At 41.4% G+C, this 248396-nt stretch overlaps 2 protein-coding genes across 12 annotated transcripts; one reads left to right on the top strand and one right to left on the bottom strand.

Moving 5' to 3' along the window:
• Positions 1–4862: 4862 nt before the first annotated feature.
• On the top strand, positions 4863–142350 carry ATG5 (autophagy related 5). 10 transcript variants are annotated; one of them, XM_030556033.1, is made up of 9 exons: positions 4863–4945; positions 9478–9638; positions 14741–14868; positions 25957–26035; positions 55410–55572; positions 71562–71627; positions 82198–82292; positions 113340–113457; positions 140921–142350. In XM_030556033.1, exons 2-9 carry the CDS (start codon positions 9531–9533, stop codon positions 141055–141057), a joined length of 894 nt encoding a protein of 297 aa, XP_030411893.1. In that variant the 5' UTR covers positions 4863–4945; positions 9478–9530; the 3' UTR covers positions 141058–142350. The 10 variants fall into 10 exon arrangements, with proteins under 10 accessions (XP_030411893.1, XP_030411885.1, XP_030411894.1 ...); XM_030556025.1 differs by having other exon boundaries at positions 71559–71627; XM_030556031.1 differs by having other exon boundaries at positions 4872–4945; positions 9517–9638; positions 71559–71627.
• Positions 142351–201641: 59291 nt separating this feature from the next.
• On the bottom strand, positions 201642–229301 carry PRDM1 (PR/SET domain 1). 2 transcript variants are annotated; one of them, XM_030556023.1, is made up of 7 exons: positions 229231–229301; positions 227384–227632; positions 220094–220213; positions 215074–215323; positions 203852–204930; positions 203116–203244; positions 201642–202843 (listed from the first exon to the last, which is right to left on the bottom strand). In XM_030556023.1, exons 2-7 carry the CDS (start codon positions 227564–227566, stop codon positions 202268–202270), a joined length of 2337 nt encoding a protein of 778 aa, XP_030411883.1. In that variant the 5' UTR covers positions 227567–227632; positions 229231–229301; the 3' UTR covers positions 201642–202267. The 2 variants fall into 2 exon arrangements, with proteins under 2 accessions (XP_030411883.1, XP_030411884.1); XM_030556024.1 differs by lacking the exon at positions 229231–229301 and adding an exon at positions 227924–228010.
• Positions 229302–248396: the final 19095 nt, after the last annotated feature.

Genomic DNA, 248396 nt, shown 5'->3' with positions numbered 1-248396 from the left:
TTTCTGGACCAGCCTGCATTAATGTCTGTGAAACACCCACGGTGATCCACAAGCACCTGGAGAACCATTGAGAAATATCCCTTGCAATTAATGTACTTGGTGGCTAGGTGGTCTGGTGTCAATTGGAATGCATGTGCCATCTATACCCCCTCCGCAGTTGGGGAGGCCCATTTGTGCAAAGCCATCCACAATGTCACGCACATTGCCCAGAGTCAGTGTCTTTCAGTGTAGGATGAGATTAATGGCCTTGCACACTTCCATCAACACGATTCCAACGGTTGACTTTCCCACTCCAAACTGGTTAGCAACTGATCGATAGCAGTCTGGAGTAGCCAGCTTCCACAGTGCAATCACCACACGCTTTTCTAGCGACAGGGCAGCTCTCATTCTCATGTCCCTGTGCTGGAGGGCTGGGGCGAGCTCATCACACAGTCCCATGAATGTGGTTTTCCTCATGCAAAAGTTCTGCAGCCACTGCTCCTCATCCTGGACATGCATCACAATGTGATCCCACCACTCAGTGCTTGTTTCCCAAGCCCAAAAGTGGCGTTCCACTGTAGTCAGCACCTCTGTGAATGCCACAAGCAATCTCATGTCGTAGCTAGTACACGTGGCAAGATCAACGTTGCACTCCTCTTGCCTTTGTAGTTTAAGGAATAACTCCACTGCCACTTGTGACGTATTGGTCAGAGCAAGCAGCATACTGGTCAGCAGTTCAGGATTCATTCCTGCAGCCCGAAGATGAAGGGCATACAGTATACAAACCGTTGAAAGATGGCGCCAAATGCGGACAGAAGCACAGTGATTGCTGGGATGCAAAGCAATGCATCATTGGGCATTGGGACAAGACCCAGGATACCCCGTGACCCTCCCCCTTCCCACAAGTCTTAGCAGCAAAAGAGAAATAAGAGCTCTGTGGAATACCTGCCCAGAATGCACCGCTCCAAGTACCGCTGCAAGTGTGAACATGCTATTGTGAAGGCAGCTGTCGGCGTGAACACACAACAATGGTTTCCCTTCTGTGCTCTCTGAGCGGTGCTGTAACTGCCAGTGCTGTAACTTTGGCCTGGTCTACACTATGCGTTTAAACCGAATTTAGCAGCGTTAAACCGATTTAATCCTGCACTCGTCCACACAACAAAGCCCTTTATATCGATATAAAGGGCTCTTAAAACCGATTTCTGTACTCCTCCCCGACGAGGGGAGTAGTGCTGAAATCGGTATTGCCATGTCGGATTAGGGTTAGTGTGGCCGCAAATCGATGGTATTGGCCTCCAGGCAGTATCCCACAGTGCACCATTGTGACCGCTCTGGAAAGCAATCTGAACTCGGATGCACTGGCCAGGTAGACAGGAAAAGCCCCGCGAAATTTTGAATTTCATTTCCTGTTTTCCCAGCGTGGAGCTCTGATCAGCACGGGTGGCAATGCAGTCCCAAATCCAAAAAGAGCGTACGGGAGATACTAGATCTGATTGCTGTATGGGGAGACAAATCTGTTCTATCAGAGCTCCATTACAGAAGATGAAATGCCAAAGCATTTGAAAAAATCTCCAGGCTATGATACAGAGTCCACAGCACAGTGCTTTGTGACAAGTGTAACGGAAAGCCAAAGAATCAAATGGAAGCTCATGGAGGGAGAGAGGGGGTACTGAGGACTCCAGCTATCCCACAGTCCCCACAGTCTCCAAAAAGCATTTGCATTCTTGGCTGAGCTCTCAATGCCTGAAGGGTCAAAAACATTTTCCCAGGTGTTTCAAAGTATATGTTGTCAATTTACACCCTTCCCTCCCCCGAAAGAAAAGGGAAAAAAAACATTTCTCACCTTTTTTCAATGTCATCCTATGTCTACTGCATGCTGCTGGTAGACAGGGTGCTGCAGCACTGAATACCAGCATCCCCTTCCTGGTGGCAGATGGTACTATCTGACTGCTATCCATTGTCATCATCATCCCGTGAGTACTCCTGGCTGGCCTCGGTGAGGTTGACCAGGGGCGCCTGGATAAAAATGGGAATGACTCCTGGTCATTCCCGGCCGATGGTACAGAATGGCTGGTAACCGTCCTCATCATAGCAACTGAAGGCTGAGCTCTATCAGCCCCCCGCTTTCATATCTAAAGAAAAGATTCTGTACTGCCTGGACTATCATAGCAGTGGGAGGCTGCGCTCCTCTCCCCCCCAACCCTTTAATGTCCTGCCTGGACTATCATAGCAGCTGGAGGCTTCCTCCTCCTCATTTTATCTCACTAAAAAGTCAATGTTTCTTATTCCTGCATTCTTTATTACTTCATCACACAAATGGGGGGACATTGCAATGGTAGCCCAGGAGGGTTGGGGGAGGAGGGAAGCAACGGGTTGGGTTGTTGCAGGGGCACCCCCTAGAATGGCATGCAGCTCATCATTTCTGCGGGATCTCTGGGGCTCTGACACGGAGTGGCTGTGCTCTCTGGTTCTCTAGTAGACTTGCCCCATATTCTAGGCAGGAGTGACTCTATTTTTAGACAAAACATAAAGAAGGGAATGACCAAGGGGGTCATTCCCATTTTTGTCCATGAGCACCCGGCCGACCTCAGCGAAGGCCAGCCAGGAGCACCCATGACAGCAGCAGATGGTACAAAACGACTGATAACCATCATCTCATTGCCAATTTACAATGGCAGACAGTACAATAGGGATGGTAACCATCTCTGCTACCTTGCAAAGGCAAATGAATGCTGCTGTGTAGCACTGCAGTACCATGTCTGTCAGCAGCATCCAGTGCACATACGGTGACAGTGACAAGGCAAAACAGGCTCCATGGTTGCCATGCTATGGCATCTGCCAGGACAATCCAGGGAAAAAGGGCACAAAATGATTGTCTCCCGTTGCTTTCATGGAGGAAGGATTGAGTGACGACATTTACCCAGAATCACCCGCGACAGTTTTTGCATTGGGATCTCAATCTAGAATTCCAATGGGTGGGGGAGATTGCGGGAACTATGGGATAGCTACCCACAGTGCAATGCTTCAGAAATCGACGCTAGCCTCGGTACATGAACGCACACTGCCGAATTAATGTGCTCAGTGTGGCCGTGTGCACTCGACTTTATACAATCTGTTTTACAAAACCGGTTTATTTAAAATAGGAATAATCCCATAGTGTAGACATACCCTTTGCTAGAGTAGACCCACACCCCCATATATATGCTTGCATATACTTAGAATGATGCAGCTGCGCTGCCATAGTGCTTACTGAAGATGCTACCTACGCAGATGGGAGAGCTTTCCCCGTCAGCGTAGGTACTTCATCTCCTTTAAGGAGATAGGAGGACTTCTCCCATTAATATAGCTATCTACAGAGAGATGTCTACACCAGGAGTTAGGTCAATATAACTATGTCACTCAGAGAATCTTCCACACCCCTGAGCAACAGTTATACTGACATAAGTTGTCAACCTAGACCAAGCCTCAGTTGAACCTCCAGTACAGCATCCAGCTTTTTAGCATTTTTGGAAAAGTTCATCTCCTCTAAACAGCACATGTAGCTCTTACCACTTTTAGAGCTTCAAACCACAGAAGATAATCAAGTCTTGCTTGCAGTGTTGTTGTAGCTGCACTGGTCCCAGAATACTAGACATACAAGGTGGGTGAGTAGTATCTTTTATTGGACCAACTTCTATTGGTGAGAGAGACAAGCTTTTGTGCTACACAGAGGAGCTCTGTATAACCTGGAAGGCTTTGCACTTTCACCAGCAGAAGTTGATCCTATAAACGATATTACCTCACCCACCTGGCCTCTCTCCCATCCAATTCTTGCCAGTCAGATAAATCAGGTTATTACCCTCATTTTACAGACAGATTTTATGCCCCTTTTCCAAGGCACACAGAAAGTGGAGGTTTCAGAGTAGCAGCCCTGTTAGTCTGTATCCACAAAAAGAACAGGAGTACTTGTGGCACCTTAGAGACTAACAATTCTATTTGAGCATAAGCTTTCATGGGTTTCTTACTATATGTTCCATTCTATGCATCCGATGAAGTGGGCTGTAGCCCACGAAGGCTTATGCTCAATAAATTCGTTAGTCTCTACGGTGCCACCAAGTACTCTTGTACTTCTTGAGAAAGTGGAGGGTAGCTTAGGCTTAGCCCTCAGTTGCTCCAACTACTAACGTTGCAGTGTCCATTCCCACAGAGCAGTGAGATCACAAAGACACCATCACATAGGACAATAAACCTGAACCCCCTAATTTTTCAAGTGACCAGTGACTCGGGGGGCTGCAGGAACATGCACACAGCAAGACACCTACAGAGCCTAGAGATCCAGCCTAGGGCACTCAGGACCTGCTGGAAACCGGCTCCTTGCGAGGGGTCTCGAGCTGCAGCTTGGCTATGCTGCCATCACAGCCGGTGTAACACCTAAAACGGGGAGCAGCTGCCGACAGGCGTTACAGGTGGATCTTTTGGGCCGCCGTCCCACGTTTTGCCACCTCCCGCCTCTCCCATCATCTGGGCGGCCCACGGGGGCGCCACCAATAGCCCGATACCTCAGGTCGCTGTAAGTCGGGGGCTGCTGGGCAGTTGTCGCCCATCTGCACCCCGCACTGCCGTGGGACAGGCCGGACTCGCCAATGCGCGCGCACCCCCCTCGACTTAACTGAGCCCACCCCGCTCAGCCCCAGCGCCGGTCAGAGCGGCGCCTCCGCAGCACACGAACCTCGCTCCCATCCCGCCAACGAACGGACGCCGTATTTGCCCCACCCACACAGAGATGAGCGACAAGCCCCGCCCGCGAGCGTTTTCGTGACGTCATTCTTCCGCGCCGCCGCCACTCGCCTTTGCTGCTAGTTCCGATGTCGCTGACAGGGCGGAAAGATTCGCTCACGTGACAGGCGGACTGCGCGCTGATTGGCGGAGGGCTCCTCAGACGGTGTCACACATGCGCGCGCCTGGGGTGCGCGCGGAAGAGGTTCAGGTAGTAACTTCCTTTCCCTCTTTCCTCCCCTGGGAGGCGCGGCCCCTCGTGGGTGTGAGTGACTGGAGATAGGGCACGTGGAGCCGATGCGTGGGGCGAGGGCGGGATGGAGATGAGAGTGGAGGTGACTTGGGCAGGGAGGCAGTGAGCTAGTTGGGACTGGGGTGAGACGAGGGGAGTGAGTCGTAGGGGGAGGGACTAACGAGCAACGAGGGGGCAGGGGAAGGGGACGGGGACAGTGGGAGAGGCTGTGGGGTGTGGGCAATGGGGGAAGCTGGGAGCCTGAGCCTTAATGCTAGGTTTCTGCTTAATGGCACCATATGTCTCTTAATGATTCCTGAGCAAATTAACTCTGTATGTAGGTGAATAGATATTTTTTTTCTCCCTGCCAGCTCCCTGAGTTTTTTCCTGGAGTCTGGGAGGACCCCGGGTTTTTTTGTGGTTAGTCAAGAATGCCAGAGATTCTGCAGTCATTCAGGAGGCCTTGGTGGGCCAGAGAGCAATCCAGCCCATCATGCTGTGTTGGCTGGACATGACTAATATAGTAATTGTAATAAATCTTCTTTATCAGCCACATAAGCTTGAGTGTCTCCAAATATGTATGGAGAACAGATGGAGTAAGTAGGCAGTATTATGACATACTGACTTATTTGCTGCTATCTGGTTTTCTTTGGCTAGTTTTTTGTTCTCATCATAGTTATGGGCCCATCACTTGGTATGTCTACATTGCATATCTGAGCTAACTTTAACCTCTCTAACTCTGGTACTGGAGCAGTGAAGCTGCAGCAGCACAGGCTTCAGCATGGGATAGCTACCTGAGTAGTTACCCAGAGTTCTGGATCAGCTTGTCTAGCCTGCACTGAAGCCCAACTTGCTGTGACTTCACTTCCAGTACCCAAGCTAGGTAGGTTAAAGCTAGATCACCTGTTTCTACAGGAGCTACAGTCACAACCTGTGATGCAGCGTAGACATGCTCACTGTGTCCTGCTAATTCACTTGGGACTTCAGTGCAGACAAGACTTCATAGGAAGACTGTGAAAATGTTTTTCAGCATTATTAGTACCAGTTCAGCTCAACCAGTAAGCAATCTTAGGAGACCTAATGTAGCTAGGGCATGAGTGCTGCTGTTTTAAGCACCATGTTATGTCTGGTTTGAGCAGGGTTGGATTAAATGTTGCTTAAAATGCAAGTAGCCTGCCCACACTAGGGCTTTGCATGTTGTTAATGCTGGTAGAGATGAATGGTGGCATGTTTTTGGAAAAGTTATTTAATGTAGATACATCTATTCATGTGCTTGGGTGTCGATCAGGTAGTTTATTATGTCTGTCTGCATTCCCCAGCCCTCCCCATTTTCCATTCTTGCTCTGCTGTTTTGTTTTGTCATGCCATTACTGGTAATTCTACAGATACTATTCTGTAATCAGCCAGCCTTTAGTCAGAGTCATTGTTAAAGATTAACTGACTTCATTTTAAAACAAACATAGACTTATTAAAATCCATTACTTTGGCTTTTAAAACACACCTATTCTTACAAGTGTTGCAGTTCTAACTCTAACTTATGAAGAATGCATTTTTAAAAATATAGGGCATAGAGGACTGGTCTGCACTTGAAACACTACAGTGGCACAGCTGCAGTGTTTCAGTATAGACCAGGGGTGGGCATACTATGGCCTGTGGGCCACATCTGGCCTTTCAGATGTTTTAATCCTGCCCTCAAGCTCCTGCTGGGGAGCAGGATTGGGGGTTTGCCCTGCTCTGCATCTGCCATGGCTTCTTTAAGCAGCGGCATGTTGCACTCCAGCTCCTATGCATAGGGGCAGCCAGGAGTTTCTGCATGCTTCTCCCGCCCCAAGTGCCACCCTTGCAGCTTCCATTGGCTAGGAACCCCTGAGCCTGCACCCCCAGCCGGAGCCCTAACCTCCCCCCGCATGCCCTGCCCCAGCCTGGAGCCCCCTCTTGCACCCTGAACTCCTCATTTGTGGCGCACCCCAGAGCCCGCACCCCTAGCCGGAGCCCTCACTCCCTTCCGCACCCCAACCCAGTGCCTCAGCCCGGAGCCCCCTCCCACACCCCAATCCCCAATTTCATGAGCATTCATGGCCTGTCATACAATTTCCATACCAAGATGTCGTTCTCAGGCCAAAAAGTTTGCCCACCCCTGATGTAGACATTGCATATGGTGACAGGAGGTGTTCTCCCATCAGCAAAGGTAATCCACCTCCCAGAGGCAGTAGCTAGGACAGTGGAAGCATTCCTCTGTCAACCTAGCGCTGTCTACACTGGGGAGCAACATAGTTGGGTCAACTTAATTTTTTAGTGTCAACCAGGCCTAAGCCTTGCTACTAGGCAGAGTGCTGCAGAATGATTTAGGCCCTCTTTGAATATGACTATACTGCAATTAAAAACCTGCAGCTGGCCCATGTCAGCTGACTCGGGCTCAGGCTGTGGGGCTGTTTAATTGCAGTGTAGATTTCTGGGCTTGTGCTGCAGTCCAGGCTCTGGGACCCTCTCACCTCACAAGGTCCTAGAGTCCATGCTCTACCCCAAGCCTGGAAGTCTGCACTGCCGTTAAACAGACCCGCAGTCTGAGTCCCATGAGCCCGAGTCAGCTGGCAGAGGCTAAATGCAGGTGTCTAGTTGCAGCGTAGACAGACCCTTTGAGAATACAAGTGCTCCCACCTCTGTGTATGAAGCAAGGTAATTTAGAAGGTGCGTGCCTGCCCATCATCAGTTTGCAAACAGCTAGAAGATAATAAGGTGATAAATAACAGCATGGATTTATCAAGAACAAATTGTGTCAAACCAACCTAGTAGCTTTCTTTGATATGGTAACAAGCCTTGTGGATGGGGTGAAGCAGTGGATGTGGTATATCTTGACTTTAGTAAGGCTTTCAAACTGTCTTGCATGATCTTTTCTTAAACAAACTAGCAAAATACAACCTAGATGGCGCTACTATAAGGTGAGTGCATAACTGGTTGGAAAAGTGTTGCAGAGAGTAGTTATCAAGTGATTCACAGTCAAGCTGGAAGGTCATATTGAGTGGGGTCCTGCAGGATCAGTTCTGGGTCCAGTTCTGTTCAATATCTTCATCAATGATTTAGACAGTGACATAGAGAATACACTTAATAAGTTTGTGGACGATACTAAGCTTGGAGGGGTTGCAAGTGCTTTGGAGGATAGGATTAAAATTTAAAATGATCTGGACAAACTGGAGGAATGGTCTGAAGGCAATAGGATGAAATGCAATAAGGACAAATGCAAAATACTTCACTTAGGGAGGAACAATCGCACGCATACAAAATAGGAAATGACTAACTATAAAGGAGCACTGTGGAAAGGGATCTGGGGGTTGTAGTGGATCACAAGCTAAATATGAGTCAACAGTGATGCAAAAAAAAGGGAACATCATTCTGGAGTGTTGTAAGCAAGGCATGAGAAGTAATTCTTCTGCTCTACTCTGGGCTGATTAGGTCTCAGCTGGAGTATTGTGTCCAGTTCTCAGTGCCACATTTCAGGAAAGATGAGGACAAATTGGAGAAAATCCAGAGAAGAGCAACAAAAATGATTTAAGGTCTAGAAAACATGGTTTGTTTAATTTGGAGAAGAAAAGACTGAGAGGAAGTATGATAAGTTTTCAAGTATGTAGAAGGTTATGGGGGGGAAGGACGGATTATTCTCCTTAAGCTCTAAGTATAGGACAAGAAGCAATTGACTTAAATTGCTGCAAGAGTGGTTTAGGTTGGACATTAGGAAAAAATTCCTAACTCTCATTGTGGTTAAGCCCTGGAATAAATTGCATAGGGAGGTGGTGGAATCTCCATCATTGGAGATTTTTAAGAGCAAGATAGACAAACAACTTCAGGGATGGTCTAGATCAGGGGTCAGCAACCTTTCAGAAGTGCTGTGCCGAGTCTTAATTTATTCACTCTAATTTAAGGTTTCACATGCCAGTAATACATTTAAACATTTTTAGAAGATCTCTTTCTATAAGTCTATAATATATAACTAAACTATTGTTGTATGTAAAGTAAATAAGGTTTTTTAAATGTTTTAAGAAGCTTCATTTAAAATTAAATTAATATTCAGAGCCCCCCAGACTGGTGGCCAGGACCCGGGCAGTGTGAGTGCCACTGAAAATCAGCTTGCGTGCCACCTTTGACTAGCATACCATAGGTTGCCTACCTCTGGTCTAGATAATATTTAGTCCTGCCATGTGTGCAGGGGACTGGATTAGATGACCTCTTGAGGCCCCTTCCAGATCATCACTGCCTCCTACATGTCTGACAGCTAAGCAACTTGTTAACTTTTGTATATTTTGTTCTTTAATATTCTGCTATTTAATTCATATTATCTGTAAACCCTTTCAGCCAACTGTTTCTTTGTAGCAATTAATAAATTCGGTAACTGGATAAATAGAACTCTGTTTTTAATACCTTGTGCCATAGGAACAAAGTAAAGGGAGTATTGTAAAATTTTTTCTTTTATTTGAAAAAGCTGATCTTGCTTTTTGTCTTTTGGGGATGTGGCATAGTTCTGGTTGAAGAAATAATTTAGTCTACATGTGCTTCAGTACCCATTGGAAGAATGACAGATGACAAAGATGTGCTTCGAGATGTGTGGTTTGGACGAATACCAACCTGCTTCACGCTGTATCAGGATGAGATAACTGAAAGGGAAGCTGAACCTTATTATGTAAGTACAAAGAAGATAGGCAGGGCTATAGCCCAATCACATCTGGGGGGTTTTCAGGCTCTTTGGTTTTGATGCTTCTGATGAGAAAGTTTTTGTGTGTGTGCGTTTTTTAATGCAAGCAAGAGTGGGTGTTCTAGTGTAGATGTTGACTAGGTGGCTGCTGGTGTTCTTATCAGTATTCCACCTAGAATTGATCCAAGGAGAGTTAGGTGACACAGTGAGTTTAAAAAAGAAAGGGGCGTCTGGCCTGTTCTAATGCTCTCACCATTATTACCATTCATGAAACTGTAATAATGAGAGTGCTTTAAAAGGTGTAGGCAGGGCTTTTCACTTGAATCTCAAATTAATTGTGTTGCATACATGGGTATGGTGACATCCAGTGTGTGCAGTGAATGCCTTTAAATGTATGTAAATAAGGTTGCTGGTTTCACTGGAAAATAATGGATGTGTCCTAAGAAGTGTTACCCTATTAGGAGCAGACAGAACATATTTATAATATTTCTTTAGACTAAAGGCTAGTCTAAACTACTGCACTACATGGGTGCAACTGAGCCACTGTGGCATGTCTGGTGAAGACGCACTATGGCAACAGGAGAGCGCTCTTCTGTCTGCATAATTACTTCACCTCAACAAGAGGTAGAAACTATATCAGCAGGAGAATGTTTCCCGTCAACTTAGCACTGGTGTGGACAACACTGAGGTTGGTGTAGCTTGGGGGTGTGTGACTTTTTTTTTCACACCCTGAAGTGATGTAAGCTGTATTGACTTATGTGGTAGTGTGGACCAGCCCTTAGTATGTGAACAGTAATAGTTTTGTTCTAACTTAACTGAATTTCTGTAAAAAGATGCTCAGGAGGTAGACCTGGGATTGGTACAGGGGGATGGAGAGAAGAAAAAGAAACGTGAAGAGTTTAGTTATTGCAGTTGTGGACTTGAGAATGCATTTTGTCATATTCTGAGTACTAAATAGTTATGGATATAAGGCCTGTGTACTTAAGGGAAAGTATCCCCCTCCAGGTGTCAGAGCTCACTATATCTGGTAGTTTTTTTAGACGTTTATCTTTTTCACTTAATTTAATGAGAGAAGCTGTCACTTAATGTGCTTTTTTTCTATTTCAGTTTTATTTAGTTACTTTTGTTGTCCAAGGCAAGCATATATATTTTTATCTTCTAGAAATTTCTGTAGCAGTTTTGCTCAGCCTCAACAGCCCTTATAGGAGGCCTTATGTAACAATTCTTCTGACTTCCTTCAGATGGAAGAGTGTAATAAATACTGTCTAGACTGACGGACTAAGGCTAGAAAGTAGTTAAATGTGTCTTTTAAATGTTTGTATGTTTTTCTCACAACCATTCTCTGTAAATACTGCTGTCAGCAGTATTGTAGTGTCAGTATTTGAAGAAAGAAAAATATTGGGCTAAAACTGTTTTTTGGTACTGTTTTTTGGATTATCTGCGTGTACATGACCTGATAAAATATCTAAATTTTTAGATTAAATGTGGACATCTGTAGGATGGATGAGAAACGTGATAAAATGAACTAGAGATATCTTTATGCGCCTTATAAAGCTGATTTAATATACTTTGAATTCACTGGAATGAATAATTTTAAGTCTAGGGTAGGAAAATGGTAAAATTAGGTTCTCTAGTCTCTTGCTAAATGGGGAAAAGTGATGATCTGAAAGTAGATGTGGATAATATTGGAAGGGAAGAAACAAGTAAGTTACTTTTCAAAAGGTTTAACCTCTAGGGTGATCTAGGCATATGTGACAAATATTTATAGGGTTGGCTAAAGTTCTGAAATCCTAAGAACAGGTAAATAAATTAATTCAATTGAGAGAAACGAAACATCTAAGGTTGAAATGTTTCATTTTTCTCTTTTAAAGTTACTTACATTTAAGTGACTCACTGTGGATTTAGGTAAGTAGCCTGATTTTCATAGATGTTAACTTTCTACGGCTTCCATTGATCTTTCGTGAACTGTAGGTGCTTGACATCTCTGAAAATTTGGCCATTTTTACTTAGATGATTAACTATGGATTTAGGTGCCTAACTTTAGGCACCTGCATTTGAAAATTTTGGCTAAAATTACTAACATCAATGAAATGGCAATTAACTTGTGATCATACTGTCTGGTTACTTAACAAACAGAAACAAAAATCATATTCCCACATTATAATATTCCATACTTAATTGATATTACAATTTGGGCTAAAGTAGAATTGCTAAGCAACATTTTGATTAAAGCGATGTTTGATACCCTCCTTCAGGAACCCTGCAAAAAAGGGCTTCTGTGAAGGATTTGCAAAACATTATTGGCCGCCTTGTTGCACCACCCTACTCAGAAGAAAATTGAAAGTATAACTGTAATGTAGAAACATATCACACATGGCTCTAGCTGCAAAAGGAAACTGACAAGGGTCATGTGATACAGAAACAGCAAGATGCATGATAAATAAAAAATGATATTTTAAACCACAAATGTCTGGACCCCTGGTCTCAAGCATAGGAACTGACTAGAATTAGTCTGTAAAGCAGTTTGAGGCCTTTGAATAAAATACACTAAGTAACCTTGCAAAATTGTCATAATTTACCAGTTCAGACACAACATTTTCTTGTCCAAACTTATTGTGATGACATTTAAAAATTTTGAAGTTATTTTGACTTATGTCTCCCAGTATTAAATCCCCAAACCAAATGGGAAGAGAGTCATGCAAAAACAGGCTCTAGAAATGCAGTATTAAACCCTTAAATCTTGTAATATATTTTGTAAATGCTAAGTAATATTTCTTTTACAAAGGCTTCCATGCTGTTGCATATGTAATATTATGTTTATATGCATGAGATAATTATTTTAGAAATACCTAAAATTGAAGTATTAATGTCAACTTGTTCTGATTGGTTTAATTTTTTTTAAAGTTAGCCAATCTTTTGATTCACCCATTTAAACAGCATATTTTAAGTCTTAAAAAAAACCGTAAATTTTGATATAAGGGCTTTTCTGCTCATCTTATGTGTCTAAGGACCTTTTCAGTTAGTTCCTCTCTTACTGACTCTATATAAGTGCTGTCAAATGTGCAAACTAGTTAAAAATATTCTTTTGCTACGTTACTATAGTTACAATTTTTAATAATAGGTATAAAAGTTTCAGATAAGTATGGGCAGGTAAGAGTTTTAGGAGTAACTAATTAGCTGATAGAGAATTCAGTTATTTTTCTTGTTTTTTACTTAGAGTTGCAAACTTTCTGTTTTGGACAATGTGCGCCTCTTCTGTTTGAGAAATAAATATACTTAAAAGGTGAATTGCATAGAGCATGTCTTTGTTTCATTTTTAAAAATATTAATAGTTTTTCCTTCTATTTTTGAGGAGGCAGTAAGTGGGTTTTTAAGGACTGGGGAAAATTGCAGCAATCCTGATGGGTATCACATGTGATACAAAATATGAAGAGGATGGAACTTGCGAGATGCAGAGAATGCACAGTGCACTGTGACATTGTTCATAAGAATTAAACAATAATTTGAAAAGATCATACAGTAATTCCTTACTTAACATCGTCCCAGTTAACATTGTTACGTTGCTGATCAATTAGAAAACATGCTCATTTAAAGTTGCGCAATGCTCCTTTATAACATTGTTTGGCAGCCGTCTGCTTTGTCCACTGCTTGCAGGAAGAGCAGTGTTGCAACTAGCTGGTGGGGGCTTGGAACCAGGGTGGACCAGCAGCCCCCCATCAGCTCCCCGTTCCCTTAAATTCCCTGTGTGGCAGCCACCCAGCAGGCTATCAGTTACCGGCAGTTCAGCTGTCCCTCCCCCAACTGCTATGTGCTGCTCCTGCCCTCTGCCTTGGAGCTTCCCCCCAGAGCCTCCTACCTGTTGTGCAGGGGGTGAGGGGAAAAGAATGAGGCTAATGTCAGGGTGTCTCCCTCCCCCCTGCTCCTGCAACCTGTTTGCCCCATCTTCCATAGAGCAGGGGGGACACACAACAGGGCTCAGGATGGAGGGAGCTTCCTGGCAGCAGCTGCTGGCTCAGCTTGCTGATCTACTTAAAAAAGAAGTGTACTTAGTGGGGTCAGCATACTTAAAGAAACAATGTGCATCTCTCTCACGGACATGGTGTGTGTCTCTGTCTCTGCCTGCCATGCTGTCTCCCGTCCCTGCATTTGTTCTGCCTTGTAGAGTGTGAGGCTACATTAACAACAACGAGTTAACCCTTGAGGGCCCAGCCAATTGCTAGTTCATCATTTCGTTGTAAGGCATTCCCTGGGAAATATCCCACCCTCTGACTCCACCACCTCAACCAAGCTTCACAATCATCTCTGTGTACCAGTATTAAATTGTTTGTTTAAAATTTATTCTCTATGTGTGTGTGTGTGTGTGTGTGTGTGTGTGTGTGTGTGTGTGTGTGTGTAGTCTTTTGTCTGGTGAAAAAAATTTCCCTGGAACCTACCCTCCCCCCATTTACATTCTTATGGAGAAATTGGATTCACTTAACATTGTTTCAATTAAAGTCACATTTTTTCAGGAACATAACTACAGTGTTAAGCGAGGAGTTACTGTATTACAGTTTTTTAAAGAATCAAATGTTTAGCTGATCAAAATTTTTAGCGCAAGTGAATCTTTATTTTCAAGCAGTTTTTTATAGAAATGTATCTATCCTGTTTGATGATACAGCATACTCTATTTTTATACCTGTTCGAAAGAAAAGGGTCCAGTTGTGAGAAATGTGACTCGACCTGACCATTGAGTAATTTCTGCCTGTTTGTAAATTGCTTCTGTCTCCTTCCAGGTGCATTGAGTGAGGCAAAAAAAAAAACAATTTACAGACTATTATTTGTGTTACAGTATTTTCAGTGCTGGAAACAGTTACATTCAAAACTTGTTTTAAAATAAGTATCATTTGATAGCATTAACTTATTGGCGTTTAAGAAGCAAATTACTATTACTGTCTAAAAGTATGGCATGTTTAAAAACAAAAACAAAAAAACCCCACCAACTTCTTATTTTGTCTTTGTTCTTGAAAAACAGTACCTATATGTGGCTTTATATTAGATTTCTAAAACTTCAAAAAATAAATGACACCTGCTTGTACAAACTTTCCTTTCAGTTGCTTTTACCTAGAATAAGCTACTTGACGCTAGTAACGGACAAAGTGAAAAAACACTTTCAGAAGGTTATGAGACAAGAGGATGTTACTGAGATATGGTTTGAATATGAAGGCACACCCCTGAAATGGTGAGTTGATTTAACTTTGGATCATTACACTTTGCATGTATAATACTAAAACTACTGTATAAAAAAGATTAATTGAGTTAAGCACGCTGTCAGTACTTGCATCATAAACTAATCACATCTTATTTTAAAGACGAGTTTCAGTACAATGTCATCTTCTCAGAGAGACCCATCACAATATTACCATTTACAAAAATTTTGAATTAGTTTTAGGATGAGTGATATTTAAACTCTGTCTCACTGTAGAGCATTTAATTAAATGCTTACTGTGACAGATCTGATGCTTCGGAAGCATGGAATATTCAGGGACTGTTATATTGAGATGTGACATGCTATGGATACATGGACTATTCAGACTATTGTGTCAACTTTATAAGTGTTATATGCATCTTTATAAACTTGCTAGTAATTGTATTCCTGGCTAAATGGGGGAGATAAAAGCTTTGTGTTGTTTGGCAACTGTTTCATGAACTTAGTTGTTTCCTTTCTACTTTCTGCTGTAGACTGTGAACTGTAAAAAGTAACACTGCTAATCAATAATCTTTCATGGAATAATACTTCCTTATTTCTGGAGGAGAACTGTTTTTAAAGCAGATGATTTGAAAGCTGTGGTATGTGCTACCTCAATACAAATAACATTTGTTCTTTGGTTATGAATTGTACAAAGCAAATTGACTTTAACATGTTTCTAGATGCATTTCTGTATGTTGTAGGTGGGAAGAAAAATATTGATATTAGCCACTTGGGTTTCTTCTGTGAAAACTAAATGTCATCTAGTGAACTCTGCTTTGCTTTGTACTGCTGACTTGCAGGTGTTGTCTTGTGACTCTCACGCTAATGAAATCCTGTGAAAGGTGTTGCCTGAAATTGTTAGTAGGGCTGTCGATTAATCACAGTTAACTCATGCGATTAACTAAAAAATTAATTGCAATTAAAAAAATTAATTGCTTTTAATCATCCTGTTAAATAATAGACTACCAATTGAAATGTATTAAATATTTTTGGATGTTTTTCTACATTTTCATATATATTGATTTCAATTACAACACAATACAAAGTGTGCAGTGCTCACTTGATATTATTTTTTATTACAAATATTTGCACTGTAAAAATATTTTTCATCTCACCTCATACAAGTACTGTAGTGCAATCTCTTTATTGTGAAAGTTCAATTTACAAATGTGACTTTTTTTTTGTTATATAACTGCACTCAAAACCAAAACAGTGTAGAACTTTTAGAGCCTACAAGTCCACTCAGTCCTACTTCTTATTCAGCCAATCGCTAAGACCAACAAGTTTGTTTACATTTAGGGGAAATAATGCTGCACGCTTCTTATTTACAATGTCACGTGAAAGTGAGAACAGGCGTTTGCATGACACTTTTTTAGCTGGTGTTGCAAGGTATTTGTATCAGATACGCTAAACATGCATAAGCCCCTGCATGCTTTGGCCACCATTCAGAGGACTACATGTTGTTCTTTTTAAGAACACTTTCACAGCAGATTTGACAAACACAAAGAAGATATCAGTGTAAGATTTCTGAAGATAGCTACAGCACTTGACCCAAGATTTAAGAATCTGAAGAGCCTTCCAAAATCTGAGAGGGACGAGGTGTGGATTATGATTTCAGAAGTTTCAAAAAAGCAATACTTAGATGCAGAAACCGAACCATCAAAAAAGAAAATCAACCTTCTGCTGATAGAATCTGACTCAGATGATGAAAATGAACGTGCGTCGTTCCACACTGTTTTGGATCGTTACCAAGCAGAACCCTTCATCAGCATTGATGCATGTCCTCTGGAATGTTGATTGAAACATGAAGGGACATATGAACCTTTAGCGCATCTGGCATGTAAATATCTTGCAGTACCAGCTACAACAGTGCCATGTGAATGCCTGTTCTCACTTTCAAGTGACACTGTAAACAAGAAGTGGGCAGCATTATCTCCTGCAAATGAAAACAAACTTGTTTGTCTGAGTGGTCGGCTGAACAAGAGTTAGGACCGAGTGGACTTATAAGCTTTATAGTTTTACATTGTTTTGGTTCTGAGTGCAGTTATTTTTTTGTAAATAATTCTACATTTATAAATTCAACTGTCATGACAAAGAGATTGCACTACAGTTCTTGTATTAGGGTAAATTGAAAAATACTATTTTGTTTTTTTACAGTGCAAATCTTTTAATCAAAAATAAATATAAAGTGAGCACTGTACACTTTGTATTCTGTGTTGTAGTAGAAATCAATATATTTGAAAATGTATAAAACATCCAAAAATATTTAAATAAATGTTATTCTATTATTGTTTAACGGCGCAATTAATTGCAGTTACTTTTTTTAATCGCTTGATGGCCCTAATTCTTAGCAATACAAAAAGAAGGAAACTGAAATACAGTCAAACCCCGCCATAACGTGCCCAGCCATAGCGCGAAATCGGATATAACACGATCACAGGTTGGCTCCCCTTTCAGGTACAGTATAATACAGGTATGCACTGTACCAATGGTCCCCAACACCATGGCAGGGGAGAGAAACTGCAGCCCCGCACCTGCTGGGGACAGAGAATTGCGGGACTGTGGGCGCCGGTGTTCTCTGTCCCCCGCAGGCGCGGGGCCATGGCTTCTCTCCCGCTTCAAGAGGAGTCACGGCTCCCCGCCTGCTGGGGACAGAGAACTCTGGTTGCGGATGCTGGTGCTCTCTGTCCCTGGCAGGCGCGGAGCCCGGCTTCTCTCCTGCTTCAAGAGGAGCCGCGTCCCCGTGCCTGCGGGAGACAGAGAGCACCGGCGCTTGCAACCCCGGAGTTCTCTGTCCTCGGCAGGCGGGGAGCCGCGGCTCCACTTGAAGTTGGAGAGATGCTGCAGCCCTGCACCTGCCGAGGATAGAGAACTTCGGGGCTGCGGGCGCTGGTGCACTCTGTCCCCCGCAGGTGTGGGGCCACGGCTCCTGTTGAAGTGGGAGAGAAGCCGCGGCCCTGCACCTGCCGGGGACAAAGAGCTCCTGCATCCTCAGCCCTGGAGTTCTCTGTCCCCAGCAGGCAGGGAGTCGCGGCTCCTCTTGAAGCGGGAGAGAAGCCGCAGCCCCACCCCTGTGAGGGACAGAGAGCACCGGTGCCTGCAGGCAGGCGGGGAGCTGCGGCTTCTCTCCCCTGCTGGGCACTAGGCACCGGGGCACTAGGCGGTGCACCTCAATGCACCACTTTGGGGACCACTTAAAACCTGACTGGTTTGAAACCCCGCTATACTGCGACCCCGCATTTAGCGCGATGTAATTTTTTGGGTCCCAAAGGTCACGTTATAGTGAGATTTCAGTGTATATGCAAGAAATTTGTATATCCAGCTAGAGTTGACACAGTGGAAGTTTCTCTTAGAATTGAACAATGGTGATTATTACTTTGAATTGTAGAGCCCACGATAAAATAGTAAGACGTAGTGCTTGCTCCACAATCTTATATAGATAAGTGAAATATTATGACCTCTATAATCTGTCATTATGTTGTAATGGAGGAAAAAGGGAAACTGGACTCTTAATATATTTTATTGGTTTAAAAAAAGGATGGCTTTAACTAAAAACTAATTTGTATTTTGATACCCCTCTGTTAGACTATCCCCTTCTTTTTTCTTATTATTTGTATCATCATAGTACCTAGGAGCCCTAATCACGTACCAGGACCCCACTGTACAAACACATAACAAAAAGACGATTCCTGCCCCAAGAATTTTACAATATAAGTATAAGATGAAACAATGGGTACAGACTGATGGGAGGGAATACAAGGAAACAGAGAGAGAGTATTGGTTAGCATGGTAGGTAGTGTTCTCTGTATACCAGTAGCCTAACAGTTGTCAAGTTTTTATAGGCATCACAGCGAAGGAGAGTTTTGAGGAGAGATATGAAAGTGAATGATGAAGTTGCTTTGTGGACATTTACCGGGACCTCTTCCCAAGCCCGTGGGGCAGTCTGGGAGAAATCACAAAAGTGTTTGAAAATTTAACAAGTGGGCAGTGGAGGCCAATATCTTTGGCTGATTGGAGGCGAGTATCGATATCTCATTAGCAGGAAAAAGTTGAAATGGGGTCTCACAGTGAAGGACCTTGAAAATGGAAATAAGCAGCTTATGTTTGATGCAATACAGAAGAGGGAGCCAGTGAGTGGATTCAAAGTGAGGGTTGAGATTGTCTATGATGGGCTAGAGAACTATCTTTGTTGCAGCATTCTGAACGGATATGAGATGGGCAAGATTGCATTTGTCAAGACCAAATAGAAGGATGTAGCAGTAATCAAGACACGAGATGATGAAAGCCTGGATGAAAGTTTTAGCTGTGTGGTTGGATAGGAAGGGTATTATCTTAGAGATGTTATGTAGCAAGAATCTACAAGTTGTGGGGGAGGGATAGCTCAGTGGTTTGAGCATTGGCTTGCTAAACCCAGGGTTGCGAGTTCAGTCCTTGGGGGGGGGGGCACTTAGGGATCTGGGGCAAAAATCAGTACTTGGTCCTGCTAGTGAAGGCAGGGGGCTAGACTCAATGACCTTTTGAGGTCCCTTCCAGTTCTAGGAGATAGGTATATCTCCAATTATTATTATTATTTTTTTTTAAATATAGCCTGTATGTGAGATCCTTCGGAAAGGTCCAAGTTGAAGATGGTGCTCAGGTTACGGGCCTGAGTGACAGGCAGGATAGTGGTGTTGTACACAGTTATCAAAAAGGAGTTTAGGAGCTCCGTTTTGGCTATGTTTAGGTTGAGCTGGCAGCTAGACATCCAGGTGGAGATGTCCGAAAGCTGAGCTTATTTTGGTTTGGACATACGGAGACAGGTGTGGAGTAGAGAACAGCTCCAAGGACATTTGAATTAGAATTAGACTGATTTCTAGGAGCACAAGGCACTCGTGAAGAAGCACGAGGCACTCAGGAGAAATATCCTTAGAAGGGTAAAGAGAGCAGCCAAGTAAAAATGGGGTTGCTTAATAATGATCAAGGCTGTTAATGGTATGTTTCTGCAAACATTTAAGCATGTGCTTACCTTTACTACCAGGAGTAGTCCCATTGAAATTAGTGGGGCTGCTCGCAGTAATAAAGTTAAACATATGCCTAGGTGTTTGCAGTACTTGGTCCTTATTTTCATTGTTGCAAGCTTTCCTATGTAAGTAAAGTGTTGAGCCATCTAAGGGACCTTTTTAACATTTGATGAGCACCAGCAATGTGGTGAGTACTGTACAGAACAGAGAATATATAGGCCCTGCCCCAAGGAGTTGATTTAACTAACTTTTTTTTATGATGTAAAATGACACATTCTATTCTTGTTTAATCTAAGAGGCATAGGGTCTGTACCCATTTTTTGGGGGGAGACCTATAGGGAGGTGCTCCCAAACATTATGGAACTCTGGCTTCCCATTGGAGATAGAGAATGGCGAACATGAGAGTTATTACATGGAGAAGTTTGTGGCCTTCCTTTGCAACAGTACTACAGAATGGCCTATGGTGTGCTTACTGGAAGACCAGGGAACCTAAAATTATGAGGCATTCTCACCAGATTATTTAAGATGTTGGGTAATTTTCAGAGAGACGAGGTGGGTGAGTTATTGGACCAACTTCTGTTGGTGAGATAGAGAGAAGCTTTGAAGCCACAGAGAGATCTGGGAAAGGTATTCCCAGCGTCACAGCAAAATGCAAAGTGGAACAGATTGTTTAGCATAAGTAGTTAGCTCATACTTTAAGGCAGGGATTAGCAACCTTAATCACACGGCCTGCCAGGGTAAGCACCCTGGCGGGCCAGGCCAGTTTGCTTACCTGCCACATCCACAGGTTCAGCCGATCGCGGCTCCCACGGGCTGCGTTTCGCCGCTCCAGGCCAATATGGGCTGCGGGAAGCGGCAGCCAGCACATCTCTTGGCCCACGCCACTTCCCGCAGCCCCCATTGGCCTGGAACGGCAAACCGCGGCCCGTGGGAGCCGCGATCGGCTGAACCTGCGGATGCGGCAGGTAAGCAAACCGGCCTGGCCTGCTAGGGTGCTTACCCTGGCGGCCTGTGTGCCAGAAGTTTCCGATTCCTCTTTTAAGGGATGGTTCATGGTAGAGTGGCCTGTTAACACATAGGACAAAAGGATGAGTGGATTACGGATTGTTATAAGCATTTAAATTTAAATTCATTTTTCTGCTAGATACTACAAATTATCAACTGACTATGGCCATTGGATTTATGGCTTATTGCAACAATCTGTAACCCACTAAACGCCCCTTTTGGTCCTAAAACTAATCCCCTCTAACCTTCTGCCCTTTTCAGAAGTCTGAGGGGGGTGAAAAATGGACTTTGTAGCGTGCCCAAAAAGTTAATAAATCTGAGTTTTGGTATATGGACCACATTTGTTCATTAACCCTTTCAACAGCTTCATAGATGACATGAACAGAAAAGAATCAATATAGATTCTTCTGCTATCATGCAGGAGAAAGCCCTTATGGCGGAGAAACAATGGTGAGATGGAGCTGCTTACAGTGGCATTAGCTTTTTGAAGGTGGCAGGCTAAGGGAACAGTGGCAGTATAATGGAGTTGAGGGAACTCAAATGTGCAAAGTATTGTGAGTTGTGTTGTACAAATTAAAAATAGAAAGCCTTTTTTGCACAATCAGGAGCTGCCATCAGAGTGTATAATGTTAATGCTAAACAGTGTTTAACAAATGCAGGTTGATATAGTCTGGCAACATTAGGACATTATGCAAATAGAATGGGTATCAATTAAAATCACTAGGAGAGGTTGTGTACGTTTGGTAATTGTTTTTAAATTTATTTTTTCTCCTCCCTTGCCTTGAGAGGACTTAATACACTAGTTCACTGACCAAGCAGTGTTAAAAGTCCTCAGAAAAGATATATTTTAATTAAATGTTCACAGTTTACCTGAAATCTGGCATATTGAAGTGAAAAGAAAACAAACTGAGGGCGGGGGCATTTACAGAAATCTTAACTGTTAATTGACTAAAAATTTTTACGTTTGTTTTTTTTAAAAAAGCTGATTATGTCTCTTTATAATGGCATGTTGATGACTTAAAAGTAAATATAAATGAAACTACAGTGAAACTGCTACTTAAAAAGTCATTGCAAGGGTTTTAGTACAATATTCTGCCCATTGGATGGAATGTAAATAAATTGCTAATAAATGTGAACCCCAGAATCTCGTAAAGTGGTGATCTGTAAAGTATTATTGATTAAATCAGGATTTTCATATTCTATTTTATTAACACACAATGAGAAATGGAAATATAACAAAAATAGAGATGTCTGCTTTCTACTCTCTATCTCTGTATCCATCTTGCATACTTTGAGTTGTTTCCACATCTGTCTTAGTCCTAAACTGATGGCCACAGCTAATTTCTTTTGCTACATTTTAATGCTGTAGGACCTGATCCTTCATTTCTGGTACACCCGAAACTTCTACTGATGGAGGAGAAAGTATTGCAATTAGTAGACTTCAAATACCTTGCATTTTCTCAACTTTCACTTTCACCACAAATTCTGTGTCATGGGAATTCTTTTCTATCCTTGATGTGACAGTTGCTTATATGCTACACACGTCTTATTTTACACCACAGAAAGGTGGTTCTAGCATGAAAGTAACAGTGCTCCTACTTGTTCTGGCTGACACATTTCATCTTCCCCAATGCTTTTTCAAGGCTTCCACACAAAAAAATGTGTAAAGTTGATGGCAGTTAATTTCCCGTAGTTGCCTTATGTCTTTCTGAAAATATTAATGAACTTAAATAGAGTTCTGCAGCTGAACACTTACACCTTACAAGCACCTGCATTGTAATAAATACTACAGAAACAACTAATGGCCAGGGCTGGAAGTCAAGTCACTGCTATGCATTTATAGATTAAAGCAGGGATGAGCAACCTTTGATATGCAGCCGGTTTGTTTACCTGCTGCATCCACAGGTTTAGCCAATCGCGTCTCCCATTGTCCGCAGTTCGCCACTCCAGGCCAATGGGGGCTGCGGGAAGGATATGCTGGCTGCCACATTTCAAAGGTTGCCGATCCCTGGATTAAAGCGTTGCCAAAACTAAGAATTGCTTCAGCTTATGAAGAGAACTGTGGCCTCTTGGAATCTTTTTCCTTTCCTTTTTTATTTTTCCCCACAAGACCTGTCTGCCCTGGGCTCAAAATCCAGTTCAGTCTGACTCTGGCAATCAGACTGTATATTTTGAACAGGAAACCTCCCTTAAGTAGTTTGCACAGTCATGTTGTCTGATTTTCTGCCCATTTCTTTGGTACTTACTTACTTTGAAAATTTTTAAATTTTTTTATTTCTGTTTTTTTTTTTTCATTTCTCCCATGAGCTCTATAGGTGCAATGATCTGTGTTTGCAGGCCCCTAACATTTTTTGTTTGTAGCATGCTTTAGGAACAGTGCTCCTGTGTCACAGCACTTCCCTAGAAGTTTGGTTCTGTGTGAATGGGATTGAGAATGTGACTGTCCCCATACTCTGCTGACAAACAAATCCTCTTTCCTCCCTCCCCGTCTGTTGGTGTGTCCCTGCCCACTCTGTCTACCTTGGCTTAGAAACATCTTTTATTTGGAAGAACTATAAAAGGTCTCCATGCAGGTGGTGCTCAATATCATAGGTGTTCCTGGTTCCTAAAATATACTTCAGGTTAGAAGTCCTGAAAATGACTGGAATGCATTCTTGTCGCATTATTTCAAGTCTGTGATGGCTTGGGGTTAAATGCTAGTGCATGCACACTAGTGCTTCTTCAGAATTTCAGAGGAAGAAGCAATCTTGTTTGTAACTCTGAAGATTGTAATACTCTAGTCATAGCATTTTAATTTTAATGGGGATTCATGTTTCTGTTTAGCAAGTGATTTCTCTGGTGGGGCTTCTGTCTGCAGAACTAGCCTCAGAAGTATTGTGGTGGGAACAAAGTGACTTGAATACTTCCTCATAAAAGGATCCAGCAAAGGACATGCGCTGGAAACAGTTGTTGCAGAACACTTATTTCTCTTAAGCATGTGAGCTTATTTCATACTATCTGAAGTAAGGAGACCAAAGGGAAAAGGTAGCAGAGGTATGCCAAGAAGTTTATTTTATGTATTAGTTGGCATCTGTATTTGTATAGTAAATTAAAAATGCCTCTTTAAGGGCCAGGTGTCATGCAATATGTTCACTGTGTAGTAGTGTAGTTCTGAAAGGAAATCTGCATTTATTTTATTTAGCCTACCAGTCAGGGTATTCTTCCATGTATTGCCTTTGCAGATCTCTGTTGTTGGAGTCATGTGCCATGACTGTACACAACAGAACTTCTACTAGTTAAGAACCCTTAGCAGTAAAAAACATGTGCATTAATAATGGATCCATATTTTCTAAAAGTCCTGCTCTGTATCCATCCTTTGTTCTCATTTTCTACCAGCAAAAAGGAGTCATGGAGCTGCTCTCATGTTGTTTCTCACTAATGTTAGGAAATTTTAAGTAGCTAAACTCAAAAGAATATCAACTTAAAAAAACCCACACTTCTATCTGAATTTTTAACCTACTAGACTTGTCTTGAATGCAGTGATGTTAAAGCTGTGTTGGTCCCAGATCCCAGACTTGAAGAAGAGTTCTGCATAAGCTCAAAAGTTTCTCTGGCCAACAGAAGTTGAACCAATAAAAGATAGGAGTACTTGTGGCACCTTAGAGACTAACAAATTTATTTGAGCATAAGCTTTTGTGGTCTACAGCCCACTTCATTGGACGCATAGAATGGAACATATAGTGAGGAGATATACATACATACAGAGAGCATGAAAAGGTGGGAGTTGCCCAACCAACTCTAAGAGGCTAATTAATTAAGATGAACTGTTGCCAGCAGGAGGAAAAAAAACATTTGTAGTGATAATCAAGATAGTCCATTTAAGACAGTTTGAAGCTGTGAGGATACTTAACATGGGGGAAATAGATTCAATGTGTTTAATGGCTTATCTCACACATCTTGTATCTCTAAACTTGTCTTAGCTTTTGGGCTAACTAGCCAGCAGATGGTGCTGAAGCATTAGGCTGTTTATATATATTTTCAGCTGCTATGAAAATGTTCTTGTATATCTAGAAATGATGTTGTCTTCTCCTTCAGTCCTTCCTCTTTAAGGCCTGCATCCTGGAAAGTCTTAAACACACGTTTGACTGTATGCACTATGAACAATCCCATTGAATTCAGAGGGACTACTCAGTGTCTGAAGTTAAGCACATGCATAAATATTTACAGGATCAGGGCCTAAGAGAACAGTTTTACTTTGTCATGTTTCCGAAAATACTAATTTCTAAGGTATTTGAAGGCATAAGAGAATTGAATATGATATGCCAAATCCAAGAGAAATCTCTACTGAGTACTAAAGCACTTGTCATATTTCATCAAGAGACACATTTAACAAGATGGTCATTTTTAGATTTCTGTACAAAAAGATTTGTAGAAAAGTTTTATGAAATAAATATTTCGGAAAGGTTTAAAATACAATATTTTCCTTGACCAGGCCTGAAGTTTATTGAAAAAGGCCAGCTTTTATGATAGTAAATTTTATCTACATTTTTTACTTCAAGGTAGAACGCGAACACTTAAAGGGTGCAGTCTGTGTTCTTGTAACTTATTAGTTTTAATGATATTGCTAGTAAACCTTAAATCCCAGTTTCCCTGTACTTTTTCCTTCTATTTTATTCTGACTAGTTTTATAGTAATGAGGTTAAAAAATGAACAAATCCTACCTGCCCTTGCCTCACTCAACTCATTGTCAACATGCCTTTAGTTCTGTTGCCTGTTTACAACCATTCCCTTAGACTGTAAGCCAAAAGGTGGGGTAGGGAGTAATGTCCAGAGTTAATGATATTCTGTAAGATTGAGTATAAAACTTGGAGTTAGAAACTGTTGAGTTCTAGTCCTGACCCTGCCAGTGGCTAAACCAAGTCAGTCATCTCTCCTTGTACAGGGCTTTGAGTGTGCTTAACACTGACTAAAAAGGTAGGGGAATAACTGGCAATTTTTGAAGTTGGGAACTGGAAGTATGTTTACTGTTGTATGTAATGCTAAATGTAAAACTCGTGTGCATTTAATATACTATTTTTTTATTATTCTTTTTTAGGCATTTTCCGATTGGATTGCTATTTGACCTTCATGCATCAAATACAGCCCTTCCTTGGAACATCACAGTACATTTCAAGGTACAATCCAAATACATTCTTTCTCTGATTAAAAATAAATCAGCTTGGTAAGAACTGCATGAAACTTTGAAACCAGAAGAAGGTTTCATAATTATACTTACACCTATTTGTCAAGTGTATCTTTTTTTTTTTTGAAGGGGAAAGTTTGTGCTCCAGTACAACTTTTCAGAACTTTCTGGAAATCCAGAGCTGCCTTTTTCTGTCCAAGAAGTATGCATATGTGTTTAAATGACCTGTCATGGAAAATGAATCTTTGTTTTAATCTAAAAAATGAACTGTTTTCTTCAGAATAAATGGTTCAAATGAATGCTGGTGCAGTTGTGTAGAGGAGAAGGCAAGAACTCTACAATTTTCTTTTGATTCACTGTAACCTGAGAAGGAAAGTCAGAGTTAGAGTGTTTGTTCCTTGGGAAATATTTGGAGGGGCATAGACTTGTACAAATCTTTGAGAAATCAGATTACTGTTTGGTATATTGAAAGCACACTCGGTCTGGGTCCGCTTCAAGGACTAAGTGAAATGAGTTTGGTAGCCTTGCAACAGTTTAGTCACTGGGGCAAAACAGTGCACTGATTACACATCATAAAACTGTCAAATATAATTTAATAGTGCTACTGATCTTTGCTCAGGAGAGCAGTTGCACTGAATTAGCATTGAACCTGAATTATGTTACACACAGTACTTTAAAATATGAATTGAAGTCAAAATCACAAAAGAATCTTCCATGCCATATTAGCAATTTTCATAATTTTAAAATAAAAACAAAACTATTTTTTTTCTATTGTAGAGATGGAAGAGAGTTAACATGGTGAACAAAATATTTTGTTGCTAGGAAAAACTGGCTTGTTGACTGATTTTATGTGTTTTGTGTTTGTGAAATGGAAAGCAAAATTAAGTAGTATTTACTTAGGTTGTTCTGAATGCCCTCACTAATTGAGCTGAGAGACATTTGAACAACATAGTTTTTAAAAAGTTTAGGAAGTCTTGCTAACAGGAACACTCCAGATGAATCATTGGTAGCTGTGACATACATTTTGGAGAACTGTAGCTGTGTGTAAGTCTGCTGGGAAGATTTTAAATATCATCACTTCTGGAATTGTGTGCACCTATTTTGTCAGAATAATAGGAACATAAGAATGGCCCTACTGGGTCAAACCAAAGGTTCATCTAGCCTAGTATCCTGTCTTCCGACAGTGGCCAGTGCCAGGTGCCCCAGAGGGAATGAACAGAACAGGTCGTCATCAAGTGATCCATCGCCTGTTGCTCATTCCCAGCTTCTGGCAAACAGAGGCTAGGAACACTATTCCTGCCCATCCTGGCTATTAGTCATTGATGGCCCTATCCTCTATGAATTTATCTAGTCCTTTTTTAAACCCTGTTATGGTCTTGGCCTTTACAACATCCTCTGGCAAGGAGTTCCACAGATTGACTGTGCGTTGTTTGAAAAAATACTTCCTTTTATTTCTTTTAAACCTGCTGCCTGTTGTTTTCATATGGTGACCCCTAGTTCTTATGTTATGAGAAGCAGTAAACAACACTTCATTATTTACTTTCTCTACACCAGTCATGCTTTTATAGACCTCAATCATATCTCCCCTTAGCCAAAAAGTCTTATTAATCTCTCCTCGTATGGAAGCCGTTCCATACCCCTAATCATTTTTGTTGCCCTTTTCTGAACCTTTTACAATTCCAGTATATCTTTTTTGAGATGGGGTGATCACATCTGCACACAATATTCAAGGCAAATCACAGATTTATATAGCGGCAACATATTTTCTGTCCTATTATCTATCCCTTTCTTAATTATTCCAAGCATTCTGTTCACTTTTTTGACTGCTGTTGCACATTGAGTGGATGTTTTCAGAGAACTATCCACAATGACTCCAAGATCTTTCTTGAATGATAACAGCTAATTTAGACCCCATCATTTTATGTATATAGTTGGGATTATGTTTTCCAATGTGCGTTATTTTGCATTTATCAACATTAAATTTCATCTGCCATTTTGTTGGCCAGTCAGCTAGTTTTGAGAGATTCTTTTGTAGCTCTTCACAGTCTGCCTGGGTCTTAACAACCCTGAGTAGTTTTGTATCATCTGCAAATATTGCCACCTCACTGTTTACCCCTTTTTCCAGATAATTTATGAATGTGTTGAATAGGACTGGTCCCAGAACAGACCTTTGGGGGACACCACTATTTACCTCTCTCCATTCTGAAAACTGGCCATTTATACCTATCCTTTTTTTCCTACCATTTAACTAGTTATCAATCCATGAGAGCACCTTCCCTCTTATCCCATGGCAGCTTACTTTACATAAGAGCCTTTGGTGAGGTGCCTTGTCAAAGGCTTTCTGAAAATCTAAGTACACTATATCGACTGGATCCCCTTAGTACACATGCTTGTCGACCCTCAAAAAAATTCTAGTAGATTGGTGAGACATGATTTCCCCTTACTAAAACCATGTTTACTATTCCTCAACAAATTATGTTAATTTATATGTCTGACAATATTGTTCTTTATTATAGTTTCAACAGTTTGTCTGGTACTGAAGTCAGGCGTACAGGCCTGTAATTGCCAGGATCACCTCCAGAGCCCTTTTTAAAAATTGGCGCCACGTTAGCTATCTGGTAGAGAAGCTGTTTTAAATGATAGGTTACAGATAACAGTTAGTAGTTCTGCAATTTCACATATGAGTTCCTTCAGAACTCTTGGGTGAATGCCATGTGGTCCTGGTGACTTATACTGTTTAATTTATCAGTTTGTTCCAAAACCACCTCTAATGATACCTCAATCTGGGACAATTCCTCAGATCTGTCACCTAAAAAGAATGGCTCAGGTTTGGGAATCTCCCTCACATTCTCAGCCGTGAAGACCAATGCAAAGAATTAATTTAGTTTCTCCGCAATGGCCATTCATCCTTGAGTGCTCCTTTAGTGGGATGGCCAGATAGCAATTGTGAAAAAAAGGGACCAGAGGTAATAGGCGCTTATATAAGAAAAAGTCCCAACAAATGGAACTGTGCCTTTAAAAATGGGACATCTGGTTACCCTACCTTTAGCATTTCCATTGTCCAGTGGCCCCATTGGTTGTTTCACAGACTTCGTGCTTCTGATGTACTTTTAAAATAATAAATAAATAAAATTTGCTATTACTTTTCGAGTCCTGGCTAACTGTTCCTCAAATTCTTTGGCCTTCCTAATTGTATATTTACATTTCATTTGCCAGTGTTTATGCTCCTTTCTATTTTCCTCACTAGGATTTAACTTTCACTTTTAAAAAGATACCTTTTTGCCTCTCACTGATTCTTTTACTTTGTTGTTTAGCACAGTGGCTCTTTTTGGGTTCTCTTACTATGTTTTTTAATTTGGGATATACATTTAAGTTGACTCTCTATTATGGTGTCCAGTTATATTCACCTCTTGGACCAGATCCTGTGCTCCACTTAGAACTAAATCAAGAATTACCTCTTCTCTTGTGGGTTCCAGGACCAGCTGCTCCAAGAAGCAGTCATTTAAGGTGTCAAGAAACTTTATCTCTGCACTCCTCCTTTCTATCCATAGAGATTCTATGGTACAGTTTGATTCATTTATGATTTTTACTAAGGTAGAATCCTCTACATTAAGGTTACACTAACAGTTGTTTCAGATTATATTTCCTTTTAGTTATAAACTAAACATAACTTTTTGGAAAATAATAATTGAAAATACAAATATTTAAGAAAAGGTGTCAGTTATACAAGATAAAAGAATGTAGACGAGTTGAGGCAATATGGGTTATGATTCCTAGAGGAATAGGTAAGGAAACAAGACAATCAGATATTTGAATAAGATAAAATGAGATTCATGCTATGCACTTCTTTCTACAGAAATTTCCTTTTAAAAAAATATGGAAGTGTCCAGGAATGCCTATTCTGATTCTTTTAGGAAGTGTGCCCTCTAATTGAGTTCCTTACAGTGTGCACCTGTAAGCATCAACATTTTTAAAACGAGTTTTTGAGGATAGGCATGTTGCAGAAAAGACACCAGAACTCTTGAGCTCCTTTTGGAAATACCTGAAAGATAGTGGCATTGACAAAGCCTTCTTGAAAATGTCCAAATGATACAGTAGACCCTGTTCAATTTCTTAGATTGTGCGATGTAATCATTGCACATTCTAAGAAAAGTAGCTTTTACTGGCCCATTTCCTGTATTAACCACATTATGAGTACAAACATTCTAAGAATTTAAATGGTGTCTTCAGGTACATTTTTGGCCTCTTGACATCATAACCCGCTATCACAGATAGAATAAGAGAGAGGGACTTGCCAGCTTTTGCTGTTTTCATTCATGCCTAACACAAGCAATCGGCTACCAGTTTTGTGAGCTCTTACACATGCAGTACACTATGGGGCATGCAGCCTTGGAACCTACATAATTTGATTTGAATGTGTTATTTAAATAATGCTTCACTGAGAGAGTGGGATAACAGATAACATGATTTGGAGGGATAATGTAGGTGAAAGGGAAGGTTGAGGGGGAGGGTCATAGGAACAACAAAAGGGAAATCAATGGTGGAATCTGCTCAACATCTTAGATGTCTGTGCACAAATGCAGGGAGTATGGAGAATGAACTGGAATTATTAGTATATAAAATAAATTATGACTTAATTGTCATCACAAAGACTTGGCGGGATAAGTCTCATGACTGGAATACTGGTAGAGAGGGGTGTAGCTTGTTCAGGAAAGACAGTTGGGATGGGAAAATGGGAGGAAATGTTGCATTATACATCAAGAAGAATGTATACATTCATTCTGAGGTCCAGAAGGAGATGAGAGGCAGACTAGCTGAAAGTCTCTGGGTAAAGATAAAAAGAAAAAAAAAAATCAGGGCGACATCATGGTAAGGGTCTACTATAGACCACCAAATAAGGAAGAGGAGGTGGATTAGGCATTTCTAGAAGAAAGAACAGAATTATCCAAAACATAAGGCCAGATAGAAATGGGGGGCTTTAACTACACAGACATCTGTTGGAAAAGTAATGTGGCAAAATACAGCATTTCCAATAAGTTCTTAAAATGTATTGGTGACAACTTCTTGTTTCTGAAAGTGCCGAAGTAACCAGATGGATGACCATTTTAGATTTGATTCTGACCAACAGGGAAAAATAGGTTACAAATTTGAAGGTGAAAGTGATCATGAAATGATAGATTTTATGATTTCTGAGAAAGGAGGGAGTGAGAGCAGCAAAATAAGGACAATGGACCTCAAAAAAGCAGACTAACCAAGTCAGAGAACTGGTAGGTAAGGTCCCATGAGAAGAAAATCTAAAGTGATACAGGAGTTTAGAAGAGCTGACAGTTTCTCAAGGAGACTATATTAAAAACACAACTGTAAACTATTCCTGTGCAAAGGAAACTTAGAAATAATCGTAAGAGGTCAATATGGCTCCATTAGGAACTTTTTAGTGACCAAAAAATCAAAAAGGAATCCTACAAATAATGGTTATGTGGATGAATTGCTAAGGACTATGAAAGAATAGCACAAGCATCTAGGGACAAAAGCAGAAAGACTAACACACAAAATTATTTACACCTAGCAAAGGCATAAAAGCCGGTAAGAGTTTCTATAAATACATTAGATGAAAGAGAAAGATGAAGGAAAGCTTAAGTCCTCATTTAGTGAGGAACAAGAGCTAATTGCTTGAGACTAAGGTGTATAATGCCTGTTTTGCTTCACTCTTCACTAAAAAGCTTAATGGTGACCAGATAGTCAACACAATTAGTATAATAAGGAGGAGGGAATGCAAGCCCCAATAGGGAAAGAACGGGTTAAAGAATATTCAGATAAGTTACATATATTCATGTTGGTAAGGCCTGATGAAATTCATCCTACAGTACTCAAGGAATTAGCTGAACAATCTTGGAATTGTTAGCAGTTAGCTTTGAGAAATCATGGAGGATGGGTGAGGTCCCGAGAACTGGAAAAGGGAAAACATAGTTCTTGCCTTTAAAAAGGGGAGCCAAAGAATTATAGATCCTTCAGCCTAATTTTAATACCTAGAAAGATACTGGAAGAAATTATTGAATGGACATTTTGTGACCACCTAGAGGGTAATGGAGTTGTAGGGTGTAGCCAATATGAATTTATCAAGAACAAACCAACCTAATTTCCTCCTTTGGCAGGGCTACTCACCTAGTGGGGGAAACTAGACATGATATAGCTTGATTTTTAGTAAGGCTTTTGTCACTGACCCATATTCAAACTAAGGAAATTACTATAAGGTAGATTCACAAATAGTTGAAAGACTGTGCTCAGAGTAATTATCAGTGGTTCACTGTCTGACTGGGAGGGCATGTCTAGTGGGGTTCAGTTAGGGTTATTCCTGGGTCTGGTACTAATCGATATTTTCATTAATGACTCAGATAATGGAGTGGAGGGTATGTGGATGACATGGAGCTGGGAGAGATTTCAAGTACTCTGGAGAACAGGATTAGAATTCAGATAACCTTGGAGAATTGGCCTGAAATCAACAAGATGGCATTCATTGAAGACAAATACAAAGTACAAGACTTAGGAAGAAAAAAATCAAATGCACAACTACAAAATGGAAATAGTTAGCCAGGTAGGATTACTGCTGAAAAGGGTCGGAGGGTTATAGTAGCTCACAAATTGAATATGAGCCAATAATGTGTTGAAGTTGCAAAAAAGGCTAAGAGCATTTTGGGGTATATTAACAGAAGTGTCATATGTAAGACATAAGAGGTAGTTGTTCCGCTCTACTCAGCATTGGCGGGGCCTCAGCTGGAGTAGCATTATGTCTAATTCTGGACACATATTTTAGGAAAGAGCAGACAAACTGGAGAGTCCAGAGATGAGCAATAAAAATGATAAAAGCCTTAGAAAACCTGTCATGTGTAGAAAGGTTTAAAAAAAGGGCATGTTTAGTCTTGAGAAAAGAAGACCAAGTGAGGATCTGAGAAGTCTGTAGATGTGTTAAGAGCTGTTATAAGGAGAAGGGTAATCAATTGTTCTCCATGTCCATTGCAGGTAGGACAAGAAGTAATGGGCTTATTCTGCAACAAGGGGGATCTTGATTAAATATTAGGAAAAGCTTTCTAACTGTAAGGATAGTTAAGCCCTGAAATTGGCTTCCAAGCGTGGTTTTGGAATCTCTCATCATGGGAGGTTTTTTAAGAACAGGTTGGACAAACACGCATTGGGATGGTTTAGATTCAGTTGGTCCTGCATCAGCTCAGGGGCTGGACTTGATGACCTCTTGAAATCTCTTCCAGCCCTACATTTCTATGATTCTATTTTGGGTTTTGATCAACTGATTACTTTGCTCACCATGTACATTTGTCTAGAAAATATGCACTTATTTATGCAGGATGGAAAAATAACTTCCTACGTAGGGAGCATACCTTATTTTAAATGTTTGTTTAAAACATGCACTTTTCAAATGTAACGAAAACGACATTCCTTACTGAGGACTATGTGCATTACCTGAAAAAAAAATTGAGATCTTTGGAAGGTGCTGCGGGAGTGCAAAGCTTTGTTACAGCATTAAGGTTTGTTTGTTTGTTTGTTTGTTTTTAGAAAGTATAAATATATTTAGCTGCAACTTTAACTGCAGTTCTCCTTCACTTTCCAAGATAGGAATTCAGATTTGCTCTCCACGTTTTCTTCTGCTGTTGCAGGGAAAGTGCAGAACCCTGAACTTGGGTCTTAGAAGGTAAATGAAAGGAAGTAATTTTGATCAGTTACTAATATGCGTTTAAATGAATACACATAATGGTCAGTTACTTAATTTGAGAGGTAGAACAGTTTTAATACTATGTATAATCATTACTGTCTATGCAGATCTCAAAACACTGTGCTTCAAGGGGCTCATACTCAAAAGCTTCTTTTTTGTGTAAATGCAAATTTCATACCTAGGCCCTGTATCTTCAAACAATTATGTACATGTTTAAAGCATATGCTTAAATGTTTGCAGTATCAAAGCCCTACATAAGAATAGCCATACTGAGTTAGACCAGTGGTCCATCTAGTCTAGTATCCAGTCTTCTGACAGTGGCCAATGTGAGCAGCTTCAGAGGGAATGAACAGAACAGGAAATCATCGAGTAATCCATCCTGTGCCGCCCATTCCCAGCTTCTGGCAAACAGAGGCAAGGGACACTGTCCCTGCCCTTCCTGGGTAATAGCCATTGATGAACCTATCTTCCATTAACTTATCTAGTTCTTTTTTGAACCCTGTTATAGTCTTGGACTTCACAACATCCTCAAGCAAAGAGTTCCACAGGTTGACTGTGCGTTGTTTGAAGAAATACTTCCTTTTGTTTGTTTTAAATCTGCTGCCTATTAATTTCATCTGGTGACCTCCTAGTTCTTGTGTTTTGAGAGTAAATAACACTTCCTTATTTACTTTCTCCACACCAGTCATGATTTTATAGACCTTTATCATATCCCCCATTAATTGTCACTTTTCTAAGATGAAAAGTAACAGTCCTACTAATCTCTACTCATACGAAAGCTGTTCCATTCTCCTAATAATTTTTGTTGCCCTTTGCTGTACCTTTTCCAATTCCAATATATATTTTTTTGAGATGGGGTGACGAGACCTGCATGCAGTATTCAAGATGTGGGAGTACATAGATTTATATAGAGGTGATATTATATTTTCTGTCTCATTATCTATCCCTTTCCTGATAATTCCCAACATTATATTAGCTTTTTTGACTGCCACTGCACATTGTGTGGATGTTTTCAGAGAACTACAGTAACTCCTTGCTTAACATTGTAGTTATGTTCCTGAAAAATGCTACTTTAAGTAAAACAATGTTAAGTGAATCCAGTTTCCCCATAAAAATCAATGTAAAGCTGGGGGAGGGAATTAGGTTCCAGGAAAATAGTTTTCACCAGACAAAAATCTCTCTTTCTATCTATCTACACAGTATAAGTTTTAAACAATTTAATGCTATACACAGCAATGATGATTGTGAAGTTTGGTTGAGGTGGTGGCCTCAGGGTGGAAGAGGGAGGGATATTTGCCAGGGAATGCCTTACTGCTAAATGATGAACTTGCACTAGGCTAAGCCCTCAAGGGTTAACACATTGTTAATATAGCCTCACACTCTACAAGTTAGCACAAATGGATAGAGGAAACACAGCATGGCAGAAAGAGACAGAGACACACATCGTGTGTGTGTGAGAGAGAGAGAGACACTGCGTGAGTGTGAGACACTCGCATTGCCCCTTTGTCTGCTGCCACCACTCTAAGTATACTGCCTTTTTAAGTAAATCAGCAAGTTGAGACAGCAGCTGCTGCCAGCAAACTCCCTTCATTCTGAGCCTTGTTGTGTGTGTCCCCTGCTCTGTGGAGTTGGGGTACAGAGGGAGGGGGGCACCCTAACATTAGCACCCTTCTTTCTCCCCCCTCTGCACAGCAAGCAGGAGACTCCTGGGAGCAGCTCCAAGGCAGAGGGCAAGAGCAGCACACGACAATGGGGGAAGGGACAGCTGAACTGCCCAGCAATTGATAGCCTGCTGGGCGGCTGCCACACAGGGAACTTAGGGGAGTTGATAGGGAGGCTGCCAGTTCACCGAGATTCCAAGCCCCCACCAGCTAGCTCCAACAGGCTGTTCTTTCTGCAAGCAGTGAAAAAAGCAGGCAGCTGCCAAACAACGTTGTAAGGGAGCATTGCACAACTTTAAATGAGCATATTCTCTAACTGATCAGCAACATCACAATGTTAACTGGGACGACATTAAGTGAGGAGTTACTGATCCACTATTACTCCAAGATTTCTTTCTTGAGTGGTAAAGGTTAATTTAGACCCCATCATTTTATATGTACAGTTGAGATTATGTTTTCCAATGTGCATTACTTTGCATTTATCAACACTGAATTTCATCTGCCATTTTGTTGCCCATTCACCCAGTTTTGTGAGATCCCTTTGTAACTCTTCACAGTCTGCTTTGGACTTGACCTATCTTGAATAGTTTTGTCATCTGCAAATTTTGCCACCTCACTGGTTATCCCTTTTTCCAGATTATTTAAGAATACATTGAACCGTACTGGTCCCAGTACATACCCCTGGGGGACACCACTATTTACCTCTCTTCATTCTGAAAACTGACCATTTATTCTTATCCTTCATTTCCTATCTTTTAATCAGGTACTGATCCATAAGAGGACCTTCCCTCTTATCCCATGACAGCTTACTTTGGTTAAGAACCTTTGGTGAGGGACCTTGTCAAAGGCTTTCTGAAAATCTAAGTACACTATATCCACTGGATCACCCTTGTCCACATGCTTGTTGACTCCCTCAACAGCCCTAGGCTGTAATTGAAACAGTAGAGTAAAACAGCTTCCTATAAAGAGAGGTGTGTGTGTGTGTATATGTGGATTGTATTATCTTGAGAGAACTCTACTAAATCTTTAGCTTCATTGGCAAGTTTAAAGATTGTATGTATTAGAAATATGGGTTCAATAAAATTTCGCAGAAGCAATAATTTTATGGGGAATGGTCTTGCAGTCTGTTATTCATTTCACTCTAGTTGTGTTATGGATGACTTAGTGGATGAACTGGGTTTCTTTTTTTTTGTCCTTAGACCATGTTATCAGTGTGATTTTTGCAGTAAATAATTTTTCAGTCTCTGTGGGGGACTGTTCACATGTTAACAGGTGTTATGTAAAATAGAATTGACAGATATATTTAGGTGGAACAGAGTATGAAACCAGACTGGGTGAAACTTGTTAGCGGATATGTTTCTGGAACGACTTCATAGAAATAGTAACTCAGTGTTGCTGGTTGTAAGGAAGACGCAGTACTGTTTTTTGGCTAAGTATTGTAAATTATATATGGTATATATATGGTAATTCCATTGGTGTAAATAAAACTTGGTGATGTCTGTTATAGTAAAGATGCTGAATGCCAAGAGAACCCAAACAACTAAACAGAATTGCATTCTGAAATAAAATGTTTCTTGGAACTATTACTGCTCCAGCAGCTTTCAGAATTGTATCATCAGAGACTGACTGATAATTTGGTTACAGTTGCTCCAGTTATTTTTATAAAAACAAATGCAAAAAACATAACTTACTTACAAAATGTTCTTAACAATGATTAAAAACAAATCTAAATACATCCTGAATAGCCAGGACAGTGAAGACATGCAAAATATTTTAAAAAAAATGTTTTTCTGAGACATGATTTTCACCTGTGTGGACCCTAGCATATGGTGTTCCTCAATGTCATTTGAGCAGGTGATGCCAAATGACATTGAGACTAGAGTTTGGGGGATAGTGCCTTTTCCTGAGGTATGACCAGTCTCCACTGCCTCTTGCAGAAGCTGTAAACATCTTTATCAAAGGCACCATTATTTTTACAGTCTTTTTTTTGTTTTTTACCATTTTTATTTCTAATTTCCAGCCTATGCTCAGGATGCTCTGTGGATGAGCCAGTTAACTGAGAATCATCCAACTACCCTCTCTTCTCCTCCTCTTCCTCTAAAGAAGAAAGTAGAGGACGTTTCTAGAATGTGGGAATGCTTTCCAGTCCTCTGTTGCAGGACCGATGTACCTGCTGTGCACCTCTGCCAGCCATGCTGTGGGCAGAGGGGGAGATTGAGGTAGTTATCTACACAGATTGTTCTGTCCCCAAGGCCTCTTTTTCTAGCTGCAGGAAAAACCTTGAAGACAGGGACCATTTCCTGATTTAACAGGGTTTAGGCATCTTCCTTCTTCTTCTTCTTTCCCAGGAGTTCTTATAGATTCACTCCTAGGAAGTTACCTACAAAAGTTGTGCCCTGAGCACTACAAGGCTTCTTACCCTCTTTGGTAGTCTCCTGGGACCTTTTGCGAGACTGACAGTCAAATGTGATTTTGTCCTCTTAAACTTCCTCCCAGATGAAATTCAGGGTAAACTGGACTCTGGCATAAAATGTAACTCTGTCTTTCCTTCCACATGTCTATAGAATGTCTAAATGGGTATCCCCAAAGAGTGAAATTACTTGTCCCATCTTGTTCAGACCCTTAAATCTTACTGGGTGTGGGCCAAGTTTGTGATTCCTGTATTTTGTGAAGGTAGGTAAATCCAAAAAAGACAACGGCAGTGCAACATTTTGTTAAGATGCTGGAGATGTATATGTCTCCCGTAATGCCTCTGTCCTCTTTTCCAGGACAGAATTCTTCTGTTGACCTAGCTGTGTCTGTACCGTCATTTGGATCAGTTTAACTATAGTGCTCAGGAGTGTGAATGTTTCACCCCCCGGAGTGACATAGCTAGGTCAATCTAAATTTTAAATGTAGACTAGAGTTTAGATATGTTTTTGGGGAGGAGGGAGAGGAGAGGCATTCAGGAGGATTTTTTCTCAATTCCAGGCTTATAGCGCTCCATAAGCTTTGCAGATACAGTATTCTAGACTCTGCTCTGGCGTAGGTTTCCAAAAAGAAAATTTTGTTCTTCTTAGAGTGCTTGTTCGTGTCCATTCCAATCAGAGATGTGCACACCAGCTGGAAGATTTTTTTCCCTTAGCTGCATCTGTAGGGTCGGCATGGGCAACCCCTATAGTTGCACCTTTGTGGCACCCCCTTAGTTCCTTCTTACTGCCTGTGACGGCTAGCTGGAACAACTGTCACTCTTGCATTGCAAGTGCTTTCGGCAGAGTCCACTTCAGTTGTCATAGTTTAAAATCATTAGTTTATTAGTTGTAGTTAGTGGTTATAGTTTTTAGGATTTCTTGGGGGTTCTCCCCCCCACAATGTTTTCCCCGCTTCTGAGATATGCCCCACTCCCCAGGGTTCCAACTCTGCGAGGACTGTGGCAAGTTTATGCCGAAGAGTGACCCGCACTCTTCCTAAGTACAGTGTTTTGGGGAGAGCCACCAGAAGGACAAGTGCAGGGTCTGCAAGGGATTTTGCACTGCTAATGGAAGTGGCACTCCAACCGCAATCTGACCTGGGATTGGCAGAACCCACACCGAGCACTTGCTCGTTGGTCTGCAGTGCTCTGGCACTGATGGTGCACAAGCCGGTGCTGAGAAAGGACCCCTGGCACCACCACAGCTCCATCCATAAGCAACCTTCTTCTGTCCTGCACCGTTCTCAGTCCCTGGTGCCACAGAAGAAGAAAAGGCCAGATAGGGGTTGCTCTCTCCCTCCAAAGACCAAGGGACTTGTGGCATAGAAACACATTTCAAGCCAGACCACCTCTACTCTCCTGCCTTCCAGGATATTGTTGACTCCTGCCCTGTCTGGGATACAGTTGAGTCCGAACCCTCAATGGTCCCAGAATTGCCACGGTGATCACCTCCAGCTCCCCTTGACACTGGAGGCATTTGAGGCAGCCAAGGACCTCATTCGCTTCACAGCGCCGTCCTCCCCGCAGAGGAGAGACAAGTCACTGGTGACTGCACGGTCCCAGTTCCAGTAAAGCAGCAAACCAGCGATGATGGCACACCGATCCCCATCTCCAGTGCACCTCTCTCCGGCACAGCCACCCATGCAGAGGAGTGCACCAGTCCCCGACCTCTCGGCACTGCTCTCCGGCAGCGCAGAGTACCGCTCCTCTGTGGTCGTCCTACTCAGAGACCTCGGAGTCACAGGCGGAATCCTATTGGTCCAATAACTCCAGGAGGTTCAGATCCTGCCATGACCATTAGCCCTATCTGGCACCGTGGCCTCCGTAGTGGCAACCCTCGACCCAATGGCCCTTTTGGACAGCCTGGGTGTATCACCAGAGCCAGGGACAGATACAAGGCTCAAGGTCCAGGTCTGCATCAGTGTCCTCAGCATCCTTTGTCCCTCTACAGGCACTGCCAGCAGCGGCACTGCTGACACCGCTGTTGTCTCCTGCAACTCCAGCACCCACCTCCCCCCACCCCCCACAACAGCACCACTGATAGCTGCATCCTTGGTGCCAACGTCATTGACAATATCAGCACCACTGGAATAAAAAACTTCGGCATCACCTGCCTCAGCACCGCTGTTTCCGCACTTTGGACCTGGGGGCTCAGCAGTACCGCATGCCGCAAGACCCACAGGGTGCTGAAGGGAGTGAGCAAGGCCCACTGCCAGGCCCCTCCTCCTTCTCCTCTCCCGATGAAGCTGTGGCAGGGACATCAACGGCCCCAGCTCTGGAGGATAACCGGGTCCTCCAACAACTCTTACATTGTGTTGCCCAGAACCTGGGCATACAGGTGGAGTAGATGGTGGAGGAATCCGACCCAGTTGTCAATGTCCTTGCACCTTCTGGACCCTCTCGTATCGCCTTACCCTTAATAAAGACGATTGCAGAGACGACGAAAACCTTATGGCAGACCTCTGTATCTCTGACCCCTATGGCCAAGAGGAATGAGAGGCGGTATTTTGTCCCTTCTAAGGGATGTGAACATTTATACACCCACCCACCCACCCCCTGACTACCCGGTGGCTGATGGAGCCAATCAGCGAGAGCACCAGGGCTACCAGGGCCCCTCCCCTAAAAATAGGGATGCCAAAAAACGAGGCCTTTTTTTGCAGGAAGATCTATTCCATTGGGGGACTACATCTCCACATTTCGAATCAACAGGCCATTGTGAGCAGATACGCACGCAACACCTGCGCTGCGATGGCCAAGTTTGCGGAGCTGCTGCTACAGGACTCTCACACGGAGTTCTCAGCATTAGTGGAGGAGGGAAAACTGATCTGTGGAGTGTCCCTACAGGCAGTATTAGATGCCACAGATGCATCCTCCTGTACAGTGGCCACAGGGGTTGCAATGAGAAGGAGTTGCTGGTTGCAGGTCTCTGGTCTGCCCCATGAGATCCAACAAACAATCCAGGACCTCCCCTTTGAGAGTTTGGCCCTTTTTTCCAAAAATCATAGAATCCTAGAATATCAGGGTTGGAAGGGACCTCAGGAGGTTATCTAGTCCAATCACCTGCTCAGAGCAGGACCAATCCCCAACTAAATCATCCCAGCCAGGGCTTTGTCAAGCCTGACCTTAAAGCCTCTAAGGGAGGAGATTCCACCACATCCCCACGTAACCCATTCCAGTGCTTCACCACCTTTCTAGTGGAAAAGTTTTTCCTAATATCCAACCTAAACCTCCCCCACTGCAACTTGAGACCGTTACTCCTTGTTCTGTCATCCGGTACCACTGAGAACAGTCTAGATCTATCCTCTTTGAAACCCCCTTTTAGGTAGTTGAAAGCAGCTATCAAATCCCATCTCATTCTTCTCTTCTGCAGACTAAACAATCCCAGTTCCCTCAGCCTCTTCTCATAAGTCATGTGGTCCAGCCCCCTAATCATTTTTGTTGCCCTCTGCTGGAGTCTTTCCAATTTTTCCACATCCTTCTTGTAGTGTGAGGCCCAAAACTGGACACAGTACTCCATATGAGGCCTCACCAATGTTGAATAGAGGGGAATGATCACGTCCCTCAATCTGCTGGCAGTGCCCCTACTTATATAACCCAAAATGCCGTTAGCCTTCTTGGCAATAAGGGCACACTGTCAACTCATATCCAGCTTCTCATCCACTGTAACCCGTAGGACCTTTTCTGCAGAACTGCTGCCTAATCATTTGGCCCCTAATCTGTAGCAGTGCATGGGATTCTTCTGTCCTAAGTGCAGGACTCTGTATTTGTCCTTGTTGAACCTCATCCGATTTCTTTTGGCCCAATCATCTAATTTGTCTAGGTCCCTCTGTATCCTATCCCTACCCTTCAGCGTATCTACCACTCCTCCCAGTTTAGTGTCATCTGCAAATTTGCTGAGGGTGCAGTCCATGCCATCCATCAGATCATTAATGAAGATATTGAACCAAACTGGTCCCAGAACCGACCCTTGGGGCACTCCGCTTGATACCGGCTGCCAACTAGACATGGAGCCATTGATCACTACCTGTTGAGCCTGACAATCTAGCCAGCTTTCTATCCACCTTACAGTCCATTCATCAGCCCATACTTCTTTAACTTGCTGGCAAGAATTCTGTGGGAGACCATATTAAAAGCTTTGCTAAAGTCAAGGAATAGCACATCACTGCATTCCCCTCATCCACAAAGCAGTTATCTCCTCATAGAAGGCATTTAGGTTAGTCAGGCATGACTTGCCCTTGGTGAATCCATGCTGGCTGTTCCTGATCACTTTCCTCTCCTCCTAAGTGCTTCAGAATTGATTCCTTGAGGACCTGCTCCATAATTTTTCCAGGGACTGAGGTGAGGCTGACTGGCCCATAGTTCCCCCGATCCTCCTCCTTCCCTTTTTAAAGATGGGCACTACACTAGCCTTTTTCCAGTCATCCAGGACCTCCTAGAGGATTCAGGGGCCACCCTCAGATCTTTGGGGCTCTATAGCCCCGCCATTCAATGTAGACATTTCTGGCCACAGACTCCCTCTAGGTTCTACCAAGCTCAGAACTGCCAGGATGCTCCTCATAGGAGGAATAGGAGCGGTAGAAGAAAGGAGCATCCCTCCTCAGGCCAGGGTTGGGCCAGCATTTTGAGGGTGTGATGAAGGACGGTGCGCCAGTGCTGGAACTGGATCCAACCCTACTTACCTTCTCGTTCCGGCTATCCCCTTTCTGCTGTGCATGGTCCCATATCACCTCAGACCACTGGGTGCTCCATATGGTAAAGAGGGGATATTCCATCCAATTGTGTACCCTCCCATCCTTCCACCCCCCTAGCTCCCTGTCCCTCTTCAGAGACCCCTCTCATGAGCAACTCCTTATACAGGAGATGTACTCGCTCCTCTCTGTCAGGGCAGTGGAAGAGGTTCCTCAGGAGTAAAGGGGCAAGGGCATCTACCTCCAGTATTTCCTAATACTGAAAGCCAAAGGTGGTCTCAGGTCCATCCTGGACCTGCGAGAACTCAACAAGTTCATCAGAAAACTCAAGTTCCGCATAGTCTCTTTGGCCTCCCTTCTCCCCTCATTAGATCCAGGAGACTGGTATGTCGCCCTCGACTTGAAGGATGCATACTTGCACATAGCAATAATTCCACCCTACAGAAAATACCTCAGGTTTGTGGTGAACAATAGCCACTGTCAGTTTATCGTCTTCCCATTTGGCCTGTCAGCGGCACTTCAGGAGTTCACCAAGTGCATGGCAGTCATGGCAGCGTTCCTGTGCAAGCAGCAGGTACAGGTATTCCTGTACCTTAATGACTGTCTGATCAAGGGCTGCTCCAGGTCTCAAGTGGAGGCACAGGTCAGCCTCATAAGAAGGACGTTCAATGAACTAGGTCTCCTTCTAAATGAGGTGAAATCGATGCTGTCCCCTGTACAGAGGATATAGTTTATAGGGGCAGTGCTAGACTTGACTCAAGCCAGGGCATATCTCCCGGAGGCCAGGTTTCGGTCACTGGGCGACATCATACAGGGCCTCAGCAAAGAATTGCCCGAAGTTTCTAGGGCACATGACAGCTTGTACCTACGTAGTACAGCATGCCAGACTCAGGCTTTCCCCACTTCAGTCATGGCTAGCATCAGTATATCGACCAGTTCGAGATGCTTTGGACAGTATCGTAACCCTGCCTCGTCCGATACTAGACTCCCACCTCTGGTGGCTCAACCCATAGGTAGTGTGTGCAGAGGTCCCCTTCATCAGCCCCCAGCCATACCTCTCATTAGTGACAGATGTTTCAGCTTTGGAATGGGAGGCACATTTGGGAGACCCCAGGACACAAGGCCTCTGGACTTTGCTCTGCATATCAGTGTCAGAAAACTGAGAGCGGTGCACCTGGCATGCCAGACTTACACATCTCCCCCGATATATGGACTCTGAATCAGTCCTCACAGACAACACCATGGCAATGTTCTATATCAACAAACGGGGGGTGGGGTGCAGGCTCCTTTCCATGCCAGGAAGCCCTCAAGCTGTGGGACTTCCATGTAGAGCTCTTGATACACGTGCAGGCATCATACCTCCCTGGTATGGAACAAGCTGGCAGAGCATCTCAGTAGGTCTTTCCACGGCCACGAGTGGCCCCTCCGGCTGGACATAGTGAGCTCAATCTTCCAACGCTGGGGCTTTTCCCAAATAGATCTGTTTGCCATGCAATGCAACAGGAAGTGTCAACTATTCTGCTCCTTCCTGAGTCACATCCTAGGCTCCATTGTGGATGCGTTCCTACTTCCGTGGGGAGGCTGTCTTCTGTACACATTCCCACAGGTTCCTCTCATTCACAGCTCCTCAAGATCCGCAGGGAATAAGACCTGGTGATCACAGAATGTCAGGGACCTCAAGAGATCATCTAGTCCAACCCCCTACTCAAAGCAGGACAAGTCCCCAGACAGTTTTTTTTTTAACCCCAGTTCCCTAAATGGCCCCCTCAAGGATTGAACTTACAAGCCTGGGTTTAGCAGGCTGATACTCAAACCACTGAGCAATCCCTCCCCCAAATTGCTCCAGCCTGGCCATGCCGGCACTGGTGTACATCGCTCCTGGAAATGTCCGTGGCAACTCCAGTTACACTACCATTCGTCCCGGACCTAATAATGGACGATCACGGCCGCCTTTGACATCTGAACCTCGAGTCGCTCCATCTCACAATATGGAAGCTCCATGGCTGAAAGTTGTGGAGCTGTCCTGCTCTGATCAAGTCAGACAAGTTCTCTTTGCCCTTCCAAAAGGGTCCGTACCTTGCCGAGTGGAAGAGATTCTCAATCTGGGTGGAGCAGCATCTTCAGTCTCTGACACTCGCCTCAGTGCCATTTATACTGGACTTACCTCCTCCATCTTAAGCAACAGGGACTGTCCATGTTATCAGTAGGGTTCACTTGGCAGCCATCTCCGCCTTCCATCCGGGTGCAGAAGGCTGCTCAGTCTTCGCGAATCCAGTGGTCAGCTATTTCCTTAAAGGTCTAAACAGACTATACTCACAAGAATGACAGCCTATCCCAGCTTGGACCTCAACCTGGTCCTTTCCAGATTTACGGGACCACCGTTTGAGCCATTGGCGACATGCTCCCTGCTTTATCTCTCATGCATGGTGGCATTTCTAGTGGTGATAACCTCAGCTAGGAGAGTGTCAGAGCTCAGGGCCCTTACATCAGAGTCCCCTTATACAGTATTCCATAAGGACAAGGTTCGGCTCAAACCTCATCTGCTTTTTCTCCCAAAGGTTGTCTCCCAGTTTCACATCAACCAGGACATCTTCCTCCCTGTTTTCTACCCTAAGCCACATTCAAGTGGCAGGAAGCAGACGCTTCACTCATTGGATGTCAACAGGGCGTTAGTCTTCTACATTGAGAGAACGAAGCTGTTCTGAAAGTCCATCCAATTATTCGTGGTGGTGGCAGACAGAATGAAAAGTCTTTCTGTCTCATTGCAACGTATCTCATTGTGGATCATGTCATGCATTCGGGAGTGGTACGACTTGGTGAAGGTGCCCACTCCGTCTATCACCATGCACTCCATTAGGATGCAGGCCTCCTAAGTAGCATTCCTGGTGTGGGTTTCTACCCAGGAAATCTGCAGGGCAGCAATGTGGTCCTCTGTACACACTTCCACCACACACTATGCGATCACTCAGCAGGCCAGAGATGACGCGGCCTTCGGACAAGCAGTGCTCCAATTAGTGGATAACGCCGACCGCACCTCCTGAACTTCAGGCTTGTGAGTCACCTAATCGGAATGGACATGAACAAGAACTTGAAGAAGATAAAACAGTTACTCACCTTCTCGTAACTGTTGTTCTTCGAGATGTGTTTTTCATGTCCATTCCAATATCTACCCTCCTACCTCTCTGTCAGAGCAGCCAACAAGAAGGAACTAAGGGGGTGGCAGGTCGGCAGGGCTCTATATTAGGCACCATAAAGGCGCGACTCCAGGGGACGCCCACGCCCGACCCTACGGATGCTGCTAAGGGAAAAATCTTCCAGCTTGTGTGCATGCAGCGCGTGCACACCTGATTGAAATGGACATGAACAACGCATCTTGAAGAACAACAGTTATGAGAAGGCGAGTAACCATTTTTTTCCTGCCCTCTCCTCTTGTTGTCTCAAATCCTGTCTATCCTCATATAGAAGAATGAGCCTTATTTCTCCGGGTGTAGATTTTTAATCAGCTGTTGACCCCAAAGGCCTGTATACCAACATCATTCCTTTCAGAAGTCAGACACCAAACCCATGGTGCTTCAGAAACAAGGGAAGTCTAGCAGCAACCTTCTTCCTTTCCCTCATCCCTCCATGTGGTGGGATGGGTAGGGACCACCTCTTTCCAGTCTAGTGTTCCTATTATTCTATGGTTCCACTTGCGTCTTTGTGGGAGACTGCCTTTACTTAAACCTTTGGTTTTCAGAATACAAATGGATGCCTGTGATTCTTCCTTGCTCGTCCTTTTTCCTTGCCATCAGAGCTGGGCAGGTGAGCAGCTGCTGTTAACTGAGAGCCCCGCTCTGAAGGCAGTGCGAGCACTCTGCTGTAGCGCAGAAGTAGGGGTGACAAGATATGGTATTGCCACACTTACTTCTCCACTGCTGGCAGTGGCTCTGCCTTCAGAACTGGGCGGCACAGAAGTACGGATGGCATGGTATGGTATTGCGATAGTAACTGTATCCACCCCACCCCACCCCACCTTTCTCCTGGCAATGGAACTATTTGGAAACTTGAAATATAATATCCTTCCCTCCCCCCCCTGACAGGGCACATGTGGCCTCTCCCCTGTTGCTGTGGGATGTGAGGGTGTGGAAGCACTTCTGATCTTGGGGACATGCTTGGCCTTGTCAGGAGGAGGCAGCAGCTCCAGGCTTTGTAATTCTTTCCCGAGTCATTAGTGTCTCCAGCGCTGTGGCATGAGCTGTGGCATGTGGCTAAAGCACTGACACCCAACCCCACTTGCCCAGCAGTAGATGTCCAGGGACATGGTGGTTTCTGCTGCTGAGAGGTGACTGGGGTGGGAGCTGTGGCCCAGGCCCCTTTTTTCTGAGACTGGGGGGAGTAGGAGTTAGGTGTCTGAAAATCCCAGCCTGAGGGAGGTCTGATACACCTCCTTCATCTTCTCAGTAGACTCCTGGCTGGGCAACTAAGGTTGAGAATGACAGAGTCTAGTCAAATGTATGATATCAAGGAGGATCCATCCTGGGGCATTTGTCCCTCCCCATGCCTTTGCACATCTCTCACCACACATTACAAACCCCTCTCCTCTTTATGCTAGTTGAGAAAATAAAATTATCCTGTTTTCTGCAAAAATACTGTTTTTTTTTAGAAGTGGAGGGCAGAGATGGGAGATAACTCTCCAGAATGGAGTGTGCAGCTAAGTTTTCTCTAAGCTGCATGTCCGTGCGGCAGGTCTATCAAGTACCATGCAGGCAGGGAGAGGCCCTCTCCCCTGGCCCCAGGCTGCTGCAGTGAGGAAGGCCTGGGGGAATTCCTCTCTCCCTGGGGCAGCCTGCTCCCCCAATCTCTGATCCTCGGCCCCACCCCAGAGCCCACACCTCCAGCCAGAGCCCTCACTCCCTTGCACCCCAACCCTCTGTCCCAGCCCTGAGCCCCCTCCCGCACCCTCATCCCCAGACCCACCCCAGATCCCTTACTCCCCCACCACACCCTAACCCTCTGTCCCAGCCCTGAGGTCCCGCACTCTGAACTCCTCAGCTCCACCCCTGCCACACATCTCCTCCATATTGGTGCACATAACAAAATTCATTCCACACACGGATGTAAAAAATTAGAGGGAACATTGGTGTGCAGCAAAAATAGTTAGACCAATGAGCCATGACCTTTTCCAGTGTCTGGGTCTCTGTCACAAGGAGAAGCTATTTCATAGAACTTCAGTCTTTTCCTTCTATTCATCAAACTCATAAAAAGAAAGGGAAATATTATTGACCCTTAAAATAAGAACATAAGAATGGCTATACTGGGTAGGACTAATGGACCATATATCCCAGTATCCTGTCTTCCGGCAGTGGTTAATGCTAGATGCTTCAAAGGGAAGGAATAGAGCAGGACAGTCTTCAGTGATCCATCCCTTGTTGTCAAGTCCAAGCATTTGGCAGTGAGAGGCTCAGGGTCTCCCAGAGCATCGAGTTGCATCCCTGACCATCTTGGCTAATAGCCATTGATGGACCCATCCTCCATGAATTTAGCTAATTCTCACCTGATTCAAATAAAGGTCATCACCTTCAATTCATTCAAATCAGCATCTCCAAAGGTGTATTTTGATACTTTGTGTCTCTTGAGGGTGAAGGTTACTTCTACTCCATCCTGAAGGGGGGTGACACATGATCTTCAGAGCTCTGGAGTGGCTTTTCGTGTGTTCCACAAAGCCTTTGAAACAACCCTTTAGCCTTTGAAACAACCCTTCTTTATAAGGGCCCTTTTCTGTGCCCCATTTCTGAAATGCTAAGTCTCTGTGTGGCTCCTGAGAAGAGATTACTCAAGAACTTGAATTTCTTCAGTAAGGTCTTCAACAGCTTGTTGCAGCTTAGAATGCAGAATTAGCATTGCACACTATAGGGTCTGGTCTATCTTCAAAGTGGTGTGTAGATTGTACTACCTTGTCTAGAGAACCTCTTTCCCAGCGATTCTGGTGTACATTCAGGATGGCTTTGTTCAGGATCTTTTCTATATACCTTTAGGGCTCTGGGGTCTGCTGTTAGTACCTGGAGGAAATCTGTATGAGGGCTTATTCTTAAGTGACCAGATTTTGCCAAGAGATATCCTCTTAGGTCCAAGTCAAGTCTCCGGTTCCGCCCTGTAGCCTTAACTTGGTTTTAAGATCCGTTTTGCTCTAACCCATATGAATCCCTCTATTAGTCCCTCTTATTCTGACATGAAAGCTAGCCATCTTAGTGATCATCTCTTTGACCCTAAGAATTAGAAAGCTTGTGGCATTCTTTTGTAATCTTCCATTCATGGTTTTTCATAAGAAAAAGATAGTCCTTTTGTACTTGCCCATCTGTCCTTCTAATGTAGTTTAATTCTTCCACCTTAATCAGGACATTTATCTCTCAAATTTCTATCCTCCTTCCTCATCACAGTAATTCTGTTGCTTTTCATTAACAATAGGAGAGATCATCAGAGTTTACTTTTGTTGTGCTCAGGAGTTCCAGAAGTATCAAGCTTTGGGTTCTTTTGGAGGGTCCTCATAAGGGGAAGGATTTGTCCTGTCTCTCTGGATCCGCTTGTGTATCCAGTATGCTTACTGTTATGCTGATTCCAACATAGAGGAGATCAACCAAACTTTGGGTACGTCTACACTACGGGATTATTTCGATTTTACATAAACCGGTTTTGTAAAACAGATTGTATAAAGTCGAGTGCATGCAGCCACACTAACCACATTAATTCAATGGTGTGCGTCCATGGTCCGAGGCTAGCGTCGATTTCTGGAGGGTTGCACTGTGGGTAGCTATCCCGTAGCTATCCCATAGTTCCCGCAGTCTCCCCTGCCCCTTGGAATTCTGGGTTGAGAACCCAGTGCCTGATGGGGCAAAAATCATTGTTGCAGGTGGTTCTGGGTACAGCCTCACCCCTCCCTTCGTGAAAGCAGCAGACAACCATTTCGCGCCTTTTTTCCTGGGTGAATTGTGCAAACGCCATAGCACAGCAAGCATGGACCCTGCTCAGATCAATACCCCGATTGTGGACGTTGTAAACACCTTGCGCATTCTCATGCAGTCTATGCTGAACCGGGACCTGCAAAGCCAGGCGAGGAGGAGGTGGCGGCTATGGCAGCGCGGCGACAAGAGTGATGAGGACATGGACATAGAATTATCTCAAACTGCGTGCCCCTGCTCTTTGGAGATCCTGCTGGTAATGGGGCAGGATCTAGCCATTGAACGCCGATTTTGGGCCCGGGAAACAAGCACAAACTGGTGGGACCGCATAGTTTTGCAGGTGTGGGACGATTCACAGTGGCTGCGAAACTTTCGCATGCATAAGGGCACTTTCATGGAACTTTGTGACTTGCTTTCCCCTGCCCTGAAACGCCATAATATCAAGATGAGAGCAGCCCTCACAGTGGAGAAGTGAGTGGCAATAGCCCTCTGGAAGCTTGCAATGCCAGACAGCTACCGGTCAGTCGGGAATCAGTTTGGAGTGGGCAAATCTACTGTGGGGGCTGCTGTGATGCAAGTAGCCAAAGCAATCATTAAGCTGCTGCTACGAAAGGTTGTGACTCTGGGAAACGTGCAGGTCATAGTGGATGGCTTTGCTGCAATGGGATTCCCTAAGTGTGGGGGGGCGATAGATGGAACCCATATCCCTATCTTGGCACCGGAGCACCAGGGCACCCAGTACGTAAACCGGAAGGGGTACTTTTCAGTGGTGCTGCAAGCACTGGTGGATCACAAGGGATGTTTCACCAACATCCACGTGGGATGGCCAGGAAGGGTTCATGACGCTCGCGTCTTCAGAAGCACCGCTCTGTTTAAACTGCTGCAGCAAGGGAATTACTTCCCAGACCAGAAAATAACAGTTGGGGATGTTGAAATGCCTGTCGTTATCCTGGGTGACCCAGCCTACCCCTTGATGCCATGGCTCATGAAGCCATACACAAGCAGCCTGGACAGTGGTCAGGAGCTGTTCAACTACAGGCTAAGCAAGTGCAGGATGGTGGTAGAATGTGCATTTGGCCGTTTAAAGGCGCGCTGGCGCACATTACTGACTCGCTCAGACCTCAGCCAAACCAATGTCCCCTTCGTTATTGCTGCTAGCTGTGTGCTCCACAATCTCTGTGAGAGTAAGGGGGAGACCTTTATGGCGGGGTGGGAGGCTGAGGCAAATCACCTGGCCGCTGATTACGTGCAGCCAGACACCAGGGCGATTAGAAGAGCGCATCACGAAGTGGTGCGCATCAGAGAAGCTTTGAAAACGAGTTTCATCACAGGCCAGGGTATGGTGTGACTGCTGTGTTTGTTTCCCCTTCATGAACCTCCCCCCCTTTATTGACTCCTCCTGTAAGCAACCCACCCTCCCCATTCGATTACACCTTGCTTAAGGAAATAAAGTAACTATCATTTAAAAATCATGTATTCATTATTAAAAAGTCATTATAAAAAGAGGCAGAGAACTGACAAGGTATCCCGGGTGTGGTTTGGGAGGAGGATAGGAGGGAAGGAAAAGGCCATTAAACACATTTCAATGTAATGACAACCTTTTGGTTGGACTGTCCACGGGGGTGGAGTGGGCGGGTGCACGAAGCCTTCCCCCGTGCGTTCTTACACGTCTGGGTGAGGAAGATATGGAACGTGGTGAGGGTGGTTACACAGGGGCTGCAGCGGCACTCTGTGACCCCGCTGCTTTTCCTGAAGCTCCACCAGACGTCGGAGGATATCAGTTTGATCACGCAGCAGCTCCAGCGTTGCATCCTGCCACCGCTGACCTTCCTGCCTACACCTCTGATCTTCCTGCCGCCACCTCTCATCTCGAGCGTCTCTCCTATCCTCATGTTCGTCCCTCCTATCCTCACGTTGGTCCCACCTGTCCTCACGTTCACTGGCATCTTTCCTGTACTTTGCTACCACGTCCTTCCACTCATTCAGATGAGCTCTTTCATTGTGGGTTACTTCCATGATTTCCAAGAATATTTAGTCTCGCATCTTCTTTTTCCTCCGCCTTATCTGAGCTAGCCTTCGGGATGGAGTAGGGAGGCCTGAAAAATTTGCAGCTGCATGAGGGAGGGAAAAAAGGGAGAGAAGTATTTAAAAAGATACATTTTACAGAACAATGGTTATACTCTTGTTCACTGTGAAACACTATTCACCTTACATAGCACATGTGATTTTACTACAAGGTCGCATTTTGCATCTTAATATTGAGAGCCTGTGGCTCTGGTGTTACAGATCTCACAGACGCAGGTCCGGGCATCAGAATTCAGCTTGTATGCAGCCATGGTAAGCCATTGTCTTTCGGCTTCTCCAGCCTTGATATACCACAGTGCCCTCTGATGCTTCTTTCCTGTTAACATGCAGCAGCAGAAGCCAACCCCTCCCCCATGCAATTCTCTAGGATGATTGCTTTACCCCTCCCTCCACCGCATGGCTGGTATCATAGAAGATCACTGCTAATCACCCCCCTTTCCCTCCCCACTGCGTGGCTTGTAGCTGGGAAGATTCCTGTTAGCCAAACACAAAAAAGCTCTGTGCTATCCTTACTCCCCTCCCCCTGCTTGGCTACATGCAAGGAAAGGTTTCTTTTAAGCAACAGCCCAGTAGGAAAATAGCCATCTCTGTCCCCTTAATTAAATTCCTGAATTTCAACCAGGTTACCATGAACAATATCATTCTCCTGAGGATAACAGAGCAAGATAAAGAACGGATGTTTCTTGAATGCCAGCAGTCACCGGGACCATATGCAGCTATGCTTTGTCATGCAATGATACCCGATTACTTGCTACAGGCATGGCGTGGTAAAGTGTCCTACCATGGTGGACGGAACAAGGCTGCCTTGCCCAGAAACCTTCTGCAAAGGCTTTTGGAGTACCTCCAGAAGCGCTTCATGGAGATGTCCCTGGAGGATTTCCACTCCATCCCCAGACATGTTAACAAACTTTTCCAGTAACTTTACTGGCCGCGAATGCATCCCAAGCCCTCATGGCAAATCAATCATTAAAAAACGCTTGCTTTCAAACCATGTTTTATATTTACAAAGGTACACTCACCAGAGGTTGCTTCCATGGCTTCACTGTCTGGGCTAGTGGCTTGGGAGGGCTGGGAGGGTAATTTCGTCTAAGTCACAAAAAGCTCCTGGCTGTTGGGGCTAATGGAGTGCTGTGTGCTCTCTGCAAGGTCATCCTCCTCTTCCTCCTCCTCTTCCCCCTCCGCAGAATCCTCAGCCATGGTTGAGATTACAACTCCCACCTTGGAATCCACAGACAGGGGTGGAGTAGTGGTGGCCCAGCCCCCTAAAATTGCATGCAGCTCGGAGTAGAAGCGGCATGTTTTCGGCCCTGACCCGCACCTTCCATTTGCTTCTTTTGTTTTCTGGTAAGCTTCTCTGAGCTCCTTAACTTTCACTCTGCACTGCACTGAGTCCCTGGTGTGGCCTTTTTCCATCGTAGCCTTGGAAATTTTTTCAAATATTTTTTCATTTCGTCTTTTGGAATGGAGTTCTGTTAGCACTGAATCCTCTCCCCATATAGCGATCAGATCCAGTACCTCCCGTGCGGTCCATGCTGGAGCTCTTTTTCTATTCTCAGGAGACTGCATTGCTACATGTGCTGATGAGCTCTGCATGGTCACCTGTGCTGATCAGAGCTCCATGCTGGCCAAACAGGAAATGAAATTCAAAAGTTTGCGGGGGTTTTCCTGTATACCTGGCCAGTGCATCCGAGTTCAGATTGCAGTCCAGAGCAGTCACAGTGGTGCACTGTGGGATACCACCTGGAGGCCAATACCGTTGATTTGCGGCCACACTAACCCTAATCCGATGTGGTAATACCGATTTTAGCGCTACTCCTCTCGTCAGGGAGAAGTACAGAAACTGATGTAAAGAGCCCTTTATATCGATATAAAGGGCCTCATAGTGTGGAGGGGTGCGGTGTTAAATCAGTTTAACGCTGCTAAAATCGGTTTAAACGCGTAGTGTAGACCAGGCCTTTGATTCTATTAGAAATACAAATACCTGATTGGCCTGGTTATCACCATCACATTTTAATTCAGTTCAATTTTTTTAAATCAATGGACTAGATGTCCACTAACAGGGGCACTATACTTCTTGGGAAAGGAAAAAGTTTAACTATTTTGAATTTTATCACCATCCAGAGGTTTATACAGTATGTCTTGTACATTAAGTGTATTGTTTCTAGAGTTGTTAATCTTTGGATTTGCTAAATAAGTGCAACACATTTATTATTTGCAAAAACAAGGTTTCACTATAATTTAACAAAAAGAAAAGATATAATTACTGGTAATTGCTGTCTTTTAAAAAGTAGTAAACCGTACATTTGTAGTGCTTGAGGGAGTACAGTACACCAACTTCAGCCATATAAAACCATTAAAGAACCAGTTAACTAATAAATAAATCTTAGCTCTAACAAGTAAAAATAAGTCTGGTAAGGATTTGCACTGTCTTCAGGGGAAAATACTTGCACATGGTTTTGCCTTCTCTATAGGGCCCTACCAAATGCATGGTCCATTTTGTTCAATTTCATGGTTATATGGTTTTAAAAATCATAAATATAATTATTTCAGCTATTTAAATCTGAAATTTCACAATGTTGTAATTGTAGGGATCCTGACCAAAAGAGGACTTGGGGGGCGGTGTCACAAGGTTATTGTAGGAGGGGGTTACGGCACTGCTACTGCAGTGGTCCCCAACCTTTTCGTCTGGCAGGCGCCAGACGAAGGACCATGGCGGCGGTGGAGCACCGCTGAAATGCCACCGCGGCGACATCTCTCGACGCCGCTTGTCAGCGGAAAGCAGTGTCATCGAGAGGCGTCGCTGCCGAAATGCCGCAGAAATTCAGTGGCATTTCAGCGGATGCTCCACCGCCGGTCAGGATGCGGGCGCATTCTGCGTTGGGGACCCCATGCAGAACTGTTACTTCTGTGCTGCTGCTGGCTTTGGCACTACCTTCAGACCAGGGCAGCTGGAAAGTAGCAGCTGCTGGCTGGGATCCCAGCTCTGAAGGCAGAGACGCTGCCAGCAGCAGTGCAGAAGTAAGGCTGGCATGGTATAGTATTGCCTCCCTCTACTTCTGCACTGTTGCCTGCAGAGCTGGGCTCTCAGTAAGCAGCTGCCACACTCTGGCTGCCCAGCTCTGAAGGCAGCGCAGAAGTAAGGATGGCAATACCACAATGCCCCTAAAATAACTTTGCGACCCCTTCCCTGCAATTCCCTTTTTGGTCAGGACCCCTAATTTGAGAAAAGCTGGTCTCCTCCGTGAAATCTGTATAATGTAGGGTAAAGGCACACAAAAGACTGTTTTTCACAACCGTGAATTTGATAGGGCCCTACTTACGTTTATTGTCATAGTATATGTAGTATCTGATACCGTGTGTTGAAAACTTGGTACAACATACCCAAATGGAGGAAATAAAAATGAATAACTGAAAGAAACTGGTAAACCGGCCCATCAGGAAAGATGCTGTTGGAAGGAGATAACTTACAGTATTGTCTACTGTTGCAGGGAAATGGCCAACATATGATACCAAAACATAAAAGGTGTCAAATACTATATAAGCACTGAAAAACTTCCAATTTGATATTGGGGATGTTTTTCCTTCCATGAATGAATCCATGAAATCTGAATGATGCTTCAGTTACAAATCATTTTTTTAAAACTTAAATGTCTTAATTCACAAATAGGTATCGTGACTAAACCTGAAGTCTATAAGATGGATGACGGTTAATGATCTATTTGCTTTGTCTCAGTGTTTGCTGAGAAATAAATATTTTTGTTTATTACTAAAAGATGCATAATATACTTATTTCTTTTGGTCTGTCTTCTGAACATTGTTTTCTAGAATTTCCCAGAAAAGGATCTACTGCACTGTACTTCTAAAGATGTGATTGAAGCTCATTTCATGGCTTGTGTAAAGGAAGCAGATGCCTTAAAGCACAAAAGTCAAGTCATCAATGAGATGCAGAAAAAGGATCATAAACAGCTCTGGATGGGGTTACAGAATGGTAAATACAACATGTCAAATTAAAGAAATTTCAATTTATTAGGATGTTGGAAAAGTTTTTCTTCAAAATCTGAATTATTGTAGCAGAGTAATATAAAATGCCATTTTCCACACTGTAGTCTAATCAAAGGGCTAAGCAATTTAGTGGAGAATCAACTGTTTTTCACCTCTGGTAGCTTGAGATCTTCTGAGAAATAAACTGGGTTGTGACTCAGTTCACACAGAACCACGTCATATTTAATATAGTTTGCGGCAGCGCTTTGAAGTGCAAGTGTGGTCACAGCGCCAGCTCTGGGAGAGAGCTCTCCCAGCGCTGTACGTACTCCATATCCTCTACGGGTGTAGCTTGCTGCACTTGTTTTTTTTCACACCCCTGAGCGCGAAAGTTGCTGCCCTGTAAAGCGCCAGTGTAGCCATGGCCTTGGAGACTAACAAATTTATTTGAGCATAAGCTTTCGTGGGCTACAGACCACTTCATTGGATGCATAAACTGGAACATACAACAAGAAGATATTTATACATACAGAGAACGTGAAAGGGTGGAAACGGGTTTCTTTAACTCTCTATTCCTCAGGGAATTTGTGTGTGTGTCTGTATTGTTACAGACATAGTTGCTGACAGGTATTTTTAAATAAGTTACCCAAATAATTGAAACTGGTGTGATTATATAGTGTTATTTTGAAAAATAAAATATGCAGAATTTTGCAGAATTTTAAAATATTGTGTGCAGTTTTTAATGTTTTGGTGCAGAATTCCCCCAGGAGTAATGGTTTATATCTTGTATAAGATTAACCAGTATTAACCAATGGCATCTTCTGGAAATCAGATAGACAAAGATATGAAAATATATTTTGAAGCATTTACCACACACATTAATATGCAAATTAGATACAATTAACTTAGGTTTGAACAGAGACTGGGAATGGTTGGGCCATTACACTAATTGAATCTACTTCCCCATGTTAAGTATCCTCACACCTTCTATGGGTCATCTCGATTATCACTTCAGAAGTTTTTTTCTCCTGCTGATGATAGCTCATCTCAATTGATTGGCCTCTTACAGTTGGTATGGCTACTTCTCTGCCCCGTCCCCCTCAGAGCCCAGCAGGGGAGTGTCAGACACCTGTACCCCTATCCACCAGAGCCCAACCATGGGGTGCCCCCAGACCAGACATCTGCACCCCCAATCCGTCAAAGCCCATCTGTGGGGCCCATCCCAGCCCAGACACTTGCACACCCCTTCCCACCAGAGACTAGCCGCAGGATCTACCCCAGCCCAGACATCCACACCCTCACTCCCCCAGAGCCCAGTCATGCCGCCCCCCGCACCCTCTCAGCACCCAGCTGTGGGGCCTCTAGCCAAGATACTGGCATCCCCTAACCCCACCAGCCCAGACACTCGCACACATACCCTACCCCCCAGAGCCCAGCTGCAGAGCCCCCCTGCCCAGATACTTGCACCCTTTCTTCCCCATCTGAGACACCCATACCTCTACCCCCAGAACCCAAGGATCCAGAGGGAGAAACAGCCTGATGCTGCGTCTTGGGTTTGTATGGCGTTTTCTGCATGCAGCCTCCTTCCTTCAGGGTGTGCTGAGAACTGTAGCAGCCTGGAAACACACCCCACCCTCCCGCAGTGTCTTCTATTTGGGAGCTGGGCTCCTCTGAGTCCAGCAGCCCCTAGTGGTGGCCAGCAGCTCTGCAGCCCATTTCCGTGGGAGAAGAAGGAAATTCTGCATGTACTACATTAACTTCTGTGCAAATTCTGCATGTGCAGTGGTGCAGAATTCCCCCAGCAGTAAACCCCTTCAAATACGTACATTTAATTAATGTATAAAACATTATACATTACATATGAATATGTAAAGCATATGTAAAGCATATGTAAAGCAAATGCATATTGAGAAACGCAAGGAAAACTCTTGAATGTAAACCAAGTATAGTGAAAGCTCTTTTGTCTGGCACTTCACCAACTAGCAAACTCTATAAACCGGCATTTTCAGATCTGCACTGAAAGACTGGTTTATAATGTGGTTGGTGCAGGGCTGGCGGGGTCTGGGATATGGGAGGAACTGCGGGGCGTATTCGGGGGGGGAGTTTGGGTCCTGGAGAGGGTAGGGGGTTGGGGCACGGGAGGGGCTCAGGGTGGCAGATTAGGGGGGCGGGCTCACTTCTGGCAGTTTCCTGCAAGCAGCTCCCCGTCCCTGCTGTTGCTGGCAGAGCATGCCCAGGCATCTCTGCAGGCATGATGCCTCTATCCCCACTCCCTGAGCACTGAGTCTGTGGCTCCCAGCCCCTTGTCTGGGAACCATGGCCAATGGGAGCGGCAGACAGAGGCACCTGCAGACAGAGGCAGCGTGCCTGCTTGCAGAGCCATCTCGCCGTATCTCCACCACCAGAAGCAGCAGGAATGGGGAGCCACTTGCAGGGAGCTGCCGGAGGTGAGAGCTCCCCCTGATCTGGCGCCCTGAGCCCCTACCCATGCCTACCTGTGCCCTGGAGGCCCTCCCATGCCCCAGCCCCTGCACACATCCCCTGCCCTTGTACTCCAAACCCCTCCTTCTGAGTTAACTTGCATTTTTAATTTACCAGCACCACCCATTTCCCCAACATGCCGGTTAAAAATGCTTTTACTGTAAAACTGCTTATTAAGCTTGAGAACCAGTAAAGTCAGGAAATTAGTTAAGATTTAACGTATAAAATGTCAGTCTGAATTTGTGGTGGTTTTTTTTCCTGGTTAATGTCTCAGTTTAAAATGATTTAGTTATTCTGGTCATTTGAAGTAGATTCTGGCTTGCAAAATAACTAACCTCTGAGTTTGTTAGCCCAAAATACTGTTAGTACTGATGATGTCTTCCCTGGGGACCCAATGATGTTTTGAGTCCTATAAGGGACAGTGGGAAGATGAATGAGTCATGATAGTTTGACACATGGTTGGTGGAGTTCTGAGGGATGCAATTAATAAAATTCCATAGATTTGCATCCTGTAATTAGTGGGAAATAGCTTTAAAGTTTGAGTCAGTTTAAAAAAAAACCAAGAACTTATTCTGATTAGTTGTGAACATCCATTTTGGTGTAAATCCAGCTAATTGGGTGAGTGACATATTTTTCATATTAACAGTAAATACAGAATTTTAGCTAGCTGAAAACCATATTACTCCTAAAAATAAAGTATTTTAAAAGGGCGGATTGTCTTGTAAATCAGTAAGAATGCATATTTTCAGAAGTTGTATGTTGAGAAATGGTTTGCTATACCCATATCCATTAAACAAAAGAACAGCATCATCTGTATCATAAACAACTGTATTCAAGAGAAATGGAGTAGAACATTCTGTCTATATAACTGTTTCTTGTTTTGAGACTGCTAATGTTTTCTGAACTCTCATCATTTTTGGAAATAGAAACTTGTCATTTGTATGGTTCTCCCAACAATCAAATGCTCATAGTAATGTCATGTGTTGGTAGTTATTTGCTCTTATTTCATGACTAACTTTATAAAAAGTATAGTGAACGATTTACACAATTACCAAGTGAGTATTAAGGTATATCAGACATATTAGAGAAAGGAAATAATATGAGTGAAGGTCCCTCATTTGACACAGGATGATTATATTCAGGTCCTATAGAATCCTGTAAGGATACCATAAGGCATAATTTGGTGATCAGTTGTTCTCCAAATGCACTTAAGTTAGGACAAGATGTAGTATGCTTAGTTTGCAGCTAGGGAGATTCAGATTAGCTATTAGGAAAAATTTGTAACTATAAAGGTAGGTAAATACTGAAATAGGTTACCAAGGAAAGTTGTGGAATCCCCATCATTGGAGGGTTTAAAAAACAGGTTAGACATACACCTATCAAGGACAGTCTAGATCAGTGCTTCTCAAAGTGGCGGCTCATGGACCGGCTGCTGGTCCGCAGCGAGTTTCGTCATAAGAGCATTGAATAGGATAATAATATAGCACTGGTCCCTGGCACATTGGAAAAAAATTGCCGGTCCCCCACATCAGATAGTTTGAGAAGCAGTGGTCTAGATAATACCTAGTCCAGCCTCAGCCCTAGGGGATGAACTAAATGAACTTTTCAGGTCCCTTTCAGTTCTACACTTCTATAATTTTTTGATGACTATAAAGAATGAATTGAGGAGTGAATGACCCTATTATAACTTCTCTTGGCACATTCTACTGTTACATTGGTCTAGCGGAATCAAATGATCATATTATACAAGTGAAAGTTTGTTTTAGTACCTTCTTAATTGAATTTATTCTCTAGCAATAGGCCCAGTTAAGTGCTGGGACTGTTTATGATGGCTCTAGTTATAGATTCTACTATTGTTATAGTAGTTTAAAAAATCAGTTACAAAATGTCATCTCAGCTAAAATAAAGCTTGCTAGCCACTTGTTAGAATATGTATTAAGAAACATCTAGCTCAGTTATAAGTGTAACATAAGTCAGGTTTCATTGTAACTGCATGTATCTTTAATGGATAAACCAAAAGTTGGTGTTTATCATTTATAGTGAACCAGAATTGAACTACGTATGTTTGAGAATGATGGTCTTAAGACAGGAGTTTGCCTAGTAAGGTTGGTTTTATACAGATTTCATTGTATTTCGTGAGAAACAGCACCTGGGAAACCTGACATCTAAATGAGAAGTTTAACAAGCTTTTGAATACTTTCAAATGCTAATTTTAATGTTTCAGCTCTCTGTAAAAGAGAAATAAGAAAAGCTTGTGAAACTAAGAAAACTCTTTTTAAGACATGCTGTACCTTTCAGTATGTTTTTATAGGCTTTCGTTTAGATGTGATGATTTTAAACCTCTCTCTGAAACGAAGTTTATGACCACAAAAAAGAAAAGAAAGTAGCATTTGTGATAACTGCTTCATACCTTATGATACACATCTGCAGATTGTTTTTTTTTTTATGAAACTTCAAGTAAGTTTCTTCATATCTTCAACAAAAACAACGATAGTTACATTTTTCAAGTATTGCTAGCATAAACAATTCTGTATCAAACTTAGTGGATGGCTTAAGGCATTAAACGTGATTTTTTTTTGTAAATAGCAAGTTTGCATAATTTTCTGATGTCAGAAGAGAGGATTAATATTACTAATATTATAAATTAGTTTGGGTTGGTCTTTCTAATTGAACTGCAGTTGCTTTGTCTGGTTGCATGGGTAACTTTCCATCAACACTCTCTGCAGCCCTAGTGTCCCTTAAGGGCCTAGTGTCCCTTAAGGGATGAGCAGTAACAGTGGATTTATGGCAAATCTTGTGTTGGGATTGCCTGACCAGGTGTCATATCGTTCTTCAGTCCCTTTGGTTGGCCTACTGATCAGCCACCAAATCAGGGAAGAGGTCAGGTCTCTGCCCATACACCTGTGGTGGTCTCATTTATCCTTTCAACATCATTAAAGGCTCATTTCTAAGTTGGTATTGCTTACCTAGAGGATTGGCTCCCTTGGGATATATATGTGTGTCATACTAGTCCCAGATGTAGTGGGAAGGTGAACAGAGGAGAGAAATGTTGTGGGGGCAAAGAAGAAAAGCTGAATAAGAGATCCATGAGAGTGTTTTGATGACAAAGCTGTATCTATATTTCTAATTACAGGGACATTTCTTATTGCTGTCCTTGCCTCTGAGTCACTTTATTGTTCTATCATTATGATGGATCAGGGAGGCCTGACAGGTTGTTGGGGTTTTTTGGTGTGGGAAGGGATTGGCTTAATAGTTTTTACAGCTTGCTTTTTACATTAGAAATTCAGGTCTTGTCTCTATTGAAATGATGTCACAGGGTCAAGAAAGTGAAAGCTGAACAACTTAAGAGGGGAAATTATTTTTAATTGAACTGTTCAAAACTTTATCAAAAACTATTAGTAACAGAAGTTGTAAGTGTTAAAGGAAATCTTGGTTAAAGATTCAGCACACCTGCTTTTCATTTGATGTGAGAGCTCATAAGTAACGCTATGTTTTAGTCATGGGTATTTTTAGTAAAAGTCACAGAGAAGTCACGGCTGTAAACAAAAATTCATGACCTGTGACTTGTCCATGATTATTACTATATTCCCCTAACTGAAACTTGGACCCGGGAGCTGTGGATAGTCTGGGGGCACCACAGGTGATCTGGCGGGGTGGGGGGCGGCATGCGGTCCGGGACCCCCACTGGTACTGGGGGTGAGGAGGGTTGACTGGACTGGCAGACTCCCTACCCAGCTACCTGCGGCTTCCTGGGAGCGGCCAGTATGTCCCTAGGGGGAGGGAAGGCCAGGGAGGCTCTATATGCTGCCCCAGCCACAAGCACCGGCTTTGCAGCTCTCATTGGCTGGGAACTGCAGCCAAGGGGAGCTGCTAGGGAAGTAGAGCCCCCTGGCTCCTCTGCCTAGGAACTGTAGGGACATGCTGGCTGCTTCCAGAGAGTCCCCCCGAGGTAAGCGCCGCTTAACACCACAACCTCCTGCCCCAGCCCTGAGCCCCCTCCCATACCAAAACTACTGCTGCTGCTGGCAGGGAGGGGCCTGGCAGCCCTGGAGCCAGCTGTGCCAGCTGCTGCAGAAGTCATGGAGATCACAGAAAGTCACAGAAGCCATGACCTCCATGACAGACACATAGCCTTACTCATAAGGTACATGCTCTGAAAGGTTCATGGGTTCCTCAAGCAAAACCAGTGAAGACCAGACTTTGTTTCTGATACTTGAAGTAGAAAATAAGCGGCAGAAGGTTTTTAAAAAAAAATTGGTATGGCTTTCTTTTTGTATATTACAGAAGATAAAAGGCACATTTTTTTGCCTAAAAATATTCCCCTAAATCGTCTTTAATACCCCTTTCTATTGCAATGCTTACAAGAAGTTGGACAGCTAAGAGATATATTATTTTTATTTAAAAAACTACTGCATACTACTCTTTTACGTCCTTACACTCTATCCTACTGTTTTGTTTACCCCTCTGGGTCATGTCTAAAATATTTTGAGGTACATTCTTAAGGCACTGTAAAATAATAAATAGGAATAGCTAGGATCTTGCATTGAGTTGGCACTTCAGGATTGCATTGTGCTGAATATACATGACACACAGGGATCAACAAAAGATTGTTAATATACTTTATCCTACTGGTAGAGACACTTATTAGCCGTGCTCCTACAATATATTTTGTTGTGTTGACCAGCACATTTTGACAATGAGGAACAGATCACCTTAATCTCAAGTGGGGTTTTGTAACCTAAACAAAAGTTGTCTGTTTTAAATTAGTAAAGCAGATAATATTTATTTGGAAAATTGTCAGGGGTTCCGTATGAGAACAAGTGAATGGGAGGGTAATAGGTTCTTTAATCATTAAACCATCTTTTTCTTCTCACCCTCCAGCCCCCAGAGCTCTGTCAAAATTTGAATAGTATTTTTCTCTGGTAGTAGGAATTCGGGTAAATTTGGGACAAGGCTAGGCTATTTTCTTGCTTTTAGGGAATGGAGACATACATCTGTCAGAACAAGTTACATTTCAGAAGGAAACTTTTTTAGTTTATTATTTTCTCTTTCTAACTTGCTATTTTTGTGTCCAGTATAAAAAAAAACCACCAAACAAATGCATATTTTCAGAATTTTGGCTATACCTCCACTGCTGGACGTGGTGTTTCTTTCTCACATCTCTCTTGTCTGTAAATAATGCCTATTATAGTCTCAGGAGCTTTATTAGAATTTCTCCTCACTTTGACCCTGTTTCTTCTGAAGCCCTTATTCATTCCTTAAGGGCTTCTTTTCTTATCTTCCTAAATATTTATTCTTCAGAGTGTTCAGAACGCTATGCTCAGACTATTCTCTCCGATCAGGAAATGGAACCAGATTGATGATGGAAAACAGAAGCATTCTCTCATCTCTGAATCAAATTCAGAATCACCCTCTGGTGCTTATAACACCATATACTTACTCCATCTTATTTTGAGCTTGCAGCCATCTTTCCTTCAGTCTTGGCTTGTTCTGTTTCTTCCCTCCCCCCGCTCCGCACCTAAAAACAGTTTGTCTGTTCCAGACATGGCAATAATACTCAAGGGGAGGAAGAGACACTACAGATAGTCCTGTCTGAAGATTTTGTCAGAGCTCCTAGTGTGCCCAAGGTGAGATGTGGTGCTCTTTCCCTTTTCTACCTTCAAGAACCCGCCTACTCAAGTGTTCACTCAAGCACATACCTCACCATTACAGTCTACTGTTTAAAATGTTCGTGAATGTTGATTAGTTTATGGCTAATTACCATGAATGCATAGCTGGTTCCACATTATGGACTGCATTTGACCACTTATAGCATGTGTTGTGTCCTTCTAGAGTTTGACTCAGAGATTTTTAGGGGAATGGTGCTTCTCATAGATCCATTTTGTTAAAGATAGGATTTGCTGATTCAGTTGAAAAGAAAAGCCATAAATTTAAATTCAATAAAATATTAAGTAAATTTTTCTGGTCATCTTCATTGGGAACTACTGAACAGGGGTCTGCAAAAAAGGGAATTTGAGAAGGAGATCCTCCTGCTGAATGAACAAGGTGCGAGTACTAACCGTGGGGTGAGTGAGTTTGTTTGGCTGTTTGTAGTTTTTCTTTCTCTTTCAGAATATTTCAGTTACAGGGTCAGTTAGGATAGTGTGTCTGGGGACTGTTTGAGCCTTTGTTCCCTGGATCAACCTCGGTCATCTTTGATCCACCTCAGTCAGCCTTGTGATCACCCTCCCCTTTGTGTGATTCACAAGGGGGTAGGCTGACCTAGGAGAGAAGGTCTTAAAAAACAGAGGGTAAGCAACCAAGGGTAGTTTGTGGGAAGGAATATAATCGCTATGGATAGGAAGGGCTGCATTGTCAGTATCAACGCTGCTCCTAGCTCCTCCACCTGCACCTCTATCCAGACAGACAACCTAACCATGAATGCCTCTACCCAGATCCTGGTGTGGATTTGCAGAGACTGTGGCTGGCATTTCCCATTCTCAGAAAGCCAGGCTGGGGGGACCATCCAGTGTGCAAGGTGCCTGCTGGTAGAATCTCTCAGGAAGCAGGTGGGAGAGCTATAGGAGGAGATGACTAGGCTGAGGAGCATCTGTGGCCATGAGGAATTCCTTGAGAATACTCATATGGAGTCATGCAAGGCTGAAGAAGCTATCCAGCTACAGAGGACTGCTGTCACACCACCGGGGAGGAGGATATAGCTCTGTCTCAGGGAGGATACTGGCTGATGGTTACTTCTGGCAGCAGGCAGTGCTCCACACCTGCTCTGAACCCATCCACCATGGTAATTAAAAATGGTTATGCTGCCCTGGCAACGAGCAATGAGGAATCACCCCCAAAGGTGGAAGCAGAGAAGCCATGTACCCCCAAGGCTGGGAAGACTGAAGCCACCGCTCCCAGGAGGAAATATAGGGTAGTGGTGGTTGGTGACTCTCTTCTGAGGGAGATGGAGGCACCCATCTGTCGCCCTGACATGGCATCTCAGGAGGTATGCTGCCTGCCAGGGGCCTGTATCAGAGATGTTATGGTGGGATTGTCAAGGGTCGTCAAGCCCTCTGACTCCATGTTACTCATCCATGTGGACACTAGTGATACTGTGAGGTATGACCCTCAGCAGATCAGAAGTGACTACAGGGCACTGGGAGTAAGGGTGAAGCAGTTGGGAGTGCAGGTGATGGTCTCTTTCATCCTTCCGGTGAAGGGTATCGGCCCAAGCAGAGACAGATGCATCCTTGAGGTGAATGCCTGGCTGTGAGGATGGTGTTGCCAAGAGGACTTCAGCTTCCTTGACCATGGTATGCTGGTCCCGGAAGAAGGACTGCTGAGTAGAGATGGGCTCCACCTATCAAGGCAGGGGAAGAGCATGTTTGGAAACAGACTGGCTAACCTAGTGAGGAGACCTTTAAAGTAGGTTTGAAGCGGGCAGGTGACCAAAGCCCACAAGTATGTCAAAAATATGGAGACTCGGGAGAAGGTGTAGAATTTGGGGGGAGCAGGGGCAGTTATAGCAGGGATAAAGAAGAGACAAGATAGAACTGGGGGAGGTGGGGAATCAAATCGGTATCTTAGATGTCTATGTAGTAATGCGAGAAGTATGGGGAATAAGCAGAAAGAACTTGAAATGCTAGTAAATAAACGCAACTTTGACATAGTTGGGATCACAGAGACTTGGTGGAATAATAAGCATGACTAGAATATTGGTATAGAAGGGTACAGCTTGCTCAGGAAGGATAGGCAAGGAAAAAAGGGAGGAGGTGTTGCCTTATATATTAAAAATGTATACACTTGGACTGAGGTTGAGATGGAAATAGGAGACAGACTTGTTGAAAGTCTCTAGGTAAGGATAAAAAGGGTAAAAAACAGGATGATGTCATGTTAGGGGTCTACTACAGACAACCTAACCAGGAAGAAGAGGTAGATGAGGTTTTTTTTAAATGCTAACAAAATCATCCAAAGCACAACACTTGGTGATGGGGGACTTCAACTACTCAAACATCTCTCTTGGGAAAATAATACAGCAGGTTACAGATTTTCCAACAAGTTCTTGGAATTTATTGGAGACAATTTTTTATTTCAGTAGGTGGAGAAAGTTACTAAGGGAGAGGCTGTTCTACATTTTGTTTTGACAAATAGGGAGGAACTGGTTCAGAATTTGAAAGAGGAAGGCAGCTTGGATGAAAGTGATCATGAAAGGATAGAGTTGATGATTCTAAGGAATGGTAGGGAGGAGAACAGCAAAATAAAGACAGTGGATTTCAAGAAGGCAGACTTTAGCAACCTCAGGGAGTTGGTAGGTAAGATCTCATAGGAAGCAAGTCTAAGGGGAAAAACAATTGAAGACAGTTGGCAGTTTTTCAGAGACACATTTTTAAGGGCCCAAGAGCAAACTGTCCCACTGTGTAGGAAAGATAGGAAGTAGGGCAAGAGACCACTGGCTTAATTAGGAAATATTCAATGGTATACAACTCAAAAAAGAGTGCTACAAAAAGTGGAAACTAGGTCAAATTACAAAGAATGAATATAAACAAATAACACAAGTATGTACAAAAACAACGAGTCTGGTGGCACCTTAAAGACTAACAGATTTATTTGGGCATAAGCTTTTGTGGGTAAAAAAAACCTCAAGTAAGTAGGGACAAAATTAGGCCAAGACACAAAATGAGATCAAACTAGCTAGAGACATAAAGGGTAACAAGAAAACATTCTATAAATACATTAGAAGCAAGAGGAAGACCAAGGACAGACTGGGTAGCTCTATTACTCAACGAGGGGGGAAAAAACAATAACAAAAAATGTGGAAATCGCAGAGGGGCTTAATGATATCTTTGTTTCAGTTTTCATCCAGAAGGTTGGTGGTAATTGGACATCTAACATAGTGAATGCCAGTGAAAATGAGGTAGGCTAAAAAATCAGAGGCTAAAATAGGGAACGAACAAGTTAAAAATTACTTAGACAAATTAGATGTCTTCAAGTAACTAGGGCCTGATGAAGTGCATCGTAGAATACTCAAGGAGCTGACTGAGGAATTATTTGAACCAATAGCAATTATCTTTGAAAAGTCATGAAAGATGGGAGAGATTCCAGAATTTATTTATAATTTGAGATCTACCAGTCTCCTAGAACTGGAAGGGACCCTGAAAGGTCATTGAGTTCAGCCCCTTGCCTTCACTAGCAGGACCAAGTACAGATTTTACCCCAGATCCTTAAGTGGCCCCCTCAAGGACTGAACTTACAACCCTGGGTTTAGCAGTGCAATGCTCAAACCACTGAGCTATCCCTGCTCCCCAGAAGACTGGAAAAGGGCAAATATAGTGCGAATTTATAAAAAGGGAAATAAGGACAACCTGGGGAATTACAGGCCAGTCAGCTTAATTTTTTTACCTAGAAAGATAATGTAGCAAATAATAAAGCTATCAATTTCCAAACATCTAGAAGATAATAAGGTGATAAGTAACAGTCGGCATGGATTTGTCAAGAACAAATTGTGTCAGACCAACCTGATAGCTTTCTTTGATAGGGTGACGAGCCTTGTGGATAGGGGGGAAGCAGTACACATGGTATATCTTGACTTTAGTAAAGCTTTTGATACTGTCTTGCATGACCTTCTCATAAACGAAGTAGGGAAATGCAACCTAGATCGAGCTACTATAAGGTGGATGCATAACTGGTTGGAAAATCATTCCCAAAGAGTAGTTATCAGTGGTTCACAGTCATGCTGGAAGGGCATAATGACTGGAGTCCCACAAGGATCAGTTCTGGGTCCGGTTCTGTTCATATCTTCATCAGTGATTTAGATAATAGCATAGAGAGTACACTTGTAAAGTTTGCGGCCGGTACCAAACTGGGAGGGATTGCAAGTGCTTTGGAGGATAGAATTATAATTCAAAATGATCTGGACAAACTGGAGAAATGGTCTAAAGTAAATAGGATAAAATTCAATAAGAACAAATGCAAAGTACTCCACTTAGGAAGGAACAGTCAGTTGCACACGTACAAAATGGGAAATGACTATCTGGGAAGGAGTACTGCGGAAAGGGATCTGGGGATCATAGTGGACCACAAGCTAAATATGAATCAACAGTGTAACTGTGGCGCAAAAAAAAAAAAAAAAAAAGCGAACATAATTCTGGGATGTATTAGGAGAAGTGTTGTAAGCAAGACACAAGAAATAATTTTTCCACTCTACTCTGCGCTGATTGGGCCTCAGCTGGAGTATTGTGTCCTGTTCTGGGCACCACATTTCAGGAAAGATGTGAACGAATCAGAGAAAGTCCAGAGAAGAGCAACAAAAATGATTTAAGGTCTAGAAAATGAGACCGATAAGGGAAGATTGAGAAATTTGGGTTTGTTTAGTCTGGAAAAGAGAAGATTGAGAGGGGACAAGGTAACAGTTTTCAAGTATATAAAAGGTTGTTACAAGGAGGAGAGAGAAAAATTGTTCTTATTAACTGCTGAGGTTAGGACAAGAAGCAATGGTCTTAAATTGCGGTACGGCAGGTTTAGGTTGGACATTAGGAAAAACTACCTGAAGTACCTGTCAGGGTGGTTAAGTTCTGGAATAAATTGCTTAGGGAAGTTGTGGAATCGCCATCATTGGAGATTTTTAAGAGCAGGTTAGACAGACACCTGTCAGGAATGGTCTATACTCAGTCCTGTCATAAGTGCAGGGGACTAGATGACCTCTTGAGGTCCCTTCCAGTCCTATGATTCTATGATTCTCTCAGTCCTATCAAACAATCAGAAAACTAGCTTTACATGTCTTTTATGGAGAGCATGATTTAAATTTTAGGCCAACCCAAGTAGTGGTTCTTTTTAGGAATCTTCCATTAGCTTAGACCAAACGTAGCGCTGAATGAAAATATTAATTAATATTGCTAAAAAATATAACCAGTGAAAGTTAAAGAGAAAATACAGATTTTTTAGTACAACACTTTTAAAAGCTGTGATTATTGTGAGTGGTTTATAGAAAACAGTAATTATGCTATGATTCTGTTCCTTTAGTGTCCCGCCCATCCACCTCTGTGCCTTCTGCAACTTCTGTTTTCAAGTATCTGGTAGACATAAATACAAATTGAGGGATCTTTAAAAAGTATTCTGTAAAACTACTATATTACTTACTTCCTTCTTCTTCCTAGTTAGTCAGTTATGCTGAGAGAAGCTGGAACAGGTTAATGAAATGGTACCTTAAAGCTTTCCTTTTTTGCCATTTCAGGTTTGTTGTTAAAATATTATATCTCTGTGTTTTGTAGCTGAAATGTTTGAATGGTGTTGGTTATCGATTACTAAAATTCTTGGACTTTTGTGTCCTTTCCTCATGGGCACGATTTTGTGTTTTTTCTTTGTTAGAAGTATTTTTCTCATACCACATTTTTCTTTAGAAATTAATATTTTATCATTTCAAGACATGACAGTTGGGGTGTTTTTATGGAACAATAATCAGATTCCTTTATTTGGCCTAGCTTAACAGCTGCCAAGATGTGTCATTGTTTGGGCATAATATAAGCCTTGTTAATCTCCATATTTAAGTAATAAGATGTATGTTTTCACATAGCAGCAATGAGAAGAAGTACAGTTGCTGTTTCTGCTTAAAGAAAAAAAATACTTTGGCCTGATGCCTTGCATATCATCTCTTGAGGTTCATCTAGATACACTGATGACCTAGAAGAGAAAAAATATATGGCCAGTTTCTAATGCAATAAAACAGAACACTTACAATGGAACTTCAATACATGAGCTTGTATGTTAAGTGAAGATAATTACAGAGGTTATATCCTATTTACATCTGGAAAAAAAATATGTTCAGGGCTTGACAATCAGGAGACTGTAACCTGCTGCTGTGTCAAATAATTTTTCAAAGTAACTGACCCATTAATATAGTTACATGCCTGCAACAAATTGATTTGAATCTTATCGATAACATTGTGTTATCACCTTTTCCTCCCAGAAAAGTAGTTATGGAACATTAGTCAGAAAACTAAAATAATATAAACACTAAAGTTCACTAACTTCTAAATCCTCCATGTAATATTGTTAATTTTTTCCATACTCTTTATCTTCCATTTTGCCTATTCTGTGTTCGTTTCTGGTTTTTCTGCCTCTTCTCCCCATCTCCTTACCTGTTGTTGAAAATTTCTTATTATGACTCTTCCTAATCTGTGGTGTTTCCCATTTCCCACAAGGATCATTTTTAAATTTTGTAAGGCCTCAGGGCAAGTTCTTTAACGCATACCTAGTTTTCTCCCATATAGCCTTGCCTCGCTAACCCTTCTATCTCTCTGCCCATTCCCACAAGAATACTTCCTTCTTGTTAGGTTTCTTTTCCCTTTCCCTCTGTCCCTATCTGGATTTCTGTTTCCTCTCTCTCCTCCTTTGCGTTGTCAACAAAAGAAAAGCAAGAACTTTGATATTGTACAAATTAAAGTTTTAAAATTTTCAGAAGGAAAACTATTTAAAGAATGAACTCTTTTTTCCACAATAAGCCATTCTCTGTTGCCTGTCTGGAATGGAGCAATGTCACTTTCCCTTGTAACAATAATTTAGATAATTGTCTTTTTAACACATTTTCAAGCAGCTATTGCTTGCTGGCCATTTGTATCTTGTCGACGGTACACCAGCAGTTTTACTGTGCTTTGTAGATGTGATGAATCAAAGGCCTCTACATCTTATATTCTTAAAACATTTGTAAATGGCCTCCAGGGAGAGAGAAAACTATATGAGAGTTCTTTGTCCACTGGAACTGTGCCCGTTCCATTGGGATAAATGCCTTGGAGGGGGAATTTATAGGTTAAACTGCCTTTTTTTTTTTTTTTTAAAGCCATGTCACTACACACTCTTATTTTAAACAGCGCTTTAAAGTTTTCCTTGTTTATATTAGGTGTCTTGTTTGCAGTTTGGACGTGAAGAATTGTGATTCTTCAGCTTGGTTGTTCAAATTGATCCCAAAGGCACAGTTTCACTCTGCAGTAAAGTTAAATACAATTTTCCAATAAATAGGCATAATTAGGTAATATAACTGTAAGATGGCACCCTTAATAATGAGGTGTTATAGGCTTCTGAATTTCATGACTTATTTAATATTAATGAACTTAATTTTAATGTTTTTTGAATTTGCATGTTTATAACCAAATTCACAGTTGAATAACTATATGCATGGGAAGCCTTCCTTTGTTGATCTGTAAGCTCACTACTCTCTCCACTTTCAGATCTCTTTTTAATACCTGCCTGTTCCGTGATGCCTATAAGAGATCAACCAATTAAATAATGGATTGAAGAACACATGGCATTAGTTGGCATGTACTTTAGAGGTCATCCCCTAAAGAATGAATGCCATGTGTTAATGTAAAGAAGCAACAGTTTATTCCCATTATTAATGTTTGGTGAAAATTCTGTCAATCAGCTCCATAAGATGAGATATGAAATCTATATCCTCATGTGACATCGTTTGCATCTATTTCTCTGCAGTTATTTAGTCTGAATCTTTTACCATGGAACAAATTACCTTCTTGTTCTCCATAGCAGATCATTATCACCTAATACCTGGAAGTAATCTGGAAATACCTGCAAACTTGCCAGCTTCTCCGAACAGTGAGTTCACATTGCAGTGCTCAGAGGTATCATCTGGACAATTTTATTTACTTATTTGGATTTCTTCAGTAATAAAACAGTTGACAGGAGGTCAACATATCATGGGGATTTTTCCATAAAAAAAAGTGATTGTAAGACTCCTTTATGAAAAAGAAAAAAACACTTTTTTTTCCTATTTGTAGCAATGTAATAAATACCTTGTCAGTATTCAGACATACTTTGTTTGTCTGAAAAGGGTAACAGCTGGACTGTAATCACAGGTAGGCCGAGTAAATTTTTATCTCTAACTTTTCTTATGCTCCATTACCAAATCATCATTGTCAGCATGATAGTTGGTTGTTTTGACTCTGCATTTTTATGATACAAGAACAGGAACACTGAAATAAATTTGTTAGTCTCTAAGGTGCCACACGGATGCCTCGTTGTTTTTGAATGATTTTGGCACACTTAAGTTTTACAGAGGGATCCTTCAGTAGCCAAGCCATGAAAGAACTACCAACTTCAAATTAAGTGTTAATTCTATATATAATACAATGTAAATATAGTTGATAAAGGATACGTTTTAAATTGATGCTTCTAAATGTTTGTTGTATGCGTGAGGTATTCTGGATAAAAAGAGAGTTTCACACACATAATATGACTGTTTGGCTGAGCAATTTAAAGTGATTTATAAAGTGATTGTAACTAGCCCAACAACAAGGTTAGAGCTACAATGGTAGGACTGGTGCTGACTTTGGAGAAGGCTACTTCCCCTCTTCCCAGATAGAGGCAATGTGTGCTAGGAGTCTGATCAATGGGAAAGGTGGGTATTTTTGATAGGAAGGGTAGACACCATTTTACCACATTGACTTCTAGGCATAATTCCATAGGATTGTTGGTGCTATGCAGTTTCAGAGCTAATTTGTCAATAAGAGCATCTCATGGTCTGTTATTCAGCTGGCATCTTAACAGATTGATTTGTAATGGTTCTATCAAATACTTAACGGTTACACATCACTGGTATGATTTACGTTGTCCAGATGTGGAGTACAAGGAACATAAATGCAAGTTAGTTGCTTGTGAAAAAGAGTGAATTGAGTGACCTGGAAGGTGCAATCCTTTATTTCTACAACTAGTAGAGCTGTGACAGCAATAATATAAGCTTCATAACTGTAGGTCACTGATGTCTCAAAGTTCTTCTAGAGGAGCCACTCCCAAAAATTACTGCATGTCTCCATGAACTTTGGATTCTGGTCACCTCTACTAAGGCTGCCAAAGACAATTAAATGTTGTGTACTGTGGACAATTGTACACTAGCTTCGATCATCACCTGATTTCACATAGGCCAACTGTGATGGGTAGGACAGGGGCTGATGCAGGCCAAGGGAGAGGCAGGACGTGAGTCACCTGGTCTCATTGCTTCCTGCATTTGTGTTATACAGGAGGTCAGACTAAAAGATCTCAACAGTTTCTTCTGGCCTTGGTATCTATGATTTGTAAACAGAATTTGCTTGAAGAATACAAGAGGCTGGGTGGGGAGGGAGGTGCTCTCTGGTTTGTCTACACTACTGTGGTAAGTCAACCTAATTTACACTACTCCAGCTATGTGAATAACATAGGGAGTTGATATAGCTTAGCTCACCTTCTGTGGTGTCTAGACCGTGCTGTGTTGATGGGAGATGCTCTCCCGTCAATTTATCTTAATCTTCTCATTCTGGTGGAGTACCGGAGTTGACCGGAGAGCACTCCACTATCAATTTAGCGGGTCTTCACTAGACACACTAAATCGATCCCACTGCATCGATCGCAGCAGCGTTGATCCCTGGTAAGTGTAGACATGGCTTCTGTGAGCCTTGAGGCCAAAACACCCTGCAAGTGACTGGGCCAGAAAGAAAGAGGTACTTGCAGTTTACATTAAAAAAAAAAAAAAAAGCCACCTCCTTTATGTCTTTTGGTTTTGGAAACTGCTACATTAAACTGTAAGGGACCTTAATTTACTCTTGACACTGAAGGGAACTTTGTATGTGGTGAACCACTTCCAAGACTGAACAAAATAAAATCTTCCCTTGCGAATTTAAAATGGGGGGGGGGGGAGGAACTAGCTCCGGTCCTGGGGGTTGACTTCCCTGAGCCGCTGCTCCCAGGGAACGCTCTCCAGATGGCCTGCAGGCACCCCTGGAGCCACTGCTTGAACCACCCCGAGACCGTTGCTGCTCTGGCAGTCCCCAGGACGTCCCTAGGATCGCTGCTTGAGAGCTCCCTGGAGCCAGCCGTACTGGTGACTGCTCGGGTGGTTACTGCTCGGGGTCACCCAAGCAGCGGCCAATGCAGCTGGCCCTAGGGCAGCCCCTGGGATCCCTGCTCAGACGCTTTCTGAGGCCACCCTGGTCCGTGGGACCAGCCAGACCAGCCACTGCTTGGGTGGTCCCTGGAGCCAGTTGTCTGGGGCCTTCTGAGGAGTGGCCTGTGTGGCTGGCCCTGGGTCACTCCAGCGACGGCCGGTCTGGCTGGCCATGGGGCACCCAAGCAGCTGGTCCTGGAGTCAGCTGCACCAGCTGCTGCAGAAGTCACAGAGATCGCAGAAAGTCACGGAATCCATGATTTTTGTGAGAGAAACTGCAACCTTTTTTATGGGATTAGAAACAACCTGTTCAGAGGAAGTATAAAGAGTGCTGTTATGCAGCAGAAAACAGTTTACATGCTGCTGGTATGACCTCAAACACATTCCACCAACAAACTTATCTCTGTCAGATACACTGGACTACATCCTAGAACTAAAAATCTCAGGGCTATCCCCAAGCTCCGTTAGAGTCCACATGGCAGTCATCACAGCTTTCCATTCTCCAATAAAAGGTTTTTTTCCCACCCAAAACGAAGTTCCTCATGAAGCTTGGAAATCTTTTTCCACCTGTCAGATGTCCTGCTCCAGTTTGGGACCTCAATCTGGTTATTAAATGCCTTACAAATCATGGTTTGAACCAATGGCTCCCTGCTCATTCCTCCATTTATCAATGAAAACAGCATTTCTGGTACCCATCACATTGGCTCAACTTTCACAGTATCTTTCACGTTATGGCTGCATCCCAAGATTTTACCCAGAATATCTTCTTAGTTTCATGTTAACCAACCCATTCACCTTTTGATCTTCCACCCTACAGCTCACCTAGGTAAAGAAGAGCGCTGTTACCCACACTTGATGTCAGGAGAGCCGTGGACAAAACCTTTCTGAAAGACTTCCAAATTATTTCTTGGGTGCAAACAGATCAAAAGAGTCTGCAATCTCTAAACAAAGACCTTCCAAGTGGATAGCCGACTGCATTGTTTGTTGCTACCAATCTTGTCATTTCCAAGCAGCCTCAGACTATATGAGGTCTGTTTCTGCTTCTACAGCGATGACTTAGATCTCTATACATATGTTTGTTGAGCACTATCCAATAACTCGTGGCTCTGCATTCGACTGGGCTATATTTTATTTAATATTGGACTCAGCACTGTAGCTCCACCTCTTTAAGGGGAACTGAGTGGTAGTCACCTAGAGTGGAGCACCCATAGGGACACTACTTGAAGAAGACATGGTTACACACTCTGTGCTGTAACTATGGTTCTTCAAGATGTGTGTCCCTGTGGGTGGTCCACTACCCTCCCACTTTCCCCTCTGCTTTGGAATTTCGCGGTAGAGAAGGATCTCAGAGCAGTTTGCCTGCACAGTGCTATATAAGCAGCAAAGAGCTCTGTGGCACCTTATAGACTAACAAACTTATTGGAGCATGAGCTTTCGTGGGTGAATACCCACTTCGTCGGATGCATGTAGTGGAAATTACTATGTAAGTGCTATATAACAAGAGCATTGTAGTGGGGTGGTTACCTGATCCTGCCCTTTGGGGTGGAAAACAGCCCAGGAGAGGGCTGTGGCTGGGGCAAGAAGCCTAGGCTGATTAGGGAAGGTAGGCTCAGCTGTTGCCAAGCCCCAATCAGGCCCAGCTGGCCCCTATAAGAGGCAGTGAGCTAGGAGCCTAGTCAGTCTCCCTCTGGCTGTAGAGGGAGATGGCCCTGGCTGCAGGGAGCTAGACACAGGGTACCTGCAGTCTGAGTGGAGCAGGGCTGGGGAAAGGCAGAGGAGCTGGGGAGCTCCAACCTGGAAAGCCGCAGGCTGCAGCCTAGCCTAAGGCCAACAGGTACTGGGGGTTGCAGAGGGCAGCCCAGGGGTAGGCAAAGGCAGCAGATCCAAACCCAACCTTGCCAGTGTTGAGTAGGCTGATACAGTAGTCTGCCCCAGGGCTTGGGGCTAGATGATGACTGGCAGTAGCCCGATACTGAGGCGAGGTGGAGATAGTGGGTGGGGGTTTCCCAGGGAGGGGAGACCCTGAGAGAAAGGGGTTACTGCCAGAAGGCAGCACCCCAGCTAACAGGGCACTGGAGTCCAGAGAGGGACACGAGGGGCCAAGTGGTAGTGGATCACCAGCCTGCAGAGGGCGCTCCAGGCTGGAAATTGAGCTAACTCCCTGAGAAACCAGCAGGAGGCACTGCACAGGTGAGCCCGCACCCTTACAAGTATAGAGCACAAGACTGAGTAACATGCATGCATGGGCTAAATATCCAGTGCTATGAGAAATTTCCAATCAAAGGCGCAAGAGGCACACGCACACCTGGAGTGGAGCACCTATAGGGGGGACATCTTGAAGAATCGCCATTACTGCACAGGGTGGGTATCCATTTTTTATGAGGTTTAGATGTGGATGGTAGGCAAGTTCTGGCACAAACATGCATGTGGACCCATGTCCAGTCACTAGTGTAGACATAGCCTACTGTCCCCTGCAGGGCCATCCCTAGCCATTTTGGTGCCCTACACAGCCCCGGGACGGGCTCCTGGGGGGGAGGGGCTGGACCCTTAATTTTCTGAACAATGGTTAGATGTACCATCAAGAAAAAAATACATAGATATGAATTGCTATTTCAGATCAATTACGGTTGACTTAGGAGGGGTACTACTGTGATTTAGAAACAAAATAGTGAAGGCTTACACAGAGCACATATACAAATACAAGGATGAAGCTTCAACTGGTTCAGATTTGTGCCAAAATCAAACATGAAAAACTGGTTTCTGATCACTTTTCTGTGTGTCACTCAGCTCTCATCCCTCTGGTAAGGCCCAAGTATGCCTATATTACATGACACCATGTATGTATGCAACCATGCGTGGGAGACTGTGTCTTCATCCTCTACAAGCATGGCTCAAATCAGTCTACCAACCAAGCAGACATAATTTGGACAAGCTGGTTCCTTCTGCAGTTTTACATACATTCTGGAATGGTAGATGGACCAGGACTATTTATGAGTGGTTGACCCCCTTTTCACATTCCCTTCCAACAAGAATAGTTGTAGTAGATGCTTGTGCAATCAGCTGAGACACTCCCCGGGCTTGGCTTTTCAGTGGCTAGATCGGGAAGAGAGAAGCTGCTCTGTAGTAGTCCAAGAGATTTTACTTAACAGTCGGAAACAATCTCCTATATTCACCTATTTAGCAAAGCAGAAGTGTTTTTCACTTCGGGCTTCTACTTAAGGGATTCAGCCTATGAGGACAAGTATCTAGGGCATTTTGGAATACTTACTAAATCTGAAGTCTTCTGGCCTTTCTTTAAGTTCCCTAAAGGTTCATCTGGCAGATACTTCTGCCATTCACTCCCCATTTTCAAGGGGAAAAAAAGTCAAGAGAATTGCTCACCTGATTCCACCTGTAAAGGCATCAGTTCTGCTTTGGGACCTTAACACAGTGTTAGCTACTTTATTGGGGCCTCCAGATGAACCTTTGGCAACTTGCTCCTGGGCATGTTTGTCCCAGAACAGTGCCTTACCATCACAGACCCTAAGCTTTTGGTAACATCTCTGCTCACTTACCTATCGTGGATGTTTGCAGCTCTACTACCCGATACTCCATACATACATTCACTCATTAAACCATCACAATGACTTTGAGGGAGTATGTGAACTTTGGCAAGGTCATACTTCGGTCACTGTTTAGACTCCGAGCCCCATTGCCTATGTTACTGAGTTCAGTATTTCAATCAGTTGTGCACCTACTGTATAGTAATTTAATCTAGAACACATTTCCCTAGTTATGAGACTGTCAAGTGGGACTGTGTCAAAAGTCTTACTAAATTCCAGATACTTTAGTATATTACTTCTACCGGTCAAAGAAGAAAATTAGATTGATTTGGCACAATTTGCTCTTGACAAATGTGTTGACTACTAGACATCCTCCTATCATCGTCTAGGTTTGAACAAATTGTTTAATTATTTGTTCCAGTATATTTCTGATATATTGATTTAGGCTGACTGGTATATAATTTCTCCGGGTCCTCCTTTTTCAAGATAGGTAATATATTTGCCCATTTCCAGTCCTTTGGGACTTCAACCATCTTCCATGAATTCTCAAAGATAATTGCTAATGGTTCAAGAATTGCTTTGCTGTTTCTTTAAGTACTCTAGAGCAAAGTTTATTAGACACTGCTGACTTGAATACATCTAACTTAACTATATACCGTATTCTTTAACCTGTTCTTTTCTTATTTTGGCCTGAGATCCATCTCCCTGATTTTTAATATTTTTGGTAAGCATCGAGTCTCAATCTTTTTAGTGAAGATTGAAGCAACCACAACAAAAAGTATTATACAAGACTAAAATAAAAGGATAAGGTTTTTAAGACTCGGGGAAGGATATCCACTCCCATAGGAGCACTAGAAAAATGTATTCCTCCATAGCTCCTTCACGGTCTCCTTACTATCTTTTTACTGTCAGAGAGGTAGCCGTGTTAGTCTGGATCTGTAAAAAGCGACTAAGAGTCCTGTGGCACCTTATAGACTAACAGAAGTATTGGAGCATAAGCTTTCGTGGGTGAATACCCACTTCGTGTCTGTAAAGCCTATCATTTGTATCTAAGCACTGAAAAGGTAAATTAGATCTATGTGCTGACGTAGGTTTGGTTTAGCTTGTTTTCTGGTAAGATGTCAATGGATAATATTGGTTGCTTGAGACCCACCTGTGGTTCAGTCCCTTACATGTCTTAGTTATTTCACGTAGTATGTTGCCATAATGGACAGGTGTTATCAACTTAGTGAAGGGATGCAGTCAACCATCCTCAAATCTTTGTGTATTGCTGGGCTTCTAAGACAATCTTACCCAGTCTCTAACCTCTCATTGATGGTGGACAGCGGTTATAGTGAGGAGGTCATCCTCCTTCATGTTCTCACTTATTGAAATAACTTGTTTTTCGATTGTGGAGTGTCTCTGGTCTCTTTCAACCACAACCTTTGCATGAACAGCCATGTGTTTAGACGTGGTACAAAAGTATTTCAGTTGTGCACTTCACACAGGCTGTGCCCTTACCGCCTGACATTGAAACAGTACCACTGCTCCACTGACCACAAATTTAAGTTAATTCCTCTTACAGCTTGTCGCAATGTCTTGATTTTAGTAAGGCTTTTGACACAGTCCCACATGACATTCTCTTAAACAAATGAAGGAAATGTGGTCTAGATTAAATTACTATAAGGTGAGTGAAAAACAGGTTGAAAGACTGTACTCAAGAGTAGTTATCAGGGGTCAGTTCTTGGTCCAGTGCTATTCAATATTTTCTTTAATGGAATGGAGAGTATGCTTATAGAATTAACAGATGACACCAAGCTGGAAGGGGTTACAAGCACTTTGGAGGACAGAAGTAAAATTCAAAATGACTTTGACAAATTGGAGAACTGGTCTGAATTCAACAAGATGAAATTCAATAAAGACAAAGGCAAAGAACTACCCTTAGGAAGGGGAAAAAAATTAAATGCACAACTATGAAATGGGGAATAACTGGCTACATGGTAGTACTGCTGAAAAAGATCTGGGTGTATAATGGATCACAATTTAAATGAGAATCTGCAGTGTTATGCAGCTGTGAAAAAGACTAATATAATTCTGGTATGTTTTAACAGCAGTGTCATATGTAAGACTCAGAAGGTAATTGTCCTGCTCCATTCAGCACTGGTAAGGCCTCCGCAGGAGGTCTGTGTCCAGTTCAGGGCAATCCATTTTAGGAAGGATGTGAACAAATTGGGGCAAGCCCAGATGAGAGCAAAAAAAATGATAAAAGGTTTAGAAAACCTGACGTGAAAAAGTTGTGGAATCCCCATTGTTGGAGATTATGAGAAACAGGACAAACACTTGCCAGGTATTGTCTAAGTCAGCGTTTCTCAAATGCGGTCACTGTGACCGCATTCGGCCTCCAGGGACTTTTTTTGTGGCCACAGCCTCATGAGCGGTGATTTGGAGGGGAGGGGTGCAAGTAGCATCTCCTCCCCTGGGGCTGCCAGCAGGGGTTGGGCCCTGTCCCCCTCTGGAGCCAGAAATGCTGGAGGAGTAGGCAGCTGGTGTGAGTTCCCCACCTTCCTGGGGCTGGGGTGGGGCTCGGGCTTCTGGCTTCAGCACTGGGGTGGTAACAGCAAGCTCGGCCATGGAGCAGCGAGCTCTGGTCCCTGGCCACAGGGCTTCAGCCTGGTCCCAGACTCGCTACCCTTCCAGCACCGCTGGCTCCTGCTACCTCCCCCAGCCCCTAAGCTGCCTCCACCCAGTTGCACCTGGTCCCTGCTGCTTCCTCTGTTACCCCCCATCCATTGCCCCCTGATCCCCTACTGCCTCCCTACCCACCTCCCCATCCAGGGCTTAATTTGTCTCTCAGCTTGCCGGGGCTGAATAAATTTGCTGTGAAAAGTGATATTTGTATGTTTGTTAATATCACTTTTCACTATCTCCCAGCTAGCTCGGAAGTCTGCTTTTGTGAAAAAATGTTAACAAACACACACATGCCACTTTTCACAGCAGCAGCAGACTTACTAGCTAGCAAGTCTAAAACAAAAAAGCAACCAAAAAAAGCAAAAGAAATAACAAAAGACAAGAACATGAAAAGCACCTTATTTTTGTTTCTATTCTCTTTAGGTCCAGTAAAGAATAGAGACAACAGTACGTTATTTTGATTATTGAGTTTGAAAAAAAAACCCTACATAAATAAAATACAATGATTTGGATATGTATATGTGCATTTTGTCCCCTAAAGTTAATTAAGTATTTTAGGAAAAATTGTCAGAGTAGCCACCAGCAAGAGTGGGTGACCGCACTTTGAGGCCACCAAAAAATGTGTTATGAAAACCCCTGGGCTCTGGATTTACTTGATCCTGCATCAGCACAGGAGCTAGTCTTGATGATTTCTTGAGGTCTCTTCAAGCTCTATGATTCTATGATATGTATCAATCATTGGTAGCTTGTTCAGGATACAGATAAACCTTTTTTTGCCTGGATTGAACCACAGCGATCATATTATGCCTGTCTAATTTTATTTACTTTGGTTCTCTGTAACATGTTGGATTTAAAAAAAAATAAAATATTAAGACCTTGACTGTATTTGAGATCCAGTTGAGCATTGTTGCATTGGGTATGTTTGATAAGATACAACATATATGCCTTAAGAGAGCCATCTGTTATGTCTTAAATTGGCAGTTGATCATGACTTTGTGGCCCCTAGACCACTGATGTCTCTATATCTCTCTCTATTTCTTAACAACAAACCTTTCTCAATTTTAAAGGTATTTTTCAGAATGATCGCGATTTTTTTGGTATTTGTTCTGCTTGGTTGATCTTATCTGAATATCCTCTTTGCCCTTTTAAAGTGCTTTCCTTATCTTATTTTAATTAAGACATTTGTTTTACGTATTTTAATGCTATTGTGTTGTACAGCACTCAGTGTGTTTTGGCAGAGAGGAAATGTATGTTGTCTGAAACGACTTAATTTTTTCTGATATTTTCAACATTAAAACCAGTTAACTTTTAATGTAAATTACTGTGTATGATGTACAAAAATCAATGTGTGTATGTTGAACATATTAAACTTTTACTTTTATTCTCAGGTTGTTCCATCAAAATGGTACACATTTCTTCTGTGATTTTGCTGTTTACAAGTGCTTCCAAATTTACCAGAGTACCAGAGCAGATTATCCTAAAGGACCTTCTCTAACTGCAAATATCAAGAGACAAAATAAGTTGTCTCCATGTGGCTGCTTCTGCTCTTAAGTCCCCTGTACTTTGCACCTGATTTTTCCTCTCAAGTTAAAAAAAGCTGTTAAATATGAAAAAAGGGGGAGCAGAGAGCAGTAGTAGCAGAGAGCATTAGCAATATCTGCTTCTGGCTGAAATAGCAGCATTGTTAATGCTGTGTTACACAGTATTTCTCTACCCTTGGAAGAAGCAGAGTGACATGAAGTCAATTTCTCTTTAGTTTCTGGCAAGTTATCACATTGTGACTGTGGTGGGACAATGTGGATTACCTGCTCTGTTTATTTTCAGCAGTATGGAAGGGCAATTCCCCTTCTTGAGGCTACATAGAGAAAAAGAATTATAGTGGAAAAAACCTACTTGCAGACAAAAATTCTGTGATAAAAGAGTTTTAAATGCTCCATTTTCCTGTGTGTATGATTGTGCCTATTATATTTTGTGTATCTTTTTCAGTAAAGACCATATATGTTATTAATGCTAATAATAAATACAACTCTTACTTTCACAGACAAATTTGACCAATTTTGGGCCATAAATCGGAAACTCATGGAGTATCCTCCAGAAGATAGTGGATTTCGTTACATCCCATTTAGAATATATCAGGTAGGAGACAACATGAAAAGCCTCATGTTTTACAAATCTGTTGTCATGCTGAGATCTGTCAAATGTTATAAAAGTAAATCAAATGAAATAAGTCCACTTATTTTTAGCTGCATAGTAAAATTAGGTGGCCTGTTTGCTCACATTTGCTGGGCTGTTCAGTTGCATGAATTAACTAAGGAAATAGAAGAAAGTCCATAGAGCATGTTACTCACACTTGACCCTAATAAGTAGTTGCTGCTCATTGTGCCAGAAATAGGTGCACAATACACAAAAGTATGCTAAGTGCTTTACAGACAAATAAAACAAAAGACTAGCCTGGGTGTTTAAATTCATATCTCTGCTAGACACTAAAAATCATGGTCTTCATAAAGTGACTGGATTTATGACTTAATGCAACAGTCTGTAACCCATTAACCCCCCTTTTTTGTCCTGTGACTACAGAGGAGTTATTGGATCACTTCATCTTGAATGGTCTCTTACAATAAGCGTTGACTGCCTATGCTAAACGATCAGTTCCACCTTGTATTCAGCTGTGACAAAGGGCTTGTCTACACATAGAGCACTGCAGTGGCATAGCTGCATCGCTTTAGTGAAGAAGAAACAATGCCGACAAGGGAGCTTCTCCTGTCGGTGTAGTTAATCCACCTCCACAAGAGACGGTTGCTATGTCACTCTCCTCTTGACATAGCGGTGTCTCCCCCGGAGTTAGGTTGGTATAATTATGGTGCTCGGGATTGTGGATTTTTCACACTCCTGAGCTATGTAATTAGAGTAGAACACCAGAGTTACGAACTGACCAATCAACCCCACATCACATTTGGAACCAGAAATACGTAATCAGGTAGCATTAGAGATGACAAAAAAAACAAAAACAAAAGCAAATACAGTATAGTACCATTTTAAATGTAAACTAAAAAAAAAGGAAATCATTTTTCTTCTGCATGATAAAGTTTCAAAGCTGTATTAAGTCAATATTCAGTTGTAAACTTTTGAAAAATAGCTATAATGTTTTGTTCAGTGTTACAAACAACCTCCATTCCCGAGGTGTTCATAACTCTGAGGTTCTACTGTATACTAATGTTAGTTTGTAAGACTTAGGGTATGTTTACACTACAAAATTTAAGTCAACCTAAGTTACATTGATATACAACCGTCTAAGTAATTCAATTGCTTTTGCACGGCCACACTATGGTCCTCGTGTCGGTGGTGCATGTTCTCACTGTCAGTGTTGGGCATTGTAGGAAGGCTTCTGAAAGACAATAGTTGATGTAAGCACCTAACTACATTAACTTAAGCGCTACACCTCTCACAGAGATGGAGTTAAGTTGATGTAGTGGGCAAGTAACATCAGTGGGAGCTACATTTTAGCATGGATGCTTGCGGATTTAGGTCATCATAATAGCTGCCTTATGTCGACCTAACTCTGTAGTTTAGACCAGGACTCAGCCTCTGAGTACCTTTCCCAGACCTGAATAAGAGCTCTCTGTAACTCAAAAGCTTGTCTCTTTCACCAACAGATGTTGAGCTAATAAAAGATATTACCTCACCCACTTTGTTCCTCTTATAGACAAATAAGAAATTATCCCTACTTGAAGAACTTGCTGTAGTATCTGCCCTTGAAGGCTCCGCTGTACACAAAACAGGCCGAGTTCATCTTCAGCTGAAGAGCTGGAGGCAAGCATTTCAGGAGGAACATTTTCCTCAGCCTCTGCATAAGCTTCTTATATTCTGTCATTATAGGCCCCATGAGAGAGCAAGTGGTGTAGGTAGTGTCTGTGAAAAAATACCTTGCTAATTTCACTTGGGACATCTGTTGCTTTTATCTGTTCTAATAATGCTACTTTATTTTGAAAAGAGAAGTTTTAACACAATAAAATACTACTTAACTGTTCTTATAGCATACTTAGTATGTGAATTTAATGTAAAATATTGAAAAAGGTGCAAATTTAAGTAAGCTCAAAAAGGAATTGAATTAGGTTATTAGAAATTTTCAGTCATGCATTTTTTATATCTTTGTGATAGCTGATGGTATGGAACTGCCCTGCTACTATTGCAGGAGTCAGAAAATTTTTTGTAGTTCATATAGCGAGCAAAGCCAATGCTAGTCAAAGGTAAGCTAGTCAATGACTCATTGACTTATAGACTTAAAGGTCAGAAGGGACCATTATGATCATCTAGTCTGACCTCCTGCACAATGCAGGCCACACAATCTCACCCATCCACTTCTATAACAAACCCCTAACCTATGTCTGAGTTATTGAAGTCCTCAAATTGTGGTTTGAAGACCTCAAGCTGCAGAGAATCCTCCAGCAAGTGACCCGTGCCCCATACTGCAGAGGAAGGCTAAAAACCTCCAGGGCCTCTGCCAATCTGCCCTGGAGGAAAATTCCTTCCTGACCCCAAATATGGCGATCAGTTAAACCCTGAGCATGCGGGCAAGACTCACCAGCCAGCACCCAGGAAAGAATTCTCTGTAGTAACTCAGATCCCATCCCATCTAACATCCCATCACAGATCACTGGGCATACTTACCTACTGATGACGTTGGCTCTGTCTCTGTCATGGTATAATTCCCCACTCTGTACCTTAGCGTCCAAAAGATGGGGTACTAGCATGAATTCCTCTAAGCTCAATTACCAGCTTAGTACTTGTAGCACTGCCACCAACCAGGAATTCCAGTGCCTGGTACACTCTGGTCCCCCCAAAACCTTGCCCGGGGACCCCCAAGACCCAGACCCTCTGAATCTTAACACAAGGAAAGTGAACCCTTTCCCTCACTGTTATCTCTCCCAGGCTTCCCCTCCCTGGGTTACCCTGGAAGATCACTGTGATTCAAACTCCTTGAATCTTGAAACAGAGAGGAAAATCCACCTTCCCCCCTCCTTCTCTCTCCCCCTCCCAGACTCTCCCTGAGAAAGTAATCCTAACACAGAGAGAAAATAACCTTCCTCTCCCCCTTCCCTCCTTTCTCCTCACCAATTCCCTGGTGGATCCAGACCCAGTCCCCTGGCGTCTCACCAGAATAAAAAAAAATCAGGTTCTAAACAAGAAAAGCTTTTAATAAAAGAGGGAAAATCAGTAAAAAGTATCTTTGTAAATTTAAGATGGAATATGTTACAGGGTCTTTCAGCTATAGACACTGGGAATACCCTCCCAGCCTAAGCATACAAGTACAAATAAAAATCCTTTCAGCAAAATACAAATTTGAACTCCTTCCAGCCAAATACCCATTTGCAAATAAAGAAAACAAACATAAGCCTAACTCGCCTTATGTACCTAGTACTCACTATTCTGGACATATAAGAGACTGTATCAGAGAGATTGGAGAGAAACCTGGTTGCACGTCTGGTCCCTCTGAGCCCCTAGAGTGAACAACAACCAAACACTAACAGCACACACAAAAACTTCCCTCCCTCAAGATTTGAAAGTATCCTGTCCCCTGATTGGTCCTCTGGTCAGGTGACAGCCAGGTTCACTGAACTTGTTAACCCTTTACAGGCAAAAGAGACATGAAGTACTCCTGTTCTATTAACCCTTAACTATTTGTTTATGACAGCCTCCCAGCTTGTAAAGACAAGAACAACCCGCACTTAGATTGTTGCACACTAAAAAGTAGTTCTTTGTTACAGTGTAAAATTGTAAATCATGGTGGCTGATTCAGAATTAAAAGTTCCTCCCTTTGCAAACTATACAAAAATTGTTTAAAGACTGTCTATGTACTCTAGTCAGTCTATTTTATGAACTCCTTAATGTTAAATTACACATTTCACCTATGTCATTCTGAGAATGTAAGAACAACTATACTGAGTCAGACCAATAGTCCATTTAGCCCAATATCCTTTCTTCTAACAGTGGCTGATGCTAGGTGCTTCACAGGGAATGAACAGAACAGGCCATCATCAAGTGATCTGTCCCTTTTTGTAAAAGAAAATGTAAAATGAGTTTGTCCATTTTCTGCTGTTTGCATTGTATGATGATGAATAAATTGAAAAGCAGATTGGAGAATTTATGGGATATTAATCTGATATTTTCAAACTTAATAAATGACTAGTTGAGTAAATTAGTTACTTTTTATTTTTAATTCCAGAAATGCTGGTTTACAGAATGTTTAAACTGGATTTAGAGACTGTTGCTGCATTTAGGGATCATTAGACTCTTTGAGAATTCCCTTTATCTCCAGACCTATCTGCAATATTTGTTTATTTCTAATGTAAGAATACATTTTTGCCTAGGAGTTTTCTTTTAGCAGAATGTTAAGATTCTGGAGAAATGTCATGGAATTGTTTAATTTTTCTTTCCTATGTGCCTTCTGCTTTCTTATGGCATGAAGTTTGGTGTTAACGTTTTGAGTTGAGTTCAAGGTACTGTTGTATACTCATCCAAAATTCAGTTAGAAGGGAATCAGTCAATCGTGCTATTTTGATGGTCTGTCTTCATAAATTACATCCAAAATGTATCCTGTAAATGATTAATGGTGTTGAAGTTTTACACCAGTCACTATAAAAAGGAGATCTGTTAATACTGATACATTCAGCATTATTACTTTATACTGGATCTAAATGCTTTATTAGAATTTGTAAATCCAAAGAAGTATACAATTGTTTTGTAGTAACTTAGTGTTTAGATTTAATTAAGACAAATTTACTGTCATAGTGAAACTTTAAAGATTGAGAACGGAAGTCACAGTTATTTTGTGAGCGCTATCAGAAATTTTAGCAGATGGTAAGCTCTGTATGTGTGCATCAAAACCTATAGATGCAATTTTCTCCTAGCATCATCTTTGGTCACTGACTAATTTGTTGACTGCTTGGTGCTAAGAAATGTTTTCGCAGCAACAGAAATGGGCTCATTAAGTGGAGATAGTGCTGATTAAATAATGTAGGGATCCCATACCCCGTATAAAACTGATTTTATATCTTTGCATGTAAAGCCCATGTTGGCATTGCAAACAGCCCTTCATTTCTCTTCACAGAGACACTCGCAGAATGTTTCAGGTTGAATGACAAATTCTGTAGGTTAGATCCTGGAGGGATGAGCAATGAGGCCTAATCCTGCTTTGTCTATTGAAACAGAGGGGCGTAGAAATGCAGTTCATTGTGTCCTCTGCCACAAAGAATCGTCTAGCTGGTACAGGATTCCTTGTGGCAGGATGGGGCACAATACTGTGTGTTGCATTATGCTGCTTCACGTTGCAGGGATAATGTGCACAGCCACAATCTGTCAATTAATACTTGCTGATGATGGCAATATATGTATTTATTGGATTGAGTGAACCAGATGATATTGGGTGGGATTTTCAAAACTCAAACTATTCAAAACTGCTCACATTGAATTCACACCAGCATGACCTTAACTCTGCTCTTCTGGAGCTGGCAGTACTCATTGGGCATTGCCTACATATACTCTAGTTGCCTGCGCTATTGGGTATAATTGTACTAAATGGTGGAGAGATTAATTGGAGTAGGTTGGTAGAGCTGTGATAGTGATATGAGATCTGTGTTTGAGCCCCGTTTCAGTGTGATCAGAGGTAAGAGGAGCATGTGTACCTTGAAGGATCTAAGATACATTATTTCAGCACTGAGTTGTGGAAATTGTCAGTAGCAGGGTACAGGGGTCATCTAACAAAGGGGATTGTCAGCAATGTGGTGGGATATGAGAGTAGTCTGTGGTTTTAATGATTGGTAAGTGAAAGTACACCTCTACCCCGATATAACGCTGTCCTCGGGAGCCAAAAAATCTTACCGTGTTATAGGTGAAACCACGTTATATCGAACTTGCTTTGATCTGCCAGAGCGTGCAGCCCTGCACCTCCAGAGTACTGCTTTACCACGTTATATCCAAATTTGTGTTATATCGGGTCACGTTATATCGGGGTAGAGGTGTATAATGTTAGATGGAATCTAGTAATAAGGCTGACAGAGTTGTAAAATGAGAGTAAAGGAAGTTGTAAAATTAACACGCACAAAGTTGTTTGGGGAGAGTAGGCTCAGTGTTTGAGTATAGAACAGTTCAGGTAGCTCCTAGTCAGTACAGCTCACCTGAAAACAAGTTTCGCCTTGGCTATGAGAAGGTATTCAGCTTTATGCTGCAGTTGTCATGTGTGTGTCTGTTCTCCGAGTATGCACTGTCTGGAAAGGCAGAAGTGAGTGTGTGCACTATGGGCATGATTGGGTCCTCCCTCAAAGAGGGCAAAGTGAAAGCTGTGTTGGCAGGTACCTCACCGCTGTTTCCTAGTTTTCAGTGGCTTGAGTTTTGCTGAACTTGATGTTCAGGAAAGGCATGAGATACTTTTGGACAACTTTAACTCTGCCTTAACAAAGGTTTTTCTCAGTAAATTTCATAGTTTCTTTTAACAGACAAAGAAATTGTTGTAATAGGAATAATTGGTCATTTAAGCAGTTGTAGTTGTCACCTAGGCTTGCAGTTGATATGCTGTTGTGGCTCAGTAATAACAAAGTGTATGTATGCATTGTGATAAAACACCTGCAGCATCAAGTCTCAGAGCCAGTCAGCTGACTCCGGCTGTGGGGCTAAAAATAGAAGTGTAGATGTTTGGACTTGGGGCTGAAGCCTGGGCTCTGAGATCCTCCCCCTTGTGAAGTCTCAGAACTCAAGCTCCAGTCAAGCCTGAATGTCTCTTCTGCAATTTTATAGCGCTGAGTCCGCTGACCTGGACCAGCCGTGGACATGCTGCAGCTTTTTTATTGCAGTGTAGACGTACCCAGAAAGACCTAGCTCTTATGTAACTTTTTCATTAATAGATCTTAGAGAACTTAACATCATTATCCCTATTTTACAGCAGGTGAATGACAGAGCCAGAAATAGCTGAGGTCCAGTTGTTTGTTTCTCCACAAGGCCGCACAGTTGCTATATGATTCCTAAGCTCCTGCCTCGTCCTGTTAATTTTGTTGTAGTGCAGCAGGCATAACGGTTCTGCTTTGAAATGTTTGCAGTGTATTGGTTGAGAGGGCTGCTGAGAGAAATCAGACATGGCGTGTGTCCCAAAACCTTAACAGTTTTTTTTTTCCCCCCCAACATGGTGCTTACAATTACTTTGTGTGTGAGAGAGGAGTGTGTCTCTTTCGCCACCCTCACCATTCCCCACAACATATAACCCCCCTGACAGCATTTCCAGATCACTCTCCCCTTCCTGTCCCATTAAGCCATTAGTTAGCAGTGCAGAAGACATTAACGTAATAAGTTGCTCTTTGCTGTCACTTTCTGCCTGCTGCTGTATGCACATATCACAGGCAGCAGCCTAGTGCGCACTTCCTTGATTATGTAGGCTAAGATGCACACTGGACTGGGTCCCTCATACCTACTACACCCCATAGCTGGGTCCCGTGTCTGCTTCTGCCAGGTTTCCCAATCTTGTCCAAAGTCTGACTGTCGCCCCAAGTCCAAGCTGCTTTCTCCCACACACATTGTGGCCAGCCCTCCACCCCATACAGGGGTGATGTGTACCTTCAGTTTTGGATGTCAGACTTCAAATTTGTGTTATCTTTACCCCACTCCATTCCCCAGATTTTGGCATACATAGGAGGGATCAGAAACTCATGGATGATCAGGGGCCCCTAAGATCCTGGCACAAACGGGGAAGGCAGGAGAGAGTCTCAAACACTCCCAGAAGGACAAGGTCACCAATCCTTGCTCATATGAGAGAAGGCAGAGAGAGGGCTCAGATACCCCTATGGGAGTAGGGTCCCCCAGTTCCCAGCAAACTCACAAAGACTTGGAAGAGGGACTCAGACATTCTCCAAGGGACTGGGAGCCCATATCCTGGCTTACATGGAGAGGGCAGGTAAGGCAGACTCCTCTAGAGAGATTTGGATCCCAAGATTGCCACACCCACACGGGGTAAAGAGAGGGCTTCAGACCCTCCCCTAGATCCTGATGTATACAGAATGTAGGACTGAGAGACACCCCTTCGCCTATTTTCCACAATTCCCTTTGCCACCCCCATCCCTTCATTCCTCGTGACCTGACCCCCTACCACCCATCTCCATTATCCTCCTTTCCATAAACAATCTTCCCTTGCCTCAGTCCCACACCCCTTCCTTGTTCTTTCCTAGAGCCCCACCCTTTGATACGCCTCCCTTCTCAGCAAACATTTTATGTGTAAATTATTTTCTTTGCAAATATAGCTTGAGCATCTTCTGAATTATTTACTGTGTTAAGTTAGACATTGAAACCTACATATTGTGGAATTGTCTTTTTAAGGGATCAGATTCTGGGGCACATGTTGACAGTTATGTCATGGAGGGTTGCAGACAGCTGGTAGGATGTAGAGAGCCACAGGGCCTGTGTGGATGTCTGTGGCCTTGGGTGTGCCTTTTAAGAGCCGCTAGGATTCTAGGACTTCAGTCTCCTTTCTGTTTTGGGAGGACGGGACGGGACACGCCGACGACTCTTTCCTTCACCACAAATAATCTGGAGGAAACTCTGCAAAGGGAACCTCGTAGATTCCTGTAAGTGAGTTTTTTCATCTAAGGGAATGAGCTGGATCATAATAAAGATTAATAATAAAGATACAGTAGATGAAAATCTGTTCTAACAGTGCTCAAACTGTATCACTGGGGAAAGTTGTTAAAGAATCAGAAATTAAAATAATAATCAAATAAGACTTTTCAGTAAAGGATTGGTATTTTCAAAATTTACAAGCTATTTCTTTTGCAAAGCATGTCTATTAAAATACATTTTTAAAGACTAATATGAATCAGACCTCATGTGGGATCCAAATTTAATGGTGTGTGGGAGCAAGAAAAGACGAAAATAAACACTTGGAAACTCAGAACTAAACTAACCACAGGGTTAGTTTATTTAGACGTCATTTTACGTCTTTCTTCAGTAGCTCTTCTAAAAGTACTAACTAGAACTGAGTTATAATCCTATTATTTTCCACAGCATGCTGAAAATAGAATTAAGTTATAAAGTCAAAGCAGCAAAATCATAATTAACTGATCAGCGCAATGGGCAATCTTAAGTGGTGAACCAAAAAGACTTTGAGGGTTTGATTATACTACTTCTAATTATCCAAACCATTTCTTAGAGAACTATATAAATGTAAATTGCTACACTTTCAGTTGCCAGTTGCACCAAAACTAAATTTCATTATCTTCTAATAGATATTGCTGAAGTAGAGGCTTTTTCTCCCTTTGACTTCTCCTTAATAAATGTGGAGGTGGAGTATTAATGTCTCCAATACTGTTATGTATCTAAACACACTGCGTTACCTGTACGAATGCTGTAGCCACCCAGAATTATGCAGAGATTCTAGGATTTGCTCCCCATCCTTACTTTATAACACCAGTTCCTTTTCCACTTCTTAGTATAGGGGTCAGCAACCTTTCATAAGTGGTGTTCCGAGTCTTCATTCATTCACTCTAATTTAAGGTTTCGTGTGCTGGTAATACATTTTAACTTTCTTAGAAGGTCTCTTTCTATAAGTCTGTATATAGAACTAAACTGTTGTTGTATGTAAAGTAAATAAGGTTTTTAAAATGTTTAAGAAGCTTCATTTAAAATTAAATAAAATGCAGGACCCCCTGGACCAGTGGCCAGGACCCAGGCAGAATGAGTGCCACTGAAAATCAGCTCGCGTACTGCCTTCGGCACCCGTGCCAGAGGTTGCCTATCCCTGTCCTAGTAGTACAATCCTGGGAAGCAAGATGGACAACAGATTGTCGGTGGTTGGGGAAACTAAGTCTGCATCTGAGCAGATACCCTCTGTTCATCCTTTGATACACAGTATATCTACACAATGAAGGGGGAAGAATCCTGAATACTCTGAAAGTTTAAATCTTCATTTTCGTATTACCTAGCTGACAGCTGATTTACTGTACCTGGCGACTTGTAAATTCTATAGAGAGAAAATATTTTTTTTTCTTTAGAACAAGAAATTGTATGTTATGGAAGAACTGTTGAGATATTTACCATAGCTTCACCTGACTTTTATATATATATAAATTGCATTAATGTTGATGTAAAGGAGACACTCAATTTTAATTTACAAATATACCTTCGAGCCCACCCAAATTTAAATATTAATCAAGGAGATTCTAGACCCACAGCCTTGGAGACCACAAATACCTCAAATGTACATGGCATTAGTAGGACATACTTTAGTCAAAAACTAATAAAGTAGATATTTCTTGAAACTTTACACATCTGCTGAATTTACTATGTTGTCTGTTTCGCTGTCCTAGTTAAGAGTAAATATTTTTACTGTATTATTTAAATGCCTTAATTCATGACTTCATAACGAAAGGGGTTGGGGGGAATCACACTTAGTTTATCACTGATCTTTGAAGAGAAATATTAAATGCGATGTTCAGTGACCTGAAGAGGGCAACAAAACCTAAGTTTCTGTATTTACTGTGGTGATGGACAAATTGCTATTGTATAGACCAGTGGCTTTTTTGTACTGGCGACTCCTTTCACATAACAAGTCTCTGAGTGTGACCCCCCCCCCATTATAAATTAAAAACACTTTTGAATATATTTAACACCCTTATAAATGCTGGAGGCAAAGTGGGGCTTGGGATGGAGGCTGACAGCTCGTGACCCCCTATGTAATAACCTTGCGACCCCCTTGAGGGGTCCTGACCCCCCCCTTTGAGAACCACTGGTATCTATGGTATGACTATTCATAAATCATTGTGTAACTTTTTTCTTACAATGCAATTTCACAAAAGGGCTTTTTAATGTAAAGTAAACTTAGTCCCTGAATATATTCACGCCTTTTTAGAAAAAATATTTCTGAAAAGTAGCATTTTGATGTGACAGAAAATATGGCTAGTTTGTCTAAGGAACTGAATGTTTACAGAAAATCAGCTAGGAATTTAAGTGGCCTAAAGGAAAATTGGCGTACCCTCTGCTCCAAAGTAAAAGTGAGAAGGCTTTTTTTTTATTATTACAGTTGTGCTAATTTGTCATAAGCGTTCTCAGAACTACACTCAGTGACTTACTCTGAATAGCCATAGGCAATAACAATGAATATGAATAAGTAACATTTTAGAACAGGGGTGGGCAAACTTTTTGGCCTTAGGGCCACATCTGGGTATGGAAATTGTATAGTAGGCCATGAATGCTCACAAAATTGGGGGTTGGGATGCGAGAGGGGTGAGGACTCTGGCTGGGCTCTGGGGTGGGGCCAGAAATGAGGAGTTCAGGGCTCTGGACTGGGGCAGGAGGTTGGAGAACGGGTGGGGAGTGAGGGCTCCGGCTGGGGATGCAGGTTGTGGGGTAGGGTTGGGGTACAGGAGGGTGCTCTGGGCTGGAACTGAGGGGATTGGAGGGCGGGAGGGGGATCAGGGCTGGGGCAGGGGATTGGAGCACATGAGGGAGTCAGGTGCAGGCTCTGGGTGGCACTTACCTCTAGCAGCTCCCCGAAGCAGCAGCACGTCACCCCTCCAGCTCCTACACAGAGGCATGTCCAAGCAGCTCTGCGCACTGCCCTGTCTGCAGGCACCGCCCTGCGGCTCCCATAGGCCACAGTTCCTGGCCAATGAGAGCTGTGGGGGCAGTGCTTGGGGCAAGGGCGGTGTTCAGAGTCCCCTGGCTACCCCTGTGTGTAGGAGTTGGACGGGGGGAATACCGCTGTTTCCGGGAGCCATGCAGAGTGGGGCAAGCCCCGACCCTGCTCCCTGGCTGGAATGCTGGAGCAGGGCAAGCCCCAGACCTCACTCCCTGGTGGGAGCTCGATGGCCAGATTAAAACTTCTGGAAGGCTGTAGTTTGCCCACCCCAGTTTTAGAAACATGAGTGTTCTGCATCAGAACTTAACCTCTTATTGTGTGTGTTTTAGAGATGTGGAAAAATTGCGTGCTTTAGAGGGTTACCTTTTTCTCTAAAATCTACTGTTCCATTTTGAAAATTAGATGAAGAGAATTGTTTGTGTGTTGGGGAGATTTATAAATTACTAGCTGAGCCAGTACTTTTTATATAAATGGATTAAAGTTCAGTTTGGTACCAATAGTATTTACTTTTCATAGCTCTGGTATAAGAACAAATTATGGTAAACGTTAGGGTCCTTTTAATTTTACTGTTTAGTATACTGCAGTACACAGCAGCTTAGATGAGATTCAGTATCAAGCAAAATGCCTATAGTATGTGTATGGTTTATGAAATGCCTATTTAAAATGAACATTAGGTTTTCTTAAGCAAAGGAAGCTGCTGAAGAACGTACGTGGTTTGGAGGAGTTAAGAAAGGGAGAGAAGCTGCAGAAGGAGGAGGAAGGGTCCATGAAACATCAGCGCAAACTAACTACGTGTCTTGAACTAGCACAGCCATATTAAAAGTTAGAACAGTGTTTCTCAAACTGGGGTCGCTGCTTGTGTAGGGAAAGCCCCTGGTGGGCCGGGCTGATTTGTTTACCTGCCCTGTCCTCAGGTCCGACCGATTGTGGCTCCCACTGGCCGTGGTTCGCCGCTGCAGGCCAATGGGAGCTGCTGGAAGCGGTGGCCAGTATGTCCCTCGGTCTGCACGGCTTCCAGCAGCTCCCATTGGCCCATAGCAGCGAACCGCAGCCAGTGGGAGCCGCGATCAGCCAGACCTGTGGACGAGGCAGGTAAACAAACTGGCCCGGCCCACCAAGGGCTTTCCCTAACAAGTGGCGACCCCAGTTTGAGAAACATTGAGTTAGAATGATTTGGTGAAAATGGTTTTTGTTCAGATTATGTAGTCTGCCCATCGCTATTTTAAGTGATATGGGCCTCAGTTATGCATTGAGAGATGGCTTGGCACAGCCATACACCCATGTGAAGCCCCTTTGATTTCAGTGGGGCCCTGTGCAAGTTTAACACTGTGCCCACAAAGTTCTCAGTGCAGGAGTGAAGCTCTGGATTGGAAAGTAAGTTTTAGACACCACTGGCTATTTTGGGTCTTAGTAAGAAATATCTTGTTTTGGCCGATAAATACTTTCTCATGTGAAAATCACCTTATTAGTAGTATGCTATTTGATACCATAACTAGTCTGAATTGTATATCTGTGGACTATATACAATATAATTGGAAGTGTTTCATTATGGAGCCAAAATCCATAGTTAAATTCTATTTTCATACCATCTGATCTGTTCTCTAATCTATTTAGGGTCTTACAGGGCCTGTCCCTGTGGCATCTAAGTGCCTAACTTTATTAACTTTCATTGTGAAAATTGTTACACTCTTTTTAAAGTGAGAAGAAAACTGAACAAATTGTGTTTTGAGTTATAATGTAGCTGAATTAAAAATCTGACTTTTTGTGAAGTGTAATGCCTTGGTTATTCATAACTTGAAAATGTCTTAGCTTCTTATGTGCTTAGTCCTTCCTAAATACAGATTTGCAGGCTACTTTTGAACAAAGATTGCTACCCTTTGTTGTGGAGTTCTATATAAAACTTAAACCTAAGTAGTAAATCAGATTAAAGATAGCAACTCTGAACTCTCTGTTGCCAATATCTCCAGCAACAAACTGAATATATGTAAATGAGTATGTAGCAGAGCTGAATTTAGAACCTCAGATTTTAACCAATTTCTCTATTCACTACACACAACTCTTAGCGTTTAACTGTTCAGTTTCAAAAATCAGAAAATTCCAAGTTTCCCACACTAACTTTGACAATTCCTTCAAAGAGATGCATTACAATATAGTAGTGAGGGGTATGACTGCCTTAATACTTAATTTAAGTGAGAACATTGTAGGGATACTGTCATGTTATGTCACTTAAAAAGAATTCTATAGGCTGATTATTTTCCTATATGCATTTCATTCAGATTGGACAACACACATTGACCTGTCTGTTTCATTTATATTCAGCTCCATTTTTTCTCATTTCGTAATGAGTTGTCAGATTTTCTTTTCCAGATAGAACTTTCAAACCAACTCTGATTTCTTGTTGTGACCATACTCCTTTGTAGTTACATCACCCATCCCTTGAGTTCATAACAAGAAACTATGCCGGAACAAGGGGGAAGTAGGAATGGAATTGTGTTAGATGAGTGGGTCTGTAGCATGATTCCTTCTGGGATTATTTCTGGGGTGATGCAGTTTATGCACTACCCCTTGTTTGGTGCTATGGCAAAAGGCAGTCTAGTTCATAATGAAAACTTTTTAAAATAATCATCTTCGGTAATTCCCTCTGCAAAGTAAATCCGTGAATTTTAGTTTAAGGCTGCCTAGTTTAAGGCTGCCTAGTTATACATTTACCCAATAGGTCAGAATATTTTGCTTAATTTTCAGAGTTTTTAATTTCCTTTTTTTAGATTGAAATAAAAAAGATTCATGTTAAATTTGAGAAGCAAACTGAAAAGTCAAGGTAGGCGAAGGTATGCACTATTCCAAGTTTGTTGGAAAAGACCAATAGATATTTTTAGGCAGTCTGAAAATAAGTTTGTTTACATGGAACAAAACAAAAACAAAAAAAGGGAGGGAGGGGGAGAGAATATGACACCACAGTCTAGGAATATGGTCTGAATTAACAAATGTAAGAAATGTCTGAAAGTGTTCTAATACCTAACTGCAGGAATTAGTTGAAGTTCTTAGCTGGCTAATTCCTTACCACATGTTCAGCTGATGTCGGTTGGATATATTGCTGAGGTATACATTTTTCAAAATTTTAATTCATTTGGCTAAATATCTAGCTGTTTGTTTCTTGTTATATTTACAATATGCTGACACTTAAAAAAATGTTTCTTATATATTCAAGTACATATGTTGAATTGTTTTCTGGGCTGTGCTTTCTGTGCATTAGTATTATATTTTCATGTTAATATTTTGACAGTTAAATTTAAAATAGAAATTTTCACGTTTCAAGGAATGTGAAATTAGATTAATAATGTGTCTCAGAGAATCACTGCAGGACTATTTCTCTAACAAAAATACTTATTGTAGAAAAGCAGTGAAATATTTGTTCAAGTATGTGTTAGTGTGGATCCCAGTGTAGATATACATGCACTTCATCTCACTCATACAAGCTCAGTCTTTTGGATAGCAGTATTCAGTAAGCCTATTCATGCACCCTCTGCTGCCTTCTGCTCCTGTCTGAGGGCATAAAGGGTAGTGTGGCCATGCCCCTCCCTCAGTTACCTCTTCTGACCCAGGGCAGTGAGACATAACGTGGACTGTGCCTTATTTGCTTATGATTTTCATAACTCTATTTATTCTTTGCTTCTTTTATTAGTCCCTTTGTTGTAGACTTTTTTGTTGAGCATTTCACCTGTGCTCCTGAGCATGCACATAAGAAATAGAAAGCAGTTAGGAGAGTGGCGAGAGACCACCCTCCCAAATACAGCTGGGTGAGGCACTTCATGCCAGTTGTTAGCTGTGGTGTACTCAAAACCCACTGGGTTTAAACTCTGTCCTTCCTGCGACATCTTAATACTTGTTATAGATTCCTGTTTTGCCTTGGGGAGAGTCATGTCCTTGACATGTGTTCTATCTGCCATTCTTTTTATCCCACACCTGGAAATCACAAGACTCAAACTGCACCTCTTGGAGCAATCCAGGAAGATAGCTTTGGATCCAGGAGCGGAGATGTTCTCCCTACTAAAACCAAGGAAATTGTCTTTGGTGAGTTCCCCAGCTAGCAGGCACCACACCCTGGTTTCAGCTGGGAAAAGAAGGCAAAAAAAGCACCAAAACCCATCACTGCTGGTGCACACAGCCTCAACTCCAACTATGTCAACCTCAACACTAACTCCAGGACAGAGACCAGCTCTATCCTCCAAAACAGAAATATAGTCCTACACCAAGCACACACACAGCGTGGAGCAGTCAACTTGATCATCCTGCAAAGAGGATTCAAGACATAAAGAATCCCCTCAAAATCCTCAGTATTAATGAGGGATAGCACCAAGACATCAGTGACTAGATCAGACAAGGAGACAAGTTCATCAGAACCAACATCAACCCCAGCATCCACTCTGGTACTGAGATATGCCTTTGAACCTCCTTACAGCTCCTGCCAGCATGAGACCTGGCATCAACATAGATACTGGGACTGACTCCATTAACATTAGTGCTGAACTCATACCCATCAACAGCGCCATTTCCAGAGAAATACTTCTCCCTGTCACCGGGCCACTCCTCCCTTGCGTCGAGCAGGAAACCATTGCCTAAGAGGAAAGAATGATACCCAAAATACCTTGAAGGCATGTGGTATCAAGTCCCAGTGAAGGACTTGCAGTGAATGGGCCACCCAGTCTGGTTAGTTCCAGTACAGTCAGGTGCCTGATAATCACAGATGTCATTGACCTTGGAGGCAGATATTAAGGCTGTACTGCTGAAGATGGCATCTGGAAGAGTAGCAGGTTTGGGTAAAGTCACAGTGGAAATTATCAGAATCTTGAGAGAGCTTGGTTTATGTTGGCTTGTGCATTCTGCATGCAGTTTGGAAAGAGAAGAAAATTCCAAAAGAATGGAGAAGGTCCATACTGGTACCAGCGTATAAAGGTTACATACAAGACTGCTCTAAATATCATGGAATTAAGTTGCTGTTCTACAGCAAGAAACTGTTAGAGAGAATCATAGATAGTCACATTTGTCGAATATTGGAGCCCGTTTTAGGAAAGAAGCAGTTTAGTCTTGGAAAAGGAAATGAGATGATAGATGGTACATTTACCATTAGATGGTTATTGGAAAAGAAGCTGGAAGGAAACATCAAGCATGGATGGGCTTTCCTCAGTTTGGAGAAGGCATTTGAGACAGTACTTAGGCTGGTGCCTGTGGGGTACAGGAGGACCTTGTCCAGGTAGTGATGGGTTTGTATGACAAAGATGTGGATGGTTTTTGATTGTAATGGAGGGGTTTGAAAGGAAGATTGGGCACCGCTAGGAATCAGCACATAGCCCATTACTGTTCATAATTGTGATGGACTTCATAAGTAAGCAAATCCAAATGGTTTGAAGTTTGATCTATGCAGACAATACTGTGTTAATGGCCAGTAGTGAATACTATTTGGTCCCGACAGTTGATTCTTGAACAGGATATTAACAAGCGGTGGCCTCAAAATCAGTAAAGAGAAGACTGAAGTCGTATGGGTGACTCATGTGGACCCAAGACAAATGATCAACATTGAGAGCCAGCACCTAAATCATCTTTCTGCATTTAAATGCCTTGGAGCTGGTTAGTGGCCAGTGGAGAAACCAACAGAGAATTGTAAGAAAAGCTGCTGAGCACATGGGACATCTGATGCAAGACAGTGGAGTGACTTATGATAAACTGATGCCCAGACTACTTAAGGGACAACTGTATCAAACTGTGATAGACCAGCTGTTCTGTACAGACCAGAGACCTGGGCAACCAAAGAGAGGCACTTGAGAAGACTTGAAGCTATTGTAATTAGTTGTTTGAGGGCAGCAAGAGCAGTGACATTGTTGGATCACATGCAGAATTATATAACCAAGAGGGAGACCAACATCGGTGGTATCAAAGAGAAGCTGCAAGAGAGGAGGTTGTGATGGTATGTGCATGTGTGAAGGATGGATGAAGGAAATCCTGTTAGGGAGGCATTTGAGATTAGATGTCTTGGGCAGAGAACAAGAAAACAGACAAGAAAACAGAGGATAGCTTCTATGTGGGAGGACAGAGAGGATGTGGAGTGACATTGGCCCAGGAAGCCTGGAAAAGACTGAGCCAGTGACCCAGACCCAGTTAGCTGGGAAACGGGAAGGAGAAGAGTGTACTGCAAGCCTGTCCAGTACCAGCCACCTCAGAGACTGAGAAACACTATCTTTTTCTGTCTCCATTCTGAGTATCCACTCAGTAAGTGACTCCATATATGTGGAGGTGCCCATTATCTTCCTCCTCCATCTCACACCAACCTTCCTCCCAAAGGCAGCAGATTTGATGAGACAGTTTAGAGCCACGCCAAGACCACCCTAGAACTGACCTCTGGAAACTACCTTGTCCCTTTCAACCTGACGTGGATGGACGTTACAGCCAACAAATGGGTACTGAACGTTGTTGCCTATGGCAATTCACTTCCCTATCCCCTACCCTCTCCACTTCTCTGTCCCTCTTCAACGATCCTTCTGATGAGAACATTTTCAAACAAAAGTGGTCTTGTTACTTTGTGTAGGAGCTATAGAAGAAGATCCATAGGATTACAGGGGAAGATGTTTCTACTTCCGATACTTGCAATCTGAAAAAGAAAGTGAGTCTTCATCCTATCCTAGGAGGAGACTGAGTAAACTAAAAAAATACATCTGCCTCAGATTCGAGATGGTAATATTTGCCTCCATTGTTCCATCCCTACATGTTCACAGCTAATTTGTGGACTCGACTAACAGGACATCACCATCCATTCAACTCTCAGAAAGTACCTGAAGGTGCTGCCATTCAGACTCTCTGTGACACTGATAGTCTTTATAAAATGCATAGCCATAATGGCAGAGTATTCTAAGAATAAGGGCAGTGGTGTCTATCTGGTTGATCAGAGGCAGGTCACATCCGAAGCTCTGAAAGGTGTAATCCAGTGGTCCCCAATGCAGTGCCTGTGGGCGCCATGGCACTTGCTGGGGCATCTATGTGCACCCGCGTACTGGCCAGCAGACAAGCATCAACCGAATGCTGCTGAGAAGCGGTGTCATCGAGAGGTGTCGCCGCTGAGCCGCCGCTGATATTCGGCGGCATTTTGGCAGTGACACGACTTGATGTTGCTGCTTCTTAGTGGCATTTTGGCGGATGCTTGTTCGCCGGCCACGGTCCTCGGTGGCTCGTTGTCTGGCGCCCCTCACCCAGAAAAGGTTGGGGACCACTGGTGTAATAGTGCTTTCTCCCTCTGCTTGCTAGGCTGGGCCTCCTGGTGAAATATGAGAGATTCTCTCTCATCCCATTGTAGAAATTGCCTTATCTCATGACAGAAGATAAAGTTCATAGGAGCCATGGTAGATTCTAACATGGCAAGGGCTCACTTACCTCAGGATGGATTCCTCACTCTGGACATTACGGAAAACTGATTTTAACATCCATCAACAGTAGTAGCCTTATGTTTGGCTTTTATCTTCATGTACATACATCAGACTTCTCCTGAGACCCTTACATCTCTGTCTCAGATCAGTCTATTTCCCTGCAAAGCATGAGATGAGTAAGTCAGTTATAGTTGCATCCCAAGTACAAGGGACTTGGGCCTTGGAAGAAATGAAACTACACAAACCTTTTAGAGCTCAGAGCCATCAGACAGGCATGCATGATATTCTTCCTGGTCCTATGACACTCAGGAATGCAGATAGTAAAAGATAATACATGTGCAATGTACTATATAAACAAGGGAGAGGGCATTCTCCATCCCTTCTCCTCCTCCCCTCAAGATCAGTGTGTTCCTTACATCCCAACAGCCCTGCACCTTCCAGATGTTGAAGTCAACTTGATGGACTTCCTAAGCAGGCAATCAATCACCAGCCATGAGTGGTGATTGTTGAAATCCACCACCAACTTGATATTCCACCAGTGTGGAAACTTAGTCATAGACTTGTTCATCACCCAGGACAGCACCAAGTGCCAAACTTCTGTGCCGGAGGAGGAGGCAGCATGAGTTCAGCGTCTTCACTGGACATCTTCCTTCTACAGTGCCTTCCTTCTTTATGCCTTTCTGTCGTTCCCACTAAATCCCAGACAATAGCTAAAGCCAGATGAGATCAGACGAGATTCATCTTCATAGCTCCCTGTTGGCCAAGGCAATTCTGTGTTCGGCTTGCTGTAGATGGCCATACAACCATGAATCAGGATTCCAGGCTTCCTGGACCTGGTGTCACAAGATCAGGGCTAAATATTGCATCCAGATCCAAAGTTACTGCAGCTTGACAGCATGGATATTGGCTGGCTGAACACCATGGAGATGCAAGAGGTAGATGGTGACTAAGAACATAAGAATGGCCCTACTGGGTCAGACCAAGGGTCCATCTAGCCCAGTATCCTATCTACCGAAAGTAGCCAATGCCACGTGCCCCAGATGGAGTGAACCTAACAGGTAATGATCAAGTGATCTCTCTCCTGCCATCCGTCTCCATCTTCTGACAAACAGAGTCTAGGGACATCATTCTTTAAGTCCATTAATGGCTATTAATGGACTTAACCTCCATGAATTTATCCAGTTCTCTTTTAAGCGCTGTTATAGTCCTAGCCTTCACAACCTCCTCAGGTAAGGAGTTCCACAAGTTGACTTTGTGCTATGTGAACAACTTCTTTCTTTTATTTGTTTTAAACCTGCTGCCTATTAATTTCATTTGGTGACCCCTAGTTCTTGTATTATGGGAATAAGTAAATAACTTTTCCTTATCCACTTTTTTCACATCACTCATGATTTTATATACCTCTATAGTATAAAGTTAGATGCCTGCAAGTAACCAGGGCCTGATGAAATGCATTCTAGAATACTCAAGGAGTTAATAGAGGAGGTATCTGAGCTTCTAGCTATTATCTTTGGGAAATCATGGGAGACGGGGGAGATTCCAGAAGACTGGAAGGGGGCAAATATAGTACCCATCTATAAAAAGGGAAATAAAAACAACCCAGGAAACTACAGACCAGTTAGTTTAACTTCTGTGCCAGGGAAGATAATGGAGCAGGTAATTAAAGAAATCATCTGCAAACACTTGGAAGGTGGTAAGGTGATAGGCAATAGCCAACATGGATTTGTAAAGAACAAATCATGTCAAACTAATCTGATAGCATTCTTTGATAGGATAACGAGCCTTGTGGATAAGGGAGAAGCGGTGGATATGATATACCTAGACTTTAGTAAGGCATTTGATACGGTCTCGCATGATATTCTTATAGACAAACTAGGAAAGTACAATTTAGATGGGGCTACTATAAGGTGGGTGCATAACTGGCTGGATAATCGTACTCAGAGAGTAGTTATTAATGGCTCCCAATCCTGCTGGAAAGGTATAACAAGTGGGGTTCTGCAGGGGTCTGTTTTGGGACTGGCTCTGTTCAATATCTTCATCAACGATTTAGATGTTGGCATAGAAAGTATGCTTATTAAGTTTGGGGACGATACCAAACTGGGAGGGATTGCAACTGCTTTGGAGGACAGGGTCAAAATTCAAAATGATCTGGACAAATTGGAGAAATGGTCTGAGGTAAACAGGATGAAGTTCAATAAAGATAAATGCAAAGTGCTCCACTTAGGAAGAAACAATCAGTTTCACACATACAGAATGGGAAGAGACTGTCTAGGAAGGAGTATGGCAGAAAGAGATCTAGGGGTCATAGTAGACCACAAGCTTAATATGAGTCAACAGTGTGATACTGTTGCAAAAAAAGCAAACGTGATTCTGGGATGCATTAACAAGTGTGTTGTAAACAAGACATGAGAAGTCATTCTTCCGCTTTACTCTGCGCTGGTTAGGCCTCAACTGGAGTATTGTGTCCAGTTCTGGGCACCACATTTCAAGAAAGATGTGGAAAAATTGGAGAGGGTCCAGAGAAGAGCAACAAGAATGATTAAAGGTCTTGAGAACATGACCTATGAAGGAAGGCTGAAGGAATTGGGTTTGTTTAGTTTGGAAAAGAGAAGACTGAGAGGGGACATGATAGCAGTTTTCAGGTATCTAAAAGGGTGTCATCAGGAGGAGGGAGAAAACTTGTTCACCTTAGCCTCCAATGATAGAACAAGAAGCAATGGACTTAAACTGCAGCAAAGGAGATTTAGGTTGGACATTAGGAAAAAGTTCCTAACTGTCAAGGTAGTTAAACACTGGAATAGATTGCCTAGGGAAGTTGTGGAATCTCCATCTCTGGAGATATTTAAGAGTAGGTTAGATAAATATCTATTAGGGATGGTCTAGACAGTATTTGGTCCTGCCATGAGGGCAGGGGACTGGACTCGATGACCTCTCGAGGTCCCTTCCAGTCCTAGAGTCTATGAGTCTATCATATCCCCCTGTAGTCTCCTCTTTTCCAAGCTGAAAAGTCCTCGCCTCTTTAATCTCTCCTCATATGGGACCCTCTCCAAACCCCTAATCTCAAATGCCCTTCTCTGAACCTTTTCTAGTGCCAATATATCTTTTTTGAGATGAAGCGACCTCATCTGTACGCAGTATTCAAGATGTGGGCGTACCATCAATTTATATAAGGGCAATAATATATTCTCCATCGTATTCTCTATCCCCTTTTTAATGATTCCTAACATCCTGTTTGCTTTTTTGGCCACCTCTGCACACTGCATGGACATCTTCAGAGAACTATCCACGATGACTCCAAGATCTTTTTCCTGATTTGTTGTAGCTAAATTAGCCCCCATCATATTGTATGTATAGTTGGGGTTATTTTTTCCAATGTGTATTACTTTACTTTTGTCCGCATTAAATTTCATTTGCCATTTTATTGCCCAATCACTTAGTTTTGTGAGAGCTTTTTGAAGTTCTTCACAGTCTGCTTTGGTCTTAACTATCTTGAGCAGTTTAGTATCACCTGCAAACTTTGCCACCTCACTTTTTACCCCTTTCTCCAGATCATTTATGAATAAGTTGAATACGATTGGTCCTAGGGCTGACCCTTGGGGAACGCCATTAGTTACCCTCGCCATTCTGAGAATTGACCATTAATTCCTACCCTTTGATCCCTGTCTTTTAACCAGTTCTCAATCCATGAAAGGAGCTTCCCTTTTATCCCATGTTGACTTAACTTACGTAAGAGCCTTTGATGAGGGACCTTGTCAAAGGCTTTCTGGAAATCTAAGTACACTGTGTCCACTGGATCTCCCTTGTCCACATGTTTGTGGACCCCTTCAGAAAACTCTAATAGATTAGTAAAACACAATTTCCCTTTAGAGAAACCATGTTGACTTTGAGAAAGTAACAGATTTTTTAGACAAAGGAAATGCAGTGGATCTAATTTACCTTGATTTCAGTAAGGCATTTGATATGGTTTGACATGGAAATTATTAGCTAAATTGGAAAAGATGGGGGTCAATATGAAAACTGAAAGGTGGATAAGGAATTGGTTAAAGGGGAGACTACAACGAATTGTACTGAAAGGTGAATTGTCAGGCCAGAGGGAGGTTACTAGTGGAGTTCCTCAGGGATCGGTTTTGGGACCAATCTTATTTAATCTTTTTATTACTGACCTTGGCACAAACAGTAGGAATGTGCTAATAAAGTTTTCAGATGAGACAAAGCTGGGAGGTATTGCCAAAACAAAGAAGGACCGGGATATCATACAGGAAGATCTAGATGACCTTGTAAACTGGAGAAATAGTAATAGGATGAAATTTAATAGTGAAAAGTGCAAGGTCATGCATTTAGGGATTAATACCAAGAACTATTGTTATAAGCTGGGGAGGCATCAGTTGGAAATAACAGAGGAGGAGAAGGACTTCGGAGTATTGGTTGGTCAAAGGATGACTATGTGATATGGCTGTGAAAAAAGCTAATGCAGTCCAGGGATGCATCAGGCGAGGTATTTCCAGTAGAGATAAGGAGGTGTTAGTACCATTATACAAAGCACTGGTGAGACCTCATCTGGAATACCGGTGTGCAGTTCTGGTCTCCCATGTGTAAGAAGGATGAATTCAAATTGGGCTACTAGGATGATCCGAGGAATGGACAACCTGTCATATGAAAGGAGACTCAAAGAGCTTGGCTTGTTTAGCCTAACCAAAAGAAGGCTGAGGGGAGATATGATTGCTCTCTATAAATATATCAGAGGAATAAATACCAGGAATGGAGAGAAATTATTTAAACTCAGTACCAATGTGGACACAAGAACAAATGGATATAAACTAGCCATCAGGAAGTTTAGACTTGAAATTAGATGAAGGTTTATAGCCATCAGAGGAGTGAAGTTCTGGAACAGCCTTCCAAGGGGTGTAGTGGGGACAAAAGACATATCTGGCTTCAGGACTAAGCTTGATAAATTTATGGAGGGGATGGTATAATGGGATAGCCTCATTTTGGCAGTTAATTTGTCTTTGACTACTAGCAGTAAATATGCCTAGTGGCTTGTGATAGGATGCTAAATGGGTTGGGATCTGAGTTACTACAGAGAATTCTTTCCTGGGTGTCTGGCTGGTGAGTCTTGCCCACATGCTCAGGTTTTAGCTGATCACCATATTTGGGGTCGGGAAGGAATTTTCTTCTAGGGCAGATTGGCAGAAGCCCTGGGGGGTTTTTGCCTTCTGCAGCATGGGACACAGGTCATTTGCTGGAAGATTCTCTGCACCTTGAAGTATTTAAACCATGATTTGAGGACTTCAGTGGCTCAGACACAGGTTTGGTACAGGAGTGGGTAGGTGAGATTCTGTGGCCTTCATTGTGTAGGAGGTCAGACTAGATGATCATAATGGTCCCTTCTGACCTTAAAGTCTATGATTCTATGATCTGTGTTTCCCAGAACATAAATATTTATTGAACACGTCTGCCTTCTTTGTATTGATAATTCTTGCATTTCCATCTGGTAATGGACCAGTACTGTTGTCCGGATTCCTTTTTGTTCCTAAAAAGCTTTAGAAATCCTCCCCCTTTCTTTTCTTTCCTTCCCCCTTCCCCCCCTCTCCACACCATTTAACTCTGCTGGCCATAGATTTCTCCTTGTGTCCATTTGCTTCCTTTATCAATTTTCTACAATTCCTAACATCTGATTAATATTCATTACTATCAACTCCCTCTTTCTTCCAGTTATGTTGTTTATTAGTTTCCTATAGCTTCCTTCACTTCCCTTCTAAACCAGGCCAGTTTTTTAACCAGCATGGCCTTCTTCCTCAGTTGTGGGATTGTGGCTTTTTGGGCATCTAGTAAGATATTCTTAAATTATTCCTGATTGTCATTCACATTTTTCTGATTAATTCATTCCTCCCAGCTGATTTGGCTTGTAATTGTTTTCAGCTTTGTGAAACTGGCCCTGTGTTAAAGCACTGTGTGTGTGTGTGTGTGTGTGTGTGTGTGTGTGTGTGTGTGTGTGTGTGTGTGTGTGTAAATTTAAAAAAACTAGTCTGGACTTCATTCTACTTGTTCACTATAAATGAGATCAAGTCTTGATCACTTGAGCCTATGCCACAATTAATGTTCAGTTCTGTAATTAGCTGCTTCTTCAACTATCCCTCGATGCAAGGATGTTGTCTGCCAAGGGGATTCATTGATGGGTTTTTAAGTGGCTGAGGAGCCCAATTCTTGCCCTGCAGATTTTCCCACAGAAGTGACAGATGTAATATTGGAGGAGACATAGTTGTGGCTGGACTGTTGTACTCTTTCTTTCCTCCTTTGTCGCTTCTCTGTCTCATGAGCACATCTGTTCTCCTCAAAGTGAGCTGTGGCTTGGTGTATGGGTGTGGCGCCACTGTGTTCTTTTCCACGCCAGGTCCTCCCAGTTTATTGGGTTGATGCCTCCCTTTTCAAATGTACTTTCATTATGTCTTTCAAACGCTTCTGCTGCCTCCGCGAGCCCTTCTTCCCTGTCTTAATTAATAGAAGAGTACTTGGTTCGAGTGTCAGGCATACGTACACAGTGGCCAGATCAGGGGAATGGGTATTTCATGACTTGTTCTTCTATACTGCTGATGTTGGCTGCAGAGAGAAGGCTGATGTTAGTGCATCAGTCTTCCCAGCTGATCCTGAGAATCCTCCTGAGGCAGCACTGCTGGAACCACTCCAGACACTTGTGCTGTCATCTATAGGTTACCCAGGTCTCACACCCGTAGAGAGGGGTGGGGATGACAACTGCCTTGTAAACCAAGATCTTGGTGCCTCTTTGTAGATCCCTATCATTGAACTCATTTGAGTAGTTATCTAAAATATGTGCTAGCACAGCGGATCCTGTATTCAATTTCTGTGTCAGTGCCGTCTGTGATTAGAAGCTCTTTATCTTTTAGGACTAGGTCTAATAATAAATAAAATCCCGTGTTGACTGTGACAGTTTTTGTTAGGAAATTGTCATCTATACATTTTAGAAACCCCGAGGATGTTTTAGTACTGGCAGCATGAGACCTCCACCATATGTCGCTCAAATGAAGTGCCCCAGGATCAGACAGGTTTTTTCCATGCACATTGTAGATAGGTGTATAAAAGGCACAGTCATCCTGTTTCCTAGTGTGATTTGGTGATCTGTAGCAGAACTAATACCCCATCTTATGCTTTATCTGTTAGCAGAAAGGGTGTTGAAGATCCTTTATAACCTTGCAATAAGACCTGGATGAATAACAGTAGGTCTGGGCCAGGGTAAAAAATATTCTCCACTGGACCAGATCCTCATGACTTGCCTTTTCACAGAGCAGGCACCATTTTTGGATAGGACTGAGATGCTATGTTGTATCTCAGAAAGGCACATGGAGACTGAGGACAGTAGACCAGAAGACAGTCTTGTGGTTGCTGGACATTTTGTCAGAATCTGGATGGATTCAGGATCTAGAGGACGATGGCTTAACTATGTTTGGTAGGAGGAGGACAAGGATATCACAATCAAATGTGTTTTGTGGTAACATCCACCAATGTACAATGATTTTGCAGGCTTGGGAACTAGGGGAAGAGTGTTGTTGGGAATCTTATGAACTTCATAAGTAGTGCTTGTAAACATGCAGATGAAGTGTCACTTAAGAGCAAAAGTGTTCACGTTTCCTCCTGCCTCGCCAGTCTTCGCTTCCCTCTCCACACTTCGCTGGCTGTTTTTGCCTATCTGCAGTCAGCTTTCAAGCTGTCTTGTTTAATGTATAATAAACAATTATTAGCATATTTTGCTGACAATATGTAAAATAAATGTACAAATAATGTAGGCTATGAGCATTAAGGAAATAATTACATTGCCTGTCCTTTACTGATATTAGATAGGAAATAAAGTTCTATTAATCTCATGAAGATACTCGTTAATCTTAGCACTTCTTATCTTAACCTGTGGGACCAAAGTAAATGAATAAAGCAAGACTTCCAGCTTTGCAATCACATTTTGGGGCAATGTATATTTGCCTATCATGACTTGAAACTCAGATCTTTGTTCTTCTTCCACTAAGCAGGAATTGTGCTACTGAAAACTTAACAGCCTTACCCATGTTCTCTCAAAATTTCCCCTTTTTTCCTTGGTGGGACCCTCTGCAAACAGATTTTTGATCATCCTGTTAATCTGTAATAAGTAACTTTTGTTAGTCCAGTTATATGACTACCACATATTTGCCTTCCCTTCATTCTATTATTGCACTGATCTGGCATTACTTTATTATGTCCTTTCCATCTTGAGTGCAAGGAGAAGTGCCTTTCCTGACCACTCTGTGTGACCTAAATTGCTATGATAATTCACTGAGGTTTGTATCACCATTGAATAATACAGTCTCTAGTATCAGGCTCTGTGGAGGCCCTCCTGACTGCTTTTCAAAAACTCCTTCTTGCGCAAGGAGTGAAGATTGAACATTCAGGCTGGCCTCCATTTGAAGAAAGATTTAGGAAATGACACTGGCACCGAGGGACTTATGGGAGTTAGACCTCTTCTTCCACAATTCATTTGGTTCTTGGAAATCTCCAAAGGCCTTCTTAACCCTTGCTTCAGAGAACTCTGCTGGGAACAGATACTCAGAGGGCAATAACTACAACTTTCTAGTAGAGCACCAATGTGGATGTTGGACAAAACAGCACTGGGTATTGTGGACATGCTGTGAAGTTGGTTCTTATATTGGTGGCTCACCTGTTCATTTACCAATAATTCAATAGTGTAAACAGCCAAAAAGAACTCCAAGATGGGACATGCTGGTGCAGTGAACAAAGTAAGAGAGTGAAATAGGGAGAGAGAGGTGAAGCTGAGTCCTCAAACTGAAGGTGAGGATGAGAAGCTTGACCTTTGAAACTTTGGACTATATTATCTTCTCAGTAAGAATGTACATAGCTCCTCTTGACATTGAAGGGTGTAGATGAAGGCTGTGGTCTAAAGTGTCTACGTTTTTTTTTCCCACCAAAGTGAGTTATGCGTTACCTTTCCTCTGCTAAAAATATAATGTAAGAATGCAGTATTGTAATACTTTTGGTCAGACACTATTGTTGGTTATAAGCTATATTCTATCACCTGTAACTTAAACACTTTTTCATTTTATTAGGATTTTTAAATTGAAAGCATTTATGCAAAGCCAAAGACATTTTTTAGGATAATTTCATGGAAAAATATACTTTTTACTGGTTAATAACATAAAATTTGGTACAGTTATGTAAAATAAGTATAATATATTTCATTTTTTGAAAGTAGTTAAATGTTCCTGTACTGTCCTATGTATGGGAAACTTAAATCATTATGTGAGCTCCAACTGCTCATTTTAAAGCTTTGTGGTTAAGTTTACACTTGTTTAAAAGTAATGATTAATTATTGCTCTATCAGAAACACTTTAATTGTTTTAAAGTACAATGATCGTTACAAAAGTTCTGCAGAATGTGATTTTTGGCATGTTGCTGAAAGTATAATGAAGTATGCAGGAAAGACTAAAGTTTGACATTTTCATGTTGCCAAACTGTTCACATATGGGAATTTTAAGGCTATTTCTAGTGTGGGTTCAGAATGTAAGGTAATTTGCAGTGGTTGAAGTACAATTAGGGTAACAGCAGAATATTTAGTTAGGAAACCCAAGACTTTAATTTAGGTGGAAAGTCTGGTTACTCTATGGTTTGAGATTAAAAACCAACAATTTTTGGGTTATGCTTTTTGATTTTAAGCTGCATCCTGAATAAAATGTCTGGCTAATCAAATTGTGGATTTTATGCAGTATTTGATGTGCTGCTGATTCCCAAAAAGAACGAGGGAAGCCGGAGTGACATTTTTAGATTATGATTGTGGTGCAAAACTAAATGAGCTTTTCATTGCTAACTTAATAGATAATTATGCAGTCCCCTCAATTTAGCTCCTTTCTTAGTCTGTTTTATGTATTATGACCTCCATTTCCATACCAAATATCTGAGCACCTGCCAATCTTTATTATCCCCATCTTACACATGGAGAACGGAAGGATTGAGAGACTAAATGACTTATACAAGGTCACAAGGAAGGCAGGGAATTAATGACACTAGCCTAGGAGATCTAGGTTCATCAGTGGACCATCTTTCTTCTCCAACCTATCAGTTCAAAATGCAGTTAATCTTCAGAGTTACTTATAAACTATACTCTAATAAAATGCATAGACAAAAATGCAATCACTAAGGGTATGTCTACCCTGCACACTTAGCCCAGGTTCGAGCCTAACCTTCTGCTTTCGTCTACACACAAATGAGTCCGACTTAGGTCAGCAAGCACTCAGGACCTAGCTCTAGGATCCTGCTTGGGGGTAGAGTCACAGCCTGAGTCCCACTGTGACTCTGATCCAAACCCTGTCATTTTGCAATGTGAATGCAACTCAGAAAGCATATGCTAGGCTCCCACATGACCATGTGGTCTTACTATCCATGGCTTCATCCTCCCCCTTCCCGATGCTGTCCCTACTTATCTCTTTACATTTTTTTAAATCATTACTCACATTGTAAGGGCTTCTTGAAATGGGGCTCAGTCTTCATTTATCCTCTGAAGTGCAGTGCGCATTTATGGTGCTATATAGATCTTATTTAATACTATTATATTTAATAGCAATAAATAATTTAAAATTCCTAGAAAAATATATTGACCAACAGTTGAATATTTGCTTTTGTAAAAGCAGAAGTTGAAAGTTATGTTATTGTCAATATCAGTGCAAAGTGCCTGCAAACCAATTTCTTTCCTCAGGAGCCATGCTCATGCCCTGAGGGTATTTTTGATTTTCTGTATAGGATTAACTTTGCCAGTTGCTGATGTACTGAACATGCTAAATATTTTGTGGATTAAGAAGGGAAAAATACTGTATCTAGTAGAAACTGTAGGAAGAATATGGTAAGCAGAAAGTAATGACCACAAGTGGAAGGATGTCCAGGAGCACAGGCACAATATTAATTTATGAAAAGAGAGGCCACTATTTTCTTCTGCATTTGGGCTCTAATAGGAGGTCTCTTCCATATGAATACTGACCAAGTCCAGATCTGCTTAGGTTGAGATTTATTTTTTTATTTAACATTTATTTGGTAATATTAAAAGCATCCAGGTTGGTCCTCATTGTGCTAAATACTGTACACACACAAATAAAATCCATAACAACAGCTAAAGTTAATGTGGTTAATTTCATACTCACATTGGTCAGGTGAAGTAACACTACGGTTATACTTAAATGTATTTCTTTATGTTGTATTAGTAACAATACCGCTTTGCATTTTATGATTAAGTAATGTAATGTTATAACCTATACAATATTAGTATTTTCTCATACTGGTAACTGGCTCATGCATATTGCAGTGCTTTCTTAAATAACATGTTAGAAAGTTGTCGACAAGCTAGATTTGTATTAGTCAGTTTTACAGTCTGAAAAACCTACGTATAAAATTTTCAAATATGTAAGATCCATTTCAAAATTAACTTAGATTCTAAGTGCCTAAAGCACTTCTGAAAATGGGGCTTAGGCTCTGAAGTGACTGAGACACTTCTGAAAAAGTATCCCATAACTTCCTTAAATATTATATTGGAGGATAGAATCTTTTTCATTCATTCATGTAGCACAGTCACATGGGGGGAAAATAGTGAACACATTGGGCAAATACTAGTAATCAATTTTAATTTTTACCGAATTATGTTAGTGTACTAAATTCTTTACATAATTAAGGAGCCCTTTATTTTTGTCACCCACTTTTTTAGAAATGATAGAACACAAGTGTTTTTGACTGCCATACCTAACATCTGACCATTATTAAGATATAAAGCTGATTTTTCAAACTTCATTTTGTGTCATTGTTTCATGACATTCCATTTCTTGTGAGAAGGTTCGTTGCGTGACATAATCCAGGGGTACAGTGGGGAGGAATCTTCAAAAGTTTATCCATGATCCATTCCCCTATGAAGGAAGACAAGTGTGTCAACATACATAAAACTGCTAAAAGCTGTGCCATACTAGGTTGTAGCACTCTGTGGGTCTGATGGAAAACAGAGGCAAAAATGTGTAAGGGGTTAAAATGCCAAACGTTAGCCCCGCTCCCCCCAAGTGGTTTGATTAATTCACTTTTTTTAGAGCTTAAATTATTGCAGTTTTACTAACTTTTTTGTATTTAAAACAGGTAACAACGGAACGACCTTTTATACAGAAGTTATTTCGTCCGGTTGCTACAAATGGGCAGCTAAATACACTCGGAGATCTCCTAAAAGAAGTTTATCCTGCTGCAATTACTCCTGAAGGTACTTTATAAACAGTTAGCATTATTTATGTACCTGAAGTGTAGTAGATGTATGAGCTATGATGCTGAAGGTTCAGGATTCGTACTTTCTGATGATATATTATGGCAGCAGAGATGTGAGGAGTTACTCCTGGGGGAATTCTGCACCAAAAAATTAAAAATTCTGCCACAATATTTTAAAATTCTGCAAAATTCTGCATGTTTATTTGTCAAAATAATGCAATATAATCATGCTGGCTTCAATTATTTAGGTAATTTATTTAAACTATAATACAATGGATGGAGAATGGAAGTGGGGAGCATTGAAAGAAATCCCCAAATCCCCATGCATAATAGTAATGTAGCTAGGTTTGATCCTTTATTTCTAGTTATTAGTCAACAAATATATGCAGCCATGCAGTGGTACCTCATCGGCCCCTGAAGAGCAAGTGAAAGCTGGGGAATCAAACTCATAATTTATGTTGGGTGCTGACAATCTCCAGAAAGGTCAGCAGCAAACAGTTTGTGGAGTACATTTTGATGGGTAATTTTTTCAGTACAAAAATTTACACCAGTTCTAATCACTGAAGCATCATAAGCATTTATAAGTCCTTTACACTACCCTGGCAATGTAAAGGAGCCTTAAAACTTTTATACCTGTTTTATACTCCTGAGGGAGTTCACAAAGACAATTGGAACAATTCACTAAGCAGACAGGCTGCTACATTCTGCTCTGCCTGAGAGGACAGAGCCTGCCAGTGGCCTGCCTCCTCAGAGACATCCCAAAGCCCTACCCCTTCACGCTGAGCATGCTGCAATAGCGAACAAGAGGGACAGAGTCGCTCGCTCGCTCTCACATGCATGACTGCCCAGCACCGCCTCCTGGTGTGTCGATTTATATCTCTACCAGCTGCTCTGGGCACCTGAACAGACCTGCCTATGCTGTTGGGGAGGGGCGTGTGGCAGCTCTTGTGGCTTCTCTTTGCTTCCCCATCAGAAGTCATTTTTCTGCAGGGAAGGAAAGAAATCTGCGATGGATATGCAGTCAGTGACACAGAATTCCCATAGGAGTAAGGAGTGTTTTTAAGGGCTAACATACATAATACAACATGTTTTGGACTCACATTTTTAGAAGTTCCCAAATGAATTAGGAGCTTAAGCCCCATTTTTGGAAGTGATTTAGGAGCCTGTCTTATTAGTTATTTGGGCACTTTCAAAAAGTTTACTTTTTACCATCTTCCTTAAAAAAAGAAAAATAATAATTTAAAATACTCTGTCAAAAGAATGCTATTCTCAGTGCAAAATCAAGCACTTGAGAGTTAGGAAATGCCAAATTTATAGTTGCATGTGCAACATTAATTCTGCTTTCTTGTGTGTTTAAGTAGGTGACAGCACAAGATCATGCAATTAAAAACACTTTTTCTACAGGGCCATGGCCTCATTCAGTGTCCAAGGATGGACACTCAAGACAGAATTAAGTTTGCATGCGCATCCTAAATCTGGTATTTCATAGCTTTTGAGTGCTTGACCTTGCAGTCTAAATTTAGTTTTAACTGTTTTTTGTATATAATGGTATGTATATTACAATGAAAACTTTTTCCTAAATTTGATTTAATCCGTGAGTATCCTTTCACTAATGTTAAAAGGAGGATTAAGGAAAGAATCTTAGTTTTCAGGTTTTTTGGGTAATCAAGTGCCTGCCACATCTTTCTTTGGTATTTATTATTCAGAAAACCAGTATTCATTCTTCCACAATGAACATTGTCCTTTACTAATTTACCTTGGTAGATTTTTGCTTTCTGTAGTTTTACTTTATACCAATCAAAAGAAGAGTTCTCTTAATTTGGATATCTTGGAATTAGTTAATCTGTAACTTTATATTACCTAAACTTTATCTTATATTTCAAACTTCTGTAAGGCTTGAAGTTGAAGCTTCTTTCAGAAACATTGATTTTCTTACAGAACTTGTGGTGGCCCAGACTACATGCAAGGGTGAAATTAATGAATTTTAAAAATACACATACTTGAAAGAAAAGATGTGCTGTTCTTGTAATTCTACTAGATAAGATTCAGATAGGAGTCAACCTATAATCACTGTCTAGTTATTTAAAATTATCTAACAGATTCCATGTAGTTTCTAACAGCACACGTGTATGACAGAGTAAATCCATTGGTGTAGTATCCTGTTATTTCACAAATTGCATTGTATTGGTAAGTAGCTACATAGGCAGCTACAATTCTCTGGTTTTGAACTTAATCTAGGAAAGATTACAGTTTATTGAAACGGTTATTGGATGTACAGATTAAGTGGGATGAACATAAAGATTTTTTTTTTGGCAAACTGCAGCCTTGGCTTTTTCTACTGTATTTCATTTTTCTCTTATATTTGCCACCATCTTACTAGTATCTTTAAACAGCTAACCACTCCTTAAGTAACAATGATATTTTGAGAAGTATATTTTTGCTATTACAGAGAATGGCTTGCAAAGGATTTACCAGAGGAGAGTGCAATCTTTTGACCGAAAGCTAACTGACAGTAGCGAACACTTTTCTTGTTCCTTTTCACAATGTAATCACTTCCTTTCCTCTCTTTCGTTATCCCCAGTTGTGACTCATTCCTCATCTCTTCTAGAAAAACATGAGGGGTAGTTTGTGGGTGTCCGTGTGTGCGCGCACACATTAATATATCAGAGGGGTAGCCATGTTAGTCTGGATCTGTAAAAGCAGCAAAGAGTCCTGTGGCACCTTATAGACTAACAGACGTTTTGGAGCATGAGCCATCCGACTAAGTGGGTATTCACCCACGAAAGCTCATGCTCCAAAAACATCTGTTAGTCTATAAGATGCCACAGGACTCTTTGCTGCTTTTACACATTAATATAAATACTTTTATCAGATCATGCTAGTTAGTTAACATAAAAAGTAAGACTGTCAATTAATCTCAGTTAACTCAAATGATTAACTCAAAACAGATTAACTCAGAAAAAATTAATTGCAGTTTTATTTTCACTGTTAAACAATAATAGAATACCAATTCAAATTTATTATAAATATTTTTGGATATTTGTCTACATTTTCAAATATATTGATTTCAGTTACAACACAGAATACAAAGTGTACTGTGTTCACTTTATATAATTATTTTTATTGCAAATATTTGCACTGTAAAAAAAATAAAAGCAATAGTATTTTTCAGTTCACCTCATACAAGTACGGTGGTGTAATCTCTTTATCATGAAAGTGAAATGTATATATGTAGATTTTTTTTTGTTACATAACTGCACTCAAAACCAAAACAATGTAAAACTTTAGAGCCTACAAGTCCACTCAATCTACTTCTTGTTCAGCCAATCGCTAAGACAAACAAGTTTGTTTACATTTGTGGGAGATAATGCTACCTGCTTCTTATTTACAATGTCACCTGAAAGCGAGAACAGGCATTCACATAACACTTTTGTAGCCAGCATTGCAAGGTATTTACATGCCATATATGCTAAACATTCGTATGTGCCTTCATGCTTCAACCACCATTTCAGAGGACATGCTTCCATGCTGATGACGCTTGTTAAAAAAAAAATGCGTTAATTAAATTTGTGACTACACTCCTTGGGGGAAAATTGTATGTCTTTTGCTCCATAGTTTTACCCACATTCTGCCATATACTTTGTGGTATGACAATCTCTGATGATGACCCAGCATATGTTGTCTGATTTAAGAACACTTTCATTGCAGATTTGGCAATTAAAGCCAAAACAGTGCAGCCATTTTCGATAACAAGCTAGGGAAGAATACATTGTTTTGCCCATGTTAAAAAATTCTAATTGCCTTTTCTTTGAAATGAGCTAACATCTCCATGCTTTGAACTTGAAATTTGGCAAAGAGGTCGTTTTTGTGTCCCCACGAAAATCTGCCCAAATTTGGTCAAGTTATAAAACGTTTAAAAATAAGTCTACACATGCAGTTTACACAACTAGTGACTCTTTAGATTTTAGTATCTGAAGTCCCCAGTGCTGCACTGGGCACATGTACTCCAGCCTGGGGCTGAGCAGGATTTTTCCTGAAATTGCAAATTTGGATTGCTGCAGTCTGTCCCAGGTCCAGCCCACTGAACTAAAAGGCTGGGGGTGATTGCCTGTGTTCTCAGTGAGCCTCCTGCTGGACTCTGGCAGGTGTAAGAGGAAGCTGCTTGATCTGAATGCAGATGAGACAAGAGCTGGACCTATGGGAGATTGGTGAAATTAACTGGTACAAGTAGCCTGGGGGGAGAGTGGGACTGGCTGGGCAGGGAGACTGTTACTGGGAGTAGCTGGGAGCCAGTAGGTATGGGTGAGACTAAAATCAGATGCAAGAGCTCTGGGAGACTAGGACTGGCTGCGCAAGGAGACTTGGATTGAGGACCAATGAGAAATGCAGAGAGCTAGATCTGATGTAATGCGGGGGGGGGGGGCTGGGACAGTCTGGGCAAAGGGACTGGAACAGGGAGCCTGGGTGGGAAGAAGAAGGGAGGAAGACTGGTACTGAGAGTTAATGGGGCTGAGGTGTGGCAGCTGGAGGCTAGAGTGAGGGAGAGAGAAAGATTAGATGAGGAGCCGGGAGGGGGCAAAATTAGGACTTACTGGGCAAGGAGACTAGGATAAGAAACCTAAAGAGTAGAGGCTGAGACTGGCTAGGTGAGAAGAATGGGACTGGGATGAGAAGCCAAAGTAGTGCAGAGATAGGACTAGAACAAAGATATGTTGGAAGGGATTTGGCAAGAACAGGTCACACTTGAGGAAGAATGGGCAGAAGTCTGTGCCCACTAGGGAATATTCCTCTCCAGAGCTTGGAATGGAACCCTAGATTCCTGAGTGTCTCCATTCCTCTGCTGTCTGCAAATATTTGTGGAACCCACTGGCAAAGTGTCCCATCCCTATTTAATGCTAGTCAGTACATATATGTACAACATGCTCTTGCTTTAACTGCAGTAAGGAGCATCCAAGCAGACACATCAATGTATTCAATAGTACATTTTGATGGAGGTAGAAGGAGGTTAAAATGAAGTAAAATACAGAATTTTATCTTTTAAGGAAAAACTCACTCTCTTTGGAGTGTCTTGAGATTTATTTTTCCCACTTAAAAAAACTGAATATCATGTAGAAAGAGACTTTTCCTCCACAGCTACCATAACTAAATAATTCTACATGCATTTTTAATTTACTAGTATTGTTGAAGTCTTTGTAAAACTTGTTTTCATTTTTGTCTCGTACTGTTTTGAGGACTCAAATGGTAAACATTTGGGTGTGATGAAGCAAACATTAGGCTATCCAGCAATTCCAATTTTCACAGGATTGTTGTTCATTCAGAAAATCTGTGAATTGACCTCATTCTGCAGAAATGTCATTAGTGCTTTTAAAAATTAAAACAAGATCAAAAAAGACTTTTAGAATTTTTCTTTTAGGTAGGTTTTTGATATGCTGTACTGAGTAATGTCATACAATTAGTGTTCCTTAGAGTTCAACTGTTTTAAATTAACCTTCAGCTTTTATCAATAAGTTCTATTTAAGACTACATGTTAATTGTTTTGTTGTTCTCCCTCAGTTTTCTAAGCACTCATTTACAGTAAATTATTCAGGTAGAAAATTGTATTTTAATGATATTTGCCTCCTAGTCTCTCTTGTCACAAGTGATAAGTGCTGTATTGCGTTGTTGAACAATTCTAGATGGGAAGTGAATGTAGCTGTTCACCTCCTCATCCCCACTTGTCCAGGGCAGGGTTAACTGGATCAGTGGAAGAAGGGCACATCCATTGGGTCCTAGCTAGTCTGAGAGAGAGCAGCACTGCCCCTCAATAGCTTTGTAAATGAATAGAACTTAGGCAAAGTTTGGAGGCCCCAAGTCCCACTGTCCAATTGGCTTATTCATGCCCTGCATGCACACCTCATTGGCTTGATGGCGCCCTTAGTGTGGAAGGAGAGGCAATTTACATTGCTCTTCTCCAGCATTGATGCCATTTGTGTCTGTTTTCTTTGTCCCACTCGGCCTGTCTCTTGGACTTCCTTTCACTGAGTGCCTCCCCTCCCCTCCATACACAGCCTCTGCCTCCATTTCTCCCTGCTAGATTTCCCACTTGGCACTAGCCAAAACCCAGAGCACTTTAAAGGGCCTTCAACTGGCAGCTAAAGGTGTGGAGGTTTGCCTTCTTCTGAGCACATGAGGTGCTAGTGTAATATTGATAGTCACTTGTCATAACTGTGTAGTCTGCGTCTAGTGCAGGTTAACTGAGGTAGCAAGGAGCCAGAGTTGCTGCAGCAGATCCAGTCTTTGGCTGGATAGTATTTGATTAACCCTTTACTGCACATTTCACGGTGAAGGGAGAGCCTCTTTATCTGTTGCAGAAAGTCATTCCTTGGTTAAACTCGCATTCCTCCCTCTTCCCCCCTCCCAAAAACAAACAAACAAAAAAAACCCCTAAAACTGTAAGGGAGGATCTGGAGTCCTTGGTTTGAATCCCAGGTAAATTTCACAGAAGGGGGCTTAGTAGCTGCCTCTTAAGGATTGCTGTCCCTGTGGAGATGTTTAGGAACTGCACTACACTTACCTATCCAGATAGTTTGTGTGGGGAGGAGCCACCTGTCTGTTCCTCCCCTGTTTTTACCGAATAAAAGTTGCAGTTCATACTTTAATCAAATCTCTGTGTATGGTCTCTTTATATGTTGTGCTGTCTGGCCGAAACCAACGTTATGCTCTCTGTAAGCATCTGTGTTATTCCCTTCCTGATTCTCCAAAATTACATTACACCAGCAACAGTAAGAGAATTAGAATAGTAACTATTTTATAAGACACAAATGATTGGGTTAAAAATGGGATGAGAGGTAGAGGAGACGAAGTTTATTGCACCCTTCCTTGTACGATAGTTGAGTTCCACCTGGTGACAAATAATATTCAGTTTCCCCATTTTCTAACAATCTATAAATGGTTTAGCCTTTGGCAAAGGGGTATAGCAGTACATAAAAACATAAGAATGGTCCTACTGGGTCAGATCAAAGGTCTATCTAGCCCAGTATCCTGTCTTCCGACAGTGGCCAGTGCCAGGTGTCCCAGAGGGAATGAACAGAACAGGTAATCATCAAATGATCCATCCCCTGTCGCTCATTCTCAGCTTCTGGCAAACAGAGGCTAGGGACACCATTCCTGCCCATCTTGGCTAATAGCTATTGATGGACCTATCCTCCATAAATTTATCTAGTTCTTTTTTGAACCCTCTTATAATCTTGGCCTTCACAAAATCCTCTGGCAAGAAATTCCACAGGTTGACTGTGAATTGTGTGAAGAAATACTTCCTTTTATTTGTTTTAAGCCTGCTGCCTGTTAATTCATTTGGTGACCCGTAATTCTTGTGTTATGAGAAGTAGTAAACAACACTTCCCTATCTACTTTCTCTATACCAGTCATGATTTTATAGACTTCAATCATATCTTCCCTTAGCCATCTCCTTTCCAAGCTGAAAAGTCCAAGTTTTATTAACTCTCCTCATACGGAAGCCATTCCATAACCCTATCCACAATGACTCCAAGATCTCCTTCTTGAGTGGTAACAGCTAATTTAGACTCCATCATTTTATATGTATGGTTGGGATTATGCTTTCCAATGTGCACTATTTTGCATTTATCAACATTAAATTTCATCTGCCATTTTGTTGCCCGGTCACCCAGTTTTGAGAGATTCTTTTGTAGCTCTTCACAATCTGCCTGGATCTTATCCATCTTTAGTAATTTTGTATCATCTGCAAATGTTGCCACCTCACTTTTTACCCCTTTTTCCAGATCATTTATGAATCTGTTGAATAGGACTGGTCCCAGAACAGACCTCTGGGGAACACCACTATTTACCTCTCTCCATTCTGAAAACTGACCATTTATACCTATCCTTTGTTTCCTATCTTTTAACCAGTTACCAATCCATGAGAGCACCTTCCCTCTTATCCTGTGGCAGCATACTTCGTGTAAGAGCCTTTGTCTAAGGCTTTTTGAAAATTTAAGTACACTGGATCCCCTCGGTCAACGTGCTTGTCAACCCCCTCAGAGAATTCTAGTAGATTGATGAGGCATGTTTTCACTTTACTGAAACCATGTTGACTCTTCCTCAACAAATTATGTTCATTTATGTGTGTGACAATATTGTTCTTTATTATAGTTTCAACCAGTTTGCCCAGTACTGAAGTCAGGTTTACAGGCCTGTAATTGCTGGGATCACCTCTGGATCCTCTTTTTTAAAAAGCATTGATTTGTTTTGTTGCCCTGTAGTTAATGTCCCATTTACTCAACTGTTTTTGGCAAAAAAAAATTTCTATTTCCTTTTGTCACCACTCAGTAGAAAATGAAAACAAACATGCTTGCACTGTTTACTTTCATTTTCTGCAATTTTAGATGTATTATTCATAACACCAAATCAGTATGTAAATAAAACCTATACTTAAGAGCAAGGTGCATAAGGCGAAATGTTTCTGCCCCCTTGTTTCCCTCACAATCAACACTGGGAAGACTATATAAAATGATTACTACATTTACACATTACATTCATTTTTCTACCAAGTGACGGTAACACAACTACAGTGGAATATTGTACTCCACTTCTCCAGCAAGGAACAACAGATCAGATACAAAAGGATAATTAGTGTTTATATTTTTTAAGGAAACATAATAAAATGTAAGGAAACAAAAGGGTATACTCCTTTGCTTCCTTATGATGTAGGAGGAGATGTTGGGTGTGGTGATAGTTAACTTTCAAAGAAGTGGAAAGTAAACTGTAAGTAATTGAAAGAGCCCTGAAGTTGGCAAAATTTGAAGACCAAAACTGCTGTAACTGGGCCTCACTTTCAGTCTTCTGTTCACTGGTACCTAATTACTCACAGCTGTCTCACTGGTTCTGTACTAGAAAATTACGTGTACTTGCATTATTTCCGGCAGGTCCTGAAATATAAATTCATTAAAGATATTTGCATTTTAAAAGCAACTTTATTCCTAATGACCAATTATTTTTGTTTATACTAAATTGGAGATTTATAAAGCATGCTCAACTATCAGTACAGAATCTTTAATAGCTTTACTGCAAGTACTGCCTTAAGAAAATGGTATTTGAACCTACTGCAATGAGCTCTGTAAGGCAAGTGAAATTTCAGAAGGGACTTTTGAAGATCGCAACAGAGAGACTGAACAGCACAAGTTTCAGTGTTGAATGTTGTTCTCTTTTTAGAAACGCATATTGAAAGAGTTTTCAGATTATCCCCTTTTAAATGTTTTCCCCCAAATTCACATTTTTTCCAACAGTTTTATAAAATGAAGTACTAGATCATGAGGGAAGGAAGAGGCTAGTAACAAGTCTAGATTTCTGTACATGCATCAGAACGTAGAAAGAGAAACAAGTCCATCACACAAAAAAAGTCATGAGAAATTACTTGTTTATATTCATACATGAAAAAGCATTCTCCTCTGGATAGCCCAGCTTAAGCATATAATCAAAAATAAAAAGACCAAAGTTCCTGCTTACAATGATCAATTAAAATAGTGTTTCTATAGTTTATTTGTACTCTAGCAATGCAAAGAGGCCCCAAACATGTAGTAAGTATGCCAATGTGACCTTTGTGTCCTGAAAAGGCTTCCACTTTAACATTTGCAGGCAAGTCTACAGCCAGTTCAGAAACAGATTGTGTAGTTCATCTTTGTTAAATTATTTACTCCTTTAAAAATAGTTTTCCACAGTCATGGGAAGTATTTTTGTATAAAAATAAAAAGTTTACAAAGATGAAAGCATTTAAGTTTTTTTCCAACTGGTTTCAACCTCAGGATGAAAGACAGAATTCTTTTCTTTGCTCCATTATTTTAAGAAGAATCTAGAAAAACGCTTTATTTTTCCGGTACACTGACCGTCCAGTGGGTGCTTACTACCTCTGAAACTGAGGTCCATGCACAAAATCTCATCTCTCAGGTCTGATAAATGAAGGATGCAGACCCTATCAGCCAGAATAATAAAGTGCCCCAAACAAAGTCTGCCTACACACAAAACCCCTTTGTTATTACCTTAAATTTGGTAAAATATCAGATAAAAGTATTAAATAATATCTAGAAAAGGTGAATTAAATGTTTGTTTACTCCTTATCAGACACTAAAAAAATTGATATTGAACCACTATTATCCAGTATTGATAAACTTAGGAATCTTATTATTTTCTGTTATCAAAACGCTCTGGTAACTTGATGAAGTGTTACCTCTTTGGGGTGGGATAGCACTTACAGAGGTAACAATTTGGTAGAAATTTTCTTTGTTGTAAATATAAATTGACTTGTCTATATATTGACAATGATCTTTAAATTGAAACAAAAAAGTACCAGCTGCATACCATGGTATAGTAAACTGCATTTACAGTGGAATTTATTATTTTCTTCTAATGATTTATTATTTATGAGATTGTTGCCCATTGTGTGTCCATACAAAATTATTATTTGGTCAAGGGTCTCTATTAATGGCTGTAGTCATCCCTGGAGCAAATTGCCATGTAATCTTGTTGTTGTTTCTGAAGTTTGGGATTTTTGTTTATTCAAGTTTATTCTCAATTTTAATTAAATGTGGAAAAATCCTGATTTGCCTCTACAGCAAAGCATAAGTATATAGGACCATTTTCTGAATAGATTTCTGCTTTGTAGAAATCAATGTACTTTAATAGATTTGCATAAGGAGTATATCAGGGCAGAATCTTGCCCTTAGTTTTCTGTTAATGCTTATAGATCTGTATTAAGAAACAACACTTAGCAGTAAGTCTCAATTTTAGCGCAGCAGGACTAGTGTGGTATGGAAGGATCATTATTACAAACCTTATTTTTTAGTCTTATTTATACAGTCTAAATACAATAAAATATTTGAAACAGTAACTTATATATAGGTGTTTAAAAAAATCTTGATTTCTGTTTTTGTACAAAAAACTCAACAGTTTAAAGGGAGCATTTTATTCTGGGATAAACTTGGAACCTGATTCTGTGAACACTACGACTAGCACATATTACTATACATTTTCCCACTGCACTAGTAGAGCTAGTCGAGTTGGGGCATAGTACACTCAGGAGTAAGTGTTTTGCAGAATGAGGGCCTTTGAAATAGCAATGTTTGTGTGTATCCTTATTGCTATTGAAGATATTGGTATTTTTGGTTAGGACATCATTTTTCTGGCTCAGCACCTCATTGAGATTGATTGTGCAGTAAAATCATGCTCGTGTCTTTGTGGTATCAGTTTGTTAATGAAAGTAAATGCAGTTATAAACTTTAAGTTATGGCATTTCTGCAGAATCAAGTAGAGAGAATGTGTTGACAGTGCAAAACCTAGGATTTAAACACCTAGCAATGATAACTAATAAACATGCTAAGAAAAGGCATGGGAAACATTTGAAAGATAAATGGATTCCAATTTTGACTGATATCATGTCTTTCACACTGGAGGAAACTACTGTAGCAGAGTGGACTCCTGCTCCATGAGAGAAGTTAAAACAGCCCTGGCAAGGGGCCGTAGCTGGAGCCAGAAGCCTGGGCTGATGGCGGCAGTGGCTGCAGCTGGGGGCCACGCCCCAGACTGAGCCACAGGGCTGTATAAGGAGGCCAGGGGAGCCAGAAGCAGAAGGAGTCTCTCTCTGACTGGAGAGAGAGACAGGCCTGGCTGCTTGGGAACTTACCCAGGGGACCTAGAGGAAGGCAGGGCTGGGGAAAAGCCTTAAGAGCTGAGAAGCCCTAGGCCAGCAACTCCCCAGGCTGCAGGGTCTAATTCTAGGCCTGCAAGGTACTGGGCTTGCAGAGGGGCAGACGGAGGTGGGTAAAGGCAGCCAGGCAAACCATAGGCAGCCAGGCAAACCCCCTTTGCCTATGATGAATGGCTGATACTGCAGTCTGCCTCAGGGCGTGGGGGCTAGACAATGACTGGGCAGTAGGAGACCCAGTTAAAGGGGCACCGAGGTCCAGGGAGGGGCCCGGGGCCAGCAGAGGACAGGTGGATCACCAGCCTGCAGAGGGCACTCTGTAGCTGGAATCGAGCTAATTCCCCGAAGCAACCAGCAGGAGGCGCTGCAGGGGTGAGTCTGCCCATTTACACCCATTTAGATATAGTTTTTTTTGTTGTTGTTCTTGTAGAGGCCTGTAAGCGACAGAGTCCTGTGGCACCTTATAGACTAACAGACGTATTGGAGCATGAGCTTTTGTGGGTGAATACCCACTTCGTCAGAGCTGAGTTTCTGGCTTTATCAGAACTTCCATTTTAGAGTTTCAAACTGAAAGCAGCAGGAAAGACAAATCCCTTCATTGGTATAATAAAAGAAGTGAAATATTTGGCAGAGGAACAGACTGAAATTACATTTAAATTAAGAACAGATTATTATTTTCAGTGGATAGTTGGATAGCTGCATGTTCTTTCTACATGTCTTGTCAGTAAGCATGGATGAGTGGCAGAAAGTTAAGTACTGTATTTAAAATGCAGATTTCACTTTCCTGGTAACTTCTTTCTGTTTGGCTTAAAAACACTCTACCTACTTTCCTGTCTACCGAAAAATATCCAAGTATAACACAAAGGTAATCTTGCCAATGTGTACTGTCATAATTCTAATCTGAGGGCATTTCTCTTTTCTAAAAGTTACTACTAACAAGGAATGATGCAATGGTTCTTCCAAATGCCTTATATTAACAAAGATAGCAAGATTACGGGAAAGGGCCAGAAGATTCCTGCAAGTTACTGCTCTGTAGTTACTCACTCTTCACAGTAATTCTAATGCAATTACATGAATCAAGTGGGCTGTAACAATTTCCAGAAATAGAGAATAGTGGCATTTGCACAGTTAATAATCTACTTCCAGTGTTATAAGGGAAAAGTCCTGGTAATAAGATGATTTTTTTCATCTTAAAGTAAATCTTCTCTTTTTTGATTCCTTCATTTACACTAGTCATCCTCTAGAAATGTAACTTACAGGAAATATTTGAATGTGTTATATTTAGTGGTAAAATAGCCTTTGTAAAGAAGAAATTCTTAGTCAAAACTATATGATGAGGGGTAAATTTGAAGTATGGGTTAGGTCTCAGTCCCATAGGTTCCTTAGGCTCCTAAGTGTCTAACCATACATGCCGACTCTGAGTGCTCCAGGGCTAGAGCACTCAAGGAAAAAATTAGCAGGTACTTTGCACCCCCCCCCAGTAGCCAGCTGTCCCCCTCCCCTTCAATGTCTCCCACTTGCCAGGGGCCTTGCTAATCAACTCCTCCTGCTCCCTCCCAACTCCTCCTGCTGGCAATGGTTAGCTGTTCCACGGGATGCAGGAGCTGCTCTGAGGAAGGGGGAGGAGCAAAGACAGGAAGGGGGTGGAACTGGGTGGAAGAGGTGGGGGGGATTGGGGGAAGGGGTAGAGTGGGGGTTGGGCCAGAGTCTGAATGGGGATTGGGCACCCCCAGGAAAGGAGGAAGCTGGCACCTATGTGCCTAACCAATCACTTTTGAAAATGGGACTTAAGACTCCTAAGTAACTTTTGGCCTTTTGTAAATTTTACCCAATGTTTTTAAGTTGTATGTTAGTGGTTTCTATTACCTTTATATTACCATTACATTTAAAAAAGCAAAAACAAATTATAGAAATCCAGCAAATTCAGAGTTGAGAGTAAACTTAGAAGAGACCCAAACATTCTGAAATATAGAAATACTTCTAAGTATAACTTTCTCTCTCTGTTTTGTGTTTCTAACATTTAACACTCATTCTTGAAACCTATCTTAACATCTCTTTGAGGCACAGTTATTTTCCCTTCTAGAGATGTAGCATATTTAAAAATGTGCACCTCACATCATTAGTTCTAGACTTTTTCTATAATAATGTCTCTAATAATAAATGTGGTAACTTGTAACTACTTTAACTCTTGCACTTTTTGTGCAAGTGTTATGATTTCATGATCTGGGTATATGAGATACGTATATGGAGACACTGCTATGACACTTGGATAACTACTTGCCTCATGGAATCATAGGGCCTAAATATCTGAATAATATTGCCCAATATTCTACATTTAAAGACAGGGAAGATGATAGGCTGACATTTCTGTGGGGATAAAGTTAGGGTAGAGTGGCTATTTTAGTTGTGTATGTTCACGCTTTCAAAGGATTGCATTTTTTTAAGTTTCACACTAATTTTCTGGGTTTCTATAATTTATACACTTAATATATACATAATCCATTATATATGCATTTGCTTTTTTAAAACTAATGTCACTGAAAGATGATTTATACTCTAACCATTGAGATGTGCCTGCAACCTTTCTAAATCTGTCTTGAGTTAGAGTTTCTGTCATAGGACTTTAAAAAGGAGGCTTTTATACAAGGCACATTACTTTTTCCTTCCCGACTTTCTGAATTGCCTTGCTAATACAACCTCCTTAACAGGGAGAGCACATCTCATTGGGACCTTAAGTAAAACAGAGGTAAGTCCATTGACTGCCTGCCAAGCCTTCTGAGCCTTGCCAAGAGCCTACCAATTTTTACACCCTTTTGAAGGTTGGTGGGGTCTCCAGTGAGCTCTGGGAAAATGGCAGCCCACAAGCTTTAGGTTGATCATCAAGGGGCCTTCATCCTACTCTCTTTATGAGCCTTCTGAGGATGGTTAAGGTCCTTCCCACACTACATCCTCTACAAGCAGTTGGAGGTGTATCATGGCAGAGACTCACTGTGAGACTTAAATCTCATGAGTCCTCATTGTCAGCTTAAAAGGCTCATAAGCATTCCCTCTGAGCCTTAGGGACTCAGAGGTATTCACCCCATCCCTGCTCTGAACCTTAGTAAATTCTTTGAGGGCTCCTTCACAGTCTTAATAGGGCTTCTAAGACAAAATTAGACTCAGGGGCCAGACAGTCAGTTTTGCCAAAGCAGGCATATTAGGCTTCTAATGAGACTACAAAAACTTGTTTAAAATATAGCAAATGGTGAATTACCAGTGAGGCTAAGGCTAATGAGGATGACAGACATTACTGGGGAGTTCTTCCCTTCTGTGAACCCCAGCCCCCTTCCTGAACTTTCCTCTTTCACCCCGCAGTTTTGCTAAGGTCTATGGAATTTAAGAGTATTTCAGAGCTATGTGCTTGTGCACAAGACAATGGAGAAATGGAGAGATGAGAAGCTTAGGATAGGGTGCCTCAGAGCAGCCCCTTGAGCGGTCTTAGGAAATGTGTTCAACCCTGAGCTAAACTGTATAATTAGCCAGCCAATATGTTTTCTTATTGTCAGTCTCAAGTTTATTCTGTTTAAGCTTGTCAGAGGGCCAATGACTCTCATCTGGCACAGCAAGATCTGCCAAACCTCATATTATTAGAACTGGGTGAAGATACATATTCCATTTCACAGAAGATTTAGCTATTTCTTAAATAAAAAACTTTGAAATTCTCTGGAAAAGGGGATGGAGCCTTCTCTTTGGGAGAATCTGCCTGGTGACTGGCCAGGAGCCGCAGAGCCTGGACACCTTGGTTTCCAAAGGAACTTTATCGAAATCAAACTGTCTTGGCGGAACATTTTGAGTTTTACAAATTCCTACAAACCTGTTTCAGAGGTTTTTCTGACAAGCACTAATTATTATTTGTCTATTATAGTAGTTTTTGGAAGCCCCAACCAAGATTGGGATGGTTTTGTGCTAGGCGTTGTACAGACATGTAATCCCTGTCCTAAATAGCTTACAGTTAAAATAGACAAGATAGACAAAGGAAGGAGGGGAAATGGAAGCACAGCCGTGGCCTGTCAAAGGTTACACAGCGGGTAGGCAAAGCCTTAAATACAACCCAGGTCTCCTAACAGCCTCTGTTAGGCAGATGTTTCTCAACTGGTGGTTTGTGACCTTCAACAGGGTCGTGAAAGTCAATCAGAGTGGTTGTGAGGTGCTGAAAATTGTATGGCAATGTAAAGCAAAGAAAATCCTCTCTCTCCTACTCCCTGTACACCCTTACTGGTCAAGACTAAATATTCTGTCAATCTCTCAAAACACATTAATAAATTATGTAGGTTTAGCATTGTTATCACTGATATATTTGCTATGAGAATACAAAATATAAAGGGGGTTGACAATTTTTTACTTTGACTGAGGTGTCACTACAATGAAAAGTTTGAAAACCCTGCATTGGGCCTCACAGACTGACAGTTGGGGACAGGTGACTGTGAGGGATTCCCCAATGAACCTATTGAAGTTTTTGGGAAAAGACAACAATCCTATAAGGTTTGCAGGGGGTGGGGCCTCCAGAAAAGATGCCAATGCTTAGAGCATGATATGGGAATTGTGGCCCCAACACTGTTTTGGGGAACGAATATGACAGGACCCTTAATGTGTCTATTTGAGGTTGAGCCTCATGCTCCCTTTTTGCATTCCTCCTTTTCCCACTGCTCTTTCTACATCTACATATCCTGCAGACCCCCTAAACATCGTAGGAAGTTAGCCCCTTATGGTAAGAAATCAACAAAAGAAACAAGAGTTCTGGAAAAAGAGGAGCTCGGGGAAATGGTGGGGTGATCCATGTCTATTGGCCCACCAAGCTGGTAGGGGGTGGTGGGGAGCTACTGCCTCACTGGCTGGCCTGGGTCATGCCTCTGTCACTGGGGTATTATCAGAGGGAGGAGCACTGGCAAAGGTCTGTAGCGCGCCTCAGGCAGGGGAGCGCCGGCAAAGATCTGTAGTGTTGTTGGGATTCTGCTCCCCAAGACGGGTTGGCTGGGGTAGGGGAATGCAGGCTCACCCAACTCCACTGCGTTCCAGCCCAAGGCCCTGACAGTGGCGGGGCTCCATCTGCAACACTCTGACCAAATAGATTAGGGTTTTTCAAACAGGGGTCACCGCTTGTGTAGGGAAAGCCCCTGGTGGGCCGGGCCAGTGTGTTTACCAGCCCTGTCCGCAGGTCCGGCCGATCGCAGCTCCCACTGGCTGTGGATTGCTGTTCTGGGCCAATGGGAGCCACAATCGGCAGACCTGCAGATGGGGCAGGTAAACACACCGGCCCAGCCCACCAGGGGCTTTCCCTACACAAGAGGCGACCCCTGCTTGAGAAACCCTGAAATAGACTCACTGCACTGTGCAATTCTGTCCCTGCGTTACTTCCTACCCAGTTGCTTGAGCGAGTCCCTCCAGCTCATCCTGGTACTCAGCTGCTGGCAGCTCCAGCTTCCACTCCGCATCAGGCTCCTCCATTTCCTCGGGGTACTCAGCAGCGGACAGTCCTGGGAGCCCCAGTCTTTCCTCCTGATCCAGGGCCTCCCCTGGCATGGCAGCAAGGTCTGGAGGGAACAGCTGGTGGTCTGCATCTGCATCTGCATCTGCCTCCCTCCTGGGGCTGCTCTGACTGAGTTAAGGGCCCCACCCTTTGTACTTCCTGTTCCACCCCTCCCCTTCTGGGGGGTGGAGTAAGCTTGACCTGGCCCCACCCACTCAGGCTGTGAGAGTGGCTCTTTACGCTCAAGTTTGGAGGGAAGCCACCCTGACTCCCTACAGGTGGGAAGAGCAGGTAACAGTCTCATCACTACCATGGAATAGATCAATCCACTAAACATAGCTTTTATTGTCTCTCACTCTGTTCTAAAGCTAGGAGGTAGCAGAATCTTCTAACTGACCACCACCACCACCGTCTTAAGTGTCTCAGTTTACTAATAGTTTATCTGATTAACTTTATTTTTGTGGAAAAATTCTCCTCCTTTCCTTAACAGGCTCTCCCATGACTGGCTGGCATTCTGAAGTCTATTTCTGTGGAAAAAAGGCTAGACGCTTCTCTTTACATCAAAGCTAAGGTCTCAAGCAGTCATTTGAAAAGCTTCCTAGAACTAATGAGTCCTAACATTACTAATTAAAAATATTAACTTTTCAGATTTGCTTTGTAATCCCGTTACCTTTTGCAAACATAAATGCCTGCTTACAAGAGTTCAGAGAACTAAGTTTTATTATATATCTGATTCAGTTCAAGTCTGGCATCTACTAACTGAAGCTGATTTTTTAGGAGATTTAAAAGGAGTGTAAGGACCAAAGTAAGGTTTATAATGAAAGCTCATTTGGAATCTTAACTATGGAGCAGCTACCACTGATCTGTAATGCAACTACCTTATACCCCTCCACCCACCCTTCCTTAAATTCTCAGGAATAACTGGAACAATTTTGCTATTGCAGAGTTCAGTAAACATTTTCAGGCAGTAGCAGTACAAAAATACTTACAGTCCATATACAGAAAATGATACTTGATGTGTGTGTGCAAACTATATTATTGATTCATTAAGGCATTTATTTCGCAGTAAGTTCAGGCCCGGAAGAAGTTAATGTAAGTATTTTAGAAAGGGTTTGTATTTCTCTGATAAACAGCACTCCCCTTCTGTTTGTGATCACAGGATGAAAGCTCTCTAAGCTTGTATATGTACATTTTTACTGCTACATCATGTAGTGTGCTCTTAAGATTGAGATCTCATTCCCCAGGAAGCATTTCTGTCTAAGATTAATTGCCCTTTTAAAATCCGTGTTTGATGTATTCCTTTGGCTATATCCTGACTTGGTTTAACCCTCTTTGACCTGACCTCACTGACTGTTACAGCCATGGCTGAGGCAGAAATCTTTCAGCATGATGTATGCAGTACAGACTTCAGCCTGTGGTTTTCACATCTATGGATTCAATTAGCTGAATTTTTACAAAGGTTAAAGAATTTGTCAGACGCAGAACAAAACTCACCAGACTCTCTTAGGTTAATTGAATAGCTCATCTCTATTTGCTGTTCTACTTTGCTTGTCAATTTAAGAACTTGTTAAAGAACGTAGAACAGTATTATGTGTAAAATAATGTAGCAAAAATGGCAAATCAGCTTCTTTTTTTCTCTAGTTAAATATGAAATGGTATAAACATGACATGGTAACCATTAGGCTTTTGTTCTGTATAAATTTCCCATCACCTTGCAGGCAAATGTTTTTAACCTATTACTATAATTACTTTTGAATGTCCTACTCTGAGGACTTTATTAACCCTTGAAGATAAACTAGACAGTTATTCTGCTTTGATGAAAATAAGTAAGCCCCTGTTACCATTTGCTGTATTTTCACTTAGCTGGCAATACAAGTAATCCATCCATCAAGTTTTCCATCTTACAAATGGTCATCGTTACTTGATTAGCTGAAAAGTATGTCAAAAATACACACGTTAGAATTAAAGCATGCTTGTATCCATGATTTTAAACATGGTAGCTTAACAAATATTAAGCGAAAAAAAAATTGTGGTTAAGAATAAAATCCTTGCCAGCATTCTTGAAGTGAGTGTGACATTGTGTGGGGGTGGGGGGAGAGGAAGAGAGAGAGAGAACATATGTAGGGGGGGGAGGTATGTGTGTTTTTGTATACATATTCATAAAGAATATTTGATGGTGTGGGAGGTTTTATTGCTTTGAGTTTGTTTGGGATAACCCATATTGTTGAAAATGATGAAGCTATATATGTCCTTGCAAACTATTGCTAATAAAACCTTACCGTGTCATCTCAGCATTTGTTCTATCTATACTAGCATTTATTCAAAAATAGGTTTTAAAAATATTTTAGTTTAAAGAAATGGATCCATGATATATTTAGCTCCCTAGCTTTGTATTCAGGTTGACCTAGATCCATGAAGTCAACTGTACAGGATTCAGAGGGGAAGATAAATTGTTTTTATAAATTTATGAAACCTCTAAAAAATCTAAACTTTTTTTGTTGTTGCAAGAATGATATAGTAGTTAAGATGTGTTCTATTCAAGCTAGAAACAAGTGCTTTTTTCCCACTGCAATGGTTTGGAGGAGTTTCCTGAGTATCTAGGGTATAAAGCTTCCATTTCTGGTCCTGATGTTTTACAGACTGCTGAACTTCTAATTCTGTCAGTGATCCAGGACTAATAGCTAAGGCAGCATACGGTTAGGGAGCAATTCCATACTTGTGAGAGAAGGAATACAAGAAAAGATTGTGAAAAAAAAATTAAATTTTTTTTTTAAATGATATATGCATGAAGTTGTATGGTTGACTGTTGTGATGGTAGGGGTGGTGTAGTGGGCCAAACCAGGTATAAGGCATTCTAAAACACTTATTTAACTTCTAAAACTTTAAACAGTTCAGTTTGGTTTGGGTTTTGCATTATTATAGATGGTTAACCCCCATGGTAGTAAGCACTACTAAAAATATTTTATTAAACACATAGGAATAAAGAAAAAGTTAAAGCACTCTTAACAAGACTTCCTACTTCCCTTAGAGCCTGAGGAGGTGAATGAGTAGTCCTCACCCAGAGGAGGAGCTGTATCAGCTGGTGTGCAGGAATCTCCATTAGACTGTGCTTTGGTTAGTACCGCTGATGCCAGAGGAGGCAGTTTGATCACTCCTAATAATGAGGAGTCCAGTACCAAAGAGACACAATAGGTCTTTCAACAACATATAGGATTTTAGTCACAAATATTTTGTTGCCAAGGATAGGTGAGTAGATGGCATTGATACCAAAGTAGATAATACCAGGGATATCAGTATTGGGGGCCTCAGTGCCAAGAGGCTGGCACCAGTTGATTTAAGGGATGCTGAGAAGGGTGGTCCTGCAGCACTAATCAGTGCTAGAAGGACCCTTTTTGGGCCTTGTGCTACTCTTTTCCTCTGATGCTCAAGGGGAGTCAAAAGCTGAGGTGGGGTTTTTTTGGACTTAGTAAAAGAAACTCGGGGATTCTACTCCCTGATATCCTCCCCCTTGGTCACCTTCCCCTTACACCTATCCATATCCTTGGTCTTTTTGAGCTATGTGGGGAATGTGCCACACCAGAAGACCAATGTTTGCTTCCCAGTCCAGAGCTAAATCCCCTTCTCCACCTCACAAGGGAGTTTATTAGTCTGCATCATGGCAACAGATTTGATTTCTTGGTTGGGAATGGCATGCAAATTCATTTGTATCTTCTAGTTATATCCTCTCAATTTGGGAATCATTTTTAATTTCAGTGGGTTCTGGAGCACCATCACTGTGAATCACTGGATCCTGTAAATCAGGAGGTAGGCTTTTCCATTTAGTTTGAGATCCCCTCCCACCCGCCTTCCCCATCCTGTTTCTGGAACCTTGTCTCCTGAGAGCATCCTACGTCAGTAGGAGCAATCACTTCTTAATCTCAAAGAAGTGGATAAAGTTCCTCAAGAACACAGGGAAAGGGTTTGATTCTTGTTACTTTGATTCCCAAAAAGACTGCTGGTGCCCTATAGTGGATCAGAGACAAATGAACACCTTCAAGTTCAGAATGGTGACTGTGGCCTCAATGATTCCAACCATAGATCCAAACTCAAGGTGTACAGCTCTCAAACTCCAGGCTACTTTCATATAGCAGTTCACTCTATCCAGAGAAGGTATTTGAGGTTTCAGGTGGGCAGTTCCCACTATCAGTACAGGGTGCTACCATTTGGCTTGTTGACAACACCATGAGAATTTAGGAAGTGCCTATTGGTAGTGGCAGATTATCTTGGGAAACAAGGAGGCCAGTTGTTCCCATATTTGGATCAGTGTCTCATTCATGGAACATTGCATCAACGAGTAACAGACTCTGATCAAAGGACTTTGCATCATTTTGCCTCCCTAGGCCTGAAAGTAAGTGGAGAAAATCCCAATACTGACTCCATCAAAAAGACAGAGTTTATAAGAACTATGCTGGACTCCACATCAGCAGTGGCTTTATCTACCACAGAAAAGACTTCAAGCTATACTAGATGTATTCATCCACCTAGAAACTCACCACAGAACATCGGTGAGAACCTTCTGCATGGCTTCCGGCATATGCACAACTCAGCATGCCAGACCTTACCTTATATGCATGGAAGTATGGCTGAAGTCTATATATTAGCCAAGCAGATATTACCTAGATATATTAGTACACATTCTACCAGAAGGCTTGTCATTACATTTGTAGAAAGTCTGCAAAGGGATGTCTTTACCCCCTCCATTACCATCAAAGACTGTGGTAACAGATGCCACCACACTAGGATGGATAGCCCATGTAAACAACTCTAAAATACAAGTTTTGTGGGAGCAGTACTTCATATAAATATCTTGGAGCTAAGAGCCATTTCTTGGGTGCTCAGCTTTTCTCCAGCTTCTAGAATGACTGACTTGTCCTATTGTGAAAGACAACCCTACAGCCAGGTTTATATAAATAAGCCAGGGATAGCAATATCCACTCTACCAGAAGGCTGCAAGTCTGTGGAACTTTTGTATCCACCAGAAAACTACCCTGAGAGCAGTACCACCTGCAAGGATTACAGAATATGCTGGTAGATCACCTCAGCAGACAATTTTCAAGCGACCATGAGTAGCTGATAAATGACACAGAATACAATATGTGTTTCTGAAGTGGTGTCATCCATCCAAACAGCCCTTTGCTGCCAGAGAAGACAAGAAGTGTTTAAAATTCTGCTCCAGAGTGGGACAAAGTCAGGTATCCCTATCCAATGCCATTATGATAACATGGTCCCCAGCCCTGATGTATTTTCACCCTCCAATTCCATTAATCCCAAGCATTTTCAGAAAGTTCAGGCAGGACTCTGCCAAAATTATCATAGTACCTCCAATGTGGCTGGGACAATTTAGGTCCAAGTACTGAAGAATCTCTACATGCAATCTCAAATATAGTTGCTTCTCCTACCAGATATGATATCACAGATGTGATCAAATCCTCCATCTGAATCCACATTTCCTGCATCTCATGGCATGGATATTTGCTGGCTGACTTCTGTGGAGGAAATCTGTGCATCTGACTTACAAAACATCATAATTCACAGTAGAAAAGGCTCTGAGAGGAATATTTATGCTGTTAAATGGAACAGATTTATGCTTTGGGTGCAATTATCTGGCATAGATATCAGATACACTTAATACTTCAAAGAACTCTGGACTGTCAATGAGCTCCCTGAGGGCTCACATAGCAGTCATCTCTGTTTTACACCCTCCAGTTCAGGGGTATTCCATATTTACACATCTACAGTAGTTGGATTCCTAAAGGGCATTATGAAGATATACCTCCCAATCAGAGATCTGTCACCTTTCTTGGGATCTATTTATTTTTCTGACAGGGTTAGCCATTTCAGTCCTCGATCTAATTAACTGTTCATCCTGTGCACTAAATAGGACAGCAGTCCAGTAGGATAAATAGTATGTGATTACTTTATTCTACTGTATATACATACACATATTAAAGTTACATGAGAAACTTTAATTCTGGAATTTCCTGTTATGCAGCGCTTGACTGTGTAAACTTAATAGTTTCTGAAATAATTTATTTGTATGCTACACCATCTGTAAGATGGGGTCAGGAAGGAGGACGGAGACTGCCTGGGCTGCCTTGTAAGATAGGAATATGAAGCTTTCCTCAATAATGAGGACTGTGAAGTTTACAAACATATGAATAGTAGTCAGTAGAAGAGCAGAGACTAGAACTCATGGTCATCTTCTGGCTCCTAGCCCTGCTCACTTTCCCTTAGGCCAAAAGGGTATTTTGTAGCTGCTGTTTTGTCGGTTTTCCAAAGCCTTTAGAATATGTCTACACTGCAAGTGAAGTTGTAACAATAGTAGTATAGATGTGACAGCATGGACTTCAGCACAGGTTAGCAACCAGATTGTGTACCCAGGGTTTCCACTAGGCTTGTATTTTGGTTGCCAGCCCATGCTGAAGCCCATGTCACCACGTCTACGCTACTGCTGTTACCTGTTCTATCTAAACTAGAGTTATCCAGTTTTGTCTATCCATGCTACAATCATAGCTTCATGTGTAGTATAGACATACCCTTAGAGAGCAGGATGTGGCTTGGTAGTATGCTTGCTGCAAATATAATGTTCTGAACAGCAAGTCTCCAACAGAGAGATGGTTAGAGGTTTATGTCTCAGCCAGATCTAGATTTCTGGATTTTCATGGGGACAGTAAAAGACTTCCCTGATCCAAGGACAATCACCCTGCCAATTTTAAGTCCCTGTTCAAAACTGTGGAGGTACTAAAGATCTTCAAATACAACATTTTTTCTAATAATTTAACATTTATATAACTACGTATTTTTCCTTAATCACAGTCTCAAAAATGATTGGAAAAAAAAATTCAGCCTGAGGCAGAGACCAAGCATGGAAAATTTCTATCTGATCAAATAGAGTTTGATAAAGTTATAATTCATTGAAAATAGAGGCTTATAATGTAAACTCTTATAGTTAAGGCCCCACTTAACAATGTTGCCTGTAATAATATAAACATATTTGCTTATCTAAGTGTTTAAAACTACTGGAGTTTTCCTTTAAAAGAGACTTTTTGATGTAGCTGTGATTTAAGTGCTCTTTCTGTTCATCTCTGGTTTTTTGGACTGTGATGTCTGACAATAAGAAATTGAAAATAGTTCATTCATTAAGGGGGATTTAGCTTATAAATTGCAGCTGTAATGTCATTAGCCAATGGCAGTTTACAATAGGTGGGTTCAGATAAGCCATCTCAGTCCTAATTTACCTGTCTGATTGCACATATTTTCTTAGTTTGTGGAACATCCTTAAACTATTTTTTTTCTTAATCTTTATTTATTAAAGCACTGAAGACTGGAGAATGTATATTATAAATTTAATGAGTTTTAGCAGATGTGAGCCAAGAGGTAGAGTTGTGTGTCTGTTTACATGCACTAATTTTTCTTGGCTCAATCCAGTCACATTAATTTACAATTTCGTCCTCACTAGAATCATATACATGCAAAAATAGTAGGGACTGACAGCTATGTAAATACATGTTGTAGTTATGAATTATTGTTTTGAAGATATCTAGCTGTGGAGACATTTTGTCAATATATTAAGTACTTGAAGATATTTGCACTGTATCATAGAGAATTTATATGAAAAATCAGTTTGCTTTGACCATATTTTCTGGCATTTCCCTTTTACTGTTGAAAACCTGTCAAAACCTTTTCCTCACTATCCTACTTCTTGATTCTGCAATAAAACATGTTGTTATTTAAATTTGAGCATTACAAATTGTGTTATCATTTGATTAAATAGAGGAAAACATGAAATGGTAGCCCTTATTTATGTTTGCCTGAAAAAAGAGGGAAAGAAAACTTAATCTTATAAACAATGATTGACCTTAAGTATAAAGTACGTTTAAAATAACACTAATATTATAGGTCTCCTTTGAATATTCAACTGAATATTTTTGTAATAAAAACACTGTAGCAGTGAGTCTTGCAATATTTAAATTATATGATTTATTTTGATGACAGTGAAATGTTACCATGACCAAATATCTTGGAACAATATAGGTTACTGGTTTGTGGAATGAAACGTCATGTTCCCATTACTCATTTTTCACTCAAGCCAAATCCATTTGCTCCTCAAGTTATGTGGATTGGTCACACTGTACCAGTGCATCATAGTCCAGAAGTAATAGTCACTCCAGAAAAACCTCCTTGGATAAATAACACTTAATATAGAATAAGGTGGAATTGTTTCCTAAAAATAAATAATTTTGCTATAAAATACTTTCTTCAGCAAGGTAACGAGCCAAAAGGATATTATAATGAAGCTGCATTTTGAAAGCTGTAAAAAATATTGCAATATTTGGTAAGAAATGTTTATTTTGGCCATATTAAAAGCATCCCACCTTCCCATGGTAAACACATGGTTCGTGCAAGCTATCATTTCTTATATGCTGTTGGCTGTGTATATTGATGACAGCTTGACAGATAATGTTTCAAACTCAGCAAAATGTCTGTTAATCTGAATTATCGTGTCTTATTTTAAAATTGCAGCACTCCCATTTTATGCGCTGTCCACAATAAGGCCCCAAACCTGCAAACATTTATGCAAATAGGTAGTTCCACTGAAATGAATGGGAGTACTTGCAGACATGCATTTGTAGAACCAAGGCCTAAGGTTAAACCAAACTAATAAGTAATGTGTTTAATCAAGGATTTTGTGGGATGGTTTCTTTGTATGTGGATAAGGCTTTTATTTTTTTTAAACACTGAACTATTTTAACCAAAATGGGACATATAATTCCCTGTAGGTAATCTTTGAGGGCAGGGGACTGGACTCGATGACCTCTCGAGGTCCCTTCCAGTCCTAGAGTCTATGAGTCTATAATTCAGTACTTTGGGCAAGAATCCCTGTCTAGTAGCTTATGAAACCAATTTCATGCTAGCAACAACCAGGTTCAAGCATAGCTGTTGCTAGCATTATTGGAACTGTAGTGAGGACAGAGATACCCATGCAGACCAGCTATCAGAACATGTTATGACAGGGTTGGCAAGGCTTTATCCTGGTTACAAAACACAGTTAAGATCCTATCTATGCTAGGTATTAGGAACCATGTTGTAACCAGCCCTTTGCCTGACAGAGCCAGCAAGTTTGCCTTCATTTCCTAGATTCTGCTATCTTACAAATTTTGTGGTGGCCCAATCATTCTTTCTGTAGCCAATTCTGTTGGGAAAATGGGAGGTTTGTAAGTGATGGTATAGGGAAGGCAGTGACATTTGTGCACACTGTGTACAGATTTCTCTGTGGTAGATTCCTATAGTATAAGGATGTCTGAATTTGGCATCTAAACATTAAAAGGTCACTGGTTTCTTTCTTTAACCACTTTCTGAAGCAGATCTCAAATTACCTTACTTCTCATTTCAAGACTCAAATAATCTGTCAAGCTTTTTTAAAGCTAGTTTTGACTCAGCATGTGGCCATCAGGTCACGATTTTAGCTGGTTCCCATCCTTTAAATTTAAGGATCGGAGCTTTTTAATCCTTCAGGACAAGTATAAGTAAAGAGAATTGAAATATTCTTAGCTTGTATCCCTCTTGAATTAGGAATCACTTGCTAACATAGTTATCCCAATAGATGAAGCTAAGTGAGAAATTGGACTAATTCAGTTAACTTTCTGAGTAACTCTTGATAATGCTGCCATAGTTTTTAAATTTAATAATTCTTATTAAAACAAATGTACTCCAAAAATATTCCAGTTATTTGAAATAGATATAGTGGCTTATTTTGTGTGTTACTTCTGTTTCAGTAGAACCCCTATAAAAGCATGAAAATTAACTATTAAGCTTGGGGGTTCATGTTGTTTAGTTTTGATGTCTTAACTAAAGCAAGACATATCATTTGAGCAGATTTTTAAGTGTGATATTTGTAGCTGGGGAAGGTGGAGGTGTCTTTATAATTTTAAGAACAAATCATTACTGTCGGAGAAAACTGTAAGTAATGGACACTTTCATTGTTTCACTGTAACAGAATTTCTCAGAATTCATTTCAGCTCAGTTTCTGTTTTAGACGATGCAAACTGCAGTTTCAGCTTTCTCCGTGTCAATGTTCCCTGCTCTTCATTCAGTTAAATGTGTAGTAGCAAGCCATTAATCACTTTATCACTGCCTGCAATGACTTTCAGCATACAGTAAATTAGACTTAAAGCTGTTTTGAACTGTGAATTGATTAGTGGTCTTTATTTTTCTTTGCATTAGATGGAGAAAAGAAGAATCAAGTGATGGTTCATGGAATTGAGCCGATGCTTGAGACACCAGTACAGTGGCTAAGTGAACATATGAGCTATCCTGATAATTTTCTTCACATTAGTATTATTCCCCAACCTACAGATTGAAGAATCAGATGTATCAGATATAAGGATTATCCTCAGGCTGGATTTACCAGGGCATGTTAACCTTTTACTTATGTCAGGCTTGGTGGAGGCAACCTGACCAGAAAAACCTCACTGCTGCAAGCCAAACAGGAAAAAAGATCCCATCACTAGATAAGGACATTTGGGCTGGTCTTAGTTTGCATCACCACTGCTTTTCTCCTCAGTTGTGACATGAAAGACTTTACAGGACCATTGAAAGTCTGCTGTTTTCTTGTAAAATATAATGAAGCTGAAACTATTAGCCTGAAGAGCAAATGGAAATATGTGCCACCTGATTTGTATTTCTGATTAACAAATAAACAAGGGTTTTTCCTAATGTGACAATATTTCAGCTTTGGTTTGAGTGGAAACATTGGTTTAATTTTCTAGAAAATTAGACACCAAGAGAAATTGTTATCAATAACTTCTAGTAACTTTTTGTAAAAGATCAAGTTACAGTAAACCCAGATTTCCTTAATAGGAATTTCATATGTTTACAGTATGTCTATTGGTATGAAAACTGTCTTTAACTTTGATAACAAGCAGTGAGAAATTTTTAAATAAAACCTCTGAACATATATTTTGTCATTTAAGAACATGCACAACTTAGTCACAAGTGTTTTTGATTTATATGCAGTTTGTCACTGAATATACTTTGGTGTAAGTTTATCATTCAAACTAGTTTTCAGTGGAATAGTAATGGTGTAGGATAATTTGCTCAGGAGCTGTTGTGGCATTCTTCTGATAATTTAAAATGTCTTCTGAAATAATTTTTTCTTAACTCAATAAAAATGTAAAATAATGTTGCAGATTATCATACCATTCTATTTATTCCCATAGATTAGAAATTGGTCACATCACAATATGATAAACAGATGTATTGTTTTTGAACAATTTTGAATATTGGAAAATTGAGCCTTTTCTGAGCTAGTTCTCATTGTGAGTTCAGTTTCCTAATGTGGTCCCATAGTAATCAGCACATGAAGTATCAACAGTTTATAATCTCATTGCAATAGATTTTGCTTAATTTACCAAATATGTTTATAGGTTACTGGAACTCATGCTCCAATATTTGTAAATTTTTATTACATCATTGCAGTTGCTACAGCGATCCTACCTTTTATTTTATTTTATTTTTTTATTGCATTCATCTTGTCATGAGCCATATTACTCTGTCTGCTTATTCTTGGTTGCTGCAAACAAGAGTATGTTGTAAGCATATTGTCATGTAAATGTTTTCTTAAAGAAACATGTTATTTTCTCCAAAAAAAAAAAGAAAACATTTGCAGTTATTACTGAAATTTTGACTTACAAATGTCCTTATAGCTCACACTGCTCTCTGCCCCCACTCCCTCCCAGTCCCCTTTTTAGGAGCACTTACCTGTATTTGATTAAAAAAAACAAACATACACAAAGAAATGAAAGAAACAGCACTGACATAAAGTGAAGATGTACAGAAAAAACATAAAATTCTAAAGGAAAAAGTCAGTATGACCATGTAAATTAGAAACAAACAGGATTTTTTTTAACGGTGTATATAAATGAGGAAATATAATTAAGGGAAGCCAAGAGGGGAAAGGAGTAGTGAAATAGCTACATTCTTAATCTGTATCTTTGTAGGGATTAAAAAACCGAAAAATATGTTGACCTCTGTTTTATTCAGAATGGTATATAGTTCAGTTACGGCTGGACGATATTATTGAAGGATTCTAGTTTCCATTTATGTTTGGCATTTACTCCACAATATTTTGACTGATTTCTTTCAAATTTTCTGAAGTGAAGGTGTCTAAATATCCTGGAGAAATTCAAATGAGAGAGCAAATATTCTGTAGAGCATTCGTATAAAAGGAAGGCTTGTAGGCACTGATATAATATATTTTTTCTATTAGTGAGGCAAAATAAAAAACTTCAAGGGAGGCAGCACATTAAATGAGCTATGAAGACTATTTCATCTGTTTAAAAATAAATGGTATTAAGCCATTACCAGTCTTTACACATGCTCTTTTTGTATGACACTAGCATTTTAAATATCTGGGTCTCTTCTCAAGGCCCTTATTCAGTAGCAAGTCAAGCCTCTAAAACCTGGTATGGAACAGAGACAAAAATGTAATGCTTGGCTGTGATATATTGTTTCTTTTTATTTTAACTATTTCAACCTTACGGTTTATTAAAAAATAAAATAAAGTTTGAGTCTCTTTATTTTTCAGTAAAAATAATAAGCATAATGGCACTAAAAACATTTTGTGATATGTGGTGACTAAGGGGGAAAGATATTTAAAGTATAGCAAATGTGGTTTAATTGTCTAATTTACATATAGAACTGATGAAGTTACATATCTGAACAAAAGACCTACATCACAAGAATGAAATGAGGTGCTTACTTAATCTGAGTTTAATCACAGGAGTGTTTCTGCCTTTCAGAATAGTTTTATTTTTATTTCATTTGTGTATGAATGTTGTCAGATCTGATATGAATAGAAAATGTGTTGAGGTCTAACTTAAGTGTTACTTTTAAGATTGAAATGATATAACTCTTGAGAAAACAAACTCACTCTAAACTAGTCAAAATCAAAAGTAGTATTTCTGTTGTTCTATATGATTAATGTAGTCTATTTACAAAATGAATTCTTAGAGCTCATGGAAAGTGCCATTTCCACAGACACCCCTGGAAACTTGAGCTCTGGTCTACACTAACACTGTAAGTCAATCTAAGTTACGCTAGTTCAGGTACATAAGTTACGTAACTGAAGTCAATGAACAGCAGTGTCTACGTCGTGCTATGTCGACGGGACATGCTTTCCTGTAGACGTAGCTTCCGTCTCTTGGGGAGGTGGAGTACAGATGTTGATGAGAGAGCACTCTCCCATTGATGTAGCGTGTCTTCACCAGACCCGCTAAATCAGGGGTAGGCAACCTATGGCACGCATGCCGAAGGCGGCACACGAGCTGATTTTCAGTGGCATTCACACTGCCCGGGTCCTGGCCACTGGCCTGGGGGGCTCTGCATTTTAATTTAATTTTAAATGAAGTTTCTTAAACATTTTAAAAACCTTATTTACTTTACATACAACAATAGTTTAGTTATATATTATAGACTTATAAAAAGAGACCTTCTAAAAACATTAAAATGTATTACTGGCACGCGAAACCTTAAATTAGAGTGAATAAATGAGGACTCGGCACACCACTTCTGAAAGGTTGCCGACCCCGTGCTATAGTGACGTGGTGCCGATTTAGCAATAATGTGTCTATAGAACAGGTAAAGCATATTAATGAGTACTGGGCAGTGTTTCATACATGCATTGTACTTCAATCCTGTTCTGCAGAGGCCACAATCTCTGCGGATGTTGAAAAAAGTTCATTCTCAATAGCTATTTGATCTTCAGCAACTTGCTTGAGACTCTCAACCAGGGCCCCAGTTGTAATGTGGATGCCTGTCCACTGAGACCTAGACAGTATATTTCACTCTAGCTGCCAAACAGCTGTCAGTAGGTAAATACACTTGATCACTACTCACTGTGGTGTTTTATAGACTCTATGCCAGTTAAGATAGTCTTAACTTCCTTCTGTGCATATCTTTTGGGGTGAAAGCAATGAGAATAATTTGCATTCTGCAGGCCTGTCATTTTCATAATTAGGAAAATAAACTCAAGTTGTGCAAGTGTATATCTGTTTGACAACACTGTCATTTATAGACACTTGCTAAAGCTAAAAATTGAACCCTGAGTTATAAAACAAATTTATCCCACAAAAAATAGCATTTGGTGTAAAACAGTCTGTGTGTCAATGAATATACACACTGAATAAGAGGACTGACAATAAAAAGACTAAAGAATGCTTTTGTGAATATTGTCTCAGATCCTTTCTGAAATAACATGCAAGAATTATTTAAACACAACAAACATTGAAGAAGTTAACATTGGTCTAAAATGCAGGCTTAAAAGTTTAAAGTAAATTTAACCTCAAGATGAATGCTTATTTAAATAAAAGTAACTTTTACAGAAGCTATTAAGATATTTGTACGAGTCTACATTATTTTAATTGTGCTGTAGACTACAGCACATAACCTTGATTAGTACTGTTAAAATACATACAGAATTAGCAATAACAAGGATGAAATTTGCCCGTAACTTAACAGAGCAGACTTGATTATTGGGTCTAGTTTTTTTTTTTAATACCAGTAATATCTGTCTCTCCCTTTCTGAGTACAAACTAAGGTCCTGATCCTGTAAATACTTACTCATGTGTTTAGGTATTTGCAGGATCAGAGCCTAAAATTAATTGATTCTTTCTGAGCACTATAAGGTTTGAGTGAAGACAAGTTTACACCATTTGTAATACTATACTTAAAGTTGCATTTATCAGTAGTTACCACACGCTGGTATCCAAGAGATCACAATTATTTTCCACTCATAAGTATTGAGAAAGACTGCAGCAGTTCGTATATCAGTTTTGACTTTTCAGTGCCTACCATTTTATTTCTCCAGTATGGGGGAGAGAAAATTGGGTTTCCCCCCATTGTTAAAAGGAGATCATTTTGTTGTAGCTTCATAAATTATTCTTACTCAGTAACTGATTGACCCATGTGCTCCAGAACCTAAGCTTTCATTTAAAAAAAAAATTTTTTAAGATTAAATACTGAGTCCATTAAAGTCAAATAGAGTTTTGTTGTTGGCTTCAACATTTCACTCTGTCTCTAGGAAAACTGGTGCAGCTTGGAAAACAACTGAAGTATAAATTGCTCCTGCTCATCTCAATGGGTTATTTATTATAATTAGGTTTTCATAGTTAAATGTTAGTATTGTTAACTATGTTAGTTATGATCAAAGTATGCAAGAAAGAGGGACAATTATATTATGACAATTGTGCGATCCACCATGAATGACATCTTGTTTTGGTGTTACAAGTGGTTGAAAAGAGAGTTGTGAGTGGAAAACTTTGGTGTACCACCACTTTTTTTTTAATCTTCCTTTTTTTTGTAAATGTAATTTGGTATTAAATGTTTGCATCAAGGAGAAATTATAGTCCTTAATAGCATAGCTGCAATTCAAGATGGAATAGCACATTTCTTGCAAAAAACATTTTAACAGTATATCTTTCTCAAATATCTTTTGTATTGAAATTTCTCATGCTATTTGCAAGCTAGAAATGAAAATTTTGGAAAATCTTCTCAACTCCTTTCAGCTATTGAGTTACCGATTCATGGTTATTTAGAGTAGAAAAGATATTATTCGCAAATAGTCGTGAAGTTATCCAAGTCCAAAAAATGTATATGAAAAAGATTTTAAAACTTTGTGCTTGTCATGTACATATTTCTGAATGAAGACAAGTATGTTAGGTGCCCTTTTAATGACTGAAGAATTTTGGTTTTGAAACAGTGTCACTGATATTTTAAAATTATGGACTAAACTTTTTTAGGAAGATGCACAAGGACGTGAAAAGTCAAATGCACAGATCTGAATTTTGGATTTCCATCGCTGTGAGTGAATACTGCATTACAATCTACGGAAAAGCAAGAGGATTTTAAAGCTATCATATAATAAGTGTATGTATTATTCCCTTATGTGTTGTCTCTGATATTTTAGTATTTTATGTTTTTCTAACTGTGCTTTGAAAACCTAAAGTTTCACTTTGATAAAAGATCACTAAAGAGAGTAAAATAGTGACTTTTTGGAGTTACAATTATGTGAACCAGTGATCAAACACCAGTTTTATGGATTTTAATAGTAATTTGTTTAATACGATGTCATCCAGATTTTCCAAATTGCTTGGGGTAACAGATATATTTGGTAATGGCAATTTGGATAAGATGAAGACAATAGAAGAGGAAGGCAATATGTTAGAAAAGGAAGTATGGATAGGGGAAGCTTGATTTTAATCTACTGGATTCTACTGTAACGCAACATTTTATAGACTCTAGGACTGGAAGGGACCTCGAGAGGTCATCGAGTCCAGTCCCCTGCCCTCATGGCAGGACCAAATACTGCCTAGACCATCCCTGATAGACATTTATCTAACCTACTCTTAAATATCTCCAGAGATGGAGATTCCACAACTTCCCTAGGCAATCTATTCCAGTGTTTAACTACCCTGACAGTTAGGAACTTTTTCCTAATGTCCAACCTAAATCTCCCTTGCTGCAGTTTAAGCCCATTGCTTCTTGTTCTATCATTGGAGGCTAAGGTGAACAAGTTCTCCCTCCTCCTGATGACACCCTTTTAGATACCTGAAAACTGCTATCATGTCCCCTCTCAGTTTTCTCTTTTCCAAACTAAACAAACCCAATTCCTTCAGCCTTCCTTCATAGGTCATGTTCTCAAGACCTTTAATCATTCTTGTTGCTCTTCTCTGGACCCTCTCCAATTTCTCCACATCTTTCTTGAAATGCGGTGCCCAGAACTGGACACAATACTCCAGTTGAGGCCTAACCAGTGCAGAGTAAAGAGGCCTAACCAGTGCAGAGTAAAGTATATAGTAGTTTCCATTATCAAAGTATTTTGTAAACAGTTAATTCATCTTTGGATTACCTCTGTAAGGCAGGTCAGTGAGTATAATGAAGTGAAATAATAAGTTGTTCTGGGGACAAATGTATGAGCTAATCATTAATCCAACATTTTCTCATCTGGCATGATATCAGTTGCCAGCAGTGAGAAGAGTGAAGCTAACAAAACATTCTGTGCTACATGTTTTGCACCTCCTTTAAAATATTTGACTGATTTTGAGGTTTCTTTATTGTACGTCTGGCAAATACAAAACATTTTTTATGTTTTAAGAAAGAAAAATGTAGACCTTTAAAATTAGAACTGGTTTAAAAAAAACTGATGTAACAGTTTTCTGTTGGAAAATGCTGTTTCATCAAATGCTAAATATTTTGTAGGAGAGTGTCTCTTTTGATTAAAAAAAAGGTGAAAACAATTCAGAAGTAGAATGGAGTATTTGTTTAGGCTTTCTCATTTTGTTTAGATTTTTTTTTGTTTCATTTTGAATAATATTGTATAAAGCAGATGAAAACCACCATATGGGAGATACTTTATAATATATTATTAATTTCAATAGACATTCTTGGGCCTAGTGCTGGTAGTGCCCAAAATACTATAAAATGACAGTTTTTAACACTTTCAGCATGGGAGTCCAATAGAAACAAGAAATTCACCTTGCTTTTAATACTGGTTTAGAAGGAAAATTGTTTATTCAAACTATCTGATTTTTGACTATTCAACAACTGTTAAAGCAGGATTGAAACTCAGGTCTTATATAGCAGCCCCATACTACCAATGCTAGTGAAGATAAATCAGAACTTAGAATATTTTTTTTAAATTCCATCAAGAGCATCTAGAACATATGGATAGGTGTTCCCTTTTTAGCATTTTCAGAAATATAAATAAAATAATAAATAGTAAGGGCTTTGGCAAATTACAAGTTCTGAAGAAGTCTGTATGAGACAAATCATGGGTGAGGATCAATTAATGGGAGTAACCCAAGAAAGTCAGACATTATGCACTTGGCACGCTCTAGAAAGTGATATGGGTTTCTTTTGTCGTTTATTACTAGGCACACAGTGAAAATAATGTTGCAAGTTTTGCTTGCTCCCTCTCATGAACTCTTTCATTTATTTTTCATCTTTTACTCACTTCATTCCCTCAACCGATTTGAAACCCACCTCTGCTTTTTGTTCATTTTTTTCCTTTGTGCACTTAATAGTAGCAGTAACTGTAGAATGAAAGTGACTAAAATCCTGATCTCTAAAGCACTCCATGATTCTGTTCTGTGCTGTTTCTTCACCATTTGAGACATAAGTTAGTTTCTTTCTGCTGTTACTACAAACTGAGTAGCCCTATAGGAAAACAATGAAAGAAGCAGATGTGGAGGAGGAGACAGAGAAACAAGAAAAACAGTGGATGTGGGGTGTGAGAGAAAAGTAACTAGTGGGGAGTAAAATGACGGAGTCAACTTTTTTATCTCATTAAGCTTTCCTGTTTACTCAGTCCTCTAGCTTCCATTAAGTGTTTTACTTTTCTGATTTTACATCAGACTGATACTGCCCTTTTATGTTTGGTGTCTGACTACATTCTTTATTCTTTCATGTTCTTCATTGTAAGGGTCAGTACCTCTTTTTTTTCCTGGCTATATTATGCTCATTGCTAAAGAGGCTTTAGTGTAATATAGCTATAATATAGTATCAGATTAAGAAATTTTTTTGTGTTAGTAGGTATCCTTTGCCTCTCTGCCGTGGATCCCAGACTGATGCCTTAATTAATTGCCAGTCCTGGGGGAGTTTTGTCAGCAAAACCTAAATGTGATTGACATGACCATATTTTTGTTACTTCCCTACATATTTTGTGTCTTTTAAAGGGCTGAATCATCCTATTTTTGCTCAACTATACAGTAAGTTATGGATTAACATACTGGAAGCTTCTGCATTGTGGAAGTCAATGGGTTTCTTTTATTATGAACATTTTATTGTAATTTTATGAACATTGCATACATTATAACAGAATAAAGTTCAGACAACGTATACGAAACATTAAAAACTTTCTTGGGCTAGTCTTTGGTTATAATTGCGAGTAAGTATTAGGTACATTATCAGTACCATTGAAACTTTTTTTATTTGTCAATTCTGGGTTAAGCAGCCACAGTTGGGTGTAGTCCTTTGTAAAACTATTCTGAGAGGAATGATTAATAATCTACCATCCACCCTCATTAACTGTATGGGTTTCTCTACATAAACATTTACTTTCTGGCAAACTAGGGTGTGTAATTACCCTGCACTAGTCTGCCATGCACTAAAGGTTTGTCTACATTGCAAACACCTGCAGCTGGCCCGAGTCAGCTGACTTGGGTTCACGGAGCTGTAAAATTGTTATATAGATGTTCAGGCTCAGGCTGGAACCTTGACTCTGGGACAGTGGAGTGTGGGGGGTCCCAGAGCCTGAATGTCTACATTGCAGATTTACAGCCCTGCAACCCAAGTCAACTGACATAGGCCAGCCATGGGTGTTAAATTGCAGTGTAGCCATACCCCTGGTGTATGTGTGTATCCTGCTATGTCCCTAGGGCTCTTTAATGTACACCAGTTTAAGGAATTGTTAATGCATGTCAACAGGGTTCACACAGGCAGTGCATGGCAGGCTAGTGCGGAGTATATTTAACCCCCAGCGTGCCGTGAACTGAATGTTCATGTAGACAAGCCCTGTGTGAGTTGCTGCTGAGTGATGTCCCTGATAATATATAGCAGTTCCAATGCTCTTTTTACGTGCAGGTAGCAAACATTTGTAGATGATTGTCCTATTGGCTCTACCCTAGCTAGTACTATGAAAACAAACTAGACATGTATGCTCTTATGCTTCTTCTGAGATCTTCATTTGTGCACTCCTTTACTATTCACAATGGTTAACAAAGATACATTTCTGGCCAGAAAAGAGTTATAAAGGGATGGCCACAAGATAATTTATATTTTGGGGTTATTTTTAAAATTTTAAAAACAAACACTTTGAAGAGAGATCACCAAGCGCCTGTTGTACAGTGTCCAGTATCAGAGGGTAGCCGTGTTAGTCTGGATCTGTAAAAGCAGCAAAGAATCCTGTGGCACCGTATAGACTAACAGACGTTTTGGAGCATGAGCTTTCGTGGGTGAATACCCACTTCCTCAGATGCATGTAATGGAAATATCCAGGGGCAGGTATATATATGTGTGCTAGCAAGCAAGCTAGAGATAACGAGGTCAGTTCAATCAGGGAGGATGAGGCCCTGTTCTAGCAGTTGAGGTGTGAAAACCAAGAGAGGAGAAACTGGTTCTGTAATTGGCAAGCCATTCACAGTCTTTGTTCAATCCTGAGCTGATGGTGTAAAATTTGCAGATGAACTGAAGCTCAGCAGTTTCTCTTTGAAGTCTGGTCCTGAAGTTTTTTTGCTGCAGGATGGCCACCTTAAGGTCTGCTATAGTGTGGCCAGGGAGGTTGAAGTGCTCTCCTACAGGTTTTTGTATATTGCCATTCCTAATGTCTGATTTGTGTCCATTTATCCTTTTCCGTAGAGACTGTCCAGTTTGGCCGATGTACATAGCAGAGGGGCATTGCTGGCATATGATGGCGTATATTACATTGGTGGATGTGCAGGTGAATGAACCAGTGATGGTGTGGCTGATCTGGTTAGGTCCTGTGATGGTGTCGCTGGTGTAGATATGTGGGCAGAGTTGGCATCGAGGTTTGTTGCATGGATTGGTTCCTGAGCAAGAGTTATTATGGTGTGGTGTGCAGTTACTGGTGAGAATATGTTTCAGGTTGGCAGGTTGTCTGTGGGCAAGGATTGGCCTGCCACCCAAGGCCTGTGAAAGTGTGGGATCATTGTCCAGGATGGGTTGTAGATCCTTGATGATGCGTTGGAGGGGTTTTAGCTGGGGGCTGTATGTGATGGCCAGTGGAGTCCTGTTGGTTTCTCTCTTGGGTTTGTCTTGCAGTAGGAGGCTTCTGGGTACACGTCTGGTTCTGTTGATCTGTTTCCTTATTTCCTCGTGCGGGTATTGTAGTTTTGAGAATGCTTGGTGGAGATTTTGTAGGTGTTGGTCTCTGTCTGAGGGGTTAGAGCAGATGCGGTTGTACCTCAGTGCTTGGCTGTAGACAATGGATCGTGTGATGTGCCCGGGATGGAAGCTGGAGGCATGAAGGTAGGCATAGCGGTCAGTGGGTTTTCGATATAGGGTGGTGTTAATGTGACCATCACTTATTTGCACCGTGGTGTCAAGAAAGTGGACCTCCCGTGTAGATTGGTCCAGGCTGAGGTTGATGGTGGGGTGGAAGCTGTTGAAATCATGGTGGAATTTTTCCAGAGTCTCCTTCCCATGGGTCCAGATGATGAAGATGTCATCAATGTAGCGTAGATAGAGAAGGGGTGTGAGTGGACGAGAGCTGAGGAAACGTTGTTCCAGGTCGGCCATGAAGATATTGGCATATTGTGGGGCCATGCGGGTGCCCATAGCAGTGCCACTGATCTGGAGATATATATTGTCATCAAATTTGAAATAGTTGTGTGTAAGTATAAAGGCACAGAGCTCAGCAGCCTGAGTTTCAATCCTACATGGATGTACAGGCTCTCTACACAAACATCCCACACACAGATGGAATACAAGCTGTCAGGAACACTATCCCTGATGATGCCACAGCACAACTGGCTGCTGAGCTCTGTGCCTCTGCTCTAACCCCTCAGACAGAGACCAACACCTACAAAATCTCCACCAAGCATTCTCAAAACTACAATACCCGCACGAGGAAATAAGGAAACAGATCAACAGAGCCAGACGTGTACCCAGAAGCCTCCTACTGCAAGACAAACCCAAGAGAGAAACCAACAGGACTCCACTGGCCATCACATACAGCCCCCAGCTAAAACCCCTCCAACGCATCATCAAGGATCTACAACCCATCCTGGACAATGATCCCACACTTTCACAGGCCTTGGGTGGCAGGCCAATCCTTGCCCACAGACAACCTGCCAACCTGAAACATATTCTCACCAGTAACTGCACACCACACCATAATAACTCTTGCTCAGGAACCAATCCATGCAACAAACCTCGATGCCAACTCTGCCCACATATCTACACCAGCGACACCATCACAGGACCTAACCAGATCAGCCACACCATCACTGGTTCATTCACCTGCACATCCACCAATGTAATATACGCCATCATATGCCAGCAATGCCCCTCTGCTATGTACATCGGCCAAACTGGACAGTCTCTACGGAAAAGGATAAATGGACACAAATCAGACATTAGGAATGGCAATATACAAAAACCTGTAGGAGAGCACTTCAACCTCCCTGGCCACACTATAGCAGACCTTAAGGTGGCCATCCTGCAGCAAAAAAACTTCAGGACCAGACTTCAAAGAGAAACTGCTGAGCTTCAGTTCATTTGCAAATTTTACACCATCAGCTCAGGATTGAACAAAGACTGTGAATGGCTTGCCAATTACAGAACCAGTTTCTCCTCTCTTGGTTTTCACACCTCAACTGCTAGAACAGGGCCTCATCCTCCCTGATTGAACTGACCTCGTTATCTCTAGCTTGCTTGCTAGCACACATATATATACCTGCCCCTGGATATTTCCATTACATGCATCTGAGGAAGTGGGTATTCACCCACGAAAGCTCATGCTCCAAAACGTCTGTTAGTCTATAAGGTGCCACAGGATTCTTTGTTGCTGTTGTACAGTGGAGTCAATGTAGTTAGAACTGGAGAAGAACTGTTAGGTCAGCTCATATATCTTCTTTCCCACACTAAATTCTGATATGTTTTGCCAACACTAATTTTAAAATAATTGAAACAATGGGGCTTCTGCTACTTAGGGAAACAGTTCCTCAATCTGATAGGTGTTGCTCTTAGAAAAGAGATTTTCTAGTCCTTCCAGGACTATGTAATGCAATGAAAGACGATTTAAACAAATCTTCTGAATCAGGTTTCATGGGCTAAAAAAAGGGAACATTTAATATATATGAGTTTTCTACCTTTGCTCTGCAGCTCTCCACAGCTTGGCACCTTTAGGGGAAATAAAACAATATGCAGTGGCTTCCTCCTCTCTGCTGATGTATTGGTTTGTTTTGCTGACTAATCCAGCCAACTGTAGGGACTTTAGACATTATGGAATCTGTAAAATATTGTTTTTATTACATACAGAATTGTATTTCATTTTTCCTTTGTTGTTCTCAAGTCGAGCACTAGATGAGTAGCTGTAACTGCAATAAGAAAAGTTGTACCTACTGTATTTCTCAAATGTCCTTTAATTAAGAAACCATGTGTCACTGGCCTAAGTGAAAGTGGTGATTTCCCAATTCTGCTCAGGGATCAGATAAAGGTGGGGGAACTCAGTGACACGATTCCAAGCTATGCTTACTTGTTATTTCCTTAGAGAGAGTGCGTATGTGTGTTTTCAGAACATGATAGTGGACTGGGCTCCTTGATTTAGTCTCTCACTAAGTGGGTTCCAAGGCTGCCCGAGGGGGGCAAGTGGGGCAATTTGCCCCGGGCCCTGCAGGGGCCTCGCGAGCCCTGGCCCGGCGGTGGTCTGGGTCTTTGGCAGCATTTTGGCGTCGGGGAGCCCCTCAGTTGCTCCGGATCTTCGGCGGCGGGGGGCCCTTCAGTGCCGCTGAAGACACGGAGCGACTGAAGGCCCCCTCACTGCTGAAATGCTACTAAAGACCCGGACTGTCGCCAGTGAGAACAAGTGTCACAGCTCCCCCGCCTTGCCCCAGGTCCCCTGAATCCTCTGGGCAGCCCTGATGGATTCTGCTGGGCTTGGCTTTCCTCTGTGGGGCTTAAATGCCCTGCTGAGCTCTGCTAGGCATTTTGGACTTAGATTCTTTTTGACTTGGGGAAAAAAAATAAGCGTCTGTATCCTCCCAAGCCCACCCACTTGTACCTCTGAAAGTAGATGTCTCACAGAGCGTGCAGATCTTTATAACATGATTGTCTCTCTCCTTTATTACATGTCTTGAACAGTAAAATAGGTGATATTTAGTGTATCATGACTGGTCATCTGAGTTAACCCCAGACACTCTCTGCAGACTCAGAATTTGGTTATACTCAATTTGGTTGAGCTTTTCTTCACAGCATAACAGAGATTTAGGGCTGGTCTTCACACAAGCTTACACTGACATTGCAAGAGGGATGAAATAGAACCTATTTAATTATTTCAGCGCAAGCCTATGAATGTACACATACAGGCCTGTACTGGGTTTCGTTCACACCTGTTATTTCACTGAAAGTTTTTGTGTAGACTCCCCTTACCTTTTTTTGGAAAGCTTAAATTTTGTAGCTTGGAGAGGTAAACCATACTACTATGTAACTCTCCCGCCTCCCATTCCATCTCTGCTTTTGGTTGTGGTAAGTAATTTACTTCAAAAAAACATAAATTTCTTTGAATGCTTACTCATGTCCATTCCATTGTAAGTTTGTGTGCTTGCCATATGCACGGGTGCCAGAAGTTTTTGTCTCAGTGGTATCCATAGGGAACCGGTTCTGGCACCCTCTGGAGTGGCGTGCATATGTGCCAGTATAAGGGATACTGCCGGCTCCCCCGCCTCCCCCCCATTTCCTTCTTACCGTCAGTGACTGCTGGAATGTCTCCTTGCTTTGGCAAGCTTTCCTGTCTCTACTGTTTCTAATACTGAATTTATTGTATATAGTTGTTTAAAGTTGTATAGTTAATAGTTCCTTTGGTGTTAAGTTAGAAATAGTTAGTCCTATATGGGACTCAGCCTAGGGATGGGGCATGCCCTGGTCCCCGGGCTTCAAACCTTGTGACTGTTGCAAAAAACCCATGCCAGTCTGTGATCCCCATAGAAGCTGCCTGAAGTGTTTAGGGGAAACCTACATGAATGACAAGTGTCACATTTGCAAGAGCTTCAGGCTATGGACCAAAAAGGAATGGGATATTAGCTTCACTCTGAGGTCATCAGAATGCTCTTCCAGAAGGGGGGAGCTCCCCGAGTGGACCTGTTCACCGCTAGACAGAACAGAAAGTGTCATCAGTTTTGTCCTCTGCAAGGCCTCGGCAGAGGCTCACTATTCAATGCCTTTCTCCTGTCTTGGTCAGGGGACCTGATGTATGCCTTCCCACCAATTCTGCTCATCAGCAAAGTCTCTCAGAAATCAAGAGGGACAAAGCAGTGGTCATTATGAACCCCCCAGCATGGCTTCGCTAGCATTGGTTCGGCATGCTCATGGACCTGGCCATTGCAGCCCCATGGCCACTTCCCAGCCTCCCAGACCTACTCTCACAGGATCACGGTTGACTCCTACACCCAGACCTCACCTCTCTCCACCTCACAGCTTGGATACTGCGTGGCTGAGACCAGAGGAACAAGCCTGCACTAGTCAGGTATGGCAGGATCTTTTGGAGAGCAGAAAGCTTTCTACCAGAGCATCTTATCTGGCAAAGTTCAAGTGTTTCTCCTGCTGGGCATCAGAGCGTAATATCTCCCCATCCAATTGTCTCTGCAGTCCATCCTGGATTACCTGCTTCACTTAAAGCTCCAAGTTCTTGCCTTCTCTTCAGTCAAGGTGCTCCTGGCTGCCATATCAGCCTTCTATCCTCTCATCCAGGGTAGATCGGTGTTCTCTTATGAGATGTCAGTCAGTTCCTGAAAGGCCTTGGAAGACTCTTTCCACCGATCCAGGACCAGGTTCCCCAATGGTACTTCTACCAGGCTCACAGGTCTGCCCCTTGAGCCTATGGCTTTTCGTTCCCTTTCCCACTTGGTGTGGAAGGTTGCATTCCTTGTAGCTATTACCTCAGCAAGATGTGTCTTCAAAATTAAAGCCCTCACTTTGGAGCCCCCCGTAAATGATATTCTGCAAGAACAAGGTCCAGCTGTGATCCCATCTGGCCTTCCTGCCAAGGCTGATGTTGCACTTCCATGTCAACCAGAATATCTTCCTCCCGGTGTTCTGTCCAAAGCTTCACACGACCAATGAGGAGAGGTAGCTGCACACTCTAGCTATCAGTCGCACCCTGGCTTTCTACCTGGAACTCACCAAGCTCTTCCACAGATAGACCCAGCTCTTTATTGCGATAGCTGACAGAATGAAGGGCCTTCCGGTGTCTTCTCAGAGGATTTCGAATTTGATCACCACCTGCATTCATACTTGTTACTAGTTGGTGCAGGTTGTACCTCTACTGATAGTGAAGTCTCACTTGACTAGGGCTCAGGCATCTTTGTCTGGTGCATGTCCCTATCAAGGACATCTGCAGGGCTGCGACGTGGTCTTCAGTACGCACATTCATGACACATTTCCCCATCACCCAGCAAGCCAGAGATGACACTGGATTTGGCAGAACTGTGTTGCAGTCAACACCTCTATGAACTACCTGCCTCTGATGGTATAGTGGCACCTACAATGGCATGGACATGAACAAGCACCTGAAGAAGAAAAGACCTTTTGTAACTGTTGTTCTTTGAAGTGTGTTGCTTATGTCCATTCCATGACCAGCCCTCCTTCCCCTCTGTCAGAGTTCTGGCAAGAAGGAACTGAGGGAGGGGGGAGCTGGTGGCGCCCTTTACGCTGGTGCATACGCACATCATGCCAGAGGGCACTGGAGCCGGTTCCCTATGGATAACACTGAGGGGAAAACTTCCAGCACCAGTGCACATGGCAAGTGCATACACGTCTGCAATGGAATGGACATGAGCAACACATCTCAAAGAACAATAGTTACGAAAGGTAACCGTCTTTTCTTCAACATGTCATTTAGTTAAATCTGGAATTGCATGAGTTTGATCATTTTAGCTGTTTTTGATGATGAATGTGTACTGCCTTTTTAAAAATTAATTTAGTTCTTGTCAATGGCATCCAGTTCACAACACTAGTATTTAATTTAAACCCACTATCCCAAAAGTAGTGTCCATAAAGTTTTGTCTACATGGAATAGAAACCCCTTCTTAAACTTAAATGTAGTATTTACCACATGTTTTGGATCAATACAAAATTCACTCTCCTTTACGGAAAGTACAACTCCTAATGAGATTTAGGTGTTCTGTTTTGAATATAGGGATCTACGAGATGTGGCGTGCTACACTAAAATGGATTAGGGGACCTATCAATGGAGGGAGGAAAAGATTACTGTTGACGCCTAAGTTTCTCCCTAACAGCTTATTTATTTACTTACATTCAGTAGGAGCTTCAAAAGTACTTGAGTGACTTTTATGAAGCTTGTGCTTCCAAGTCAGTAAGATGCTTTAAAAAATTCCACTGATTTTACTTCTGTCTCATTTCACTGTGTGATGTGGTGTGTTTGAACAGATATATTTTAAATGGTCAAAATAAGCCATTCATGAATTGTCGGACATTTTGTTAATCGCTCATCTATGGCAAACAAACTGTGATGTGCTGTATTTTATTACGCTGATACTTGTATTGTCCAGTATCTCAACTTACACATATTTTGTGTAATTTACTAATAAGACACAATCTTTCCTGTTGTTCAAATAGATCTGTGTCAACCTTGGACTAAGTGTGTTCAGGAATTTTACCTGGTGTCAATATGGTTTTTGCATTTTATTTTCTGTTTATTACAGATTTCCCATCTGAAGACCATTTATTGTCTATGGCAATATTCATGGTTGGCTAGAATTTCTGGCTTTGTCGTACTTTTCAATACCAACACCCCAATGAGATCCTCTGGATTATGTTTAACATGTCTGACTTCCTGTTGTGCAATGTTGTGACACAATATCCTTGGTACAGAATCCCATTTTATGCAGCAATTTATTCTGTATGATTCCAACAACTTTTTAATCTTAGAGGTTCTATACAAAATGTTACACACCCCTGTCCACATTCAGGGGTCAGCATACACTAACTTCAGAGGCTACAGTTGCATTTCTTCCAGTGCTTCTGAGATTCAAGAGCATCCACCTTTAGGACAAAGGACAAAAGCCAACAGCTAGAGGAAGCTGCCAACAACCCCCTACATGTTCCTGAGGTAAAAGAAACAAAATCGACGTCTTGTCCCCAGATGAAGAAGATTCTTAGGATAGCAGAAGGGAATAGAAATTTCTCAGCCATAGTGTTGCATTACTGTTTGAGGGCACAAATGGGTTATGTGTCTGCATATATGTATGTCTGTGTTCTCTCTCTTAGTGTTTTATGCAGCTACCCATCACTAGTATCTGAGAGTCTTCCAGGTAAAATCAATATCAATAGCAAAATCCTTAATGGACTTCATGGAGTCTGGCATTTCTCTCTCTTTTGAGGTCAAAGCTTTTCTTGGATAAATAGTGTTTGTTTTTAGGTGTTTTTGTGGGAGGAGGGGTAGAGGTTTGGGGCTAAAAGGGTGTTTGAATTGTGAATATTACTTATGGTGGAAAGGCTTTTTTGAATAGGAAGGTTTACATCATTTCCTAAAGATAAGCTGTGGATTCATCTGACCACCTCTGGAAGTTTTGTTTCATAGTTGGATCCCCTCAGCAGGATGTTCTATTCACAGCTTGTAAGCTCTTTGGCCTGAGCTTTGTGATTTGCATTATTGCAGAGAAGCACAGGTGTCGTGGGAATTCATAGATCAAAATTTGGTCTTTGAAGCTAGGGCTTGATCCATTAATTGCTTCAAAAATTATGATCAAGACCTTAAACTGGCATTGGAAATTGACTGGGAGCCAGTGGAGGGATTTGACCACAGGTCTGATCTCATAGTGTCTTGAGCCACAGAAAAAAGTTAGCAGCCACATTCTGTACCAGCTGCAGTCTGTGCATCGTCTTCATATTCAGCTTCAGATGCAGTGAGTTACAGTAATTCAGCTTGGAAGTGACAAATGCCTGGATCACTGTGGTCCGCATCTGGGACAGATGAAGCTTGCTAGCAAGCTGGAAGTGAAAGAGCATTTTTGGAAATTGATACTACTTGGTCATCCAAGCTTAGTGAGGAGTTAAACAGTACCCCAAAGCTTCGCACAGCTTTGATGAATGGAGGGTGTATACCTTCAATAGACGGTGGAGACAACGTATTAGCCAGATCTTCAGTATCACTTTAGTCTTACCTGGGTTGTTTAAGCTAGATGATCTTCATACAAGAGCTAATTTCCCATAGGCGGCATCCTGACTTTTTAGTAGTGGAAATGTTTGCATCAGTTGAGAATGATATGAGAGAACTGTGAGAGAGAATGCTCTGTGGGTTCAGTTGCTAGCGCTATGCCAGTTATCCTGAAATATTGAACCCATAGAGTGTGTCTATCTCTCACAGTTATCTCATGTAGATACTGAAGAGAAACAGGGACTGTCTGATTTTTGTGGAGCCTCACAGGGGAGGGCCCTGGGAAAGGAGAAGCAGTTACCCATCACCGCTCTTGAGTTCTGGTGAGATGCATGATTGGAGTCATTGTAGTGCTGGGCCATTTGCTTCTGCTGTGTCATGTAGGTGAGTTAGTAGTACCTTGTGGTTAGACTATTAGTTTGTAAAGTGGCTTGGAGTGAAAAGTGCTATAATAAATTATGATTGAATGATCATGAGACCATAGTTAAAGTTTCATCAGAGATTAATTTAACTGAGTAACATAATATTGCTGTAGATGATATACAGATGTACAATATATAGAATAATCTGAAGAGTATGCATGTTCAATTAAGACATTAAATATAGTTTTAGTTAGCTCATGTTATGTTGCTATCTCAACTCCTATTATCAATTAATCATTTAAATGGGAATTTTATAGCTCTGAATCCAAAATGAAGTATCATATTTGTACATTTTGTTCAGAAAAATACTGTCCAGTCAAGAGACACCTTTCTACAAATGAGGCAATTCCCACTTGATTCTTAAGATGTTGAAGAGAAAAACTTTATATTATAACATTAAAGGCAGACAATTTGTTTTTTCACTTGCCAAAACAGCTGAAAATAATTATTAATTAATAGGAAACACAGACTTCTAGCTTCCCACGCTCTCCGAAGAAGTTTTTGTTGCAGCTTGCATCTGGATTTATGGATTATTTAGATACAGCACAAGTGGGCACGACAGTGCAAAGATTGGGGGTTTTTAATTCATTTTAAGTGTGCCCACAGCTTAAATTGGTTCAGTTTAAATTTATCTGTTCTTTTTCTGGATTTATTTGAAACAAAAAATGCTGTACCAGCCTAACGTTAACTAGAAAGCTAAGTGAAGTTAGTCTACTTAAGGCATGCACACACGAATAATAAAACAATACCTCTTTCACATTGTATCTTTAGTGCTGTGTCTAGAAGGTATGAGGCAACTTTTTCACATCTCATAAATAAGAGATCTTTCAAAAGTCTTATAAAAAACTATTTGCATTTGAAACAGTGTAACCCAACATTTCCAGATTATCAGGCTCAATTCCAACAAGGCTGAGGTTGAGGCTCAGTGAGGGAGGACATAATTGTCAGAATGTTGATTGGATTGGAAATCTAACTCTCCCACACACAGTACTGGCAAAATGTTATGGCTGGAGAGTGCAGTTTTCAGTAAATAAAAAGAGAGGATGAATATTGCACAGTCTGAGATTACAACATTAAAGAAAAAGAACAGCTCTCTCAAGTATGATTATATGAGACTTCATCATGGAGACATATACAGTTCCTGCACATTTTGTCATTTAAAGGTCCTAGACTTACATTCTTTTATAATATAGTATCAAAAGAATTTAAACAAGACCAAACTACCTCAAAGTGTTACCTTGTGTTAACTGAGAATCTTAAAACATCTTAATTATTTCTAACAAATAGAGCTGTTAGTGTATCTGTTCTCTTAAGTATTCTAGCAAGTGTGGAATTTTTGTGTACTGTGAAATATTGTGTCATAAATGTGACAAGTGTAATAGCTTTGTATGTTTTTCACCAGTCAGCATCTCTTTTATGACCAGTGAAACAGCATTGTTTGCCTATACTTCTGCCACCTATACTTGCAAAGGTTATTCGCTATGACTGGTAAAATGGCACTATGGCACATGGCCTGCTCTACTATTGAATGACTGGCTCCCATAGTTCTGTGGCCTGGTGATTGACCATTTAGATGCTGCCAGTCCATTAGATTAACTGCTATGGTCTATATTCAGGTATAGAAAGTCAAGAAGCAGACACAGGTTATATTGATGTAGGGCCAAAGATATTTGTAGTGTTTGTTTACCAGCAGTTTTAGATTGCTTGGTATCCTAGCTAAGGCAGTTGCTAGGGATCTGAGTTATCATTGTTCATGATCATAGTATGACATTCATCACTATAGACCAATCCATTGAAGTTGGAGAATAAGATTTGACCCCATAGTTGTAGCTGGGAAGGAAATTTCCCTTTCTGCAGTTAAGCTGTTTCTTCAGATAGCATCTTTTGAGTATTTCATATGACTTGGTCGTTAGGGGGTTGGACTGGTCCTGCTCTGTTGTTTTTTTTTACAAGTGCTTTGGGGTCAGCAACAGTGACTGGCTGCAGAAATGTTGCTGACAGCTCCCCTCATGTACGAAACTTGTGCTATAGAGCCTGTGGGGATACATGCTTTATCCCAAAGGCTAAACGTTCAGAAATTGTTGGGAACTGAGATAGGAGCCCGTGACGTCTCTTGTCTTTCTTACAAGCCCAGCTCTCCTTAATGTATGAGATCTGATAAAATTACAACATAAGCTGCTATGGCTGGTGGCCATATATTAACAAACTAGCCAGACTGGTTTTTTACTTCACGTATTTATTATTTGTATTTGCTAGGCACCGTATGTAGATATATGCAGCAAAGAGTCTTGTGGCACCTTATAGACTAACGGACATTTTGGAGCATGAGCTTTCGTGCGTGAATACTCACTTCATCGAATACTCATGCTCCAAAACGTCTGTTAGTCTATAAGGTGCCAAAGGACTCTTTGCTGCTTTTACTGATCCAGACTAACATGGCTACCCCTCTGGTATGTAGATATAGTAAGAGACAGTTGTTGCAGTGAAGACAAAGTATCATCCCCACATCACAGATGGGAAATTGAGGTGCAGAGAGATCAAGTGAATTATTCAAGGCTGTATAGGAAATCTGTGGCAGAGCTTAGAATGGAACACAAGTGTCTTGAAACCCACTCCAATGCCTTAACCACGAGACCCACCCCCCTTCCTCTCTACATTAATTGCTTGCTTATTTTGCATTAAGAATGCACAGAAAGACCCAGAGTTATCAACTCTGTTCGCAGTTGTTTCTCAAAAAGGAAACATTCTCCTGACTGGTGCAACTTTTATTCATTTCACATGGGATGAATTATAACTCATCCAATAAACCAAGGGTCCCTGCCCTCCTGTTCTTTGTCTACCTACCATTTAATATACTGGGCAGTCTGGAGATCATTAGTGAATTATTAGCCAAGTCCAGAATTATAAATGGAATTCAACTGTGAAGGCTTCAGGTATATTGTGATCAGTCATGAAGAAAGTTAATAGGCTGCTTTTGGTCAGTTGTGAATTATAATCTCTCCTAACAGAGAGATGTCAGCTTTGCAGCACACAAGATAGCTGGAAATTGTTATTTTTAATACACTTTCTGGTATTGCTATCTGAACTAAAAAAATAAATAAATTATACCACCTATTTTTCTCCTTACAAGGGTCTTTGTAAAGTATAATTAGAGGGAATACAATTTACATCCTCTCCATTGGAAATGTCTTTTACATGTGAATGCCAAGGGCAGAATTTATTTTAGTGAGGGATTCGGATTAATTTTGTGCATTGGAAATAGGAACATGGAAGCCAGTACTATGCTACTGTTTTTATTTCTGTACTTGTTGGTTTGGATTCTCTATGTACTACTTCAAATTGTTAGAAATTACCGAACTATGGACAGAATTTAAGAATGAATGAATAGGGAGAAACTAAAGTTCCATTGGAGAAGGACAAGGGCATGTCCCCTCTCACACAGCAAAAGGGAAGACAGATGGAAGGATGGACTTGTAGTTAAGGAATTCCATTCCAATGCAAGAAATCTGGGTTCAATTCCCACCTCTGCTACAGGTTTCCTATCTGACTTTTGACAAGTCACCTCCTTGTACTCAGTTCCCCATCTGTATTTTTTTAAGGATGAATACTTCTTTCTGCCACAGGGATATTGGGAGGATAAATCCATAAATACAATAGAGGTGCTTGAATTTTATGGTTATCGGGGGGCAAAATAGTACCTAGCTAGAATTACAATCAGGAACATTTTTTGAAAAGCTCTTATAAAACATTGCAATTCTGTATGTCTGTGTGTGTTTGGATAAAAGGCATTTTAAAATAATTTTCATATTTTAACATTAAGATCTGCCTTTATTTCTCCTTTCTCCTGTATTTGGAAAGACTCTGGATGAAATTCTACTTGATAATGTGTGTCACAAAGCGGAATTTGGCTTTCTCATATTGTTGTCTTATGATCTCATGAAGAAGGGAAACAGCAAATATAAACTAGCTTAGAAAAAACTGACAAAAAGCTATTTTTTGCCATAGAGAGAGCGGTATATGTTGTCTCAGGAAGTAAAATGCCATTACATAAGAAGGAGGCATTCCTGTAGAAGATCCAGATCTTTCAGATTTTAAAAATGTTCATGCGTGCCAAGTAACTATAATTATTTGCTGCCATTTGGCCATCTATCTGCTGATCGGTCACAAAACTGCCTGTTGTGTATCATTTGTACATCAGTTTAAATTTATAAAGCACTTTGGGGATGTAAGACTGTAAATAGAGGCTATATTATTATTACAAATATAACAATCTTTGATTACAGAACTGAAAAGAAGTTTCATATCCACCTAGGAAAAAATCCAACCGGTTCTGAGTTAAGCAGTTACTGTGAATCTTCTAACAAGCAAGCTATACTGTGAGTATCTAGAAAAGGCCCTTTTCAATAGAAACACTTAAGAATATGTATTTCTGTGCCTTCGTCTATTAAAAAGATTGTGTAGAACAGGGATCGGCAACCTTTGGCACGGGAAGCGGTGGCAGCACATCCCTTGGCCCGCGCCGCTTCCCGCAGCCCCCATTGGCCTAGAGCGGCGAACTGCGGCCAGTGGGAGCCGTGATCAGCTGAACCTACGGATGTGGCAGATAAACAAACCAGCCCGGCCCACCAGGGTGCTTACCCTGGTGAGCTGCGTGCCAAAGGTTGCCAATCCCTGGCATAGAAATGTAACCTATTTCAGCCATGGGTGAATGCAGAGATTTGGGCCTAGCTTAACCTTTTGCTTTTTCAAAAATAACAGAATACTTCCAGTGATATGTTGTTGGCCTACATACACTTTGGAGATCTCTAGCATTTAACTTCAAAATCCAAACTGGATCTTTCTGTACAATACTACCACATTTTCAATCACCATGGACATTCCAACTGGAACTCCTTTGGTATATAAGAGAGCAGCTGCTTGTTTAGGAGTGTGGGGAAGAATTCTAAGATCAAAAATAGGTAAGTTATTTGTAAGATAAGAAACAAGAAGGGAAAAATCTTTGGGGTGGAAATGAATGTTCAGTCTTTATATATCATAAATTAGTAAAGAGGCAGAGAATTTTTTTCTCTTTTTAAGGTCATCTTTAAAAAAATCCATAGAAATGTACAGACCTACTTATGAAATGAGCACAAACTTTAAAAAATATGGCAAGGTATTCTTTTTGCTATGTTTCCCTTTTCCATCTCTGCAAAGTGTCATTTTGAAAGGATATTTGAATACTGAATGATACTGTGGTACCTCTATGCTAAATCAGAGGAAAATAGGATATTATAATTTAGGACTTATTAAAAATGGGTTTGAAGAAATAAGAAATGTTCCTAATACTTTCTGACATGCAACAATTCTGTATTCCTGGATATTAATTCTAAGATTCCTGTGGAATTAGGAGGGTGCTTCTGAAGCACTCCTTCACTCGCAGGCTTGCAGAGGTGGAGAAAACATAATCCAAACCAGGAGAAGGACTATGATGAGCAGGATTTAACTCAAGTATGAGTGTGTTTTGTGGGACGGAAAGGGGAAATCCTTGGGTAGACTTGGCCAGAGTCAATCATGCAGTGAATTTAATTAATATACTTTTACTGGGAGAGCTGATGGTTAAAGAATGATAATTCTACACTAGGCCACAAGTTCAGCTGGATTAATAATAATAAGAATGGTGACTAAAGTTACATTCTGACCAAGCTGTTTGGGAAGGGGATCTAGATAATATTTGCAGTAAATTGATCTCTTCAATACATAGTTGGACTAGCAACCTGGTCACAAAAAACATCTTCATAATTCCTACCTTTACTGGCAGTATCATCAGTGAAACCAAGGATGGGGATGGACATAAACATTTAACTTTTTACGCTTAGAATTAGTCCCTCTAAATCTGGGTTGAAACACACCATTGGGAAAGTTTAGACTCTTGTTGTCTGTGCTGCTTTTTGTCAAGAAAGAGAGGATCTCAGTTGTTAATCCAGCACCTTTAAAAGCCCAAAATATACTTTTAAAATGTTATCTTTATAATTTTTTACAAATACCTTTTTTACAATTTTTTTTTTCATTTTTTACAAATGAAAATCAGTAGATGGCCATATTTTAGCGAAAGTGCAAGTAATGTCTTCCTGACAGACAATAGGATGATTGTCTCACTCCATTTAGGAAGATGATCATGAAGAATTCTCCAAATCAAATCTAAAAGCAAGCTGTCAGCCGCTCAGTTGATGACAAAATAAGCAGCCCCCTTAAAAGTTTACTAGCAGGGGGAAAAAAATCAGTGATTAAAGTTCTATTTTCCCTTGTTCTGTTTTTCTTCAAAAAATCCCTGAGACCCTTTTGAGGAAGGGGGATAAGATATTTAAGCAGGAACTAAGCAAGACTATGGAGTTTTTAGAAAACACAGCTTAAATGCAAGAGTTGGGTGGTAGGTTGGATCATGGCATGTTACAGCTCCTTGTTAGGGAAGTTCTGATGCTCCCAGGGACTACAGAGTAGAGTGACTGCTCTGCTACCTTGAAGAGGGAGCAGCCTCACCACACATTGATGCCTGATCAGCTCTACCAGAGGTCTGAGGGAGGCCCTGAGTCTAATGACAGCCATTGTGCCTGTGTAGGGTACAAGGGAGGGAAATGCTCTCTAGCTTCCTTAAGCATCCACACAGCAACTAGGCCTAATCTGGCCTGTTGGTTTCAGTTATGTCAGTGAACCACACCTGACAGCGAATGGGCTTTTCTCTAAAGTGTCACCAGACCAGGTGATCTTTTCTATACCACTTTATAGTCTGTAAGTAAGGAATAACAGTATTCCAGAATATAAGGGTGGGAGACAATATAGAGGCTCCAGATGACTGAGTTTAATATCTTAAATCCTTACTTCAGAAGGGAAAGACCTCCTGCCTCAATTCCCTTTTAGCTGCGGAAACACTCATGGTTATGTGCTGCACTATCGAGAATAAACATTTTTTAAAATGAGAGCTTGCTTAAAAATCAAGTTGCCTTTTTACAAGAGAACTGAAAGCAAGCTCAGTGTAACCACTGTGGCATTGTCTGAATTTGTCACACCTCTTTCCTATTTTTGTTCTGAAGATCAGAAATTGCTGACTCTTTCAGAATATTAAGATCTAAATTTTAGAAAACATTTAGATGCATCTGAGGAAGTGGGTATTCACCCACGAAAGCTCATGCTCCAAAACGTCTGTTAGTCTATAAGGTGCCACAGGATTCTTTGCTGCTTTTACAGATCCAGACTAACACGGCTACCCTCTGATACCTAAGATCTAAATTATTCACTTCAATTAATTAAGCTATTCTTATGCTAGTAAACTTGAGTCTTCTTGCCAGATCAGTGGAAAGTCAGTGTCTTGGGCCCCAGAATATAGATAAGCTACTAGTGTGGGTTAGAAGACTTAAAACAATCACACTTAAATCTGACACACTGCATTCCAAGCTCTTTATTTTGTTTCTCGGCTAATAGGTGCTTAAACTATTTGGCAAAGAGCCAGTGAGATCAGAGCATGGGACAAGGAATCAGGTCAGAAGTCCTAGGCTGTAACTAATCCCAGCTCGCTCAATAACTAGGTGACTTGCTCATAGTCTACGATTTCACTCTGCTTACTTCTTCTGCTAAAGAGAGAGAATGCTTTACCAGCCTCATGGGTACTAAAGCTCAACTTACTATCCTTGTACAACATTTTGAAATCCTCTATGATGGGTGTTATAGAAGTGCCTAACTGTGTGAGAGTTTTTAATGGACATTGTTGTAGGGTAGAAATATGCTATTTTCCAACAGCCTTTTCTCAGGTCACTCCCTGAATAAAGTGCATCCCTTTCAAAAGCCTCAGCTTCATGTGGGCTTGCATGAAAGAGAGAGAGAGGAAGAAAAGTCAAACCTTCATTATCCCACTACTTTTTTTCCCAATTGCCACCATGTCCATTGGGCAGTGTGGTGGCTACTGTCTTACTTCTGTGTGGAAGGGTTAGCATAGCAGCTTTGACAGAAATCACTGGAGTCGGTACTTTCAATGGGGACTCACACTTGTAGGGACAAAATTTGTATCTGTATCTGGTCCGCGATCCGCAAAGATGGTCTGTGAATATCTGCATCCGGATATCCACAGATATAAGGCAGATATCCGCAGATTTGCAGGGCTGTACACACTTGGCCTACTTTGTAAAAGCAGCGAAGAGTCCTGTGGCACCTTGTAGACTAACAGATGTATTGGAGCATGAACTTTCGTGGGTGAATACCCACTTCGTCGGATGCATGACCTACTTTGTCATTTAATCACTTTTGAGATGCCATGCACTTGCTTTTTGATTAATATCTTTAAAATGTGTTCTGTGTGATCTATAGCTGGAGGAACTCCTGTGAAAAAATGGATTGACCCACTAACTTTAATTTTTGAATGCACTTGCAGCTTGCTACCATAGTAGCATTGCAGTGAAATACCCTTTTGTTAACACATAGTGAAGGTTTTGTCAGCATGAGGACTAATGAGTTGTTATTACATGGTAATAGAAAATGTACAGTGTGACTGACTGATCTCAAAACAATTGTAATCTGCCCATTGCTTAAGTGAAGATTATTTTGTATCTTAATTTCTTCAGCTATTTCTCCTGCTTTTGTATTTTAAGTGATGATGATATAAACAATGTACTGAAAAGAGCAGTTATGTGGATAACCTTGCTCTGCACCAAAATTGTTGCTTTAACAATTGATTCTTAGGAGGTTTTTCTGTTCTAAGTAATTTTATTTTGATTTAGTACATAGATGAATGTATGTTGTAAGAGGCCTGTTTTCTAGAGTCTCATTTAACAAGATAATTTCTTTGATTATTTATTCATTTAAAAGCACTTCAGTGTAAGTTATTGGTTTGCTTTGGAAAATTCTTTATTGTTAAGAGGTTTATTTACATGTATTATTTTGAGTGGAGTCACTATATTAACAATTTTCTGTCATAAATATTAAAATATCAGAATAATTTAAATGTAGTATAATTAGTTTTAGTTTAAGATACATTAACCTAAGAGACATAAATGAGGCTTGTAGTGTATGTTTAGTACATTCTCACTTCAGAGTGTATGACACATTGATATATATATTGAAATAAATATATTAATAGACTAATGAAGCATTAAATCATATTCTGAAAAAAACACACATATGGTAAAGCATTTCTAACTATCCTATACAGTACATAATATTTGAAAGGAGAAATTGTGTGTAGTATTGAAATATCCCACCACATACTGAAACTTTAAGTGTAAACTGCCACTCTCTGAATATCACATATTGAAATACTTGTGGTGCATAGCGAAATGTATATTACATAGTGTAAAATATATAGTGAAACCCAGTAGATGTGTAATGAGACACCGTATGAGGATGTAGTCCCATGTTACTAGTCTTAATGTCATGGTCTACTTTTTCTGGGTCAGAGAGGAAGGCACTTTGGAGATCAGAGCTGATATTATGCTATAGAGTGCACATCTGAATGTACACACTGGAGCTAGTGAGCTGCTTTTACAACAGTAATTCTGTTGATAGCAATAGTAATCTAGCACTTAAGTAGAGCTCCCCACCAAAGGATCTCAAAATGTACAACAAATATCAATAACTGAAGCATCATTACACCCTATGAGGGAGGAAGTCTTATCCCATTTCACTGAGTGGGGAGAAGTTAGGCCCAAATTTTCATATGCCTACCAATTCTTTGTGCCCAACATGAGACCCTTAGAGACTGAGTACACACATTAACTGAAGTCAGTGGGAGTATTCAACACCTCTGAAGTCAGTCACTAGTGCCCAGATCCATAAAGATGTATTAGGCTTCTAACTTGCATTGGTTTCAAGTACCTTTGTGGATCTAAGTGTTTCATATTGGGCCCCTAAGGACTGGCCACTTTAATTTGGCTGTAGGTGACTTGTCCAAGGACCCAGGAAGTCTGAGGGAGAGCAGGACGTCTTGAATCTAAATCTCACCTTCCAATTCTGTGCATGTCCTTTTGTAAAACAAAAAAAAATCAACCAAACAAAACCCTACATGCCTCTACTTTAAGCACCATTTACAGTATATCCCTCCCTTTTTTCTTTTAATATTTCTGCTGGGTAAGGGCCAAATCCTATTTATGCAGCCAAACATCTGCACTGTGCAGAGGAGCGGACGTGCTGGTTAGTGCATCTACTTTCCAAGAAATCCTGCTGCTGCAGGGTAGTATTTCACACAGCAGCCTTACTCACTGCTTTATCGGGGCACTCTTTAGCTGTTGCTTTTAGCAGGTTTCAGTTGCTCACAGCTCATTGGCAAACAGCTTGTTCCTGAGGGCATCATCTTAGGTGCGTTCTGACTTTGGAGATAGCTTTGCTCCTCTCCTTGTCAATCCCAATCCCATGTATTTTAACCAGATGTCTTTTTTAGCTTAGTTTATTGCTGTCTTGAGCACCATGACTAGATTATGATGGGTCATTCAATTTGCAGCCCAGACTGCTTGCTTGAACTGGTCAAAATGTTTGAAACAAAAAAAGGAACAAATTATTTGTGAAATTTTTCATGAAAAATGTACCTATTTTTCAGGCTCTTCTGCTTGCACACAGTTTGGGGCTGACACCATCTTCTCCCTGCTTATGCACCAGCAAGCCAAAGGCAGGAGATATCCCTTAATATTTATGAAAGTGATAATTGTAGAAGTTTCTCTCATTGTAATCTCCTTACTGTCTTGATGGGAGAGAAGACGTCAGACTCATCATGGGATTTAACGATATCAGTGTTCTTTGCTAAATTAAAACAAAACAGGTCATGTTCTAATTGAAAGAAGAAATTCCAGAGTTCATGGTTATTGTGTAATAATACACAAGGCAAAACACACCCTGAGTTTGAAGTTAATACATATTGACCCTCCCCCTAGAATTGCTTAAATATTGCCAACACTGTTCAAACTGTCAGAGTTGTGCTAGGGAACAGGCAGAACTGGAGGGACAACTCTATTTTAGGGGTATGACACATTTATTGGGCTGGTTGGGTGAGAGTACTCACCCTTCCTTCTCATCTGTCTTTTAAGTATTACTACGGAGTGATTAGTTCATGTGAGGAAATGGTACAGAGAAGCTAAACTGCAACAACCAGTTTAATTTCACTTATTACAAATAGAATCTTAACTGAGGTTCCAAAAGAAGATGAAAAGCAGGTTTATCATTTACTCACCATGATTTAAAAGCAGCAAGGGGACTAAAAAGGAGATTCACTCCCAATATTAATTCCACTTTTTTGTGGTTTGAGGAGGAGACAGAAGGGTAGGTTTAATTTGCATATGCACTAGGACTAAAAGTCTTGTCAAACTGTGGAGTTTTCTCCCCCTTCTCCCCCGCCCATTTGTCTGTTTTAATCATTTCAAGGGCAGTGGATCAATCAGAATTTCTGAAACAAGATCCAAAGTAAACATGCTATTATGTACCATAACATCAATGCCAAAATTAGTCAAGATCTTGTATACAATAAAGATGGAGGGGAAAAGGGTGGTGAATAAATGGGAATGATCAAATAAAATGTTAAGTACCTGAAAATTAACCCTAAAAAGCTAACAATATTAGGCATAAATATTTGAAGGGCCAGGCCACCCTATTCATCAAAGTTGCAGCAGAGGAGGGGATGGGTGTTCCCTATAGAGGAGCAGGCTGTCAGTAAGGAAGGAGTAGCAGGGTGTGTTCAGGAAGAGGCTGCTAGAGTAGAAAGCCCTTGGAGCCAGGGCTCGGCTAAAAGAACAAGGAAGAATCTTGCAGAAAGCCTTGAAGCCAGAGGAACTAAGAGAGGCAAAAGGGAAAATCTCATGAAAGCTGTAGCCCAGGCAGCCTGTGGAGGGTGGCTATGAGTGTAGGGGGGTTGGTGTGCATACACCTATGTTTGGAAAATAAAACTGTGCCTGGAAAGTCTCTGGGTATGTGAGTCTTTCAGTGGCTGGAGACAAGCCAGCACCTTACAAGAAGAATCAAAATTATTAGGAGAGCTCACAGATCAATACATTTTAAGTTCTGAAGGGAGCTCGTATAGTCACCTCCATAGCTATTCCACCTCCACGAGGGGAATAGCTCCCAGGGCTGGTGCACTGTCTACACTGGCACTTTACAATGCTGAAACTTGCAGTGCTCAAGGGGGTGCTTTTTCACACCCCTAAGTGAGAAAGTTGCAGTGCTGTAAAGTGCCAGTATAGACAAGTCCACAGGCTAAGTTTTTGCAGAATGGTTGTGTAGTGATGGAGACTTCTCTGTAGGACCCTATCTCATTTGTGGCAGAAGTTGGAAGGTGTGTACCTATTGCAGGTACTGGGATGGGGGGGCCTAGACCCACCATCTTAATCAAGGGGGAGGAACCACTGAACCCAGGCCACAAATCAAGTCTTGGGACAACAAATGGAAAAAATAAACAGGAATGGGTCAAAAGCTGAAAATCAGAGAACCAGAAGGGGACACTGAGCAGAGGACCCTGACAGCACTCGCTGCTCCTCAGAGATGTCTGAGGCGTCAGTGAACATGGCCAAGAGGATCTCTGCTCAGAGGCATAATTTAACAAGGGACTGGAAAGAGGCCTTACAGTTGCAGACCAACCCCCACCATACAGATTCCTCTTGGGTGTGATGGATGACCATCTTAGCCAGCCCCAGGAGGAGATTGATGAGGCGATCTCATGACTGAGGAGCCAAGGATGGGGTGTGCCAGGATCAGGAGGTGTGGGGGAAGGTGCAGCCAGAACCTCAGTAAGAGGTTCTGAAGGAGCTGAAAGAAGGACTGCAGGCTGGTGTCCTTTATGTGGACATGTGCCAGGGTCTCCCTCTCACTGCAGAAGGGACAGGTGTCAGGGAACTCTGTGAATCATGCCAGATCTGCTCCTGTGCTAATGGCTCCAGGGAGGAGCCATAAACTAATATCCCCAGCAGGCTGTGGGACCAAGGTAGAATACAATTTGGCCCACCAGGGCTACCTGCCCTCTGGAGGTGGTAGTAGGTCCCACGACTTGGGGATGGAATATGTGGATGACGAAGCAGATGGTAACGAGCACATGTACAGATGTTCTTGGAGTGTGAATTAGAGATGGACCAGCTGGATGGCATAGCTGGGGAGGCTCACAGGGAAGGGGCCTGAAGATAAGCTCCAGAGGGCCAAGAGGGGTGAATGCCTTCCTGCAGGACTCCTTCAAGAAAAGCAAGAGAAGAAGTGGGCAAGGCCTCACCTCCTGGAGTCCACAATGGAGTCACACAGGGTGGACAGCCCCATGTGCTGGCTGAGTGAAGCTAGATCCATCCAGTGCCTCTGATCATAGTTGAGGAAGTCTGGTGGCATCAACCAGGACCCTTCTGGTGCACCAGTGGGGACTCCAGCACCTGCACACAAAGGTGTGGATTGCATATCAGGGATTCTGTGAGGAGATCTTCCCCCTCAGTGGCTGCTGCAGACCTGGTGGCTGAAAGTAGCTTCCACGTCCTGAGGAGGTCCTGGTAGAAGACCAACAGCTCAGAGTCGTCTTGGGGAGACCATTCTGATGAAGATAAAAGAGCTGCCACTATGACCACTGGATCTCTTGGAGGTGGCAGAGGAAGGCATACATCAGCATGCTCTATGCTAGATTAAGACCACTGTAAAGGAGTCTCTGTAGGTGGAACATGTGGATCTGGCAGCGGTTACAGACCAGGCCCTGTCTGCCATCTCCCAAGGGGAGTCTAAGGACACCCACAGAAAACCCAGGGCACCCCTGACCAGAAAAAGACCAGGATCTTCTTCTGGAGTTTGGACAGTGTCCTCTGATGTAGGCTCATGATGTTGAACTGGTGCCAAAGCATGGACTGGAGTAGCTGGTTAATCAGCAGCACCCTCCAACAAAGGCACCATAGCAACCCCATCCACCTCCACAACTAGTCAGACACCCTGGCCTCCAGCTTAATCCAGTTCTCCAGAGGGGAAGGATCAGTAGCAAAAGAGTACATGCCAAGATAGAGCAGAGGAACTGTGCCCCACCAGAAGGCACTGAACATGGGTGGGAAGGGGACCCCACATTCCACCCACCCTGATCAGGCCAGATCTCTTGACCCAGTTGACCTGGGCAGAGGAGGCTGCTGAATAGAAAGCTTGGCAAGTCTCCATCCACATCAGGTCTCCTGGGTCCACAGCCACGAGGAGCACATCATCTTATATGCCAAGTGTGGCCAAACTATGGCTCGTGAGCCACATGCTGCTCTTTTACAGTTAAAATGTGGCTTGCTGCCCCCTCCCCCCAAAACCCAACCCCCATTCTCCACCTACCAGACTCAGCCGGCAGTGCAGGGAGCTCGGGCTTCTTCCCTGTGGCATGGTGATGGGACTTAGGGCTTCTGCCATTCTGCACTGCAGGGAGGGGAATCTAAGGGCCTTAGCCCCATGGGGGCAGAGGGTGGGGCAGAAGCCCTGTGCCCCAGCAGGTGCCACACCGCAGGGCAGGTTATGCGTGTCTTGTCGCTCTTGAACTTCTGAAGATTATTTTATGTGGCTCGGAGAGTCAGTAAGTTTGGCCACTCCAGGTATATGATGACAGGGATCACTCGCAAATCCAGGTCTTGAAGCACCAACCCTATCAACCTCTTACAGGATATGGAGGAAAGGCTTGATTGTGATGACATATAGGTGGCTGGACAGTGAGCGTCCCTGATGTACCCCCCAAATGAAGGTGATAGGTTCAGTCAAGGTCCAGTTGAGCTTCATAGAATCATAACTTTAAGGTCAGAAGGGACCATTATGATCATCTAGTCTGACCTCCTGCACAATGCAGGCCACAGAATCTCACCCATCCACTCCTGTATCAAACCTGTGTCTGAGCCATTGAAGTCCTCAAATCATGGTTTAAATACTTCAAGGTGCAGAGAATCTTTCAGCAAGTGACCCGTGCCCCATGCAGCAGAGGAAAGCGAAACTCCCACACGGCTTCTGCCAATCTGCCCTGGAAGAAAATTCTTTCCCGACCCCAAAATGCCAATGAGCTAACCCCTGAGCATGCGGGCAAGACTCACCAGCCAGCACCCAGGAAAGATTTCTCTGTAGTAACTCAGATCCCACCCCATCTAACATCCCATCACAAGCCACTGGACATATTTACTGCTAGTAGTCAAAGATGAATTAATTGCTAAAATTAGGCTATCCCATTATACCATCCCCTCCATAAACTTATCAAGCTTAATCTTGAAGCCAGATACGTCTTTTGCCCTCACTACTCCCCTAGGAACGCTGTTCCAGAACTTCACTCCTCTGATGGTTCGAAACCTTTGTCTAACTTCAAGTCTAAACTTCCTGACGGCTAGTTTATATCCATTTGTTCTTGTGTCCACATTGGTATTGAGCTTAAACAATTCCTTTCCCTAATTGGTATTTATTCCTCTGATATATTTATAGAGAGCTAAATTGAGAAACGCTGAGAGTGGCATGACCGAGTGTCCTCCACCTGGACATAAATAAAGGTGGCAGAGTCATTTGGGGGCGGGGGACCATGCCAGATGTTCACCAGGGAGTGATGGTCCAGTGATCTCCCTGAGGACATCTGCAGCAGCCTGTCACTTCTCTCTCTCAATGCCATCCTGCATGGTCAGCATGGTGTTTAAGTCACTGCACAGGACCAGGCACTTGTGAGGATCCAAGATGCTGAGGAAGGCGTATGCTCTGGGTCTGGTATTGGGACATAGATGTTAAAAGGGTAAAGGATCAGCCTGTCCACACAGATCTAGCAGTGCAGCCAGTGACCAGGCACAAGCTCAGCAACCCCCAGTACTTTGGGCCATAGGTCCAGGGAGAACAAGGTTGGCACTCTGCCCAAGAACTCAGTGATGTCGCTGAAGTACACCCAATGCCCCTACTCCAGCCACCAGCTGACTTCAGTGGCCTGGACTGGAGAGAGCCTTCTGCAGGAAGATCAGAGTATACCTCCACCCTAAGGAAGGAGAGTACCTGGCATCTGCAGAGAGACACTTAAAAGCTGCTGATGTTTTGAGATGCGCTGGTGGTAGGTCTCACTGGGGAGTTTGACGATCCTCACAGCTAGCGACAGCGCCACTTACCCCAGCACTTACCCCAGCAACCCATGGTCAGTCCCAAAGTTGACAAGGGAATTGTGGAAGCTGCAAGCCCATTGCTAGGTTGTGGAGCACTATCCTTGAGTCCCTTTTCCATTCCCCAAAAAAGTCCTCCCACCCTGGAGGATGAGATGCTGGAGAGCGAGTTGCACCTTCCTTCTAAATCCTCGCGAGTCATCCAGGATCTGGCACAGCTCGTCCCACAGTGCAGTGGGAGCCTAAAGAGCTGTAGACTTGAATGAGCCCACAGACTCCCAGGAGTCCTCCAGCTGGCCCCCATCAGCATCCTCATGGCCTTTGGTCAGGGGTGTGGTTTCCTCTCTCTCAATGGTGCCAGAACCCTGGTGCAGCATGACCGACGTGGTTCACCTTTTCCCCAATAGAGGGGTGAGTGGCAGAAGGAGCACAGCAGTCCCCGGTGGAGCAGGGAAGGGAAACACAAACACCACCTCCTGAGAGTCATCCCGTCAGGAAGGGAGCATGACAGCCCCAGTGGTAGCATGGAAGGGGGAAAAGGAGGGGTTGGGAGTGGTATTAGCATCCACAGTGACTGAGCTGCTAAGATGTAGCACTATCTTATGGGTCGAACGGGCAGGGGGCCTCTCAGTAATGCTGGACTTGGGCACCACATTGGGCTCAGCACTCTCAGCCTTGAAATCGGCTAGAACATTGACAGCATGGAGGGCCCCAAATAGCTCCAGGAACTACAGCTCCGTTACTGACGGGGGCACTCAAGAAAGGCTTTGAGCCCAGACGCTCAGAGATGGCCTTCGCCTCAATGGACTCAGCACCTTTGAACTCGGCACCATTCACAGCTGGGGAAGTGGAAAGGTCATGGGCACCGCAGAAGTAAGAGCAGCAGCAGCATACCAGGCAGTATGCTGAGAAAGGGAATGAGGAAGAAGGGGAGCTGTGATGGATTGGCAAAGCATCATTCTCCCTTGGGCTACAGGGGTCAGTCTCAGGGCCTCAGTCTCCACGAGGATGGCCGGAAAACCTCCACCTTCTGAAATGGGGTCATCCCCATCGACAACTGAGGTGAGTTCCAACTTGTCGCCAGTCGTGGGGACAGATTTTGGAAGGGCAAAAAGGGCTCCCTCCAAAGTCTCCACCGGAAGGGACTCCAGGAGAGGGGTCAGCATCACCCCCCTCTGTTGCCAGAATCCCTTCGGTCAGCTCCACTCACTGACCTTATTGGGGGTGTGGGAGTAGGCCCAGCAGTAGTATCCCCAGGTGACAGACAGGAGGCTTCCTCCTCCTCTTCTGAGTCAAGAGGGAGATTCTGGGCCTGTGACTTATCCCCTGATACCAATACTCAACCCTCATTAGTGATGTCTGAGGACAGGCCAGCAAGAGTGGGCTCAAAGGGAATCAGGAATAGGGCAAGAGAAAGAGGTGTGGTCTTCCCCTGATATGGGCCCTCTCCTAGGCTCCCTGATGTTGCTACAACCCCCTCCTCCGGGGACCCTGCCACATGGTTAGCAACAGTGGGGTCCACCCACTTGGTTGGGCATGATAGGAGGCAGTCATCCCTGGGACATGAGTGGGGTTGTCAGCTGGCACGGACGGGCAGGGAGCAGGTGGGTAAGGTTGCTAGCAATGTCAGGGCTGACACGCTCCTGTCTCTCGGGGGTGCCTTACATCCCTCCTTGTTGGGATGAGGGACAGTCCTTCTAGACATACTCCAAAGCCCAGCAGAGGAAGCACTGAGCCTCCCCGGATGAGTAAGGCACTCAGTAGAGGGAGCCCTGATAGATACCCCTCGATAGTCCTCCTGCCACACACCGCTGGTGGCAGCTGGATGGTGACTTGCTGGTGGAATGAGGACATGACATGACGAAGGGGTCTTTACGGCTGAAGTTGGAGGCCAGTTTCTCCAAGCTGGACAGGGGAAGCAGCAGGGCAGTGTAAGCGAGGAAGTGTAAGGCAGAGATAAGTACCACCCATAGGCCCAAGTCCTCCAGGAAGTCAAGGGGGAGAAAGAGTTCCTCCTGCCCCCTTGAGATACCCTTCTCCATTTCCTCCTGGGTAGTGGCCTCCAATGCCAAGAAGATGACAAACTTCCCATACATCTTGGAGGGTCCCGCTACCCACACCAACAGCTGCATATAGTTTTATATTGGGACAAGGTGGCTATAGGGTTGCCAGGTGTCTGGTTTTAAACCAGAATGCCTGTTTGAAAAGAGACCCTGGCAGCTCTGGTCAGCACTGCCGACTAGGCCGCTGAAAGTCCGGTTGGCAGAGCAGCGGGGACCTGGGGCTAAGGTAGGCTCCCTACCTGCCCTGGCTCTGCACTGCTCCCAGAAGCAGTCGCCAGGTTCCTGCAGCCCTTTGGGATGGCCAGGGACTGGAAGGCTCTGCATGCTGTTGTCCACCCCCACCCCAGTGCTAGCTCCACAGCTTCTGTTGGTCAGGAACTGCGACCAATGGGAACTGCAGAGGGCGGCACCTGCGGGTGCGAAGGCAGCGTGCTTCCTTGGAGGGACAGTAAGTGCCACAAGGACTCTGCACCCCAACCCCCTGCTCCAGCCTGGAGTGCCCTAATGCACCCCAGAACCCACACCCCGTACCGCACTCAAAACCCCTCAACCCCAGCCCAGAGCTCCCTCCCGCACCCCAACCCCCTCATTCCTGGCTGGCCCCACCGCAGATCACACTCCCTCAGCCGGAGCCCACACCCCCTCCCACACTCCAAACCCCTCAACCCTAGCCCATAGTTCCCTCTTGCACCCCAAACCCCTCATCCCTGGCCTGCCCCACCCCAGAGATAGCATGCCTGGCCCAGAGTGCATAGCCCCTCCCACTGCCCAACCCCATGCCCCAGCCCAGTCAAACTGAGTGACAGTGGAAAAGAGCGAGCAATGGAGGGGAGATGGAGCAAGCAGAGGCAGGGCCTTGGCAAAGGAGTGGGAATATGAGTGGGGCATAGGAAGGGGCATGGGTGTTTGGTTTTGTGTGATTAGAAAATTGGCAACCCTTGGTGCCTACCAGGAGGCAATGGACATCATCTCTCTGGTCAGGGTGGTGAAGAGGCCCCAAGTGCTGTTGATATTACATGAGGAGGAGGCAGTGGCTGGAGGAGCCACAGCAGAGGGTGAAGGGGAAGCAGGTAGAGATGTGGCCAAGTGCTCTGGGGACTGACATGCAGGCACCCTGCAGAGCTTGTGGCAGGGACAGCAGAAGGAGCCTGATGGGCAGGGCTCTTGCCCTTTTTGCTGATCGAGGGGGGTACATTGACAGTGGTAGGAGACTTGGCAGCAGAGTCCCTACCTATGCCTTTTGCTACCACCCTAGTGGGGTTCTGAGCTGCTGGCAGAGCTGTTGGTAGCTATGAAGATGGATGAGGGAGAAAGCCGAGGTGGGGTGATGAGGTGATGACAGTGGCTGGAGATCCTTCTCCCTCAGTGTCCCTTCCCTTTTCCTCATGCGAAAAGCTGCTGGAGAAGAAGCTTAGCAAGTGGCTGGGTTGGGGGTCTGCCACTGAGGGCTGGTGATTGGAACAGCCACCAGCGGAGCTGGGTGTAGGGGATAGAAATTATAAAGGGGTGAGGGTAGGGGAAAAACAGAAGCCAACTATTCTTACCTTCTGGGCTGTGTGTGGGGGGAAGAGGGTACAAATAGAAACTGAGGAGGATTAATGGAGCAAGTAAAGAAAGGTGGGGAGTCACAGGAGGCAGTTTTTTGGGGGAAACCACCTCCTTCACTTGCACTGGGACTGATATAAGTGTGTGTTGGGGGAGGTGTAGTGAATGGTGGATCAGACAAAATGGCGAGATCAAAAGTACAAGGAGTACGCAGGTGCACACGGCAACTGGAGCCAGGCAGGGAAAAGGCAAGCAACAAGCAGTGAAGGGGAGGGGAGCCCTGACTGGGCAGGAGATGCAGGCAACAATCCAGCAAGGGAGAGGGCAGGGGAATCTCGGGCAATGAACAATGAGGGAGGGCAGGCAGAGGAGGCGAGGCAGGCAACATATACAAACCCAGGGGTCCCTGGGAGGGTCAGAGGAGGCAGGTAACAAACAACAAGGGGGAAGCTCCACTGCAGCAAGGAGAGCAGGCAACAAAGTATAGGAATGAGGATAATGAGGGGATCACATGAAATGGAGGAAGGGTAATAACCTGCAAGGGAGTGGGGGAACCACATGAAATGAGGGAAGCAGTGAACTGCAAAAGAGAGGGAGACAATGTGAGATGGGGTGGATCTGGTGAAGGTTAGGAGTGGTGAACTGTAAGGGAGAGGGGGACCATGCAAAGCTGTGAGGGACAGCAAACTGCAAGGGAGAGAGGCAGGTAAGAGAAGGAGGTCTACCAGTCCAATGCAAACTGAGGGGAAGAGGAAGGAAAGCCCAGAAGCATATGCATCCACATGCACTTGTAGAATGCAGCTGCAATCCCCAGGTGGGTGGGTGGAGGCAGGCAGCCTAGCAGGTCAGAAGCAGGTGAATAGTTAGGAGTAACAAAGAAGGCCTGGTCTACACTACGCGTTTAAATTGAATTTATCAGCATTAAACCGATTTAACCCTGCACCTGTCCACACAACAAGGCCCTTTATATCGATATAAAGGGCTTTTGAAACCGGTTTCTGTACTCCTCCCCGACAAGAGGAGTAGTGCTGAAATCGGTATTGCCATGTCAGATTAGGGTTAGCGTGGCCGCAAATCGACGGTATTGGCTTTCGGGTGGTATCCCACAGTGCACCATTGTGACTGCTCTGGAAAGCAATCTGAACTCGGATGCACTGGCCAGGTAGACAGGAAAAGCCCCACGAACTTTTGAATTTCATTTCCTGTTTGCCCAGCGTGGAGCTCTGATCAGCACGGGTGGCGATGCAGTCCCAAATCCAAAAAGAGCTCCAGCATGGACCGTACAGGAGATACTGGATCTGATCACTGTATGGGAAGACAAATCTGTTCTATCACAGCTCCGTTACAGAAGATGAAATGACAAAGCATTTGAAAAAATCTCAAGGCTATGATAGACAGAGTCCACAGCACAGTGCTGTGTGACAAGCATAGCAGAAAGCCAAAGAATCAAATGGACGCTCATGGAGGGAGGGACGGGGGACTGAGGTCTCCAGCTATCCCACAGTCCCCGCAGTCTCCAAAAAGCATTTGCATTCTTGGCTGAGCTCCCAATGCCTGTAGGGTCAAACACATTGTCTGGAATGGTTCAGGGTATATCTCGTCAATTTACCTCCTCTCCCCCCCGTGAAAGAAAAGGGAAAAAAAATTCTTTTTTGACTTTTTTCAATGTCACTGTATGTCTACTGCATGCTGCTGGTAGACACGATGCTGCAGCACTGAACAGCAGCATCCTCTCCTCTCCCCTCCCCGGTGGCAGATGGTACAGTACAAAATGGCTGATAGCCATCCTTATCATCCTGTGAGTGCTCCTGGCTGGCCTCGGTGAGGTCAGCCGAGGGTGCCTGGGTAAAAATAGGAATGATTCCCAGCAGATGGTACAGAACGGCTGGTAACCGTCTTCATCATAGCAACTGGGGGCTGAGCTCTATCAGCCCCCCCCCCCTTTCATGTCTAAAGAAAAGATTCTGTACTGCCTGGACTATCATAGCAGCGGGAGGCTGGGCTCATCTCCCCCGCCACCCTTTAATGTCCTGCCTGGACTATCATAGCAGCTGGAGGCTGCCTCCCCCTCATTTTATCTGACTAAAACGTCAGTGTTTCTTATTCCTGCATTCTTTATTACTTCATCACACAAATGGGGGGACACTGCAATGGTAGCCCAGGAGGGTTGGGGGAAGAGGGAAACAATGGGTGGGGTTGTTGCAGGGGCACCCCCTAGAATAGCATACAGCTCATCATTTCTGCGGGATCTGACACAGAGCGGCTGTGCTCTCTGGTTCTCTAGTAGACTTGCCCCATATTCTAGGCAGGACTGACTCTATTTTTAGATAAAACATAAAGGAGGGAATGACCCGTGGAGTCATTCCCATTTTTGTCCATGCACCCCCGGCCGACCTCAGCGAAGGCCAGCCAGAAGCACCCATGACAGCAGCGGATGGTACAGAATGACTCATTGCCAATTTATAATGGCATGGCAGATGGTACAATAGTGATGGTAACCGTCTCTGCTACCTTGCAAAGGCAAATGAATGCTGCTGTGTAGCACTGCAGTACCGCCTCTGTCAGCAGCATCCAGTACACATATGATGACAGTGACAAAAGGCAAAACAGGCTCCATGGTTGCCATGGTATGGCGTCTGCCAGGGCAATCCAGGGAAAAAGGGCGCGAAATGATTGTCTGCGGTTGCTTTCACGGAGGAAGGAATGAGTGACGACATTTACCCAGAATCACCTGTGACTCTGTTTTTGCATCATCATGCATTGGGATCTCAACCCAGAATTCCAATGGGCGGGGGAGACTGCGGGAACTATGGGATAGCTACGGGATAGCTACCCACAGTGCAACACTCCAGAAATCGACACTAGCCTCGGTACATGGACGCACACCGCCGAATTAATGTGCTTAGTGTGGCTGCGTGCACTTGACTTTATACAGTCTGTTTTACAAAACCGATTTATGTAAAATCGGATTAATCCTGTAGTGTAGACGTACCCGAAGTCTTGGCAACAGAGTAACAGGTGTCAGGGAAGAGAATTATAAGAAGTAAAAAGCTGGGTCTTATGTTTAAAGCAGTTGAACACTGTCCTGGAGGACTGGATTCTGTTGAAGAGTTCCTATGTGATGTTCTGAAAGTTACTTAAACCAAACTTTTCATAGGTGTTTGCTAATTTTCTGGATGCCTGAGTTAAGATGTGGGGGGGGCCGATTTGCACCAGTACCTGTAATTGAAGTCAGTGGGAGCTGTGCTTTGAGCATATAAAGTGCTGCATAATAATAAATATTTATTCTTAATCTCTGGACTTCAGTTCCCCCAAATGTAAAATGTGGGTAATACCATCACTCCATCCCACGGGGGTGTTGGGAAGATAAATTAATTCATGTCTGTGAAGCATTCAGGCAAGGTGGATTGATTTTAATCACCAATTTTAATCGTGATTTAAATTGGCAAGCAGGAAACATTGATTTAAATAATTGATTTTTATTTGGTTGTGGGTTTGTATTTTTTAGTTCTTTTCCTAAAGAAAGGTTGATTGTCCTCGGTCAGTGACTATTAAAACATGTTGGTTTGCAACTAAATGTAACTTTTACATTGTTTGGTTAGTCTTTTTGCTAGCCAGGAGGATACACTTTGTATCTATTCATTTATTTTAGCAATTATTATATGTCTTAATTTATGGTTATTCAGATTCTTAATCCTTATATTTTTATTGTTAGGAAATGTATGATGCATTTCTTATTTACTAGATTAAATTTTTTTCTTCTGATTTGTGTCAAGGTCTTTGTAGATGGTTTTGTGCATTTTTAACTACCTTTGAATTTCCATCACATTAAAATAGTTAAGATGTTTTTATTAGGTTTTATTTAACTATGCTGGATACATAAGAGAAAAATTATCTGAAAGTTTATTACAACAGGTATTGCATTTAAAACTCACAGATTTATTAAATAGAGGAAGTATTATCTGTAGTTAGTGAATTGAACTGGTTGTTTCTGGTTACCATGTCCTTCAAGATTTTAGAACTAGTAGATCTCACACCTAATTTTTATTCTGCAATTGGAAGAGAAAAACAAGCTTTTTTGCTTTTTCAACTCCCATTGGCTTCTTAACTTTGAATGAACTAGTCATTGAACTGAACTAGTTGAATAAACTCAAATGAAGAAAATCTCTCTCTGCACCTGCAGAAGAAGCTATTGCTGTCCAAAGCTGATTTAGCATTTCAGCCAACTCTGATTCCAGGTGCTTAGCCAGTGACTTCCACTGGGTGAGTGGTTTCAATTTCCTTTAAACTTAGCAGCAAACATGTAGTGCTTAATATTTTTTTTTATTTTAAGTCAAATGATTTTTAATAGATAATAAATTTAGGACTTAACATAGGTTTTCATAATTTCAAATTTAATTTTGTTTTAAATAAACCTGTGATTAATTGAAATATTAAAAATTCAGTTTAGATTAAAAAAAAAGTGATACAAATATTTTTTAAAAGCCAACTTTCTTTTTATCTATATTTATCCATCCTGCATTCAGATACTATAGTGATGAATGGGCCATAGAAATGAGGAAATGCATAATTCTGTCTTCAAAAAGGGTTTAAATAGTGTGCTGTAAATAAGGCTTAAGGCCAAACACTGAACAATGAAGATAAAAAAAAATATTGAATAGATTCTCATTAAGTTATCTCCCTCTGTTCTGTGTGAAAGAAGCAGGGATCCTGGGCGGGGATGGAGAATAGCATTTGTTCATATAATTAAAGACTCTATCATAATGCATATGCACAGGCAACCTTAACTCTGGCATTTTCTGATTATTGAGTGCTTGATTTTTCAACCGTATGTTCTTTTAACTGTGTGTTTGTGTTCATGTGTGTGCGTGCGCGCGCGCGCACTAGATATCTAGAGAGGAACATCTTTTCCAGCATCAGTTTACTTCTAAGCTAAGGGAAGTGACATACCACTCGGTTTTAGCACATTTTGTGGGGGCCCAGCCTTTCAATAGTGTATAATATTTTTGGCAACAGATGACAGATAATATATTATGTTTAAAGCTGGGATTAATTGTTGACCAGCTGTAGTTTATATGAAAAGATATTGAACACTTTTCTTTAGATAATGTCAGTTTTTGCCTGGAACCCACATGTAGATCAGACCAAAGAAGATGAACACTATACTATCAGTCCAGTCCCATAAAACTATACATCTCCTGTAATGTTTGTTACTATCATCCTCTAACAGGAGATTGTATTTAAAAGGTTTCATTGTTTTTATAAAAAGATAAAAACTGAACTGCCATTTCTAACCTTCTATCTGCATTTAAGTGGTAGATTAGTTAAGCTCCTGCAGAAGTTATATGCATGCAGCCTAAGTGGTAAATGTTGTTTGAGCTCCAGAAAAGGAAACAGCTCTCCACAACTTATTAGTTTCTGCAAAAGCAAAGATATCGCTTCAGCTTCCCACACCATCAACCTGAGTCCTAAGTAGATACGGGCAAATACCACCACCAAAATAAATAAAGTCCTATAAGTATTTGTTTGAAATTTAAATTAATCTCCATGAACTGGATTTATATCCCTCCTATGTTTCAAAACTGCAGGCCAGAACAATTAATCAATCAGGCAAGATCTGACTATCCTTTGCAAATGGAAGTGTTATCTCTTACATAATTATTTTTTGGGAATGTGAGGAGAGAAAATTGATATTTAAGCTCTTCACCCAGCCAATGGATTTTTCAGTACCCTATTTTTGCTAGGAGTAGTAAAAAATATTTGCAATTACGTGGCATGTTACATCAGAGGATCTCAAAGTCTGGTTAGTTTAGCTTCACGCTAGAATTTGCATGAGTCTTTATACCCATGCTACAGAGGAGTACAATAATGCACAGGGAGATTAACTGACTTGTTCAAGGCCACACCGCAAGTTAATGGTGTTGCTGATGATAGAACCTAGTAGTCATGACAGTTTCCTCCTGACCCCTGTCTTACCTCTAATTATTGAATTTTCCATTAAAATATTTAAGCCTATAAGTCCACAATATTGTACATATTTGGACTACGGGTATGCTCAAGTGTAACCAGTAAATTACTGCATAGATGTTTAGGTTCAGTGGAGATGTGAACCTGAGATAGCACTGACTGAAAATCCCAGATCTGAACTCTCTAAGCTTTGGAGAAATTCAGATCTGGATATGACCTTTGTGGCTTGGGGCTGTGCCTACTAGTGTTTATGGATATAAAGTTCTCACATGTTTGAGATGTTCCCTTTTTAATGTTTAGAACCTTTTACAAAGTGTGAGTGTGTGGGAGGGAGGTAGATCCTGTTAACAAGTACCAAAGTAGGACTTGGGACAGCTATGTTTAACTGGAGGCTTTACCACAGATTTTGTGTATGAATTCGGGCAAGTGATTTAGGCTGGTATTTTCAAAGGAGCTGAAAGGTATTAAGTGGCTGGGTATCTGTGAATCTGAATGTGGTTTGGGCATCGAACTCCATGGGCTTTTCTCAAAATCCCAGCCTTAACCTCTGCCTGAGTGCCTCCTCTGCAAAGTTGGGGAGATTTGTCCCCTACTTAACAAGGGTGTTGTGAGGATAAATTCATTTCTATATCTGAAGAGCTCAGATGGTATACTGAGAGAGCCCACTGTGTTCGTTGGAGGGAAAGGGCTCTCACAGTATCTGAATGATCAATACAATTCTCCAGGAAGCACAGGCAACAAAAGCAATTGTTCAGCAAATCATATAGTCAGTTCTGACATTTTTTTTTTTTTTTTTTTGGGCAGCAGGTTTGGGGAAATTCAACCAATATGGACAGAGATACTCTGTCTAAATATTGCTGTTGATTTTTATTTTTATGAAGTGTACATTTTTACTTGAGAAATAACACATTTTATTAGTGAGCCTCCTGATATATTACAATATCTGGCATTAAGGACCTAAAGTAAAGTCAGGTAGAATATGGGAGGAAAAATCCCATAGATTTTTGGTTAAATCCCCTTAGTCTGCTACAGATTGTGGAGGAAATTCCCTGCAGATTTCCATCATCCCTACATAAAAGTGCTCTGGGCCCTCCTTCAATGTGGCACTTACTTCCCATTAAAGTTAATGGGACTACAGATGGAAGTAATGGTCTCCAGTCATGAGCTCTTTTACTGTAAACACTTCAGGGTAGGGACCTTTCATTTCAAGAGTCAAGCTCATATATGCAGGAGACCGAGCTTTCTCAAGGGTGACTGGAACCAAGTCCCACAGGAACCAAGGACCAGACCAAACCTCACCACCTTCCGCTCCAAGTGCAAGACGTGTGTCTTCCTCCTTGCCTTCTCTAACCTAAACATAGAGAAGCATGTACATTAACCCCCCCCCACCCTAACATAACAAAACACTCCACTACACACACAGTTCTTCCCCTGGGGAGAGTGTGAGTGAATGAACCGCTTTTGATAGATGCTAATCACACCACATAATGCACTGTTGGAAGGCACTCTGTGATGTGCCTGTGGTGATGAGGGTGGTATACTAGTTTACACAGAAGAGATTAGTATTTTCATAAAGCACCATGCATACCTCTAGTGCTATATTTTAAAAATGTAGTTTATTTTGGATACAAATATATAAGCAGGGAGTTAACATTTAGGATAATGAACCCCTGGAGACAGATTGTGCCAGGCCCTGAAGAGAGTGGAAGTGTGCGCAAAACCCATCTCCCCCTCCCCTGACATTCCCCACACGGGCCAGATATCATTTCAGTTCCTGTAATCTCCTAAGTGCCAGAACTGCTCCAGGCTAGCACCCCAACGTGGAGCAACTCTCTCACAAGGGGGTGAGGAGATGCATGAGCCTTCCTCCTCTTGTTCTGGCCTACAGGGTTTCCTCTCCTTGCAAATGTCACGGCACTTGATCTCCTCAGGTCTAATGGCTCCTGGAGAACCCATTGCACCCATGCAAAGCTATGACTTAAAGCCACAATTTATCCCTTAATTGCTCTGGGGATTCATGACAGGGAAGTATCTGGTTTCCCTTGCTGTTGGCTTAGAGAGGCCTGCAGGGAAATTTCTTGGGAGGCCCACAAACCCCACCTAGCAGTGGCAGTCCAAACAAAGATCCTATTTCTCTGTGGATCCACATCCTAACTGACTGGGGCTAAAATGCTCAACAGACCACAGATCCACCACCACAGCCCCCACTGCTGGGGAAAAAATAGCTCAAGAGGAGGTGGGGCTGGTGTCCTCTTTCCTCTCTTGTGTTTGAATTTAGCAAACTGCTGTGCTATGCGTCATGAGGTGGGATCTGAGACACATTCAAATCCAAACCACAGCAAACAATTGGAAGGCAGCAGGCCAAACACTGAGGGTATGTCTACACTTGGCCTGGTGCCTTCCAACTGTTTGCTGTGGTTTGGATTTGAATGTTCAGTGTCTCAGAACCCACCTCATGATGCATAGCACTGGCCCAGGAGAATCACGCTGAGAAGCAGCAGTAATGTATTTCTAATTCCTTTATCTGAAGGGAGAAAAGACCAATTCTGGCTCCAGGGGAATGGTGGTGGGGAGTTAAAGCATAGGTCACTGCTGCCCTGCCCTCCCTTGATGGCTCCTCTTCTCTGTTCTTCCTGGAGCTCTTCCCTCCCAGTGTAGCAATGCTGACCTATCTTTTATGTTTAGGTGGCTCTTCTCCTCAGATGTACACATAGCACACTGTGAGGCTTCCCGTGGGGATGTAAAGTAGAACTGAAATGTCATTGGTGATGACAGAAGGATCTTTCAGGTCCTGAACGGAGAAATTGGAGGGAAGATCTCTTTAAGTATTGGTAAGTGTAAGTTATAATTTCTGATCCCCTGGGTGGGGGAGGCGGAGGGAAGAGAAACAGTTTGGTTGTTACTTGGGTCATTTTTATGTTTAAAGAGCTTTGTATCTGTTTTGCAGTGTCAATAGGCCGAGTACGTTATAAAGTCATGCTATTTGTGTTCTGAAGTGATAAGACAAGTGCAAAATGCCCCCACATCTTTCTGAAAGAGAATCAAATTGAAACTTACCAGTAAAGTAGAAAATACATAACACCCACAGCTACAGACGTGCACTAATTGTTGCAATATAGGTTAGATGAGGAGTCTCATTCTGCAGCTCGTGGGTCCCATGAACAAAAAGGTTTCTCTAAATGACTTGAAGCCCATGCGCTTTTTCCCTCTTGAACACTCAACTAATTTTAACAGCTTAGTTAAAAGACGAATTTTCACTTTTCATGTATCTGTGCCCCTTTCACACCTGGTTACAGTTTCCACAAAGTGCCTAACTTTTTTTTAATTATCATCAAATGCAAATAAAGTGAAAAACACCACCATCATTAGGAAGCCCCCTGCCTTAAGTGACTTCCCCCAGTGTACCCAGAACACAATGAACAGAAATCTTACTTTTTACTAAAGGTCCATCTCTAGTGATGATTATTAATTGTATTATGGTTGGTGCCTCAAAGCCCCAACTGAGATTGGGGCCCCTTTATTCTAGTCCCTGTGAACATACAGAGTGAGAGAGAGAATCTGTTCCAAAGAGCGTATAGTCTAAGTCCACAAGACAGGCAGAGGGCAGGAGACAACAAGTATTCTCCCCTATTTTAAAGCTGGGGAATCGAGGCACAGAATGCTTTGGTGACTTGGTTAAAGTCATACAGAAAGTCTGTGGTAAAGTTGGGAACTGAACCCAGCTCTCTAGAGTCCGGTGCACAGCCTTAACCACCTCCTTCTCTCTGCTAAGAAACTGCTTTCTGTTAGTCCCTTGAATGCTCATTTAAGCAAGGTTTCGGTATACTTAAATACATCATCAGATCTGGCAAAAGATTAAAGGCAAAACCTTTCCTAGCTACATTACATGCTCTAACTATTTCTAAACCTCGTGTCCCATTGCTACAGCTAATTCCTAGCCCTGTAGCCACTAATGGGTTGGAATGCTGTAAGGAATCTCACTCAGTACTTGGATGAGGAAACTAAGCAAGGCTATTCACAATTAATGGAAAAAGACACAGAGACCTGGGTTCAGATTCCATAGTGGGATGCCTTTTCTACTCATTGCACAATAAGGAAGTCATACTGGTTTGGCTTCCTGAGGAATGGTTATTTGGTCACACCTAGTTAAGTGGCCTGGAATCCCAACTATCTTCCCAAGTCCGACAAAAAAATGAGGGGAAGAGAGACTGTGCTCCTTGCTTGAGGTCTTCCTGCCTCTGTCCTAGAGGCAAAGACTCCTACCACAAGTGTGAAGTTGCAACACAACAGCTTCCTTATAAAAAACGGCCAGTCCAGACATAATCACCTTGATCCTCAAAACAAAACAGTTTAGGAAAGGAAGTGAAGAAGAATGGTGTATCCAACTGAAAAATTACAGGCAGGTACTTAGGGAGGCAGAATTACAGACACTGGAATTTGGCCAGAACCCTGGGAGTAACAGCTCTACTCCTGAAGCAAGTGCCACAAGTCTTGCATAGTTATGATCCCAAGTGGTCAGGAGCTTGATTTGACAGACAGAACCTTCAACAGCACAGTGACCCAAACACCAACCTAGGGCTTTAATTTAGTGGGCAGTGAGGTACTGTATCTATCAGTGAATACTGCATGCACCCTATCTCAAAAAAGATATATTGGAATTGGAAAAGGTACAGAAAAGTGCAACAAAAATGATTAGAGGTATGAAACGGCTGCCATATAAGGATTAATAAGTCTGGGACTTTTCCGCTTGGAAAAAAAGATGGCTAAGGGCGGATATGATAGAGGTCTATAAAATCATGACTGGAATGGAGAACGTAAATATTTACTCCTTCTCAGAACATGAGAACTAGAGGCCATCAAGTGAAATTAATAGGCAGAAGGTTTAAAACAAACAAAAAGAAGTATTTTTTCACACAACGCACAGTCAACCTTTGGAACTTCTTGCCAGAGGATGTTGTGAAGGCCAAGACTCTAACAGGTTAAAAAAAAAAAACTAGGTAAGTTCATGGAGGATAGGTCCATCAATGGCTATTAGCCAGGATGGGCAGGAATGGTGTCCCTTGCCTCTGTTTGCCAGAAGCTGGGAATAGACAACAGGGAATGGATCACTTGATGATACCTGTTCTGTTCATTCCCTCTGGTGCACCTGGCATTGTCCACTGTTGGAAGACAGGATACTGGGCTAGATGTACCTTTGGTCTGACCCAGTATGGCCATTCTTATGCTCTTACCAAATGAACATCACTTCCTGAAGTTCACAGAGTTTCCCATCCAAACACTAACCAGCCCTGACCCTGCTCAAGTTCTGTTAAGTCATAGGCCCAAGTGGCATTACTAAGACCATTTACAGCAGCACAGATGTACCGATACAGCTGTGCTGCTGTCAGAGCACTTCTGTAGCTGCAGTATGTCTCCGGTGGACATAATAAAACCAGCTCAATGAGCAGTGGTGCACATGAGCTCTTATGCTGGCAAAACTTATGTTACTCAGAGGGGTGTTTTTTCACACCACTTAGTGACAAAAGTTTTTGCCGACATAAGTGCTGGTGTAGACATGGCCTTATTCTCTTTGGAGCATAAGACATTTTGTTATGTTTATATAAGGGTGTCTTATTTTTAAGAGATTTTTATGGTACTGAAAGCAGATAGACAGTCCTCGAAAATGAAGTCTTCTCCTAATCCAGGGGCACCAGTAATGCAAGATTCCTACCACATTCTACCTCTAGGTGACAGGGTAGTTTATGTTCTGTGCCACTTAGGTCAGTTGCCTCTCTGCTGAGCCCAGTTATAACAATTTGTGGATGGCCTCCCCCAAGCAAAATTGGGAATGGTCCCTTCCCTGTCCTTAGAACACACAACTTCAAGGAGCCCTTTCCTACATTCTGCTCTGTCTCAGTGAAGATGTGTGTTTTATTGCTTTAATTCTGTCACAGGAAGCCAGGCAGGAGAAGGGCCAGGTTCTAGGCTGAAGTTCTACATCTAAAGGGAAAAAGAGAGTTTTAGGGATAATCTTTTCCTTATTAATTCTAAGTGGAATGGGCAGCAACACCTATACCTAAGGATGTTTTCCAATATAAGACCCGGTTTTCAGTTTAACCAATTGGACTGATATTTTCCATGCTGGGTGTCTATCTCAGGCTCAATTTTTTATAGAAAGTTTCAGCTAAAATAGTTCTGAGAATGAGGTTTGTGAAAAATACACTATTTTGCCCATGTTAAAAAAGGAACATCCATTTTAATGAGAAGTTCTAGCAACTCTGTGCTATAAAGCAGAGGCTTGAAATTTGGCAGTGGGTTCCCCTGGTGTCAAGGATGTGCCTTTTTAACATTGCCGTGGAAAACTACCCACATTTTGCCAAGTTATATGCCTTTGAAAAATCTCAGTTTGTACAAGCTCAGTAGAGACTCATTAGAGATCAGCAGCTAAATTTTCTGCAGATTCCGTTTACACTGAGCATGCTGCACTCAGGACTTTCCCTGTGATTGCCCCTCCTGATAACCAAGGGCTGTTGTGGCAGGGAGACTGACTCTCCTGTGCCCTCAGTATTCCCACTACTGGTGGCCAGGCAGCAAAGAGCAGGTGGAAAAAACAGTCTGAGCGGAGTGCAGAGGAGTGAGGAGCAGAGGTGGGCGAGGGAGATGATAGGTGCAGAAGATAGCTGCGGAAGGCGATGCGGTAGGGACAAGGTGTGTGGGTAGTATTTCATTGAATGAGGCAGAGGTCATATGCATAAGAGGGCTGAATTAAGGTCACACAGACAACCTTAATAATGGCATTTCTTAACTTCAGTGCTTGACTTTGCAACCTTAACATTCTTTTAACCTAGTTTCTATTCATGTCATTCCACTAAAAGTGCCTTCTTTGTTCAGTGACTGAAGGAAGGTGACTTTCTGAGATTGGGATAACAGGAGGTATCACTGTGATGATGATGATGATTGGTGATGATAATTGCAAAGGCCATCTTGTCCCTCTTCAGAATTAAAAATGGGTACATTACATTAAAGACTGAAAGGAGGGGCACACGTGGTACCTCTTCATGCCTGCTCACTGTTTTGCCCAGTCCTTATGTTGTATCTTCTTGTGGGCCACCTACTTTCTTTTAAAAGAAAAACTTATCTGTTCCATACCCCCATCCTTCCCACTTCTAACTTTGCCTGGGGGGGGGGGGCGCGAGAGAAAATAACCCCAGAATGAAAACATCAACTCCCTAGCCTCACCAACCAAGTCAAGATCCCATTATCTAAGCCAGTGGTCCCCAACCTTTTCATCTAGCGGGCGCCAGATGAAGGACAGTGGCAGCGGTGGAGCGCCCACCGAAATGCTGCCGAATTTCTGCGGCATTTCGGCGGCGACGCCTCTCGATGATGTCACTTGTCGGCAGCAAGTGGCATCATCAAGAGGCGTCGCCGCCAAAATGCCGAAGAAATTCAGCGGCATTTTGTTGGGTGCTCCACCGCCGGCCAGGACGCGGGCGCATTTAGATGCCCCCACGGGTGCCCTGATGCCCACGGGCACCGCGTTGAGGACCCCTGATCTAAGCTATGCCCTAATTGCTGGGCACTAGTCCCAGAAGAAGCTCTGTTTTGTTCTATCTCTTGGGCCCTGTGCTTCTAGGTTTCACTTCTCACCTCCTCCGCCCCCTAGCGGCAGGTTTTTCTCTGATTTTCTCACTTGGTTGACAGCTCGAGGGTTATTTTCCTTCTCTTTTTCCACACTCCCTGCTGTATGTCTGGCTCTTTTAGAAGTGGGAGGTCCTCAGATGACATGCAGAGAGGTAAGTAGCTCTTACATAGAGGGAGACTGCAGTATTGGGTGGCAGTGGTTATTCTTAAGAATGGCTTGGCTCCAACTTTGTCTTCTGTCAAAAGCGCTGACTAGTAATCTTACCTAGCTCTGTCATTCTAATGGCTCTTGTTGCCCAGCAGCCAATCCAGTTTCTTCTTCCCATTTTGTTGGTAAAGTTAACGGATGAAGGCACTCAGTGCCTTCTATGAAGTCACCAGTTTGAGTCAGCAGCCTTCTGAGTAGCAGAAACATGAGGCATGGTTGAGTAGTTAGAACTGTGCTTAGAGTCTGACACCTGGTTTCTATTCCATTCTGCCTCTGATTTGCAGTGTAACCATGGGCAAGACACTTCACCTCTCAGGACTTCCGTTCCCCATCTGTAAAATGAGTATAATTACACTAACCAGCTATGCTGAAGGAACTGCTAATAACATCTAGTATGCTCTTTTGAAGAACTTTTCCCTTAGCCTGGTGTTTTTGTACGGTTTTCAGGCCAGGTTCTTTTGAAACAGTTAATACTTTTGCTTAATTCCTAGTTCCTCAATGCTCTGGCCCTTTTATTTGTTCAAACTCCAGTCAAGGGAAATGGCACTTATGTAAAATTCCAGGCAAAAATGTAGCACATAGCTGCACAATTGCTTCCCTCTTTAAAATGGCTTCAGTTCCTCTTTCAGCTAGCTCCTTCAGAGGCTCACTATGGCTACCAAAAAATGGTTCTCTCCACCCTCAGTTGCTGAGTAGGCAAGTGTTTATAGTAACCTGTCTCTTCAGCAGAGAGCATGCTTGGGCCTCCACTAGGGTGACCAGATGTCCTAATTTTATAGGGACATTCCCCATATTCAGGGCTTTTTTCTTATATAGATGCCTATTATCCACCACCTCCTGTCCTGATTTGTCACTAAGGTTGCCAACTTTATACTTGCACAAAACCAAACACCCTTGTTCTGCCCATTCTCGGCCCCTTGTTCAAGGCTATGCCCCTTCTTTGAGCCCTGACACCTGCTCACTCTATCCCCGCTCGCTCTCCCCACCCTCACTCACTCACTCATTTTCACTGGGCTGGGACAGGGGGTTGGGGTGCAGGAGGGGGTGAGGGCTTCGGCTAGGGGCACCAGCTCTGGGCTGGAGTGTGGGCTCTGGGGTGTGGCTGAGGATGAGGGGTTTGGGGTGCAGGAGGGGGCTCTGGGCTGAGGCTGAGAGGTTCGAGGTGCAGGGGGGCAATGTGAGGTCTCTGGCTGGAGGTGCAGGCTCTGGGGTGCCGGCTGAGGGTTTGGAGTGTAGGAGAATGCTCTGGGCTGGGACTGAGGGATTTGGAGGGTGGGAGGAGGATCAGGGCTGGGGCAGGGGGTTGGGGTTCAGGAATGGGTCAGGGATGCAAGCTCCAGGTGGCGCTTACCTCAAGCTGCTCCTGGAAGCAGTGGCATGCCCCCCCTCCCTCCAGCCCCTATGTGGAGGTGCGACCAGGCGCCTCTGCATGCTGTCCCGTCTGCAGGTGCCACACGCACAGCTCCCATTGGCTGTGGTTCCCAGCCAATAGGAGCTGCGAAGCGGGCATTAAGGGTGGGGGCATCGCACAGAGCCCCCCTGACTGCCCCTATGTGTAGGATCCAGAGAGGGGACATGCTGCTGCTTCTGGGAACCACGTGGTGCAAAGACAGGCAGGGAGCTTACCTTAGTCCCACTGTGCCGCCGACCTGACTTTTAAAGGCCCAGTCAGCAGTGCTGACCAAAGTCACCAGGGTCCTTTTCGACTGGGGGTTCTGGTCAAAAACCAGACACTTGGCAACTCTATTTGTCACACTTGCTATCTGATCATCCAGCCTCCACCCCACAACTGCTACTGCTCTGACTGGTTATCTACTGGCTTTCAAATCAAGCATGGCAGCTCACAGCAAAGGATGGCATAGACAGAGCAAGTGGTCTCCAGTGTGGGCGAGGTGAAGCCAGCTGTGACTTGTTCCTTCTTCTGGTGTACATTTCCTTGCACTTGCCTATATTGCAGGGGTTGGCAACCTCTGGCACGCGGCTCCGTGGTCCGTTCCTCCAGGCCAATGGGAGTGGCAGGAAGCTGCAGCCAGCACATTCCTCAGCCCGTGCTGCTTCCCGCAGCCCCTATTGGCCTGCAGCGGTGAACTGCGGCCAGTGGGAGCTGTGATTGGCCGAACCTGCCAATGCGGCAGGTGAACAAACAGGCCCAGCCCGCCAGGGTGCTTACCTTGCCGAGCTGTGTGCAGCCGACCCCTGCTATATTGATGATAATAATAATAATATATTGAGATTGTGACAAAGTTCCTCCTCTACCTTGGTGGGTCCTGCGCTTAGTGGCAGATTTGCTCACTTCAGTGATCTTCCCTGCAATCTGGATCAACTCCTCCTGTGTCTGATCAGGAGTTGGGAGGTTTGGAGGGAACCCAGGCCCGCCCTCTACTCCGGGTTCCAGCCCAGGGCCCTGTGGTTTGCAGCTGTCTATAGTGCCTCCTGTAACAGCTGCATAACAGCTACAACTCCCTGGGCTACTTCCCTGTGGCCTCCTCCAAACACCTTCTTTATCCTCACCACAGGACCTTCCTCCTGGTGTCTGATAACGCTTGTACTCTTTAGTCCTCCAGCAGCACACCTTCTCACTCTCAGCTTCTTACACACACTTCTTCTTCTCTGGCTCCTCCTCACCTGACTGGAGTGAGTGCCTTTTTAAACCCAGGTGCCCTGATTAGCCTGCCTTGATTGGCTGCAGGTGTTCTAATTACTCTAGTGCAGCCCCTGCTCTGGTCACTCAGGGAACAGAAAGCTACTCATCCAGTGACCAGTGTATTTGCCCTCTACTAGACTCCTGTACCCCACTGGTTTGGGTCTGTCACAAGATATATACACCTATTTTTTATTATTTCATAGAGCTGGAAGAGACCCCAAAAGGTCATCAAGTCCAGCCCCTTGCCTTCACTAGCAGGACCAAGTACTGACTTTTGCCCAGATCCCTAAGTGGCTCCCTCAAAGACTGAGCTCATAACCCTCGGTTTAGCAGGCTAATGCTCAAACCACTGAGCTATCCCTCCACCATTCACTTGTTTCTAGGGTACTCAATTTCCTGGGTATTTAGGACCTTCTAGAGCAGTGGTTCTCAAAACCAGTCCACTGCTTGTTCAGGGAAAGCCCCTGGTGGGCCGGGCCAATTTGTTTACCTGCTGCAGCTGCAGATTTGGCTGAACGTGGTTCCCACTGGCCACGGTTCGCTGTTCCAGGCCAATGGGGGCTGTGGGAAGCGGTGTGGCCAATGGGAACCTCAATTGGTCGAACCTGTGGACGCAGCAGGTAAACAAAGTGGCCCGGCCCACCAAGGGCTTTCCCTGACCAAGAGGCGGACCGGCTTTGAGAAGCACTGAGCTAGAGTTCCCCACAGCCTTCAGTTAGAACCATGTCATTGTTGTATATTGCTACTTAGCAATTCACCGATCTTGCAAGTTGTAAAATATTGAACCTCACCCCTCCCTTCTTTCCACACTGAGAATTAGCCAATCATTCTTTATATTTTCCCCATCTCCTAATCATTTTAAGAGCCATCACTAGACCTTATCACAGCACAGTTATATTTCCCTCATTGTCTCTTGTGCTTTGTATTAGAATTCTTTTATTAAAATTCTTTTGCCATTCTAAATAAATTACACCAATATATTGTCCTTGCTCCATGATTATATTTTCAATTTTTGGTTAATCGTACTCAGTACTGAGCTGAGTGTTTCATGGCTAACAAGAATTAGATAGTTTTATAGACATTAAAAAAAAATATTTTCCACTTTAATGCCTCTGAATGCCAAGTCTTAGGCCCCAGTCCTGGAATGAGCACTGTGCCAGCGGACTTCCCCCATATCTGCATGGTGGCTCACTGACTTCAAACTAGTTATCTGCGCCTGAAAGGCTTTATAGCCTAATGAGAACTCATGGGGTCACTCTTTCCTTTTCCTTTTCTCTAGTTCAGCATTGCCAGCAGTAGAGGATGAATTGATTTCTGTCCAAGAGTCTAGCCATAAGCTACAAGTCTCTACAATTCAGCAGTGATGGAAAATACTTTTTAAGGCTTTATTTAGATTGATCTTAGATGTAGTTTGATCTTGTGTCAAGCATTATGGAGTTAAGTGCCTAAATCTAACATTTAGGCATATCTGAGCCCCATAAAATCACTGTTCAACTGCTAGCTAACTGTAGGTCTCTGAAGCACCTTGGGATCTAAATTTTTGCCATCAGGGTCTGTAAGCACCTATGTTTTAGTGGCTGGATATGTGCACAGCTGCCTCAGTCCTGCTTCTACCCAGCAACTCAGTGCCTGCCTTATTGCTTAGCCCCAGCAGCCCCTCCAACTACCTTGCCTGCAGGGCATGATCTAGTGGGTGTGCTCAGAGCAAGCTTAACTCCACACACAGGAGGAGAAGGTGGCTTCCTCCCTTACAGACTTTAACCCAGTAGCTTGGTTAATTACCTCAGATGTGAGAGACCATGGTTCCATTTTTTCCTCTGCTTGATGTGGAGCAGGCCTTTGAACATGGGTTTCCCTGCTCCCAGGTTGCAATGCCTATGTTCTTTGGTGGTGTTAACCCAAGAGCAGCTGGCAAAACCATTGGAAATCAGAGATTTTTCCTCTAGAATATTTAAAATTGAATTTCAAATTAAGCCTTCTGTAAGGACTTTAACTGAGAATGCATAGCAAACAAGCCTCCCACTTCTTAAGTGGGAGTTGTAGGTACTTAGCATTTTGCTGGGAAGCACCAAATACCTCACACGATTGGGTCCCTATGAATCAAGAGGAAGGAAAAATGTCTGTCTGTTACCTGCACTGTTTGTTTCTTACACTGTTAATACTTCCCCTTTTTTTTTTTTTAAAGCCCGCTGTATTCTGGTCACACTAGGCTCTCTTTAATGCCTGCTAACTAGCGTCAGTTTCACCAAAACCAAATGCAACAGCTGCTGACTTCAGGCTAATGAGGCTGCGAGGTATAATGTGCATTGTCTTTTTATGTAATGTGGTTTATTAAACATCTTCTAAAGCTTACCAGTGTCCCCAGGACATAACTCTCCCGCACAAAGCAATGCCTTGCCAAGTAATGAACTATGATTTATGGTGGTAATGGTTATCCTACTTTAAAAAAAAAATATTACAGCAATTGCTCTGTAGAATAAAAGAGTATAACATGCACCATTTGGCACATTTATGACAACAGTGTTCTGGTTTTCTTAACTCCACAGTTTGCTGTTGGCAATATTTCAAATTCTTGAGACAGATGTTTAAATGAATTTAAAGAGAACAGTGAAATACTTTTAAAAACATCATATAGTGTTGAGTGTAAGGAACATTATTTCTTTAAACGTTCAGGTAAGAAAGGGCGCCACATGGCCTATTCTGTTTTAGATCTAGTAGTGGATGATGGAAGTAGCAAACATGGAATTAACTTTGTGAAGGATCTCCATGCTGTTGTTCAGTTTTGGCTGAGCGAACTCAATTCTAGAACTAGCTCATAAGAGCATCTATTTTGTGAGATCCGCATTTGTTTTGAATGTAGTTCCCACCATGTTAACACAGGATTAAGTGGTCTCATGCTAACATCATGATTGTCTCATTGTGGTCCCAGTGGTTACAGTTTCAGTCCAGAAATGATAAGCATTTGGAAAAAAATGTAATATTAAAACCCTAGTAATGTCTCCAAAAGGCAGATATTGTAAAAATGCTTTTATCATAACTTGTGACATTCTAAAGAAAAGAAATAAAGTGTTATAGGCTAAAAACCAAGAGAGTAATTTAGTCAAGAAAATACTGTACTCAACCCTAGCATTGTTATATGTTACATTTGAATTATAGAAAGAAAAACTCTCACAAAAGGCAGAAGTCAGTATTATTCATGACATGGTAGTTGTCAGTATGCAATATGTTTGTGGCTAAGGGTGGGAATGTAGTCTGAAAATCAGTTGCGTGTGCAGACAGTGTAAGACATCGAACACAAGTGAAGCATTAATAAAGCAATGAATATTTATATTTAATTTACATTTTGACAATTCGCACATAAATAACGATGTAAACCAGTACGTAAACATAAGATAGTTTGTTGTTCTAGTAAAGTAAAAAGCTTGTTAACTTTGGTCAGAGTCTTTCTTAAAAGAGAAAAAAACACTGTTGATTGTTGCTACATTCACATGTAAAAGTTTAAGGGAAGTGGAAAAAAAAACAGCAGAGAAGAGTAACAATTCTTAAAGCTGATGCATATAAATCTTTGTAAAATTTGTAACAAATACAAAGAAAGCACTACAGGCAAATAAAAGGAGAAGTGTGTGCCCAGTGACAGTAGTGATACTTTGGTTTATCCTACAGTTAAGTACTATTTTTGAGAACCATTGCTACATTAAAAGATGTCTGCCTCACGATTTACAGGAACAGAAATGTAATGAACGTACAACTGTAATCCTTCAAAAGCTATATTTAGAGATTTCCTTGGATTTTCTTAGGTTTGGGGTTTATTTATTTATTAGTAGAAGGCATTAGAATGACATTTTTAAAAAAAATCCCTAAACCCTGGCTTTATGAAGTGGTCTATTTAAATCTATAATTTATAAGAATAGTAGATAGAAAGATAGAATGTATACAGTGGTATAGGGTGTAATAATGCTATTTATTTTTCTGCAAGTTGCATGTGACCATATCACTCTTATGGGGCAGTGAAAAATGAGATGTTAGGGTCATCCTAAATAACCCAAATTACTTTAAATAGTTCATTCCACTCTTCACCATTGTGTATTATATTTATACTATACATGGTTTATTTTCAGGGTTTGTTTTTTTTCCCAGTTAAGTTTTTATTGTTGTCTGGTTATTCAAAAAAACCAACAATCCAACAAAGATATGAGGAGATCCAAGACCCAGTCCTGCAAACACTATGAAGTGTATAATCCCACTGAATTCTGTGAGACTGCACATCAGTAAAGTTACTAATGTAAGTGTTTGGCAAGATAGGCCCCAAATGAGCAACTATGCACGTGTACTAGCAAGTGATAAATGCCTTAACGCAGCATTCTGATGTTGGGGTCATCAGATCATATGCAAAGCTGGATAACATTTGATCTTCACACTTAGATGAAAAATAGGTTTTATTACATGGTTTGGCTCACAACTTAAGTGGTATAAATATATATCTATATACATATATGGTATAGTGACATAAATATATCTATAAATATACATGTGTTCTTTGCTTCACCTCCAATGCCAACATGATATCTTTGGGCTTAGCAAAACAAAAAGATAAGAGAACGTGCATTCTGTGAACATTTGGTTTCTTCTCTAAAGTAGCAAAGCATTAGATAAAACAGCATTTTCTGCACCACTGGACACACGCAATGAGGTAATTGTTGTTCAACAACTTTGCCAATGCCCTTTTCATCTTCAATTAAATTAACCACAAAATGTACAAACACAAATACTGAAGAAACTCTGAATCGTACAGGAAACAAAACAAAAAAAAAGGTGCCAGGAAAGGGACTTCATTATCTCCTTCTGCCCAAGGAAAGTGGGAGGGAAATAAAAACAAAAAAACCTTATTAAGGAATCTGACCGACTTTTGATCCCCAGAAGACTCTGGCAATAAAATTTCAGCCAAATGCTCCTTGTAGGCAGCACATTTGGGATATCTATATGTTTGACTTTTAAACTGCTTTTGCAAAAAGTTTAATAGTCATTTTTAAAAACAGCCACTTTTTCACATTCATGCATTGCTTTGGGTTACAAAGTCACAGAATGTAACATGTCTGCTATTGTTTTATAAAAGCCTGTCTGTTGTATTATTTATGTGAGGCTGGGTATTTGTTATTCCACATCTGTTTTGGGTAGTGCTGCAGGTAGAAGAATATCTCTCCAACTCACAGAGAGGCAGGTATGGTATTCTTTCCCCTGTTTACTGCTAGTCACATTTTGGGGCGGAGGGGGAAGGAGGGGATGATTTTGCACATCTGGCCATGGCTACACTGGCACTGTACAGCGCTGCAACTTTTGCACTCAGGGGTGTGAAAAAAAACACACCCCTGAGGGCTGCAAGATACAGCGCTGTAAAGCCTCAGTGTAAACAGTGCCGCAGCACTGGGATCGCAGCTCCCAGCACTGCAAGCTACACCCGTAGAGGATGTGCAGTACGTGCAGAACTGGGAGAGCTTTCTCCCAGCGCTGGCGCTGCGACCACACTCGAAACTTCAAAGCGCTGCCATGGCAGCACTTTGAAGTGCAAGTGTAGCCATACCCCTACCTGCTCCATGAAAGTACACAGCACTTTTCAAACCATGCAACATGTCAAATACCCACCTTTGGCAATAAAAAAACCTCATTTTCAAAAACACTGGTACATAGACACATTTACTGAAGTAATGTTTTCCCCCCTAATCTTAGGTTTTTAAAACAGATGTGCAGAGAAAAAAAAATTATCTACAAAGAATGGCCACAAGACAAAAATATAAAGATTTATATTCAAAATTACAATGAATTTTCTGGTCATTGTAAACGTTTGCTAATTATTGCTTTTAGAATGGCAAATTGCATAATAAATTATTAAGTACTGTCATTGAAAAGGTAATTATGGATTGATGATCGTCTTTTAGTAAGTGGGAGGCAATACATAGTCCTTGCCTCTTTTCATGCCCTGAGAATACAGTTTAACTTTGGAGTTCCTTCTTTCAACTGGAGGATGAGGGAAACTACTGTAAGCCAAGATTGCTTTGCAGCATAGAAACTATGTACAAGCAATTGCTACAGGCACCCTGACTCACCAAGTCATAAATAAAAATCACTTCTTGGCGGGGGTTGGGGGGGCAGGGAGTCTTAAGGGTCCATTGGTTCAACTGTTTCTTTCTTGACCTTTATAGGTAACAGAGGTAGTGGATGACCATGAGGCAACTTCATAATTGACATGTCTGAAGATTCGTAAAGGTTACATCCTGAGGAGATAAGTCCATTTCCCATGTTCCTCTGCAAAGATACTTTAAGACTAGCTCCTTCTATCTCTCTTCTGAGCATGGCCAGTATTTCTTTTTCGACAACAGATGCCATATCGATATTGTCCTCCACATCTTCCAACCTGTCAGCACTGTCACTGATGTCGAACTTCTCAATCTCTTCATTGATACGATTCAGGTCCTCCACTGAGAGGCCAGAGGCAGGGGCTACAGGGCAATTGCCTTTCAGATGGACTTTGAGGCTGCAGAGGTGAATATAGCTCTTGTGGCAGTGAACACACTTGTGTGGCCGTTCCCTAGTATGGAGACGCTTGTGCAGCTTCAGGTGCACAAACTGGGTGAATTTAGCAGGGCACAGCTTGCACTGATAAGGCTTTTCTCCAGAGTGGAGTCGCAGATGGGTCTTTAGATTGCTAGTGCTGCTGAATCGTTTATGGCAAACCTAATTTTGGAGGCAACAGGAAAAAAACCAACAGTGAGTGAGTGGGAGGGTTGTTTTTGTTTGTTTGTAATTGCAGATAAATAGGAAAGCCTGGTGTGTTGAAAAAGCCGCTTCCCACCACTGCATCTTTAGACTTTCACATTTAAAACAAACATCCCCAAATTAACTTTTTAATCTTGTTGAGTAGCATTTGGCCGACAGCTTGTCTGGCAGATGCTGTAGCAGGCAAAAAGTGAAGCTGATGATCTCGCCGTGCATGGAACACTACATACCTGACACTCATGAGGCTTTTCTCCTGTGTGTACCAGATAGTGCTTCTGGAGATGAGCCAGCTGAGTGAACCCTTTATTGCAAGTCTGACACTTGAACGGTCTCTCTCCACTATGTACTCTGAGGTGGACCTAATGAGAAACAAAACATTTACTGTAGTTTCCAGTAACTACAAACATAGTACTTTATAAAAAAAAAACCCGCAAACATTTGCAGAGTTACTAGCGGCATCCCACAGGCAGAACACATTGCATGGAAATCATCAAGTTATTTTTTTTAGGACATTTCAATGTTAAAAAAATAAATATATTTAAACAAAAATGAAAACCATCAAGTTTACTACCATGATGATAAGTATAGCATGAAACCTAGATGAATTGGTCGTCTCTTAAAAGGAGGAAAGCAGGGGTGCTAGGTAAGTTACAGGTAAAAAAAATATAAGCTTTCCAACCATTATGAAAATGTAATATATTTTGTTAAAGATGGGAATGTTTTCATTATACACCTCTACCCCCATATAACGCAACCCAATATAACATGAATTCAGATATAATATAATATAATGTGGTAAAGCAGCGCTCCGGGGGGGGCGGTGCGGGGGCGTGGCTGTGCACTCCGGTGGATCAAAGCAAGTTCGATATAACGCAGTTTCACCTAAACACGGTAAGATTTTTTGGCTCCCAAGGACAGCATTATATTGGGGTAGAAGTGTAAATAGGCTGTTGCCTTAATGCCTACCTTCAGATTGGAGAGCTGGCCAAAGGTCTTAGAGCAAACATTGCATTCATACTTGATCTTCCCATTCTGCTTCTTCAGTGGATATGGAAGGGTTTTGTAACCAGTCACATTCCTCTTACTTTTAATGAGATTCATGGCTTCTTCACTGGTGGCAGCCAATACTGCTGAGGTAGGTTTAGGTTGCATTATGTGTTCTGAAGTGGCTGCTGTGCCAGCTGTGGGGGACCCACTAGTGGGGCTGCATGGTTTGTCTTTCATGCTGACAGCGGCGCTTGTGATGGAAAAGGCACTGTTAGGTGCTGGTATGAGGAAATCTCTTGGATGATCGGGTTGTGGCAATGAACTTGGCAGAGGAGCTGGGTTCAGCATGTGATGGGAAAGGCTTCCTCCATTGAGTAGGTTGCTATAGAGAGGATACATCCTTGGGAACAGATTGAAATTGTTGATGCCATTGATATTGTTCAAAGCGCTCAGATTATTACAGCTCATACTGTACGGCGATAACAGGAATTTTTGAAAGTGGGAATTATAAGAGGATAAAAATGGTGAGAGATGGCTAGGGGGTGCATATCCAGGATAAGACCCCAATCCTTCTGAACCATAGGGTCCATTCAAATATGGGTGAGATTCTCTATGTTCTTGAGAAGTAGGTGCCAGAGGTGAAACTGTAACTCCCGGACTGCTGTGAGGGCTTGAGCTTTTTAAGCTTTGGTTTGGGCTGCTCCTTGCTGAAGGACTTGGTGTGGTAGAAGACTGGATGGGTGAGTGAGTAATGTAGCTAGGTCTTTCCATCCCATAAACTAGGGAAGTTTTCAAATAATCTTCTGGAATGTGAGGTCGGATTGGATAGACAACACGAGGAAAGAAAGACCTTTCCGGGCTATAGTTTTTTCTCAAGTCATCGAAGTGTTTTTCTGGAGTAATTGGTGAAATGTTAGTCTGGAATAAGTCCTTTCCTTTGGAATGGTTGGGTTCAGTTTTCAGAATTTCTTTCACACTATGCTCTCTCTTTGGGATACTTTTCTGATAAAGCTCATTTTTATCAGTGCTTTGCTGCTTTGGATTAACGTGGCTTTGTGCTGAAAGACAAAGACAAGGCAATGATTATTTAACAAGTCATTATGGAACAACACTCCTCATTTTTAAGTAACAATCTACCTCTACAAGCTTAATCAGAAGGTCAGAAGAACAGATGAATCTTGTCAGTACAATCTTTTAACTCATCCAAAAAGTTAGCTTCTGTGCAAAGGAGGACTACTTTGGGATGTAAAGAGTTAACAAAAAGCAGGACAGATATACACTGTTAATATAAGGGATATCCACAAGTATACACATAGCTAGAGCAGTCTGATGATGATTTGTTCTGAACGTGGCAGTTGTCAATGTTCAAACTGATTTATCCTCCCTCCGCATGAATTTGAGTAGATCCACTATAAATTCGTACAATAGATTTCTAATAACTGGGATGAACAAGCATTTGTTATTAGAGATTTAACAGAAAGCCTTTGGAGAGCTTGAGCTCTCAAACGCTTCCCCTTGGAATAGCAAGACATGGCAAATCAAGCTTTGCCAAACCACAACAGCCACTTCACCAGCCAGTTCAATTACTTACAGTACCAAAAAATATGGGACTGGCTCGGATGAAAGAAGGTACTCTACATCAGTAAACAGACCATTAGTCATTCAATATACTGCCTACTAACATCTACAACACAGCAGGCTATTTACTGCAGATTTTCTATGGCATTCAGTGTGTGCAAAACTCCTTGACTTCCAGCTGTACTTTATAAAGACTACACCAAAGTAGAGCAAAGGAAAGCAAGATTCATGGCTCCAGCCTAAGTCAATTTTTTTTCCTCTTGAAATCTATATTTTGAAACAAAATACTTGCTAGTGTCCATTTAAATCTGTTCGGAACAGCCATTTTAGGTTATCTACTCTCAGAATCATTTTATACCTTTCCAGACATATGATATATAAAAGTTACCATAAAAGATATCTTTAGCTAAAGCCAAATTCTTTCTACTAATCTCCTTAAGTTAGTAGTTAAATAACCATACAGTGATTGTTGTAAGAAGTTTTATTACAGGATAAACCATAAGAGAAGCTTTATACAATCATGACTAAAGCTACTAGGTACCATGGTAATACAAATAATAATGAGAATATATTCACAACTGTTTGTGTCTATGTTTTTGCATATCTAATAGTAAACTGCTACCAATTGACACTAGGAAGCAGTGCTATTTGATAGTATTGCAAAGTTTCTACTTATTAACTTTTTTCTTCACTGATTTGGTCAGTAAAAAAAAACTTTACTTATTTTTGGTGGATCAGCTAAAACCAATAGGCAATATACTAAGAGTCAGTAAGCATTGCCCCTTGTCATAGGTTTGTTGTCTGAACACTGAGCATCATTCAGTGAATCTGTAATTTGCAGTATTGCACTGTCAGGCAAAAAATGATCCTTTACTTAAAAATACTGGGGTTAAAAAAGGACCTTTCAAAGTCTTATTGCACTTAGAACAATTAACTCTCAAAGCTGAATCTTCATCAAGAGGCTAGCATCAGGCATATATGTGGTTTTCAATGTGGGTTTCAATGACAAGTCAAAAATATGAGCAACTTTTATACCTTAAAAATTTATTGAAAGTATAGAGATGTCCATATGCTTAAGCATCAAATGCTTTAAATTGGAATACTATCTAGAAAACACAAACAGAAGTGCAGAGAGTACTTTACGATCAACCTACTTCCCAATTGCCTTTCTAGATACCAGTATAATTATTCAAGGTCTCAACTTCCTTAATAACAAATAATAATATAATAAACAAGGAACTCTCAACACTTCACTCTTGCAGTTGTGAGAGTTAGTGGATCTTTGATGAGACCCTTTAAAAAAAAAAAAAGGGAGGCCTTATCTATTATGTGAGGACTTTTAACAGCCAAGGCCACGTTTCATAACAGCATGAATTTTCCTTTTTCTCCTTGGCCAACAAATGCCTCAGGCAACTAAGAGCCTGGCTTATCCCTTTTTAAAATATCAGTCATCCAATTAAAATAGGAGAAAGAAAATAAATGATCTAGAGACAGCTTTATTTATTTTTAAAGTCACAAAATCCGTTTTACTTGAACTGTTGTCTGTCTTGGTGAGCTAGTAATCATTATATAACCTCCCCCCGGCCCCACCAGAATGTTGTCTTCATATCAATATATTAGTTTGCTGGTTTCAAGAGCTCCCATGTCTCCCTAGTGGAGTTCTAGGAGATGTTATCTCTGTCTTATTATCAGTTGCTCCTTACTGAGCCAGCAGCACAGAGCAAACATTCAGAGTGACACTATCAGAAAAGATACTGATCAGGGGTTATTGAAAGCTGGTAAAGGAGAAGGGCTTGTGAAGGCACTAGACAAAAAATAAATATCAGCTTATCAGGCCCATATCAGTAAGGCCTGTCAAGCAGGAAGTTAAAATTGTCACTTCTGTTTTTTAAAGAAAAAAGGTAGAGGAAGAAGAAGAAGAGACAGCCCTGCTGGAAAAATGACATAGGAACCCAGACTGTCTCAGCTGAAGGAATGAATCTTCCTGTGTGATGAGATTAAACAATTAGGGTGTGTAAGGTACGTTTGTTATGTGTAGGAGTGAGCTACAAGAAAGACTATTCAGGGAATGTAATTTTCTTTGCACAATAGTCCAACATTGTCACTTGACAGATTGAATTTAATTGCCATTTCCCTTCAGGGATCTCAATAATACTTTCCCTCCTACTATTTTCAGTGTGTAGACAGAAGCCTCAACTATTTAAGGAGTATTTTTAAGTATAATCATGCCAGACCTCTTGAATTTGTATGTTGTCTCTCTCTCAAATTCTTATTTGCCTTTTCTCCTTGTATATGCTAATCTCACCTGAACATACCTCTGCAGTGGGAGATATCAGACACATAAAACACATAAATAAGTATATGAGTAGAGTGTAAAACGAGTGTAATGTAGGGAACTACATAAAAATGGCCATACAGAATCACATTAATGGTCCATCTAACCCATTCAGACAGTGGCCAGTGCCAGGTGATTCAGAGGGAATTAACAAAACTGGTAATTGTCAAGTAATCCACTCCCTGTCACCCATGCCCAGCTTCTGGCAAACTGAGGCTAGGGACACTTCAGAGCATGGCTTTGCATCCCTGCCCTTCCTGGCTACTAGCCATTGATGGGCCTATCCTCCATGAATTTATCTAGTTCTTTTTTGAACCCTGTTAAAGTCTTCTCCTTCACAACAAGTTCCATGGGTTGACTGTGTGTTGTGTGAAAATATACTTCCTTTTGTTTGTTTTAAAGCTGCTGCCTATTAATTTCATTTGGTGACCCCTAGTTCTTGTGTTATGAGAAGGAGTAAATAACACTTCCTTATGTACTTTCTCCACACCAGTCACGATTTTATAGACCTCTATCATATCTCCCCTTAGTCATCTCTCTTCCAAGCTGAAAAGTCCCAGTCTTACTAATCTCGTCATATGGCAGCTATTCCATACCCCTAATCATTTTTGTTGTCCTTTTCTGTACCTTTTCCAATTCCAGTATATATATATATATATATATTTTGAGATGGGGTGACCACATCTGCATGCACTATTCAAGAGTGGGTGTACCATGGATTTATATAGAGGCAATATGATATTTTCTGTCTTATTATCTAATCCTTTCTTGATGATTCCCAACATTCTGTTAGAGTTTTTTTGACCATCGCTGCACATTGAGTGGATGTTTTCAGAGAACTGTCCACAATGACTCCAAGATCTCACTCTTGAGGGGTTTTAATTAACTGTTACCACATCATTTTATATGTATAGTTGGGATTATGTTTTCCAATGTGCATTACTTTGCATTTATCAACACTGAATTTCATCTGCTATTTTGTTGTCCCATCACCCAGTTTTGTGAGATTGTAGTTAAATCCAAAGCAGATTGTGAAGAGTAACAATTTTGAGAAGTTTTGTATCATCTGCAAATTTTGCCACCTCACTTTTTACTCCTTTTTCCAGATCATTTGTGAATATGTTGAACAGTACTGGTCCCAGTACAGACCCCTGACAGACACCACTATTTACCGCTCTCCATTCTGAAAACTGAACATTTATTCCTACTCTTTGTTTCCTATCTTTTAACCAGTTACTGATCCAAGTGGACCTTCACTCTTATCCCATGACAGCCTACTTTACTTAAGAATTCTAATATATTGATGAGGCATGAATTCCCTTCACAAAAACCATGTTGACTCTTCCCCAACAAATCGTGTTCATCTATGTGTCAGATAATTCTGTTCTATACTACAGTTTCAAGCAATTTTCCTGATACTGATGTTAGGCTTAATTGCCGAGATCACCGAGATCACCTCTGGAATCTTTTTTTAAATTGTCATCATGTTAGGTATCCTCTAGTCATCTGGTACAGAAGCTGATTTAAATGATAATAATATTCCACAGTTAGTAGTTCTACAATTTCAAATTTGAGTTCCTTCAGAACTCTTGGGTAAATACTAACTGGTCCTGGTAATTTATTACTATTTAACTTATCAGTTTGTTCCAAAATCTTCTCTAATGACACCTCAATCTGGGACAGTTCCAGAGATTTGTCACCTAAAAAAAGAAAAAAAGCTAAGGTTTGGGAATCTCCCTCACATCCTCTGCTGTGAAGACCGATGCAAAGAATTCATTTAGTTTCTCTGCACTAGCTTTATTGTCCTTCAGTGGTCCTATAGTATCTCTATCGTCTGGGGGCCACACTGGTTGTTTACCAGTCTTCCTGCTTCTGATTTACTCCAAACAAAATTTTTGCTGTTACTTTTTGAGTCTTTAGCTAGCTGTTCTTCAAATTCTTTTTTGGCCTTCCTAATTATATTTTTACATGTCACTTGCCAGAGTTCATGTGCTCCTTTTTATTTTCCCAATAGGATTTAACTTCCACTTTTTAAAGATGCTTTTTTGCCTCTAATTGCTTCTTTTACTTTATTGTTTAGCCATGGTGGTGGTTTTTTGGTCCTCTTACTAGGTTTTCTAATTTCAGGTATACATTTAAATTGAGTCTTTATTAAGATATCTTTAAAAAGTTTCCATTCAGCTTGCAGGGATTTCACTTTTGGCGCTGTACCTCTTAATTTCTGTTTAACTAACTTCCTCTTTCTTGTGTAGTTGCCCTTCTGAAATTAAATGGTACTGTGCTGAGCTGCTTTGGTGTGTTTCCTCTCCCCCCACCCCCAATGTTAAATCTTATTCTGTTATGGTCACTATTACCAAGCAGTTCAGCTATATTCACTTCTTGGGCCAGATCCTGTGCCTTACTTAGGACTAAATCAAGAATTGCCTCTCCTCTTGTAGGTTCCAGGACTAACTGCTCCAAGAAGCAGTCATTTAAGATGTCAATAAACTTGATCTCTGCATCCTGTCCTGAGGCGATGTGTACCCAGTCAATAGGGGGATAGCTGAAATCCTCCATTATTATTGATTTATAGCCTCTCTAATCTCCCTGAGTATTTCACAGTCGCTATCACCAGCCTGGTCAGGTGGTTGGTTGTATTCCCCTACAGAAAGGGCTCCTATGTCATGCTGGGCAAGCTGGACTGAAAGTTCATTTGGAGGTTTGTAATTTTTATTCTTGAAAGTACCCGTAAATTGAATTATTCTTTACCACAGTGGGGGGTTTTTTCCTTTAAGCATTGGTGATAACACCTATTGTACACATACACTATCACATATCTATCCAGAGCTCTGTCTGAGACAAAATAGTTGATAGGATTGTGACAAACAGGAACCCTAGGACTGCATCATTAAGTTACTGAACTGATAAAAAGATGCTCCTCTCACAGGGGCCTGAGCTAGCTCACACGGAAGTCAGTGGAGAGACTCTAACCTACTTCAATGGATATTGGATCAGGCCTTAGAATAGTATGAGACAGAGGCAAAACTCTCGTTCCTCAAAAGTTTTAATACAATATTTAAGAAAGGCTATGTCTAAAGCCCCTCAGTCCCCTCCAGTTTGTGTGTTTGGGGGCCTATTTTCACAACTAGCTGAATAGCTGTCAGGTTTTTTTTTGTTCTCATTTATGCCTCTCCTCGCTGTAGCTTCAGATAGATTTAATAAAAACAAAAGATCTGTTTTTTCTAAAAACTTGAAAAACCGTTGTAGGCGGGTAGAGTCATTTCAAGAGTAAAAAGCTACTCAACACTTCGAGTGGTGAAGTTTAATTATGCCGATTCACATTTTCGATCTAATTTAAGAACCTCCTTTGCTAGTAGAAAGAGAACCTAGAAGTTCTGAAGTAGGCAAAACAAAGAACGTTTCTACTCAAACCGAGAATGGAGACCAACATTTACAAGTATATAATTTGATCATCTGTTTTCTAAATGGGTCCAAGACTGTGTGACTTGATTTTTTTAAAAAATGTTTTGCATAAGGAAGGTCTTTGAACGAAGCCTTAACTTAATTCTCAACATTTTAAAGTGGCACTATAAAGTCAAATTTAGCCCAAAATTTAGGTCTCTCACAAAACCTAAAACCTATATAAAATCTTACCATGACCTTTTTAAGATTCCATTTTGTTAACTATTTCCTGCCAACCCAAACATTGTAGCATTGTCCTAGTATATTAAAACCAGAAAGTGAAACTGACCATAAACAAATGGGAAAATAACTAGCCCATTTTAACTGTTTTAGGCAAAGAGAAATACAAAATGTAAGAGCCAGGATAAAGAATGAAAATGAGATTAGATTTTTTAAAAACATTTTGTTCCAAAGTTAACATAGCACAGGTATGGATTTCTTTTTAACTCAGCCAGTGTCCTTTTAACATTCCTTTCTCTGTTATAAAGGCAAATTATATCCCCAAACCTTTCAGACAGGTGTATCAAAATACGGTGCTACCTTCCTGTGTTTGTCTGATGGGACAAACCTGTCAGGACAGAAGGCTGTTGTATCATCTTATGATGCAATGAAGGACATTGAATCAGGACATGACTGTGATACACTGTGATTCTATTTTGGGAGAAGTCATCAACAACAGCAGCAGCAAGACCCACAAACAACCTCAACAACTCTAACACTGAGGTGCTCCACAGAATCTATGCCAGTTATATTAAAGCATGACAGGCTTTAGACTATTAGTGACTGTCAGGATTCATTTGGAATCATTATTTAGTAAGTACAGTAGGTTTGATGAAATAGTGGAAATTATTTTCTTGGTCCACACAAAGTAGAAAATCATGTGCTACTACACCTAAAACATGTATTGCACAATGGGTAATAAAGGCACTATTTGAAGGTGATTTTCTTTGTTATTATTCATATCTTGATTCAAAACGATGTCAATAAATTAGGAAAAAAGGAAGACAGAAATATGTAAATGGTAAGATTATACTTCCTCCCCCTAAGACAAATCAGGGCCCTAATCCTACGAACACCTCCTATCTTCTTGCAAACACTTATGCATATGATCAACTTTACTACAATGAGTAGACCCACTGTGCATAAATGTTTGCAGAACGGGGCCCTCAGGCTTGATTCAGGAAAGCACTAAAGCACATAGTCAAGCATGTGCTTAAATGCTATCCTGAATACCTATGCTTTCCTGAATTGGAGCCTAAATGAACTAACTTGAGAGGTTATATTTAAAATTAAAAATTTGTCCTCATGGAGGCAAATGGGTGTGTCTATGTTTGTGTGTTCTATGTGGTGGTTCTGATAACTTCCTTCAATTAAGTTAAACTAGAGGAAATTCTTTGATTATTTTATCACTGGAGATGCTGAAAGTCTAAAACCTAGAGCTTGTGCAGGGTCCAAACAGTCCAGGACAAGGCCTTCTAGATTTTTTCCTAGCTTGGAGACTGACACTGAAGTGTCTCTGGAAGGCTGGAGAAGTTGGTGGGTCTCTGCTAATTTTAATTTGCAAGAGCTGGCAGCTGAGGAAGAGGAAGAGGAAAGCTAAAGCACCTGTTAGCATTAGGTGAGTTTCAAGATACTACTATACCAGCACTATTTCTAATATTAAATCTGGAGAAATATCAGTGCTGGAACTAGGGGTGCTGCCGCACCCTCTGGTTTGAAGTAGTAACAACAACCCAGATACATGGTTTCTGCCTTCAGCACCCCCACTACAAAAATCGTTCCAGCAACCACTGTATCATTTGCAATGCTACATTATACCTTCAATGAACAGACCACAAACATCTATGGTCCAATGGAATTTTTTTAAGAGTTTGTGAGAAAAGTTGTTGAAGCTTCCAATGACAGCTCTATACCTATTGTGCAGGTTTTATTGCCTAAGTGTAGGCCTCCATGCCCAAACATACTTGTCACAGGGATGGGGGAAGAGTGTGGAGGAAGGGAAGGAGAAGAATGTGGACAAGATTTGATTCAACAGGTGAGGGCGAGTGCTAACAGTGGAAGGAAGCCAATTAAAAAAACTAAAAGACTTGTGCTCATTTCTCTGTATTGCGAAACTGTAGATGTGCAAAGCAAGGAAAATATCTAATTTAAATATAATTAATAAAAATGATAGAGAGTATATAAGAATGTCAAAAATTGGAAGTCTCTATGTCCATCCACAAGCCAATATAGGATTGTTCTCTGTAGTCTATTTTCAAGTACACAGAACTGTTAGGCAACAGTACACTTCCTGACTCAGCCAGTGCCTTCCAATCCAGGTCTGACACCTACTTTTACAGAATAGTTTCATAAAGATGCAGATGATGAATGCTGACAGACAGACAGACAGACAGACAGACAGACACACAGAGTGATCTGGTCAATAGTCAACAGAGTATCTATCGGCACTTTACAAATATCTTGCTTTATCAGTGGGGAGTACATGTAACATAAAAAGCCAGCAGAGATGGAAAAAAATGGATGCAGAGATAAATTCTGAAATGTGACTAATTATATGTTTGCAAACTACGTGTACATGTGAACCAATGAACCTCTAATGTTGTTGACATGTCCCACTCATGTCACATGGATAGGCCTGCACAGTTCAGCATAACAGGAGGCCAAATTGCATGATAACTAATTAAATGACATTTGAGATAAGGCTATAGCGAGCAAATTAATGTGGTTTGAGTAAGGAATATAGGAACTTCAGATCCTTATTACCTAAATAAGCATTTCTAGTGTTTCAAAAGAGTAAATATGTTTTGTAATCACTAAGGGGTCAGGAAGAAATTAATGAAAGTACAAAGGACGAGAAACGTGTATTGGCAATTTCTGACCAGTCTGTGCTGTATACAAAGATGGGGACTGCATTTTTATCTTGATCTCCCCTAAACTGACATTTTATAACTCATTCTCCATCACCAGATAGCAGTGAATCCCATTTCATATAAAAATAAATGCATTCCAATTTTTGTTTCTAACTCCTACATAGACATAGGCATATTATGTAGGTTAACAGACAGTTAAATCTACTAAGGGTCTGATTAAAGCCATTTGGCATCTTTCTGATGCTTTCAGTTAACTCTGGATGAGACCCTAATAGTGTACCAAATCTAGGGGTAAAAGACTAAAGTTGGAGATGGTCAGAAACCATGTCAGAACACACAGCTTTTAAAATAAAATAAAATTGAATGCATCTTCACACCATTAGCAATTTTGACACACAAGGAAAGAAATTGAAAAAAAAAAAAATCTTTCTAGCATTAAATGTTAAGAATTACACTATAACCGATTCAAGACAGAATTGAGTTTTGTTATCATCAGAAATGAAGTCAGACACAAAGGTTAGAAAAAACTATCAGTTCAACATAGAGTTTGGAAGATATGCACATAGCCTGATCCAGTTCCTTGCACAATGAGGACAGTCCATTTGGAACTCAAATATACATCCCTTTGTATACATTTTCACAGCAGAATTTTTTTTTTAAATAGATCCATGAAACCTGGAATCTCTAAAGTCTCAGCATGCAGCAATGTCAATTATTATTTGCAGAGAGAGGGGAAGAAGAAGAATTGTCTATGTAGGATTTCAGATAATTCTCAGTTTATAAACCAATAACTTTAAAATGTTTAATAATCTATTTGTATTGAAACAGCACAAGAAACTGTTTTTAAATTCCTTCTTTCAAACCACCTACTGTGACACAACAGATGATTCAGCTATATAATTCAACAACATATTATTAGATCACATAGGCAGAAGAGACATTACTAGCATTCTTTGTTTATACTGTAATCCACTTACTGAGATTCATCATCAGCTCTCTGGAGGAAGGATAGTGCAGTCTCTCTGCAAAGTCCGGACAATACCACACAAGTAGCTCTTGGTTGGCAGGGATGGGCTTGATAGTGTAGAAATAGATGTTCATTCCATTCTGACAAGCTGCCAAATTCTGTTCCTGAACAGAATGGGCTGGGTTCACATAGCGCATCCAATTGCTCTTGTCCTCATTAAATCCATCAATGAAGTGGTGAAGTTCACCACTGGAATAGATCTAGATGAGAGCAGAATATTATGAATATATATCTATAGTGTATACACATACACAGAGTACATATGGTAAATAAGAGGGTTTTTTTAAAAAAACAAGAACAAAAAAACACACACCATGATCAACCAAACAAACAACCTAATAAAGAGAGAAATGGGTGTTCCCTTTCCAAGTAAGACATTCTCGGCATTAAGGGTAATAAAGCTCACTCTAGATTAAGTACGCTCTCCCAGTTACCTTTTCCATTTATGTTTAGTCAATGTGTTGCTCTATTAATATGCACACATGAAAGCCACAAAACATGAAGAGTTGTCAGAAGTAAGTCTACCTTAGAGGTCTTTTTCTGCTGCTATGATCCAACAAGTGTGTGATACTGTTGACTTCAGGTTTGACTGTGTGCTTGCATTAATGCTTTGAGTCACCTGTGTATAAGACTGACTAGCTAGGCTACGTCAAACACAGTCTCTTTCTCCGTTTTTTTCTATGGCCTCTGTACTTGCAGTTTCCTACCACCTCTGCCCAAAGGTTTAAACTATGCAAACATCCTCCTCCCCACCCTTCCCCCCTGCAACAGTCCTAAAGTAACACTTGCTCACATTTGGAATGTAGCCCTTTTCTGGAAAAGCTGGGTGGGGCTAAGGTGAACTTCACCTGCCATAACTGAAGACCTGGCAAGAGGCCAGCATTTGACAGTCTATGATAGTCACTTTTCCTCGCAATAGACATGTTTAGACATGTACTTTTAAAAAAATTACATATAAAACTGCTTGGTAACGTGCACAAGGAAAAAACCCAATGCAATGAGTGAAGATGTCATTTGTCAAAGTTATGAGAGAATATGAAAATTAACTGAAAAATCTAATGAACTCAACAAATATGTCCTTTAGAATTAAGATCGCTTATTTGTGGAAATAATTATTTCAGTCACTACTTGATGAAAATAAGCCATTTAAGAACTCCTGAGTTTCACAATAAGTTATCGGGCAAAAGTTAGTCTTAGACTGTGAGCCATTTGGATTTTTGATTGGAATCTCTTTGAGGCAGGAACTTTCTCTTTCTAAAGAACAGACCTAATATATTTGATCTCATCAGTGAAATACACCTCTCTGTCTCTATGTTCATACTACTTTCTTTTTCATTTGAACAGAACTGCAAGAGTGAACTGAGGAAAAAAAAAAGAAAAAAAAAGACAGGCTGGCCCTTTAATGCAGGCAGTAAACACCAGAATCACTTTCTTTTAAGAGTAACTTCCTGTAAAATGAGAAGGGGGAAATACATGTGGCTTCATCAAAGAAGCTAGTGAGAGATTTTGCGGTGTGTTTGTTATGAGAAAATGGAACAGAGCCGGGTGAATTCTGCTATCAAGAGGAGTTTTCAAGTTTCTTTGTTTACTCCGATTTGCAAACTTCCAGGAACTTGGGGTTCCATTGCTGTGCACTTCTACTAGAGATAGAAGCTGCTTTCTAAAGCTACACTGAAGGTCTTCCAGTTACCCTTCCATAAATAGTACAATTTACTGTACTTCTTTTTAAAAAAGAAATATCAGTATTGTGAGGTCACATACACACCCCCACAAAACCTTATTCTGCCATCTCACCAGATTTCCATATATTATCAAGAAGATTAAAAATGTGCTGACTCATTTTACAGTTACAAGAAATGATGTCACTCTGAGGTTTGCACAGCCCTCACGTCCCCCTTCTCCTATCTCTGTGTGTAATTTGCATGGAACATTTATGTTCACACAGAGCAGATGTTCCTGTTCCTGCCAGCAAAATCAGGATGCCTTTAATAGTATGTGGGAAGTTATCTCCCACAGCTTCCTTTGCATGTGCAAGACTGTTCAGTCCCTGAGGAAGAAATTCATTTGAGTTACGGCAGTGTGTCTGTACTGAATCAAGAGATTATAATAGTAAGTGTAATGACCCTTAGAAGACTCCTATATTATTTCCAAGAAGCTTTACATTAAAGCAAAGTAACATCACAAAAATGGGGTCATCTTTCTTACAGCAATATGACTAAAATCCTGGAAAATAGTTAAAGACCTTTCTGAATATTTGCTGAATTATTCCTCATGGGTAATGTTACACAAATTATTATTCCTTTCTCCTGATGTTGGACTTAGCCCCACAAAGGCATCTAAGTCCAACACTTAGATCCTCAAATCACCCAGTCAGCTACCATGTAAACCTATAGGTACCCAAATTCCTCATGTGCCTGACTTTCTGCTGGCAATGTCTTATGGCACCTAAGTTCCTGCTGCTGTAAAACTGCTTAAAGCCTGATACTGCTGAGCTGCTTGGCACCCTACCTCGTGGCTAAGTCAAAAACTAGGCACTTCCCTATATGTGGGGTCACATAGGCATTTTCAGACCAGCAGCCAGCAGTGACCAGATGGGGAACTTTTGTGGCTAGCTGGAGTGCGGGTGTCCTAGAATGCCCAATAGTTTGATGGTTAGAGTACTTACCTGGGATGTGGGAGACCTGTTTTCAAATTCTCATGCTGCCCAATTTGCGTAAAGACTTGACTCCAGGTATCCCATATTCCAGTGTGTACCCTGACCACCAGACTGTTGGCTCTTCTGGAGTAAGGGGTGCTCAATCTCTCTCCTCTTGAAGCCGTTCCACTTGGTATAAAATAATTAAATGTTCAGTTCAGAAAGAGAGCAAATTTACTCCATAGGCCGGTGTTCAAGTCCCTGCTTCAAACCAGGCACAGCAGGTATCTGCAAACAGGCCCATGGCCCAATTGAGTGCTCTAACCACTGGACTATTGGCTATAATGGGATAGGGTGGTTACTGTCTCTATTTCTATTTTTTTCGTGAGAAAGGTCTTACCTGGCTTAGGTGTCCAACTCCAGAAGAAGCCTGAGTGGAGATAGCCACCTAAAATACCTTCCCTCTCCTCGGCATTTCCTATGGGCTAGTTTAGGCAACTCTTCATTCAACTTATTTGCATCTGTGAAACCATTGTTTTAGCATCTAACTCTTCCCATGGATTGCACAAGGAGCCTGGCCACCTTACTCAGGGTTGAGAGGATTCTACTCAGCAGCAGGGCATCTAAAAGTTAGCTGCTGCAACACTTAGCATTGCTACACCTAAGTCCCTTCCGGGACCTAGACTCTGGAAAGTACGTACAAGATCTTGGTCTCACAAGTGTAAAAACACTCCTGAACCTTGTATAAATGTTAATGTTAATTATTATCCATGTGCCAATGAGTAAAATTGTGTGGGAGAAAGCATAAGAAAACCCAAATAGGGTAATTACTTAACTTAATTTTTCCTAAGAGGTCTCAAAAAGAGCTATGGAAAAGCTCACTAAGGCTATGTCTACATGTAGAGTATGTACCATGCATGCTCCCCAGTACAGGTATAAACAGCAATGTAGTTGACAAGGCACGGCTTAGGCGAGTAAAGACACCCCAGAACATTAGGATATGTACCATGCATGCCTCCCTACACGCTCAAGTCGTGCCTCCCATGTCTACACTGTCTTCTCCTGGATAGAGTCGTACACTGTCGCATGTAGCTACACCACCACAGTGTGGAGGTAGCCCACTTTCTACTGAAGTGTGTAGCTACACATACTATATACAACACTGCCAGTGTAGACAAGGCCTACAAGTAAAGTTATACTTTTATGCACACACAGTGTAGCAGTAGTCTTTCTATATAAAGAATGAATGCAAGTGCCAGGACAATTAGAGCAAACCTGAGGCCTACTATGAAGCCATTTAATTAAGTTCCCAGTGGCAAGGCTCAGATACAGAGTAAAAAACTCTTCCCACTCACTCACATTTACATCAAAACCTGTGACAGACCGGCTTAGAGATCTGAGGGCAACAAGTTCAGTTCCATGGAAGGGGATGGAGCAGAATAGATGATGTATACTTTACCAATTCTGTATTTGTGGAGGAAGTTGGGGAGATTAGTTCACTGAGGTTTCCCAATTAACAGGAGAAGGAAGGAAGGAAGGGATGAATGAAAGGGCTGGCGGGAGATAAATGGAGGGGGGAAGGGAAGGAGACTATCCTTACTGCCCCAGGGTGCCTAAGTTATCAACACAGAGTGCTCAGTTAGCACACACAGACTCCTACTCCATACCAAGCTGCACTACCTTATGAGCAGTAAACATCACATTAACATTTTTGCCTGCCATTAGTGGGGTACATGGACATGATGAGGCAGCCAGTTTGGCAACATTTTCTCAACTGGTCCTAAAAATGTCTGTTAATTTAAAATACACATATTGAAGAGATAAACATTGTTTTATAATAGTTGAATTTGAAACATGCTTAAAAAGTTATGCTGGAATTATTAAAATCTGAATAAAAATTATATAAATTATGTAATACGTCCCACTAGCTCAAGTATGTATTAGCTAGAAATCAAGAATACATGACCTTTTTAGTCTTAAAGAATGACATTACTATTTCTTTGTGTAGAAATGCAAATCAACCTACCCTGGCAGTAAGCTGCAGAGCTATTTCTTTATATGATCAAGCACTGATGTGTTGCAGAAGACAGAGCCAAGAGCTGTTGTGTATTTCCCTCACTCTCCACCCACACTGTCCTCGTTTCCAAGGGGGCCAGAGATTTACTCAGCTTAGTTCACCACTGTTCACTCAGAATTCTGTTCATATATGGCAGAGTAAAGAAGTTGCCCCCTGCACTCACACAGATCTGAAACAGGAAGTGACCCAGCTTTTCAGCTGTACTCATTTAGTGATCTGATTACTGCATCAACATGGAACTGTTTTTTTCCTGCTTACCCGCCAAAAGTATTTTCTGTTTGCATTCTTGGGAACTGTATCGTTGGTATAGATCTCTCCTACCAGGGGTCCAAAACGTGTTCCTTTTGGGATATACTCTTTACTTACAACTCCAGTAACCTGCAAGCAGAAGAGCAAATGATCAGCCTATCTTCAAAAGAAAACAAAAAAGTCACTCCTGTTCTTACTAAAAACCCTAACCCCCAATATTTTTTTGATGAGAGGCCAGCAAAGCAGAAATAAACTAATAGCCACATTGACATCTGATATGAAAAACTCTGTCAACTTACAGTTTCTTGCTGAAAAATATGGAGGCCAGTAGTGAATAGAGCTTCAGGTGCATAAATAATAAAAAACTGCTTTATGGAAATGTGTTTGTATTTGTAAGCAGAAACAGAAAGAATCACTGAAAGCAATTTCTTCTCTTAAAACAAGAGGGCAGGTGTTTCAGAGTTAAGAAAAGATCAACAAGTTAAAGAATTCTAACCTACTGATACAAATGCCACTTCTAACCACTTACAGTTGCAGCTTTTCTTATCAAAGGTGAATGTCAAAATTCTAGTCTCAGAAACTAGTAATATTCAATAGTAAGCATTTCACTGTGCTGAAGCCACTTCTCTTGTAGTGTTCTAGTAAAATAGCAGTCTCTTATTTCTAGATAAAAATTAACCCCTCTTTTATTGCTCTGGTACCTTGCTGAATGGTTTTTTTTTGGGGGGGGGGGGAAAGAGCCATCCAAAACCTACAACTCTTCCGTTACCATACAGTGAAAATCAACAATCAATATGAACTGACTTTGGGAAAGTATACTCACAGATTACTGTCTTTAAAAGAGACAGCGGTTCCTGTAATATGTGTTACGTGGGTCTGGTCAAGGAAGTGTAGGTTTTTGGTGAAAATGCTCTGCTGTACCAAGTTTAAGATACATATACTAGCTGTTCAGCTTCCTCCTTGACAGTAATTATACTAAAAAAGTCACTGACCACAAATCAGGAAGCAATTCATCATTATTCAGAAGAACGTGCCTTTGAGTAACCCTTTACAACACACTGCTGAGTTCTTGGTTTTGTCCTTCCCTGTTCTCCACCAGTGCTCTGAATTTTTGTACATTTAAACAATGTGTGTTATAAGCAGAATAATTTTGTAAACCAAAAATCAGGACTTTACAAGACTGCTTAAAAAGCAGGGAAGAGAAATAAACAAGCTCTTGGTTTGGTAACCTTACTGAACTTTCATAGTAAAGCCAATTAAACATATTCCTCTCATATACCTTACTAGGTAATAATTCTCATTATGCCAGCTGAACTCATGAAACCATAGAACTACAGCAGAGCCTTGCTGATGGGCATCCAATTATTAGTGCCAATTTTTGCTTCCTGAATTCTGCAAATTCACAAACAAACACACACACAGTTAACCAAATAAATTAAGGATTATCACAATTATGTACTTTGTTCATATGGGTAAGCGTTTAGGTTTACTTGAAGCACTTCATACTGCTCTAACAAATATTCTGCATTGTACATAGTATTTTGTAAAAGTAACTATGCCTTGTAACATGAAACCCAACCAGTTTCTGCTGTTAAATCTTTGCTGAAAAGTGTGTGTGTGTGTGAGAGCGCGAGCGCTCGCACGCAAGCATTACTGGTTTGTGTATTAAGTGAAATGAGAATTAGTTAGGTTCTCTTGTACATTTTCTATGGATAAATATTCCAAAGACAGCTCATTTGACTTCTTGACTGGAAACGCAGACAAATAATTAACTCTTAGCAAAGTTTTATGTGAAATGGTAAACAGAAATGAACAAGAAATACTGACGAATCAAGCATATAGGGAAGAGGATTGGTGATTATGTGGTAGATGATAATGCTGTCTTGCAAGTGTTTTGCATGTGTTTTAGAGTGCGCGTGCACACACACAGAGATCTGTGCATCTGGACTGGAGAGAGAGAGAAAAAGGGACTTCCAGAAATTTTCCTACACCTACCACAAGTTGAAACATGTTCAGTGGCCCTGTTTTATTTTTATCCTTGTACATTTCTCATAGAGAGCTGAAAAAGGCAGATGTTCTTTCTCATCTTCCCCATCTACCTTCATTTACATCCATCTGCCCTTTCTAGAAAAGTTCATAGCAGTGTAACTGTAAAGTATATTTTAGCTCTTTCACAGTTTTAAAATGTCTTGGTCTTAATTAAAATATCTAATGAAATTCTCAGAATGTCTAGAAATCACTACTGCTTGAACTAGTCAACTTGAAACATTTACTATATTGGTTTCTCTGACACAGCAGATCCTTTTTTTTATATGTACTATACCCAACATTTGATTCTTTCCCAATATATAAAGCATTAATATGGTTTATCATCCAGTAATTAATGGAAGACATTTTAGCATCATATTTTAGAAGTGTGTATGCACACGTGCGTGTCTGAACACACTTCTTTGTTTTAACTATTTTTTGTCATCTTTGGTTTCTGATCAGAGTGTACAGTATAAATTATGTCTCTAAAGGCTTAACGGTTATGAACAAGTAGCATTAAACTCAAAATCACAAGCCAGCAGAGGAACATTGATGACACTAAGACAACTCTGGGTTCTATATCTCATGCCAGACAGGAGGCTGGTCCTGTGCCATAATCAGGATCAAAGAAACTCTTGCCATGCCATAGTGTAGTGGGATTTAGTTACTGTACTTTGTTGTTTGTTGGTAATCAAGGTTGCCAAGGACTGTAAACAAATCAGAAAAAATGCTACAGATCAAAAGCAGAAAGGAAGTTGGGCCTAAGTTGCCAAAATCAGACACAGAACAAACATTTCAAACTTCTGTCCACAAGGTGTCCTTGAGCACACTCCTTGTGAACTGTGAGGATACTGTCTGAAGCTACCACATCATGTGGATGAACATGAGTCTGATGAGCTCTCCTTGCACAAGTAAGCTACAACTAAAAATGTTAAGGATTTTAAAAAATCTTTGGATCTAACATTTAGAACATTGCGACAAAATAAAAATCTGTCTTCAAAATGTTTTTTGAAATGTTTCTCTCCTTGAAAGCTATAGGCACTTCAAATCTCCTAATACTGCCACACACACTTATCTTTAATTCCATTATCAGAAAAACAATATTTCTACAATAAAAACCAGTTTCTCATGTTAACTTGTGATTTGAAATATCTCCTATGTGATACATATAAGCCATGCTCCTTCAGTGAGTTAAGACACTTTCACCCTACTTAGTGTGTGATATGATGAACACACTAACCAGGTGCCAGCAATTAGAAGAGCAGACAGCTGCCACCTTGCAAACAACAAGCTGCAGAATCTTCAGTGATCCTGTCCGATATTGTCTGCAAGGAAAGCACTGCTGTGTTTTGATTGGTGCATTATATGTAGATGTTAAAGAATTGCTTTTTATTCTCTGCTTGAACTCAAGTTTGTTCAAAAAGGCGATTTAAATGACAGTGTTCACCTAACCCAGGAAGGAAACACCATTGGAACTGACCAGGGTCCTAATGAATTACTGCTGGGGCAGGCTGCTGTATGCCTTCTATAAACACATCTGTGAGAAGTTGAAAAGCTTCAACACTTTCATGCTTCATCTACCCCCACAGAAGCCATTCCACTAGATACTTTATGGGCAGTACCGACCTCTCTGCCATTTCAGCATATCCATCTTTGTCAATGGACTGGGTCACAGAGCACATCCTGACAAGTCATAGCTCCCAGACAAAAAACAGTATTCCTTAGATTCTCATTTTGATATTTTAAAAAGAAATTGAGGAGCATTTACACTCCTTTGTTTGGGCTGGGGGCAGTGAGGTAACCAATAACATTAGTTGTGAGAAAAGGGGATGCTCTTAAATAAATCTAATAAATTGTATGCTTTTTTCACCTGTGATTCAATCTATTACAGCATATTTTCATAATAATTATAAATGTAAATCTGGAATGGTGATTCACTTAGCATTTTGTTTTGAAACATACAAACACTTTTATTAAATTGACTGGAAGAAAACTGCAGCGGAACCAAGACCTGCAGCTTGCGATTTATTTTTTAAAAGTGGTAAAGTGAGAGGAAATGCTTTGCGATTATATCGTCCTTAATTATCTAAGATAGAAATAAAAACACGGCTTCAGTGAATTATCTGTAATAGAGCAAGTGCATGAGGTTAGCGAGGTATACATTTAAAGCGGTTTATAATAGACTTGGTCAAAACAGCTCGGAATCCAATACTAATCCCCTTTGAAGAGTAGCCTTATTATAGAAAGTATTGCAGTAAGGATCTTATGCCACAGGTAATGGATTCTGTGAACTCCTCATAATTTATCCTTTTCCAGATTCAGTAAAAACAACAGGATAAATTGTGTGTTGATGGTCCCAAACGTCTAACTGATATTTTATACTAAGAAGTGTGTGTGTGGGGGAGGTGTTAATAAGATTGAAGTAGAAGGAAATTTCCTGAAAAACTGTTTTAAAAATTGTTATCTTAAAAAAAGATTAGTTACATGTAATATTGGAAAGTACACCTCTACCCCGATATAATGCAACCCAATATAACATGAATTCAGATATAACGCGGTAAAGCAGTGCTCCAGGGGGCGCGGGCTGCGCACTCCAGCAGATCAAAGCAAGTTCGATATTACGCGATTTCACCTATAACGCAGTAAGATTTTTTGGCTCCCGAGGACAGCGTTATATCGAGGTAGGGATGTATATCAGTTTATTTTTCATACATTTTTCATTAATTGCTAAAGTGGAGAAAAGAGCTAGCTGCCTCATAAAAATATACAGCTGTCTTCATGTAAATCTAACAACTCCAAATGTTAAGAGCAGAAGCATTTTATTTTAAAAAGATACTGATGTATATTGTGAGTTCATAGCAAAAAATATGTCCTTAAAAAAAAAAAAAAAGAAAACCATGTAAAAAAAAAAATCCCTGGGCAAGGTCCAAGAATAAACAAAAGTATGATGTGTCATGGAATCTCTTGCCATTTCAGTAAAGTCTTTAAGGAGGAATTACTGAATTAGCAGAGCTACGAGATGCATGAAAAGGAAAAATAACCCACAAAAAACAACCCCCCACCCCCAAATAAACTAACCAAACAAAAAAAAACACCACTCAAGTCTGCACATACAACACTGTAGTATTCCTAGTCCCTTAAGAAATGGGTTAAAAAATACAGATCTAACCATGAGAGCTTTAATATTTCATAAACCATGTACTGTATCTTTTTGCAAATAAAATTTGCTCAGTGCTCACATCTTTCCTCAAGATAAAGGTGCAATCATTTCCCAAAGTTAACAGTGAAGACAACTCAGTTGCAAAATCCATAGGTCCATGTTCACATGCACACACACACAGAGCCCAATTCTTACCTCCACCGTTTGCAAATCCAGAATAACTAATAGAGTCATTAGAGTTACCCAGGGTGCCTCATCAGTGTAAGATCAGATTCAAAGTCCCTTTCTCCTCCCTTCTCCCTCCCCCATAATGGTCCGATCCTTCAAACACTTATGCACAAAAAAACACGTTACTAAAATTGAAGGCAGAAGAGCAAAACAAAACCTTAAAATCAGTCAGAAAAAGAAATGTTTAGAGCCAATTAATTAAGATACTGTGATGAAAGTGACAGATACGATCTGCAACTATTTCACTATGTTGACAAGTGACTAGTGGATCACAAGCCTATAAATGAAGTACTATAGCTTTAATAGATGGGGATAATCAGATTGGCTCTTTCATTCAGAGCTGCAGAATAAAATCAGAGGAATCAAAAGTTCCTCTTGTTTCTTACTCTATGTGTTGCTCAGCACAAGCCAAGTACAATGGGGAACTTTGGTAAACAAAAAAAGGATGTTCTGTATTCAGACCCCCTCTAGTAAAAGGATCCCAATTGGACATATTTTATAAGAAAGAATTGGGAAAACTTTTCAACAAATTAAAAAAAATTACAAATCAGAACGATCCCAAACTGCATATTCATGTCAGCAACCCAGAATGAATATCGAAATATGTTAATCATAGAGTTACAGCTTCATGTCCCAAACCACAAAAATATTTAATTAAAAAAACCCACAAACAAGGAGCAATTTTTGTTTTTTGCTTTTCTGGTTTTTTAAGCTTCCTTCTCCCCCCCACCTTGATGTTTAGCCTGTAGGGCCGAATTCTGCTGCATTGGTTTATTTCAGTTGAGGATTTGGCCCTATTTCTATAAACAGGATTAAACAAGTGAATGCATCTTCATGGTACTTATTTTGGGAGGACACGTTTGATAGTTAGACAATAATGAATTTACATCCCTTTTTAGCTCTGTGGTCAGTATATTTAGCCATAGTAGTGACACAGGTAATAGGTGCTCCACCACAAATCGCAGGACAAGTTGAAATTAAGGGTTGTCCCTAGGATTATTACCGTGTTGAACATCACACCTAGCTATAATAGCTAGTGTATATGGAGTAAACACATGACCAATTGCTCATCCAGGCTCATTTTTTTCCAGCCCTTCTGAAACAACAACAACCACCACCACCACCAACGAATGTACCCACTCCAGAGATAAGGATACTTGCATGTCTAGCTACAAGTAAAGGTATTGCCCCAGATAAACAATAGTTAATTCAAGGCATGCAGACACAAAATAGTATTATGTGAATCTTGCAATAGTTTACCATCACTTCATTAATAGGTAGGCCAGAGTTTTGAGAATTTAGGAAGTTGCAAATAAAGCAAGTTCATTAGAAGAATAAAGTATCAGAGGGGTAGCCGTGTTAGTCTAGATCCGTAAAAAGCGACAAAGAGTCCCGTGGCTGTTAGTCTATAAGGTGCCACAGGACTCTGTCGTTTTTTAAAAGAATAAAGCAATTTCATAAAATAAGAGAACAATGATTAAACACATTTCCAGGAATTATATATATTTTTTCTTTTCAAAGTTGTACTACTGTACAACTGAGGCACTTTGATTTCTAGGCCAGAGGCAATGGATGGACTGGCCAACAGCAGTCTAGAAACTGGCACACAGGGTGACCCACACTTTAAACATGCTTATGCAGTTGCCTGAAGATTTAACTGCTTGCTAATTGGTACAGAACCAATTTTAGGGATGCGTGACTTAGCCATGGAAGTGATGGATTATTTGTTTACAGTTCCTTAAAGAATTATAAGGATTTGTCTAAAATGCCAGTGGCATTTTTTTAAGGTGGTTGGAGTGTGGAAGCGTAATGAACTGGTCACTTTCCAAAGCACTGTGATTTTGCTGTCAGGCTCCAACCTTCCCCAGCAGACGGCTGCTTACCTCTTTGCAGTTTGATGTATATTTGAAAGTCAAGTTCCTCGGCAAGGACGCCTCTGCCTGAGTTATGGTGCTTCCATCATCGCTGGGATCCCAGGGGTGATCATTTACAATGTATGTGCACTTCTCTTCAAAATCAGCCTCTGTCCACAGAGTCATGTCAGCATCCTCCATGTCCATTTTCATTGCCCACTCTGTCCCTTTCACCAGCGTTTGGGAACTCACAATGTCCGAGCTACACTGTGCGGCAGCCTGGAAAAGAAGAAAAAAATATTTTAATCCTCATTGTCCTTCAGTTTCTGTGGTTTCCTTTGAGACAGTGTGACTAATACAGCAGTCTGTGGCACTTTAAAAGCGTATGCAGTACAGTTGGTACAGTTGAGTAATAGCCAAAAAAAAAAAAAACAGCATAAAACTATGTTGCCTTTACTGAAGCAATGTCTTAAAATACCAGCCTTGGTAATAATAATAATAATAATAATTAATAATAATAAGGGAACCAAAAGAATGAGGGGAAATCCCTAAGATCGGCATCTGCATTACCTTTCTCAGATCCTTTTCTTAACACCTCAAAGCAGAAATTCTGCAAGGCCAATACTGTACCCTAGAATATCTGGGGTCATGGCCGCGAGACCACTCAGTGCCTGTGGAAAAGCTGCCTCAGAAAAAGTGTCACAAACAAGGAGAGGAAGAGGAAGGAGCTGCTGTCTACGTCTGAGCGAAGCTAAAAATGGAAAGCGCATGTTGGAAGAGCGGAACCCAGCCTAGCCTTTTCCAAATGGAGAAGCCTGAACTTTCCCACCGGCTTCCAACACACAAACAACTCTCAAAACAACCTGGCTCCCTTCTGACGTCCTCTTATCCTTTGGCATGGAAGGCTGAAAAAGCCGACATCCTGCCAACAGTGTTGCAGCAACAGCTTTTCACAACTCACTGGAACACATTCACTTGGACCAATAAATAAATAAATAAATAAAAATTTAAAAAATCCTTATGTTTCTTTGTCTTGATGACATCTCACAGAATTATATGCTTAAGGCACTAGATAGCGTTCTTGTGAGAAAATTCCATCAAATCCTCGACTGCCTATTTCTATTTAGGACAGACAATATCAAATTGACAGATGATGTTGTAATACCTATCTTTCTGCAAGATAAGTAGAACTAAAGAATGCAGTCGCTGTTTAAACTGGTAGTTGTAAATGGTTTTCAAATCCAGGATCAAAAACTCAAACTTTCCCTTTAAAAATATTCAACCATTATGGAATTTCCTCCCTTCACTCTTCTACCTCCTTCCCCCAACCCAAAATTAAAAAAAATAGATTACAAGATAAAAAGAAACATTTTGAGGGGAAAGGACAGAGAACTTTTCCCTGTCAGTCTCTGACTCCTAGTTAAAATAAAACATCCAGTAACCACACCAAGACTTTTTCTGGATAATGTAGATTCATTTTAAAAAAAAAAGTTCTTTACAAAGTTTACCCCATTTATGCTGCATCACAACATTTAAATTTGACATATTTTTACAATAATGCCTCCCACTAGCTTTATAGAGAGCAAGAAACTGGTTCTTTAAGTTTTGGTCTAATTTATAGCCAAATCAAATCATCAGCTAAATATTTACTGACTGAATATCAAGATGAAAATAAAGACTAATATCGAAACTCCAGTGAACTGACAGTTACATCTAGAAGTGAAAGGGTTAATATCTAGGTCTTCCAAATCAATGCAGAAAAGGTTAACAAGAAATGTTTGCTATTTATTCTAAGTGTTTAGATTAATATATTGACTGACACAGCACTAAAAGGTCAATAATAGATCCAGGGGGGAAAAAGGAATCAAGTTCCTTACCAAGGTAAAGTCCACAAATGTTTCCAAAGAGAAGCTCCACGTTTAAGATAAGTCTCGCTCATATCTACCGAGTAAACATTTCTCTTCCTTCCACTGGGTATGTTAGAGGAAGACTCACTCACACCTAGAGAGTTAACTCCTTTTGCTGGTGCCTCTCTCTCTTTTTCTGTCAGACAGGTGCTGCTGCACTTACTGCACTGGAGGGCTGAGTGTTACAATACTTTCAGTCTCTGTGTTAACTAGGCAGCCTGTTCCTTTCCCCTCCCTGTTTCAGATTTCCTATCCACTCATTTGATTTACTCACAGGGCTGCCAAAAGCAGGGGTGGGGCTATACCTGTAACTCATACGGAGATTAGCCAAGGGGAATTTTTTTCTTTCTGACAACATTTCACAGAGTTTTTCCTCTTACTGCATATGGATATTAGCATTCCCTTGGAGCCAGCCTTACTTCCACATGAAGCACACATATGACTTTAGTATTATTATGGCTCATCTAGTTTCTACTAGAAATTTACCCCACTATTTTGAACTGTGAGGTCTGAAGGACACAACTAATTTTCCCATCTAGATTAATTAAAGAGGTGCCATTAAACTAGCAATTAAAAAAGTCCTTTCCAGGTTAGAGAATATAAAAATATTGTTTAAAGCTTCCAACAAATAAATCTAAACAACTGTGGTATTTTACTTGATACAATTCAGGAGTCTCATGATTTAAATAATTTCTTACAAAACATGAGGGCTACAAGTTAATTCTACGTTTAAATCTCTTTACACTGATATTTAGTAAGGAAGTTAGGAAAAATACATAAATTTAAAAAAAGATAGCTGCTTCCTCTATTCTAAGTAATAAATTGGGAAGCTTATTAAATAGCTACAAAACAAAACATAGTAAAAAAATTCATGCACCAAATTTTAAGTATAATATGTTAAAAAAAAAAAATTCAGCCCTAAGCTTGTATCAGACAGTATTCAAGTGGAGTGTGCTGCTAGTGGAAGGAGGATTGGTATAGTAATTAGTGAGCCCTGAGCCCTTGTCAATTTTTTCCTTCTCTCCAAGTCAGTATGTGACTGAAGGAAGGACATCCTGTGATGATGGCATACAATGTCCTGTTTGTTTATTATTAAGAGCATTCCTGCTTCTCATTACAAAACAACCAGATGCCTTACTTCCTTCAAGTGGTCCTGTCTCTTCAGTAAGGAATCCTCTAGATTGAAGAAACAATGATGCACAATTACATTTATAGTCAGCCACCCTATTACAAACACCAGTTGGCTCACTGAAGGGCAAGTCTCCTACTTTTCCTTCTTGCCTCATATCTGCAGACATGTTTATAATTTCTTTCCTCTGACTAAGGATGCAGCATGTTTTACTTCCCCCACCCTCCACAAACACATATTTATGTGTTTAGGCCTATGTGGATGTTTCATATTTCTTTTCAGAAAAATACTATTTTGTGAAATCTCACGTGTGTACACACCTCCCTCTAACTGTCACCCCACTCCCCCAGTTCTGCTGATAAAAAGAAGGGTGGAAAGGATTATTTGCCTCTCTAGGTTTTGCAGTGCTGAGAATAGTATATCTGTGTAAAGACCTTCCACATGTTCTAATGCAGAAGAACTCATGCCACTGGTAGGGCATGTAAGTAGGGCAACTGCTGTGAGCGAGTATCCTGGCTTAACTGCTACCAGTGTGTAATTCCACAAGAGAAGTGGCAAGGGCACTGGTGCTGATGGGTATAAAATGTAATTAGATGTATAGGGTATAACGAAGGCACATCCAAAATGAGGTCTAGGAAAGCTCTGAAATACGAAGAGGAGAAATCCAGCCTACTTGATTGGGTTAATTAACTGATGCTGAGTCACACCACATAGAGCAGAAAAACAATGTAGTCATACTGAAGTGGTTCTTTGCACACGCACACACACGCACACAAAATAGTCTCACTCAGATGCAGATGTTTCAGTGTTCTCACTTCCTTATCGGCATGACCCCCCCCCCCGTGTGTTCTAAGGTAACACACACACAATTCAAGGGCTGATCAACTTAAAGTAAAAGAAAACTAGGGACAGGAAAGTCTGCCTCAAGGAAATGAGGCTACTTTTTCAGTGAGGAAGAGGAAGGAGAGAGATTGAATCAAACCAAATATTTATTTGGATGACAGGAGGATGCCACCAATCCAAATCAGTTTTAATCAACCTTCAGAGATGATGGAGCAGGCTGGAATTTATGGAGCATACGCACTTCAAATAGTTTTGTGGCACTGAGCAAAGCAACCCTGAAATTAGCTCCAGGTGTTTTAGCAGAACTAAGAAAGGCCTGAGAGCAGAACTACAGTAGTTTAGGAGATGAGATTTCACTTTCATGTAGGTCTTGTTCTAATGATTGGGAATAAAACGAAATACGCTTCTCATGTTAAGGAAAATAGAGATGGACATAAAGACGAACAGTAAAGATTTTGTATTAAAGTAACAAGCATGAGGAAACTTTACCATAAAAAAAAATAGACATTGACCTTCTGACCTTCCCCCTACAGAGACACATAAAAAGACATCTTACTCGACTGGCAGTTTGCTGCTTTTGTATAGAAATCGTTCATAGCAGTAGCTGCTGCTATTGTCTGGAATTTGCAATCTCAAAATGTTCATTTCAAAAAGAACATTTTTAGTCATATTTTCATTTTTTCCCCTCTCGCTCGTAGAAAACCTCAATTACCTTATTAATCAGCATTTCTCAGGCAGATCTCTCTTGCAGCAGCTCTCAGCCTGGCAACAAATCATGAATGGCCCTAACAGCTCTGATCTCAGAAATCCCCATCCATTTCCTTTGATGCTATCACCACTTCAGCTCAACAACAAACTGATGCTACTCAGCTTCAGCGGCTGTGTTATTTTCTCTCTGTCTGTGAGATTGTGTAAGTAAAGAGGAAAGAAGGAGGGAGGGAGGGAGAGTGAGTCTGAGAAGCTGGCTCCAGTGGAATAAACTTCTTCAGAAAGTTGAAGGGGAGATAAAAATGCACACAAGAGATTAAAGCACAGTCATTTTCACATCTTCCCCTTCCTTACCAAAACAAGGTCAGAGGCAGATTGACCACATCAATAGTAATAATCAGACCCAACCCCATTTCCCACTTTCTGTATGTAGACATCTTCACACCGGTAAACATTTGGGGACCAACTGGGTTATCACTCTAAAGAAAATAACTGGGGTCTTTGGACCACTACACATTTCTTGTAAGTTGCTTTAGAAGTAAGGCCCAAAGAAGGATTTCTTCCATATTCAAGTTGCTGTTCCTCTTAGTTTTCCCACTCAGTTTTCCCTGCATTTTTGAAAATCTGGCCAGAAGCTGATACAAAGGAAAGAGAAGTGGTCACCATGCAGTGAAATTTGCAGTTGTTAAAATTAAAACCTGGTACTCTCATTGCATACTATCCTGACCTTGCAGAAGCACACTTATTGGCTTAAAATATGATCTAAAAGAGGCTCTTTCTACATCCTAGACTACTTTAGTGTGATGCTGCCTACAAAGGATAGAAATTTAATTTAACTTAAATCTACATGGAGTGTTTTTGCCAGGAAGTTTAGGGTGGTGTGTATTGTAGCTGGGAGGCTTTTGAATTAATATATACAGCTTTCAGGGATGGCATTTAATTACAGAGCACCTTGGTCATTACCTTGAAAGGCTTCCAAATTCCTTCCCTTTTATTTCTGACTATTCAGTGCAACAGCAAGAGAAGCACTATTGGGTTTGCTCTCAGTTATAGCTTGGTGCAAGATTGAATCTCTCTCTTTATTTCAGTGTTCTTCCACCTGTTTTAAAAAATCCCCCTTTAAAAAAATTCAAATTAAAATATTTTATTACTTCTTATTCTCACTTGGGCTTTATTAAAACCAAATATTGTGCAGATTACTTAGGATCAAGTCAAAACAATCCTTATCAACCACTTATGGGAAAAGGTTCCTCTCTTGAGGCAGAAAGAAGCCAGAATCAATGCCTCAGAGACCATCAGTGGGGGAAAGAGATCAGCCTGAATGGGGCTACTTTTGTACATCTTTTTCCTAGTGGAGGGCAAGAATTAGCTGTGAAAGGCATCCCCTTTGTGTCTGTCTGGTGTGGGTGTACTGGAAGGGCAAGAAGATGGGCTAGAAGAGTCTATCCCTCTGTAGTTCTCCCTTCTGCAGACTAGGGTGAGGGTGTTGGGGAAGAAATCTCAGGGGAGACCATGCCATATGACTTCTCTTTTAGTGTTAGGGTGGGGAGAATGAAATAGAGTTCTGGGTGGTGAGGGAGAGAACGAGGAGAAAAGGATTGAATAAAAGGACCAACGTCCATATCCCATAAGGGATGGAAGATGTATCACAGGGGAGGTATCATACATGTGGGTAGGGTGAGCAGATAGCAAGAGTAAAAAAATCAGGACGGGTGGGGGGTAATAGGTGCCTATATAAGAAAAAGTCCCCCAAATCAGGACTGTCCTTATAAAATTGGGACATCTGATCACCCTACATGTGGGAGCTTCTCAGAGGGAGCACATATACTGGGGGATGCCTGTCTTAGGAGAGTAGGCATATGCTAAACCCAGCAAGGCTTTTTTCCTAACTTTAAGCTTATGATTTTTTTCAGAATCCATTCCACACAGCCCCTAGTAAGTAACAGTGACTTAAACCACAGTGTGGCAGAGCCTAGTTTTCCTTCCTGTTCAATTTTGCTTTTATTTAAATTACTGCAGGGGTTCTCAAACTGGGGGTTGGAACCCTGAGGGGGTCATAAGGTTATTACATGGGGGAGTCCCAAGCTGTCAGCCTCCAACCCAAACTGCGCTTTGCCTCCAGCATTTATAATGGTGTTGAATATATAAAAAAGTGTTTTTAATTTATTAGGGGGGGTCACACTCAGAGACTTGCTGTGTGAGGGGTCACTATACAAAAGTTTGAGAACCACCAAACTAGTGCTTAGGCAGCCAGATACTGTGGGGACAAAAACATTGGAGAAAAAGAGACAGATCCATTCTTCTTGCAGTGAAGGGAGCTATGCTAGTTTATACCAGCTGTGGATCTGGTCCCCAGAGTGAGATTCAAAACAGGTTAACACCACAAAAAATACACACCGTAAAGGAGCTTAAAGTAGAAATAAACTCATTTATGGCTGAAGGGATCTGAAGTTGCAACTATATGCTTAACATTGAATGGCAACAAGGGCTCTAAAAAAAGATGGATTTGCACTTGCTATTCACTATAAAGCATATAGTTGCCTCTTCATATTCAACAGTGGTAAAGTGAGTCTTCATTCTTGTGTACTTGATGTGTGCAGGGTGGAGTGGGAAGAAGAATTCATCTGCTATTAAACACAACAAATAGTTGACACCTTATCCTTCTTTAAATGTTGTAATGTTTACTTTGCAAAACCCAGGAAAGCTTTTAGAATAGAGAGAGCAGAGAGACTCTTAAACCATGTGTCCTTGCTTATCTGCTCTTTATCAACAGGCTATTGTTTCCTGATGGGACTCTTCGAAGTAGGTGGAACAAGGGGGTTAATGTTCAATAGGTATCTCTCAGTTCCCCTAAAGGAATACTGCTGCTGACAGAACAGCAACACTAGGCTCTCAGCTATTTCCTGCAGAATGCAACAAATCAAAGAGAAAAACCAAGGGCTGAAGCTATTAAAAAAACAAAAACAAAAATCACAACTAGTTTTAAAGAAAGACATTGTCCTTAGGAGAGATAATCCCACAATAGAGAGTCCATTAGAGGTATTAAGGCATTGGCTGCGGCCTGATCTACAAGAAGGGCTCTGTCCTGACAATAGACAATTAAAGCTGATAAATCTGCACTACTTGTTGCTGTTCTAATTCCTCGTAATTGTATGCTACTTGTCCCAGCCTCCTGCGCACAGGGATGAAACATGCTTCTTTAATCTCCACAGTACCTGACCTAGTTCCTATGTGGTCTTTTCAGGACCAGTTTTCTTCCCATCTGGACCTCTTTCCTCTTCCACTTCCCCTCCTCTAAACACTGAGGAGGGTTAGTGTAGAGGGCAAGGAAAACATCAGAACACAGCACCCAGATCAATAATTCTGAAGCTCCAGACAATGCACTAATCTGCAATAACAGCTAATCATGCTCAATTTGGCACATCCATGATTAAACTCTACTTTTCATTAGGCTCAACAAGCAGACGCACACTGACAATTAAAATCACTATATCAATCTTAGCTGCCAAACTTGTGGGTATTTATGCGGGCTTCAGAGATGCAATTTGTAGCTACTATCTTGCTTATTTTGTTGTCATTACCAGGATGACTGCCTTGCCTATATTATTTTCCTCATAGATGGTACAACTCCTGTCTAAGTTTCTTAAAAAAAAAAAAAAAAAAAAAAAGTCTTGTTGGACTAGATGCTGGAATGACTGAATAAAATCTATGTCCTGCATTCTGCAGGAGGTTGGACTATGTGATCTGAATGGTCCTTTCACGGTGTTGCCAACTCTCACAATTTAATCATGAATCGTATGATATTTGGCATTTTGCTTAAAGCCCCATGTCATGTTATTACATGAGACTCTTAGATATTCTTTTAAGTATGCGTCTAGCCCTCCTGTGGCAGAGAAAAGTTTGAAAATGTGAATGCTAACGACTCAAAGAGCAATGTTGAAAAACCCCACATCAAAACAAAAAAAAACCTAAGCCTCATGAGTTTTCAGCCAATCTCATGAGTTTTTAGGCCCTGACATGGTTTTTGAACACTCGAAGTTGGCAATATTATTTCTGTCTTTAGAACATTCAAAGTTAACATCCCTTAAAATCATTTTGTTAATGATCTTTCACTCACCCACACAGGGCTGGTTTCTGCTTCACAACAATTTCATCTGTTAAAATATCTAGCAGATCCTTTCTTACCTCTTCACAAACTGCCCTAAAGGTCTCACTCAAGAGTTTTCCACATTCTATATGTAAAATATAAAACACTAAATTCCAGAACTCTTAGAGGCCGACCTCACTCATTCAGGGGTCTCTGTCTGTTTAACTTTAGCTTATCATCCTTGTATTAATGCAAGTAAGTGTTAAAACTGGAGTCCAGGTTACCCTTTACAAAACAAAACAAAACCTAGAGTGTAGATTGTATCAGCTGAATGCAGGAAACAGCTACTCCAGTAATATTAATTAATTCCTAAAGTATTTGGAGACAACTTGAAATAAGTTAGTAGAGTCCCTCTCCTGACAGCCCTTCCTTAGACAATTTCTACTTTTAAGATGCTGATGCTTTCCCTTTTGCTTGTAATCTTATACTAGTTCAAAACATAGCAGAGGCCCCCACAAAATAATTTATGTCATCCTAAACAAACGAAGCCTTTGAGATTTTAGTTTAGGATATTGCACATGTCCACTCAGTTTTTCATTTTAGCATATGTAACTGTAACAACCAACAAAACATCCCACCAAAAAGCAGGACACTAGCTGATTGCAATACAGAAAGCTCTCAATCTTTTGTTGCCCTGTACAATAACAATTTGGCATTGCAAAGAAAGATGACAGACTTTTCTTAGAGAGGACTAAATCAGTCCTTATACTAGGGGCCTGCCAACTGCTAGAATGAAAACAAAATATTATAGATAATTCACTTTTCATGATAAAGCATAACAGGCAAGCATGCAGCACCTAGCAGGGGCACAACTGATATAACTGTGTCAAACACAAGCCATTTGGCAACCAGAGAGGGAAGGGATCAAGCTGAAAGATGGACTCAGGAAATAGATTTATCTGATGCAACACATTAACTAGTATAAATACTAAGGAAAAAGTAAACATTTGCCCACCAGTATCTCCAGCAAGCAAAGAAAAGCCTCTAGTTCCAAACCTACTCCAGTCACCCAACCACCAACTGTCATAGCTGCAACAGTAGCATTTTCTTCTCCTGTATTATAATACCATTTAATTCATGTCACTAAAAGAGTGTATTGAAAGCATATATTATGATTAAACAAAAACAAGAGAGGGTGACTCCTCTGCTGTTCTAATCTCCCTTCACCCAATAATGCCGCTGGCAGCAAACAAGTACGGTAACATACCCTAAGAAGAACATATAATTGTTATATAATAGTCTACTTACAGTTTTGCTCACTGGGACAGCCTTATCAGATACAGTGCTTTTACCCATGAAGGCCCCAGGGGAAAAAGTAGTCCTACAATACTACTCAAGAATACTTCAGAACTCCTCTAACAGTGTAATACAGGACATTCAAACTAATCAATACAATATCAAGCACTACAGACTTTTTGGAATTTACTTTTCATTATAACTCATTCTAAACTATTACAATTATTTAATGAAGAGTCTCTTTGCTACAGTAACGGTAATAAGGAAAAATGGTTAAAGTCAATATGTAATGCCAATATAGATCAATAGCTACATATAAATCAAACTAACCCTAGCAACTCAGTAATATCAAGAGTTAATATCACAGCACATCATTTAGCAGGCCTTTCTAACATGAAACTAATCATGAAACTAAGAAACTAACATTAAAATAGGTAGTCATAATGCTACACAATATTAGTTAACACACAAACTCAAATACAGCACATTCCCTTGTTTAGCAGCACCCCCATGTATCTACCTGGAACAGGTTCCCAGTCTCCAGTTCATACATCCCAGGATTTTAGTCCTTATGGAATGTCTGTCACTCATTCACATGCACACCCACATACACACCACATCCACGCTCTCACTCTCGCACAAGCATTCTCATCTAGCCCTCCCTGAAACAGCTCCTAGGACTTCAGAATTTCCTCCTGCTAGCAGATTTCCCCTCCCCTTCACATCTACTCCACCCCATGCAGTAATTAGGCTTAGCAAGAGCAATTAACAAAACAAACTCCTCTCATCCCGGTGGCTTGATAATTTTGATTGTCATAATGTTTTAAGATATGCAAGATGGTTTAAAATGAAGGTAAATTAAAACATTGCACAATACCCTTTTGGCACCTAATTGCCCCCATTGTTTTATATGAACAATAGGTCTTATTTCACACTTTAAAATATCTACTCTGAATGTAGAGCTTAAAAATGCCTTTGTTGGCTCAACTGTCTCATACTATTGTTTTCACTGATATATTAGTGTACAGTTGCCTTGCCTATTATGCACACTAATACACATATGCTACATATTTTTTCTGTATTGAACTATCCAGTGACCCAAAGAATATAATGTGTGATGTAAAATACTGGTTGCAGTTTGACTAGCTGTCCTTTTCCCTATCTGTTGACCTATGGCACAGCACTGAAAGCTAATGCCTCAAAAATTGTTGTGCTGGGTTTGCTCCTGCTTTCCATTCACTTTCCACCAACACTTTAGTTGAATGAGTTGACTGTCAGGAATGCAACAAAACATCAAATAGGGGCTGATCTAATGCCCAGTGAAACTGATGAAAACCCCTCCTTTGATTTCCTTGGGTTCTGGATCAGGCTCATAGAGAATATTTGCCCAGAACAAATCTTGAATTGGTAAATGTGTATTTGAATTAAAACAAAATTCTAGAAGTGACGCTAATGCAATCAGGGAACAGAAACAACATATCAGTGTGTCCAGCCAAAACTAAGACAGTTCAGATTTTTAATACAGTACATGCAACAAACTGTTCACAAATACCAGCAGACCAAATGAATTATTGTTAAAGTTATTTAGCTAAATTTTTGACTAAACGTGTGAAATCTGTAATCTGCAAAAGTAAAATTCATGAGCAGAAAGAAAGACTAGAACTGAATAAGTGGTCTGTTATGTGACATTTTCTCAACTCCAAATTTTATATAAACTGAATGAATATTCTAGATCACACTTATATAGTTACTTCATTCAGTTTATATATTTTAAGATGCAATCTCACCAATTATTTAAACTACAGCAACAACTGAGATAAAAAAGAACAAAGTTAAAGTCCTTTTATAAAGGATTTATTACTACACTCATTGCTGCAAATGTACAGCTGCTAATATGATAGGTATATTTCTCTAGTTCACTGATTTAATTTCCATTGGAAGTCAACGTTATTTGCACAAGGGTATTTTTCTGAGCGGAAAGACATCAACAAATGAAAAAGCAGCAAAGAGTCCTGTGGCACCTTATAGACTAACAGATGTACTGGGGCATGAGCTTTTGTGGGTGAATACCCACTTCATCGGATGCAACAAAATGTGATTTCAAAAGGTTTCAAAATAGAGCACATTGCAAAAACACAGGGGAAGAATGTTTCAACTTCCAGAAGTTAATTTTTCTCCTTCATCCGCCTTCTTGCCTTGACTCAATGTTATATAAAGACATTGAGTGAGCCATCAGATTTGTAAAACAATAGCCTAAAATAAAAAGCCATGTTATATAATAAGATTACACAAAAAAACTACATTAAAAGAACATTATTAAGGTCGCTAAGCACTGAAAAGTTAGGAAATGCCAGATATATAGCTGCATGTATAACTTTAATTCTTTGCATATATGTATATGATAGTGCGTGATTAAATCAGCAGCTTTTCAAAATTTTGTTTTCTCCTTGCTACTCAATGTATGGCCTTATTTAACTGCACACTATTCAAACCATGCTATGAAGATAGAATTATAAATTTCCTTCTGAGCTTTTTTATGACACTTGTCACCATAGTGGTTGAGTGTATCAAAAACATCAATGAATTTATTTTCGCAACATCCCAGTAAAATGAGGGAATATTATTCATTATTAATTGAGCAAGGATGCAGAAATAAAGGTAAAAAGTATCCACTAACTTCGGGTGTTCAAGCTGAGATCCCTAAAACCTGATTTTTTAGAGTACTTAGCAATATGTAACACTTCGTATGTTCAAAGCACAGCTCCCACTCACTCCATGAGCAGCTGTGAGTGCTCAGCACTTCAGCAAACCAGACACTATTCCCAGTTTCCCCTTCCTCACCTACAAGCTCCTTGTCCCCTGTCTTCTTGCCCGGCCACTCCCAAGTCCCCCCGACCTTCCCCGCAGCTCCTCATTTAATAAATTTCTCTACTGCATGCTGACCTCCACCTGTCCTCCCCACTCACATTCTGCATCTCTCCAGACTCCCAATCCCAATCTTCTTCCTCAGGGCTCTTCATCCAATCCCAGTGATCCCTCCCTTTCAGCTCATTGCCTCAGTCTCTTTGTTCAGACAGTCCCAGTTCCCCCCATCCTGGCTTTCTCAGATTTGTCTTCCCTCTCCCTCACCTCCTTTCCTCTGCTCCATTGGCTCTCAGTCTCCTCACCCAGCCAGTCCATGTTTCCCCTGGCACCTCATGCAATCTCAGTCTTTCCCTGCTCCCCTTCTTGCCCCCACTACTGCCCCTACCCCCCAGCTCCTAGTTTCAGTCTCCTTGCCCAGCCAGTTAGAGTTCTCCTCCTGGCTTCCAGTCCCAGTTTCTGTCCCCAGTGGTTGGTCCCAGTCTCCATGTCCACCCAAACTCAGTCTCTTCCCAACTCCCAGGTCCCTCTCCCCGAGCCTGCCAGTCTCCAGTCCCAATTTCCATCTCTCCAACCCCCTGGCTCCTTGTCCCAATGTATTCTCCCCTCCACATCTGGCTCTTTTCCTCTCTTCATAAAATGATTAGGGGTTTGGAGAGGGTCCCATATGAGGAAAAATTAAAAAGGCTAGACCTCTTCAGCTTGGAAAAGAGGAGACTAAGGGGGGATATGATAGAAGTATATAAAATCATGAGTGATGTGGAGAAAGTGGATAAGGAAAAGTTACTTATTCCCATAATACAAGAACTAGGGGTCACCAAATGAAATTAATAGGTAGCAGGTTTAAAACAAATAAAAGGAAGTTCTTCTTCACACAGCGCACAGTCAACTTGTGGAACTCCTTACCTGAGGAGGTTGTGAAGGCTGGGACTATAACAATGTTTAAAAGGGAACTGGATAAATTCATGGTGGCTAAGTCCATAAATGGCTATTAGCCAAGAAGGGTAAAGAATGGTGTCCCTAGCCTCTGTTCAGAGGATGGAGATGGATGGCAGGAGAGAGATCACTTGATCATTGCCTGTTAGGTTTACTCCCTCTGGGGCACCTGGCATTGGCCACTGTCAGTAGACAGATACTGGGGTCAATGGACCTTTGGTCTGACCCGGTACCGCCATTATGATGTTCATTTGAATCAGGCAGCTTCCTCCTTCTCTACTTGGCCTGGGCCTAGTGAGAGTCACTGACAGGACAGAAGTCTCCCTGCTCTCTGTTCAGGTGCCCGGACCAGACCCAACATGGTCCATAGCAGCACAGAGGTGCAATTGCAGGGAAAGTCCTAGTCAGCACTGGGCTGGAGCATACCTGGTGCAGATAGAATCTTTGAGGAATTTAGGTGCTAAAATCTAAGAAGTTGCTACTGGGCATGAGTGAACTGCAATTTTTCAAAGGCTTACAACTTGGCCAAATTTGGGTGGATTTTCAAGGGGATGTCAAAAGGCACATCCCTGACACAACAGCCACCTCCCTGTCAAGTACCTGCTCCAAAGCATGGATACAATGTGCTTTTCTTTAGCTCTGAGAAATGACTGAACTAGTCTGGCAGACATATTTCCCCCAAAAGCCTGTCAGCTTGAGGCAGACTCCCAGCACGGAAACTTTCAGACAAAATGGTTAAAAATTAACAAAGTTATAAACAGCTGAAAGCAGCGTCTTACAATGGGAAGTGCTGGGAAATCTTAATAATAGGTGGTTCTACCAGTCCTGTCTACAACATAGCATGTTATAGATTATTTCCCCACCACCACACACAATTCTCTTTGTTATGTGAATGATAATATGAGCAGAATATATAGATCACATAAGAACTTGGATATATACAAATCTAGTTTCCTCAGGCTGCTAGCCTTCTTTCTATCGTTCTACTTAAACACACTAGAATTAGATTAGAATTAATTTAAAGTACTGCATAGTTCCATACACAGATATAGTAGATGAAGCTCTCTGCCCCAAGGAGTTTGCAATTTAGCCATACAATCCTGTAATGACTATTGTGGACTCATGCACAGCCCCATTGCTCAGCATGGATATAAGAACCAACTTGCATGAATCAAATAGCAGAATTGAGGCCTTAGTAATTCAATCTTCTGTTAATAGTCATAAAGTGTACTCATGCACTAATTCCTGCTTTGTTTAACCAAAAATGTTTAAATATTAATTTTAAAAAGTTTTTTCTGTGCATGCCAGAGGATTCCCAAAATACATCTAAAACCAGTAATATTTAGAAAAATCAGTGTCCCTGAACTGATCACAGAGGAAGGAAGTGCAGTCAAAGTGTTAGTAAAGTAAGATAATACATTTCTTGAAATGAATGAAAATCCAGTAGTGCACATCTGTTTTGGCAAACCAGTGTTCTAAAATACCCAATTTTGCCATTAAAATGATCAATTAAAAAGAGTTTCAAAAGTTTAGTCTGAGATAGTTTATCCTGAATATTCCTCCTACAAAATTCTCAGCATTATTTTCCCACAAATCAAAGGACTGGGAGTAAGGAAAGCTAGCATCCAGTGCTCATTTCTTCCTTCCCTCTTAGCCTACTGCCACAAGATGGCCACTTCCTATCCACAATCCATTTCAGTCAAATCTGTACACAAAACAGGACACATTTTCTGGGCAAGCTCAAGTCTTTACATGCAGAGCATCACTAAGAATTAGTGTGGGAAACGTATAAAACATTAAAACCATCCTATTTTTTTTTTAATATCCTAAATTTGCCCCACAACATCTCTGTTCTCATTTATTTTGGGTTAACATAACCTTTTTGACTCTTGAAATAGATGCATAAATATAAGCAGAGCCACAAATGCAAAACAAACAATAAGGATCTGTGACTGCCTCCCAAGAGGACAGTTCTGACCCAAAATGTGGTATTTTAGATTAAATATGCTTCTCCTACTTTAGAAATTGGAGACAGGGAGGGCAAAGGAGAAAACAAGGCAATAAGTCCCCAGCAGAATAAAGATCAAACTTTAGGTGGTTTTCCCAAATCTGAATTTCTTTGGTTTTCTTTGTATGAAGACCCCACCTCCAGCCTGGTCTTCCTTTCTTACCTGTACAACTTCAAACAGGTCCACACCCCTTTATTCAAGTAATAATTTACTATTTAAATAATCCAGAGATAAATATTTTCTATACTGCCCATCACTGTAGTAATTGTGTCCTATCCTTCCTATTATGGGGTCCAGCAGATCAGACAGTGTTTGCTGGTTCTTGCCTTTACACCCCTCATGTGAGTGTCACACACTTTGACCTTTTCTAGTTAGGTCCATGCTCATCCACCTCCTCAGCAGGGTTATGCACAGACCACCACTGCTCTGTACCATCCATTAGCTGCCAGTTGCTTTCTGATCCCAATTCAAGGCCATCAACGGATCACAAACCAGCAATAACAGAGGATGGCTCTCCATCCTTGGTTAGCCAAGAAACTGCTGTCTTCTTGGACCAGACAGGTAGCAAAACCAAGGGCAAAGCATGTGAGATCTGAAAATTCAGCACTCTCAGTAAAGTAGGTTAACTTGTGAAATGGGCTATCAAGCCTTGTCTAGACTAGGATTTGGAAGGTGTTGGCTCACATGTTAACAACCTACTGTAGACAAGTCAGTATGCCTTTTGCATGTGTTAAACCGGTCAGAGTGTTAACACCTGTTAGTTAACACCTTCCAAATCTGATCTAGATGAGGCCATAGAGGAGAACTACACTCAACCAAGGCTAAATTGCTTTTACAGCATGCTGCAATATTCATCATTTGCTAAATCCTTCCCATAATAGTCAAAATAATGACTTGAGGGTGGAGGAGGGGGAAAAGAACAAGCAGAGAGCTTTCTGGAATTTGGAAAGGGTGGAATGCAGAATCCACTATGGACTATCATCACACAGGCCTAATTTACAGGTTTAGCACCTAGAATGCGGATGTGAAGAATGGCACTGTATGACCACAGATATACAGATAGGTACATACCTAACAGACACAATGAATTCTAGGACACTTGTGATTGGGAAGACCTTCCAATGCAAGATATAAAGGGAGCTAGTTTTATGCCAGTCTGCCACATTACTAGATCTTATGATGGAATGGTTAAAAGCCAATGAGATCTGCTTGATATGGATTGACAGAAAGAGGGAGAGGCAAGGCAAGTGGAGAGAGCTGGAGAAAGGAAACTTTGTGGATCTCTTTCTGTCTCCATCAAGATACAAAGCAAAGGAAGAATTAAAACAAACTTCAAATGCTTGTTTAAAACTAACAAACTATTTTGGTGGTTCAGCTGAAGGTTGAGTTTCACCAGTCATTATCAATGCAGTAGACACAGAGGAAAGTATTTAAAACTGGCAAAACAACTAACTGGCATGTAGAGCTTGTCTAAATACAAATACCTGCCCCTGGATATTTCCATTACATGCATCTGAGGAAGTGGGTATTCACCCACGAAAGCTCATGCTCCAAAACGTCTGTTAGTCTATAAGGTGCCACAGGATTCTTTGCTGTTAAATACAAAATGATATTGGTACCCTTAAACCAGTACAACTTCCCTAGGGTGGATGCAGTTATTCCAGGGTAAAGGTTCTTCTTCCACAAGGGAAAGTGAATTAACTGTACCAATATAAAGCACTTTTCTACTGATATATCTGTATACACACTAGGGGCTGAACTGATTTAACCAGTTTTGTAAAAATCATACTCCTTATCAAGATAGTTAAATCGATACAAAAATGTGTGTGTAGATCAGTCCTAAGCGAAGACATGCTTTCATGCTAATCGTCTGAATTTCTCCCATGTTATGTTTGTTTCTGACAGTAAAATTCACTACTTTTCCAGCCACAAATATAGACAACTGGCTCCTTCTGGAAAAGATAGCAGCAGCAGTGGTTATCAGTCAAACCACGGATGTCCTGACAACATGTGCACTAATGCGGCCTTGTGAGCATTTTCTCTTAAATGTCTGTATTTGCTATCTTTGGGGTGTGCTTAGACACTAGTGGGTCAGATCCTCAGCTGGCGTAAAAGGGCACAGCTCCATTGGCTTCAAATGACATTAGCTGAGGCTCCAGCCTTTGGGCTGTAAGAGAATACAGATTGGGTTCTGGAGCTAGGTTTCCCAGTGGTGTATGCAGTAAAGTAATAATGAGGTTGGTAAACCAGTTCAAGTCCAATCACTGTAAAAGGATCTAAAGGCAACTGAATATCAAACTCCGAGTATATGCTGGTTGCTGAATACAATCCTCTCCCCCCGTCCCTCCAAAAAGTAATTTTTCAGATGAAGTTACATAAAAACTCTGTACTCCCCCCCCAGTTTACAGCACAGAATATTCTGCAAATCACTGTGTCTAGTAACTTTTTACAAAAGCATAATAGCTTCAAGGGGCACATTTATTAAAAATGCTTCAGCAACAATAGTATTAAAGTCCATGCTTCCAATTATATTCTTTTCTTCAATTAGTCTTAAAGAAACTAACACCTCTATTAATCATTTCAATTAACTGCAAGCACCACAAGACACCAACATCAGCAGTCCATATGTTCTGTTCCAATCATCCAAATATTAAAGCCTTTTTAATTGATTTATCTAAAGAACATTCAGACTCAAGGTGGCAGCCAGCCACGAAATCCCAAAAGAAGATGACAAAAAAGGTGGGGGCGCTAAACCAGTTTCCCAATTTGTTTTTTTCTCTTCCTCCAAGGTTCACTAAGTTAATCCAATCACAGCCCATAAAGACCCTTTTAAATAAAATAAATAAATAAATAGATAAAGAGAACACACATGTCAGCTCTCGCGGTGCTTACCCTGTGGAGAAGCCCCTTCTGCTATAGTAGACAGCCACCCTGTTAAGAGACTGCTGCATACAAGAGTGCATTTTTATTCAGCAGAAATATTTAGCTTGGCTGTCTGCCAGGGAATGCTGGAAGAATAGACTGAATTAGGGGATTTACCTTCCACGTGTTTGGCACGTGTCATTGGGCTCTGAAGAGCTTGTCTCGCTCTTTCTTCCCCCCCCCCCCACCATCAAAGCTTTGCTACAGAGAATAAAGTATGACCTATAAGAACAGTTGATGGGCTGCATTACTAAGTGTTGGCACAGTGACTTTCTTCTGCTGAAGAAGAAAAGTTTTGCCTAATTTCAGATCATTTTTTCCCCCATCCAGGTACATACCAGTAGTTTGAAGTTAATCTTTTGAACAGGTATATTTTTCTTTTTGGTTTTTAAAACACACAAGGTAAGTTTTCTGTAGGCAGACTTAACTTGGAGAGAATGGAGATTTATTTTTAAATCCCTAATCACAGAACATTTTAGGAACTTACTGAATAAAACGGGCTTTGTAGATATAAGCAAAATAGATCATTTTGCCATTTGATTTCTATATGTTGACATGTGGACTTTCATTATTTTAGAAAGCACTTCCTAGCGTAAATAGTTCAGTCCTGCCAATATCTATTAAGACTAAAAATCAGAACAAAATCTAACAAAGACTAACAATCAGAGTTTAAGATGAAGTACCATGCAGCTCAACCGCACTCCTAATTTGAGAAGAGGGGTGTCTATGTGATAATTTAAACGCCGGTGCCATAACATATGTAGAAAAAGAAAATAAGAGTTTCCTTGTGAATTAAAGCTGGAAATTCTTTCAACTGCATTTAATTAAATATATTGTATGTGTGTCTGGCACACACACTGGTTGTGTTTACATCAGAGAATTTTACCAAACATTTCTCATTGGTGCTAATATCAATTCATTTAAATTGGTATTGGTGCTGGGGAGGAACCTAGTGGAGACAGATCTCTGGCAGCTTCTGGTGGTTTTATCTTTGTGTTAGTTAAGCTTAGCCTTTGTCTGCACACTTTTTTTTATTAAACTAAATTGGTTTAGAAGCTATATGACAATTGGTGCAACCCCTTTGTGCGAACACTCTTATTTAGATCAAGTCAGTTTCTGAACTTCATGAGAACTCTGTGAATTAAACTAACTCAGTTTAGATGAAGACAAGACCTTACTCTAACTCTAAGCAAATCTGGTTGACATGGTGGTAAAAAACCCAGAGCCCTCCAATCCCTACATTATTAGTAGCAATGGGTTTAGCTAAACCATTTCTGGAAACAGTTGAGCTGCAAGAGTAGATATGACCAAAACATGCCTTGCTCCCAACTATAATTCCACTTAGTTCATCCATAAGCTTGTGGCATCTGAGTGAGTGTGACATTACAGGAAGACCCAGTGTACCTTATTTAAGTAAGGCTCAACCATTGTTTCTGAAATGGTGCTGAACATAGTTTGATCCTGTAAACACATATACATGAAACTACTTTCAGTTCTGATTCAGCTGTGCCTGTTGTCACCTATGGATAAAATTCCCTAGTGCAGGCAAGGGCTCAGATACTCAGGCTACAGTACAGTTTTCCAGACCTTTTATAGCAGCTAAAATGAGACCTGGTTTCATTTATAGTGTAAAAGGGCTTTACCAGGGGCTACTGAAAATTAACATAGCAGTTAACTCAAGTTAGGTTTCAGTTTCAGGAAACTCATACAAAGTCAGTACCAAATCTAGCAAGATATTTAAGTCCAGATCCTCCGGTGGGGTAAATCACCATCGTTCCATTGATTTTATTGAAGCTACTCCAGTTAACATGAGTTGAGGATATGAGGCCAGATTTTTAGAAGTATTTATTAGACACTTAGCCTTTAAAAGTTTAGCCCTTGATCCACAATGTTTAAATTCTTAAATAAATAATGTAATCTACATTCAGGTTAAAGTATTGCAAGGTGTGTCTTTGGATGGAAAGTGAGAATCAAAGTTTCCACCTCTCCAATGAAAAGCCCATCCAGGATTTTGTTATCTCCTCCTCCATGTTCCTCACACACGTAACTAGATTCAGACAATACTACATTTAAAAAAAAAAACTACATGGGCCAGCTCCTCGACTGGTGTAAATTGGTATAGCTCTGTTGATTTCAGGGTCTGAGAATCTGGACTGTATATTTTTAATTTTATATAAAGGCTATTTGAGAAGTTTTCCCATCTTTCCATAAAAGATGGTAACCTTTGTGGTAATACAAGTAACTGTTCTTTCCTTTATTTACACTTAGTATTTAGAGAATTTGTTTATCACTATGCAAAACTTTCAAATACATTAAGTAACTCTGCTGTTGACACGCAAGTTTG

Source organism: Gopherus evgoodei, chromosome 3 (assembly GCF_007399415.2).
Source record: "Gopherus evgoodei ecotype Sinaloan lineage chromosome 3, rGopEvg1_v1.p, whole genome shotgun sequence".
NCBI classification, from domain to species: domain Eukaryota; kingdom Metazoa; phylum Chordata; order Testudines; family Testudinidae; genus Gopherus; species Gopherus evgoodei.
The sequence above is the reverse complement of the archived record's forward strand: the minus strand, read 5'-3'. Positions and strand labels throughout refer to the sequence as shown.

Coding starts and splice junctions, on each gene's coding strand:
- PRDM1 (XM_030556023.1), bottom strand. CDS start 227,566: ATGAAAATGGACATGGAGGATGCTGACATGACTCTGTGGACAGAGGCT. Junction 204,931..215,073: donor AGAGCTGATGATGAATCTCA/GTAAGTGGATTA, acceptor TTTGTCTTTCAG/CACAAAGCCACGTTAATCCA. Junction 202,844..203,115: donor AAAAGCCTCATGAGTGTCAG/GTATGTAGTGTT, acceptor CTCCAAAATTAG/GTTTGCCATAAACGATTCAG.
- ATG5 (XM_030556025.1), top strand. CDS start 9,531: ATGACAGATGACAAAGATGTGCTTCGAGATGTGTGGTTTGGACGAATA. Junction 26,036..55,409: donor ACATCACAGTACATTTCAAG/GTACAATCCAAA, acceptor ATTGTTTTCTAG/AATTTCCCAGAAAAGGATCT. Junction 71,628..82,197: donor CTTGCCAGCTTCTCCGAACA/GTGAGTTCACAT, acceptor TTACTTTCACAG/ACAAATTTGACCAATTTTGG.